Genomic DNA, 239,748 nt, shown 5'->3' with positions numbered 1-239,748 from the left:
TTATACTTTAAATGCCTTTGTTTCTTATGCACTTAAATTGAAAGCAAATGGAGCAATAATTTGATGACCTCCCAAGTGCCAGTTTTGTAGATACAGGGGCTTTGGCTTTATATACAGTAACTGTCTTGGTCATTTTACAACATTCAAATCAAGCATTTCTTCCCCCTGTCGTAATTAAGGAACTGTGAGCTATTCTTAAAGAGCTTAGTGTTAGATAAAACCGTTGACGGCAATAATTAAAATCTAAACGAAATAATTCTTTCTCGGTGTGTCCAAAAATGTTCCAGTCATTTGTTAGTGAAATGTTTTCTCCACTTATTTGCTGAGCATCAGATACATACATAACGCAAGGAGAAATATTTTCCATTCAGTATAAATGTAATTAAAACCACAACTTACAAAAGGTTTCATTAGACTATGTGAACCATTCGTGATCATTTTAAATTAGGTTGTATCAGCACTGAAAAACCAGAGGACAGAACAAAGCAAGCCAGATGAAGCTGATGTATTATTACGAACTTTCTGCTGCTCATACAGTCCGACATTGGAAAAACCGCTCCTTTGCAAGTCGTTGCAATCATGTAACGGATCGTTAAGCTGTACTGAAAGGTCGAGAGAGGCATTAGTCTGCTTGTCTTGTGTAGTTTTCCTTACTTTGAATAGCTGTGACTATCAGAAGTGATTGCAAAAATGGTTTCAATGTCTTTCATGACTTGCAGTTCAAATTGTAACATTTTGGTGGATTAGTCCCACTCACCTTTTTTTCCCCCTGTTAATAATAATTTTTCTTTCTTTTAGCTGTGTTAACCTGACCAGACCTGAGCCAAAGCTTGATTTAGTGGGTGGGATTGTAACGGAACCCATAATGCAGCTGTGATTCTGAGCTCCAGCTGGTTATGGGGTCCGTTTCCATCCCACAATGCACAGCACATCTGGATCAGACGGGCTGCTACATCACCAAGAAGATACAGGAGCAGGGCGTCATCTTCCCCAACACAAATAATTGATCACTTTATCAACTTCAGATTACCCTGCATTTCTGATGTCTTCCTCTGTTTAAATATATAATATACATATTAATTCAGTTAAAAACTGTTGAAAAGAACAAACAATACATTTAAAACAGTAAAACATGGTTAACAGTATCTACAGTAAAAATACACATCCAAGTTAACTGAGCCACACGTTTAAAATCAAAGCCTATTTAGCTTTTAGTCCACCCATTGTGATTCATAAAAGCCAGTGCTCAACGCTCAGTCAAATTCAGATGATCCATTACTTTTGTTTCTTTTCAATCAATAAGGAAAGTGAAACTAACAGCCCTACCTTTAATGTTGTGTTGCCACTGTAGCAGCATACATTTGAGTGTAATTTGTCTGATGCCGCAGTCTTATACAGAAGGTGTTTTTCCTCAATGACACGTTATCTCCCGGATTGCTGATGACCATGAATGCAACCGGGAATTTTGTGTCAGCCAAGAATGACACCTAAAACAGCGACCCAAGCACTCAGTTTGTAAAGTGTAACACTACGTATTTAGATTTTTCTGTATTGTCTTCTAAATGGATTTTTCTAATAAATCTCAGAATTTATTTATCATTTACTGTGTATATTTTTCTTACTATGATATCCATCAGCATACATCATTTATGAGCTGTGCTAAAAACAGACTACCATTCATGAACCACTGAAGAGCAGCTTTTGTTCTGCTACGGTGTTATAGTGGTGCATACAGCATGCTCTGGCTTCCTTTCCCTCTGGGGAGCACTGCTGGGTGAAACATGACGTTCACATCGATGTTTGACACAGCAATGCTTTTTCTAAATGCCAAATTTCAACAATATTATCACCCATGTTGTCCAGTAACTTATTACTTACTGAAGTCACACTTTATAATGACCCCAAATTAAATCCAATGCTTAGTAACAACTAAAGGTTGTAGCAGCTGCCTGCTTTTGCTGAGTTTAGTTCACTGTTCACACCAACATGCTAAGGTGAGGTGGTAGAAGAGGTAACAGCGCATCCATAAATACAACAGAAACCACAGCATGTTTTTTTTTTTTGGGGGGAATCATTGTCTTCTTTCATGTTAACTGAAAAAAATGTTCACACTGCAGGTGTTCAGTCTCCAATTTCAGATTTTCATCCATACATTGACACAGATCTGATGTTCTGATACACACATTCAAAGATTTCTAAGCAAGTTTTGAGTCACTGGAGTCAAAAAAAGTAAAAGTAATGATTATAACAATAAGTCTCTATGTTTTCATATGCTCTACGAGGGGCAGCTGTGGGTCAGGAGATACAGCGGGTCGTCTACTAATCAGAATGTGTTTTGAAGTCTGCTTGAGCAAGATACTGAACCCCAAATTTCTCCTGGTGTGTGTATAACTAGCCACTGGCATCAGTGTCTGAATGGGTGAATATGACATGTATTGTAAAGCGCTCTGAGTAGGAGGGAAGACTAGAAGTATACATACAGTACAGTCCGTTAAGATTACATTTACATGATTATGACTGTTTTAGCTGTTCAGTGGGGTATTGAATTTTGTGTTGTGTGTGTACCACCAACTTTGTTTGCATGACAAAACCACATTTTAATCTGCATTTGACAAATTATTTTTGAAATGGAATAATGGTGCTACAGTCCACTATTATAATGCAGAGTCATTGTTCTTTACAATGACATTGTTCAAGAGTTAACTAAAAAGATAAAAACAAAGCCATATGAGCACAGAATCAGGCCTCTGGTGTGAATTTGGCCTGTTTTTTTTTTTTTTTTTACCCTGGATTTGTATTAGCGACAAGTGAGCAGAGTTGAGGTTAAAGGCAAGATGATCTCAGTGACTTATCTTTCTTTACATTGTTACAGTGAAAACAAAAAGAACGTGGACTTAGGCATTAGACAGCTGCTGGAGGAGAGAGACCGAAGTGTTCCCTACATCTGAACCCTGTTATATGCCTTCACCACTCACACAGGAAGTGTCAGTCAGGGACCTGAAGGTGCTGAAGGTGAAGGGAACCTCGAGAGTATCCTGTCCACAAGTTCAAGATGTTTCTCATGGTTTTGCTGGCTGATCCTTTCATGCATGGCTACCAGCTGACTCATAAGATTGTTCTGCATTTCCTTCTCATGGTCCATCAACCTTTGTAGCCGGGCATCCTCCTGCGCCTGCATGGAAGCGTCCATCTCTCTGAGCTGTGCGACTGTTGCTGACACTAAAGTAGAGACTTGCTCCATCACTGTTGTTTTCTTTTTCTTCGATGGAACTGTATATGCTAAAAAAAAAAAAAAAAGGAGATAGACAGTGCAGCCTGTCAGTAACAGGACAGTGATATTTGATATTGTTCTGTCTCCGTGCTTCAACACACTGGACTTGGAATAAAACAATTACCGTGTGCCGACTTTCAGCTGTGAGGGTGTTTACATCGATTACACATCGTTGTCATTTGCACTTGAGTAGAACCACCACCAACAATAACAAAGCATTTGTCTTCATTAGAACAGAACATGGACATAATTTGCACAATAATGTAATATGTATTTAAACCTACATGCTTGAAATTTCAAATGGCAAAAAAGAAGTCACAGGTTGTAAAATTGTAAATACACATCTGCTAGTTATGATGTGACATCAGTAAATAGCAGACAGCATTTTTATGCTTACCCACCTGACTGTCTGCGGGTCTCCTCCACTCTCAATCAGTTTGATGGTCATAACAGCGAGGTTGGACTGTGACAGACATGCTGCTGTCCGCCAACGCATGACCACTGAGTGCACTATGATTAAAACTGGGTAAAAACAGACACTTCAGTCTTCACCTTAAGAGGACAAATAGCATTAGGCAAATAATTTCACTAAATTGGGGGTTAAGATTAAACCTACAGGACCAAATGGTCCCTTGCTGACATATTAACTATGTACCAAATATGGAAGCATTCGGAGCTATGCCTCATTAAAGTCGCTTCTTCTCTTTAAAAACATTTTTATTCTTTCATCATCCTGACAGTATCTCATGAGAATGTATACAATGAATAAAATAAATAAATAAATTGTATACAAAACAAGCATATGGCTTAAATTTGAAGAGTAAAAGAAGTAACTTTTCACGTGACTCTGAGGAGGCACAGTGACAAATGCTTCCTAATTAAGTGGCCATTTGTGGCAGCAGTGCACAGTTTCACCTTAAACACGCCAGTCTATTTGTTTGACTCCATGTGAGAAGAGTTAATAACCGCCCTAGGGCAGTTTTATATACTTTGGTGCATACTGCTGTGTCCATTTTTGCCCTATTTTAGTCATAGCACACACAATGCAGTTTCCCAGACAGAAGTTTTGCAGGACTCCATACAGATGCTTGCATCTTCACAGGCCAATAGACTCAACTGTCCCATCACACTTGTTTACAGTTTCATTTTCTTTGCTTTTGTGAAAGCACTTTGTAACATTGTTTTGAAAAGTGCTCTATAACAGTGGTTTGGTTGCGACAGTTAGTATGACTTGTGATCCGGTTATAAGTTGGTAAAACAACTTGGTTCAATAATCTTACTCTCTTTTATAATCATCAATCTTCTCTCTGTTTTATATGCAAACATAGGCAATATTATTTCTTTGAATGTCAATTTTTTTGACGTGCACTTCTAGTTACATGTCAGTTTTATTACTTAAAATGGGGTTAATAAACAGATACTGGGTTCAGATTTGGTAAAATGCTGTCAAACTCCAACATCAGCCCTTGGCGGTGTGTGGGACCTCAGGACACACAGGCCTGCAGGTCCTCCGCATATCTTTTCTTAACACATCTACTTACTGGCGTTAATGGACTGTAACTGTTCTGACGGGCTGTACTCATCGTCGTCCTCTGCCTCCACTGGACCCAGATGCTTGTTGATCTCCTTGTCGTCAACGTCGTCCCAGAGGCCGACGACAACCTCCTCGGGCGGCGGGGGAGATGGCGGTGGGGGTGAGGGTGCAGGTGGGGGTGTGGGACTCCTCTGCCGTTTAACCGGGTTCCCCGCGGAGGCATTCCCGAAAACCCGGTGGCATTGCTCATAAAACGGCCAGTCGACGCGGTCGCTCCCGCAGCGGGTCTTCTGCTGGTGATACTTGGTGTACTGCTTCCTTAGTGCCTTCAGTTTACTGATCACCTGCATGTGTGACCTGTACACCCCCCTCTCCGCCAGCAGTTTGGTCATCCTGTTGTACACTACAGAGTCCTTCACTGTGCCCGTAATCTGGTTACGGATGGCTTCCGACCCCCGGATGGTCAAAAGTTCTTTTATTTCGTTCTCTTGCCAGTTGTGCATCTTCCCTATTGTGGAAAATTCTGCCACTGAAGCGCCTCAACTTATTACAAACACCTCCCTTGTATATTTGCGCCCTTTACGTCACATTTCTGCGCCGGAAGAAGACGTGCTCAAAGATTTTTTTGTAATTCACAACATACAAAACATAAATCAACTGGTACAATAAAATCACTGTCTGTGCAAATGAAAGATGGTTTTAAAAACGCAGACATTAAATAAATAGACAAATAAATACACAGGAAAGAAAGAAAAGGGGGTACCATACAGTATAAGGGGGGAACTAGTTAGGCAGCTGTAGAAACAAAATAAAGCCTCATTTAGGCGCAGCATACCAGGGGAGATCAAAACAATACTTATCAAAACAACAAATGCCAGCAGGGACGTGCACAGACATTTTGGTGGGCAGGGGCTCAAGTGAAAATTTTTTTTTTAAACTCTGACTTCCTTCCAATTTATTTTAATTCCCTCACACTCACACAATTTTTAATATTCAACATTTTTACTTTTCTACAAAATAATCAGTACACACAAAGACCATGGCCTTAGTATTCACTTGGTATATCACAGGAGCAGGCAACAACAACAAAAAGTATGCAACTGTCGTGCCGAAAAGAGATCGTCTGCCGAAAACTGATGTTTCGTAGGCCTATGTGTAATATCTTTGTTTATATTTGGAAAACGGGCTGTAGCCTAATTAACATGACTTACTGCCGACTTAGATATAAAATGAAGACAATTTTGCAATTATTGACTCTGTATTATTTTACTTGCTGTGTAGGTCTACCAACCAATCCACTCTTTTTTTACCTGTTATAATACCTTTAAATGGCTAATGCAACTCTTAAAATGCAGTATTTCACATGCCAGAAAATGATTGAAGCCTTTTGTTATTGGCTGAAAGGTTATTTCTGCCCTGAAATTAGTTGATTTCATTCAGAAGAGTTATATTTGACAGATTATAGCTCACCTAGTACTTTTTTACCTCTTAAAATACCTTTAAATGGCCAATACAACCCAAAAAATGCAGTAGGCTATTTCACTTGCCAGAAAGTGATTGCAGAGACTGGGCAATACAGCTCCAGCAGACGGCAATCACTTTTCGGCACAACACCACAATGTGTATATTTTCTATGCTACTCGTTTCAAGTATATATTCAGAATAAATGACAGTTTCATTAATAATATGTTTATTTTTCACAAGGCAATAAATCGTATTCATTCTGTTGATGTTATTGGAACACATAACACTTCAAAATCAACAACAATCTTCACACTAAACTGTGGCACTGGGCTGCAGGCATAATTAAAATAAAAGTTTTATACTTTTACTTTTTCTTTCACAAGCAAGATGCCAAATGAGCAGGCTTCACACAGCCAAGCAACAGAATACTGAATTGCCTGAGTACATTAATTTATTGATCAAATACATATATATTACTGTTGCTATTTACCACACACACACACACACACACACACACACACACACGGCCATGAGCTGGCCTTTTGCCTTAGCTGAACTTCAGCTACATGCACACAATAGAGTCCAAAACGTTTACACAATATTTAGTTGGCCTGTTGATGTTTAGCTCCACATGAGGAATTCAACTGAAGAGCAACATATTCAAAACACCTACTTTTATGTTAAATCCATTTTTACGTGTAACGTGAGATGATAGATTGTTTAATCTAGCCTTTCAGTATTGTTTAAGATTGCAGTACCCCATGCACTGGATGGCGCTATTAACAGCAGTCCACTGGTCCAACACGGAAATTCACCTCGGAAGAAACAGGGATTGCACTCGACTTGACACTAGTTCCGCAAAGAAAAAAAACTGCCAGTAGCCTACAGCCCTCCCTTACATTCAATATCTGACATCGACTAGTGATTACCGTACGCATGGAAATTGGCACAGTTCGGCAGAGTTGAAGCTAAGCACAGCCTGCACCTATCAGTTTTAACATCAGATATGAGTAGGTTGTGGATGTGCTAATAGCCTGGTAGCAAGCTCACCTGTTAGTGTTGTGACGGTGATGGAGAATATTGAGCAGGCTTCGCCCCTCCGGATCACCCCTACTGTCGGGGCGCTGAGCTCCGCACTACGGGGGAAGCATGAAAATGTCCCTGATTTCAGCCGGGGGAGCGGCGACAGGATCTTTCCTGAACCAGAGAAGCTTTGGTTCAAGGAGAGCAGCGCTAAAAACCTGCGTAACAGAGACTTCTTGTCGCCGACCACGATGCTTGCCACGCTGTATGCGGATGGACAGGTATAGTACCTGCTAGTACCTGTTGGGTTTGCCAACATTTACATTGATTTGAAAGCAGAAATATACATGGAGTGTGTTTTCAACTGTTTCTAACGTGAGACGGCCAATAGGAGCTGATGACAGGCGAACTGTGTGCTTCACCTTTAACTGATTTAAAGTGCTTGTCTGAAGGGCAAAGCTGACCGGAGCCCCACACATCTTTAAAGGGTAACTACGGTATTTTTCCAACCTGGACGCTATTTCCCCATGTTTTTGTGTCTGTGTGACTAATTTGGACAACATTATTTGAAATTGGTCCAGTATTGAGCGAGTGGGCAGCAGTGAGACAGTGATCCTTGCGGGCAGTTGTGTCCCATCAAAGTGCATCCACTGAAGTGCTTGTTATGATAGAAAGAGTAAACTCATTTTTAACTATATCCCTATCTCAAAGCCACCAGACTCCACTGTCTGAATCAACTAATTTTACCTTACACGACACGAGAGTTGCTGGACTACTGCTGCCTCGGTCGGTTTGTTTGCGTCTTCATGTTTTAAAGGGTGACTGCAGCGCGCTCGCTCAATACTGGACCAATTAAAAAAGATGTCCCAGTTAGCTTTAGACACTAAACATGGGAAAATGGAGTCCAGGTTGAAAAATACCTTTTATGTGCCTTTTACCTTTAATAAAGGGCACATAAAACCTCAGATCCTGAATACATTTGAATGAAAATGAGATTGCTAAAACATCCGAATTACTGAGTGGCTGTTGACTTTGCCCAAGTGATCGACCACACACTAACAGCCTGCGGCAGTAATTATAAACCCATGAGTGGCAGGTGCAATATGGGTCAGCCTGACAGACAGGCACAGCCAGAAACGCCAACCTTGCTGGGCTGGCGCAAAGCCCACAAAGGCCTTTTCCATATAGCTTGTTCGTGCCAGTCCGTGAAGATTATGTCCCAGTGCAAATTATTTTAACAAATGCATATTTGAGCTCCCACCCCTGGCACGTTCCCTTTGTTGGGATTATTCCTGCATCATTGTGTGTGGGGATGCTAGTGTTTCTGCATGTGGTAACACATAATCACAAGCAGGTATGTTTTACAGTGATATGCATTTTTGTAAGATTAAAAGGACAAAAGTTATGTGCAAAACAGTCACATGCATATCTTAAGGTAAGAGTTAAAACAATCCAAACAAAGTTTTTATTATTTACTGTATTTCTAATTTGAAAGTATTAAATGACATCCATCCATCATCAACCGCTTCCAGCAATCGTACGCAGCAATCCTGCGTACTGGGTCACGGGGGGCTGGAGCCAGGTCGCCAGTCCATCGCTGGGCCGTATTAAATGACATACTTGGAGAAAATGAGAAAATTCATAATACTAAAGTTTCTTTACAAAGGAGATATCTTACAATATAAATTGACATCCATTTCTTGGAAGTATACTTGATCAGACCACCTGTAGTACTTGATCCATGCATATGTGATCACATGAAATTCTGTCTTTTTACCTTCATGTCTTTCCCTCCTATCAGACTGGCATATTCTTGTTTATGCACGCATGTATATGAGTCTCTAATCATTCCCTTTACCTGCCCAGGTCCCTCCAGCAGTGATGTCCAGGGTCCTGTCTCTCCGTGGCACTGGGGTTCTGCCTGTGGCGGGCGGGGAGGTAATGGGTGAGGGGTTGAGGGTGAGGGTCGATCGGGCCACAGCCTTCAAGGCTGTCCTGGCAGGTGGAGCCACAGAATACCTGAAGCCATCAAGTCAGAAGCAAGGCTGCATGGTGATCAACTGCCCCGCACTTCACCCTAAACCCAACACACAAACTCCTGATACACTGACTCTGGGCCATCTGAGGACTGTTTTGTTGGCTGACCACATGGGGGTGCTGTTGAGAAGACAGGGGTGAGTCTCTAGTTTAATTACAGCATGACTGAATGGGCTTGTGAATGAAAGGACATATTATATCTGTGTATATGAAACATTTTGAAGCATTTGGCTGGTTTCTACTTTACAGCATTGTAAATCAAATATCTTATAAGCAATTTAAAGATATAACCTTGGACTCTGGGAAACTTTGGGCATTTTTCAATATTGTCTGACATTAAAGACTAAATTTACTGAATGATTAATCGGTTAGTTGAAAAAACAACTAACAGATGAATTGTCTATGAAAATATAGATAATTATTGATTAAAACTGTTTCTGTGATCAGTATCAATCTCCTTAATTGTCTCAGATTTGTAGTGTCGTATTGCCCCACGCTTCCCGAAGACAGCGACATCATCACCTTTCTCCGAGCTCTGGGCATTGATTGGCCGACTGCCCCAGCCAACTGGAACAACGAAGAGCGGGAGGTGAAGATTCAGGAAGCGCTGGAGAACTCCCCGTACAGAGAGAGGGAAACTGAGAGAGGCAAGAGGACCAGTGGAGGAGGAGGGAGGAAAGTCGAGGAGGGGGAGAATGAGGGAGCACTCAAGGTCAACCTGAAACGAGTGTTCCAAGAGGAGGGGCTGCTGGGATATGACCCCAGCCTTGGTACTAGCACAGGTGAGGCCACAAGGGAGTGGGGCTGTCCCCGACTATTTACAAAGTTGAATCAGAATTGTCAAGTGTTGCCTGTAGTCGACTGATAGTCGAATCATATGAGTGTTTGTGTGCCAGAGATTGTGAGGGGTGGGTGGGGTGGGATGGGGGGGCTTACACACGGTAGCTCCCGTTTAATGTTGCAGAACTGCAGTCTCTATTTATTAGTCACTGTAACTTACACTGTATTACACTGTACTTACATTTCCAGCTAAACTGACGCTTATTGTTTGTACCCTTTTCTCTCCGCTCGCCTGCTATTCGCTGGTCTTGTGCTGAGTTTTGCGTGCCGTGTGGCCGACAACTGCACGCATGTCGCGCTTCCTCACGGTCTGTTTCTAAGTACTGGTTAAAAACAACTTTGTGTGTCATCATTGGTGATAAATGATCAGAATGTCTTGCAAGGTGTGGACAGCTCGGCAATAACGCCCACACATGCACACTGACCCCTCGTCCTTAAGGGGTAGGGTTACAATTTTGGATTTATTCACACACAGAAAATTATTAAAAGCTTCTTTCTTTTCACATTTTCATTTACAGCATTATATGTTGAAATGTATATTGTAATAGGCAGTATATGAACCTATTGGGAGAAAACTGGTAGTTCTGTTTAAAATTACTATTACTACGACTATTCGGGGTCAGCCCTAGTGTGGATTAAATTAACGAGATGGAACATAGCAATTAACCAGCTTTTTACTGCTTTGTTGGTGTATCTGTTTCAGTACACAGAGACAGTGTTTCCCACCTGGCACAACTGGACCTCGCCACAGCTGAGTGCACAGTGAGGCACACATACGCTATTTTACAAACGCATGTTTTTCCTTTTTCTCATTAAAAATAACAAAGCGTTGATTTGTATATCCTTGCTTCCACTTTTATAGGTAGCCATGGTAACAGTGTTACATGTGACTTCCTGTCAGGATGAGTTCCGCCAGCAGCAGGTAGCAGTGCTGTGGAGGGCCAGTGGAGCGACACATACACAGGTAACCGCGCACACACGCGCACACGCGCGCGCACACACACACACACACACACACACACACACACACACACACACACACACCATTTATTGCAATGTGTTCCTATTTTTTTTACCCGTTATGCTCTCATTGTCTGCAGAGACATCTGGTGTGTGGGCCTGTGAAGACTCCTGGTTCTCACCTCAGTGCTGCACAGTACCTACAGTATGACGCATCCCTTTCTTTGTCTACGGTTGTGTCTCTTCTCTCCTTGTCTCTTGTCCTCTCGACGTTTCTCACAGTTTCTGTCTCTGTCTTTAGGTTTTCTATCTTTCCTCTTCCTCAGATGTCATCATTTGTCTTCCAAGCCTATTTCTCCTTCCCCCTTTCTTCTCCACATCCACTTGCCAAGCCCAGCTCTCCACCATAATGATGTTTATTATCACAAAAGACACTCTTACTAGGATCTTCTCTGCACTGTAAAACTGCAGTTCTAATTATACAAAATTAAAAGTACACTAATGGGCGTTGATGCCGCTTTTCGTCATCTGTCTACTTGAGGCTTCTATTGTTTGTTTGTTTCTCCTCTCCCCTAGGCTGAGAAGAGGTCAGATGAAGGAGGCTTCAGAGATGAAGTATGGAGATCAAGTAGAAGGTGTGTGTACACATGAAGCTGTGTGTGGGCATACTTATGCCACTTACTTACAAAACTGATTTGACCGATACTAAGTACAATTAACTGGAGTGAAACTCCACCTTGTCCTCCTCTTACTCTTGTAGGTCAGACGTGGGATGACATCATCAGGGTCATGACCTCTGCTACTGTGAGATTTGAGCTGCTGTCAACGGTCCACACCAGTCCTGTGAGTCATTACAGTGTGTTTGCACCTAAATGTGTCATGCAGGTGGTGATTCAGTTTAATTCAGTGTTTTTATATAGTGCCGATTCATAACAGAAGTTATCTCATTGCACTTTTTATATAGAGCAGGTCTAGGCCGTACGCTTTGTGATATTATTTATAGATTCAACAATTGACGTGCGTATTTGTCCCAAACACCGATATTGCTTTGTGAAGAACGACTGTGTTTGCCGTGACAAGCTTGTCCATTATGAACGCCATTCTGTTCCCACGAACACTGGTGGCAGTGTAACCTTTGGTGTAATTCGTTGAGTCAGAATGATTGACAGCTGTCTGTTTAGGTGACACTGGATGTCCAGAGGGAAGGGGGGGTGTCCACCAAAGGGCCAAGAGGAGGAGTGTTTGTGATGTATAACTGTGCCAGACTGCACACTCTGTTCGACAGCTACGAGAGAGGAGTAGAAAAAGGTGAGAGTTGTGCTTTGCAAGAGATTTGTCAAAGTTCAGCAGGAGTGTGGTGATATGCTCTGATAAGTTAAAGCATGATTTAAGTGTCTTGTTGAGCACTTTTTAAAAATCAATACAGATAATTGAATGCTCCCTGCAGACTAAACTTTTGAGTGGCTGTTTAATAAGGGAGTGCTTCAGAACTGTGAAATATATATACTGAAAATTTAATATGAAAAGCTTGCATGTGTGTTCAAGACTCACAGAGTTAATGCATAAGAAATGAGAAAATGAGTATGAATTAAAAAAGAATAGTGTACAGCAGTGGTCAGCAGTTTGGTTCAGCAGTGGGCCTTTTTCTGCTATAGTTCACTGTTGCATTGTTTAATCAGGGCAAACATATGCACGGTTTTATTTTGATCAAGAGTAAAACCGGTTGTTTTAGAATTGTATCCAAGGGCATGTGTTATTGTTCCCTCTTAAGTGAGATAGAGCAGCTTATGTTAATGCTCATTTGGCCAAATAGGACTTGCATTTATACACATGTATGCGTTTTTCTGGCTGTTTATCTGCAGGTTTATACCCAGAAATCCCTGAAGGCTCCAAACTAGACTTCTCTGCTCTGAAAGAAGAGGTACCACTTCATTCTCTCCCATGTGGTTCTACTCTGTTCTGTCACTCCTTTCATTTCTTTGGATGTGTTTTGATTTTCCTTCCTTTCCATTAAAAACGATGTCCTCACAGCAACAGTTCAGTGTTAATCCTCTCATGCCGTCCCCGTTGTTTGACTGGCAGGGCGAGTGGCTTCTACTGTTCAATTATCTCATTCCGTTCTCCGAGCTGCTGGACCAATCGGGCCAAGCGTTAGACTGCGAAGGGGGAGGAGCCAGAGTGAATATTAAGACTGAACAGGTAAGGAGATTGAGATTTACTGATTTCCAAAGATGTATATTAAACCCAAGTGTGCTGTTAAGATGTTTATCTAACGTGTTTGTCTTCCTCAGATCTGTAAATTCCTTGTGTCTCTAAGTAAAGACTTCAGCTCGTACTACAACAGAGTCCATGTCCTGGGGGTGAGGATTTTTTTTAGTGTATATATTCATTTATTTCAATGAAAAGGAATTATCAGCTCATGAGATGTTAACTCCTACAGTGAGTTTTGTTTTTGTGCATGAATGTCTGAAAATGATAAGTTTATGTGTTGTCTTTTATGAGTTTGTGTGTGTGTGTGTGTGTGTGTGTGTGTGTGTGTTCCCTTCCGGTTGTACACCATATGGAGATCAATGTGTTAATAGCCTATTGCCCTGTCTGGTGACTTTTTGTCACTAACAGAATTTGATTACTGATGCAAAAAAACAGTTCAGTATGAGGATAGCAATATATAAACTTTTATGTATTTATCTCTCTCTCTACATCTTTTTTTTTTTTTTTTTTGCCATCAACATTTTTTTTGCCAACATCACTTGTTTTACTTTTTCTCTTTCTGTTACCGCCACACACTTCCTCTTTCTCTTGTCTGTCTTCTGTTTTTCCAGGAGCCGTTGCCTCATCTCTTCAACCAGATGTTTTGTCGTCTGTATCTGTTAAGAGCGTTAAGAGAGCTCTACCACAGTGCTCTGGACACCCTTAACCTACCCCCCATCAGACAGCTATAGCTTTGACGAAAGTCATCCTGTGATCACGCTTAGCCCTACCTCCCCACTCATTTCATCTCACACAAACACTCACTTATGTTTTGTAATTGTAACTTCATCACACACACACACTTCATTTAGCAATGAAAATGTATTCAGCTAAGACAGACTTCCCTCCTCCCTTCACTTCCTTCTTTCCCTTACCTTTCCCTCTTCTGGGCAATGTTACAATACAGTCCGTGGCTGCCATAGTCAATTATGATACATTGTTTTACCTACCCACTATATAGCTTCTACAGCTTCTACTTTTCAGTCAGATTTCTGTAGCTGGACATACTGTAACTGTTAAAATAGGATGTCATTACTTGTAAATCATGTAATGTGAACTCAGTAAACTCAAGATCAAGCTAAACTGGTTGGATTGATTTTCCTAGAAAATCTGAGTTGTTGGTATGTTGTTAAAGAAATCGAGGGGAAGTACACGTATATTTTCTTACTGAGAGTTTGAAGAGAAGTCTGATACGACTATGATGTATGTATGGTAAATAAATATGAAGGTACCCCAAGCAGTCGTTTAGCTTTGCTTAGTATAGAGACTGCAAACGGGGAAACAGCCTGGCTCTGTCCAAAGGCACCAAAATCCGCCTAGAGGCACCTCTAAAGCGCACTACTTAACACATTATATCCTATTTCTACAAAAACCTGGAGACTCCAGGAAATTAATGGTCCCAGTTGAGAAATAGTTTTTTTGCTAATAGGCGAATGTTGTTACCTTTTGGACAGAACCAGTCTAACTGTTTCTCCTGCTTCTAGCCTTTAGGCTCAGCTGCTTATGTTTGCGCTGCTATATGTCAGTCTCATTTTTCCCAAATTCCCGTATTTCCCAAAATGTAAAACTATTCCTTTGGATTAGTTTCAAAATGTGGATGGAGAAGATTCCTCTCTCATAACTGTTTCAGGCATCAGAATTTTTATAGCTAAATTTGCTTCAGTTAGTAAGATGGGATGCTTTTTTTTCTGTTGTAATTTATGCCCTTTGACCTAACAGCCCACAGAACTGAACTTTGGGACTTTTACTAGGATTTTAGTGCCAAAAGCCCACCAGTAGTCAAGACACCCCAACTAAACTGTCATTATTATCACAGTACCCTCCTATAAGTGTCTTAGTCATTGGCTTTTTTGGCATTTTTTACTTTGTTACTGTTGAACGTCCCATTTCATGTATCTAATCCACTTTATCAATGCCACACAAATATTTAATGTCTGTTAAAAAAGAGATCCATTAGTCAGAGCCCTCCAATAAGTCACAGTTATCCTACTTGACAAATCACAAATGTTCACTATCAAACGACATTTATTAGATGTGACAGATTTTGTTGAAAAAAACATACATTAAAATAAATGCATACATTTAAAGCATTGTGCCATAACTTTAGGAAATGCATGAAATGGCATGAAAATTATATATATATATATATATATAGAGTTGTATGCCAAATGTTATTTATTAATTTTGGTAGGGGAAAATAATTGTCTAAATGCTAAATAGATCCTTCAGTATCTCTGAAATGTGTAGTGTTGCCACTTCATTTGAGTACTGTCTGTTTAAAATGTGCCATAGCTTGCTTTAACTTTGTTTCACTTAATTTTGTAAGTTTTTTTTTTCGTTGAATATTAATAAGAATAATATAACAACATACGCTCACTTCAAACACTTCTCACGGCATGAAATGTGTGTTTGATCCCTACAAATGTTGCTTGTCCCTGAATATTATATTATATGGAATATGTACTTTATTTTATTTACTGTAGAAAAGGGAATGCTGATTTATTTACAGTGACCGTGTCATTTTAACCACTGCTGAAATTAACAGTATTAATGCAGAAGAGATGCAGAATAAGGGACTTATTTTTTCCTACCTTGTACATTTCACTGTATCTGTAAACAGACGTACTGTATGTGATAGATCGCTTTCTTGTAGCCATTGGAGTGTTTCTCTTGTTGCCATGTTTTTACCCCTTAGGCCTCAATGTCTCTGACCTTCTCCCATCTCTCATTCTTTTCTTTCTCCTCTTTGCCATCCTAACTGCAATCTCTCTGCTAAGAGGCCTCATGTCCCTTTATTTTGTACTGTATTATGTATTCACATACAGAGCTTAAGCCTGTCTGTCCTAATTTTAGTACCACTGGATTTGGATCTTGTGATATGAAGGATTTACAGCTGGAAACCAGACCCCAATTACTCATTTATTTAACAATAATATTAAATAAAAAGTCATTTCAGCAACCATGCACAAGCTGGAAACATTTACATCAACTTTACTGGACATTCCTTCCTATCCTGAAAGCCCTTCAGTGTATTTGCCCATGTGAATATAAAGCATACGGTCACACTCTGACACACATCTGTCCACCTACAGTTTCTGTGTCTTTCCTGACTTCAGAATTAAAATAACCATGACAGATTCTCTCGCTGTGCGTTGGTCTCTGGCTTCAGTATCTATAGATACAGTGGATAGAAAAAGTCTACACACCCCTGTTAAAATGCCAGGTTCTTATGATGTAAAATAATGAGACAAAGATAAATCATGTCAGAACTTTTTCCACCTTTAATGTGACCTATTCAATTGAAATAAAAAATAAAAACCCTCAAATAACCTGGTTGCGTAAGTGTGCAAACCCTTAGACTAATACTTTGTTGAAGCACCTTTTGATTTTATTACAGCAGTCAGTCTTTTTGGGTAGGAGTCTATTAGCATGGCACATCTTGACGTGGCAATATTTGCCCACTCTTCTTTGCAAAAGCGCTCCAAATCTGTCAGATTGCGTGGAAATCGCCCATGCACAGCCCTCTTCAGATCACCCCACAGATGTTGGATTCAGGTCTGGGCTCTGGCTGGGCCATTCCAAACCAATCTTCTGGTGAAGCCATGCTTTTGTGGATTTGGATGTGTGCTTTGGGTCGTTGTCGTGCTGAAAGGTGAACTTCCTCTTCAGTTTTCTAACCAACGCCTGAAGGTTTTGTGCCAAAATTGCCTGGTATTTGGAACTGTTCATAATTCCCTCCACCCTGACTAAGGCCCCGGTTCCAGCTGAAGAAAAACATTCCCAAAGCATGATGCTGCCACCACCATGCTCCACTGTGGGTATGCTGTTCCTTGGGTGATGTGCAGTGTTGTTTTTGCGCCAAACATACCTTTTGGAATTATGGCCAAAAAGTTCTTTGGTTTCATCAGACCATAACACATTTTCCCACATGCTTTTGGGGGACTTGATGTTTGTTTTTGCAAACTTCAGCTGTGCTTGTATGTTTTTCTTTGTAAGAAAAGGCTTCCGTCTTGCCACCCTACCCCATAGCCCATTCATATGAAGAATACAGGAGATAGTTGTCACATGTACGACACAGCCAGTACTTGCCTGAAATTCCTGCAGTTCCTTTAATGTTGCTGTAGGCCTCTTGGAAGCCTCCCTGACCAGTTTTCTTTACATCAATTTTGAAGGGACGTCCAGTTCTTGGTAAAGTCACAGTTATGCCATATTTTCTCCACTTAATGATGACTGTCTTTCAACAATGAGATCTCTCTGATGCTTTGAAAGCTCTCTGCGGACCATAGCTTTTGTTTGGAGATGCAACTAAGAAAATATCAGGAAAATCCTACTAGAACAGCTGAACTTTATTTGTGATTAATCAGAGTCACTTTAAATGATGGCAGGTGCAATGACTTCTAGTTAAGCTGAGTTTGAATGTGATTGGTTAATTCTGAACACAGCCACATCCCCAGTTATAAGGGATGCAACCAGGTTATTGTAAGGATTTTATTTTTTATTTTTCCCCCTCAAAGATTTCAGTTTGTTTTTCTATTGAATTGTTCACATTATAGGTCACATTAAATGTGGAAAAAGTTCTGACATGATTTATCTTTGTCTCATTATTTAACATCATAAGAACCTGCCATTTTAATAGGGGTGTGTAGACTTTTTCTATCCACTGTAAATCCCCTCATGCTCCACTACCACCCACAACCCTTAGGTCATATATGCAACAATAACCCACACACTGTATGGATATACAGTATATGCTGTTATAAGTGGTACATCACTGTAGATACAACCCTGGAAATGTGATGTACTATTCGTCTTGTATTCTTCACTTGTGGCCTTTCCCTCCCTTCTGCTGATCATCACTTCCCTGTTTTGGACCTCATGTATAAAGAAGGGACTGATTAATGGCTGATTACAAGCTAAAGATCATCTTCTTGAAAACCTTCGTTTAATTACAAATTTGGTGGGCTACATCACATTTCCACCCAGATGTTCTGTGGTGTATCACAAAATTTATTTCTATGTGTTATCCAGGGTATGAATCCTGTGGACTGTGGTGATATACTTTGGTCTTATGAAATAGTTATAGAGTGTACTCCAGGATAAAGGTAGAGATGATGGATAACTGCTAACTTTGTAAATGCACGTTGGATGGTGTATTTGGTCCCAGATTTTTCTCCATCTCCTGTTTTATCTCTGTAAATACATAAACTATGTTCTGTATATTACATATACTGTAATTCAACCAACTCTTCTTTCCTCCTTGTTTTCATCGGTAAACCAGTTGGTTCTGCTGCATTCAAACTGGGAATCCTTTCTAATTTTGTATGCAATTATATACAAATGCAGTGTGTGATTATTAGTTCATTAAACATGGTATATATTGAATTTATGATGCCATCTACACCCAGACTGTTCTTTTTCTTCTCATTTCCTTTCTTCTACCATCACTCTTTTTTTTCCTGCCTTTGTTTTTACGTTCCTTTTTTTAATATAGTTTCTGTATGAGTTTCCAGCTGTCCTCCTGATTTTCCAGTATTTGCCTCCCTTGCTTGTTTCCTTATTGTCCTGTCTTTGCATTCAGTTAGTGAGACAGAAAAGAAAGGAAAAGGAAAAGTGGATTGACACATCTGGCAACCGTTTCAGGAGGTGCTATTTACACCCTACTTCACTGCTCCTATCTATTGTTCTGTCCCATTCACTATACAGTAAGACCAATGAACATCAGATTTGTTGACGTGTATATACGTCTGTGTGTGTGTGTAGATATGTGTCCCCAAAATATAATTCTTGTCTGGGTTGAATTATAACTCTAAAACCCAGAGAAATAAAATTTGGTTGAAGCTCTCTTGTCTCAGCTCTTTAAGGCAAGATGGCCGCTATCAGTCATTCATAGCTGCACATCAGTATTTCTATCTAATCCTATCACTCACATGCACACAACATTTAACACTTTCCCTTCTCAGCTTTTAAACAAATCTTTACTTTCCGTGCTATGCTTGCTATTGTACATGTGGGATCAATAAATTATTACTGACTACACCAACCTGTTGATTTTGTTGATCTGTCATATTTTAGGTTAGTTACATGTTATTGGACTGAAACAAAGAGTCAGAGGCACAAGTTGGTAGTCATAAAATGTGTGTGATAAGGTGATAACTGAGCAGCACAGACACATATTGATTGTGCTAATAAAAATGCTATTAGAAGAGTATTCACCATAAGTCCACAGCAACAATTAGCTTGTAGCCTAGATAGGAGACCATGCAGGAAATTAGTGAAACCTCTATTTCTTGGAGAGAAGATGGTTGTTAGTTAATGTTTGCAATAATCCGCCATTTCTTGGAGAGAAGATGGTTGTTAGTTAATGTTTGCAGTAATCCTGCTGCACAGCTGATTCCCAATTAGCTGATCTTAACTTAATAATAAATTAATAGTGAGGATTATTATGTTGTAGTGACCTATTTTCTGAAAGAGTTATGAATAAGCATTATAGATAAAAGTATCTGTCAAATGGCATTTGTGTGTGCGTGTTTGTAGACTTTTGTAGGAGTGGCAGAATAACTACTGTGTTAGTGAAAATTACAGGCTCATTTTACACTATTTTTGACCCCTTATTAATTACTTAAACTGCGTAATTTTTCTATGTAAAACCATAACCTCTCAGATATCTGCGTATATTTTGGTGCCTGTTATCAGTATGTTTGCAGATAGAACTTTGTCTCTTTAACATGGAGGGGGAAATTATTCACTTGATTTATAATGTTTTCTCATGAATGTTTTATTTGAGCAAATGGCATTTATGCAATTACAACTGTACAGATCTGTTTACAACCATATTGACATACAGTAGATGGTCACAACATAAAGTGCTCTTTTTTTCTTCTTTAGTTGTAATGAACTTGTATAAATGAGGTTGTGACATTAAATAAAATTAATTAATGAAAAATTAAATTAGAAAAAAAATCAATTAGAATAAAAACAAAATACAGAAAACAATTTAATAAAATGCGACACACGAGGTCGATCCCACCCTACCCCAACCACCCTATCCTACCATCGGCTCTCTGCTCAGCTGATGTCAGAGGGAAAATTCTACTGTTGGGTCACGTGTTCAAGATAAAGAGTGAGAGGTGTCCAAATCATGTCAAAATGAGGAAGTTTGAGAATATCTTATTCTTCCTAAGTGCACTGTGTTTGGGAGGTCACTAAGCCACATCTTTGAAGTGGGGACTTATTTTTTTTTCCAGCTTTCCGTCCTGGTTTAATAGAGAGATAGGGCGATAAGAGCCAACTTCTTCTTTGATTTATGATGTTTTCACAGAAAAGATACCCTCCACCCATTCAGGCTGTCAGCTTCTTCTTCCAGCATTTCTGTCAAGAAAGTCAGGAGAGTGAGAAATGGTCTAAGGCCATGCAGGCATGATACATCATCAACATAGATCAACTTTCTCACGGAAGCCACAGTGTTCAACAACCTGCTGGGCCCTTTGAAGGCTTGCAGAGTATAAGATAAGATTTGAAATTGGTATAACATCCTGACATTTACAGCCATAAATGATGAGTGACAACCAATAAATGTGGTGATCTCACAGAGCAGTTTAATGATGTTTAACCTCTTTCTCACAGCCTGTCCTGACCTGCAGTAATGAGTCAGCTCTATTTGTCTCTGTTACAGCACACAGCTAAAGAGCTGTGACATTACTGAAAAAATTGAGAGATTTCTTGGACTTGAACTTGATCCAACCAGTATTGCCTCCTTCACAACATTACATGACTGAATAAATAAAACACACACACACACACACACACACACACACACACACACACACACACACACACACACACACACACACACACACAGACAGACAGACAGACAGACAGACAGACAGACAGACACAGACACACAGACAGTTCTCTGGCTGATGCAGTTTGAGACAGGTGGGTTTAAGTTTCATAGGGAGCATGCTCAGGGGTGCTCTGTGAGTGTGTGTGTGTGTAAGTAAGTAAGTAAGGATAAGTAAGGTGATAAAGAGGTTACTTTGATTTTCTCATTTGAACAATCATCTGTTCCTGGGGTCTGTTGTGTGCTTATCAGGAGCAACAACACCGCTGTTTCTGGAGATTTTCAGTCACTGTTTCTGCTTATTTACATAAGTTACATTCACAAAGAGGTTTCTTTCAGTTGGAATATTTCATTATCAAGCACAGCTGCACTGCAAATACTCTCAGTGCTGTTTTTTCCCCTTCTTTTTTGTTTTAAAAAAAACCCAAAATGGTGCATATGAGCACAGCACAAATATATTTTAGCGTGTGCACTCTGTTCTTGATGTGTTTTTTTGCCTACATCTTCTGATGTGTGTGGAAATTGTGAAATGAAAAGTTTGTTTTTGTTTGCAATGTTTTTTTCTAAGCAAGTAGTTTTGGTTAAGAGACTGAACTTTAACTGAACAGAATGAAGAGGAGTTTGAAGTTCTCACTATTAAACTTGGTGACCTGCAACCAATCATATTTGCTATAATTATATTGCTCCCCAAAAACACCTGGAGGATTTTTATCAGAACTTCCAGAATTGTGTTATTTATTTATGTCATTAAATATTATTGCATCTCTAAAGGTTAGACCTAAGTCTGCAGCTAGTAAGAAGCATTGGATAATTGACAGTATTCACAGCTTTAAAAGAGCATGCAGAAAAGCAGACGCAGATCAAGTCTCAAAGTCCATTACCTCAGTGTGAAGGATTTATTATCAAACTACAATAACAGTTCTAAGGATACAAGAACACACTATTTTTCTGAACTAATTTCTACACATCAACATTATCCTAGATTTCTATTTAAGACTGTGGATCAGCTGGTAAATCCAGCCCCTCCTTGTGCCTCAGCTTAAAGTGTTGATGATTGTGAATTGTCTTTATCTTATATTACTGATAAGGTGGTGTCAATCAGAGCCTCTATTAGCCCCTCTGCCTCTTACTCAGAGGTCCTTCAGCAGTCCTTCACCAACAAAGAGATTGTTTTGACCAGTTTTATTCCATTGACTTGTCTGAGCTTTTAAGGGGAGACGATGGCGCAGGGGATAAGACACATGCCTTTGCCGTGAGAGACCCGGGTTTAAGTCCACTGCGACACATCGACCAATGTGTCCCTGAGCAAGACACTAGGGGTTACCTAGTTGCTCCAGAGACGTGCGACCTCTATCATATATATTGTAAGTCGCTTTGAATAAAAGCGTCAGCTAAATGACATTTCTTCGGTCCAAGCCCAAGGGGGGCATGGGAACCCGTGTTGGTTTTTGGGCTGGCTGGTCTTTATTAGTGGTCCAATCCGATTGCAAGCCATCGTGGTTCCCAGCACCAGGACCAGTGGAGCTGGGAACCCTATTTTATCCATTTTCGTTTTTATTATTATTTTTCCGTACATTTTTGCCTAAAAGAGATACTGCGGCCTAGACGTTAAGTGCTACAGACATACAGAGTAGGTACAGACCCCTGAAACAACCTCAGGAGCAAAAATTCGCACACTTCAACCTCTAGGGGAAGTATAAGCAAGGTCAACACGTTTGGGCGTGGAACTCCCATGTATTCAATTCAATTCAAATTTATTTATATAGCACCAAATCACAACAACAGTTATCTCACAGCGCTTTTCATAAAAGAGCAGATATAGACCATACTCTATGATGTTATTTACAGAAGCCCAAAATTCCCACCAAGAGCAAGCACTAGGTGACAGAGGCAAGGAAAAACTTCCTTTTAAGAGGCAGAAACCTCAAACAGAACTATGGTTCAGGTTGGGCGGCCATCTGCCTCGGCCGGTTGGGGGTGAAGGAGAAGAACAGAGAGAAAAAGAGAGGGAGCCTACACAATATAAACACAGAGGTACAGACAGTAAAGGTGATGTTGCTATAGACTAAATGAAAAAGGGTATAGATATGTATAGTAGTTAATGATAATAATCATAATGTTAATGATTATAATAACAATAATGACAATAGTTGTTGCAGCAGAGGGTGTCGAGCAGGAACACGGGGGCAGCAGGTGACCCGCCGCCACAGATCCAGTCTCCACAGCTCCAGAGCCAGAAACACCTGCAGGAAGTGATAGGAGGAGAGAGGAGAGGGATGAGAAAGCACAAGACTACCGGAAAGGGGAGAAGTTGTGTTAGTAACATGCAATAATGGGATAAGGTTGCATACAGAGGGAGAGAAAGTAGAGGAGAGAGGAGCTCAGTGCATCATGGGAAATCCCCCGGCAGTCTAGGCCTATAGCAGCATAATTAAGGGATGGTTCAGGACTACCTGAGCCAGCCCTAACTATAAGCTTTATCAAAGAGGAAAGTCTTAAGCCTACTCTTAAATGTGGAGATGGTGTCTGCCTCCTGAACCCAAACTGGAACCTGGTTCCACAGGAGAGGAGCTTGATAGCTGAACGCTCTGGCTCCTAGTCTACTTTTGGAGACTCTAGGAACCACAAGTAACCCTGCATTCTGGGAGCGCAGTGCTCTGGTGGGGTAGTAAGGTACTATGAGCTCTTTAAGATAAGATGGTGCCTGACCATTAAGAGCTTTGTAGGTGAGAAGAATGATTTTAAATTCTATTCTGGATTTTACAGGAAGCCAATGCAGAGAAGCTAAGACAGGAGAAATATGATCTCTTTTCCTGGTTCCTGTCAGAACACGTGCTGCACCATTCTGGATCAGCTGAAGAGTCTTAATGGACTTTTTCGAGCAGCTTGATAATAAGGAATTGCAGTAATCCAGCCTAGAAGTAACAAATGCATGGACTAGTTTTTCTGCATCATTTTTAGATACGATGTTCCTGATTTTCGCAATATTACGTAGGTGAAAAAAGGTGGTCCTTGAAATTTGCTTAATGTGAGACTTAAACGACATGTCCTGATCAAAGATAACTCCAAGATTCCTCACAGTGGTGCGGAGTATCATCTGCATAACAATGAAAGTTTATGGAATGTTTCCTGATAATATTGCCTAAAGGAAGCATATATAAAGTGAAGAGGATTGGTCCGAGGACAGATCCTTGAGGAACTCCATGACTAACTTTGGCGTGCATGGAGGACTCTTTGTTAACATGTACAAACTGAAATCAATCTGATAAATAGGACTTAAACCAGCTTAGAGCAGTTCCTTTAATGCCAATGAAATATTCCAGTCTCTGCAATAGGATCTGATGGTCAATGGTATCAAATGCAGCACTAAGATCTAATAAAACCAGTACAGAGACAAGTCCTTTGTCTGATGCAATAAGGAGGTCGTTAGTAATTTTCACCAGTGCTGTGCTATGATGAACTCTAAATCCTGACTGAAAATCCTCAAATAAACTATTGCTCTTTAGAAAGTCACACAGCTGTTTAGCAACTGCTTTCTCCAGGATCTTAGAGAGAAATGGAAGGTTAGATATAGGTCTATAGTTGACTAAAACATCCAGATCAAGTTTGGGCTTTTTCAGAAGAGGTTTAATTACAGCTACTTTAAAGTACTGTGGTACATAGCCTGTTGATAAAGACAGATTGACCATATCTAGTAAATAAGGGTAACTTAGGGTAAATCTTCTTTAAGCAGCCTAGTTGGGATGGGGTCTAAGAGGCAGATGGTTTAGATGAAGAAATTATTGAAGTTAGTTGGTAAAGATTGAGGGAAGCAAAACAGTCTAAACATATATCTGGTTCTACAGCTGTTTCTAAGGTTCCTGAGTTTAGAGATAAGTTGGTGCCAGTTGAGGGCAGGTCTTGGTGAATTTTGTTTCTAATAGTTAGAATTTTATCATTAAAAAAGCTCATGAAGTCGTAACTACTGAGAGCTATGGGAATACTTGGCTCAATAGAGCTGTGACTCTCTGTCAGCCTGGCTACAGTGCTGAAAAGAAACCTGGGGTTGTTCCTATTTTCCTCTATTAATGACGAGTAGTACGCTGCTCTGGCATTACGGAGGGCCATCCTATACGTTTTAAGACTATCTTGCCAAATTAAATGAGAATTTTCCAGTTTGGTGGAACGCCAATTCCTCTCAAGTTTCCGCAATATTTGCTTTAATTTGCAAGTTTCAGTATTATACCATGGAGCTAACCGTCTTTGTTTTATTATTTTCTTTTTTAGAGGGGCTACAGAGTCGAGTGTCATTCGCAGCGAGCCTGATTGTTACTTTGTGACTTGATAATGAATTTAGAGCTGATGGAATCGCATCCTTAAATTTAGCTACAGCACTATCAGACAGACATCTTGTATAGAAATGTTTGCCCAATGGCGTGTAGTTCAGCAATACAAACTCAAAAGTTATCAAACAGTGGTCGGATAAAGACGGATTCTGTGGGAACACCACTAAATGTTCGATTTCAATACTGTTTACCAGAACAAGGTCGAGGGTGTGGTTAAAACAGTGAGTTGGTTCATGAACACTCTGAGAGAAGCCAATGGAATCTAACAGAGAGATAAACGCAGTACTGAAGCTGTCATTCTCAACGTCCGCATAAATATTAAAATCCCCTACAATAATAACTTAATAACATAATAAAGTTGACAAAAACAAAAACTTCAGATAAGAATTCAGAGTACGGACCAGGTGCTCGGTACAATATAACGGACACACCAACTTGGGTGTGAAAGACCAAGAACAAGGCTTTCAAATGAGTTATAGTTTAGTTTAGGTTTAGAGCAGATTAGTAGGGTAGAGTGGAAGATAGCTGCAACTCCACCTCCTCGGCCTGTGCCTCGAGGAATGTGAGTATTAATATGACCGGGAGGGGTGGATTCATTTAGGCCAGGGGTATTCAATTAGATTTCAAAGAGGTCTAGTTAGAGAAAATTTCCTGAAGCAAAGGTCCGGAACTTTAAAACGACAAACTTGCGTTATCATTCAGTACTATAACCTATAGTTGTATCAACACATGTTTTTAGTCAACAACGGACTGTCAAATCAAATAATATTTCAGTCAGTTTTCACATCAAACTGGAGGGATAATAAATAATAACTATTCAAATAATAAATTCTAAATTTAAGTAAACTAAAGTGCCTAATTTTTAGAAAAAATGTAATAAAAAGTTTAGCTTGAAGTGATGAAGTGTAGTCTTAACCAATTTTATAATAAACACTCAACACATCATAACAAATGAACAGCTGTAATGCCTCCTCTTCTCTTTCATTTTCCTACTTTCTGTTGTTCAGTGAGAAACGTGAGCTCCAGCTCGCATATTGGAGATCTATGAGATATTCTGGTTTTGAACTGCCCGTGGGAGGAATGTACATGTAAAAATCTGTACATTCTTGATTAAAAGTCATGTGAAATCTCTTTTATCTTTCGTCTCCTCAATTCGGGTGTGTTTCCAAAACGTCTCTGGTGAATCTCGCGGACTCGACTCGCAAGCATCGGTATGCACAGATTTGATTGGCTGAGCAGCGTCACATGAGACGATTGGAGCACATGCGATTGGTCTGTGAGTTTCCTGGTCCTCTAAACCAGTACAGTAAATGCTAGAAAAGCTGCGCGGGTTAAAATAGAAACGCTCCGTCACGAGGTAGTAAGTCTCAATAATAAATGGGCTGTAGGTCGGCGGTCCGGAGAGGACGGCGGCTGGGTCCGGATCCGGACCGCGGTCCGCCTATTAGTGACCTCTGATTTAGGCTAACATATTCTCCATCACCCAGCCAGGTTTCAGTAAGACAAAATAAATCAATATCATCAAATCAAATCTGATATTAGTTCATTTACTAGTACACCTTTAGAAGAGAGAGATCTGATGTTTAAGAGTCCACATTTAATTTTCCTATTCGTTTGCACTATTGCTCTTGTGGTTTTAATTTTTATGAGGTTTTGATGCACAGCTCCTCTTCTGTTTACCTTTGATTTAAATAATTTCGATGCGTTGTCATGGATTTGGTCCACTAATAAACTACCAGATTTCTAGAAATGAGAGCTGCTCCTTCCCAAGTGGGATGGATGCCGTCTCTCCGAATCAGACCAGGTCTTCCCCAGAAAGTCTGCCAATGATCTACAAAGCCCACATTGTTTGCTTTAATATCTGAAGGCACATATTAAAAATCTTATATCCACGCATTCGGGGGATCAAGCTGAATCTCATGGTATAGGCCACGCCCATTTCTGCCGATACGTTTTTTTCCCACAAAATCGCGTAAACTGAAAAATTTATTTTAACTCCTCCGAAGCAGGAAGTCCCACCGGCACCAAACTTGGCACGGACCATCTGTGGACCATCTCTGATAAAAGTGGTGAGAACTGTACAGACTTATTACTCATAGGTGTCATTCACACCGGCGACGCTAGGGACATGTCCCCACCACCGCTAATTTTATCCCCATCCCATTTGGAAAGCATTTGTTAAAAACGTTCTGAAAGAGTGTTAGTGTGAGTATAATAGTAGAAGTAATATATAACTTACAAATGAAATTGCTTTAAGAAAGGTTTATTTGTACAATAAGAAAACATGCAATGCAATTTAAATATAGAAGCAAATGTGCATTGTCCAAAACAAGTAACTTAAGCTAAGAAAAAACAAGCTTCTGATTACTGCATTATTTATGTATATTTATGAATTGTCACCTGCCAGCAGAATTGTTGGTTACCCAAGTGTATCATCACACCCCTAATCTGAGTCCTTATGTCCCCACCACTTTTCAACACAAAGTGACGCCCTTGTTATTACTTTTTTAAATGTGGTAAGAACAGTTCATTAGTGACTACCCTAATCACCACCACAGTTTAATGTGTGCAATTGTTAGCTCAATTATTTGTTCACATTTTCAAAAGATGCACGAGAGACAGGGACCAAGAGAGGAAGGGGGCCCACAGAGACTGCTTGTATATAGGGCCTAGAATTTTGTTCTATGCCCCTGGCTCAAACCTGCAGGATGGTAGATGGAACGATGATGTAATCTGAAAGCAGTGCATCAGGTTCACCACACGGTGGCAACAATTAGACAGATTTCTAACCACTATAAACCCAAAGCCTTAAATCCTTCCAGTCACTCTGCAAAAATCAGCTGTGTAATTTTGTATATAATACATTATAAATGTATTGCTTAACTTCAAATGTGTTTTTTTTTTCTTCTCATTTTGGTAAGGGAGGAGTCCAAAATAAAACAAGTGTGATGGACTTCTCTTTTTCTTTATTGTTCACAGAATTAAAAAATGTGTGAAGAAGCAACTGAATATGGGCATTGGTGGTTCAGATCCTGAGCTCATTTTACTGGGCTTTTCCCAAGCACGAGGAACTGCTGGGCGCCAGATGTCAACACTTCTTACCAATAAACCCTTTGATTTTAATGTTATTTCCTATTAATTTGTTTTGTCATTAGCACTAAAGAACTACAACACAGCTGTCTTAAAAGAGCTCAGATGCAGATGATTGTACTTTCAGGTGTTGTAAGGTTGTAGTTATCTAAATGTTGGAAATACCCCACAATACTAACTAACTAATATGTTCCTATTCCGGTGTTTAATGATCAGAAAACTGGGAAAAAAAATAAATTATTTGATATATTATTGAGCTAGGACTGAAACAGTCTACCTATAAAGCAAGCAATCTTTGTCTGTTATTTGTATAATACTGAATACTGAACTAATTAAGTTCAAAAAGACAGTCAACGCATTTAAATATGAGTCTGTGGTTCACTTATTTTTTGTTTCACATAATAAAACCTAATAAAAGTCTTAGTAAAAAAGTTTGTGAGGGCATTGTTCTCATCTGGATAAACACAGCAACACTGCTGACTTTACAGAAGCCACTTCTGAGTACAAGATAAATTACAATGAATGTTTTCTTGCAGGGCAGTCAGGGCAAGCCCAGGAGGCTTTTTCCTTTTCATCTCCCTCACCACCAATCAGATACTCCCCTTTACAAGACCCCCGCTTTCTTGTCAATCATTCCCCTCGGGCGATAGGTTGGAGTGAGACAAAAGAGGGAGGAGAGCAAGAGAAAGACAGAGAGGATAAAACAGGAGGGGGTGGGTGTGAAAGTGGTTGGAAAACACAGGGATGGGATGTTAGAGAGAGCGGAGCAAGTAGAGTAATTGCTGAGAGTGGATCCACTGTCATGAAGAGAGATGAATGAATGGGGTCAGGGACGCCCCTGAGAATAAAGAGAGAGAGAGAGAGAGAGACTGAGAAAGAAAGAAGACTTGATAGAGTGAAAGAAAGAGGGAAACAGAATGCAAAAAGGAATAAATGGATGAGATGAAAATGGACTGAGGACAGGAATGAGGAAAGAAAGTGTGCGAGACTGAGTGGAAAGAAGCAGATGAAGTATGAGAGAGCATGAGACAAAGTTTAACTGGGTGGAAGAACAGAGAGAGTGTGAGATTAAAAAAGAAAGACAATGAAAAGAAGGAAGGGAAGCATTATAAAATAGTTTAGCATGACAGAAAGTTTCAGATAATGGAGAGAGGAGCAAATATGTATGGAAGACAGCAGAGAGAGAAAAAAGAGAGAGAGAGAAAGAGAGAGGAAACTCCAAGCAATGTAACAGTGACCTGCACCAGGAAATGACAATAGAGTCTACGACTCTGGAGTCTTGTGGATAATTTACTCATACTCTTGGTATGGCAAGTGGCCCTTTATGCTACAATAGCGAACACATTTGGGAGTGGAGCTGGCACACAACAGGCAAACTGCTGTATGGTTTGTAGCTTTTTGCTGGGCTTGCATAAGATAGCAGGAAGAGGTGAAGTTAGGCATTTGCATTAAAAACTCTGTTTTTCCTTATACAGAAAAGATACACAGCTACAGATGCCATGTTAAAACCAGGTGTATATGAGATCTGTGAAGGAGAAAGTGGTTGTCTTTTCAGCAGAGCTGTGTGTGACAGGTATTTCAGAAAGTGGAACTGTTTTCCTGTCTGCAAAAGTATGTATATACACTCAAGTGAAACACAAGATAAAAGAAATAATGATAATACAGTATGGTGAGTTGTGAAACATTCATTCCCTCTAATCTCATCCAGGAGTCAACAGGAAGCAGCTTTACTTCTCCTTTCCATGCAATGAGAGACGCAGTTGGGTGTGAAGTCTGCTTCAGTTAGGCCTCTGCCACACTCATGTCAACAGATTTAACATGTTACTCAAGATTGCATTTAGCTCACATCTCGGCGGCTTGGAAACTAAGATGCTCTACTTTGAGCTGTTCTCATCCTCCGCAAGCCAAAGAGTGCCTTGTTGACTTAGCAGGAAAGCTCAGAGGCTGGTGGTGCACCGCTGCTGGTTTGGCTAGCCCACACTTTACATTATAAATGTAGGCAACAAATTTACTTGCCTTTCTTGACAAATTATGGAAGGAAACTGATGACAAAAGATTTGAGGTAACACACTACTCAAGTCAACATTTGCACACACAGGCACCAATTCGTGAGAGCATAATCAGATTTGAGCTTGCACTCCTAATCATGCACATGATCATTTCATTGAGTCCACTATCTCAGTTTTCTCCAGCTGCTTTGAGCACTTCCGATTGGAAGAGGGTAACCATATTTGACTTGCAAGCTGCAACAGGACACCCACATATGGACAGCAAGGTCATTACCTTTTCAAAGCTAAAGTTTGAGGTTGTAGTAGGGAAAAAAGTCAGCTTCTGAATATATTGCTCCTCTGGCGACCATATGACTATTTAAGACAACATATGATGTAGATATTTTTTGTCTATATGCTTGTGGATGTGTGTGGATCTGCACTGTAGATTGAAGTTGAGCCAAATTCTGCCAACCATTACCATTACCTAGTTAATTCATTCAAGTACTATTCTAAAAATGCAGTCATTCTAAATGTAGCCACAGCTCTTAATAAATTTCAAAGTAGGGGAGAAAATCCACAGTTCTTGTTTTGTGCAAAAGTTAATTTAAAGTTAATGAGGCTGCAGTTTGAGTTGGACAAATCAAGTGAGTATCTTCCAAAGTTACAGATTTTGTAGTACAAATTTCCCTCTTTGTGTTTCCCTGATGAGCTGCAGTGTTACTGTGGTATTCAGCATTTATTGTGCATTTGTTGGGGATTCTTTTAAGCTAATGTGTATTAAGCCACAGATTATTTGATTTGATTACATTAATGTTTAAGTTGAGATTTACAAGAAATATTTTATTCCTACTGTGTAAAAGGGAATACTGCTGGTAAAAAGCACCTTATTTGTTTAAAGTCTTTGCAAACCACATGTTGCACTTTTGTGTATATAGCAGTACATTTAAATCAAAAGTGTGCAATACATTACTTTAGAATTCATTATTAAATTTTTCCCATAACTATGCGATTAATCACGATTAAAAATTTTAATCGCTGCCCAACACTAGTGAAAATATGGGTGATCATGACTTCAAGCGAAGTGAAACTTCCTGCGTGGGTTTTTATTACTTTAATCAAGTAATGTGACGTCAGTACACAAATCTCATCTTGGAAGGTAGAGGTGATAAAGAGGTTTTAGGCTGATGCAGTCAAATGTTTATTTTGGCTTGACTGAGTGCTCTTTAGGAGTCACTTTACAGCACACCAGACTAATCCTTAAAGGGCAAAGTTGGTTATTTTACAGTATATTCATTCATTACAATTTCGCCAGATTAGCTCAAAGTATAACAACTAAAATGTGTCCACTGAGGTGTGTGTGTATGTGTGTGTGTTTGTGTCTTTAGGGCATCAGTTAACTGGGTCCCTCCCTCCCACAGTAGAGATGGTCAGATTTAATCTGATAAACTCTCAATGCAACAGCTGTCACCCAGCCTCAGCCTGTCTATGACCCAATCTGCCTGTCTTCCCTCCTTCCCTCTCTTTCTCGGTCTCTCTCCCTCTCTCCTGCCTCTCCCCTCCTCCTATTCCTCTCCATTATTATGATTGTTATTATTATTATAAAATTTTTACTATGGAACAATAGAAACTTTCCTTTTTACTTCGTGTATTTGTCTGAGTGTGGTTAAATGATCTTTTTTCACACATGCAGATGCAGACACTCTCCAATGCAACCGCAGAACTCTTTGTTCTAAGCATATTGAAAATAAAAGTCCAAGTGTGATTCAGCCCCCCGCGACCCTGTACACAGGATAAGCGGTTGACGATGGATTGATGGATGGATGGAGGTCAGTCTGTCTATAATAAAACAGAAAAAAGATAATAATCTTGAAGATAACCTTGGGTTACCTAGGACAGCTGCGTCAGGCAAGTCAACCAAGCAGACAGCAAGGAGAGACAGAGTCTGAATTACTCTTTTGGATGACAGGCTGTCACCCTTAGCTTACTTTAGCACAGCAATTGACCCTATCATGACCTGGGGAAACCTATGTCATGGTATCCCTAAATGCTGTTGTACCTGTAAAGATATTTAGCCTAATATTGCTCAAGTTCACTGAGATGCTGCAAAATCTGTTCATTGACTTAATTGAGTTCAATCACATCTTCAAATGTTCTATTCAAGTCCTTTCATTATGTTACAATTCTACACACACACACACACACACACATATGCTAACGCACTTATTTTTTCCATCTCTTTTGTCTTCACATACACATGCACACCCAGCAGGGAGTTTGGGAGTGTGTGCGAATGTGTAATGAACCCCCATTGCGCCGAAAACACTGTACAATTTGGGTTTGTATGAGTGTGTGTGTGAAGGGAGAGGGATTACACATATTCTCACAGACAAACACACACTCACTTTACTCAGTCCAACACCCACTTTAAGATGACACCAGAGAAATGGGCAAACTGCAGGTAGAGTGAAGGACATGGGGCTGCACATTATAAGATGCAGTTTGTTGTTTGTGAGTACACTTTATAATTTGTTATTGCATGTTTTAGTAGTACAAAATTACACAAATTCGAAGGTTGGACTGTTCTGGACTGACGTTCTTTCAAGCACTTCTCTGAGCAAGCTTTCAACATGATTTTTTCAGAGTCAAATGGTATCAAATAGAGTAAATCCCTACTATTGTTGAGACTGCAGCTTTTTTTCAGCAACATTTTTAATGATCACAAACATACATGTCTCCATTAGAAAGTTCAGAATTAAGAACAGAGATAACCCTTGGTGTTCTAAAGATATAGCCGACCTTATTCATGCCAGAAATAATCAAAGGTCTATGGCTAGAAAGTCCCAAAGTGCAAATGACTGGCATCTTTGTAGAACTATGAGAAATCAATGTACAGCTCTTATTAAGAAATCTTATTAAAATATCAAAGGGAACGCCCCCTTAAGTTAGAATCCCGACTTGGGATGTCGGGAGAATCGCACTACCCCAACTTCGTGATCCAAGATGGCTGTCGGGGTATCAACAGTTAGTGAAAGCTGTAGTTTATACTGTTTATTAGCACTTCTGTGTACTTGTGACTCATATAAATATTCGTACACAAAGTGCTGTCCAACAGCTGTCTGTGGACGCGTTGCTACATTGTTTAGTATGAGTAAATACCGCACAATGCATTTTTTTTAATCAACCGCCATATCAATAGCTAACCTGGCCAAGCTAGGTTTTCCGACTTGTAACTGGAATGCCGTCAACTCGGGTGTGACGTCATTCCCAGCTCCGACCTCCGACTTCCGAGGTAAATGGAACGCAGCATTAAGCATTAAGTAGTATTTGCCACAAATATCAAATAGTCTGCATGACCATTCTAAATTCTGGAAAACTATTAGAGCAATATAAAACAAGAAAGTTTCCAGTTATCCAAAGAGGGTTAAAATCAAGGGCAACTACTAGAAGACGTTTCGTCCCTCATCCAAGAGACTTCTTCAATTCTGACTGACTTGTAGGGAAACTCAGCTATTTAACCTCAGTGGGATTGTTAGCTAGGATCGTCGATACCGCTGGTTCGTTAGTTCTCCTGGCTGTGGTAACGACAGTTGTCACGGTCGTTAGAGCCTTCCTTGACCAAGTCTGAACGACCATCGTTGGCATCCTTACCTGAGGCCAAGAGGTCATGCTTGTTAAGTTTCCTGGAAAGTGATGAAAGGACCACATTGTAAGTGGGAGATAAGTGGTGGCGTAGACCCCCTCCTCTATTTAGCAACAGCCTCTCAACCATCATGGTGTAGATGGCTTCCTTGACACCTCTTTCAAACCATCCATCCTCTCTGTCTAAAATGTGCACCTGGTGGTCCTCAAACGAGTGTCCTCTGTCCTTCAGATGTAAGTAAACTGCTGAGTCACTAGATTACTTTTCTTGTTTTTTGGTGTGTGGTCTTTGGGGTGTACCAGTATCTGTCTTCCTCATCCCCTGTAGTGTCGGTCTTCTGGCTGTTTTCACAATGGTCCATTTAGGGTATCCATAGGCTGTAAGTGCCCCCTTCAGGTGGTTCTGTTACTTCTATCTGGCATGTGCACTTGTTGGTCTGCTGTCCGTTCTGTGGTGCAGAGTTCTGATGACCCCTAGCTTTTGTTCCAGTGGATGGTGGGAATTGAAAAGTAAATATTTGTCTGTGTGTGTGGGCTTCCTGTAAACCCCAATTTGCAGGGTCCTGTCCTCTCCAGTGTTTACAGCACAGTCCAGGAAGTTCAAACTGTTGTTGTGGACATCTTCTCGTGTGAACTTGATGTTACTGTCCACAGAGTCGATGTGTTCTGTGAAGGTAGTATATCTATCTAGTGTCTTCAACCAAGTCCAGTTGCCTGTGATTTTCTTGGGAATGTAACATCTGACTGTGTTGTCCTTAAATAGGGTGTCCCACAAGGATCTGTTCTAGGTCCTCTGCTTTTTATAATTTATATAAAGAATGTCTGCAGTCAGGTTAAACATTCACAGTATCATCTATATGCTGATGATAAAATGGTGTATTCCTGTGTCCCCCACACCTGAGACTGCCTGTACAAATTTTCAGTTAGACTTTGCATCAATATAGTTTGCTCTCTTTGACCTAAAACTACTTTAAATGCACAAAAGACTAAGGCAATAATATTTGTAGTAAAAGGCCCAGTGCTCTCTCTATTAACATCCTGCAAGATGTAACCATCAGACTTGTTAATTCTTACAAATACCTGGGTATCTGGATGCAAAAGAGCTTTACCTTTAAAAAACATATTGAAACTCTTGCAAAAAACCTCAAGTTTACACTAGCCTTTTTATATAGGTTAAAATCTTGACACACAAAACTGGTTTCAGAGTAATTCCTGTCTCAGTTAGACTATATGATAACATCATCTGTCACCTTGCATGTCCATCTACATTGGCAAAGCTTGACCCTCTTTATCATGTGGCTCTCAGGTTCATTACAAATCAGACTCATCACGGCACCCTTTACAGTAAGGTATATTGGCCATCCCCTACAACACACAGGAAGTTACCCTGGTACATTTTCATTTACAAGGCCATTGTTGTTTTTTGCCTTCTTATATCTGTTCAAAGTTTTCTCCCATGCAAAGTGGTATTCTGTATTTTGCCAATGTAAATATTTTAAGAATAGATAAGAATAGTGTTAATTGTATTATATTTATTTTGTATTTTATAATGCATTGTATTTAATTTCAACTTATGTTTGAAAAAAAAAGTTTTTATTTGTGATATACAGTACTCTCTTGTAAAAGAGACTGTGTCTCAATGATACTTTCCTGTTAAAATACAGGTTAAATAAAAATTTTAATTAAAAAAACATGCTAAATCATTTAATCATTTTGGTTCAGGCATGTGAAATGACCGATGGAAATTTTGTTTAAAAAGAGAAAAAGGGTGTGTGCAACAAAACGAAACAAAACGGGAAATTTCTTAATTTGTTCCTTTATTTTACCATTATGGTTACTTAACAAAATAAAACAAAATGTAGCATATATAACACAGCAATAGTCAGCCATCAGCACACATGTAATGGTGACAGTCAATGCTGAAATATTGTTGGTCAGAGTGACACAATAAAAAGCATGTAGCCTTGACTTTTGCAATGCCCTCCTAGCAAATCTTTCAGCTTGTGCGGTGAAACCCTTACAATTGGTTCAGAACGCAGCAGCGTGTCTGGTTTTTGATCAGCCCAAAAGGACTCATGTCACTCCATTACTCAGTGACCTCCAATGGCTCCCCATGGCCTCCAGAATCAAATTCAAGTCACTAATGCTTGCATACAGAGTGACAACTTGGTCTGCACCCATCTACCAAAACTCCATAATACAAACTTACGTTCTTTCTCGCCTGCTACGCTCCTCCAACAAACACCACCTGGCTCTGCCATCCCTTCACAGAAAGCAATCCCAGTCCTGGCTGTTCTCATCTGTGACACCACAATGGTGGAACGAGCTACCACACGCCATCAGAGCAGGGGCGTCCCTCTCTAACTTCAAGAAGCTCTTGAAAACCTCTTATAACACCTCTAACTCCTAACCTCCAACATGCACTTACTGTGCTCTTCTTCTTCTATCCCTTTACAATTATCTTGTATTGATTGCACTTTTTTTGTATTTATTGTACTTTTTGTTAGCTCTTACTTCCTTCCCTAGGTATTTACCCCATTGATGTGATATGTACTATGAGCTCTTACTAGTATTTATTGCTGCTCTTACTAGTATGTATTGTCAGTTGTAGATCTGTATTTGATGCTCTGTTGATGCTTGTGTGTTGTTTCTCAAATGTAAGTTGCTTTGGATAAAAGCGTCTGCCATATGAGTAAATGTAAATGTAAATGTAATGATTAGCACAGGACTTCCTCAAGTCCTCCAGTTTCACTCAGGGACAGTAGGGGCCAACCGTCTCACAGCAGTATGGAGATAAGCCTCTGCCAAATGTTGTCTGATGGTTTCACTGTCAAGCTTCTGAATCTGACTTGAATAAATCAAATTTTGAGTTCCAATTTAGAGGAAAATAGACAATAAAGCAGGGTGTGCTTTAGGATCGGACTACCTTGGCTACCATTGCCAAATTGCTGCCATAGCGATCAGGATGGGGGCGAATCATATCCACTGCACTGTGTACATTTAAAGTTGCAGTGTGTAACATTTTAACAGGATCTATAGACAGAAATGCAATATAATTCACGTATAAATACCTTACAAAATAAACTGTTTTTATTACCTTAGAATGAGCCATTTCTATCTACATACACCGTGGGTGTGAGACTGTCTGAAACAGCGCCTGTCTCTTTAAGGACTTTTCTCCCTTTGAGAAGCCCAGTCTGCTCTGATAGGTCAGCACCCACAGGCCTGCGCAGGCATCGCCTACCAACTTCTGCATCTGTTCTGCTGGCACATTTGAAGCTTTTGAATCACTGTAATTGAGTTTCACCCCTACCATGAATATCACTACAATAACAGCTTCTAGATCAAAAACTTAACAATCACACATGTTCGAGTGGGAATCTGATCCAAAATCAGGGAGAAATGACTAACCTTGACAGCCAAGATCACAGATTTCCCTGACCTTTGCCTCAGGTAAATACTGCTATTTATATCTCTCTGTCACATAATGTCATATCAGTATATGCATAAACTCTCTAAGCCGTAAACATACACTCTGTTTTATATTGGTTTTTACAAGTACATTTGTAAGAAATTACCTACAGAGCCCAGTGAAGTAGAAAGCATTTGTTGTTAAGAGATAGATGTAACATGCTAGCATGTACAAGTAGCATAGTATATAATGTAAACACTTAAGTAATTTGCAGGATGTGGAGGTAAAAGGAAAAAATAGAAGATTTGAAACATTAGTCAAATATTTATTTCTGGTATAATCTCTATTAAAAGATTTCTTAATCTGCAAATAGCAAATGAATGTTCTGTGCCTGTGTGAAAATAACACATTCTAATTCAAACACAAAACCCTTTAGACCAAACATGATGAAAAGAGAAAAACAAAAGACAAACAAAACCAATAGCCAGACCCTTTCACACCACCATAACTCAGTTTAAACAGTCATAGTTATATGGTCAGAGTGCAAATACAGAATGTGTCTGACAAAAAGTTGCACTAGCCATTGTGAAGGTTTTGTTTTCCGCTTGTGTTGTCAGAAAAGAAGAGGTAAACTAAAAAAGTAAAGACAAATCCGTGATCTGTAAACTGACCATCCAGTCAGACAGCTCTCTCTCCAACTGGCTGAATGGCTGTCAAAGTGCCAACAGTTCTGGGCACCTCAAAATCTACAGCAGACTGTTGGCCACAAATGCTTGACAATGGCCTAATAAAGGTTGACAGCAGACAGACTGATTGGTGCATTGTAGAGGCGAAAGAGTTTCATCCTTGCACATAAGACACATTCAGTCAAAGTGAGTCATTTTACGCCATTTCAGTTATCAAAACTGAATTGAACTGAACTAGAATTGCTAGGCCAAATATTGGCAAAGAAATGGTTATCCAGACAACCTTCCCTCACATGTGGAAATGGCGACCGAGGTGGTTAGCACCTTTCACTCACATTTCTTTTGATAAAGACGGTGAATCAGGGATAAATAAGGCCACTTTCTGTCCATATGTCTAGGAGAGCTGATTTCTGCATCTAAGCAATCATTTGTATAGTTTTTGAATTCTCATTAAATTCCTGCTGAATGCACGTATGATAAGTGGCTGTTTGATGTAATGAGGCTAAAATGTAAATGTGGAAATTGAAATGCACTGGAATGCCTTGCAGACACACCTATAAAGAATACAGGATGAGATGTTCCCTCTTTTCCGCTGAGTACGCTCTTCTGTTCTGCTCTAATGTACATCTCAAGACCTGGACATATTCACTCATTCACTCATTACAATTGTTTGGGTCTTAACAATAGCAGAAAAGGTTGGAGGGTTATTACTTCTTTTTCTGAATGGCAGAGTAAAAGAGATTTCCCTGCTCCTCTAGACCAGTGTTATCTGACTTACCGAGTTGATGACCAGCTTTGTGGGATTCCCCTCATCTGAGCGTCCCCGTCCATGCATCTCCCTAGTTGTCAGATTGTTGTAGTTTCTTTGTTGCCGCATTTCTTTGCGTTCAAGCCACCTGTCCCTGCCTACCTATCAACCTACCCTACCTGTGTCTGCCTGTAAGTTTATTTGTATCTGCAACTGTTCACAACATCATTGAACTCTCCCTATCAGTTTTGTCTATCTGCACTTAGTTCCTTCTCCTGCTCACACTCATCTGCCTGCAGGTACAGCTTGATTTTTATCTGAAGCAGCCTCTATAGATGTCTAACTTTTTACTGCACACAAGCAGGAGAACCGTCATGCTGTTGTTGCCATCTGTCATGGTTTGGCCTTGCCACCTCTTACTTCTTTATGTTTCCCCTGTTTTCCCTTCTGTGCTGTCTTTATCAGTTTGGTCTGTCACATCCTGTCTGTGTGTTTGTGGGCATGTCGATCTGGCTCCGGCTCCTGGCTTGTCACCACCTGCAGCTTCTCCCACCTTTGGCTCATCCAATAATCAACCCATGCAGTGAAATACTCAGGCTCTTCTCCCACTCCTCTCCAGTTTGTCAGTTTACCTCCCGTGGTACAATTGCTCCGGCCTACTCTTTGAATCTAAGTCTTATTGTGTATTTTTGCAATTAGCTTCCAACGTTTTGCTTCTGCCTCCAGTTACCTCCCATGTATTGAGACTGTCTGCCTGCCCTGAACCGTGTTCTAAGGACGCCCACTGTCTATCCCCCATGGAGCCTGGAATTCCCTGCTTGCCCCCCATTCTTCAGTTCCTTAACGTGCACATTCTTAAGAATAACCACCATCTCTGCTACCAGTTCTGTTTTTGTGGTGTTTGGGTGACTTCATGTGATTCCCCTCAGTGTCTTGTCAGTGTTGCTATGTGCATCATCCGCTGGTTGGCATTTTGGTCATATTTGCCTTCCATCTGCTCATGATGCGCTACATAAAAACGTAGACTTTTATAAGACGGATGCTTATAAAGCACCCCACTCCCCATTGTGTAATGAGATTTATAGCCTCATAAGGCTGCTAGCATGGCTATAGACTTAAAGACTTCTTTAGTAAAATTAGATTGTAAGTGTGGTTACCTCTTTTCTCTGTGCATTACTACAATCTTATTGCAGGTAATCAGGAGCCTAAGTTTCCAGTACTGTACTATAATAAGACACAGCTCTCCCTCCTGGTTTCAGTATTGATCCAATTTGGTGTGATTTCCTTCTGAGCTCTGGCTGAACACACAGTCTGGGGGATGGAGAAGCCCGAGCTGCACAAAGCTTCACTGATTTGAATACGAATGCATTTTGCAAAATTGATCCAGTGATGAGTGGTACTCAGTCAGATTACAGATTTGGTTTAAAGGTTGATTCCCAGTTTGTCTGATCTGCTGAGTGTCTTCATTATTTTTTTTGTGTGTGCGAAAAAAGGGATGTGAAGCAATGTTGAATGGAATCCAGGCTGAGTAATGCAGAGAAAAATAAAGTGTCATAGGGTGGAAGTGTAATGTTTTTAATACTTTTTTGGTGTTTATGCATGTTTTTATGTTTGTTTTAATGCATTATTTTAATAGATGTGGTTGGAGTGTTTTTATTATTGCTGTGAGTTTCTTTTATTATGCTGAACTGGTTTGTGCTCTTACCCCAGACTGACTTGATTTTAGAGTGACTGCTCCTGTGGAGATTTGTGTTTGGGATTGACAGTTGAGTGGCCACTGGTGAGGGTGGACAACACGTTCTCATATCAATGCATCATAACTGACGCTTTTAGACAGCATGAAAAGTGTAAGTATTTTATGCCAAAGGTACCCTTCAGCGTGTCTCATAGAGACTGAAGGGTGCATTTGGTGTCAAATAACTATGTTTTGACACTTTTTCTGAAAGCGTTGGTATTGGACGCCCTGAGATGAGAACGGTCTGGGGAGGAAGTACTTCCACCACTCAATGATCAAAAGGCGGGCTGTAAAAGACAGAAGAGGAAGTGTGGAATAGGGAAAGGAACAGCGAGGAACAACGTCTGGATAGAGTTTTTCTGCATAGAATTTTTGTGTAAATCCAGATGTTTGCAGCAGATGTGAAGCTTGGAAGTGATGCTAATGGATTCTGCCCTTGTTTCTGATCCCTCTTAAGTGTACTTCCCTGCTCTTAATAACAAATGTAATTATTTGACCATGATAATATTTACAATATGGGGAAAATATAACAGATTCTCTCTCTTTCTGATCTGTATTGAGTGCTGTTAGGTACAAGAGTATAATAACCCCTACACTCTGTAATTAAATTGTTCAAAAATATTTCTTTAATTTGCAACAGAGTGATAAATTCTTAATATAGTGTGTTTTGTGTCAAATGCACTTTAATATCTTAATGCAGCTAACTATCCCTCTCTGTGTGTCAAATTTACAGCTGTGCATGCTTTGGATATTTGTTCTTCCATTATGCATATTGTGTTGTGATTCTATGTTTAGTACACAGTCACAGAGAAATACAGCTGTGGCTGCAGGGAGTGGTTGTGCATTTGTGTAGTGAGCCAGGGTGGTGGTTAGGAAGTTTTTTTCCTCTGGAAATGTAAAGCAGGCAAAGAACAAATAACAAGCCCAGATATTTATATCTATGCTGCACAATTTCAGCTTCATACATGTCATTGCTCTCGCTCTCTTATTATCTCTTTCTATGCTTTCATTCCCTACTCTTCCTTCCTTCCCTGTCAACAGCTTTTATTTCTTGTTTTCCCGATGTCTTTTTTCTCCTCAACCTTTGTCTCTTATTCCTTTTTTATTTTCCTCTGTGTCTTTTACTCACTCCCTCTTAGTCCCTACACATCACTGTATCTACAAACCCCCTCATCCTCCTCTCACACACATTCATTCTCACTCTCTTTTTATTCTGTGATTTAGGTCACTGACTGACTAAAAGACTACACACAGCTGGCCTATAAACCGTTCTGCCCTCCTCTCTGGTCCCCTTCCCTTACACGCACGCACGCACGCACGCACGCGCGCACACACACACACACACACACACACACACGCACACACGCACACACACACACACACACACACACGCACTCACACACACGCACACACGCACACACACACACACACACACACACACGCACACACACACACACACACACACACACACACACACACGCACTCACACACAGTGTCCTGTAACACATTTGTTTATTTAGTCCATCATGTTCACAACACAAATTTATCTCTGTATTGAATTTCTTACCTGTGTATGTCTTTCACCTAATTTTCTTTATCTCTTTTTACCTCATCTCCTTTTACTTTCTTTTTTGCTGCTTCTCCTTCATCATTATCCGTCTTCAATCTTTTCATGACTAAAGTAAAATACAATATGTGTGTTTGTGTATGTGATTCAACATCCTGCTCTTTTCTCATCGAAGCTCAGCTGGGGTTGTTTGATCTTTGGAAGTCTGTCATTTATTTCACTTTTTATTTGTTTTTGTTAATTTCTGTCTTTTTGCAGCCGGACAGGGGACATTAATTGTTTGTTTGCTTTGCATCCTTGGAATAGTAGGTTTACAATTTAACAAAGAAAATGACCATGCGTGCAGGCTTTCTGCTCTCATCTGAATCTAATAATGTGGCCAACAGATGCAACACACAATCACAAATACATGTATACACACTAACAGGGGCATTCACATGCACATACACAAGGGCACACACACACATAGATGCTTAATCACATAATCTCTACCCAAATAATTAATGACATCATTTTGGTTGTAGCGTCTACTATGCTGGCCAGTTGGACGCCAAAGGTAATAAAGAGGGAGTGAGTGAGACAGAATAGGAGAACAGAATCATAGAAAGCTTGTAGAAAATAAAGAGAGTAAGGGATTGGTGAACATATCTCACAGACCACAGAGAGAAGGTGAAGGGAGGAAAAGGAAAGGAAACGGAGAGACAATACAGAAGCAGAGAGGTTGTGGGTGGGGGAGAAGCCTATAACTATTTGTAATCATCTCTGCTCTGCAAAGCCTACACACAGAGCAAAAGGAGAAACATGGGATAACACACAAACAGGAATAGAAAATAAAAAGCTGCAGCACAAATATAACCTGCATTAAATTAGTTTTAATGAGAAGAGAGCAGAATGAGTAACTCAAAACAATCTTACAACAAGCTTGGGTATAGTTTACAGGTATAGTTGCTATGGTAACTGGCAGCGCTTGTAGAAGCAGCAACCGGTAGCTCCTTCAAACTTTGCTAGACTTTTGTTTTTTATCTGTTTTTTCCAGCTTTATTTCCAAAACATGTGTTACCTCTGACATAAATACAGTTATTAGAAGATGAAGACTGGGTTTTTGGATTAAAGAGCAGCAGACCACAATCCATCAGGCCCAAACAACCAGACCAGGCGCCACGGTGGGTGTGGTGATCGCTCAGAGGAGAGGAAACAAAGCCAGGATAGGAGCCATGCTGGCCCAGCTTGGACTTGATTCTGCTCCTGAGGAATTGGTCTGGACAAAATGGGACTTGTGTTGACCAGACAACGGAATTCAGAGACTGTTGTGCCCACATTGTTGCAGAGACCTGCCCAATCAACATCCCAGATCAAGCACTCTGCAGGGGGTTCATCTTCCAAGGTGTCAGCGAAAGACTCAAGACAAGATGAGAGAAAGTGGACTCTGAGGCTGTGTTTGAAACGGACTAAATTGCTTTCTCAGAAGGTGACAGCGAGGCATCGAATGCTGTTTCAAACGGCTTGAATTATCCCTTCCTGTCTCCTGAGATGCCTTCAAACTGCCCTGTAACGAGCGGTTTTGAAGGCAGCATCGATGTAGAACTTCGATGCTGCCTATTACCCATAAACCAGCGCGACTGCTGCAGCTTACGAAAACTGGTCAAGATGGCGGAAAAACAAGCCGAATTTGTGTACAAATATATATAATTCTCACTTCGATTTTTGAAAAGCCAGCGAGAGCTAAACACTGAACTATCATATGAGCCCGTGACTGTAAACAAACCAAGTTTATTCAGTATGAGGCATCTGTTAGCCATTTAGGTAGTTAGCTGATGCTAAGGCTAGTGTGTCTTCTGACAGCCAGAAGAGACGCAAGACGGCTTGCTGACGTCACGTGTTGTGACGTCGTGTAAGTACTGCCCTACAAGGCTGTTCAAAACCAATGTTAACAGAGATGCCTTCACTTGAAAGTTGAAGCTGTCTTTTACGGCAGCGAGGCAGCGACACAACATGCCTTCCGTTTTGAACACAGCCTTTGTAGCACTTTTAGATTTGCTTCAAATGTAAAGTGCATTGCAAATAAAATGTATTATATATTATTATTATATTATTATTAGTGTTTTACATCGATTATGCTTATTCACCCTAGATGCAAATTCAAAAAATGCACTGTGGAATGTTTGGGGTGTATAAGTGTATGTAGCCTATATATGTATAGAAATAACTGTATTAGTTTATGTCATTTTATATGTTACCATATTTTAATATAGGCCTACACTTGATGATATGTTGTGTGCGTAGAATGAAGGAACTACAGATTTCATTTCATTATGCAGCTTGTGCTGTATAATGACAAATAAACAACCTTGTACCTTGAGTTTCAGTGGGAAACGGAGCAACATGGGCATCCCACTAGAGTTCTCAGTTTTACCCCCTGTTAAAATTGTCCAATATTCATTGTGTTTGATGCTGGTTTGTCCCACCAGGTCATGAGAAAATAATATCCATCTCTCTTTGGCTTGCTGGATGTTATTTGGCTGGCTTTGGTTTTGTTGGATTGGACCACCTTTGTCCCGTCAGTCTTGGGTGACTCAATAGAACGATTTCTTTTCTAAGAATAAAAAGCAGTGGAAGTTGTTCTAATGATAAAACCCCAGAATGCATTAAAAAGAAAATCTTGCTATCATGTGCCTGGTGCACACTAGAGGATATTCAAATCTTAACCAATTTTCAAAAATATGGAATACCACAGACGGATTTAACTGATTTTTAATATTTTAATCTTAAGAACTTGCACACCAGACAATCAAATAAAGTGCCGCCTTGTGGTGCCTTCAAGCATTTTTGCTTGAAGAGTCAGTTTTAATGACCCACTGATGACAATCAGTCACCTAGCAACAGCACTTCTTGCAACTTAAACCTGTTGAACCCAAAACATATTGTGGTCCTCCCATACCAATAATACGACCTCATGAGCATTAATTATACTGCAAATCTATAAATGTGTGTATTGGGAAAGCACCATTAATATTAATTTAATACAGAGTAAGTTAGAGAGAGTTAAGAGACACAAGTAGATCATACGAGCACACTGAGCAAACTCGCCTGAGATGCGGTTGAAAACACTACAAAAAGAAGTAGTTTGTCAAACTACTTCTTTTTCATTGGTCAAAATGAGTTTTCACATTCAGGCAGTAGTTATTCTATTTGGAAAAGGAATTTTCCCCAACAATGTTGACAATGAAAACGAAAAATAAAAATAATAAAAAATGGGGGTACTGGAAATATTAGTGGGCGTGTCATTCGTTTGAAAAGGCAACCAGCTAAAATGGTTGATGTAATGTAAGACATTGGGATTTACAGCCTCATCTCCTCTTGCAGCGCAAACGTCAGAATTCATTCAAACTGAATAGAAATTAAATGACCTTAAGTGAGGAAATTTAAATTCTTTGTGAACAAGACAGAGAGTGATAGGAGAGGAACTGAGGATGGAGAGTTTAATGATGAAACAAGTAGCCAGCTGTTAAATCAACAGTTATGGATCACAGGAGGAGAAGCAGCTCTACAGGAGGTTTTTACTTCTTTCTTTCCCATAATTCTTTAATCTTTTCATCATGTGAAGCGTCCCCACGGAGCAGAGAGGCTCATTGTTCATGCGCGCACTACGCTGCTTCTAATTCACACAATCACGACACGCGCCAGACAGCTGCCAGTGCCATTGTCTGTGTGTGTGCTTGTGTGTTGAGAAAGAGGGGCTTTTCCGACTGCCTGTCTGAATGGCAGGATCTGTCCACCTCTGTCTCACACACACGCGCACACACACACACACACACACACAAGCATACCCTGTCCTATCTCCATCACCCCGTCCTTTGTTGAATATGCATCACTGATGCAGCACTTCCAAACTGGACAGATGAGCTGCATGGCCAACGACCACCTGCTGGCCTGCCACTCAGAATCTCCCCAGGTTTTAGATGGGGTTGTTGGGAGGGGGAAGCAAGGTTATAGACAGCCTGTGGCCTGCCCCTGTACATCCAGACTCCCCACCATAGGCCTTTCCCCTGTGGGTTGGATCAACAGAGAGGCAAAAGGAAGAGGGCAGCTGAGAGGGGAAAGCAATGAGGACACAAGACGACTGCTGTGTTTTTGTGTACCTGTCTTTGCTTTATGTTGGATATCTGTCTCTTGTAAGTCTGTGTGTAATTCTGTGTGCATGTATTTTCTGTTCTTGTGTTCCCTCTTTTAGCTGTCCCTTTTTGTTGTCTCCCTCAACCTCTATGTTCACCTTTTCTTGTCACTTTCTGTTTCTCTCTTACACACACAAACACACACACACACACACACACACACACACACACACACACACACACACACACACACACACACACACACACACACACACCAGTAGCAGTAATCCAGTCTTAGTGTACCCCCTCAACCTCACACACACACATGCACGCACACTTTCACCAACTGTTCCCATGGAAACCTACACCGACAGAAAGCATGCGTCCCCTGCCTTGAGGCTCGAGTCAGCGAGGAGACTTCCCGCGAGGAGTCAGCCGGTTATTGATCTGTCAGCTCACAGAGGCCAGACGACTGGCCGAGCGCATACTCACAGGCACAAACACACACACACACACACACACACACACACACACACACACACACACACACACACACACACACACACACACACACACTGTTTCTCTCTACGCAAAAACAGATCCACTAAAACAGGTCCCAATAAACACTCATAAATAGGCAAACTGTGTAGCCTTTAAAAATCATCATTGCAACAGTTAAAATGTGTCATCCTTAATAAATGGTAAAATCACATCCCAGCAACAGATGTATCACTTTATTTCTAAGATGTAATTGTAGTTCAAGCATGGGATGTCAGCTTCTATGGCTGACACATGAAAGAGAAAAAAGAAGCAAAGCCTCAACAGGATAATAATTGCGTGTTGAGTAAGAAGACAGTGTGAGAATATTCAATATGCAAACAAACATTATAATGTTCTTCCCATGAAAAAATCACAGTTGAGCAATGAAATTAATAATTCCCAGAGGGATTGTGAAAATCCAATTCAAATCATTTCAGTGTCATTTATTGTGCGTGTCATACAGGAAATTGCATGAATGTTGTAGCGCTCCCCCAAGCTGAGCATTTTTTAAAATGCAGATGAAATCCTGTCTTCTGGTTTAATGTGAAAGCAGAGCTATTTAAACTGCTTTCATGTGGTCTGGTCAGCAATACATAATTTTCATCAGCTTAAGTATACCAGGAAACCAGTGTTATTCAGAAACAGGTTTTTTTTGCTTCCTTTTCCATGTCATGTGTTCTATTAAAAGTCTTCATTTCAGATGCTGTCAGCAGGCCATAGAAGTTAGCAAAACATCTAGTGATTTCAAACATGTCAAAACAGTCAGATGAAGCTTTAAGGAAACAGCGTTATTTTCCTGTTTAAAGAACACTATTAGATATTTTGTTCACGTGTGCATAAACACGGCTATTAATGGATTGCAGACCAGACGGCAGCAGAGTGGATCAGCAGCAGGATCCAGCTGCTCCTGACCCACATTACCTAAGCTAAACAGATTTTCCCATTTAAATTAGGTCTACTCATTTCTGACTCTACGGCAAGTGGTATTACAGGCTGCACGCTGAATTATGAAATGAATTTTGCTCTGAAGTTAAAGACTACATTTTTTAAGTTCTGCCAATGTAAAATACAAAATAACCTGCTGCTCCTCTACCTTCTGTCCCAGGGCAGCCCTCATCCTGCGTATGTCATATACAGTAGATACAGAGAAATGACAGAAAACGCTGCAACCAACAGCCACAGATGTGAATTTCAATGCTGCAGTACATTGAGGCTTACATTTTGCAGGTGGGAGTCTTCCGTATTGCACAAACGTAAAAAAATAACACTTTACCATTCTATATTTTTACCAGACTTGTTGGACCAATATAAATTAAATGATTATTGATTCTTCTTGATGCAAAGGCAAATTAGCATTTTGATGGCTTGGCTTGTTTTTAAATACATTTTCCAAGTTTCACTAACAATTAGGAAGGCAGCAACTAGCTGTGATAGTTTGACCAGAACTGACCATAGTCTGAAATGTATATAATAAAAATTATTGTAATTATAATTATTTTTATTATCATTATTATAAAACATACAGTATTATCGTATTATAGTATATCATTTGTCAGTCTGTTCTAAAATAACAAATAAATGAAACTTATCACCTTATGAACAGCACGCAATTAAAGAAGCTGCACACAAGTCCAAAAAAGGCGCGATGATTTCCACTGGATGTATTTGCCATTTCACACATGAAAGTGACCATGGCCAGTGCTGAGTGGTGCAGGCCTGCTATTTTCTGACCCAGGTTTTCTTCATCAGGCTCTGTGCGCACTCCCATAAGAAGGGGCGCTTGAGAAGTCATTCGACTCTTCTTAAAATGGACTGATCACGTGCCTCCTGCTTCAGTCAAGAGGAACAGGTCATTATAATGAAGAGCTATGAACAATATAAAAAATAAATAAAGCAACACCGTTGCTGCAAATAAGGCTAAAGAGGAATGCTGGCAGAAAATTATTAATTGACTCAATGCACTCTCAATGCCTTTCATTTATTTCTAACATTGCAGCTGCGCATTGCTGCTAAACTTTTTAGACTTGATATTTAAATATTCTACTCAAGAATTGTTTAAGTCTGACACTGGAGGTTTTATTGGAGCAAATGGAAAAAATGCTTAAGGAGTCTCAAATTCTCAAATTCTCCATTGCAGATGCACAAATCCTATTCTACAAATCACAAATTATGAAGCTCATCCACGTTTTCACACATTTTTGCTCCAGTTGCTGCAGTAAATATGGTGCAAAAAACCATTGCCCAGGTCCCCAATGGGGGGGTGAAATCCTGAAAAGAAATGTTTGTTTTTGTTTGCAATGTTTTATTTCCAAGCAAGTAGTTTTATAACTAAGTTAAAATTGGCTGAATAAATCGGTTAAGAAACTGAACTTTACCACCCCCCCAAAAAATGACAAATAGCGGAGGCTCTGAGGCCTCATTTTGGAGGGAAAGACGCAACATTTATTAGACGGCTGATGCTGGAGCCTCACCAGCCCTACCTTGTAACAGTCATGTCTTTCCCCAAGAAAGGAAAATCAAGGTTTAAAAAGATAAGTGAAGGAAAACAGCTGCCTTTTGAAAGGTGAGCACAATCACAACTAGCAGTTAAAAATGATTAAAGCTGATATCAGCAGTTTGGAATGAAGTCAGGGATCTTGCTTGATGCATATTTACATTGTAGGCTAGAACATAAATAATTATCCATCCTTTGTCAACCGCTTATTTTGTGTACAGGGTCGCAGGGGGCTGGAGCCAATCCCAGCGGACATCAGGCGAAAGGTGGGGAACACCCTGAACAGGTCGCAAGTCCATCGCAGGGTACATAAATAATTATCAGCATCAAAATTAAACTTTCTAATGTTTTAATTATTTTGCTTTCAGACCTCCATGCCTTTGAAACCATTAACTTGCATGGTGGGCTTGGACACAAAGATAGATTAATTGTACTGTTTAATTATAATGAATAATTATGTAGGTAAATGTTATAATTTATTTGAAAGCTGATTTTTTGTTTTCTTGTTTCTACAAATGAAACATGACTCTAGTGTAGTCTTGTTCAGTTGTCTTTTATTATGCAGTATAGTAAGCATTTTCTCAATGTATGGCTATGACAACTGGGATGGTAATTTTTCAGCTTTGTCTTATACCTTGGGAATGATGAATGCTTTAGAAAAAGATGTTGAAAACTACGAAAGCCCAAAGCGGCCATCCATTCAAATATTTTTTACTCCGTTCTCCCATGATAAGGGGATAATTTTCTTGTGATCGAGATAACAAACCATATCTGAATACAGGGGTCGGCAGGCCCGTTTCTTTAGGAGAATTTCAAAAGAATTTACAATGCCATTATGTGTTTCAGTTGGTAGAGTGCAGGACTTGCAATCCAAGTATTGTGTCACGGGTTGGCTGAGTGCAGACTGGGGTTAGGACCCAAATGCAGACAATGGCAAGGCGAGAGGATGCAGTTTATGGTGATTTATTAATTCAAAAAACTAAACTGAAACAGGCTTACATGGAGCTCGAGAGAGAGTCCAAACAAAGGTAATCCAAAAACACAAGGAGCAATCCAGAACTGGGAAAACAGAGAACAAGGCGGAACACTCAACAAGACGCAAGGGCATGACAAAGACTGGAGACACAAGCAGGCATACATATACACAGGTACAGGTGAGATACAGCAGGTAATCAAACAAAGCTAGACAAGGACACCAGGTACAGCGGGTTACCAAAATAAAACAGGAAGTAAAATTCACAGGAACACACAAGGACAGATCTACCAAAGTAAGACACCAAAACATGGAAAGTCAGCAAAATCAGGGCACGGACAGAGACGGGACCAAACAGGAGACAAGACTACACTAAAACATGGAAAATGTAAGACTAGGGACTAGGATACAGACCATAATGATAAAACACAGAAGTACACAGATCAGGAGAACACTTAAAGATGAACTAAAGCACAGGACTAAGAACTAACTAAACAAGACTACACAGTGGAACACAGAACCAAAAACGGACTTAAACAGGAAACATGAACACAAAACCACATTCCTAACATGTTGTGTGTTCAACTCCCACTCTCAATGACTTTTCTTTTCTTTTTTTGCGGGTTTTTTATTATTATTATGAAGAGATTCAGGGAAATCCAATCACATGTTTCCCAACGGCTATTTCAAAGGTTCCGAAATAGCCATCAAGAAATTTGTAACGTTAAATGGATTCTCCTGAATGAGAAGTGCAGGAATTTCCTCTACTTGGGAATGATGGGTGAATGAAAAGTCCATAGGTTGATGGATGTGGACCAATCGCTAGCCTTAACATACTAAGTTGATGGCTTCCAGTGAACTGTTGGACTTTGGAGTCAAATTCAGGTCACAGTCCAGCACGTGCTTTATTGTGAGCATGTGAAAAGGTCTCTTCATAAGAACTTTGCTGAAGAGGATTATTAAAAGAACAAAAAACAGCTGGTCTTCCATAAGGATCAAACACACAACCCTTAGAATATGAGTGATGTGCTCTACCAGCTGAGCTAACCAGTAACACTGAAAACCACACTGAAATTACCATTAAGAAACGTTCCTGCGGACCCCTGTGTACTGGTTTGTAATCTCGAGATCATGAGAAAATTATCCCGTTATCACGCAATAAACAAGATTCGTTATCTCAAGATCTCCAGATAATTATCCCATCATAAAATATTTGAATTGATAGCCGCTTAGGGCTTCCGTAGAAAGTAGAGTGTTCAGAACAGGAGGAAATCTGAGGTTTTGGCTTTTAAATACTTAAACCTCATTATTTGAAGCCATGTTTAACATGAACATCCAACACTGTAACATTGTAGCTAAGTCATAAAATATGGAAAAGCATAATAGGTCTCCTTTAAGCATAAATCACAGATTATTATTACTTGTTAATAAATGTGGTAAGAACGGTTCATTAGTGAGTACCCTAATTGCCACCACAGTTTAACATGTACAGTTTTTAGCTCAATTATTTGTGCACATTTTTCAAAAGATGATTAAGAGATGTAAATGCTCCGTACTTGTATAGCGCCTTTCTAGTCTTTTCGACCACTCACAGAGCTTTTACACTACATCTGCATTCACCATTCACACACATTCATTCACTGAGCCTAAGTGCTCAAACAGAAACTAACATTCACACACATACTCGTACTCTGGCGGAACAGCCGCCATAGGCAATTCGGGGTTCAGTATCTTGCCCAAGGATACTGCAGTCTGGAGGAGCTAGGGATTTAACCGCTGACCTCCTGAGCCCACAGAGACTGCTTGTAGGGACCAGAATTTTGTGCTATGCCCCGGCAAAACACGTTCACACACCTGTATCAAAAAATGGGAAGTCGTGGACAATATTCGCTCATGAGCAAATTAGTATGTGGAGTCATGCAAGGGGACACACCTGTGGAATATTTCCTCACAAATACATTTTTTTCTTGGATATTTTTCTAACGCACACAAGTCACGTTCCACATGCTCACACGTTTGCACTTTATATGTCACCGCAATGTACAGCAGAAATAGAGCAGAAATGTGGAGAAAAAGTGTTGTGCCTGTTCAGAGATAAGAGAACAATTTTCTTCTTCCAATCTTTTTTCCAATCTAATTGACGTAGGACATAAGCCTTGATGGCTATGACAGTTAGTAGCTTGGAAAAAGTCACTGACCAGTAGCCTTAGTGTTAGGTGTTTTTTCTCCCTGCCACTGTATGGCACTGCACCAGCGTTCTTGGCACATCGGTGATTGTGCAGCACTGTGCGTGTCTATATATATTGGTGTGTGCAGCCACACCTCCCTCTTTCGCTCCATCTCACGTGGCGGCAAAGTTCTGAGTGGCGTGGCCGTGACTTTTGTTTGTGGCCTTCGTGGCGCACAACCCTCCAGATTGCTCCGTGGAGGGGCCCTTCTGGCCATGGTTACGTGTCCGGTGGTGTGGTCTGCTTATTAGTCTGGCGTGTTGTTTAGGCGTCTGCTGATTGCTGACTTAGATTTTATCCAAGTCAGAAATTTTATTCTGTGGTATAATGAGCTGCAGCTCTCTCTCTCTCTCTCTCTCTCTCTCTCTCTCTCTCTCTCTCCCTCTCTCTCTCTTGTTGGGTTCTGTGCCGTTGTCCACAAATGGTGAAACATGGTGAACCTTCCCAGGAGCAGCTGGCTGACCAAAATTACCCCAAGAGCACAAAGTCGACTCATCCAAGAGGTCACAAACCCCCCCACAACAACATCCAAAGAACTTGTCTTAGTTAAGGTCAGTGTTCATGACTCAAAAATGACCTGCATGGCAGAGTTCCAAGACAAAAACCACTGCTGAGCAAAAAGAACATATACTCGTCTCAGTTTTGCCAGAAAACATCTTGATGATCCCCAAGATTTTTAGAAAATATTCTGTGGACTGACGAGACAAAAGTTTAACTTTTTGGAAGGCGTGTGTTTCGCTTCGTTTTGTTTATTCGGATCCCCATTAGCTGCCACCAATGTGGCAGAACTGTTCCTGGGGTCCACATACAACAAACATACAAAAAAATACATAAAATCATCAATACAAATTGGTAAGTCATTCCACATTTTGATGGCTCTATACATTACAGATCTGCACACTGCATCAGTCCTGAAACTATAATTTAATTATATAATTTAAGTCTATAACCATGCTTAACATTGTGACACAGGTCCAACATTGCAAATATCATAATGCCTGTTTTTGGCAGATTAAAATATTTAAAATAATTTATCTTTTTTTTTTATTAACAGTTTCTGTTCAGTACTGCTTTATTTTGGTACCAGTGGTTTCCCCAGATTAGACATGGCTAGACAAACAATCCATATTTTTTCTATTGTACAAACTTCAGTGTTCCTATTGCCCTTTCCACATGGATTCTCACTCATGACATTTTTCTAGAGTGTATCACTTCAAACCCTGTCAACTGTTTTCTTCCCTTTGTTGATGCTGGTTCATGGAGAGGGACGCATTTGGTGCCAAAGTATTCTGGAAAATTGAAGCCCTGATAAGCGATTACATGGTCTCCTTGTTCAAGAAGGTCAATCAACCGAGAATTCATTTGTTATAACCTTGTAGCATGACTACCCCAGACGTTTGATAAAAATGTAATTGCTCCTGTGGGACTAAAGCCAACAAGGAACTTCACAGTATTATGTGACTTGTAGTAGGAGTAAGTGATTACAAACTAGTCTATTATACATCTGACATGGCAACCTGTAGTCTTGAAGAGGCTGGGGAGATTTCTTCTGATATCTTTTCTGGATGGCCACCGGACAAAGCATCGTAACTCTTTAGCCTTCACCTCGAACCTTTATGATTTTTGAGAAAGTTCCACAACTCACGCTGAAGCGAAAAGCTAGATCTCAGTGAGTAAAGCCTAGAATAAGCTTCATCAGGACCGGAAGAAATTGCTCCTCCAGAAACCATAGACTATATATAAAAAACAAACAGAAACCTTGGCAACGTGTGAGCGTCCAATGAAAGCGAGTATTACTCGGCATCGGTTTTGAATTCCTTCAGGTCCCATAATGTGAAAGTTTTCTCTATTCACCTTGGAAAAGCTGCTCTGATAACTATTTATTTCTCAGTTTAACTTGTGTTTTGACTTGCTTTTCATTGTGTGTTCTTCTTTTAACTTGTCTTTGACTTGAAGGCTACGCTGTTGTTGTTAAAGGAGGGATGGGCAGTTGGCCACGCTGAAGATAATTAGTTTGACTGAAAGAGATCATGAGCAGGGAGGAGGCTGCGCGGCCTGTGCACGAGCAGTGACTGACACTGCGTTAGAGACTCAGGCATGGTAGAGTCCTGATTTTTCACAGATTATGTATCTTATTGGTGCTTGGTCCACTGAAACGTTAACAGGCACTTATTGAGGCATAGCCTACATATTAGAGATGGGCCTCCTAAATTCATCCTCAGCACTCCACCAAAATAAAACAATTTTATTTCTATGAGTTGTTATTCATACAGAGTGTATATAATTATTCTATATGACATTAGCTTTTTGTGAGTAGCACAAAGGGAACAGGTACAGGTACAGGAATGGACATAAAGGGTACAAATGCTTTGTCACTCCAGCTGTACCCTAGCAGGGTACTAGGACCTCTGTACCTCTAAAAGAATATTTCTGCACCCCTAGTGAGAAAAATGTACCTTTAAAATGATTTGTTTAGCTGACACTTTTATCCAAAGCGACTTACACTTGCTATATATGTCTGAGGTTGCATGCCCCTGGGGCCACTAGGGGTGTCTTGTTCAGGGACACATTGGTGGATGTGTCACTGTGGGGATTTAACCCAGGTCTCTCACACCAAACGCATGTGTCTTATCCACTGTGTCATCACCACCCTGCATCATTTGCATGTACCTTAAGCTTAAGGTTCAGTTATGTACCCTTTGGCGTTGGAGATCAGGAGGTAGAGCGGGTTGCCCGTTAATTGGAAGGTCGGTGGTTCAATCCCCGGCTCCTCTGGTGGCTGTTCAGCCAGTGAATGTATGTGTGTGAGTGTTTGAGAACTTAGGCTCAGTGAATGAATGTGTGTACATGGTGAATGCAGATTTTGTGTAAAAAGCCCTTTGAGTGGACAAAAAGACTAGAAAGGCGCTATACAAATACAGAACATTTACTTTGCTGTCAGCAATGATTCTGTACCTAAGAATGCACAAAGGTCCACGGTCAACACCTGAAGGACCATTTCCGTACCTTACAGGGTACTTTTTTTTGATAGAAATGATACCCCTATTTCTCTATGTGTTGTATTCCTCAGTCTGATAAGGGTATTTTCTCATATCCAGCACGAAATTGTTATATTCTTCTCACGTTTGCCTTAGTAAGTTTGTACCACATTATGCTGTTATACAATGTACATGCCTGTGTCAGTTTCAACTCCCTGTAATAGGTCCATAGATTTAGACGAGTAATCCAGACCTACAAAGTGTTGCTAGTCATGGTCATCTTTCCGGGTGGCCCTCATCACTAATATCAGTTATTACAATGACGTCATGATGGGGTCTAATCACCAAAGACTTCATCTTTATAGTGCACATGTCAATAAATATTGCTCACTCATAATGAAGTCTCTCCTGATTGAAATAGGTACTGCAGAAAGTCGTTGTTTATTGTCAGCCGTCGAGCTCTGTTCACCAGCACTGTATCCCACAGCTACCCAGTCTTTACAAAAATACTTGCAGTATAATTTATTTGTCCTTCCACTAAAATTCCCAAGTTATTATGAACTTACTCAAGGGTTGAACCAAACCCATTATATTGTTTTCACATATCACAGTATTAATGCTGATACTATTAGAAACTCACTCATCTAAAATACATACATACATTTTGGAAATGGTTTTTACTCAATCAAAAAAGTGTTGCTTTGACTCATTATTACTAAATTATGTGTAAACAAAAAAATAAATTGGTAAAAACACAGAAAATCGTGAAAGTTTTATGTAAAACATATGCAAAGCAAGAAATTGAATATTTGTCATTTGAACATAAAAACATTGAGTGCATGTTTTTTTTACAACAATTTTGTTTTAGTTCATTCAACTATCAAAGAATGTGCCACGTGCACAATGTATGTGTTGTTAATTGGTCTTAAATTAATCAGGGTATATCAACTTGATACATACAACGTCAAAACTTGTTGACTCAGAATTGAAAAATATGCCAAGCTGACAAGGGATGAGTGTTTGTGTCAAGTGAACATTAAGTTCTGAACATTTTTGTGGACGTGTGTATAATGGACGTTGATGGCAGAACATTTTCCCGCATCCTGAAAGCTTAATGTGAACATCAGGTCAGTCAGTAAATATAACACTTTTCTCCTCTGACATGTTACATTAAATAGGCCAGAAATGAAATAAAAAAGGGAAGAATAAGTGACATTTCCAGGAATGTTGGTCTAACACTCCAGGCCTGAGCGTGCAAAAGGTTATGACATTTTTTCATAATAAAGAAAACAAATACATGTGAGTATGGGTGTGAGCAAGAGGATTAATACTTTTGTTGCTTTTAAGTATTATTATGTGAACATTTATTTTAATAGTTTTTACTGTGTTTTATTGTTTTATTTCTTGTGTTTTTATAATGCATTTTCTAACGTGCATTTTCTAAAAGTGCTTTATAAATGTGTATTAAGTGTGAAAACCAGCTAGAAAACCTGTGATTTTTTGTGGCTTAACTCTGCTCCTTCTTCAACCCCCCCCCTCACACTCTCCTCCCATCATCTCTCTCTCTCTCTCTCATGTCAGAGCCCCACAGGGTGCTGTAGTAAATGTCTGTCAGTCAGGTTCGTTTAGTGTTTATAGTCCATCCAGCCTCTCTGGTCCATTACAAATAGCTTTAAGTGGCACAGCACTCGCTCATTGCCATCACTCAACACTCTGTCTATTAGACTTTGTACTCAACCTGATTAATCTGACCAGTTGCTCAGAATAAAAATAACAGACGTGAAACAGTTTTTTCCTGAATGTAAAATCCTATTTGTTATGCATTATTATGTAATAAAATCAGAAAATAAAATAAAAGTCTAATATTTATCTATGTGTTTATCTGAGGAGGCACGCTGAATCATTTTGTTTACTTAATTAGTACAACACAGGCAAGCCGGGATCAGCCCCAGTTGATTTATGGCCGATTTTTATTTGATTTGACAGGCAGAACTATTTATAATTCAAGAGTTTTCAAGGGTGCCTTGGGGATTATTCCGTGTCTTAAGATTTGTGATGTAATCTGCAGCTCATCTTTCCAACGTCAATCAGAATAAATATATGTAGGGCTGGAGGAACTGGAATTTCGCCTCTTGGCTGTACATACATTTGTGTATTATATTTGCTTTGTGTATGACTTTTGCTTGTATATTTACTCTATGTACTGTACTTTTCCAGAGATTTAAGGTGGCTTTGCTGATCAATTTCTGCTACATTCCACAAAATTGCAGATAAAATTCATGTACTTCGGGGGTGACAATCTGGGTCAATTCATATCTCAACAAGTTTCTGAAGGGACACAGATACTCTTTAAGTTTTCTCATTCTCATATTATTGGAGTCTCATGCAATGTAATTAACTGTCCATCGAGAATAGGAATCAGAATTACTTCATGACGGAAATGTTCCCCTGGTGGATTCACTGCTGTCTGGATTTTACTCGCCCTGATAGAACTCAGAAGGCTATTAATATCTCAAATACTTTCAAGGGCATACAAGGCTTGCAGTAGTTTTCATATTTTGTGATGTGGAGTGGGAATATTTTTTGTGAAATATGGTGTGTAATCCCCTTTGCCGCCTGTAAATTCCCCTCTTCTCTCTGTGCTATGGTTAGTGTTGGAGAGGTAAGTTATTGTACTATTTGTTACATTACTTATTACATTCCCTAAATATGCAAAATGCACCATTTTTTCCTTAAAAATGTGGGATTTCACAGTTACCTTGCCAAAGAAAACAAACTTTGATCACTAATTATCTTGTAATTTTTTAGTACAGTACAATCTGAGTTAAGACAGTATTTCCCACTTATTACAGCTGGGAAGATAAGTGTACTGCAATTTTTGTCTAACTGAACGGTTTTAATTACTGGGGCGGAGAGCAGCAAGAAGAAAGACCTTGATTCAACTGGAGGAACAAGTTCTATTCTATACCCCAAATTGCCCCTGTGCAAATCATTGGATCCCTGACAGCTCCAGATGTCACTTTGACCTTGGCCCTCTCTGTCATGAGTGACAAAGAAAGAAAGCTTCCCCTGTTTGGCTAAAATGGGTATATTACATCTAAACTAACATTACTGCATGGGTAAGCTTAGTAATACTAGTCACACCGTCATCACAGGTCCTCATGTTTCCCCTGACATGCACCCACTCCAAATCCTGTTAACACCGCCAGCCTGCGCCACAACAACCTACATTCCACAGTAATCACACTGTCTGACTGAGGCATGTCAGGACATCAAAGCAGCGATAGTAACAATGGTGACAGAGCACCATGTTGGATGGACTCTGGGCTGACACCCAGAGAGGGGAGAGAGGAAGTGTGTTTTTCTTTTCTGCAATAAAAATATAATATGGAAAAGGAGGATATACATTGTGGAGCACCATATTGTTGTGGCTGCACTCCAAGCTTCAACCAGATCTGAGAAAAAAACTGAGGCAGTGATCCAAACAGAATGGGGACACACACATACATAAATACATCATCATAATACATATATTGAAGTTATTTTGACTAAGTGATAAAATCGGACATTATATATAAATATATATATATATATATATAGCTAAAAGAATTATTGTGGTGAACATATGGAAATTGTTGGTTGACACTGCAGGGCTGTTAAAGTACCTGAGTTTTCGTACCCATTCCAAAGTAATGCTTAGTTTATATAAAGAATAGAAATATGATTTATCTAAAAAAAATCCTTTTTTGTAATTTTATTAGATAAACCAAATGTTGAATGTCTAAATGAGCTCCTCTCTTCTCCTCTCCCTCTCCATCGCACCATGTGCTCGCGCATGCTCGGTCACGCAGCGCCGGGGCCCCGACACGGCTGCTCCTCAGCTTCAGTGCGCGTTGATGCACGGCGTCCCCGACTGACACGCCTTGTGTATCTCCTCCCATCAGCAACAGGGAGAAATCATATTCACTTCCAGCCGTGTCATTATAAAAACCATCCCACCCAGTCGGTATTATAAATTGCTGTTGAATGAGGATATGGAGAGTGAACGTTGGAGGAAATTTGTAGCCTACATATTTGCATAATGTAATTTTTTCTAGAAGTATCAGGAAATTGATCTGTGCAAATTAGTGTTAAATAGGGTGATTGCTGGATTAAGCGCATGTGCCTTCCTGGAATTAATCCAAGTATACATCAAATATATGAATCTACATGGGACTATATAGCTTAAAAATATGTTATAGTTTATCCTTCCAAAGGAAAACAATACTCACAATCTGTCTATGGAATTTCCTTGTGTGTGTGTGTGTGTGTGTTTGTGTTTGTGTTTGTGTGTGAATTACTCATCAGTGATAGGAGATGACGTCACTTTTACTTGAACTAACCCGACGATTCAGAGTTTACATCACTGTGCTGGAATATACTGTGTTCATCTTGATGAGGAAATAAGAAATCTAGTCCTTAATGAACAAATGGGGCTGTGAAAGTGGAGCTTATTTATGAAAAGTGGGCTAATATAATGTCATAAATATCACATATCATAATAGACTTTAGTGCTTTGTCACAATATAGCGTACTACATAATTCATGTTGTTTACCCATAAAGTATCTAGGAATTGCTTTTCAGCAATTCATTCCAAAGCCATCCTAAAATGAATCTAATTTTTAGGTGTCATTTCTAAAAATGAGCAGCATTGCCTGGTTTGTCTGTGTATGACCCCGGTAAAGGGTTTCCTGCAGGGCAATTTATTAAGAGGATAATTCTTCAGATGATGCGGTGATGACGGTGAGATTGTGTAAGATAGGCTACATATTTCTCTTTCCTATTCCAGTTGTGGATATGGCTGCATGCGCGGGTGCTGTGTAACAGTCCTGCGCACCGGAGCCAACCATTATGAGAGAGGAAAAGAGAGATAGAGAGGGGCGGTAGAAATGCAAGCAATAGGGGGAGGGGTGGAAAAAGGAGAGAGGAGGAGGAGAGTGTAACTGTGTGTGTGGAAGGATGGATAGCCTACCACCAGGCTGCTAGAAGAGAGCGCACACGCATAACACACACACACACACACACACACACACACACATACACACACGCGCACACACAGAAGAGGGTAGTGTGTGAGCCTGCCAGTCAGTCAGTCAGTGTGAGTGTGTAAGCCATGTTGGATGTGAATGAACGGGAGGAGAGATGCTGCTGCCGCGCCGCTCCTAACGCTCCGACCTCCAGCTCCACGGACCACAGCGGGTAGATGCCAACTCTCCAGGCCGACGGAGAGACGGGGGAGCCTGGGGGAAGGTGTCGGGCGGTGCCGGCGGTCCTGGAATTGGCCACCTAGCCAGAGGAAGGACTGAGGGAAGTAACTGGGAGAGGAGAATACGCACTCGACAGAGAAAGAGAGAGAATAGGCAGAGGTGGAAGTGGGAGAAAGGTGGGGAGAGACAGAGAAAGGAAGAGACTAAATGGCTGCACCGCTACCGGGCTTCACCCCGCTCCTGCTCTGGTCTCTGGCACTCCACCTGCTTCTCCTCGGCCCTTTGTTCGCCTTCACCCCGGAGACGGTGAATACAGAAGGGGTTTCCAACCAATGTACCCCGGGCCTCTTCTACCGAAACGCCGGTAAAGTGAGCCAACAGCAGCAGCAGCAGCAGCAGTGCGAGGAAGCAGGGGAGTCGCCGAGGGGCAGCTGGAATCTACACCCAAGCAGGTGGACCTTAGAGCAGATACAGAGTGAGGGATGCTCTGGAGTGCAGCACGCAGAGGGGGCGCTGGGAGCATATCACCAGGATGGGGCGAGGGGGACACGGAAGGAGAGACTGAAAGGAGTCGGGACGTTTGGGAGGAGTGGAAATGGCCCTCCGGCACCATCACCTCCTCCTCCTTCTCTCCACCCAGGTATTAGGAGCAGGTCGAGCTGGGATGGCGTCGGCATAGGACAGGGAGTGGAGAGAGGAAGGCTGGTGATGAAGGGCGTTGTTTCACCTGCTTTCACCTCCTCACCAGTTCAAAACGGCAAAAAACGGGCAGTACAAAGGACTAGAGCGTGCGCACAACGGTGGCCGGCGTCGAGGCCACACCTCGCCAAACGTGGCGCCGCCAGAGCCTTTGTGCACGCCTCTGGCCTGTGCAGGGCACCCGGAAGTGGAGAGAGGAGAGGGGGAGAGGTGTGGAAGAGGGCTGGTGAGGCAAGGAGGCTCTTAGCTACATGGTGCTCCCTGACACCCGGGCATCTCTACTGGCCAAGCCCCGACAAACACGCCCTCTCCACGGCCAAAATCCCCCCAGCAGGCCCCTTACCAACCGGTTGCTTTTGTTGCATTCATCCTCTTTCAGGATACAATTCACGACAATTCACCGTCAAATTTCATCACCGGTTCACCCAAAGTTCAACCTGTATCCAGGGATCAAAATTGGACTACATTTGTCATTTTTCATCTTGTAATTCCACGAAGTCCGGCTACACAGACACAATTCAGTCGCATCCAGTTTACAGGAACAGCAACAAGGCTTGGGGTACTGGTAATTATTCTCATTTGGGCAGGCACAATGTAATCGATCCCAGTAGTATAAGAGAGGGGGGTGATGACAGCTGCTCGGTTGGGTGCACTGGTAGCAGGGAGAGGGGAGCGAGGAGAGGGGGAGATGAACAGGAAGGGAAGGAAGCGTACAGATGTAGCGCACCGGCAGTGATTAACCCCAGAACCAGGGCGCACTTTGATTATTGTGGAACCCCTGTGCATGATGCGAAAGCAGGGTATTACTACGCCGGAATTAAGGATAAGGAGAGGGAAAGGAATGAGAGGAAAGATGGAAAGGGAGGAGGGGCGTACCAAGACAACAAACACGTTAATTTACCTAATTACCCGGATAATGATTTGCCTTTTCCGATTCTATGTAATGAGCTTCGGAAGGGGAAATCAGCACCAGCAAACACGAGGCAGAACAGTCAAACCCGGGGAGAAAGCAGAAAGGTACCCGGTGGTTGCTTTGGTTGTTTTGACAGTGTAGAAATTTTGAATGCATATTTAGCCGCGTTTATGGTCCGAGAGGGAGCCATAGCTCAGAGGAATCTCCCCATCCACATCACAGAGACGCCCGGACAACGCTTTCTATCCAGCAAAAGCGCAATTCCCGAAATCGAATCAAAATATTCTGGCTTGGTGCTCAGTACGCCCCCTCAAACACAAACAGACGATTATTCAAAAAGTGTGAAACTATCCAAAGCACTCCGTCTCTCTGCTGTAAAAGTAAATGCAACTCCAGAGACAGAGTCTGCATGTGACTCAGACTTTTTCTCACATGCTAAGTTTCCCGTTACATCTCCCGGAAATGTGTCAGCCACGTCTCGCTCTGCAACAGTTATCAAACCACATATTCGCTCTCAGTCTGATCACACCGCAACAAAACACCTGTCGCCTTTGTCGGAAATAAACCTGACTACATGGAAGGATGACTCTGCGCATTCGCTTCACTTACCCTCTGTGAAGGACCTGATTTCAGCACGATGGACAGCTCCCTCAGACTCACAGCGCATATTTTTGTGGCGCACATTAAACACCAACAGTAATAACAACAACGAAGGGGAGGGGAGCAAGGAGGTAAATGCATATAGTCATGAATCTGAAAAAGAAAAATCGCCGTGGCATGGTCAGACACAGCAGCAAGACCTGTTGGAAAGCGCACTGCCAAAGATGGTCCACCCAGTGTGCCCTGACTGCATTTCCCCCGACTGTTCAGCCACCGAGCGGGGGGACCATGCACATATGCAATTAAAATCCAGTAAGCAAGTGCCATTAGAGCCCGAAGGTGTCAGACAGTCAGATAGACGGCAGATGGGGGCCGAGGAAGAAAGGGAGAGGGATACAGAGAGGGAGGGAGAGCGCTTGGAGGGGTCCGCTGCTGTTGGGGGAGGGAAATTACAGGTGGGGGTGGGTGAGACAGAGTGGGTGCGCCTGATGGGAGGGAGAGATGCAGGAGGAGAAGAGCAAAAGGAGGAGGAGTGGGAGAGGGAAAAGAGAATAACAAAGGCAAGCCAGGCTGTGGAGAGAGAGTTAGAGGGAGGGAAGGGTCAGGATAGGGGCAGTAGTACCACCACCATCATGCAGCCAGATAGCGAAAGAGGGAAGAGAGAGAGCCAGGTTGATGAAAGCCATGAGGTAGGAGAGATGGATGAGAGGGAGGGGGAGGAGGGGGAGGAGAGGCAGGGCACAAGGGGAGAGAGGAGTCTGGAACAACTGATAATAGTAGAAGATGATGAAACCTCGCCGGGAAAAAGGGAGAGGGAGATTTTGAAGCCGTGGCCTCGCTCTCGACGTGCAGCCAACAGACACCCCCATTTCTCCCAGTATAACTATCAAGTACAAGTAGCTGAGAACCAGCCGCCTGGCACCTCGGTCATTGTCATGTCCGCCTCAGACACAGATGCAGGAGATGCAGGCAGGGTGAGCTACACAATGGCCCCACTGATGAACAGTCGATCATCTGACTACTTCCACATCCATCCAGACACAGGTCTCATTACCACCACTCAGATTCTAGACAGAGAACACATGGATTTGCATTACTTCCGGGTCACTGCGACAGATTATGGCCCCTCTCGCCTCTCTGGCACCACAATGGTGGCCATTACTGTTTCAGACCGAAATGATCATTCTCCCATATTTGAACAGACAGAGTACAGGGAAACAATCAGGGAAAACGTTGAGGAGGGCTATCCCATCTTACAACTGAGAGCGACAGACTTAGACTCCCCATCCAATGCCAATATCCGTTACCGCTTTGTTGGTGACACGGCTGCAATGGCACGAGGAGCCTTTGAGATTGACCCACGTTCTGGCCTCATTACAACCCGCGGATCAGTGGACCGGGAAACAAATGAGCACTACACTCTCCAGGTGGAGGCTAGTGACCAGGGGAAGGAACCAGGGCCACGCTCCGCCACTGTTAAAGTTTTCATCACTGTTCTGGATGAAAATGACAATGTGCCACAGTTCAGTGAAAAGCGCTATGTGGTAGCAGTGAAGGAGGATGTACGGCCGCACTCTGAGATCCTCCGTGTGAGTGCCACAGACAGGGACAAGGACAGTAATGCTGCTGTTCACTATAATATCATCAGTGGTAACAGCCGTGGGCAGTTTTCTATTGACAGTGTCACTGGGGAGATCCAGGTTGTGGCACCACTAGACTTTGAGGCAGAACGAGAGTATACGCTCCGTGTTCGTGCACAGGACAATGGCCGGCCACCTCTGTCCAACAACACCGGTATTGTCAGTGTACAGGTGACGGATGTCAACGACAACCCACCGATCTTTGTCTCCACACCATTCCAGGCGTCTGTGCTTGAGAGTGCCCCAGTTGGTAGTTCTATCCTCCACATACAGGCCATTGATACTGATTCTGGTGATAATGCCCGTCTGGAGTACAGGTTAACTGGCACCAGCTCTGACACGCCATTCATTATTAATTCTGCAACAGGCTGGGTCACTGTGAGTTCTATTCTTGACCGAGAATCTGTAGAGCACTATTTCTTCGGTGTGGAGGCTAGGGATTATGGCATGCCACCTCTTTCTGCTACTGCGAGTGTTACAATTACAGTGATGGATGTTAATGACAACCGCCCTGAGTTCCTCCAAAAGGAGTACTATTCTCGCCTGAATGAGGATGCGGTGGTTGGCACCAGTGTTGTGACTGTCACAGCTGTGGACCGTGATGTCAACAGTGCGGTGACCTATCAGATTACAGGAGGAAACACCAGAAACCGCTTTGCTATTAGCACAGCAGGAGGGGCTGGACTTCTCTCGTTAGCTCTCCCATTGGACTACAAACAGGAGCGCCGCTATGTTCTAACCGTCACTGCCTCAGACCGCACGCTCCACGACACCTGTCAGGTGCACATCAACATCACAGATGCCAACACACATCGGCCTGTATTTCAGAGTGCCCACTACTCTGTTAGTGTGAATGAGGACAGACCACCTGGAAGCACTGTAGTTGTGATCAGTGCCACAGATGATGATGTTGGTGAAAATGCTCGAATCACATATTTCCTCGAGGACAATATCCCACAATTCCGTATTGACACCTCAACAGGGGCTATTACACTCCAGGCAGAGCTTGACTATGAGGACCAGATGACTTACACTTTGGCTATAACAGCTAAAGACAATGGCATACCACAGAAATCAGACACCACATACGTTGAGGTGAATGTGAATGATGTGAACGACAATGCACCTCAGTTCCTCAGCCCCAGATATCAGGGAACAGTGAGCGAAGATGCTCCTCCTTTCACTAGTGTCCTTCAAATATCAGCTACTGACCGTGATGCACACGCCAATGGTCGTGTTCAGTACACTTTCCAAAATGGTGAGGACGGGGATGGAGACTTTACCATTGAACCTACATCTGGCATTGTCCGAACTGTTCGCCGTTTGGACCGTGAGAGCGTGCCATTCTATGAGCTCACGGCTTATGCTGTGGATCGTGGCGTTCCCCCTCAGCGAACTCCCGTCCACATCCAGGTGACAGTCCTAGATGTGAACGACAATGCCCCTGTCTTCCCTGCAGATGACTTTGAGGTTCTAGTGAAGGAAAATAGCGCAGTGGGCTCTGTGGTAGCCCAGATCACGGCCACTGACCCAGATGAGGGTGCCAATGCTCAGATCATGTACCAAATTGTGGAGGGCAACATCCCTGAAATTTTCCAGATGGACATCTTTTCAGGGGAGCTCACCTCACTCATTGATCTTGACTATGAAGCCCGCAATGAGTATGTCATCGTAGTCCAGGCCACCTCAGCACCTCTAGTCAGCCGGGCCACTGTCCGAATCAGATTGGTGGACCAGAACGACAACCGGCCCACTCTGCAGGACTTCCAAATCATCTTCAACAACTTTGTGTCCAATCGCTCCAACAGTTTCCCCAGCGGGGTAATTGGGAGAGTACCCGCCCACGACCCTGATGTGTCAGACAGGCTCTACTACACCATTGACAGAGGGAACGAGCTTCACCTGCTGCTCCTGAATCACACCAGTGGAGAGATCCGACTGAGCCGAAAACTGGATAACAACAGGCCGCTGGTGGCTCCCATGCTGATCACCGTCACAGGTAAGAGACCATGAAGGGAGAAATTGGTGGAAAGGATTGGAGGGTGTGTGTGTGTGTATGTATGTGTGTAGTCGGTATAGATTTCCCTGTAGCTTTATTCACTGTAACAAATACTGTGAAGATAAGGACTGAGACTCTACAGGTTTGAGTATGAGTGAGAAAGGGGTGTGATAAGACTGAATGGCATTCATGGTCTTGTGTTTCAAGAAGTCGAATTCATTCCAGAGGGAACTAAGTGTGAGAATTTATTACCCGTGTCTCAGACATTTGCCACATGTGATTGTGAGAGCAATGTAGACAGTGACAGAGCTGTTACTTAAATTAGGAGACTGATGCTAGTTGGCTAAGCAGAGTTTCAAAATGTCGAAGAGGTGAGAAGAGTCTGAGAAAAGAGTGACAAAAAAAAAGCATGTGTGACGCTTAGGGTGGATTTTGTGTGAGAAAACATGACAGCAGCCTACATATCACCAAAGGTAAGAAATGTGTGAGGCCTAATGGTAATTATTAGTATGTCTTTCATGTCAAATTTTCATATGAGTCAGGATGTTGTCAGTTTATGAGATACGCTGTTGCAAGCAACTGTTGTATAGCAGGTAATTTACTTTGGGCATGGTAATGGTAGAATGAGAGCTGTGTAGATGTGAGCAGTGATCTGTATCACAGTAACACCCTTAGTGCCATCCACATCCCATAGCGATATCCCATGAAATGCTATCAATAGGCCTACTTCCTTAATATAATAATAATAATGATCTTAAGCGTAAACCCATGGGCTATTAGTATGGAGAGAAACACATTTTGATTTCCCATGATTTTTCTTAACTGACTGCTTGTTGATTATCCATTGTGTTGATCATGGCCGTCACTGAGAAATGTTTGCAATTGAATTGATATTTCCTTCTGTTTTGGGGCTATGTCTACAAGAATATAATCATCTATCTTATTGCCGTCCAATGGATATTATTATATATTTATTATATATTTTTTGTTTGCATTTCCAGCCTTTGGCTTTAAGATAAAAGCTTCCTAAAAGCTTTACAGGCTTCTTTGCTGTCAATGATCAAAGCCTTAGAAACTGAATAAGTAAAAATAGCAGCATTGTTGCTTTGAAGGCCTGGTTAGTGCCGTGTTTGTATTGTGTCAGAAAGCTTTAATCGAGGAGCGCTGTGAGTGTGTGTGACCTGCTACCCTATTTAAACTGCTTTGACATCAGCCTCAATAGTTATGATGCAGGCTTATATACATTCATTTTGTCATAATTTTGGATGAGTGAGTGAGTGAGTGAGACAGTGAGTCAGTCATTTAGTGAGTGAATGACAGAGAGAGAATCATTTTGGGAACGACTTAATGATTGGGTGAGGTTTTTGCTGAGGGAGTGAAACATGTCAGTGACCAAATGAGTGAATGTGTAAACCAATTATTGAGTGAATGATTAAGTGAGTAAATTTGGGACTGACTGACTAAACTGCGGTTCAGTGAGTTACCAAGTGGTTGAGAGATACAGTTATTATTATTATTTATATATTTAACCTTTATTTAACTAGGAAGCCTCACATGAGGCATTTATATTTCTCAGTTATATGGGGTTTTAACATGGCTTTAAATTAATTTAAAGGGACTAGATCATTTAAATGTAGCAAGTTTTGCAAATCAAAGAAGGCTTTTTTCCCTAGCTCAGTAAAAACCAAGCGATCAAGAGAGTGAGTAAATGAATGGAAGAGAAAGTGTCTGAGAATATGATAGTGAAAGAGACTAAGACTGAAAGTGAATGAGTGAACAAATAAGTGGTTGAACAAAAAAGTAAATGTGAGTGTGTGAAAGAGTGATTTATTAAAAAGAGCAGTGACTGAGTAAATGAGCGAGCAAACAAGCGAACCTAGCACTCGTGTGTGTGTGTGTGTGTGTGTGTGTGTGTGTGTGTGTGTGTGTGTGTGTGTATGTAGGCCTGTGCCACCCTTTGTCTGTCTCTTCCCATGTGCATTCAGCTCGTTCGAACCAGACGTGTAGATTCATTTCCAATTTTTTTGCTGTTTCTCACTCACTGTGAATGTATGTTGCTTAGTCTCTCTTTCTCCCTCCATTGCTCCAGGATTAGACAGTTATGAGATTATAATGAAACAACAGTCAGCCAGAGTCATGCTCAGAGCAAAGCCGTCACTTTCATTGTACGCTGCGTTATCTGTGACTACCCGTCCCTCCTCTACCCATCACTTTCTTCCTCTCCTTTCTTCTACCCATCCTTGAATGAATGGATGGATGGATGGATGAATTGCTCAGTAATTTTTACTCCTTGTATTTTTCTGTCTTCTTTTTAATCATCCTTCTTTCCATTTGTTTATTTTGTCTTTTCTTCTCCTTTGGTCCTCTTTCTTCATTTCTCATTTTCTTCCTCTCTCTTCTACCTATCTCCTCAGTCTTCACCCTATATATATTTTCCATGCTTCTTTCTAACTTCTCTCTTTCCACCAATACTTCCCTGTTATTGTCTCATAACTCTCAAAGGCTGCTCCATGCTGCCTCCATGGCATATTCTTTTCAACTCTGCTTCTCTTCCTCCGTTCTGTTCTCTCCTCTCCTTATTTACTATCATTGTGTATGTCTCTGTATGGGATTTTCCTGACTGTGTTGTGTATTTTCTCATGTGTGTGCCTGATTGTTTTTATGCATGTGCATGTTTAAACAGTGTTTTAACACACTATGTACTTTCCGGTGCATAATGTGAGTGTGTGTCCTCTCAGGTGGTTCAAAGCATTGCACTTGAGTGTCTGAATATGTCTTTTCAAGGAATAATATCTATGCATGCCAGACAGTGCTGGGACTACACTCCAGTCTTTTTCTGTATGTCTTGCTTTCTCACTTCTTCAGTCTTTAACACTTTCTTCTCTCACATTATCTCTTTATCTCCCATTTATATTCCTCTCTCCTACTCGCTGTCTCTTCTTTCTATCCCATTTCCATATGACAGTTAGTTCCAGACTATTGATTCTCAGAATAATTCCCATATTTTTGGTGCATAGAGATTAAACCACTGCATCATGTTGCCAGCAGTTCACACATGAAACTGGCTTTAGGGTCATTTGGTCAAGGCAAGTAATGAAAAAAATATAATTTTAGCTCTGGATTCCTAACAGCGTCAGCTCAAGGTGCCCTTTATAAAACTAACCCCCAACTGCTCCTGTGGCCAGCAGCAAACACTGTGGTTGTACCGGCGAACTCTTAGTTGTGTATGTGTGTAGCTGTTTGAATGTTGATTGCCAGACCCCTTTCATAAGTGACACATTCTCCTAATTGGTCATTATCCTAATATGGCCACCTGTGTAGCAGTGTTTCATATTATGATTAGGTTGATGTGTAGGTAAAGCTGCATATAATACATTTTTTGTCAGAAACCACACTTTATAAGTGTCACCAAACAGTCGCCTATTTAAACATCCAGTGGAGGAACATTAGGATTCATTTAAATGTAGGTCAGTTATTGACTTTTAGCGCTGGTTTGGTCTCCACAAACTCCTAAGAAAAAAATATCCTATGAATGTGCTTTTTTGTTGCTGGGCAGGTACAGTGGGTTTATCAGAACTTTTTTTTTGCTGAAAATTAGGTTGATGAGAGCACTGAGTCTGAACCAAATATGTAGAATACTGAATACTGTAGAAATAAAACAAACTAAAAGAGACTAAAAAGCTCCATAGAACTTCAGAGTGAGTTTGTCACTGTGAGCAATGCCTTTCATATTACGTGATACTTTTATCCATTGTTAAATATTAATTAACAGATTGTTAGGATTGGCTAAGCAGTGGAAGGAGAACACAAAAAGGTAAATAATCTTCACCCGGTGTATGTACTCAAACAGAACATATATACAAATACTTGAAATTAGAACAGAATAAAAATTGAAATATGTATTATATACATTTATTATACAAAGGTAGTGCTATGGTAATGTGCAATACCAGCATAATAGCTGGTAACAACAACATAACATAACATACACACAGACTACAGCTCTATTGTGCTGGCTGGATGGAATATATATTATATTACTGCTGAAACGTGAATATGCTGAGCCACTGTGCAACCTACTCTATAGGGCACAGTGGGACGGTAGCAGGAGCTATAAAGAGACTTTAGATTCAAAAGCCGAGGTTCAAGAACTTAATTTGTCACATGCACATAGGATGTGCAGTGAAATGAAACAATGGCAATGCCTACATTTACTTTATCTTAGCAACTGACCCTATTATGACCTGGAAAAACCTGTGTTGTGGTACCTCTAAATTCATTAACAGTAAGTAAGCCAATTTCCATATTTGCTGACAATATGATAGTGAAAGAGACTAAGACAGATAGGCAGCTTGAGATCAGTGATTAAAGCAAACAAAAGCCCGGGCTATTAGAGTTTTTTACAACCACTAACATCCTTTTGTCCAATCTGTAGTCACATTTTCAAAACTCTAAACACGGTTTGTTCATACCATACATTAACACAATTCATGTTGTTTACACAGAATATGCAATCAATTAACTCATTTCTAAAATGTCTAAAAGTTTTTCTTTACGTACAAGCTTACCCACTAACAAAACTATGGATGTTTTGTGTTATTTACAAATGCTTGTGCACAACATGTCAGAAATGAAGATATCATTTTCAAAACCTTAAATAATGTATAAAGCATCTACTTCTGCTGCAATAGCAGCTAAAAATCTATATTGGAACAGCTGATAATCATTTCTGAATGACCTGATCATTGAAACATTGAGAAACAGCTGATTTATTGTAATTTGGGTAAACCAGATCAACCACAGCTAATTCCAATCTCAACCAGAGACATGTACAGGTGTTGAAGTCCTTTCAATTACATACACAATGCAGTAAAAAGGGAGCTTTCTGGAGTTGAGTTTATCAAATGCGGATACAGAACAACACAGAAGACTAGAGAAAGAAACAATAATGTCTGAACAAGGGAGAAGAATAGTTGAGAATAGGGCCAGGGGGGAGTAGCTGAACCAGGGTGAGTGTTTCTATCCAGGTGCATAGTGAAAGATGACATTAGATGTGATGTGGATGAGAACATGTGGCCAAAGGCTGAAGATCAAATGGATTAGAACAGGACAGGCATTTTTGTTTATTTGTCTATTCCTTCTGTGCCATAGTTTTTTGTTTCAATGTAATTGTGTATTTACATTTACATTTACTCATTTGGACACTTTTATCCAAAGTGACTTACATTTACAAAAAAAACATACAAGCATCAATACAGTAAGAGATCTAAGTATCAATAAACACTGCACAGGAAGTGCAGAGGGTTAAAGGTGTTTTAGGAGGAAGCGTTCTCGAAAGAGATGTTTTCGAAAGAGATTAGTTTTCATGAACTTCTTGAAGTTAGAGGGGGACGCGGCTTCTCTGATGACATGTGGTAGTTTGTTTCACCATCGTGATGTTACAGATGAGAACAGCCGGGACTGAGATTGCTTTGTGCTTAGGGATGCAGAGCCAGACGGCGTTCGTTGGAGGAGCAAAGTGGCCGAGAAGGAACATAAACGTACTGTATTCAACAGTATTTTTACACATTTTGAAGCAAAAGCCACATCGGTTGGATTATTTGTTGATCATTGGCTACAATTTCATCTTGCTAATAAAGGTTTTACTTCTGTAACTCTTTCATTTACATTTTTTTCTTAATCTACATTTTTTAAAGTAAAGATCACTCATTCACTTTTACATAGTTTGTTTTTTGACCCTCAAGCCAAAAATGTAGGGTGGTTTACTGTAAAAGGAAACTGAATTACAAAAAACAATGGATTTCACATAGTTTACTGTATGCAGGTAGAGCTGAAACATGAAAAGTGATACAGTTTCAGTAATGCCATCAACTGTTTGTATTTAGAAAGTCGTTGTGCTATGATTGATGGATCTGTTCATTTTTGGAAAGAAAACGTGCTAGTGTTTTGAGAGAATGATTTGAGTCAGGTTTGCTGTGTTTTGATAGAGTTTATGTATGTAGAGAATGTTATTTTGCATTTTAAAATGTAGAGTTTGTGTTTAAAGAACAAAATGTGGTTTTGAGCAGAAAATTTACTATTTGGCTAATTGTGTGAGGTAGGTGTGTTGCTGTGTTAAGAGTTTTGATAAGGGATCTTGAGTTTAGGTAAACGCTTGTTAGCAATTGAAAAAAACTGTAATTGAAGTTTTGCGGTAATCGATCTCTTGAAGCAGAAACACCATACTTTTAACCACCATATTTTTATGCTCGGCTACACAAGTTGAAAAGCTTTACTTTTATGACAAATGCACATTTCTATCAACAAAACATGAAATTGTCAGCCTGTTGCGTAAATAGCTCAGTTGATAGAGTGTGAGCCCTATGTACAAGGCTGAGTCCGCCCTGCTTCGAATCCAGCTTGTGCCCATTTGCTGCATCTCTCTCTCCATTTCCTCTCTATCCACTTTCCTATCAATAAAGGCAAAAATGCCCAAATTTATCTTTAAAAAACAATTGTCAGCCTTCTCATGAGTGTGGTGAAATAACTGTGGTGAGATGGCTTATGCACAATGTTTGAAATTTGCTCAAAAGCTTGGAAAGTTTCGTGGTTGAGCTGATGTACAGTCTCTGTTTTTCTTTAAAGCAGACCCATGCCATTTTTAAATAATCCAAAACCAGTTTCTAAGGTGTGACTCCTCAGTTCCCCAGAGAGCACAACTACACTAAGTTCTTCACACTGCTCTTTGTAGCCTGACAGACAAAGGCATGAAACTTGTTATACATAAAACAGTTATATTATGCAGGCTGAATAAGGTATCTGATAGCATATTCAGGCTCCGTAATGCATTATGCTGAAATAATATATTCAGGGATTGGGAAAAATACATCTTAAAATTAGATACCAAATTTTAAGTGTGTCACAATGAACTACTATATCCATCAGCCATGCCATGTATCAAAATAAACTGCTGTATTTTTGTTTTTCAAAAATACTAAAAAATACTTTTCCAAGGTGGCATGAAATCAGTTCGCAAACCTTTTATCTATCGGCCTATTTGATCTATCCCTTCACTAGTACACTGACTCAGTTGATTAAATGGACAATGTTTTAGAGCAACAGCTTTTTGTCATGCAATACATCTGACATATGCAACCTGTTAAAAGATTAAATATTCACATAACCCAGATGAAGGTTAGTTTTAAAGCAACATTAAGTAGTATTTATATCTTTACAGTTTTAAAATCAATTTGATGGTAGAATGACTTGTAATATGGTGAGTGACGTCACTATCATTGCCTCTCGTGACTGTGCGAGCTTTGCTGGCACTCCTTAGTAAGTAAGCTATGAAAAGAAGCAAAAAGTATGCCAGAGTATTCACAGACAGAGGTTTAGTTGCTAGCTACAGTATCTCACAAAAGTGAATACACCCCTCATATTTTTGTGAATATTTGATTATATCTTTTAATGTGACAACACTGAAGAAATGACACTTTGCTTCAATGTAAAGTAGTGAGTGTGCAGCTTGTATAACAGTGTAAATTTACTGTCCCCTCAAAATAACACATCACACAGCCAACCTCTTTAACATTCTGGTAAAAGAATGCAAAACGCCTATTCAAGGCATATCCAAAGTTAATTGAATGTAGTTCTTGAACCATTTGGAGTATATGCACGGTTTTGGGCTTCTCTGAAAGATAACACTCTGGAGTGTCTAACCCAAAAGTCAGAATGGTTGTAACTGCTACTGGAATTGATTAATATAAGTTTAAACACACTAAAACTAATATATATTTAATTTCCGCTTGAAAATACTCGCTAACAAATGCATGCAGACAACTATAACTGGGACTTATTAGCTGGAAAACACTGTAGGGCCACAGCATAAGCCTTACCTAGTCCTAGTTTAAATTTCATAACAATACCATGAAAAATTAGTATTTTACGGTTTTTCTAAGTGTATGTCTTAGCGTATCTTTTCTAAAACAGCCGCTCCCCGCAGGCGGCTGCTGCTGCATCGCTCCGTATCAGCCGGTAGCTCGACACAGATGTGTTTTTTTGCTGGTAGATCATGAACTTACTACTTAAAGCTGGATATCGTTATTTTCAGAATTTTATTGGATACACGGGGTGCCAGTCATCGGCACAATTGCTTGCAATTGGCTCGGCCTACCCATGAAATAATACGGGCTGGCCCTTCCTTACTCTTCTTGCTCTCGTTGGCTATTGAAGGCTGTGAAAGGGACATGTGAGCTCCTATTGGATCGGATTTGGTTCACTGAAAGGTTAGAGTTCAGCGGCTAATTTGAATCAGAAGAATCGGAATCAGAAGGAGCTTTATTGCCAAGTAGTGTTTTACACATACAAGGAGTTTGCTTTGGTGATAAGGTGCTATGCACAGATAGACATACAGCTGACATAAATAGATGTAGAAATAAATAAATATGTAATAAACAAATGCAAGTTATATAAGAATAACAGAAGAATAGAGAAAACTGACAATATAAAAAAATAAAAATAATAATAAAAATAACAATGGAACAACAACGATTTACAAATAACAACAAATCAACAACAAATTAATAACCATTATGTGCAATGTGCCAGCACAGGTAGCCTTGTGTTGCTGCAACGTAGCAAATGGGGGTGTTTCATACAGGCGCTGAAGGGTACCTTTTGCGTAAAATCCTTACGCTTGGTCACGCTGTCTGAAAGCGTCTGTTATGACGCATTGAGATGAAAATGCATTGCGGAGACAGACGGAAAGAGCACCACCCACTGGTGGCTACATGGGGCAAACACTCCAACGCTGACCCAAACTAAACACAGATTGACATCTTTAAAACAACCAAACCTGTGGGATTTATTAACATAATAAATGTTAAATCAAAAATACAAAAACATATGGTCATAACACATACATCCACGGCTGAGAGGCAGTAAGACCAGCAGTCCCAACTCAAAAATCCTCCTTTCTGATGCTGGCACAGGAGCTTCGAAATACCGCCTTCCAAGGCCAGGTGGACCTCATTCAGCAATCAGCTGTAGCACTCCTGGGGCAGAACTAGAGGACAGAAGAGCAACATAGACGCACAGCGCAGGGAAACACATACAGCCGTAACAGTATTACACTAACATTAAACATTTTATTTATTATTATAATATCGTCCCAATACACAAATTTATAACTTGTTTATTAAGGTTTTTATAATTGCCTCTGCAGTGGACAGATTTAAATTTAGCCAGGATGCCATTGTACAAATACACATTTCAATGGTGCCACAAATTACTTGAATCCCCCAGCCCAAACCTTCCACTCACTGCGGGTGTCTGTCACTGCCCCAGCTGTTCTCAAGTTTGAAAGCCAAAATATGGTCAGCCTATGTTAGCAAAGTTGGCAACTTGTTCATTTTTATCTTAATGTAATAATAAGAAATACACGTGTATAGCTGTCCTTATTTACGACAGCCTGAATTACACGCCAAAGCACACAAAAACCCACACCTTACATAATGTTGCTTAAAAGTAACATGTTTGTTTGTAATGTTTAACTAACATTTGCTCAACTCTAAAACTGCTAAATATCTAGAAACCTACACTTTTCTCACCGTGACTTTCTTCTTTGTGTCTGTATCAGTTTTCTGTTCTGATCTCAACAAGTTTGGGCAAATTATTGAGTAGGCACCACTCAGAGGCAGCCCTTTTATGATTTTCACTTCGACTTCGTATTGCCTCATGCCACCCTCATGTCTGTTTGGTAAGATAGACACACACCTGTAGCCTGCTGGAGGTCATTTTGTAGGGATCTGGCAGTGCTCCTGTGGTTCCTCCTAGCACAAAGGAGCAGATACCGGTCCTGCTGCTGGGTTGATGCCGTTGTCCAGCTCTTCCAAAAGGCCCGGTGTAATGGTGATGCTGTTAAGACTGTGCTGGGAGACACAGAAAACCTTTGTGTATGGACACGCCATCCTGGAGGGGCTGGGCTATTTGTGCAACCTAAATTGGCTGCAGTTATCTACCCCTAACATCAATATCTGTTGCGCTAGATGTACAATATAACAATTTAATAGAATATTAAAATATTTTCCTTAATATGAAGGCTAATGCTGCGATGGATTGGCGACCTGTCCAGGGTGTACCCCGCCTTTCGCCCGATGTCAGCTGGGATTGGCTCCAGCCTCCCACGACCCTGTATGCAGGATTAGCGGTTGACGATGGATGGATGGATGAAGGCTAATGTAAAACATATATTATTATAAAATAATTAAAAAGAAAAGCAGCTAACCTTGATATTTACGAAGCTGGAACAATGAAACAGTTTTACATGAAAAATATAGTTGTAATATGTTGTTGTAGTACAAAATAGTTAATAACATTGCCTCCTACAAAACCATTCATTAAATAATAATTAAATCATTACAAAGGAAACACTGTATCACTCAACATTATATCTTATTCAGTTTTATGGCCAGTTGAAATTTTGGCTTATACATTTTGTTACAGGGGACCAGCTATTGCCAGGTAGACCAAAACGTCCATTTTGGACCTTATTTGTGATAAAGAAGTGGTTATTTATTAAATATATAACCTTGTATGATGTTTTTGTACTTTCTCTGTTTCTTTAATTTGGATGGCTGACATTTATTTTACATTTTGTTTCCCAATTACATGGCTGGATGAGCCAAATACAGGTTAAAATGTAGACCATGACAATGGCACCAAATGAGTAGAAAAACTGCTTCTGCAACACACATAAGGGATTAAGAAAAACCAGGCCACAATTTACATTTTCACAAAACTATAAGTCTTTGTCTTATAGGATCTAGGGTCATTTGGTCAAGACCCAGAAAAACATTATCCACAAGCAAAGCTTATTTTTAGCATGCTAACAAATGCTTTACAGTCGCTAACAAAAAGAAGACAAACAAACCACATTAGAGACCATACAAACTTCAGGTCTCCTAACCTTTCAAACATCAAAGATGTTATGGCAAATGGAAATATAAATGTTCAGAAATAGCATTAAATGATTTGTTTGTGCTGGTCTGAGGCTAAATGGAATTGGATTCAGTCAAAATCAGCCACAAGGGAGGAGTGAAAGGTACAATGCAGGGAAAATGAGGAAAGATCATCAACAGACTGGAATGTTTAGCATAGTATCATCAACAAATCATTGCCACGTTTGCTTTACACGAATGATTACTGTAAACAAACCATTAGTGACAGCGAGAAAAAGCTGGATTACTCATCCGTTGGTTTGTGGGCTACCTTTTTGAATCCTCGAGTTTGGTCGTTAGGGCACAGCCATGTTGATTTTTTGCAACCAGCGGCACCAGACGTGACCATATTTGGAAGAGACTGTTGAGCCAGCAGCTCCTAGTGGAACTAGCTAGCTTTCTTAGCTAGGTGCATCTGTAATTTACGTTAACTGTAATTTTAACCGGGATGATAATTTTGTCTAGCGAGCAACAGGCTTAAAACTAAATGTCCTCACCAGAGAAAATGAACAGCAAATTCCTGATAAGCTTTTTCAATAGCGATGGTTAAATTTACACAGTGCTGTGGGTACGAGTCACTGTAGGTCGCCATGGTAACAACTTGTCAATCACAGATAGTCCCGCCCTAAAGCATACTCTGCTTTATGGTCTATTTTCCTCTAAATAGGACCATTATTTACAAAATGAACATCATGCTGTGAAGACATGAAACTAGCGATTGAGACCATAAATCATTATGAAAGAGGTTACTGGGGTAATTATTCAGGTGAGAAGTAGGTTTATTTTACCATTATTTCAAATTATTGATTGTGTTTCTTTTCTTGTGTTTCTCGTGGGTCTGTTTTGGACGTTTGCCCTTGACAACCTCTAATGCGGAAACAATGGTCTTTTCCACAATTTTAATGCCTCCTATCTGAACATTAATAACTGTAATTAAAACATTCAGAAGTGTGCGTTCTCCCTGTGTGTGTTGGAGTAATTTGCATACACAAGTTAGCATCACAGGAGGTCTTTTTGCTGCACATAACATACTGAGCAAACTGTAACTGCTGCACTATTACACTGCCCCACAGGGGCAATTGTTTGGAAAATATAAATTTGCAATATATTCAGGCGACTGAAGGCCTTCACAGTGATAGGAGCGATGAAAGCTGCTACAGACACACCGTGCCTCAGATGCTGGAGTTACTACAATGATTCACAAAAGAGTAAAGTGCTCAGCCCACAGTGTTATGCTCCAAAATGCCAAATGATTTAACTCAAAAATAACATCTCACCTCAGATAAGGTGGAGCCCTGTGGACATTTGGACAAGACAAACACAAAAGTGTTTGTCTTTGCATGAAAAATAAGAAAAAATGTTTTTCACACAAACAACATGTATCTATGGTTGTACATTTGAGAGAAAAGACTAACCGCAGCAGCAACATCACAGTACACAAAAGACAGATGCAAGATGGAGGTTGAAGGCTGCTGCCATGAACAGCTGCTAACTGATGTCACGTCTGCATGTTACAAAGGTCAGAGTGTTACACTCTGGATTTGCTTATAAGTACAATAGGCACGAGGGTGTGTGTAAATGTGATATGGGCTTAAAGTGAGAGTCTTTACATGTGAGAGGGATTTTTATTTTCAGTGTGTGTGTAAGTGTATCTGGTTAAATGTAAAGGATTAGTGCCTCTATTGTAAAAGGGTGATTTAAACCATTATGTTGCTGGGACTGCTGTGTCTTTGAGTTGCTATTTTTTTTTTTTTTTAACTCTGTTCTATTTTTCAGTATAATCAGTGTTCAGACCTTAGGGGTAGAAAGGCTGGAAAAACAACAAACAGAGCGCAGAAATCAGTTGTCAAGCCAGCGCCTGGGCTGTGTGTGTGTGTGTGTGTGTGTGTGTGTGTTTTGTAATGATGTGTACACAATATTGTTAACGCTTGTGTTATTTTTCAGGCATGAATGCCTCTCTCTCCATTTATTCACATATTTGTACTTATTTGTATGTAAGTGCCACTTTGGCTTTTCGTACTTTCACTCTCTCTCGGGCAGTTGCACTCATTACTTTTAGGTGACAGTGCATCGTACAGTCCTTTGTGTACTCTATTAACAACTTGAAACGGTTTATGTGTGTTTAAAAAGGGAAGTGTTTGTTCAGCGGCCACTGTACCTATTTATTTTCCTGACCTGCGGGCAACTTACACAGCTGAAAGCTGCTCACACTTTTCAACCTGCTCATGTATTTTATTAGGACTTTTCGAGGACTGTGAACACAGAGGAGAGACAGGAAAAGGCCAAACAAAGGGATAACACAGTGTGAAATGGGATTTAAACCCATGTGATTGTGGGTACATGGACTGTGAGCTAATTGGCTGAAGGCACCATGACAGAGTAGAGTGTTTCAGAGTAGCAGCATACAGCTTTTCTTCAGTCTAAATCCAATTTTACTGTTTTTGGTTTTTTGCATGCTAGTTGTAATGCATTTTTTTCCTTTTAATCCCAAGTCCTTATAGTACCAAGAGTGCAGAGAGTTTGAGTCAGACTCTTAACCATGGCAGTGTCAGTGCCATGTGTGAATGAATGAACAATGTAGGGATTTGAACCGCTAACACCGGCAGTGTTTGCCTTTACAGGCTGAGCTACACAGAGTCACAATAAATGATCAAAGAAAAAAATGGTTATCTGCTGAAATTACATTCCCCATGATTCCCATTCAAAAGACATTTTTAATTGACATGAGTGCCTGTTCAGATGTGCACTTCGATTAATTCATGTAAAATGTACTTGACGAATATTCAAGGTTTTCTTCCCACAGTAACACTGGGAGGAATTTGAACACAGGAGACATTTGAATGTTGTAGCTGAATTTAATACAGGTAAAAACAGTCTGCATCTGAAACACATTATAGACTATCTTGAAACCCTCAACACAGACAACAGATGTGTGTCCCCTTTCCATAATACATACTAATTATATAGGCCATGCTATGTGATACACTAATTGTCACAGTATACTGTTAGTAAACAAGAAATTTTTTAAATTAGAATGTAGACGCTAGCGGCACAGATCGGGATCCAGTTAAGTTGTGAAAAATGCAACATTTGACATTTTCAGAGGAGAAGACCAGATGCAGGAGACCTATTATGCTTTTCCAGATTTTATGACTTATCTACAATGTTACAATGTTGGATGTTCATTTAAATATGGTCAAAGCTTCAAATAATGACGTTAAAGTATTTGGAATAAATCCCTGTGAGCCAAAACCTCAGATTTCCTCCTGTTCTGAACGCTCTATTCTTTAATAGCTTTTTCTACTAAGGGCTCTGTTATAGACACACGGAGCTAGACGGAGCCGGTATTCCATAGATGGTCATTTGCTCCGCACAGCTAGCTCAGTCTGTCTGTACCACTCAGCGTGGTACAGCGTGTACCACTCACCAACAACAGCCTGGTAACATGCTTCAGGTCTTGGCAAATCAGAAGACAGTGGGCTTTGAGAGGGGGGCCCTTAAAGAGGCAGGAGTATCTACAGCTTGTTTCAGACAGAGGCTGAAATAAAGCCCTACATGAAGGGCCAGTATAAGACAGAAAATTATATTTTTGAACTTTGAATCATGCAAAGCTGCCATACAGGAGTCACAGAACATCACAGAATGCAGTATAATAGGTCTCCTTTAAAGGATTAAAATGATTAAAGAATTTGGACTTGAAACTACTACTACTTGAAACTTTTTTTTAGATAATTGCTGAAATGCAAGCTTGAGATTTACAGCATCACCTTGAGGTCAGAGAGTGTCATTTTATGTACCTGACTAGTGGGTGAAATGTTCAACCCTCCTGCCAAATTCCATGTTTTAAGGTTAATGTACAAACACTATTTAGCAGAGAAAGTGTCACGGGATCTGAACACTCCCACTGTTGGCATTGTTGGATCGTAATATCCCCAGAGTAGGTGACTTACTGGTGGAGCCACTGGTGAGAGTTGGTTTTTGTTCACCTTCTCACAAGTTAAGACAATGACATCACATGTCTTAGCCTGATATTGTTATTATTAGTTTAAACTTAAAATGCTTGAAACAGTCAAAAGTTACAGAAAGATAATAAATATCACTGCAGACCCACACACTTGATATCTGCTATCTACAGAATGCCTGTGTTGATTTTGGTAGTGTTTGAATGAAGACTTGTGGAGATATAGATGTTAATTGATATAGCATATTCTGAAAAATGTAGAGTGACAGACTTCTGAATTGACCATAGGTTTTGGTGAGGCAGATTGAAAATAATTTTGATAACTTTATACCAGAAAAGTCTATAGATAATCCTGCCAAAGTTTCAGGTCAGTTGGAAAGAAAGAAAGAATAATGATGCTGCTTGGATCCTTCACAATTTCAATTAGATTAAGCCTCACAGTTTCAACAACACATTCAAAATCAAGTGTTTTTTGGGGGCTTTTTTATAATACCTATGTTTTTGTTTTTGTTGTTTTACAGTGTGAACACACTGTATAGTCAGAATCTGCACATTGGGACACAGCGTGTGTTTATGAATAGAAGTTTGTGTGACTAATGTGTCCCCGAGCACGACACCAAGCAGCGTCCTGAAACCACAAAAGTGTGTTCCCCTTTGATTTCAAAGCATCTGTGATTTTTGTGAGATTTTTAGGCAAAATAATGAAGCTTTTTTTTTTTTGGCTGTGACTTTCTTGCTTTCTTGTTCAAAGGATAATGCCAGGGCTCTGCCTTATGACCCATCCTGCCCTGTATTGCAGCTTTTAAAAATGTTTCCGGGCTCCAGCTGCGGGCTTCTATTGTACTCTACTTTGCAGACAATTTCCATCTGGATTTCCAGGAAGCGAGCTTGGGATGCTCTGACATTCAAGAATATGAGTGTGCTATTAGTCAGGCTACCTGGCACAGAGAGATAGCACTGAACTCCCTCAACCCTTTGAAACACCAGGGACTGTATACCCACAAAGCATCTTCGAGCCAGAGCACTGATCGGAGGCCTGCCTCTCTTTCACAGCGCATTGATGTTCACGCATCCATGGGACCTGGCTGATGATTCCAGACCAGTGTGTTTATTCTTAGAGGCTTTATGCATGGCAGCCCCAAGCTCTACTCCCTCTTTGAAGTGTGGACACATGAAGGGGAAAATGTTGGCTGGAAGCCCACAGAAGCAGTGAATGATCGCTGAAGCGACTCTGAATTGTTATTTACGAAATGCTTTGTTTTCCCGTTGTGCCAAAGATACCAAAATAATCTTCCATTTGTGAGTTAGGATGTTATTAATAATTTATTGTTTCCATGCACACTAAAGCTGAGTGGCAAGGGGCGATACATTAGTTATGACTTGCTGACTTATTGGGAAGTTATGGACAAGATCACCTTAATTCACCTCTCACCAGGATACAAAAGTAATTCTACAATTTCTTCATGTCTTTATATTCCACAGAGACAGACCAGATGCCTCTGGATTAAGTTCTGGATATGAAAGGTCTCCATCCAAAATGACACATCAACAGTCTTACAGGTGTAATGTACACTGAACAAAATTATAAACACTTTTTGCCCCCATTCATCATGAGCTGAACTCAAAGATCTAAGACTTTCTCTATGTACACAAAAAAATAAAATGTAGAAGTGCCAGTACTGCGTACCGGTGAGTACCGGCTCACTTCAAGCACTGGATATGAAGCTAGAGCCATGTTTAGCTTAGCTTAGCATAAAAATGTAAACTTTTGCTGTTTTACTAGGTATTATGAGTAACTTTCGTTTGTACATTTCACTTCTTGAAGTTAGAGGGACACCTCTGCTCTGATGGCATGTGGTAGCTCGTGGTGTTACAGATGAGAACAGCCGGGACTGGGATTGCGTTGTGTGTAGGGATGGCAGAGCCAGGCGGCGTTCGTTGGAGGCGCGCAGTGGCCGAGAAGGAACGTAAGCTTGTATAATGGAGTTTAGATAGATTGGTTCAGACCCAGTAGTAGCTCTGTATGCAAGCATTAGTGACTTGAATTTGATTCGGGAGGCCATGGGTAGCCAGTGAAGGTCACAGAGTAATGGAGTGACCTTGGGCTGATGTGCTGCTGCATGTAGCACGATGTCAATTATGGTTCTCAGAAGTGTATTTTTGTATATATAGCCTACAGAAGTAGACTGAATATGTGGATTTGTGATGTATGTGTGTGTGGGTCCTACTCCTTCAGATTATCCCAGTTCTTTTCATAGATCCTTGTCTCATTTCAATGACAATGGGGGTTAAGTTTCAATTTCTGCATATTTGCATAGTGATCCAGAGGGCTGATAATAAAGCTGGCTTTTAGCCCCAGAAGACGAGGTGACATTTAATTACGCTACATAATACTGTATGTCAGACGTGCTAAACTATCAATGCTCGGTAAATCTAAATGCGCCGTATTTGTATAGCGCATATAACCACTCAAAGCGCTTTTACACGGCATCTGCATTCACCATTCATTCACTGAGCCTAAGTGCTCAAACATCTATCTATCTATCTATCTATCTCATTCTATTAAAAAGTTCCCTGATTATTTTCTGTGGGAGTTTTTCTCCTCTGGCTGTTTGTTTATTAAGAAGATTGTAGTATGTGTGCATGTGTGTGTGCATGTGTGTTAGAGGTCAGTAGGGAGTGAGGCTCCTCATAATCCGGTAATCAAACCAGCTGCCACCCGACCCAACCCCCATCCCTTTACACATATTTCTTTCTCTTTTTTTCCTCAATCTCTTTCTGTCTCTTCCTCCATTTATTCCGGTTTTCTCTCTGAATTTCTTTGTCTTTATATTTCTGTGTTTCTATGTCTTGCTCTTTTTTTGTCTTTTCTAATTTCCTTCTCTAACATTTAATAATTACAAATTACTTCTTTTTATTTATGCCAACACTAAATGAGTAATAAATTGTAAATGAGGGTAAACAGTGAATTAAATAATTTGCACAAACCATTTCATCAATTTACTAACCTAAATTTTTTTACTACAGTATTAGCAAAGGAAAATATGTGAATCAATAATCAATCATATACATTGACAGTAGTTAAAGTAGTAAATTATTGTTGATTTTCTATTTTCAATTTTTTATTGTGTTTTGTATTGATTAATCCCTGATTTAAGGCCATCGTCCGCCTCCATCGTCTCCTTTGCTTTTTGCAGTTTTTAATAAACCTTCACTCTCCTTCCCCCTCCATCACCTCTCTGGTTTTTTCCTTCCCCTCTACAGCCTCCCCCTCCATCCATCACTGCCATGCTTCTTTCATTCTCTTTCTTTCCACCTCTTGCTATGCTGCTTTTGCATCAAGATCTCTGGCGTATTGTTTTTCACTCTTTCTGTCTGTCTCTGTCTTATCTTTAACCCTGTTTCACCTTTACAACTCCTCAGTGCCGCTGCAGAAAATTTCCTCCTCATGCCAGTGTTGTCATGTGTATTTGTATTTTTTTATGGCTTATTAGCCAGCCTGTTGCACCAAATTGCTTTACAATATACATCACAGCCCAGCACTGGATTGTGTTTGTATGTAGCGTAGACTAAATATGTCTTGTGTCCGTTGTGTTGCAATTCATTTGAACTCATTTTGTAGCAAAGCCGTGTTGTCATTGTAACCAAAGCTGAATGTGAGGAGACAGGGGTGATGAATGATTTTTCTAAATGATTCATTTCTCTCTCTCTCTGTGGCCTATTCAATCACATGGACAAGACCTGAAACAAACTTCATGGCTCATGAACAAATGTAGATTTCAGTAGGATCTGTGTTTAGTTTTATTTTTACTGGAACATAATTATGATTAAAGAATTTTAAAATCCATTCTAACAATGAAGTGTATTTCAGAAAATGACCATGCCTTTTTATCTAACCATTCACCTAGCCTTTTTTCTTTAATTCTGCAGATGGCGTCCACAGCATTTCAGCCCAGTGCATTCTCCGCGTCCTCATCATCACCGAGGACATGCTCGGCAGCAGTGTCACTGTCCGCCTCCAGAACATGTCCCAGGAGCACTTTCTGTCACCGCTGCTGGGTAACTTCCTGGAGGGCGTGTCGGCGGTGCTCTCGGTGCCTGTTGAAGATGTTTTCATCTTTAACATCCAGCCTGACCTGGACGCAGCGCCGGGAGGAATCCTGAATGTCAGCTTCTCTGCCGCACTGCCGGGTGGACTTTTCTTCCCCTCTGAGGCCCTGGAGGAACAGCTGTACCTTAACAGGCTGAGGCTGACATCACTGACACAGATGGAGGTTAGTACACATTTACAAGTACAAGCACAATACAAGTTTAAAGTAGTGTTAGTGTATATAACCACTCTGTGAATTCATAACATAAAATAATATAAAATTTGAAAGTTTAACATGCATGTGAATCAAATTTAAAGGCCCAATCTTACATTTTTACAGCATATATCAAGAGCATTTTTATGATTCTGTAACAGGGGCTTGCTACATGGTTTACAAACATTGTGATCCAACTGCATCACAAGACATTTTGTTATGAGTATAGATTTAGTTATTACTGTAGGGCTGACCCCGAATAGTCAAAGATACGATGCTTCGATGGGCGCAGCCTGATTTGACTGTCAATCTCACTGTCGAAGCTTTGCAGTGAAACAAGGATCATGCCATTTTGGCGATATCGTCTCAACGTCTGATTTTACATAGAACTACCAGTTTTCTCCCAATGAGTTAATATACAGCCTATTACAATATACATTCCAACGTTTAATGCTGTAAATATACATGTAAAAAGAATAAAACTTTCAATAAATGTTTTTAAAGTGCGTAAATAAATCCAAAATTGTAACCCTAACCCTGGGTCGTCGGTGCGCATGTGTAGGCGTAGCGTGTGTGTGTGCAGTGGGCAAAAAGGAACACAACATTCAACTATCAGTCGTCTATAGGCAGGACGATTCTGATTTGACTATGTAAATCCTTAGTCGGGGACAGCCCTAATCTACTGTTAGTTGGTGTTTTAAAGGACCTCTTAATCGTTATGAGACAGACAGGAAGCTCAATCTTGTGTTTTCATGTTTGGTTTTGGGGCACTCCTTCCCTTTTACATTTAGATTATGGAATGGGCCCTCAATATTGATTGATACAAACACGTTTTAAATTCTTATTTTCTTTTTGTGAAATGCGTTTAATTCTGTAACTAGTTTATTTTCATCCACATACGGACAGACACATGGGCACATAATGAACGTTCTATGAAAAAAGTCAATCACATGTCTACACAAATGGAAAATGGTCTCAGTGTTACATGTGAAGCCAAAGTAGAAGACACAATGTGCAAATACACAAGCATCTCAAGCCACTTACCTGTGCATATTGCATGTGAACCGATAATAACACAACACAGATGCCTATGCCAGTGCATCCATATGACATATGCAGCAATACACTCAATGACCATTATCTGCGTGCTCATGCATGAAATCACACACACCTGGACACAGCAGCATCCACATCTGTTACATACATGCTTACACAGGGCTGAGGAAGGACAGCAGTGTCAAGAGATACATAGTTTAAGGCAGAATGTATATGGCCTTCTCTCAACAGATAGTGTCACACAAACACACATAAACAAATGCAAACTGAATCTATATTCTCTTCCTATCTAAAAATACTGCAAACAGTAACCCTCTTCTGGACAGTTGTTGGTTTTCCAAAGCAACACAGGGGCAAATAAATAAATAAATAAAAGTAAAATAAAAAAGACTGCCAATAGTAATAAGTCTTAGGGAGGTAAATTATTTTAGTAAATTATCCAAGGAGGCTTTAGTAGGGGGATTTTGAGGGGTAAAGTTATGCATTCGCAGAGGAAAGGTTTGTCAGCAAGGTTAGCTACTGTAATATTTGCACGTAGTTATTTATTTTATAAAGTTAAAGAGTTGTTATTTTATATAGTTTTCTGAAACTAGCTTTCTGAACAGCTGTTTGGCAAATTTTTCATGGAAGCAACCGACATACTCAGCTATGCTGCTCATCCCACAAATGCATGTTCCTTACAAATGTGGCACCACTTAATAATCAGGCTTTTCATCAAGATTTATTGCCTAGAAGCATTGTTACAACAAAGAAATAATCTACCAAACACAAATTTCCTTGCTTTTTGTGCATAGTTTATATATTTTAAGAATTTACACCCTTTCACTGGTTTTATCAAGGTCACTGTAAATTAATGTGTTGGGTTTTGTATATGTTCAAGTCCAGTGTTGAGCAGTCTTTATTATGAGGAGTACAATGTATTATGATTATACCAAAAGTGGGATTGGGATAATAAATCAGGCCAGATATCAAACACCAGTCCAGGCCATTGTCCATGTTCACTCCATCCAAAAGAAACCACGTGTACTGCACACTTTTTGTTGAAATACTTTTCTGTTTACTGTTTAAAACAGTAACATAGTGTTTATGTTTAGTTAAACAACATAGTTTATTACAGCAAAATGTCTTCAATTTGTAGCGTCAGTCAATTACACTTCCATAATTAAGGTAACAGGAATAAAGTTGTGATATGACCCAGCATGCTAGCATGGCTTACTGGAACATCAAATGGAAAAGAACCAACACTAGGCTAATGTTAGTAGCACTAATGTAGTTTAGCTGTAAGAAAAAGCCCATTGCATGTTTCAGCTTGTCAGAAAGAATGATGACAAAACACCCTCAATGTCGCAGGAGCAAATCTGAATTTGGTTTTCACCTGGAACACCTACAACAGTAAATTACTGTTTACAGGTTGACACAGTAACAAAAATCTTTGTCTTTCTCTGCCCTTTCCCATCACTCCAGGTCCTACCATTTGACGACAATGTGTGTCTACGTGAGCCGTGCCAGAACTACATGAAGTGCATCTCAGTGCTGCGATTCAACAGCTCTGCCCCCTTCATCTCCTCGCCCTCCATCTTGTTCCGGCCCATTCACCCCATCGCAGGCCTACGCTGCCGCTGTCCAGTTGGCTTCACGGGTGATTACTGCGAGACGGAGATCAACCTGTGTTACTCCAACCCTTGCCTGAATGGAGGGGTGTGCGCCCGCAGAGAAGGAGGGTATACCTGTATCTGCCGTGAAGACTACACTGGTGAGTAGGGAGGGGAGTGTGTGCTGTAATGAAGGAGTGTGCATGTATGCTTTGCTGCTATGGTGAAGGTCACCAATTTTGCTGATTTTGTTGGTTCTGCCTCCTTTCACTTCAGTTCTCTTTTCCCCATGGTCACAGACCTAACGTTGTAGTAAACACGTCAGAGTACCCCGCTTCTTTCTGTCTCTCTCCCTGTATGTCTGCCCCGGTGACTTTCTCTATCAGTAGTAGACTATGTTATATAAAGTTGCTGCGTTAAGGGAGGCGTGTTGATGACATAGCCTTTCAAAACAAAACTGCGGTAGTTAACGAATGACATCTGCACTGGTGTGTTCACTGTCGCTTTACCTGGACCATGCTTGTAAAATCTCCACCGTTTCTGCGACTTGTAACATGATAACAACTTTGTGTTTCTCTGCAAAACTCTGAGATCGTCTCAGCATGATAACCTCACGTAACACTCAATATGGTGGCAATGTGCAACACACTGTTTACTCGTATGTGCAATTAATCTTGCTGCTGGACACCACTTCAACAGTCAAGTTTGCTCTTATTGTATATTTACTGTTGAACTGATACTACTTGACTTTTTTTCATCAAGAATATTAATGCACCTTTGGGTAGGGTGACCAGACGTCCCCATTTTCCAGGGCCAGTCCCCGATTTTGGTGGCCTGTCTCCGGCTGGAGCTGTCCCTGGAAATGTCCCCGTTTTTAACAGTGTGTTAATCATAGATTGTTTAAGTTGTTGACAGACCTGAAATCAGATTGTATGTGGCCAGAAAAACTGGACAGCAGAGCAGACAGGTCTGCGGGAGTTATTGCTGTATCGCCCAGTCTCTTTACGTCTACAGCTGCTTTTATCTGGATCAAACAGACGTAACGTGCAAATAGACTTCACTTTATGTCCCCAGGTAATAGCAAAGGTAAGTCTTTGTGATACTTATAATGTTTCTTTTAACGGAATAATTACAATTTATTTTTTAATTTAGCCAAATAAATGTAAATAAATGCAGTTTATAGTGTAACCAGGCCTGACATTTACGTGATCATAGGCAATAATAGAATTCTGTTTTTACCGATGGATTATGTGTTTGGTAGGCGTTAATATTTGGAAAATAAACTCTAGCCTATAATTAACATGGCTTACAGCTGAGTTATTTATAAAATAAAGACATGATCTCTTTTGCAATTATCCTTATGAATCTACATTATTTAACTTGCTGTGTAAAACCAATCCAGTCCTTTTTTACCTGTTGAAATACCTAATAAATAAATGGCCAAAACAACATAACATGCATTATTTCACTTGCCAGAAAGTACTTGCAGCTTCTACTTGTTGATTGAAAGGTAGTTTCTGCCTCAAAATGACTTGATTTCATTCAGAAGAGTTATATATGACAGATGATAAAACCGAAAATGTTCCCCCTTTTTGTTTCATATATAGTTTTATGTCATACTGACCACCAAACCAAAAAGGTCCCTGGTTTTCTTTTCAGAAATCTGGTCACCTTACCTTTGAGTTGTCACAAAAGTATCATGAATGAAATCATGAATCTAAGCAGGGGCTGTCACAGGTTAAAAATATGTGCAGCTGAAAAGCCTAGACAAATCCAGAGGCGGCTGTCATACATCTAACCCAACTCAGGAACAGCTACCCTTCTTCACGAACAACAACCAACCCCTGCAGCTCCCCCCTCAACTCAAAACAATTTGTGTCCATCCCTCAGTCCAGGTGCAGCCACCTTTTCTAATTTCCACATGTCTTTCCTTCCAAAAACAGTCACTCCATTCCAGTATCGTTACCTACCGAAATCTAACAATGCCTGTTTGGCAAGTTTAACATTAATTTGTAGAACATCAGCTAACTGCTGAGGTGGACCATTACTTTCACACTACCCACAGACTCCTTTTGTTCCAAAGTATTATCTTCCTAAATTCAAACACGTCCCTAATACGTTTTGGCTTCTGTGCATTTCTTTTCTTTAAAAACTGCTGTTAGCATACACGTTATTGTAGCATCATTAGCACAACTTGGCAAAGCTTGAAGATGGCTAATTAGCTAGTTAAGTAGTTAAGGTAACAAGCTAACGTTATGTATCCATACCTGCTAATTATTGTTAACACATAAATAAAATACTACAATTTCACTCAACAATTGGAGCACAGGTTTCCTGGTCTCTCTATACAATTAACTGCACAGCATGCCATTATTGGTCCGGTATTTGCATGAAGAAATCTCCAAAAGGTACAAACACGGCAGAGATGGATAGTTCCGTGGCTGTGTTAGCTAAGTGAGGATGATAAACAAATATTTGACTAATTGGGACAACATTTTGATCAGGCTCAGATTGTTATTACAAGTGTCAGACACTACTAATGAGCCTGTGAGTGGCACTTTAGCGGATATACTTTGACGGGGCACAATTGCTCGCAAGGATTACGTTGCAGCCCTGTTTTGCTGCTGCCAACTGCAGCACAATCCCTCAATACTGGACCAATTTAATAAAATGTTGTACCAATAACACAGTTTGACACAAAAACATGGGTCCTGGTTGCAAAATATTGAACGCATCCATTAAATTGACTTCTTTAATTTAATTTACTTAATTTACTTTGTTACTTTCTCTTAGGGAAATTTCCAATCTCCAAGGGAAGTTGGAAAAAACCCTTTTCATACATGTCAATGTCACATGTGTCAACAATTACTTTCATTCACTTATTATTCTAATTGTAAGATTTAGGATAACATTCTGAATGGCTGTCACAATTTAATGTAAAGTGTTTACTTTTGTACAATTTTATGTACAAATGAAATTTTCTGCACAAATCATATTCGGTATCTTTGGAAATGAAGTGTTGTGACTTTTAAATTTGGACATGAAGGATACACGTACTGTATGTTTGCAATGATCAGGCCATTATTCTTTTTAGCAAATTTTCTGTATATCTATGATTATTTTATTCACCTTTACATCACTGGTTTGCACAGATATGAAGATAAAGATGGCATTTGTTCAGAAGCATTTGAAAGGAAATGACGGGTTTGTGTTTTGGTGAAGTGTTTAACTTTACCCTGGTAAACAAAAACTTCTACACACTACACACATTACGACAACGGCGCAACTTACGGCAGCACGGACTCTCTCCTAAAGTGATTTTAACTTATCTTACACCATAGTTTCAGAATACAATTGTATTACTGATTTGTTTTAAAGTAACACTTTTAGTCTGGTTCACTACGCCAACTCCGAAAAACACAGCGTCATCTCCGCAGCAGTCCCGACACTGCTGAGCAAACTACCTGAACTGCTGCACTCACTCCCATCCTCCATAAACTGGGTGCTTGTCTTTATTGACCTTAGTGACACAGCTCGTCGGGAATCTGAGCAGACAGAAAAGGATTTTATTGAACTTTTTAGCCTTTTAAAAAGTTGTGGTAAATCATTTTTTCAGTGCTTTACCAACTCTGTCCCATGACTCAGAGCGCTTAAGCATCAACACCTGGCTCCAGTCCACCTGCCATGCTCACAACTTTGGTTTCATTGAAAATGGAACTGTTTCTCTTTTTATAGGACCAATGGAGTGCACCGTAGCTCGTTTTTAGCAGCCAACCTACAACATGCTGTACAGTCTGCCTCATGTGCGTGACTATTTACACCACACATCGTTTCCCAGAAGTCTTCTTCTCCGCCCACCACGGCTACTCCCGATTCAATTACCCTCACCAGCTCCCTCTTGCGGCCTCACGTGTCACTACCCCTTCCTTCACATAAACGCTCTATACGTCTATTTTCTTCCCAATTCTCAGAACCAAACTACATCCCCTCAGTGTGGTCAAAACGCATTTCCCCACCATGTCATCACAAAAATTCACAGGTAAATCTCTTCAACCTCCGTCCTCTCCCCCTGTCCTCCCAACAAATCTCAAAACGTCACCTGAAAATGGCCCTGCTCAATACTCGATCATTAAGCAATAAAACTCTCATCCTGAACGAATTCATCACTGACATTAAACTGGACTTCCTCTGCATCACAGAAACCTGGCACAAATCTCTGGATTACTTCTCACTAAACCAGATCACGCCTACAGGATTTAACTACGCAGACAAGACTCGCACAAAGGGACGGGGAGGTGGTGTGGCCACGATCTAAAGAAAGGACATCAAAATAAAAAACATCTCCACCCCTGCTGTTATGTCTCTTGAACATCTCACCTTCAAACTCTCTGGTCCCACTCCCCTTCTCACAACCATCATCTACCTCCTTCATAGAGACCTTGGTCCACCTTTCTCTCACACCTCATCCATTCCAGCTCCAGCAACCCCAAATTTCTCTTGTCTACAATAAATAAACTCCTCAAACCCCCCAAAAACATCTCTGCAACCTTCACAGTGGACAAATGCAACTCCTTCCAGTCTTTCTTTCAAGCTAAATTGACACTATCTACAGTAACTTCACTACTTCCCCTGTCCCCTCAACCCCCCACCCGCCCCCACCCATCCACACTCTCAGTCACTGTCTTGTTTCTCTTCTCTGTCCCCTGTTAATGTTACAATTCACCACAATCATTCGCCATCATCCCTAATCAAGACCTGCCTTCCATCCATCACTCCACTCATCATCAAAATCATTAATTCCTCCCTCACATCTGGATCAGTCCCCACAACACTCAAAAGTGCTGTCACCCCCATCCTCAAGAAACCTGGTCTCAACCCCGACATCATGGCCAATCTCCCCTTCCTATCAAAAATCCTGGAGCGTGTTGTTGCTGCTCAAATTCAAACCCAAATCACCACTAACAACCACTTCGAACCATTTCAATCTGGATTCCGCTCATAACACAGTACTGAAACAACCCTCCTCAAAATAACCAATGACCTCTTCGCCGCCAACTACGGTCACCTCACCATCCTAATCATGCTCCACCTCACTGCAGCCTTCGACACCATCAACCACTCCACCTTTCTCTCCCGACTGGAAACTTACTCCAATATCACTGGCACCGCACTCTCCTGGCTCCGCTCCTACCTCACCAACAGACAACAGTTTATCAACATCAACAACTGCACCTCCTCTACTGCTCCTTTGTCACAAGGCGTCCCCCAAGGTTTGGTGCTTGGTCCTCTCCTGTTCATCATTTAAATCCTGCCACTCGGTAATATCATACGTAGATATGGTCTCCACTTCCACTGCTACGCTGATGACGTCCAGATCTACATCTACAGTTACCTCTGCAACTCTGACCAACTGCCTCACCTATATACAAACCTGGAAGCAAACCAACTTCTTACAACTCACTTTCAATAAATCTGACATGATCATCATTAGCCCCAGATCACTCAAAAAAAACCACCAACAACAACTCCACCTTATCTCGATCCCCACACATCTGCAACCTTGGAGTCATCTCTGACAGCAACCTCACTTTTGAACATCACATCAACCATGTCACCAGGTCTGCCTTCACCTAAAAAACATTGCCCGTTTCTGCCCATCACTCACCTTCTCTGCTGCCGAAACCCTGATCCACGCCTTCATTACATCCAGAATTGACTACTGCAATAGCATCCTCTATGATTCACCTGCCGAAACCCTAAATAAACTTAAATATATCCAAATCTCTGCTGCCCGCCTCCTCACCCACACACGCACCACGTATTATAATTATTATTATTAAAAACTGAATTATCTGTGCTTCTTTGTTCATGTCCCTTACTGAGTTCCTTTTTGATCCGCTCTGATTTGTCATGTTGAGCTGAACAACATGAGAACACACACCTAGTGGGAGAGCTTTTTCCTCCTCAGCTCTCTACCTGATGTTTAGTCTTTTATACACACACACACACACACACACACACACACACACACACACACACACACACACACACACACACACACACACACTGACACTTAACTGACACATAAACCCCTCACTCCTTTTTACTGTCACCAAACTAATTTGTCACAGACACATTTCATTCTTTCTTACCTTTCCCAACACTCTAGACTAATTTTTGCTGTCTTTTTTTGCCATTTCATACTGCTACATTGCTTCAGTCTTCAAGCCATTGAGTGGATTTAGGGAAGGGTAGTTACTATGAATGTCTTTGTGTGTGTCTGGGGGATATTTCACGTTGCCTTTTATTTCAAATCAAAAGAGAGCTTGGGGAGTGAAGCAACACTTTTCCTTCATGAGAGATGTTAGAGTGTTTTGTAGACTCCCACTGAGACAGACAGAAAGACAGATAAACAGAGAGAAAGAGGAAATGAGCAAAGGATAAATGGAAGTAGAAATAGAGACAGCAAGTGGGAAGCAGAGAGAAAGAGATGGAAGAGGAATAAAGAGCTAGATAATAGAGAATTGCGTATATGCTTTTGGGATTGGGGTGATACTAGTAAAAAGTAGCAAGAGAGAAATGTGGTGAAACCTTTACAATTCTGATAGAGTTCCATATTTAGGACCAAATTCTTACAATGTGGCCGCTGCTACAACCCGCGTCTACAAACATTGAAACATTGTAAGCTGAGCTTCACTTTTGAAAATGCAAACTGTGCTATGGCTATGGCTAAAGCTTAGATGAAAGATTGCTTGCATTTATCTACATTATACTGCTCAGATTAACCAGACATCCATTGCACATTCGGTCTGACAAAGATTTTATTTGACCTATCTCGCACAGTGTGACATGCAATGAACCTGCAAAATCGCTGTTCACACAGAGTGTGTAGGGGCCTAAGGACAGAGACAGTGCGCAATCCCACTCAAAAAAACTGTATTCAGCCAGGCCGTCTTTTCATTTACAGCGTCACATCAATGGAACTCAGTACCACCATCAATTAGAGAGTCTCCATCCTATTACTCATTTAAGATTAATGTAAAGAAATGGCTTATTGAAAATCAACATTGTCAACACTGACGCTGGTCCCATCCACCAACAATAACTGTCATCTATTTTTTGATTTGATCTGCTCATCTTGTGTACTCGATTATATGTGATTTTTAACACAGTGTAATTTTTTACCTTTTGTCAATTGTATATATTTTTTTATTGAATTATAACAGTTTACTATTTTAGGATGCCTAATAACATCTGGCAAGGGGACTGCCGATGAAAACTAGCCTGTGGCTAACTCGGGTATGCTTACATTTGCTTGAATGTTGATCAGTGTACATTGTCCCTTTTCAAATGAACAAACAAACAAACAAACAAATAAAATAAACAGAGGAGACAGAAAGGATAAAAGATAAACAAAGTCGATAATTCATTATTGGAACTCAAAAGAAGGAATGAATAACCGTGAGTGGAAGAGAAAAGGAGGGACAGAGAAAAATTTGAGTGAAAGATGGGACAAGAGAGGGAGAGGGTGCAAACAACAGACCATGAGAGATGAAGGAAAGGACGGAGAAGAGACATGGCAGCATTTTCAGAGACAAGGGAGACTGATGAATTCAGAGAGAATAACATGGAAGGAGGGCTGCCGGGGGGAAAGGAGGTGAGAGACATCTCAGAGCAACGGCAGAGAGAGGGATGGAGGATAAGAGATGAGGGATAGAGCGAGAGAAAACAGATGGTTTCTGGGTCGTCGGTGTTGTGCTTTTCCTGCATAGACGTTGGGTTTTGTGGTAACTTGTCAATGCCTAGGGCTAGTGGGAGGAAGAGGAGGAGAACGAATAAATAGGGATGAATTGATTCTGCAACACACAGAAATCTCTTGTCATCCCCGAACTAAGTTTGCTTTCTCCCTCATTAATTTTTTTCATTTTTCCATCCAACCTGCCTTCACGCATCCCCTCATACGCTTTTTGGGCCTTTGAATTGCTGTTCCCTGACACTTTATGGAATCCTTTCACAGGCAGGAGCTAAGCTTGGGGTTTTGACCAAGTCTGAAAATGTTTTTTTCCCCACTGAGTGAGAAATAATTTTCAGTCTAAAGCAGAAGGACCTGGGTCAGATGTGATTTGTGAACAGTTATACTGGTTTTAATTGTGCCACAAAAGCCAAATCTTTAATGTAAAAATAGTTTAATCACCTTGAATGATAAAATGCAAATGGAAAGATTATCCAGTCCCCTGATGAATGAGTATAGATCAGGTGGCTCTAAATATTTTGAAGCTTGTAGGAAATCTTTGTAGAGGAAGTGCCTCATCAGCACAGAAACATATAATCTGTAACTGTAATCATGTAAAAAAAAAAAAAAAAAGATAACAACTTTAGTGATTGAAGGTTGTTCTACAGTTACAATAATAATAAAAGCTAATGGAAAACTTGGCTGTATGTAAACCCATTAAACTGGAGCAAATTAGAAGTACAATAAGGTAAAACAAAAAAAATCAAGCTAAATCAGGATAAGCCCTCCAATGAAAGTATGTATTAAGAAAAGATCTTGAAGCTAATACTGACTGCCCCTGAAGGTTTAAGTTAAGTGTACTCGGATAACAGCAGCAGATGAGTGCTTCATCCCAGTAAAACTGACTTTAAGGATGACTGAGCCTCTTCACCTCCTCTTCCACTAAAGGCAAAGACAACTAAAAGATTTCACAATAGATGTAAACTCACTAACCCCTCTCCAAACCACAGATTTTAACCAGGGATAAGGTTAGACACTTTGAACAAGATTTTAAACTACCTTTTATACACGTGTAGAATGGTTAACATTGCCTTTACGGACACAACCCCACAGATGTAGTGTAGAAAATAGTGATTGAATATCCAGCCCAGGGTTAAAATGAAACTATGATTTACCGTATGTTAACACTGGTGTGTAACAATGCGGGTAAAAGTAAAAATGTGGCTTTATTATAGTGTGAAAAGTTTATTAGTTTACTGATTGTGTGTTACAAGATTTCTGAAGTCCTCAAATAAATTAATTGAATTTGAGGAAGAATTTGATACAGACTGCTGCTTTAATCTGCTCATAGGGCTTTTTTATAGCTGACATTTTGACCGCTCATATTACGAAAAACACAGGTGTTGCTAACAACAGTGTGTTTTATACTTGGACACTGGCAGCTATACTAAATTACTAAATTTAATCATATGCTTCTGTTAGTGTGACATGTCAAAATGTATTCTTTTTTAAAAAGGTAGCTATTTAGATAGTTATGTGTACTTTAAGTAGTCAGGCATCTACTGGTGTTCCTTCAACTTATTTCATTTTCATGTAACTTAATAGCCAAATAGAAAACAAAATAGATAAACTAAGAGATCAGCTGATTCCACTGAAAAGTGCCTTTGAGATGATTTGTAAGTTTCAAACAAATGAGCCCATTTTCAAGAATTTTAATCTCTATTTTATACCAATATAGAAATGCATGCAACAAAATGTGGTGTAAAGCCAGGTTGAGCTGTTGTTGTTAGCGATGGAATTGTTTGTTTGGGTCAGATTATACCTTTTAGACCTGAATCATATAGTTTTATGGCAAGTGATAAAAGGAAACGCTGATATTAAGTATGAAATAATTAGCTTCTGCTTCTCTAAGAAATAAAACCCCTCTCTTTCCAGGGTGCCTCACTAAAGATTTAATCAAACATAGGAGGGAAGTTGTAGTCCTGCCCCCCGCTGCTACGATTCTAAACTCAGCTGAAGCTCTACAATCTGCACTCTTTTATTTTTAACCATTTCTATTTCACTCTCAGAAACATGCAAAGCTTGCAGCACTGACGGGAATATGCAACAGTCCTTAACCCTGAAAATGGGAAAAAGACCTCAGTGGTATAAAGAGAAGTTCACAGTGGACAGCCAGCCAGTGGACAGTGATAACAATAGACAGAAAAATATATGTAAGAGAAATGCACATTATGCAGATTATAGTCCAAGGGATATGCCTTGGAGAGCTGCAAAGAATAGATGGCAGACAGTGAGGGACAAGCATGGATGCAGACTAAATTAGTTTGTGAGAAGAAGGACACAGGGAGGAAACAAATCGCTTGGTTGTGGTGAAGCGATCTGTGTTTTACACCGAGGTCAGCTGAGAAACTGCGGAAGAGAGAAACAGACAAAGAAGAAATGCGGTAGGCAGAGGGGAGATTAGTTTTGGATGTGATAAAGCAGATATGCATGTTAGACTGAGAAATTAAATCCGCCAGATATGGAGATCACACAAAATTAGCTTGAGGTAGCTAAGACTATGTGAAGAATAATGCTTGTGTATAAGCATGCTTTAGCCTTTTGAAGAAGGTGTGGATGGGCTGAAAGTTGGAGAGAAAGGAATGGAAAGAGGAGTGAGCCATTGAGAAGGAGAGAGGAAATACTTTTTGCGCTGGGATTGAAGTAGGCTGAGACAAAATTAGTTAGTGAAGGAAATGCAGGGAGAGAATGAGGAGATGGGTGAATTAGTTTGAGGGATGGGATGAAATATATATATATATATATATATGCAGGACATACTGCGGGGAGGGAAATAAAAGTGGTGCAAACAGCCAGAACAGTGAGACCGCTTAGTTTTAGGAATGAGGTTTGAAATGAGCACAGATTATGTAGGAGGATAAAAAATAAAGGAAATAGAGACTTCTAAATACATGATAGACATGCTTTGGAATGTTTTATGAAAAAATCCACTGCAGGGGACGTGATTTGCTGAGGTGTGTGGGATAAATGCATTAAACAGTTTGAGAGGAAGGAAAGAGGAATCTAAATTAGTTTTGGCGAGATAAGTTAGAAAGCATGAGGTGAGGGAAAGGCATGGAGACAGGAAAAAAGTACCTCAGGCCCCTCTGCAGTCTTTATAGTAGATATGCATGTCATGTAAAAAATTTAAAGTTAATGCTTGTAATCACAGCGTATGAGATGCCCTTGTGGTATTTTGGCCACAGTGGATAAATACATTGTCTTCCAAGAGTTAAATAGACGGTACTTTGAATATGCACAATTTTAGAGGTGTGCCCCTGATGCTGAGCTACAGCCTTGTGTTAACACAACCATGATTTTGTCAGCAGTGTTTGTCTTAGTAATTTCTATCTATGGACCTACCAATACTATGTTGTTGCTAGCCAAATCAAAAATATCATTAGCGTCGCTCAAGATAGCAGTAGGATTTTTGACCATGAAAGGTATGATTTTGAAGGCACAGGGTAACATTAACGGTTGAGGAGGAAGACCCACACAGAAACTCTGGATGGCATTGGAGTCTTTAATCAATAGCCAGGCTTGCATGATTCAAAAAAGATGATATAAATATAGAGATATATAATAAAAAATGAAGGTGACTGACTTCATACACTGAAGTACTGGAACTGTACAAAGTTAGTTGAGATTTACATGTAAAGTCAGTAGCTTAATCAGGGTGAAAGGAACATTTCAAGTTCGGTAAGAAAATAGAAAATAAATTCAACCATCTTGCGTGTAAGAAAAATTATTATGTTGTAGAATATGTATGGAATAAAAAATGAAAGAGTAAAAGGAAGGGAAAACAAAATAATTAAAAAGAAAGGGTTCCACAGTGAAAAGAGAACACTAAAGAGCATCGAAAATAAATGTGGGAGTGATGGTTATCAATATCCGGTATCAGATCTTTTGGAAATGGACAAAAAAAAAGTCAAAAGGGGATTGTGAGAGAGGTTGAGGCAGATGAAAGTGGAAATGGGGGAAAAGTGCACATCAAGAAATGGGAAGGAGGGCACAGAAGGGAAAAGCGGCTGGAGACTGAAAAAGGGAGAAGGGCTTTGAGGCAGATAGTGACTTACATGTAAGGGAAACTGAAACAGGTGTATAGAAAGGAAATTAGAGAAGATAGAGCATCAAGTAGAAGAATATGTTAAAGACAGGCCAAAATAAATGACAGAAGGCATTAAAATGAGGTGTAAAGACACCTATAGAGAAAGGAAATAGCCACAAGTGGAGTGTTATTATAGGGAAGCAGTAAAGAGTGTAAATAGAGAAGAGAAAAGCAAAGCGGAAAAGGAAACAAATGGAAGAACAAGTGACAGTACAAACAGGGTGGCACGGACAGGCAAATAACACAGTGCCTGAAGGAAGAAGAGAGGAGATCAGTGTAGGAAGAGGAAGAGAGAGACTGTGTAAGAGGGAGGAAGTTTAAGAAGTTCAAATTAAAGTTAATAAGAAAAGAAGTATCAAATCAAAATACATTTACTGCATTATGCTCCCATGGTTCCACACAGATCATTTTTGCTGCATTTAAAGCTGAAATCCACTCTAGAATAAAATGTGTTATTTCTGGGATAATGTTCAGTTCAGTTTTAATTTGTGTATTTTAACTAATCTCTGAAGATTGACAGCAGAGACAAACTGTAGTGATGATGTCATCAAAATAGAAATTGCAGAGCTACTTGATAGACAGTGAATCATCGAACAACTAGAAACACTGTATGACAGCAGCCGTGATCATTTAACTAAGACATGGGGACATTTTGTGAATCACAGCTGGAAACCGTACTTATAAATCAAACTCAATAAAATGACTAATCTCAAAAAACGTGACGTGTGGGCCAGTTGCAGCTGATGACATCATCACTATTTGTGTCTTGAAGCTCTGATTTTCTATTTTTTAGGATACAACAGTGTATATTTATAGATACTGACTTTAGGTAAAGGATAATCCACTATAACAAAACAGAAAATAATACACACCATCTGGCAGAGGTATGAATTGTTGCTAACAGACTTCCGGTTCAGGCTCGACTTAACAAAATCAAAAAAGATGTGCAACTCAATTTTGACTTTAACACTTGACTTGAAATGACTTGATATCCTTCCCAAACTCCAGATTATGTTTTGAAAAAGGTGTGCAGCAAATAAATTATTAATTTTACTGTACAGACAGAATGGATATGTTATGAATAGGGGTGTGATGCGATCTTGTGAGATTAAATAAAGCTGTCTCCCGAGACTGACGCAATTGACATTTTTCACATGCTGTCAATCCACATATTAATTTTCTCATATGGTAAAATACAAACGTAATTATAACTGATAAGATAGACTTGCAGAGCGAATCAACATAGCCCGGCTGATGCAACATCAACGTATGCCCTGATAGTAATCAACTGACCCCTACTGCTCGCGCTGTGAGTCCGGACAGTGATGAGTGGTAACGTAGCTGGTAGAGTTTTGCAACATAAACATCTAAAAACTGAAGCGCAGCCTTGCTCTGTTTGGGACTGTGAGCTGCACTTTATCTGAGCTGCTGAATTTAACATGTGTGGATTTGTGTTGTGATTTCTGCTGAACACAAGTGTTTCAGTTACTTTCAGTTTCACATGCAGTCCCAAACTGCGTCGGTCAAACAGTCTGAAGGAGATAACGTTACTACCAGTGGACCAATAACGTAATGCACAGCAGAGTATAGGGCAGGTAGACTTCTCTTTAAACGATGACGTTAGTCTGGTAATATGACTTTTTTCTGGACATTTCAGAGAACACAAAGAGAGAGATTCTGAATGTACAGAAAGTTTTGAACATGAGCAGAACATCTGCTGAAACACAGGCGCTATTAAAGTCTAGGAGATTCTAACTCTAATTCTAATTCTAAGATTCTAATTCTAATTTATTATTGAGGTGAAAAGGAGCCACAATCGCATTTAAATCATCCCCAAACCAAGACACAAAACAGGAGGGAAGACTAAATCATGACTCAGCAGGGATGATATTAAATAAATTCATCTACAGGAGAAACAGATCTGAAAGCAGCCCAGAATAACTGAGAGCCGCACTAACTTAGATTCTGGTAGAGTTAGGCTGTAGAGTTTGAATTGTCACCTGCCACTTGAATTCTGTGTTTCTCTTCACATTAATAAAAACATTTTCACCATAAAGTGGTGCAGAAAAATCACCAGAATGCAGGAATTAAAGTGTTTAATGCTCAAAATTTGTATATAATTCATCACTAAAGACTTTTTAAAAATAGTGTTAAAATCTCATCTCGTCTCAATCTTGTGAACCCAGTCTCGACTCTCATTTGGTCTCATGGGGTTAGGTGTCTCGTCACACCCCTAATTTTGAATTAATGCAACAGCAGCCAATCACGGGCAAGCTGTAGCGAAAAGTGCATTTGTCATTGCAGACAAGCAGACTAAACCTGAAACACAAAGTTTAAGCTTTAGGCTGCCATCTGGCCAATCAGAATGAGGTATTCTCCATGGCTCTGTTATAAAATCCTTTACTGTTTAAAGAAGTTAAAAACACAGTCCTGCACGCTTTGATTTGTCATTTTATATTTTGTATACTACAAAATACAGTGCTTCTAAGCAGTGATGTTTCTGCAATACACTTTCCAGAGGTCTCCCATCAGTCACAGTCAACACTGTGTGTAGGACTAAGATGTATTTCTTTTACTTGCTGTACTTTCTGTATACTTTGTTCAGCCATGGTGCTTATTGCTTCTCATGCTGTCTTCCAAACATTTTGTCATTTTATTCCTAATGAACCAGAAACGGTTAAATGCATCACATCCTGTTCACCAGAGTATTTAGAACAGCACACTGAAAGGCTCTCATACAATATAGCTTAAACTGTGTAACATTTATTGGTGACAGAGTAGCAAAACATAATATTATTTATATGAAAACATTAATGATTACTACTTCTATAGTCAGGACACTTCAGACTCATTACACCTTTACCCAGAGCTCAAAATCCATGGAACCCTTGAAGGCAGTTGTTTTGTTAAGGGCTGTATAAGGAAAAAAAGAGCACCGACAAAGGCGAGTGAGAGTGAGACCTACAGAGGTAAGACAAGAGGAAGGAGAAGAGGGAAGCAACTGGGAGTGTATTGGCCTCCAGGGATGTACCATGTGTTGGGGAGGAGTTGGGGTGGGTGGAGCAAACTAAGATGCTGGGGGGTGGTTGAATAATACTGGCTTTGATGAATAAAACATCTGCGTGAATAAAGGGGTGGTGTGAATGCATTAAGCCAGGCACAGAGGAAGAAGAGGAAGGAAAAGAAATGGAAAGATATGGAAAGAGATGAAGAAAGGAAGGAGAAAGGCGCAGTAAAGAGTGGAACATTTTATATATAGAGATAGGAAGAGGGAAGGAATAAGGAGCTAGAGGAGGAGGATAAATTAAGGGGAGGAAGAAAAATGAAGGAGGGGAATGAAAATAGTGCTCTGCTTTTAAACAATAAAGCCAAAATGCAAGCAGAGAAGAGTCAGTAGTTTTCAGACTTGAAATGTGTTAAGTTTGTGTGGGGTGAATAGCGTGGTGTGTATTTTGGATTGTGTGTATGCTAGTGGACATGTCCTTGTGGATGTGCTGGCGGTGAGAATTTTGATTCTTTACTTAAATACAAGCAGCAAGACCACAATATGTAAATCTTCCATAACAAATAAAAGTCCAGCATGCTAAATTTGACAAAAGTATTACTAGCAAAATGTACTTAAGAGTCATTTAAGCAGCATTTTAATGGTGTAGTTGTTTGAAGTGGAGCTAATTTTAGCAACTGCTGTTAACTGATTTATTGATATATGGTCGGTTGACAGGAAATGAATCAATTTTGTTAATCAATTGCTTGTCCAAGTTATGTTTCCAACACTCCAATCCAAAAATGCAAAATATTTGCTCGTTCCAACTTCTCAAATGTGAGGATCTGTTGCTTTTCTCTGTCTTATGTAGTTGTAAATTTAAGTTTGGGGCTTTGGACTGTTGGTTGGACAAAAGAATGTTCTGGGATCTGGGAATTTGTAATTTTTATAGACTAAACAATCAGTTGGATGGTTGGACCTCAAGTACATCCTCTGCTGGTCCCTTTTGACGATTGTGTCCACAGTGCTGTTGAGTATGGTGATGGGGGATAGTGACTCTTCCTGAAGTCCAATTCCACAGTTTTGAGTGTGTTAATCTCTAGATTGTTCTGACCACACCAGAGGGCCGGCTATTCAACTTCTTGTCAGTATGCAGACTCGTCACTGCCCTGGATGAGGCAGATGACCGTTATGTTGTCTGCAAACTTAACACACCCTCGTTGTCAACAATTTTTGTTATGTTTGTCTTTATATCCCGACAGCAGTCAGGTATCTGGGACTGTTACAAGACTTTAATAAGCATGGCCAATCATGACTGCCTACCTGTGCACTCTGAACTACGCTCATTGTCCATGAAAATGTGTTTTGGGGGAATAGCTTTGGAGGGAGGCTTGAAGGGAAGGGGTGGCATTTTTTTGGACGGATACTGTCTCTGGCTAGTTTCTACTGCGTTGCCTACCCTAGCTTCAAGCTGTTTCTTGTGTGTGAATGTGTTTGTTTCTATTCTGCTATGTTCATTGAAAACCATCTGTTTGTGTACATGAGGTTGCTGTACTTGTTTGTGTGTCGAATTTTGAAGTGCTATGTTGCTATTAGACACTCACCGTTTGTTGATGTGATCGCGTGACCTTTGTGCCCACGTGAGTCTGAATGCCGAGCACACTGATGAGCAGGAACATGTTCCCATGTTCCTGCTCATCACTCACTGCTACAATTACTATTTTAACTCTTATTATTACTATAATTATTGCTACTATTTTTATTAACATTAGTTATAATTATTTATTATATTTATTAACATTAACCACTATTACCATTACTATTACTTTATATCTCTATGGGGAACTTGCAATGTGCTACTGTGTTCTCTATAAATAATATTGAACTGAATTGAGCAGCCTGAGAAATTATACACGTAAAGTGACTCTGTCCTGCTGTATTTTTGTATGTGTTTTTCCCATGACTGCTGATCAACTTAAGTGCTTTGTTGTAGTGGATGCCTTCATACTGCTTGGGCAAAAGACGAGAATACAAACATCTATCGTTGAGTCAGTCTAAGATCACGTCTGCTGTGCTTCACCTCCTCTAATTAGAGTATGAGTGTGTCTGTATGTCTAGTTTTTTTGATGTTGTCTGCAGTTCTTATTTTTGATGCTGAATGTGGGCATGCTTATTTTGTGTCTTCCATCGTCAATTTATTACCTGCCAGTCTGTCAATCTGTGCGCAACTAGGTGTGCAAAATGAACTAGCCTGTGTATTTGTAGGTGTGTGTGTGCTTAAGTATCACCACAAGCATAATTCACGAGTATTAACGTCTATTTATTTATTTTAATATTAATGAGAGGTTCTGTACGGATGAATGGGCGCAACAAACAAAGGCTGGGAAATGGAGCTCTGAGTGTGTGTGTGTGTGTGTGTGTGTGTGTGTTTCCCTATTTAATTGGTTCCCTGTTGTGTGCACGTCCATAGAAGTATATGTTAAATGTGAAAGGGGAGAGAGGATAAGCGAAAGCTAAACAAGGACAGACAGATGTGATAATCTGAATGTCCTTGGGCTATTGTTAGCTGAGCTGGGTGTGTAACTGGGTGTCTCTTCAGGGTGATTTGGTGGTTTGAGAGAGTATGTTTGTCAGCCAATTGCTGGCAGATATCGGTTAACCTGCGGCATGTGGGGAAATGGAGTGATGAAGAGTAGGATGGACAAATGAATAAAGTGTGTAAAGTGACTGTGATGAATGGAGAAATAAAATGAATAGGTTTCTACAAAGGTGTTTGCATATAGGATTAGTTGGAAGATCACATAATTACTTGAATAAATCAGTTAGGAAAGGAGGTAAGGAGGGATTTAATGGACGTTTAACAAAAATATTGATCAAGTGCAAAAAGTGGAAACAATAAGCAATCAGCAAGCAAATACTTTAGATTTTTGTAGGGACACACTTATGAGTGCAGAATATGTTTTAAAAGCAAACAAGGTCAGAATCGTGAGTACAATAAAAGCTTCCTTTGCTTGCTTGTTTTTTTTGTTTGTATCCCTCTCATGGAGGAGGATAGATGGATGATGAAGGAAAGTACAAAATACAGAGGGTAATTCAAGTTGTCTATACATTTGATTGTTATACTCCCTAAATTTTTTAACACTTATTCCATCATGGGGTTCAGTTTGTGTTGTGTGTCACAGACAGTATCAGGTTGTGTATGAAATGTTTGCGTGTGTGCTTTTACAGCTTTTCCCTCAGTGTGACTTGTGCATTTGTGTGTGGTCATGACTTGCCCTCAGGTGTGTGGGGCTCTGTTTTGACTGTATGTGAGAGATTGTTTGTGTCCATGTCTTGTGTGTGTCAGATTATATTTGGGTCCAAACGATCATGAGGAAAGGTGAAGGCTTCTATTGACTTACAACCATGTGTGTGCGCGCGCGCGTGTGTGTGTGTGTGTTAAGATGTGAGGACTCTGCCAGTGGGTACTTTGGCATCTAAAAGCAGCACAAAGTGCCAATAGAGACAGCTACATGATAAAACCCGAGAGCCTCGAGGGCAGGGGCAATGATCCGTCTGTGTGTGAGAGAAAGAGAAAGAAAGAGAGAGAGAGAAGGGAAATATGACACTGTTTTTTTAGAGATTGAATGTGTGTTCATGTCTTTGTTTGAGAAAGAAAAAAATCTATTACATCCATTATTAATGTGTATGTATTTTGGTTTGTTTATTTGTTTATCTATTTGTGTGTGTGTGTGTGTGTGTGTGTGTGTGTGTGTGTGTGTGTGTGTGTGTGGGTGTGTGTGTGGGTGTGTGTGGGTGTGTGTGTGGGTGGGTGTGGGTGTGTGGGTGTGGGTGTGGGCGGGTGTTCAGAGCCATCGGCAGATTCTAAAGTGGGTCCTTAAGGAGCCATATGTCTTAAGGCTAGTTTCAAATCCTGTCTGCTCTGTTTATATGGAGGGCACTGGGTGTGGGTGCTTTTGTGTGCAGCTGCTAAATGTCAGACAGTGTGTGTCCAAATATGCTCAAGGAAAAAGAAGATTGAGCATCTACTCCTATGTACCTTTTTATGTGGGTGATTGTGTATACAGTATGTGTATTTGTGCGCTGCGTGGGTGTTTCTGCCTCCCTAGACACTTCAGACTAGCTCCTATTTGACTGGCAGCCAAATCTGTGTTCATTTTTCATCTGCATTTGTTTGGGTTGTTGTTGTTTTGCACACACTTCTAAAAAAACAGAATCACAGTCGGCATACTTTTTTTCCCCTTTTCCCCTGCGTACATTCACGTTCTAATCAAGTACTAATTTACATATTTCATTCAGTTCATTGCCTGATAGGAAGGAAAACCAGCAGCACTCTGTTAAGCTGTTGATGTGGAAAAAGAACCACTGCTTTAGAGATTAGGGCAAGACGTTCACGTTAGGTATAAACCTACAGAAGGCTCTCAAGTGACATAACACAACCTTTGTTGAGTATATTGAAGGCCCTCAAAACAACAGTGACAGTGAATAGCTGATTGTATTACTTAAAAATGACACATGGTCACTTTCTGCTGTTTGTTTGTGGAGGCTGAACATTTAAAGAAGGTCTGGCTGCAGCCTGTAGCATTAGCATGGATTTGAACCCGGGTCACTGCTGTAAGGCCTTGCGAGCTTTACCAACTGAGCTAACACGCCATCTAGTTTTCAAATTAACTTTGACCCAGATCCAGTAGTGATGTCACAGCCCTTCATTTGCCCATTGTGGGTTTAGGGATTTAACTGGAGGTTCACATTGCACCCACTCATGCCGCACCCCCTGGTCTACAGGCTGCAGCTGTTCTTCTCGATCATTTCCGCACCTATGGAGTTATTTTAGTATAATCACAAATTGAATGTGAATTTAATAGTGTTGAATTTGAAATGTTCAAACCCATTCTCACTCCATGACTCGTCACATATGGACGCATGTTCAAGACCCAACGGCGTCAGTTTGTAACGCACAGGGGATCCCCAGAGCGTCATATTTCAGCGCAGTGGGGGCATATGATATTTAACAGCAAAGTAAGGACATGGTTGGGGTGGATGGAGGGCCAGAACCCGGACTTTGAACCAGGAGAGCGGTGTTTGTGTCCCGTGTGAAACAAAAAGTTAACAATAAATATTTTTATTGAAGTTAGGCAAGTTACGTGAATTGTGTAAGTTACGTAACTGACATACATAGTTATTTTAACCCAAACCATGACCTTTTCCTAACCTTAACCAAGTAGCTTTATTGCCTAAACCTAACCAAGTTCTTTTTGTGCCTAAACCTAACTAAACTGCAACATTTCACAACTTTAATAATATGCTGTATCAAAATGGCGATGTTTAAAAATGCTAGCGTTTTAATTTGAAAGTGTAACTGGACGTTGCATATTTATTGTTGCTACCTTTACCGGACCTTATATATTTGTTGTTGCTAAGCGTTGCTAACTTGATTGCGGAGCCCTAAATGTCTAAAAATGACGCAAAAGGGGTACCCAGGGCTTTAAAAGGCGATGCCAAAGGGCCATGACCACTCGTCAACACGTGACGAGTTGGGAGTGAGAGTATGTTGGAATTTTGTACGCTAAATTTGAAATTATATTTCATAGATTGAAATTGAATCTAATGATTTGAAATTTAATTTTACTTGTATTGCTTTCAGTTCCTCAAGTTCAGTTTCTTAAGATAATGTCGGCAGTTATAAAGCTACCTTCAGCAGTTGTGAAGCAGCAGTTGACAACCTAACTTGACTTTTGAACTACTACTACTACTACTACTGTGAACCGTTGCGATGGCTCAGTTATCAAGTTAACTTCAGCTTGGTAGCTTTAATGAGCTAACTTAGCAGTTATTAAGCCAGTATATTAGGAAGCAGGTGGATGTGCTATGTTTGCTTTGCCAAGCCTACCAGCTGCCTAACTGTTTTGGAAACTAAAGACAAAATTGTTTGGACAGAATCTTAAATTGGTATCGATTTTGGGTTCAATTCGCCCCCCTTTGAAAAGTATGGAAGTTTAACAAAAATATTGGATCAAGTGCAAAAACGTTTCTGTTTAACTCCGAAGCCACGTTTGATAACGCGAGTTACCCAAAGTTCCTGGAATCGGCATTCTGATATTGTTTAGTAAACAGGAAGCATGTGGTCTTGCGTCTTGACAGAATCATCTGGTGTGCACGATAAAATATAAAATTGGTGAAATTTGTCATTATGTCTGTGGAATCCCACGTTTTAAAAATCAAGATATGAAAATCCTCTAGTGTGCATGAGGCATTACGTTGTAAGTACAAGTTAGTTAGTTAGTACAGTTAGGTTTGTGCAACAGTACATGCAGATTGATTCTAGGTGCATGTTTGATTTTTCAGTTTGGTAATAACATTGTTTTCTGAATAGGCAATGCTAGAAATGGGAGTATTTAATCACTGACGTATTGCTTGAATTAGTTGTGTCAGTATAAGATAAGACAGACTTCGACCTCTTCTGGTGCTTCTGGTGTCATTTAAATCTTTCAAATTACATTTATAGCCTAATGAGTAAAATATTAAGATCACGACAATATTTTATCTTAACCATATTTAAATTCAGCATGTTAACCTAAAGCTCTGTGGGTTTGATCAAAGCTTGGTTGCACAGCATGTGTTCATTTTGATGGACTTGCCAGTGAGTTCAGTAAGGTCAGCGCTCATGAAAATTAATTGCCTGAAGTCTCTGTGGAACAAACACCAAAATGGAAAAACTGTCCAGGGACTGATGGAAAATCTTAAACCATTTTATTTGACGTATCCTTTTATGTTGGTGCAGGAAAGGATGCTGGAAATGTGTATATTAATGCTGTACGATGGGGCATGGCTATTTATATACAGCATATCCTAAGACTGTGAATGTAATGCAGTTATGTGCTTTTGTTCTATATTTGTGTTTCTTTAAAGATAATACTATGCCAACCAGTTTGTCCTTGTAAAGGGGACATTTATTGGGAACATTTTTAATATTTTTTACTGCCCAAAGCACATACTCATTTAGTTTGGTGATCTCTTACTGAGTCACTGATTCTGACATTTTGTTTAGCTTTCCTGTGTCATTGAGATTATTGTGACATTGCTGTTGCAATTCCTACTGAGGTTTAGCAGAGGTTGAAGTAATGAATTCTTTTCATTTTTAACCCCCAGGTGATCGATGTGAGTTTGATCGACGGCAGGGCAGGTGTGTGCCAGGTGTGTGTCGTAATGGAGGGACGTGTCGGGAGCTTTCAGGTGGGGGTTTCCGCTGTGAGTGTCCTGCTGGAGGCTATGAGCGTCCATACTGCACAGTCACTGCCCGGTCCTTCCCACCGAAGTCCTTTGCCATGTTTCGGGGCCTCAGACAGAGATTTCACCTTTCCATCTCGTTAACGTGAGTAAATTGAGTGTAATCTGCTCTTTGTCTTTCTCTGCTCTGTCTTTCCTTTTCTTCTCTAAATTGCCATATAGTTGTTTTGACTTCCTTTCTTTTAGCCTCCATCTTTCATCATCCACTTGCAGACAGAGATCCATAACCACTCCTCTTTGATTCTCAGTTCTCTGCCTCTGACTCTTCCTCTTCCCTTTGCTTGAATCTATTTATTTCATCTCTGTCTCAGCGATCGATCCTATTATTCATGGTGTTTCTCTCGGCTGCCTCCACTTCTCTCTCCACTGAGAAGTGCGGTTTCTCCCCTCTGCTCTTTCATCTGTCAACTTACTGGGTTCAGTAACATGCTTTGCTTTCCCTCTTTCCACTCTCTCTTCTTATTGTACATCTTATCATGTGGTAGTCTTGTTTTTAAGTCTTGCCTCTTTCAGCAAGGGCTCCAAAGGTAAATGCTTCATTTTCTGGTGACCCTATGCTCATTTTGTGAAGTGGTGAGAAAAAAAGGCAAAAAATTTTCTAAGTCTGAGACTGTGGGCCTCCCCTCAGACAAAGCTTTGGAAAAGGCACCCCCTCACCCCCTTAGTTTACTTGCTTAGTTTTGCTCAATAACCTGAACACCTATGGGATCATCATTATGTTATTTGATCCCACAGACACTCAACAATTGAGCCAAGATACCCTAATATTGTTTGACAATATATATTTTGACATAACTTCAGACCTCACCAAATAAATAAAAAAAGGTCTGTCCTAAGGCATTTATTAGTTTCTGATTCTGATAAAGTTGGAAAAAAGTACTGAAACTACTGTATTTTTGAACACTTTCAACAGGAATGCTATTCTCTGTGATCTCCTCTTGATGACTAATGTAATACTTTTTCTCTTCCATTCACTGAGCCTCCCCTGAAACTGTTTGGGGTCCCCATGGGGAGGCCCAACTCACACTTTGAAAACCTCTGCCCTAGTTCAATCCAGACCAAAATAGGATTTTAGCTAGAGTTACTCCTTAACTTTTCCTTTTAAAAAACACCATTGGAGTTGTGGCTTTTTTACTTGAGTTTAATATCTCCAAATTTTGTCAAGAGAGTACTGACCTGCTTGTAACCTGTAGAGATACATAGCTACACCCTCTAACTTGTTTTGTTCAATTTTAAAATTGATGCTGTGGCATAAAGTATGTATACATTACTGCAGAGGTCAGTGATTGCCCCTTACTTTAGGACACTTTGTCTTGCTTACCCACCACCATCGTTTCCGTGCTACTCCTCTGCCTCTTTGAGAAATCTGAAGTGGTCCTTAAGAGTGGTCAGGTCGGGTTATGGGATGGTTGCCATGGGTGATGTCTTTTCTAATGATAGTTGCCAAGGTGACATTGCCCATGGGGTTGTTGCTAGGCTGATGTGGCCACCGTGGAGTGGTTGCTATGAGACATTGTGGTCAAGGAGCTTCTGTGCATTGTTGTTGCGGAAAGGCACTATATGTCATTTGAGTCATTGATTTGTAACCACTAGTTGGGCAGTGATGGTAAGTCAAAGAATGATATATGTGATGTGGCTGTTCCTTAAAGAGCAGCTCACTTTATGAGCATTTAAGAGGTTTTGTGGTAGATTGTATCCCCTGGAAGACTCCAGCGTAGAGAGTCAGGGAAGTTGTTGAACAGATACTGTTTGGTCTTCTTCAGAACTGCCCTTCTGCACATTCAGTCAAACCCATTCACATCAGGGAGCTTCAACCTTAGTCTACAGAACTACAATTTCAATGCCTTTCTCTAGGGCACCACACCAGTAAATTTAGTTTTTCAAGATCACAAAACCCATGATAATGTTGTTGGGTTAAACTACTTTCATGTTAGCCAATGGTGACTAATTTAGTAGCGTCCAATTGTAAATACACGTTGCTCTTACTACGCCAGCGTTCTTCCCCTGATGTCAGTGTTTTATTTAGTGTCCTGTTTGCTGGCAGCTACTCATTTGCCTAATTTCAGAGCAAATCAGGCCATATTATTCATGTCACTCACTTTCTCCCAGAGCATTTTATTTCTCTAGTGCAAAAATGTTTCATCTTTCACCCAAAAGCTGCTTCAGAAGCTGTTGTAGTTGTAACATGAGAAAGTATGATGGGTAATATGGCTCTATAGGGCTGTGAGAGTATAGATATGTCCTTAATGCAAAATTGTAATGTGTGCAAATCATTTGGGGTTTGTGAGAGAGGTTTATTGATTTTAAGAGAAACAGTCACCTTGAATATACTTTATTTTTGTTTTTATCTTTTTCAAATGCAGTTGTTGGATCCAAATAATGAATTTCACAAACAATACAGACAAATACAGCAAAAACAGACATATTGAACATTTTATACCTCCAGCCTCTCTCCATCTTCACTTCATATGACTCCACTCACAGTTTCCATTTACTCTGGTAAAGCTCAGGTTACACTATTTTTCCTAAGATATTTCTGGTGGCTTGAAGAGATTAAATCTGCATACTACTAGACAGGACACCACAGTGCTGTCAGAACTACAGTAGAGCCATGCAAACAACACACATGCCCGCTATTAAATAACGCTGGGTTTATTTTAGACAAAGGCAACATTCTCAGATAACACAGTTGTCACGATGGAAATGGCAATAACATGCTCCTTTCCTAATACTGCTGTATTGCAGTGATGATTCTATTGTTACAGCCACATTGATCTCTGGTGGATGTTCAAGCCAAGGATGTAAAACACAGATATAAGTAAGAATGTGTAGAAATATTGTTCCTCAAGGACTTGAGATAAGGCCACTAGTTCATAAAGCAACAAGCAAGACTTTTGGTTTCAAAACATCTTAAAGGTTCAGTGGCAGACACATTACAAAAGGTGCCATCTTCTGAGACAGCAGAGAGTGGCCAGTCAAGAAATTAGGTTTCTTTATGTAGATATATTCAGAAATGTTATTTACTTAATTATTCAGTAAAACCATATGTTATTGCGACTTGGCCACTGACAGATAAGATGGAAAATGTAAGCCAAGAGTGTGAAACACTGTCACTGTTTCTGCACCACAGTCCATTATAAACCACATTATAGATAAAGTTTATACAAACACTGACAAGGGAAACATGTTGATTCTCTTTGTGATTATGGACCATCGCCAAAACTGCCTGCAGCAATAATATCTGGCCCGCTGCCAGATCATGGTGCTTTGATAGCGGCAACACATAAAAATGAATAAACTTTGATAGCGGTGATGAAATAGATCTCAGTCATGGTAGCAACAGTTACTCACATAATCACTGCCTCTTTTGTGGTTTTGCCTACAATATAAAAGCGCAATAAGCTTGTTAGCTGTAATGCAGTGTTTGGAGTTGAATTTAGCGCTTTTACTTGAAAATACTGAATGACATTAAAAAGTCTGTAGCCTGCTTGACACACCTCTGAAAGAGCCGTCAGAAAACATGATTCCCCTAAATGCACTCTGCCTGAAGATACTGGGGAAATGAAAAAGCGTCGGTTGTAGGTTGATGGATGCGGATAAAACACCGAAACACACACACTACAGCCCATGCAGTAATGTTAGGAGAATCCATTTGTTGGAAAAAAAAACAAATTGTCCCAAGGTGGGATCAAACACACAACCCTCAGGTTACAAGTCCTACACTGTACCTGCTGAACTAACCATATTATATTCTCTCCTACCATCTAATGGTTGCTCCAATGCAAAACTTATTTGCCGACCCCTTCTGTATATTATTACTACTTCTTCTTCTTCTTCTTCTTCTTCTTCAAACATAAATATTCAACATAGTGATGAGTGTCTACACTGCCTGAATTCTACCAGAAGTAGAACAAGAATCGTAGTGAACGCTCTGTAGTCCGTTTTGGGCTACTATAGAAACATGACGATGAACGTGGCGACGTGCATGTAAGGGGGACCCGCAGTTATGTAGATAAAAATGGCTCATTATAAGGTAATAAAAACATAACGGTTTAATATGTAAGGTCTTTACACACCACTGAAAACATAGTTACGGATCTTATGTTACATTTCTGTCACTAGATCCTCAGAATTGGACCTTTAAGATAAAAGCAATTTTTAAAGTCGAGATTTTTTGCAGTGGGAATTGCCTTGTGTCTTGTTGCCAGGAGATTTGTCATCTGTTCTGTATTATAAAAAAAACCAACAGTGCTTTTGTTCAGGCCATGTTAACATGGCAGCCTTGGCCTCAGCACGTCCCCCTGGCCTTGCTATGGAAAATAGACTATTGTGTCACTCTTGCCAGCTGAAAGGCGGGGACGTCTGCAGAAATATGGTTGATTACGTGTGGTGCCATTTGAGTACCTTTTTTTCTTACTTACTAAGTCTGTATGAGGATGCTTTCAGGAGTCTTTTTTGTTTTGCCATGTGGAATTAGGTATTGTATGTCAGACTGTATCATGGTCAAATGTTGCATTAACCAAGCCAGAATTAAGAATCTCATCTGAAATGTCATACAGTATTACTCAATTTATTTGTAATGTGTAATGTATATTTTCAGGATCCAAATATGTAATATACCGTATACATAATATAACAATACTAATATTGGCTACAAAATATTCATCAATAAATGTATTATGGACAAGAGTTTCTGTATGTGTGCATTTTCTAGTTTTGCCACCTTGGAGAACAGTGGTCTTCTCTTCTACAATGGACGCTTCAATGAGAAACATGACTTCATCGCCTTGGAGATACAAGACGGACAAGTGGTGCTCAAATATTCCACAGGTACTATATCTATATCGAGTGAATGTGTGTTGTATTATTTCTCTATTTATAAGGACCATATGTTATTATATTATAATTACAATTGTGTATTCCATTAAATTAATGTGTTTCTTAGATGTGTTGTATGACCATTTTAGCCTCATTCTTTCAGCTGCAAAGGTGGTGTGTCAGCTTTTCGACATTAAAAGCCGCAGGCACTGAATAATAAGTGGTTCAACTGACTTTCAAGAACTCTTTATCACTTCAAAAATCCGATTAATTTATTTAACACACTCAAACATTTTCCAAACATTGCCATAAATTAACTTCATAGAGTAATGAAATGATAAATCCATCCATGACACAAAAAGTGCATAATAGCAAAAGGTGGGGCAGTACATATAACCAGTCTCCAAAGTTACCCTTTTAGTTTAATATGAATTTGTTTATTATACTTTAGGTTGCATTTCTTTATTGTATAATACTGTTTCTGGTAAAACAAAAATGATAGTACTCTTTAAAAAAAAGAGTCTGTCTCTGTAGGGATCCTTTCCACAATGTAACCTGCTCCGGCGCAGGTTAGTTATTCAGCAAGTTACCACGGCGATATACCCTGGTAAGAATTGAGCCACTGTCATAGGACTGAAAACACAGGGTTAAACATTAAGTTACCTTGCTAACCTCAAATTCTGCTTCGTAGTACAGGCCCCTGACCTCCCAGAGCTCAACAACAGAGCCATAACACGGCTTTGGCAGGAGTTTTGTCCCCTCTGGCATAGCAACCCTATGTCCACTGTATTTGATTAGTGTATTTGTATGTCTTTCATGTGAGACATCAATATGTGCAGATTGTGAAAACAAATGTCTCTCCTGGGACAATAAAGACTTACTACTTGCAAGTACAGAAATTGCTGTTATTTGTACATATTATACATGCACACATGTGAGGAAATGGTAGCATATGAAATAGAGATAGGCATTATGATGATCATAATACATGTTAATAGGCCTATATAGGCCTATTATAGGCCTATTATAGGCCTACTACGGAAGCCCTAAGCGGCCATCAATACAAATATATTTTTTACTCCGTTTTCCCGTGATAACGGGATAATTTTCTCGAGATAAAAAACCATAGCTGAATACAGGGGTTAGCAGGTGCGTTTTTTTAGGATAATTGCAGAAAAACTTTCAGTGCACAGAGGACAGGACTCGTATTCCAAGGATTGTGTGTTCGACTCCTGCTTTCAATTACTTTTTTTCTTTTGTGCTTCAAGTTGTCATGAAGAGATTCAGGGGAATCCAATCACACATTTCCCTACGGCTATTTTAAAGGTTCTGAAATAGCCGTCAGGAAATGTGCATTGTTACCTGGATTCCCCTGAATGAGAAGCGCAGGAATTTCCTCTGCCTGGGAATGATGGGTGAATGAAAAGTCCATTGGTTGATGGATGTGGACCAATTGCTGGGATGCACACAGACCAGCACGTGCTTTATTGTGAGCATGTGAAACAGTCTCTTCATAAGAACTTTGTTGACGAGGATTATGAAAAATGTTCTTCAGTGAAGATCAAACACGCAACCCTTAAACTATAAACCCTGTGTTCTGTCAGCTGAGCAAGCCAGTGACACTAAAATCCACCTGAAGTTATCTTTAAGAAACGTCCCTGCGGACCCCTATGTTAAACTACTGGTTTGTAATCTCGAGACCATGAGAAAATGATCCCGTTACCACGTGAAAACAATATTTGTTATTTCGAGATATCCTGTTATTACGGGAAAACAGAGGGAAAAAAATCTTTGAATCAATGGCCTCTTAGGGCTTCTGTATCCTACACGTTTTGTGTGTGTTTTATATATTATGGCATGTAAAAACAAAAAATGAACTAAAGCAGCAGTAAGCTGTTTTAATAAATATCCATTTGTATATACCTATTAATTATTTCCCGCTTAACTTTTGACAAACTTTTCATCCGTCTGCCTGCAGGTGAATCGTCCACTCAGGTGAGTCCCTTCCTGCCTGGGGGTGTGAGCGATGGCAACTGGCATACTGTTCACATCCACTACTACAACAAGGTGGGTTTACATATCAGTTTGTTTGTGTGTCTTGGACCATTTTGATTTTTGATCTTACTTTTGATCTTTCATTTTGTGTTTCAGTCTATTTGATCAGTTATCCTTTGAAGTTTTGCATTTTACTTTCCGTACTGTACTTCTCATGCATCGGCAGAATAGTTTATCTGCCTTCATGCTGACAAAGCACTTTGACTTGAGCTAAAGTGTTGGTGTGTATACTGTTATGTGGGTGTGTGCTTGTCACCATTTCATTCATGCACATTCACCACACATCTCCTTTAATTTTCTTCATGTTCTTTCATTTTCCTCAGCCAGCAACACGCTATGTGAGTATGAGTGTGTGTCAGTATGCACATACACTGTCTTTGTTCTTTGTTTCTTTCTTTTTCTCATTCTGTCTTTCTTTCTTTCACCAGCAGACAGTAAGACTGAATGTGTAGTCTATTGTAGCTTTTACTGCATTATCTTACTAACTCAAGTTTCCCCTTTTCCTTCTAACATGATGGGCAGTGGCAGCATAGATACAAAATATAGTCTGATGTGTTGGAAATGTTCTGCTGTAGTGTATGACTGCAATGATATAAACTCTAGATTTAGTAAATGCTGCGTGTTTCTTGCATGTTGTCTGGTGTAATGGTGTTGGTTCTGGTTTCTTTGGACTGTGTATTCAATCTTGTGTTTGTGTGTGTTCAGCCGAAGCGCAGTATGAGTGGCGAGGCCCAGGGTCCGTCAGATGAGAAGATCGCTGTAGTGAGTGTTGACGACTGTGATACAGCCCTGTCTCTTCGCTTCGGTACGCAGCTCGGAAATTACAGCTGTGCTGCACAGGGCAAACAGACCAGCAGCAAGAAGTGAGTTTATCTTTCTTTTAGCTCTCTAACTTTTTCCCCCTGTTTTGATACCTGCGAAGGAAATACTTGTGAGCTGGTCAACTCTTATTGATGAAGAAGGTTTAATGTCATGGCTCCACAAATCTGAAAAATTGCCCCCACAATAAAGACATCTTAGTCTCTTAAATGGTAGCTATTCATCTGATCTGAAAATAATACAATTACAGTTGCTGTCAGAGCACTGTTGCCCACAAAACTTACCAATAATACATAACTACATTACAGTATAACACTGTCTTTGTAATAATATAATATAATATAAAATACAAAGGCGGTTTTAAACTGTACATTGGCACTGGCACCATGTAATATAGCTCAATCTTGTGTCGTTACTATCACAGCTGAATTTCATATGGAATTAATCATCAAATGAATTCCATCGTTTCATGTCTGACATTTATGAGTAGCAAATGAAATAACTGACTCATAAAGTTTAGTGAAAACATTTATTCAGCTAAAGTAATTAGTAAGTTCATTTAGTTCCTTGATCTCATTTACCTCCAGTGCAGCAACTGAAAGACGCTGAATAGTAATAGACCATGAGCTTTGGGTGGTGTTTATACAGGATCTGCTAGCTTCTTTGCAAAGACAAACTTCATTGAACATCATCTGTTACTGAAAGGTGGGGTAAGCATTTTTAATCAAATACACGTATTTTTGTCAAATTCATGAACAATACATCCTCACGTTCCGCTAGCTGTCCGTTCAAACAAACAAAGTGGCCCACACCCTGCCCCACAATGTTAGCTATAGTAGCAGAAGAGTTGTGAGTAATGCTGTCTGGAGCCTGTGTGCTGGCTCTGGGACCTTCTCATCCTCTTAGCTTCCCATCAGCAACTGCCACAGTTGGCTAACACACAACCTAGCAAATGTTAGGTTTGCTCTACATCATGTTATTTGTCAAGTAACTGGATTTCTCCTGAATTGCTTACCCCACCTTTACAGTTTTTCTCAGCTGCTTTAGCACATTTCTCAGATCAGAATTGAAATTCTCAAAACTACTTGTTCAACCTCCACATCATCTTGTCACTTGTGCACATCATAAAATCAATTTCTCATTGTTTTGAACAAATTGAAAATGGTTTGACATATTGATGCAAATGATTATGTATAATTGTCTGCTGTTTTCTACATTATCAATTGATTATGTCATGCTGATCACAATGTATTATACCAGTTCTCTGTTAAATAGGTGTACCCCAAATACTTTGTTCTGTTGAAATTAATATGCCATATTAAAAAAGGTCTCGTGCATTTTCAGTCATCGTCATCAAAACCTTAGCCATAGCTTACATCAGAAAATACTTACAGACTACACTGTTTTATTGACAACACGGCTTAACTAATTTCTTGAACACTCTCTTGTTCGTAAACAGTGACACAAGGACTTGTCATTCTGATGGCACTAACACGTTCACTGACATAAAGATTTACTTTTGAGACATAGACTAAGGATTTTAAGCAAGTTACGGGTTTTTGCAGGTAATCCACTGTGTTGTGCTGTTTGTACTACCTGTTGAAATGCCCTTACTGTTTTGCAAATGTTAAGGATGATTCCAAATGTACCAAAGCAACTGAGAGAAACTGTAACAGATTTTACAAGGCAGTTTTCACTGGAAAGAAAACTGATAAGGCTGGTCAGTTTGTGTAACAGCACACTGGTCAGCTGGCAGCTGTTGATATGCAGGTTGCTAGATCATATAAAAAGGTAAATGTTGATTGGTGGCATTTTATTAACCTTTAATTCATTCATGGAAGTTTTGCTGAGTTGAAGCCTTACTTTTGCAGGAACACCCTGATCACATTTGCACAGTTACACAGAACCCAGTACAGCAGTTAGCTGCTCCACTGGACCAGCCACTACAGGGTGGTAATGAGAGAGGAGCAACACAGATTTCACCACACAGATTTATCCTATTGGTCCGGTGATTGAACAGACGACCTCCCGGTCACAAGCTTGCTACTCTAATTTTTAGGCTACCACTGCCTGGCTTTGATTAGCATGCCTGTGAACTAACTGCTGTATTAGACGGGCGGTTCATTTACAAACAGTTGAAGATGTGCCCACTACTTTATAGCATGAAACCAATTGGCTTAGTGTCAATATAGTTTATATAAGGACATTTATTGCCTTTAGAAATGACACAATCTATTGGAAAAAGCAGTTTATTGTTTTTTAATATATATTGTTTATTTCCTCTGTTTTGGAAGGGATGTTTCCCATCAACTCTACATGTTGATCTCTCAATAAGCTCTGTGCAGGTTTGATTTCTGCCCGAGGTCCTCCAGATGTATAATAGCAGTTGCTTGCTACTGGGTAACAATAAATTATGTTAACATGGAACAGAGAGAGTGATTTGATCTAATTGAAATGTACATGCTGACTTAATGGGTCATTCTCCTGAAAATTAGTTTTAAATTATCACCTTAACGTCATTCAGAATTTCACAATATCAGCGTGATTTAAACAGACTTGTTAGCTGATCACTGTTTTAAAATAAAAAAAAGTATGTGTAACACGCCATTAAATATAGATTTAAGCAGTCTAATCTGGCAAACTCCTGCTAAGATTTTGACTGAGACTGTTGCTGTTGGAAAGGATTTTGGGGCATGTCAGATCAGGGTGAGGAGGTGACTGGAGGAGAAATCTATGGGGACCTGAAGCTTTAATGAGCGCGACTGTTTGACGTGTTCATGCTCCTTCATGTCTGTCTGTATCTCTCTGATGGTCTTGTTACCCGTTGGCTCATTCTGCCTGCTGTTAATGTTCAGTTTCTTTTCATAACACTCTGCTTGTCTGTGTCGTTCCGTGTCTCCGTCTCTCTCCCACTCATTCTCTTATAGCTGGCCAAAAAATTCAGATAGACAGTTTTACATCCACTACGTTGCTTTTAGGTGTCTGTTCTGTTTGACCGTGTCAAAGTTTTGTTGTCCTACTACTTGTGGTGTGTGTCTGCCAAACTTAATGTCTGCATGTACGCCAACGAACAACAATCACATCTATACACACACATTCACTTAAAAAGCAGCTTGTCATAGCGTTGATGTCAGGCCTCGCCTTGTAAGCTGTAATCACATTGGCTGTGTTCTGTCAGTGTTAAGTGAGGCTGAGACAAGAGAAGACTGATCAAAGAGGCCAAAGACTAACACTTCAACACTCTCTTCAGCCGTCTCTTCTCCATTTCTCCGTTAACAGCTTGCCCTCCTCTTACTCTGTCTTGACATCTTCTTCTAATGATGCTCTGTGTTGATGTTCGCTGTAACTCACACTTAATCTCTTGTTTGTTCGACTCTGGCGCCTTTTGTCTCTTAAAGTTCCTTCAATTCATATTCCCCTGCCGTTTATTGGCTTTGGCACGTGACATGCGTCGAGCTTAAAAGAAAAACCACGACTCACACTGGAGGGGAAAAAAGAGAACGCTCTCAAAATGATAACACAACTGTTTCTCTCTCTTCCTTTTTTTCTGGCTCATGTGGTTATATGGAACTGTTATTTGCTGTCCCCTATGTCGTCCTCCTCACATTAATTTTGCCGTTGATTATTTCACTCTACACGTCTTCCATCTGCCTTGTCTTCCGCCTTTAAACTCGCTCCCTCTTGATATTTGCTGTAACTTAATCTCTTGTTTGTTCATCTGTCTCCCCTGCTGCCTCCTCATCTCCCTTTTGTTGTTGCTGTTTTTAGTCTCCTTTTTATGCCTGCAACTCTTCTACTTGTTGACATCCCCTAACATCTACCTCCTTTCACTGCTGGCTCTTTCTCCCTCTGCCTTGTCATCCATTTTTACCTCTTCTCTCCTGATATTTGCTGTAGCTCATATTTAATCTCCTGTTTGTTCATCTGTCTATCAGTCTGTCTCCTTTACTTTCTCGTCTTTTCAATTCCTCTCTTCTCCTGCTGTTTCCACTTTTACCCTCGACAACATCATCATCTCATTTCTCCTCAACATCCACTGTTATTCTCTGATTCTTGTTCCTTTTGACATTTACCTCTGATGACACATCTGGTTTGTTTAATCCCTTTGCCTTTCACATACCCTCTTTTCATGTTTTTTCTTTTCTTACCCTCCCATCCTTCATCTCTCTCCTCTCGCTTCCCCTACGTCCATGAGGGATAATCCCCCATTCCCTCTTTATTCTCATTTTCTCTTCACCTTATTTACTTCTCCTCTCTCAGGTCTCTGGACCTGACTGGTCCATTGTTTCTGGGTGGAGTTCCCAATGTACCAGACAACTTCCCATTTGGCACCAGGGAGTTTATCGGCTGTATGAAGGAGCTGCACATTGACAACAAGCCGCTGGACTTGGCTGGCTTTATCGCTAACAATGGAACGCTCCCTGGTCAGTACTGCTAACCATATTTCTCCCCCATAAAAAGCATGAGCACTGACACATTTACAATGTCCACAAATGCCATTTTGCAAAGTTCTTTTCTTAACTAAACAGATATAAAGTATTAATTGAAGCATCAGTTTCAATGTTCTACAAACCACATGCATTCTGTCTGATGACCGGGCACTTATATTGCTTTTTATGACCATTATATGAAATAAAGGATAAAGTAATAATATTTTCCCAGTATTTTCTACATGCTACCTTAGTTACCACTATAGTGTTAGTGGGAGAGTAACAGAAATTGTTAATGATGGATTTAAGTTCAAATACGAAAAAACAAAGTTGGATGCTTCTGTAAAGTCCGTTTGAATCTTGAAAACCTACTATAATAATAAGATTTTATTTATACAGCACTAACAGAGTTACAAAGTGCTATACAAGGTTAAATACACATTAAAAATATTTAAAAGCAGAGACAAATTGAATCAAGCAGCATAGAATTAAATACGGTTAAAGGGATTTCAACATCTGTGACACAGATAAAATGGACATATAGGTCAGGATAGAAATGGAAGGAAGCACTAAAATTAATAAAAGGCTGTTTTGTAAAAGTATGTTTTAAGAAGTGATTTAAAAGATGTTACTGACCAGAGGTGAGGGGCTGTAATTGCAAAAGCCTGGTCACCTTTAGTCTTTAGCCGACTTCAGAACAGCTAAAACGGCCCTGCCCGAGGATCTAAAGCTGGGCTCCAGCTAATAGGGGAGCAGCAATTCAGCAATGTAGCTAGGAGCATAACCATGAAGTGCTCTAAATGTGATCAATAAAATTTCAAAATCAATTCAATTCAGTCTAAGTGCAACTGGAAATGTTTAGCTAGAGCTGATAATGTGAGGTGTTTATATCATGATTTATCAGCTTACCACTGCATTACGTTTCATTTTATGCATTTGCTGAGACACACATCATGGTGATACATTTTTGGAAACTTGATCGATGATGCAACTGTCTCTGTTGCTTCTACTAGGCTGCAGCGCCAAGCTGCCTTTCTGTAAGTCCAATCCATGTCAGAACGGAGGAACCTGCAGAGTGAGCTGGGAGACCTTCTCCTGTGACTGTCCCCTAGGGTACGGAGGGAAGGACTGCAGCCATGGTGAGATGCTATATGAGTTTGTTTTTATCCTAGGGTCCTACATGTTGTATTTTCAACCAACGGCAACTTTTAACAATGTCATCTATTGCCCCATTTTGATATAATTATCAATAAAACGCAAGACCATGGTGATGTTTTTAAAGTGCAGCAAAATGACTCTGATCTCATCTTCAGTTTATTTTTATATGGATGCTCATTAATTGGTGAATAATTGGTGAAAAAAAGCTATAGTAATGTTATAACTAAAGTTCCACAGAAAGCAGCATAAAAAAACTCTGCAGGCATTCAACATATTCGCGACAGCCCTGTGAATATAAGTGCAATGCATGTTCATGGATGGTTTGATGGTTGGGTGAGTGTCGACCTAAATTAAGTTATTGACAGAAGGGAAAGAAGGGAACTTTTGTTAATTGGAAACTGCAGCACAGCACACTGAGACTGATAGTATCAAGGGGTACTGCACATGTGAACTAGTTATTACAAGCTGGATATCTGGCTGTATTTTCGGCATCTAACCGCACCTAGATAAAAACTGATTGATTCCTCACATAAGTGGACCTTTTGTAGCCCAGGTGGGCTCAAGATGTTAGTTTTACTTATTTACATGTACTTGTGTGTTGTGCATGTGTTGAATGCAATTGCGATTAACCCTTGGGGGGGAAATCATGTAGTTGTGTTTTTGTAAGCGCAAATTACAGGACTTATTTTGTGCTTGTGTGCCTGTTAGTATAACACAACAGGATCCTTATCATCATGATGGAAAAAACAGTCAGCACATCGAAAAAAGAGAATGTCATGTTTTAAAATGAGATGAGAGAGGGATTTAGAATGACATGTAGCATGTCAACAGGTCACCAGCTGCTTGCAAACCTGGGACACAACATTTGCACACAACACGTGAAAAATGAAGACATCATTTTCAAAACCTTAAATAATGTATAAAGCCTCTACTTCTGGTACAATAGCAGCTCAAAATCTATATAGCATCTCTGAATGAACTGATCATTGAAACATTGAGAAACAGCTCATTTATTGTAATTTGGGTAAAATAGATCAACCACAGTTAATTCCAGTCTCAGCCAGAGACGTGTACAGGTGTTGAAGTCCTTTCAATTACGTACACAATGCAGTAAAAAGCCTGCGATGGACTGGCGACCTGTCCAGGGTGTACCCCGCCTTGCGCCCGATGTCAGCTGGGATTGGCTCCAGCCCCCCCGCGACCCTGTACGCAGGATAAGTGGTTGACGATGGATGGATGGATGCAGTAAAAAGGGGACTTTCTGGAGTTGAGTTTATCAAATGTGGATACAAAACAACACAAAAGAGGAGAGAAAGAAAGAATAATTTCCAAACAAGGGAGAGGAAAAGTTGGGCGAGGGGGAGGAAAAGGGCCAGGGAGAGGAATAGCTGAACCAGCTTAAGTGTTTCTATCCAGGTGCATAGTGTGAGATGACATTAGATGTGATGGATGAGAACATGTGGCCAGATGCTGAAGATCATATGGATTAGAACAGGACTGTGCATTTTTGTTTCTTTCCCTTCTGTGCATTTTTTGGCAGCAGTCAAAGATATACAAGTGACAATAAAATCAATAGGGTAAATACCTCGGGATAGAAGTAAGAGTTAACGGATAGTGCAATCAATACAAGAGAATTGTAAGGAGATAGAAGAAGAAGAGATGAAGAAGGAAGTACAGAAGTTAGGGGCTAGACGTGTTATGAAAGGAAGTGTTCTCACAAGCGATGAGTTAGAAAGGGACACCCCTGCTCTCAAGGCATGGGGTAGCACGTTCCACCATTGTGGTGTTACAGATGAGAACAGAGACTGAGATTGCTTTGTGCTTAGGGATGGCAGAGCCAGACGGCGTTCGTTGGAGGAGCGCAGTGACCAAAAGCCACATAACTTGGATTGTTTGTTGATCACTGGCTGCAATTTCATGTTGCTAATAAAGCTTTTACTTCTGTAATTCTGTTGCTTACAATTTTTTCCTACTGTACATTCTATAAAGTAAAGATGACTCTTTCACTTTTACATAGTTTGTTGCCAAAAATAAAGGGTGGTTTTACAGTAAAAGGAAACAGAATTACAAAACAATAAATTTCACATAGTTTAACTGTATGCAGGTAGAACTGAAACATGAAAAGTAAAGCAGCTTTTGTAATGTTTTATTTAGAAAGTCATTGTGCTGTGATTGATTCATCTGTTCCTCTTGGAAAGAAAATGTGCCAGTGTTTTGTTGGAATGATTTGATTATGAGTCAGGTTTGCTGTGTTTTGATAGAGTTTGTGTATGTAGAGAATGATTTTTTGCATTTTGAAATTTAGAGTTGGTGTTTAAAGAACAAAATGTGGTTTTGAGCAGAAAATGTGCCATTTGAATAATTGTGTGAGGTAGGCGTGTTGCTGTGTTAAGAGTTTCAATGAAGTATCTTAAGTTTAGGTAAACGCTTGTTAGCAATTGAAAAAAACTGTAAGCTGATTCAGTCCCAGGACAATAACATCTTGGGGCTGTTAATATTGCGGTAACCTTTGTTCACTTTTTTTCTCTCACCTTCCACCTCAGTGATGCCACACCCCCATCGCTTCCTGGGTAACAGTGCCCTCTGGTGGGACCTGAAGAACGACGTGACCATCTCCACGCCCTGGTACCTCGGCCTTGTGTTCAGAACCAGAGCGCAAGAAGGGACATTGTTGCAGGCCCAGGCTGGCCAGTACACCAGCCTGCTGTTCCAGGTGTGCACACACACACAGACACACACACACACACACACACACACACACACACACACTCACACACTCACATTGCAGTCATCCATTTTCATGTCTTTTACTTCATTTGAACTTAAAAAATTTGTTACCAAATGCGACCATGACTGAGATAATTGTCATCTTTCAAATCACACCAGACAATGGCGTTTCTGAAAACAAGACTACTTTTTCATTGTTACCAGCGCCTCTTTCTGCTTCTCTGACTGTGGGTTTTGGCTCTGCTGAAGAGGATAAACATGAAAGTGTTTTTTCTGCCTTTCACCATTGCCAGCAGCTTAGAAAGCATTAGCTGCATTTATACCAAAACATAAAAGCCAACACTTTACTATTTTGCACCATAAAGAATTTGATATTGTACTTTAAATCAATGCTGCACATTTTAAGCCAAATCTCTACAGGTGGCACATGATATAAAAAGCCTCTTGGCCTGCTAAATCTGTTGCGTTCATGTGTTCATGTTGATTATTGGCATTATACTTATGTCAAATATTAATGTGGCTTTATCTTCTATATAAGACAAAACATTGTTCATTTTCTGGTTTTGTCCATGGAATTATATACAGGTTAGGTTTCTTCACACTTCCTGTTTACCTCTCTTTTTTTCTGGTGTTTGCCTGTGTGTGCATGTATTCCTCCATGACTCTCAGGTGATAAATGGTCAGCTGGTGTTCTCCGTGACCCGCGGCTCGACCAGACCAGTGCGTTTGCGGTTGGACCAGGTTCAGGTGGCAGACGGCCGGTGGCATGACCTCCAGCTGGAGCTGCGAGATGTCCGCAGTGGCCGCGAGACACGCTACGTTGCCACACTACGGCTTGACTTTGGACTCTATCAAGTAAGAGACGTGATTAAAACCTTGAAGGGATGCAGTGTAACATGTTTTGTTTTCATGCTGATTACATTCTGGAATTATCTGCCAGCAAGTTATGTCGTTCATCTTTTTATTGTAGTTCTGTTATTCTTCAAAGTACATCAAGTAAAACACACATAGATGGGGCAGAAAATATTTTAAAATATGAAATTATTAAACATCTTAGCTGCTAATTAAAAAGTAATTATCTTTTTTTAATTTTTTAGCATTTGCGCAGCTATAATCAGCCAGATCTCATCCTCCATTTTAGGATCCGCTGCTGCCGAAACACTGATAACTGGGGCTCATTGATTTTCTTGTCATGGTTGCTGGAAGCTAAGTTGCCTGTCAGCGTGTTTTCAGTTGACGATTGACCTGCTCCACCATGTTTCAATGTTATTGTTTTCTTTTATTTAATAAAGTCAATCATTCACTCTGTAGTTCTAAAACCATTTTCCCGCACGTTCACACTCTCCTCCCTTCAACTGACAAAAGGTCCATTATAACCTGGCTACTAGTGGTAAATGAAAATATAGAAGAATCATGACTTTACTATATAGTTTTTGTTATTTTCATGGTGTAAACTAGTACAATTTGATTGTGTTAAGTTTTTACACAAGCCTTGGTGGCTGATAATCCCTTTCCTTCCATGTGACTAATTTGTTCATCCCTTAAACCTGTTGACTACATTGATATTTGCAAATCAAATAAATTACTCTTCTACGTGATCAAATAATCGTATTCAAATTTGCTCCTTGTGTATCTTTGTTCTGGCATTCTGTTTGCATACAGCTTTTAATGATAATAATCTTTGTCCCTCCTGTCTCCATCTGTCCCCTTACCTCTCTCCCTCTTTCTCTCCCCGTTAGGGAACAGTGATAGTGGGAAATGAGATTCATGGTTTGAAGGTGAAACATCTGCATGTGGGAGGAGTGCTGGGCTCCGGAGAAGTTCAAAATGGGATAAGAGGATGCATACAGGTGAAGATTGTTGAATACAATTTTTAATGTTTATTGATGGTTAGCTGGAAATATTAGGACAACATAAGCAGCATAAGAGATGGAAAAGTGGTAAGGAACAATTTGGATTAGGCAGATTTAAATAATTGAATGAAGCTGCCAATTTCTTTTGTTGAACTCCCCTCTCTCTTTCTACAGGGTGTTCGGTTAGGTGTGCGGCCCGATGCCCCTCCCTTGCCCCGCCCATCGAGAGCTGTCAAAGTAGAGACTGGCTGTAATGTTGGCAACCCCTGCGTCTCATCTCCTTGCCCTGCCCATAGCCGTTGCTCCGACCAATGGGAGCGGCACACCTGTGTCTGCGAGCCTGGTGAGTGAACAGAGAGACTTGAACATCTTGTCATTAAGGAAGGGGGCGCAACATATTCGCAACCGACATGTCGTAAATTAACATGCAATATTATGAGGCTCTTCAGTGTCCAGCCATTTTGTGCGATTTACTTCTTGTTCTGGAAAAATTGATTATTTTTCTCATTTATGTAATGACACCATTTAATAATACAAACAGCAGAGGAGGAGGGATGCTGTTATGATTATTATTATGTTATGATCAGCATTTTAGCTCCCGCAGGCTTTCAACACAGGCCACACTTCTTTTTCTACTGTCTGCTATTACTATGTCAGTTCTCGTTTAACTGCACCATTAGTGATATGGTACGCTTTGGAGAATGATGTTGTGTGACTGTGTGATTGGCAGCAGGTTTTGTTGGCACGCCATTGGTTAACAGTTCTAGCTCCATCATGGATTATTACAGGATGTCTGTAACCAGACTATAACATTTGCCATGTGTTAAGGTGTTTTAGTGTTTATTTTGTAGATTGTCTGTAACTTGAGGTTAGCATTTTGCGCTGCTAATGTGGCTACTCCCACAGGCTGAGGCGATGTTGGACTGCTGCCCTAACCCTTGCTATCATTCTTGTTCTATGGAAGCCCATTCTCTGTGATCCTTGCTGTGTGTGTGTGTGTGTGTGTGTGTGTGTGTGTGTTGCTACTGTGTGTCAATTGAAATGGTCAAACTGCACGAATTAATTTGCAACGTTGTGCAACTTTGATTAGCACCCCTTTTAGGTTTACCAGGTACAGTAGAGTGCACTCAGTTCGCTGTGGCAGATTAAGTTAATCTAGAGATAATGTGCTGATTTTCCAAAAGTTTTTGTGTGTAATGTTTTTAAAATGAAGTAGTAGCATAAACATAAGTTGTTAAACAAGACAGAAAAATGTTTGTAATGTGTTTTTAATGAATTGATATTAGTAAATTGTTTTGGTTACTATTTTTTGTTTTAGATTTCAAGATTATGTTATGATCAGCATTTTACTCATTTTTGGGGGCATTTTACAGGCTAAACAATTCATCAATTTATAAAGAAATTGGAGCTAAATGATAATACAAATTTTTTTTGCCAATTTATTACTGTGTATGGCTTAACAAATTAAAGACGGATTTTAAGCCTAGGAACAATTATCATGACTGCAAATCTCTTGCATCTCATAGTGTTTTGACTTTTGACAATGAATACATAAAAAAAAAAAACTGTGTGACAGCCAAGAACAATTTTCCACTTCAGTCATGCAAGTTAAATTGCATGTGCGCTAAACTCTGCGCCAGGGAAGTGGTCATAATATTTTATACCCTGGACTAGGCATATAAAGAAAAGAGGTGTGAGAGGAGAAGTTGAAAAAAGCCAGCTGACTTAGAGAGAGAGAAAAAGGGAATAACAACCTGGCCATATCTGCGTAGGAGTCTGCCAGTGCTCTAACTGGGTTAAACAGATATTTGGGAATGCATAATTAGTTCTCATCCACAGAGAGAAAGAGACTGACTGTAGGCTAACTTCCAAAATCTCCTTAGTCAGGTGAATATAATGAGGCAGAATTAATGTGGAAGAAAAAACTTCCAACTGATTAAAAGAGAATGAGAGGAGAAGTAAAAAAAATATACTGTATAAAGAGAAGTAGTGTTAGGAAGAAAAGAAAAAAGAACAATGGAAAGATGAAAACAAGGCAGAGGAGGAACAGAGACTGAAAATGTTAATGATTAATGAAGAGAAAGAGGCGGGTGACAGAAATAGTGTACAAACAACACTAGATTTTTTGAGGCAAGAGGAAAGAAGAGAAGAAAGTCAAGTCAAACAGCCTGAAAACTCTGGTGACATGTTTGGGAATAGATTCCCGCACAACTGGCATATGTGCACACAGACGCACAAATCATAGAAGCGAGAGAAAGTGAACATGACAGGCGCACACACAACAGAGGTTGAAGAGTGATATTTGGTATTTATTTGGAACTATATTAGCAGCTTCTGATGCAGCAGCTGCAGTTCAGTTCTACTGCATTGATTAAACAGACTAGACCAGTCAAGCAGAGATGAATAAAGCAGATTACTTATTTTTAAGATTAAAGGAGAGATGAGACAAGAGCTACTTTCTTAGCATCCATCACCTTCCTTCTCTACATCTCAACCTGTGTCTTACCCACCCTCTGGAGGTATTGGGTTGTAGCTGACCTCCTTGCCTCATCATGGCTCCCATTGGTCGGATACCCAGGTACTTGTAGCTGTCTTGTATGTCTGCTATCCGGCCTTCTGGTAACTCCACCCATTTAGTCCTGATCACCTTCCCCCTCTTTGCAAACATGCAGCCACACTTACCCAGTTTGATTGACATCCTGATGTCCTAGCTGTAGATCCTGATGAGGTGGAACAGTGAGTCAGTGTCTCATTCACTCTTGGCATACAGCTTGATGTCATCCGTGTTTAAGAGATGGCTGATGGGCGCTCCACTTATGAATCTGCATCCATATCCCAGATACTCTGGTTAGGTTTGGTCTCCAAATTAAGGTGAGGATGATGAGGTAATATGAGTAATATGATGAGTAAGATATAGAATATTTTTTGTAAATTCAATAATAATATCATGAATTACTGTTGGAATTTCTTCCCTCCAACATCGGCAGGTGTGGAGGAACGGACCGCGGTGAAGTTAATTTTAAGTAGATCAAAGTTCAAAAATCCAACTTAAAACGCGGTGCAAAGCAACGTCCTCTCGCGGAAATATTACTGTAAAGTGTGGAATTCGTGACACAACAAAATAAACGTAGAGCATAATTTTGAACAATAGAACAATAGAAATAGTTTTTCTATCATTAAACGATATATATCGTCATATTGCATAGCCCTAACCCCTCATAAAATGCACTTCTCAGATACCGAATCTCACTCCAAACTAAAATAAAAAGTTGGCAGTTGTCTCTCATGGCCTGTCAGACATTTGCGGCTGAAACTGGAAATGTTGGCGTGTTGCTGAATTCCACTTGAATTAAGGCATAATTGGCAAGCCAACTTACTGACACAAAACACAGAAGAGCAAAATAGAACACCTAGGTTCTATTTTTCATCCACAAACGGCACCATAAGCTGCAAGCCAGCAGTGTGAGTCAATGTCATGCAGTATGTTTCAGCTGCAATTTGGAAATGCATGCATGTAAGGTAGAACTACCTCAGCACTAAACGTGAACTGCTGCCATTGGCTGCTACCTCTACTTCCAGATGACAGAAGAGAATCAAAGGAAAGTTTTTCAAGAAAGAAAAGTTTGAAAATAAGACCATAAGATTAAAGCAGAGGTGGAGGGAGTGAAAGAGGAATGAGAGTGTGTGTAACGTGGAGGATATAGTTTTTCTTGAGAGTGAGAGAGCCTCAGGCCTGACAACAATGGAGAGGAAGCAGAGTGACGCTACTATCCCTGTAGCATCCTGCACCAGCCCGCAAGCTAATGCTAACACCTTGACTTATTAACATGGCGCACACATGCAGAGAGGGTATACTTACACACACTGATGCCTTCACACACACACACATGCGCAAAGTTCATGTGCATGCACTGATTGTTTCACACACACATATATTCATTAACTTTCTAACATCAGAACAATGAGCATTAAAAATGTAGACTGTTATACAATGAATGCTGCTTAAAGGCAAATCAAATCAAAGTTTAATAAAAGCAGAGAGCCAAAAAAATAACAGAGAGGTGCACTCTAAATAATTCCCTTTCATTTGTGTGTTTGCATGTGTGTGTTTCAGCCTTGTGCTGAAACAACCCCAATGGGTCTGGTCAAGGAACTGATAACACCTCTGATTCGTGCGCTACAGCCTTCTAAAAACACGCGCACACACACACACACACACACACACACACACACTACAGTACAATACAGTATACACACACACTGAGGCAAGGTTCTGCATGACAAAGCACCGATACATCTGCTCTCTCATCCACTTACTGTGAGTGTTTGTGTATTTCTCGGTGAGTATACCGTATATAAGTTAGTCTTTGTTTGTCTGTATGTTTGTGTGACAGTTGCTGACACTTGCTAAAGGGTAATTCACTGCAGTGAAAAATGTATTTTAATATAATAAATGGCAGCCATGTTGATTTATGTCTGCTTGAGTTCCCTGAGATGATTTCAAAACCAACTCAATCGCATGTAAAAAACAGTGTTGCTCAGGGTTGGAGAACTCTTATATCAACTGTTACTGTAGTAATGAGTAATTTATCGGTGTTTCCTGCTTTTGTTTCGAGGCATTAAAATAATTCAAATAATTCAATAATTTCTTCAGATGGAGTTGTCAGAAAAGTGCATTATATGAGGCTGTTGTTTGGGTATGTTGTTCAGCTGCAGTTTTATAAGCTCGTACCCAGACCCAGAGTTTCAAGCTCTACTTCCTGTGTTGCTGATCAAAACTTTCCCTATGTCACCTAGAAATGTCATTTATTGATCAGGTTTGATAAAAAAAAAAAAAAAAGAAATGTGTAGGTATTGTGGCTATATAGTGAGTTTCTTTTAAACATGAAAAATCTGTTATTTGAAGTACATTCTACCTGCTTTTACAATTACTCAGTGCACACTGGCACAGTTTTTGACTTAAACGATTGTCAAGATATAAATAAGATAATTTTTTACAACATTTTTACAGTCAAACCCCACCCACACTGTCTGGTCGATATCTGAGAATAAACACTAATATCGACCTGCTGAAATTAGCAGTGTCATTTTAGAGGGCATGGCTAAAGTATTTTGTTGTTCTATTTGGAGTATTTCTTGTACAATTCCCAAATAAAACTCCCTGTTTGAGCATTTTTACACCCCCAACAATTGTTTACTTAGATCCAACCAGGAGCGGATCTTCAGAAATATTCATGGGATGGCGAGAGGATGACTTTAAGGGGCGGCAGAAATAAATGGACACATATAAGCTAATTAAATTTCAAACAATGTAAATATATACTTGAAAATATCCCCATATTAAGATATTTTAACTGAAAAACATTACATTATCGTTGCACATAAGTAAAGTATTGAACAGAAATATCTAAAGGTGGCAGACGTTTTTCCACCAAACTTTTTTTTTAATATAACATAAGCCATTCACCAAGCCTGAGATCAGACCAGAACAGCTATTTAAATAATTTAACACACTCTTATCACTTAGTCTAAAATAACAGATCATCAAATTAAATGCATTAATTTATGGTTTGTAATGCATTAATTTAAAAATTAATCAACTAAATGAACACATTCAATTTGACAGCCCTAATAATTATATGTACTGTACTGAATAAATGTTTTAGGCAGGTGTGGGAAAATGCTGTAAAGTTAAAATGCTTTCAGAAATAGACATGCTAATAGATTATACTGATCAATTAACAAAATACAAAGTGAGTGAACAAAAGAAAAATCTAAATCAAATCAATATTTCGTGTGACTACCCATTGCCTTCAAAATAAATTCACTTGCACAAAGTCAGGGATTTTGTTGGCATATCCTCAGGTTAAAAAGGGGTGAGGCTGAACCATACAGTAAATGTGCCGTAAAACCAAAACAATGACTTGAAAAGGTCCTGTAGAGCTGCATACTGTAGTTGAATGATAATTTTATGTGTTTTGTCACTGTGTGCGACCACTTTCACATAACACAGTTAGACTATGTTCACTGCTAACATTCTTTTTCTCACCAACACATTTCAGGAAGAAAATGGTTGGATGCACAGGGGATGAATGGGTGGTTCAGTGAACACACTCATCTTTTCCTGATTGTAGTCTTATGTAGTAGTCAAGCTGATGTTGTGTTACAACAAAGTCTCTAAAGCCAGACTGTGAGTCACACTGGATGTGTGTGCCTAGAGACGCAAAAGCTCCTGGACCGTGACTGAAAGATACACAGCTCTTACAGGCTCAAGCCTCTCTCTCTCTCTCTCTCTCTCTCTCATTGTTGTGACAGGGCCAGTGTCATTATAAGCATCTCAAAACAGTGAAGGCTATCGTCGCCTCTCTCTTTCAGTTGCCATGGTGAAAGTGTAAAGATGTATAGGGCTGACAGAAGATGAATGTGTGTGTGTGTGTGTGTGTGTGTGTGTGTGTGTTTGTTTAATCCTGCAATCATACCTGTGTGTGTTTATTTGAATGTAAAAAAAAGTGAAACAAATATTTGGAAACTGAACACAGCAAGGCCAGTATCCGTTTTTTGAAAATTACAGTATGTGTGGGTTTCTAGTTTGAAAGCGGAATTTAGCTAGAGAGAGTGATATTTAATAATTGGAGTCATAGGAAATCTTGTGTGTGTCTAATGCTGCAGCCAAGGCCACAGGCTTCAAAAGCAGAGTGGTTTGTGTTTTCTATAGATGTGTTCGTCAATTTGTCAGCTCCAGAGGGAGGAATGCAGACCTCAACAAGCTGCACACTCCACACTTCAATGGAGACTTCCTTCAATGCTTTTAAATTAAAAAGGCGACCTGAAAGCAGAACTAGCTTGCTGAAGGAGGGGAGGTGACTGTATTTGAGGCAGAGATTTTTATTGGCGAGAAAGTGATCATTGTGACGCTGTGGGCAAATGTAATATCTTCGAGCAAAGATCACATTTTCTTTTGTGTTTCTAAATGTGTGGTTAGTTTTGATATGATATGAATTCATGTTGTATATGCTGAACATAAACCACACATTTTCCCTTGTTTGATACTAGGGTTGGGTATCGAAACCCGGTACCAAAAATCCCGTCTTTAATGTCCGTTTTCTTTGTGTGTGTGTTTTTTAAGTATCGGTTCAGGCACCGTTTAGGCACTGGAACCATTGTAAAAGTATTAATTTGGCACAGAAATCGTAAAAAACCCAAACAATACACAACCCTAATAAATACATGTACATACTTTAGTTTAAACCTTTCCAGACAATTCAGTATCTTTGTATAATATAATTGCATTGTTAATATAATTTCTGATGTGATCTCTTTATCAGTACTTTGGAGACAAGATTATCTGGACATCTTTAGTTTTCTAACATGACAAATGTTATTTGAAATATTAACAACAAAAGATCCACTGATATTTAACACATTTAAGAGTAAGGTTACTCTTGCTGTTGCTTCTGACATCAAACTACTCCTGATGATGGTTTTAAAGTAAAAGAGTGAAGCACTCTGCTTTATTTATTACAGTAAACAGGGGTTTCATGTGCTTGTATAACCATATAAGCTGGCTGGTGTATTTGTGTGGAGTGTCTGGGGATTGCATTGAAATTCTTTTTTAATAATAATTTAATTGACAACCAGTCGATATAAAATAACAAATGACAACTTGTGACTATGACACTTGATATATGATTAAATAACTAATTGATATTGTTAAAAAGTACTAATACTAAACATGTTTAAATAAATGTGCTGCTTGTGTCCACATTTTGTTTTTAACATTTTAGAAATAAGAAAATATGAATCAATCCCACTTAAGTCATATCTTGTGCTTCCAAAGTCTGTGAACATTTCATGAATAGGGCCAGATTGTTGTCCTCATTGAAGTTAGGTTAATCCCTGAAGTCCCTGGTACCGGGGACGATGATTGATTTTCGCGCAAAATGCAAATGAGAAAGCAAAATCTATATCTGATCCTTGTATTTTGTCACCCTATCCATGCTACACACCTCCGTGAAGCTAGGAGGCTCCACTAGAATCTCAAACCAACCATTTTTATCCATACCAAACACACATCAAACACCAAGCATCTAAATGAGCTTATGTCACAACATAGATTAAACACTGTACATGCCTGTAGTTATTGCCATCCAGATAGCTCTCATCTCATCCTACACCACCGCCTGACCACTTTATGTGCGCGACTGTCTCCGGTATTCACGGCTGCCATCTAGGTTCTGATAGATGTAATTTGTGATTTCCTCAGGCGACTTGGGGGTGTTACGAAAAATGCTTCTGTTGTTTGTTTCTTTTTGCGGAACAACACCACCGGAAAAACAACCATAGATACCTCCTCGCTTTAAAGTCTGCTTTTTTCCTGTTGAAATACTGGCAATGTGTGTCTGTCAGTTATAAAATAATCTCAGTTTCGCGGAAAGCAGGGGCGTTGGAGCGAGTTTGAACCTGGAGGAGACGCTGAAATGCCAGGGGCATTAAAACCATGTAACAGCTGCTAGTTAATGCAGCTAGCCACAGTACAAATGTATTTCGTTATCCTAATGTTACACTTGTGAGCTGTCTGTAATATTTCCTGTGTCTCACTTGGCCCTGACTCTCCCTGCAAACTCTGATGACATGCTATTGGCCTAACAAAGTATTTTTAGTATGTAAGTTTTAGAATATACTATGTCTACTAGCTATCCATACAACTTACAAACTCATCCTCCATAGTTTTTTCTACTCCTACTCTCCTACTGCTGTCCCCTTCCTCTTAAAATACTGCAGGACGCTAAACTCTGTGTGAACATTTTGACTACTATTAAATTGTTTATGGACACGTAGCTGTGACACATACACACTTCAGGACGTACGTTTTTAAGGCTTAAGTTTTACGTTTTTAACTTAAGGCTTTAAGTTTTTAAGGATGGTCACAGACAAGGACAAACAAATGGCCCTGATCAGCCCACTCTACTACAGAGCCCCCAACAAAGCATTTGTTGGGGGCTCTGGCTCTTTAGAGACCTTTATTCCTGTATTCGTGAGAATTTCATGCAAGTAGAGTACATAACTAAATGAGCCTTTTCAAAACTAGAAGCACCTGTTTAACTATCCTAGTAAAGAAATCAACTCATCTAAGTCCTTGAGTACAATGAATAAATAAATAAGCCATATCATCATCAATCTTACCATAAACTAGTGCTTTGGGCTGTGCCGGCTTTGACTCTGTTTTGCTGTTGTCCTCATCTATTGCCTATTGCTGTCTGTCTCATGTTCACCACTTCAGCCCTAGTACTGGTGCCGCTGGCCGGTGACAGGTAGAGTACTCAAAATCTTTACAAACCTTGACAAACTACTCAATTAAAGTATAAAATATTTAATAATATATTTCATCTGCTGTGCAACGTGGTTAATTCTAGGAAATGCAATTTGCTTTGTTTGTTTATTATCTGTAATTTAGCTATTTCTGTTTAATACAATTATTTTCCTTTTTCCTTATCAATACATACTCCATAAATGTATTGTTAAGATCACTTTAAAATATTATGCTAGCTGCCCAACCTATTGTTGTTGCCTGTCTCTCTTATTATGAACACGTAACCAACCAAACCACTTGCTTTGCAATAGCACAATCAGCCAATACAATCTGATTATTCCTAAAGCATCTATGAACATAATCTTTACAACGCAAAGAATGACTGTGGCAGTAACGCCTGAGCAGCTCCTTGTTGAATCATGGAAAACCTACATAGAGGAAGCTGCATCATGCGTAAAGCCAACAGGACTGTTTTATCAATCCATATTTTCTCTCTATCCCATGTGCATCTCAAAAACGATTAACCTATTTCCTGAATAAATAACAGCTGGTAGCTGCTGACTGAAAGCCAAGATTAATTTCACCGGCAAAATTCTGGATTCACCGTCGGGCATAGCTATAAAACAAATAGTAAGCCTCAGGCGAATTCCTTTTCTCTCTCTTAACTTTTCAGCACCATCTTGCCGTTGTGTCGCATGTTTTCTATCGGCCTACATGATTTTTGTCTGTGTTTCAACCGTTTATTTATGTCTGATGCGGAGTGTGTGATTGACAAGTCACTCGCTGTAAACCGCCTGGCTATGAGCCAAATCTGCTTCTATTGACCAAGAATGTAAGAAGATTTTAGTGTTTAACAATGTTGAAAATTTTGCTCACATACCTAGCTCCAGCTCTGATCAGCCGTGTAACTCATATCAATCAAATCAACAAACTCACAGACTTATAACTGGATAACAATAACTACACATACAATTACAACCACTGACTTACTTTTGCCGTTTTCACTGTTTTCAGTTCAAAAACTGCTGTTTTGTGTATAAAAGTAGCCCATCTTGGATATTGTGCAATCCCTCTGAACTCTTCAGTTTTGTTTTTGGCGGAAACTGCAGCAGAAGAAAAGTATTGCTTTGGAACAGACGGTCTTTATCGTCGTCTGGTGGCTGATCCACAGTAGCTACACAGGCATCCAATTTATCAAGTGATCCCTCTGATAGAAGTAAAGAGTGATAGATGTAAAGAAAAATGCCTCTGCCACCCATTTGGGAGTATTTTGGGTTTAGTCCTGATGATAAAGCTGTGTGCAATATTTACCTTAAGAAAACAGTTTATTAGCCACATGATTCTATTTAACTGCCCAGCAGCTGCCAACCAGCCGCACATCATCTAAGTTCAGCCCACTGCTGTGGTGGTATTCGCTGTGCCAACAAGTGTCATCGGGTCCTACAGCAATAATCTATGGAATAAGGGTGTTCATTTCTTGTCTACTGTATTCAGTATTCTATGGGCCAGAAGTATTTAAACCCAGAAAGATTTGTTGGCTAATTGCATTAGATTAGATACACAGCACTGTAGGCAAGATAATAGTATACATGCTCCAATTACTTTTCTCACCACCAGCTCAGGTGTTTTTGTGTTTTTTTTTACACAAACATACACCATATACCCCGGTGAAATGTCAGGAATGTATTAAGGTATGCAAAATAGATACTTCCTAAGCCTAATAGAGTGGCTGCATATTTAGATTTCAATGGTTCACTGTTGTGCTTTTGTTTCCTGATTGTACATGCAAGGGAAGTTAATCATTGTGAGTGCATGTTTCCTCATATGTTGTCACATCTTCTGTCTAATTATTTTTTTGCATTATTTCCAATGGTAAAAGACTGGGATATCAAACAGATACACTTATCTGATATTTAGGTCAAGAAGAAGTATAATTAACTCAAGTTTACTTACTGTGAAGTCTCTTGAAACTATTTTGAGGTTTGGAAAAAAATGTTTATTTACTATAATTTATTAAGACTTAAGTTTTCAGAAATTCAGCTAATCTGCTTCATCAGGACTGTGTTGGTGTGGTTTAATCCGGTTAGTTCGACGGTGACCAGGCGACATAAGCAGCTGTCATCACATTTTACTTCAAATGTTGCTCAACTCTGACTGGTGCATGCAGTTTATGACGTTACCTTTTTCCAAGTGAGTCAGAAAAACAGACAAAACCCAGAAATGTAGAAATGTAGAATGTAGAAAAACAGTCTTTGGCAGAGAATTGCATGTTCATGGTGGACTCCAGAGCTCATAACAGAGTAAGCTGATTTAGAAAATAGGTCGTCAGGGCCTTTTAAAAGAAACTCATTTTTAGTTATTCTGTAAACATGACTGTTCCTGGTTCTTGACAGCTGGATTCTTCAGACTGTTTTCTTTTAAATGGAACAACTTAAATCACAAAAACAGATTATTCTTTTATTCTCTGTTTTTGACAATTAAAAAAAGTTAACAAAACTTCTCACTAAAGCTTTCTGTTCGGAAAAATGTTTTTTTTTTTACAAGAAGCATACTGCATACTCCTGTTTTTTCTTCTCCAACGTAACTAGGAAGTGTTTCATTTTGAACTTTTCTGTTTGTCTTTTTTGCAGTATTTGTCCCAGGCATTTAAACATGTTTTATACAGTAGCTCTGTTTTCTGTTTAGTCAATTCAAAGCACTGCTAAATATATGGAGAGATTGTGGTTTTAGTTAAATATTAAAAAAGTTCTGAAGTGTTTTCTTTTCTTTCTATCTCTGTGCACATGAATGGTAATCACAAAACAGCACATCACTGAAAATACCAGTGAAATATTTATTCAAGCTTTCTCTTCCACACCCGCCCTCTCATGGGTCTCAGTCAATGAGCTTGTAGATAATTTAAATTCTAAAATTGCAAATGTTATTGATGTCATTGCACCAGTCAAGGTCCATGGAGAAATGCCATGCTGGTAAGAACTCAAAAAGAGAGCGTCAAAAAGCTAAACGCAGGTGGCGGAAAACAAATCTCCAGGTTCAATATGACATTTATAAAGAGAGACTTCGCATTTATAATTTATAATTAAGAAATGCAACGTGGTCAATCCTCTCTGACATCACCAAAAACAATAATAATCTACGTGCCTTGTTTGCTACTGTCGACCACCATTTCTATCCACCAGGGCCTGCAATGAATTTGCCTCGTTATTCAGAGATAAAATTAAAAAAATCAGACATGCAATCAGTGCCTCCCCGGCAGGTACAGGATATGTGTTGCCTCTGTGTCCATTTGAAATCAATTCAAATAGCATGACACAATTCGATTCTATTAACTAGGGCTGTCCCCGACTAAGGATTTACATAGTTGAATCAGAATCATAAAGTCCTGCTTATAGTAGACTGATAGTCGAGTCATGTGTGTTTTTGTGCACGGTGATTGCGAGACCATTTTGGATTTCTTTACACACTTTAAAAAACATTTATTGAAAGTTTTATTCATCAAGTCACTCTTTTAAAAAAAAAAGAACAACATATACACGACACTAATAAGCAATCATAGGTGCATATAAAATCTCCCATTTTTATTTAAAATCATTGTAAAATATTTTCTACAGCTTAGTGCTTTCTTGGATTTCAGCCACACCACAGCACTGAGACGGCTCTTGTTAAGGTTCCAAATAACATAAAGCTTCCAAAACATTGAAATATTGATAAAAACAGTCAATATAAATGACCAAAATCACTCCCATGCTTTACAGGCCCACAGCTTGAGAACAGAACATCCTACAGGGCTGTTGGTGGGCTCATAGGTATTTACACATCTGACCTAATAAAAATGACTTGTGGAGTTCCCCAAGGCTCCATTCTGGAGCCTCTGCTGTTTAACATCTGCATGCTTCCATTGGCTTAGATTATGAAAAACAACAAAATATGTTACCATAATTATGCAGATGACACACAGATTTACATAACCATATCACCAGGGGACTATGATCCCATATAAGTGCTGAGTAACTGTATTGAACAGATCAACAATTGGACGTGCCAGAATTTCCTTCAGTTAAACAAAGATAAAACTGAAGTCATTGTTTTTAGTGCTAAGGAAGAATGATTAAAAGTCAGTGCTCAGCTTAAATTGGTAATGTTAAAAACCACAACCAAGCCATAAATCTTGAGGTAGCCACATTAAGACAATTACAAAGTCGGCCTACCATCACATCATCAAGTCATTATGCAGCATTAAATTCCTGGTGCTCCTCCTACCATTGAACACATATGTAGATCAAGTGGTATATATACCCTCAAATGTGCATATCCCCCTTTGCCATGGTGTCAGTCAGTAGTTGTACTCACAAAAGTCTGTAGCAAGCAGTAAAAAAACAACCAAACAACCAAATAATCAGTTCAATTCCACAGATTCCACAGAATGAATATTGTCTGATTTTCTTCTTCTCGTGTCACATTAGCTACATATGCGATGATGGTTGCTGGGTAATATGTGTACGGTTTACTAGTTTTAAGTTTCTATTTGATCATGTGGCAAGACGACAAGACTTTACCTATAGTTGAAAGCGGGTGAAACACAAAATCTGCCAAGTAGAGTAGCAGAGCACATGCAAGAAGTCATGCCATTCAAACATGAAAGTTGTTTCAAGAAGAGACAGGGGACAAAAGAACAGGAGGAGAGGGTCACAAAGCTCCCGAATAAGATTTTTTTAGATTTAGAAGGAAAATGTTGAAGATTTTGCTCAATGCTAGGCTCGTTGGACGACATTCAAATAGGTGAGTAAACGTTAAAAATGCTTTTTCAAGGGATTTGGTGTGGCTGCTTTGCCCCTGTTTAAAAGGCACTTGTTTGTGTGGATGTGTTTGTGGGTATTAAACTGTGTGTGCGCCTTAGCTGGCCTGCTTTCAGGAAATGGTGGTGTTTTTAAGTAGCCAGCTTTTCTCTCCTATTCACCATAATCTCTTGTGTCTCTGTTGAAGAAGAATGTGGTTGCCGTGATTCGGGAGGTTATTGTACTTATAATCCCCGAAAAAGATCGCATCATTTTAGCACTGTGGAAACCTCCCCTGCACTCAGCTGTTTATAGTGACTTTTAAGGATTTTGACAATGACAGCTCTGGTAATGCTCCTTATGACTGTCTATAACTTTCTTATTGTCTAGGTGACACATTCCGACTCTAAAATCCATCACATGATGATACTTTACTGCGTCCAGGCGCACACAATACAGCTGCAGAAGTAGTGTGTGTCGGCATTTGAGAGAAGCACATAAAGAGAACTGTTAAATGCAAATGTGGAAATAAATTAATTTAAGGAGATTTGGTATTTACTGCATCTAATCTTATCAGTTGAAAAAAACGTGCACAATGAGGAAACAACGCACACAAATTTAAGATATAAGGTTAACTTCTTGACACCTTACCTTCTAGACATGAGCACACTGTATGTGTGTGTGTGTGTGTGTGTGTGTGTGTGTGTGTGTGTGTGTGTGTGTGTGTGTACGCGTGTCCTTCATAATGGGGAGCCCAGTGGCCATAACAGTCTGCACTGGGGCCAGTTGTTACTGCCTCACGCCTTACATATATCTGGAACAAACCTGCCTTTAATTAAATCAAGGCTGTAGATTACAGATAACACTGCATTGGAATTTTTACTGTCCTATTTTATTCTGTTTTTATTTTCTATTTTACCCTTTTTTACCCTTTTAATTTCCCTATAATACTTCAGTGTTTTGTATAAATCACTTTGAATTGCGTTTTTGTTGAAATGTCAACAACTGCACAAATACCTTGTGATATTGATTCTTTACCATCACTCTCTCTCTCTTTCTCTCTCTCTCCCCACACCTCCCAGGCTACTATGGGAGAGGCTGCACTGATGCTTGCCATCTGAATCCGTGTGAAAACGAGGCTCAGTGCCACAGGAAGCCCAGCTCTTCACATGGATACATCTGTGACTGTGGAGACAACCACTATGGGCAGTACTGCCAACACAGGTAGACAGACAGACAGACAGCCAGACAGACACAAATTTTAAATTTAAACTACAGTTTGTGTTGTGTTACTTGTGAGATGCCAAGACAGTCAAAAGCTCTGGGATGCTGCCTGTAACCCAGGTAAGCTCTATTCAAGTGTGCTTGTGTGTGTCTTGGTAGCTTTAGCTCTGCCTTGTTGTCCCACATCTCCAGCCTTGCATCTAGTCCACTGTGGAACGGAATGCATATACACACAACAACAAGGGGTGTGAAGAGAGCGTGACCCTGATGTTACCTCTTCCTTCCTTCCTGCCCGTGAAATTGACACAGCAATGACACACATTTTCAGCTGCTCTCCCTCTTAATTTTCCCTCCTTCTCATTGCTGCTGTAGTTTGCCCTCTTTCTTCTCAAATGAATAATCTAAAACTTTGACTAATTAACTTCCTACTAACTCACATAATTCACCAGGAAGATAATAGTGATAGTCAATCTTTTAAAAGCAAAGTATGAAAAAGCAGAGGGAGATGCAATAATAAAATCTCTGGAGAAATAGGGTCAATCCTAATATTCTATTAAGATCACTGATATCTGAATTTACTCTGCTAAACTGTCCGTAAGGAGCACTAAAGAGATACACACGCATATCTGCATTAATTATGAGAAGTGTTCATCTCAGAACAGAAGGAGAGCACAGTTAGTTAAATGTGAGCAAAGAGAACAAAGGAGGTAAGTGTCATGTACAGTAAACCAGAGTGATAAAATCTGAGGTATATTTCCCTGGAGCAGAAATTCTGCACTTTTAGAAAGCAATCTAAATCCCACACACTCTCTCTTTTGCTTTCATCTCTTTGTTCTCACAGATTAGTTTGTCATTAGTTGGAAATCACAGGGACAGATGGTTGCTTTGAAGAACTAATAAAATACTTTTGACACGCTGTGTTGCTTTCTGTCTCCAAACTGATTCAAGCAACTTGTGTTACTGATACTACCTGTTGGTGTGTGTGTGTGTGTGTGTGTAGAATTGATCACCAATGTCCCAGGGGTTGGTGGGGATCTCCGACCTGTGGACCATGTCACTGTGACACCAATAAAGGCTTCGACCCCAACTGTAACAAGACCAGTGGACACTGTCACTGCAAGGTAACCACTAAACTCACACACACACTGCAACTTTCAGGAAGGTGTTTTGTGCTAATTTGTATATTACCTTGCAAAGTGGATAAAAATATATTTTGGCATGTTTTTACTTATAGCTAAGGTGTAAAGGTCAGTGCATCAATACTGAAGATGTGATCAAATCTGACAGAAACAGCATCTGATTATTACAGTTTTTTCTGCTTGCTTAAACACATGGCTTCTTGAAGCACTATTTCTGAATTAACACTTGAACCCAATGCATTTACCAACATGTTGAGAAAAATAAAACCCTTTTCCCCTTATTTGTATTGATAGTGTGTTGTGTTCAGAATACACATCTAAACTGTGCACATTTGGACACCTGTGTGTATGTGTGTTTTACTGAACTACATGCATGACAAAACTTTATTACAAACTGCTCTGCCCTAAACACAAAAAAAGCTTAGGTGTTTGATGCTTGCTGTTTGTGTGTACTGTATTGATACAATAAGCTCTATTGATGGTATAAAGTATAAAGACTATTTTTTTTTTTTTACATCACATTGAATACTAATACTGTTAGGATTAGAAGAGCTTTAGTGGTGTAACTCTATAGATCACTTTGGCTTTGGTTTAACCCAGACACACAGTAATCTTCTCACAGTCTGATGGTCTGACAGGCTCAAACAAACACACTACACCAATCATACGATCATTATCCCTACATATTGACATTTCTGTGTTGCATGAATGTGTGAGTATGGATTGATATGTTTGTGTGTAGCCAGCTTGTTTAATGTTGTATTCTGTGCTTAATCTGATCTTTTGACCTTAATCTTTAATCTCTGATGTGCGCATGTTTTTTTCTGCTTGCCATGCGCACAATGTAAGAATGCTTTCTTTTAGCCTACATACATACATATATAAATACATACCATTCAGGTCAAGGGTATTACAGTGTACATCTTATAGTTTTTTCTGATTGTTTAGGCACAATTTTTGAAACTATAGGCTATTTTTGCAAAACCCTCCACACTAAGCACAAAACCTTACACCAAAAAACTGAACATTATACAACTCTTGCAAAAGCAAAGAATTCTTGCAAAGATCTTCAAACTCTTTTATATCAATACAGTACACAAATGTCTTTGAGTAAGCAGACGAAGCAGCAACTATGCACCGATAGTAAAAATGAAAAACACTTGTGGTTTTTGCATTTTCTGTGTAGAGCAGAAGTTTTGTCATGCATGTACAGTAAAACTCACATACACACAGGTGCCCAAATGTGTAAAGTGTGTGAAATCTTTTGCAATTTTAATAGAAGTATGTTATTGAATTTACTTATTGTAAAGCAGAGAACGTGCAGTGTTTCTCCTCTTATGCTAGACCACAATACTGCACTTTGGCAAAACAGTTTACCCCCGCTTTGGTAAAGAAGATCCGGATCCTGTTTTTCACTGCCCTTTTTTATTGTCAGCAACATGAGACATTGGTATCACTGCTGCGCCTTGTAAACAAGAAAGTGAGAAGCTAACCTGTGACAATGATTTGCAGGTAATGGCGATGATAGGTCAAATTTGCGGGAAAGTTGCAGTGATTGGTCAAAATTGCAATTCGCGCTGAATTCACCAAATGGCATATGAATATCACACCAATGTTCTGCGTGTTACCACAACTCCTTTTTGCTTATGCCTGGCTGAGATAATTGATTGCCCAACAAGTTGTTAAAGATGAATATCTTTTTATGGGGATTTTCTATCAGCCTTTGTCTCCCTTGATCATCACTTCTACTTGATCATCTGCATTTCTGAGACCTAAAACTAACGATCTACTGTACAGTACAACTGGAAGAAAAGAGCACTGTTCATGTTTTGGACAATAAAGCAACAGCAGATTAGTTATGAATTTGTGAATTACTAAAATCCAACATAAAGTTGCTCAAGGCTCACAGTCTTGTCATAGATAATCTTCTTGTGTTTTTTAATTAACCGCTTTCCTTAAACATCCCCTCCAGACATATTAACATACTACGAATGCTTGGAACAGTAATTTGTTTTTTCCACAAACTAGTTTGTTTTCTTTTTAAATTACATATAGTCCTTCCAGTTTAACTGTTGTACACTGAAAGTCCATTCTCGGTGAATGTGCATTGAAGGTTTTAAGTTTCCACATGACATTGTAAGTTGCATACTGGACCACGATTGGTTTCCAAATTGGTTGTGATGTCACAAAATCATGCTTTTATGTGCTCACCTTAAATTGAGATTCAAGGTAAGCACAGAGAAACTTTCCCCCTCAGCACATGGATTTGAAAACAAATTATAAACATCCAAGTAAGGTTATAATAAGGACAACACATTTATGAGTGGAGGTGGGCTTTAAAGAATGAAACACTAATGCTGCACCATCAACCTCCACAGTAGCACTATCATTTTTTTTTCCAAAATGCAGTGTTAAATATATATTCTGAAGTTTAGCAAACTATAGAATGAACTGATTTCCTTTATCACTGTTTTTTACACATTATGTCTCTGTTATATTCATGACCCCTTTTGTGTCATTGTACAAATCTTGCCCTAATGCATGTGGTGATGTAATCGCTGACACTATTCTTGACCGTGACATTTTACATTCATTTGACTGAGTTTGATCTGTGTGACTACTTATGCATTCCCTATGTGTGTGTGTGTGTGTGTGTGTGTGTATAGGAGTTTCACTACCATGTGCGGGCCTCTGACACCTGCCTGCCATGTGACTGCTACCCAGTGGGTTCCTTCTCTCGATCATGTGACCCAGAGACAGGCCAATGCCAGTGCAGGCCCGGTGTGATAGGTCGCCAGTGCAACACATGTGACAACCCCTTTGCTGAGGTCACAAATTCAGGCTGTGAAGGTGAGAGTGTTTATTTCGTTTGAGACATTTTGATCAAACTTTTGGAAATGACGGATCTCCGTGTGGTATTTCAAAATGACTCTGGAAAACTTAAGCATCTCACTCCTGCGTTGTGTTCTTTCCAAAATAACAGCAACATGCCTAGCAGGAGGTACTGAGATTATGTGTTAAAATGACATATTTGTTATTGACTGGGGGACAAATAATTTGTGGAATGTGACTTTTTCCACCAACTACATTATTTTGTTGGGTAAAATGTGTCAGTATCTTGCAGGTCCTTGAATTAATTTAATATTAGTTTTGTCAGTGTTGTTCAAAACTAAATTGTTACATTCTTGGTTTCTTTAGTGGCACAGAAAACTGTAAGAAAAAAAAATGAGTAAATTATCCATTGAGACAAACAGAGATGGATAATAAGTGTGTAATCATGGGATTTGAGTTTCTTCTTACATTCTGTATTTCAAAATGGTCATGTTTATCAAAATTGTGTTTACACCTAAAATAATACAGAAGCTCTGTTTTTCTCTTCTGTGAAGCTTTGTCACTTTCCAGTTCCCTCTTTTTACAAATGTCCTTTAATTTGTAGCTGTTATTTTATTTCTCACACTTTTTTTTGTCTTCCCTGCAACTCCAAAGAAAAACATTTCCCCATCATTAGTGACTTTTTGTTGTTTTGAATTGAAAAGCTAATCGAACTGATGAGGATGATTTTAAATTATGTTCTTTTTCTCTGCAGTCATTTATGATGGTTGTCCAAAGACCATCACTCAGGGGATCTGGTGGCCTCGGACCAAGTTCAACCTGCCAGCTGCAGTGCCTTGCCCCAAAGGCTCTGTCGGTCTGTACACAGTTATGCAGGCTAACACAAGTGCATTAAAACACATAGATATCGGACATACTCACATATGACCTAATGTCAGTGTTGAACTTCAGTTTAATTTATACATGCCAAGTCCTTTTCAAAAGACTTGAAAACTTCCTGTTTCTCCTCTTTACAGGTGCGGCCATCAGACACTGTGATGTAGAGAGAGGATGGCTTGAGCCAGACCTTTACAACTGTACCTCGCCTCCATTTGTGGAGCTCAATGCTGCTGTATGTAAAGTATTAACTCAACACCATTAAACACATCTGAACACATGCTGCATGAGTCCCGTAACTTGTACCTGACATGAAAAGTGCAGAATCCTGGCCAAATCTTAGATGTACTCATCAACAAAAAAATTGGATAGAATGTAGAAAAAATGGTTAGCACCCCCTTTTTGCTGAAAAGTTAGATCAGTTTGTTCTGAGCGCTTGCGTCTGTTACCTTATCCTCCTCCAAACTGTTGGTTCTTAATTTGCAAATTAAAAACTTCCATTGCAGTATTCTGATATTTTTATTTTAATAGATAGTGGAACTTTGTGCTTGTTTAGAAATACAAAATCCATAAGGTTCTGTAAGACGTAATTTAAATTTTGCTGTTTGCATGCAGATATAAAATACTGACATGCAGATATTTTATTTGTAAAAGTAACTTTATATGAACTACAGTACAATACCATAATACAGTGCAATACTTATTTGTAGACATGCAGTAGTGTTGATGTATATTTTATCATTACAATATTAAATCCCATTAATTCTTAAATATGTATAAAAAGGATAGATTTACTTTTCCGTGTTTTGTTGGTGTCTGTATATTTAGCTTGATTCTCTGGAGCGTAATGAAACCGAGTTGAACACCATCTTGGAGAAGAAACTTGCCCACCAGCTCCGGGACGTCACTGAGGCAACCACCCGACTCTACGGCAATGACTTGCAGATTGCCGAAAGACTGCTGTCCCGCCTCCTGACCTTCGAGACCCAACAGAGCGGCTTTGGACTCACTGCTACTCAGGATGCACATTTCAACGAGGTAAAAAACTACACATAATTCAGTTAACCTTTTCAGTTTTTACCAAACACACTCTTTTACTCTTTAATACATTTCAGTGAAAGGATGAGAGCAGTGAAGGGAGGGGACAGGTGTAGCTAAAGCCTTGAGAGCTTGAGATGTTCTTGCAGTGGCAAATGGTGGAACATACGGACACATAGTATTTGCCATTAACAAGGGCTGTTTATTGGCTGTTTTGATTCACTTTGCTGTTCAAATCCAAGAGACACCTTTGGGAAGAGTAGACATTAGGATTCTCATTGCCACAGAAGATTGAGATAGAGATTATTTTTTTATTTACTCTATAACAAACTAAGAGTCTGAGAAGGAGGTTAGAAATTGCCTAATTTGTAGTTGTATTGGTGTTTTGATAATTGGTGGTGAAATGATGTTCAGCATACAGCCAATGTGCAAGTTGTGAAAGGTTGTTTGAAAGACAGGCCAGATAGGGAAGTGTGAATTGATTTTAACACGTGAAAATCTAAACATCTAACATCTAATCATCACCGCAAGTGAGCCAGCTCTGTTTTGAACAATGCCAATGGCACTGTCACCCAAAACAAGTATAACCAACAAGCTGATCAACATTTTAGAACACTGTAGTAGTTTATGGAGAGCATCTCCAACCACAATAAATGTGATGGGTTTGATATTCTATCATCACAAATGGATATTTTAATGATTTATATAATATTTAAGTTATATTTAAGCCAATAGGCATAAAATAGCTGCTGCTAAAACAGTACATATGTTTCATATACATACCTGTCAACATTGGTATTTGAAAAAAAAAGGGAAATAAGGGAAAAACATTTATACAGAAGAATTACTGTATGTTACAGTCTTTACTCACATATCGTAAATAATTCTTTTTTCGGTTTTCACGTTTCCATTTTTACACCTTGTGCTGCTCTACCTCCTCTACAGCTAACGTTCCACTTACTGCCATCAGCTTTACTGGAGGGGAGCGTTCATTTCAAATATATCCGGTGTTTTATTTTTGTTTATGGAAAGTTTAAAAATGCTGGAGATTTACGGGAAAATATTTAAACGGATGAACGGGATCGAACAGTAAAAGACAGGATAATCCCATGAAAAACGGGAGGGTTGACAAGTATGTTCATATACTGTACCTGTACAGGTTACAGACCCAGTGAGTCAATAGTACAACAAGATGTCTTTTTTTGATTAGGGAATGTTGCTATGGTGATGCAGTGACAGCAGCTCCTGAAATACTGCAACATGTCATTTCTCCATATAAACTGTCTCATTTTACCTGATACGGCTGCTCCGCTGAGGACGCAGGAGCTGACACAGGATCATTTTAGCATGTCTGTGTTTTGATATAACGGTGCTAATAGACATCTCCATATCATTTTCATTATTTAGCTTATACATCAGATTTGGCTGACAGGAAATGAGTTGTCCATATATCACAAGTAAGTAACTGAGGATATAAAATGAACCCCCCTTTACCTTTTACTGTTCAATTTGCTGGCTTGCATTGTGTTAATTGACAAATTGCATGTTGTGTTAAATGAAATTGATGCAGTCAATACTTTAAATATTTAAATTCATGAAGAGAATTTTAATATTAAATATTTCTAAAATGTAATTAGTGCAGCGTTTCTCGCTGTCATTCAAACACACATTGTTGCTACAGTACACAGCTTTGTATTGTGTACAAGCAGTATTATAGTATTATTAGAAGTAGTAGTAACAGAAGTATTTCTATCAGAACTTACGTAGTTTCGTGGTTATGAGTGATAATCTCGTACTACCTGACATTTTAATCCATTTATCTTTAGCTGATGAGTTAATAGGGGTCATGGTGGGCAGTTGCTCTCACATTTTTTTGCAGTTGTTACAGGGAAGCATTTAATAATTTAATTTAATAATTGATGCTATCAGTGAGGATTTAGCCAGCTGATGACATCTGTAGCATAAGTAGCCACAGCCTGCAGTGCTGAAACAGACTCAGTCGTCACATTATATCTTCTGTGCTGTAAATTCTATAGGTAAAAGGGAGAAGAGTGTCCTTTTCCCTCTTAGGTGAACAACAACATAAAAAGCATTCACATTATCTGATTAAATACAGGTTAAATTCCAAGATAGGCTACACACTGTGGCTCGAGTTGTGACACTGAACAAAAGAGAAAGGATGCCAACACATTGGAGTATGATTTGATTGTTTACGCACAGGATGACATTATAATCAGTGTTAAATTAAGTTTTGTTAAAGGAAAGCCCATTTATAACCAATCTCAAATGAACATGAACATTTTTTTGTCAAATACATCACAGTTGGTGCCTCAGTCCAAATACTGTGCAGTTCTTTATGTGATCAATACACAATCTTTGGCCAACAAAGACAGTTGCTATAGCAACACAACAGTGGAATTAACAGCATCCTATAGCGAGTGAAATGAAAACCTTTTTCCACCTGACATTTCACTTAACTACTTCACCTGACAGGAAATCATTTGGTTAGCTGGTTTACAGCCTCATGAAGCAGATATGTTTCCACAATATTTCTGTAATAATCTTTATTGTTATCTTGCATTTTCTGGGGGGAAAAAAACCCTCCACTAGCCTCACTTGTGACCTCAACATGTTGACTCTAAAACAGTTGTGCTACCTACATCTCATTGTTTCTTAATGATGCAGCTCTGGTTTAGCAGCACTGAAGTGGAGACGGCCCAATTTCTCACAATAGAAAAAAAAATCTGATAATGCTTGACACCTTGTTTTTAAACAGCAGCTATTAGGCCAGATGAATAGGTAATGTAGAATATAGTTACTATAGTAACACAGCAGCGGTAAGAGAGCCCTGTGGCTGCAGGAGACACAAAGGAAGGCAGGAAGGAAAGTGTTTTCACATTAGGAATGCAGTGATGAATGCAGGAAGATGAAACCCTTTCATGTTCAAGCTGTGATACAACCATCTACATACTACTGTTCCTCCAGATAGGGCTCATGTCTCATCAAGTACATATCAAAAAAAAATTGCCAAATGTGTTTTAGTTGATAATCTAACTGTTTCTTATAGTGAGATCTCTACAGCATAAATGAAGGGTGGAAGAAGAGGAGAATAACATTTTTTTTAAATTGACAAACCTAATGGGATAGAAACAATGTGTTCCAAATAGTTTGGATATAGTATGGACTTGTTGCTGTTGGAGTGGCACATATGATCTGTTTGTTGAACTGATTTAACTAGGATTAGTTTATCCAGGCTGCCTCTCATTCAGTATTTGTGTGCCCTGTGCCTCCTTCTCTTTCTATAATCTTGTCATCTGCTGCCTCTTCAAAACTCTTATTGCTTTCCTTTTGTTTAGTCTCTGTTGTATTTTCAATGATAAACACAGGCCATATGAGCTCTTGCAGTGTACAGCCTGCATGGGGTTGAAAGCCTAAGATCCACTTTAACGTTTTTCATGGAGAAAGATGGCTAATTTACAATCTTAGTTGTGTATTTGAGTTCCAGATTTTCTCCCAACAAGCCCACATGATCAGAGGAAGCCATTACTGGAAACTGGACTGGACATGTTTAATGTGTTTTTTTTTAAGAACACAGGAAGCAGGGGTAGATGTTTGAAAAAAAATATTTATTCATGCTGTATCAGTATTTTTGTCATACTTAGAGCTGACTTTCTTCACTATATAGTGTATATATACTGTATCACATCATGAAGACACACTGGACATTATTGTTCATATTTGATCATCAGAGTCATCAAAAGCACACAAAATGTCATGCCTAATATGTAGAAATAGATATAAATTGTTGAACATGATTCAACAAAATTGCAATTTTAAAGATAAGAAAATTATATAATAAAACTTGGATTGTTAAGTGTCTGTGTGTTTTGATGCCACCAAATCACCCTTCTTGTACTGTGCTCTGTCTTCTCCCAACAATCACCTTTCCACGCTCACATTTTCCATCTCATCACGACTGTCTTGTCCACCTGTCTCTCGGTTTCCCGCATCTCTGAGCCAAATATAAACTTCTCTCTCATTCTCTTTATTTTTTCCTCCTTGCCATATACTTATCCACACTCCCTGTTTCTGATTCTCTCTTCATTCCTCCCTTCTTTCTTACAATTCACTATGTTCTCACTATACTGCACTGTATATTCTTTCCCTTGTGTGTCTGTAGGCTTTCTTGTGTACATTTGCTCCCCAGAGCATTATGTGATATTGCAGTGCTTTATTGGGTCTGGTGCAGTCAGACTGCAAGGAATCATATTGAGCGCTCTCTCTCTCTCTCTCTCTCTCTCTCTCTCTCTCTCTCTCTCTCTCTCTCTCTCTCTCTCTCTTTCAATCTCTGATATTACTCTTTGTTTGTTCAGAACATTTTGCCATTTGCAGTCTTTACCGTCTATAACAAGCTTTTATCCAAAGACACATTAATAAGGTTTTACAATGAGGCCTACATCAGATTTCTTCTCTCCTCCACTAGAATCAGTAACACACTCAAGGTCTGTCTGAAGCCTTACTTCTTCACTTTTGTCCCCTCTTCACTACCCTGGCATTCTTTCCTTTTGTAGATTTGGTTCATAGCTTTGTTAATGTCTGGAAGTAGACTCTGGACCTTTGGTGAGCCCTTATTAACAGTCTCAATCTCATCACTTCTCCTTTTCTTCCCTCTTCCCACCTCTGACTCCTCCTTTGCCTTAATCATAGTATTTACAAAAGAAATTAACTGATAGTAGCCGATCAAGGTCTCATTTTAACCATTGGGTACTCACATCCAAGCCGTACAGATGCAGTGCTCAACTGCTCTTGCAGGTGTAACCATGCAAAACAGCAGGTTCTGTTTCACAAAGTCCTGGTATGAGAACCACTGCTGTAATAGACAAACATTAATGGCAACTGTCAGAGTTTTAAATTTATATTATAAATTATATAGAAGAAAACACTGCAACTGATTTTCCCTGGTGAGAGTGTTTAACTTAAATGTTTGGCTAAATCTGTTTCCAGTCTTTATATAGTTTTACCTGTTGTCTCTTACCTGATTGAGGATGTTTACCCATCAGTTACATTTTCTGCCTTATAGCTCACTGTTTTCTTTTCCCTTGTCTCAAATACACCAGCACATATGGTTACTGACTCCTCAAAAAAAATCAACAAGAAGCGCCTGCTGAAAAGCAGATCACCATTACCTCCTTGTATTTATTTTATTTTTTAGAATTATTTACTTTTACTGATCGTTCATCTTTCCACTGCTTCCAGAACATTCTCCGGGGGTGCAGTGTGCTGCTGGGTCCTGGTACCTCTGGGCTTTGGCGGGCTCTCACTCAGAGTCAGAACCACATCCCAGGCGGTGGTCCAGCTGAGCTGGCAGAGCTGCTGGAGCAGTACACCCAGAATCTGGCCCAGAACATGAAGCTCACCTACCTTAACCCTGTGGCGCTGGTTGCTCCAAACATTGGTAAGTTCTGAATGACTACACAGTCACAGACACTCAGTCATGATACAATAGCGAATCACTTGTCAGACCCAATAAAAGAGAGATAGACAGTAATAGAATCTTAATCTTTACAGACGATTTGCAGCGGTTTTTTCATAATACTGTAAATCACTGCTGTGAAATCAGCTAGAATGACTCATTGTAAAGCGGGAGATGAACAACGCTAATGCAAATGATGATGGCACAGCCAGAGCGCTGGCAGCAGCAGGCAGAGATGAATTTCACACTCCCACACACAGCAGCTAATGCTTCCAGCACACACACAAAAATCCTGAAGTGCTTTAGCACTGGCCAACACACATCATTTAGATTTACAGATGCCAAACACACACACACACACACACACGATCACACACATGGAATAACAGACAGACACACACAGATGCATAAAAAATGAAAGGCTGGAGTTTATAATCACTGAACTCCTAACTTCATAATGTTTCTTTTAGCTTTTACTGTAAATGAAAAGTGGGTTAGACTTGCACATGTACACACACTTCCTTACATGTACTATACATGTGCAGGTTTGGCCACATGCGGTGTGTCATTTAGTTTCAGGCGTTCTGTCACTTGTATGTTTTGTCACTTTAGCAGTGTTGAAAATGCTGTTAAATAATCTGTGCCACATACAACAACAAGAGTCTTTAAAATAGCGACAGCAGCAGCTCTGGCGGGGATGAAGCCAGACAATGAATTTCACCCTCAGTAAATGCTCTTAGCTACACAAACAAATTGAATTCCTAAAAAAAATGCCCCCAAAACTCATGAAACTCTTCAAAGTGAACTTCTGAATCTTGCCTCACCAGCTTCTTCCAGCGTAGTTTAATAACACAGTTAATCCCAGACCGGAAGAAAAAATATAAATGATCTTGCCTGTCTTGGCCACCATACATTGGCTGTGTACATCTCTTTTCTGTGTGACTCTCTCTCTTACTTCACTGTATATGCTTCCCCGTTGGAATACACCCAGAATGCTGTTAAGTAACCTTAAACCGACAGCCTGATGCAGATTCTCAGATGGAGAGCATAGAAATAGGAGCAGCAGTGAAAGCAGAAGGAATTAGAAATACAGCCAATGCTACATTTCACACTCCTACACACATAAACACAGACAGCTAATGCTTGCAGCCAAATGGAATGTGATTAACCAGGGGAAGGATATTAAAGGACCTGACACACACCCATCTGTTAGTTTCCCATAGGAGTTCCTTTTAAGATTTTTTTGTTGTCGGTCATTAGAATGGCATATTCATATAAAAAATATATAATTTTTATTTTATTTTACTAATAAAACACTTGTTTCTCCATCAAAATTGTCATTACAGCCTTTAGAAAAACACTCTCTCTACTCATACCAACAGGCGCACACACACGTTATACACGTCTGTTAGACTGAGTGATTTCTCTCCTCTCTATGTTGAGTGTTGTTCCCCTTCTGTTTGCTGGATCAAGTGTTCGCTCATTATTGAACACTCGACATTGACTATGTACTTCCTGTTTGCCACCTAATTTTCAGTTACTCTGCTCGTGTGTGTGTGTTTGTGTGTTTGTGTGTGTTTATGGATTTTGTATTTGCTCCTAAACTCCAAATCCACTGAGAACAAATTGGTTTGCTGACACAGGCAGTTTCAATTTCCCCTTAAAATGTATGTATATAGAAAAATGAGTTATATTTTTGATGTGCAAATCAGGAGTGATTTTCAGCTGTCAGAAAGCCAAAAGGCCCTCTTTAGCTTGTGTGGGTTTGGACTCGGTGGGTATTGTATGGTTTGGTCTTATTTTTCATCAACCATTGCTTTATGAGGTATGTGTAGTCAGAGCTGGACATGGAAAAACCACCTCGAGCAAGCATAAAAACTTTTTTGCGAAATTAAGGATTTTATTTTTGAATTTTGCCTTTTCCATCAACCTTTTCTAATGCGATGCTTCATAATGCGAATAAAAAAAACGTTGATGGAAACATGGCTACTAAAGTATTACCACTTTAATTTTGAGACATCAGTGTTATTACCATAAACAAAGGAGACAATCTATTAATTTCAGTCTGTAGTGAACCTTACACACCAACTTACTTTATCTACTTCAGTGCTTAACGGCCTGAAACAGGATGAGGGAGCTGTTTTCTAGCGGAAATGGAGCTAAACCTTTCGCAATTTCTCACTATGCAAAAATCACCTTCAACTTGCCGATCCTGTATCTAGCAAAGGAATCAAATTTGAATAACGGTTAGAGTTTTATAACTGATTATTATTATTATATATAACTGATTTATACTATTTGCTATTATAGTTTTAAATGTTTTCAACATCTTCAGTGGGCCTTTGAAGTGAATCCAAGTTTTGAGTAAAACACCCAGATAAAGGCGTGGTACCAAATCATGTCCATCAGGGTGTTGGCCCAATGATGAAATATGTTAGGTAAAAGATAAAGACTTTCAACAACTACAGGTCCCATGATGCTTTGATCGGCGTCTTAGCTAAAAGTTGTGGTAGAAAGCTGTTAGAGGCTAGATTTGAAAACAGGGCAGGTATCATTAATATTTGGTCAATAACATTTTAATATTGTATTCATATTGTGCGCTGCACAGTAACAAACACCTGTACACTTCTTGCGTAATAACATCTGTCTATTTGTGTGTCAGTCATGAACCTAGACCGTATAGAGAACCAGACCCATGTGCGACGACGTTTCCCACGTTACCACACCACCATGTTTCGCGGTCAGGCTTTGTGGGATCCCTACACCCATGTGATACTTCCCCCAGCTGCCCTGGTGCCACAACGACAGCAACAACACAACTGGAAGGAGAAGGAGCGGACAGAGAAAGAACGTAAGAACAGACACACAAATAGAATTAAAGACCATTACAGTATATGTGTATTAAACAAATTGAATTTACTCACACGGACTTCTCCATTTCAGCCCCTCAGAATGCTGCTCCTGCTCCTGTCAGTATCTCACCCAATCAGACAGGAGAGTACACGGCAGCCAGACGCACTGTTTCGCTGCCTGAGCCACCCATCACCATCGTCCTCTTGCTGATCTATCGCAGTCTGGGCGCTGCCCTCCCTGCCAAGTACCACACAGACCGACGAGGAGTGAGGTGGGAATCAGTCACACTCAGAACAATAAAAATGGCATTACATCACCTCTAAGGAAGCAAGCACGCTGAAAATAGAAATGTGGATTAAAAACAGTAAACCACCAGCCAACATTATGCAAAAGGTATCCTTAATTATCTTTCATTTTAAGCAGACATTTGATTATTTATTATTTGATAAAAAAAATCCAATAATAATAAAATCATACAATGCCATGGTGACATCTGCAAATTGCTTATTTGTCTGACCAACCTTAAGATGTTATTTTTACAATTATAAACGGTCTATAAAAAACCCTTCAAAATCTCACATTTGAGAGAGTGGAACTAAAACTGGCATTTTTGCTTGATTAATGCCTTAAACAATTAACTGATTAGCAAAATGGCCGTCACTTAATTTTAATTGTCAGTTGACTAATTAAGTTAATTGACTAAAGGCTTCAGCATTAGTTCCGATACAACCTTCATGACACCTGTTTTTTCTCTCTCTTTCTCTCATGGTATCTTGCCATCCCTTTGCCCCGCTCCTCTTCTTCACCTCTGGGCTTAATTACAAAGTAACAAACTGTTGTGTTTTCAGTAGGTGTCAATAAACACTCATTTAAGTCTTCTAGTGTATCCGTCTCATTCCTCTCTGCTCACCTTGTCTTTTCCCTGTTCACCATGCTATCAAACTCTGCTTTCTGTCTGATCTATTAGACACGTGGTAACTCTGCACTCCCTCTTCCCCAGGCTTCCCAGACACCCGGTAATGAACTCCCCAGTGGTCAGTATCTCCGTATTCAACAACCAGACGTTTGTGGGCGGACACTTGGACCAACCTATCCTGCTTGAGTTCAAGCTGCTGGAGACGGCCAATCGCAGCAAACCACTTTGTGTGCAGTGGAACCACAGCAGTCCGTGAGTACAGTTTACCCTTACACTGGTTTGTATATTCCTACATACATGAATACTAAAATACTCTAATGTGGAAATTCAACACCAAGATACTCATAGTGAAACATCTGAATGTTTTTTTGTCAAATTTGTCATAAGATTGCAATATTTTTCATCAGAATGTAATGTTCATTTGATGAATTTGGGTTTTCACTTGTTTGCTTTTAAATAATGAAAAATATTTAATACCTGCCTTTAGACTTTATGGCACTGGACTTACGGCAGCCACCCTTATTATACATTATACCTTTATTCTCTGCAGACCTGTCATACAGTAGTAAGAAAAGCAGAGGTCTAACTAATAACAATGGCTCAGCGTCATGAAGTGTCTAAGTAAGCCATGCACAATCTCTCTCTCTCACTCTCTCTATCTCTCTCTCTGCAGGTATGAGATAGGAGGTTGTTGGACAGTCAGGGACTGCATGGTGGTGTACAGGAACACCTCTCATGTCCGCTGTCAGTGCCAGAGACTGGGCACCTTCGGCGTGTTGATGGACAGCTCACAGAGAGAGGTTAGTGATCTGTCAGTGGAGAAGTACTTATTGATAATATTGAGGCATGTAGTGGATTAACTGTATATTTCCTATTACGAATCCATCTGTATTGAAATATATACCTGTTTAGGCCGCCGGTTTTCTGTTTATCAGTTGAACATCTTAGCTGGTAGTGGCTGGATTTAATTGCCATGGAAGTTTGATATCCTAGATAATTAAATCCTTTCTGACATTCTAAAGGCTAAAGAAAGCCTTGTTACCAATGTAGAAGATTTTCAAAGTTTAATGCAAACCCCTTGCCCACCGCACCCCAGCATACTAAGTGACGATGTATCAGACCATGAGACAGGAAAATTGTGGAATCAGAAACTGCTTGCCCTATGATGAATTTAAAGTTGTACATTTCTACAAATGTATATGGTTTACATTGAATTAAGAAGCAATTCAATCAGATGTTTATTTATCATCATTAGCCAAGCGCAATGAGGAGTACTTTCATTTCCATTCATTTGAGATGAATTAGATATGCCCAATTTGGCCAAATAAATTCTAGTGGTGTCTGTTATGTTTACTGGCTGCAAATGCTTGCATTGCATGCAAAGGCAGCAATGAATAGATTTCATCCTTTTGATTCTGATTCTTCTGACAGATTAGAGAAGTCTGATAGTTTGCTTGGGCTGTTGTGTGATTCATGTAGATAGCCTAGATAGATTTTTTGCATTCCTTCATTTCTTCTTGTTTTCTGTTATTTTCTCTATAAAATAAAGTGTAGGTTAAATAGTTTAAATACAGAGATCCTCTGCCTCTCTCAGCCTTTTGAAGCCTTTGATATTTAGCATTATAATCCAGACAGAATTTTGTGCAGTTAGATGACATTACAGATTTCTAGATATAGATGTTTTTTAATCGCCATGTGGTGGCTGGTGCAGCTTTAGTTTCCTCATCTCATTTACTTGTTTTACAAATAATTGAACTTCTCGGATATTAATATCATCACTTTGCACATAGTGAAGTCATACAGAGGAGGGCATACAGTGACCCAGACTGAAGTAGCAGTATTTTATTATGTTAAAATGATTTGTTTTCATCTCTTATTATTTCATTATTATATCTCTTATTTCACCTTGTGATATTTCAGGTTTTGCTTCTTCCTTAACTGTGTGTGCCTTCTCAATTTCTACTTTTTCTGACATGATCTTTCTCTACTACTACTACTTTCCTCTGCCCTTCCATTTCATCTACTCCCACCTTCCACTCCTTCTCTCCACCTTTCCCTTCTCACACATCTCTGTGAGCAGCAGTTGGAGGGGGATCTAGAGACACTGGCCCTGGTCACATACTCCTCTCTGTGCGTCTCAATGCTGGCCCTCCTCCTCACTGTCCTGGTGCTCTCCTGCCTCCGAGGCCTCAAGTCCAACACCAGGAGCATCCATTCAAACTTGGCGGCGGCCATGTTTTTGTCGGAGCTGGTGTTTCTGTTCGGGGTCAATCAGACTGAACAACAGGTAGATACTGCTGGGAGGTTGTGTGCTTGTGTTTCTGCAGCCCTGTTTGTTTGTGACACATTTAGCACCTCTTTTTACACATCACTGTCCCCCCCATTCCCAATTTCACCGCTTCGTGAAAATAAAGTTTGGTCTAATTTTTTAGCAACAACATTTGGAGTACTACTAGTAGTGGAAAACTGCCTTGGCTTCACTTAAATTGTAGATCAAAATATATTATAATTTTCTGGTGCAGCACTAAAGGTCATATAAAAAACGGCATAAATTGTTCTCTCTTTTACAGTTTTGTTAGAGACAGCTGTTATCTTTTTCCCTCTTCTCACCCTCTGTATCGCTCCTTCCTGCTCACGTTTTGCACCTCTACATCACATATTTTTTACCGTTTACTGCCCTTTTTCTCTCGATTCCTTTGAGTCTCTTGACCACTTTTTTTTTCTGTGTTTTGTTACATCATACTGTGTGTGTGTGTGTGTGTGTGTGTGTGTGTTTTAAAGAGCAGTGAGTCTTGTAGAGAGTGTGCTGAAAATATGTGCTCGCTCAGCATGAAATCCAATTAATTAAGCAGTTTCCTCCACACAGTCGACAGTAGGGTTCTTACAGTAGTTACTTCTAGTTGAACAATATGTTCTCTAATTCATGTACATCATGCTTGGGAAAGCATGTTAGTGCTTGCAATGGTCGTGTGTGTTTGTGTGCAGACTAGCTTTTACATGCTTGTGCATATTTTAGTCTTTCTATCTTTTTGTGTGTTACTTGAAGTGTGTGTATTTGTGTGTGTGGGAGTGTGAAATTCATCTTCTGGCTGTACCTCTGCCAAGGCTGCTGCTATTTCTGTGTTGTTAGGAACTTGTACTGAGCTTCTTTTAACCTTAGAATCTGGGACTGCTTGCCTTAACTTAAAGAGGTAGAGTGCTCAGTCAGTGAAGGTTGAGAGATTTACATGTTTTAGGTGTTGTGCTGCTCTCACCCAGAATAATTAAGACTACAACTTCTTAGTAATGATACAGTTACGTATATTTACAGTTGTTTTCTCTGGTAAAAGCTGAAGTGAAAAGGTTTGGTACATTTCTATATTTAATTTGTTCAGGTCATCATGTCCAATTACAAGTGAACCCTACCTGCAAACTGAAGACGCACCAACGTTTGTTAGCGAAATATTTAGGTGTCTGGCCAGTTGGAAGGCTAAAGTCACACATCTCAGGTAACCAGTCAATAAAAACTGACATGGGTTCACAAGAAGCTCGATCATTAGACAGAGTATTTAGTCAACTGCAAACCTTAAAGATTTTGGCAGAGAGGGAGAATCAGAGCAAATCTGATTTCAAGCCAAAATATGAATGACCTATAATTGTTTTATATTAGTTAAGGATATTCAACAATAGTGAAGACTACTGTTTGTTCTCACTTAATTTATTATACTTGGTATTCAAATTATGGCTTTGAAAGCTGGCAGTTTGTTGTCAGCAACCATTTAGCTTAACTTGCAAATCTGTGTGTTTTCGAGTTATTTCCTGTGGTTGGTTTTGATTTTTGATTTTTTTTTTTTTTTTTACGTCTGACAAACACACAGTTCTCTTAAAAGATGGTGGCTTGCACTTTAGGTAGGTGCTTTAATTCGTTGCCACTTTTTCGTCTGACCAAACAATCAAAATGGACTAAAAGCTCAAGAGTTCAAATACACCACTCCAGACATGCTTGAAGGCAGCCTGAGGGTAATTTCTCAGACATTTGAATGCTAATAATATGCATTATTCATGGTGATGTTCAGCATTACTGCCAAACCAAACAGCAGGACTTAACTGCTTTTGTCAGTTAAGTCCTGCTGTTTGGTTGGATTTGAAAGTTTATCGCCTGTCCTGACAAAATGTATTGGGAATCATTCATTATAATGTGCATTCTAAACCATGCTATTGGAAGGACCTCAGATCTCTATGTTATTGCAGATTACACCATCGCTTTGTATTGATTTGACATCCTCTCAGCATTCATGCAGCATCACATCTAGGGCATAAAGACAGTTCTCCATGTGCGTCAATACTGTTTCATGGATATTTCAAAAGAAATTTACCATGGCCTAAGCTGACATTTTATGAATATCTCTCCAAAATGTATGGAGATCAATACAGTAACACAGTAGCAGTTCATTAACTTAAAAAGTGACGAAAGCGTAACATATATGTTTTTAAATTAATGACTCAAATAAATGTAAACCTGCTTCAACTTAGCAGATAATTCCTCTTGAAATCAGGACACAAGTTAGTTTATTAATCTATTTTCTCTTTTTTACTCTTGTAAATATTTTATGCTACATGAAAACTGCATCACCTGTGAGTTCATTTTTTACTATGTGTACTTTCCTCTCAAACAGTGCTCACAGATGTATCCATAGTATCAGTTAAGAATGCACTCTTGGGTGTTATTAGCACATTAACAAGGGGTAATCTGTTGGTGTCTCACGATTTGATTTTGATTCTTGGGGTCAAGATTTGATTCGAAATATATTCTCAATTCAGTACATTGGGGTGCTAATTTCTGCATCTACTCCAGTCCGCTGTGTGCTAAGACAGGCGGTGTGGCAAATGATGGAATGAAAGCAGCTCTATGTGATGGTGTGTGATGGGAGACCAGGCATTTGTAGTGTTCCTGAAGTACTTTTCATTTTGCTTGGGGGGCAACGTTACTGGGGGTATCCACTTTTTTGATAATAGTAATTGACCATGTAAAAACATTTCATGGCTTCAGCTTGACAAATGTAATAATTTGTTGCTGTTGAGGTTGGACTGTTTGAGGTTTAGGTTTTTGGTCATCGTCTGGTTGGTTTTTCTGTAATGAGTACTTGAATGGAATGTGATGTAATGGACTGCATTTAGAGTAAATAAGTATGGCTTAACAAAAAAAAAAATTAGCTAATTTGGCAAAAACAGCAGAACTGTAAAAAAGTCCTGTTCTTTCAGTGAGGGCTACATAGGAAACATCATCGTCCGGCTCAGCCAATCAGAGGCAGAGTAAGGTGGGTCATGCCTTTGCCAGTAGGATTTGCAAATTCACCTCCAAGTGTGAGAGAGAAGTACCAGCACTCTGCCGCGGTCACAGAAAAGGAATGTAGTATAATGTTGTGATTAAATTACGATCAAAATCTATCAAGTTACCAACTAATACAGCCAAACATCAAGTAAATGCAGCCAAACATCAAGCAAGCACAACAAGCTGTTATTTTCAGATAAAAAAGACTACATAATGTTGCTTTCACAAACAGCAAGTTCAATCAAATACACTGCTCAAAAAAATAAAGAGAACACTTCAACAACACAATGTAACTCCAAGTCAATCACACTTCTGTGAAATCAAACTGTCCACTTAGGAAACAACACTGATTGACAATCAATGTCACATGCTGTTGTGCAAATGGAATAGACAACAGGTGGAAATTATAGGCAATTAGCAAGACACCCCCAATAAAGGAGTGGTTCTGCAGGTGGTGACCACAGACCACTTCTCAGTTCCTATGCTTCCTGGCTGATGTTTTAGTCATTTTTGAATGCTGGCGGTGCTTTCACTCTAGTGGTAGCATGAGACGGAGTCTACAACCCACACAAGTGGCTCAGGTAGTGCAGCTCATCCAGGATGGCACATCAATGCGAGCTGTGACAAGAAGGTTTGCTGTGTCTGTCAGCGTAGTGTCCAGAGCACGGAGGCGCTACCAGGAGACAGGCCAGTACATCAGGAGACGTGGAGGAGGCCGTAGGAGGGCAAAAACCCAGCAGCAGGACCGCTACCTCCGCCTTTGTGCAAGGAGGAGCAGGAGGAGCACTGCCAGAGCCCTGCAAAATGACCTCCAGCAGGCCACAAATGTGCATGTGTCTGCTCAAACGGTCAGAAACAGACTCCATGAGGGTGGTATGAGGGCCCGACGTCCACAGGTGGGGGTTGTGCTTACAGCCCAACACCGTACAGGACGTTTCGCATTTGCCATAGAACACCAAGATTGGCAAATTCGCCACTGGCGCCCTTTGCTCTTCACAGATGAAAGCAGGTTCACACTGATCACACGTGATAGACGAGTCTGGTGACGCCGTGGAGAACGTTCTGCTGCTGCAACATCCTCCAGCATGACCGGTTTGGCGGTGGGTCAGTAATGGTGTGGGGTGGCATTTCTTTGGGGGGCCGCACAGCCCTCCATGTGCTCGCCAGAGGTAGCCTGACTGCCATTAGGTACCGAGATGAGATCCTCAGACCCCTTGTGAGACCATATGCTGGTGCGGTTGGCCCTGGGTTCCTCCTAATGCAAGGCAATGCTAGACCTCATGTGGCTGGAGTGTGTCAGCAGTTCCTGTAAGAGGAAGGCATTGATGCTATGGACGGGCCCGCCCGTTCCCCAGACCTGAATCCAATTGAGCACATCTGGGACATCATGTCTCGCTCCATCCACCAACGCCACTTTGCACCACAGACTGTGCAGGAGTTGGCGGATGCTTTAGTCCAGGTCTGGGAGGAGATCCCTCAGGAGACCATCCGCCACCTCATCAGGAGCATGCCCAGGCGTTTTAGGGAGGTCATACAGGCACGTGGAGGCCACACACACTACTGAGCCTCATTTTGACTTGTTTTAAGGAGATTACATCAAATTTGGATCGGCCTGTAGTGTGGTTTTCCACTTGGATTTTGAGTGTGATTCCAAATCCAGACCTCCATGGGTTGATACATTTGATTTCCATTGATAATTTTTGTGTGATTTTGTTGTCAGCACATTCAACTATGTAAAGAAAGGAGTATTTAATGAGATTATTTCATTCATTCAGATCTAGGATGTGTTATTTTAGTGTTCCCTTTATTTTTTGGAGCAGTGTATATAAGCTGTTGTTTTCATTTATAGTTCAGGGTCCTCTTGCAGTGTAGTTAATTCCTGGATAGTAAATGTTTATCTGCGTTTTCTAAGTGATTGATATTGCTGCGTGGCAAAGACGTTACCAACAGAAACACTGTTCATTTTGAAAGCACAGCGCTGTGGTCCAGCCAAACAGCTCTTTTCTCTTTCTCATCTTTCCCAGTGCACTGTGCTGATGACATACAGGATCACCACATCACGTTTTTAATTTCTAGTTGACTCTTTTTAAAAACTGTATTTATTTAATTATATTTCCAAATGTTTTATTTTGACGGTGGTGCCCTCATAATTCTCTATTCTCACATTCTTCTATGCAGGAAAAAAATCTGATCTTTCTCCCTTTCCTTCTGGTAGCTCCATCTTCTTGCCGCTTGTCCTTGAATCATTCTCTCTCTCTCTCCCTTCAGTTCCTGTGCACGATTGTTGCCATCCTCCTGCATTACTTCTTCATGTCCATGTTTGCCTGGATGTTCGTGGAGGGCCTTCATATCTACCGCATGCAGACTGAGCAACGCAACATTAACTATGGTGCCATGAGGTTCTACTATGCCATCGGTTGGGGCGTGCCCGCCATCATCACAGGTGACATACATCTTAAGATCTCTGTGATATTTGTCAGAAACATATCTGTGCATACATGGATGCGTCGTCAAACATGTCCTTGCGACATTTATAAGCACATTCATACACTGATCAACCATAACATCATGACCACCTGCCTAATACTGTGTAGGTGCCCCTTTTACTGCCAAGACTGCTCTGAGCCCTCAAGGCATGGACTCCACTAGACCTCTGAAGGTGTGCTGTGGTATCTGGCACCAAGACGTTAGTGGGAGATCCTTTAAGTCCTGTAAATTGCAAGGTGGGGTCTCCATGGATCGGACTTGTTTGTCCAGTAGATCCCAAAAAGGCTCCGTGGTCCAGTTCTGATGCTCACATGTGCATTGTAGAACCTTTCAGCAGTGAACAGGGGTCATCATGGGCACCCTGACTGGTCTATGGCTACACATCCCCATAAGCAAAAATTTTCTTGCTTCTAACACATCAACTTTGAGGACAAAATGTTCACTCGCTGCCTAATATATCCCACACACTGACAGGTGCCATGGTAACGAGATAAACAGTGTTATTCACTTCACTTGTCAGTGGTCATAATGTTATGGCCAATCAGTGTATATGTGCACAGACACACATTTTACGCACATTCACAGTGGGTCTGGCTGTGTAGATAAAGTGGCCTGTTGACACTTTATCAACACTTTATTAAACAGGTTGCAGTGACATTTTAATATTGAGACTGGAAAGGACACACACACACACACACAAGCAATTTCTTCCTTGACACATAATATTGTAATTAATATCTGTCTGCTTTCTTTTCTCTCTCATCTTGTTTTACACTCTCACACAATAATATAGGTCCACACACACACACACACACACACACACACACACACACACACTCACTCACTCACAAGCAGTTGCCATCCAGACTGTCAACTCTCCTCTATCTGTCGCTGTCTGTCAGTGTAGCACACATACACCCCGACCAGTGTTTCACCTTGCCTTAAGAATGGATCTGTCTCCCACCACACACACACACACACACACACACACACACACACACACTGACTGCATGTCTCTTTCCTCAGGCTCAGAGGTGTGTTTATCTGTCAGTCTTTATTTAGGCTTTTCCTATCTCTTACTTTTTGCAACTCAATTTTTCAAGTATTTATAACCATGACTCTCAAGATCTTGACCGCGATGTCCCAACAAAGATACAAAAGTAACAGAGAGTTCACAGTTCTCGAGTCACGAATATCTTGGTAACCACTTCTGGAACCATCATGGAGGTGTGGTTTACTGTTTTTTCTGAACCACTAGACTCTTTTGAAACAATATATTTTTAAAATATAATAAATTACTTCTAACCTCTACAAATGCTATTGCCAACCTGATAGTTCATTTAGCTTGTCTGTAAACAACACACCCTAACAGTGACTAATATTGTGATAACTGATAGGACTAAACTGTGGATCACTTTTTATTTCTTATGCGTCTTTCGAATGTTCGAAGTGTGTGAAGACTTTTGAAAAAGTGAACTTGTGTATATATAGAATAAACAAACTGTAATTATTGATGTGTTGTAGCATGTCTCTGACCTTTCCTGCCACTGTAATTCAGATAATGTCATGCTGTTACAGACTATACTGCCTCTCTCTGTCCCTCTCTCTGTGATTGACAGTAAAACTGATCTTAGAGTAGATCTCCCTGTTTGATCTGACTGTCTGTATCTTGGCTGCAGGCCTGGCAGTGGGCTTGGATCCAGAGGGTTATGGGAATCCAGACTTTTGTTGGATCTCCATCTATGACAAACTCATCTGGAGCTTTGCTGGTCCTATAGCCATCGTCATACTGGTAACTGTCTATCGGATAAACTGTTAGTTAATGCTGTATGCATACAAAACCTGGATGAAAATAATGTGCAAACAGTGATGTGAGGGAGAATGGTAGGGTAGACCATTGATGAGCATTCAGCAAACTAAGTGAATTCCGTTTTTCAGCGAAACATTGATTCCAGTTTTGTTATGCTAATGAATAATTACAGTGCAGTGTAGTCGGTAATCAGTATTATTTGTTTCTATACTTTTAAGACCTTTATTCATACCTGTATTTATTTCCTTCTTTCCGTCTTCCTGTTGTTCCTTCTGTACTGATTAATTTATTCAGTGATTTTCTTCTTCTGTCCATTTTCACATACTGTTTGAGAAAAGGAATCAAAACAGGATTAAGGAGGAATTCATAGACTTGGCTTTGCCTTTAATAAATATACCTTCTTCCACTGTTGGTAACTGTTTAATCCACATTGATTTTGTTTCATGTGTTAGTCCTCATCACCAATGTTGCCAATGGCGGTATTGGATTGGCTGAAATGCATTAGATATGTTGGCTTACCTCTTGTATTGATCTCCCTCTATCCAGATGAATGGAGGGATTTTCATGATTGTAGCAAAGATGTCCTGCAATACCTCTCAGAAGGAGACCAAGAAGCTTCCTGTCATGTGAGTGCCTACCCACCATGGTTAAAATACTTTTTTCACTTTCAAGAAGTGATTTTTTGGCATTGTTCTTTTCCTGCTTTGGAGGGGGGAAAGTTTTGCTTCATTTTAGGCTTTAGAGGGTATTGTATGACGATGGTCTGGTGGTATGGTGATGGTATAACTTTTTAAAGACGCCAGAGTTCTGTCTTAAAGGAGTCTTTGCTAATTTTGTCTGCAGTACAGATGTAGAATTTAGACATCATTGATTATTGATAACATTGCTATGAGGTGTGTGGACATTTTTGGGCTAAGCTTAGAATCCTCCATGAAATTAAGATAATATATAATAAACTATTAATTTCAGACATGGCAACTGTAGTGTCACATCATCAAATCAAAGTTTAAAAACAAATGTGCAGATAGATAGATAATTAACCGGGAAAAAAAGTTGAGTTAGTAACATGCATTCATGTTTCGGAAACTCTAGGAACCAGCAGTAACCTTGCATTCTGGAAGCGCAGTTATAGTGGGGTAATATAAAGGTACTATAAGGTCTTTAAGATAAGATGGTGCCTGACAATTAATGGCTTTCTAAGTGAGGAGAAGGATTTTTAATATAATTCTGGATTTACCAGGAATCCAGTGCAGAGAAGCTGGAACAAGAGAAATATGATCTATTTTCCTGGTGCTTGTCAGTCGTAAATGATTTATTCAGACAGCCTGATAATAAGGAATTGCAGCCTAGAAGTAACAAATGTGTGCACTAGTTTTTCCGAATCATTTTGAGACAGGATGTCCGTGATATTACGAAGGTGAAAAAAGATTCCTCACAATGGTGCTCAAAGCCAGGGAGATGCCATCCAGAGTAACTATATCTTGAGACTATAATGTGTCTCAGAGGTGTTTGGGGCCAAGTACAATAACTTCAGTTTTATCTGAGTTTAATATCAGATAGTCATCCTGAAGGCACGCTTGAAGTTTAGCTAACTGATAGGTTTCATCTGGCTTGATGAATAGATATAATTGAGTATCATCTGCATAGGAATGAAAGTTTATGGAGTGTTTCCTGATAATATTGCCTAAAGGAAGTGTGTCCCAGCACAGATCGTGTTGAACTAATTTTGACATTGAGGATTCATCGTTAACATGTACAAAGTGAAATCGATCTGAAAAATAGGACTTAAACTAGCTTAGACCGGTTCCTTTAATGTCAATTAAATGTTCCACTCTCTGTAATAGGATGTGATGGTCAATGGTGTTTAATGAAGTACTAAGATCTAACAAGACAATTACAGAGACGATTCCTTTGTTTGATGCAATTAGAAAATCATCTGTAATTTTCACCAGTCCTTTCTCTGTGCTTTGATGCATGATTTGATAGACAATGGTTTTGTTAGGCGTTATTGATACAATAATGTGCATAAACAACATGAAGAAATCACTTAAGCTATGTCTCTCTTTGCCTCACTTCTACATCTCAGTATTCAGTATTCATCCTATGGGTTCTCTGATATCTCCTGCTGCCTCTCACTTCCTGTCACTCTTGCCTATCTTGTTTTTTTTGTCTGTAAATTTCTTTATTACCCTAATATTGGGCATCAATAAAGAATCGGCTATGTGCATAAAATGTATCAATGTATCATGACCACCTTGTTAAGATCTAAGTAAAAGAGGTGGTATCATGCTTTTTGTCTTTTTTCCTCACCTTCATTGAGTTAAATACCTTTTTTGTGCATGTAATAGGTTTGCAAAGTGAAAAAGTCCAAAGTCCACTCCAAAGGCAGTTCCCATCTCCCATAGAAAACACTGCTCTGAACTGCTTGAAAACAGCTCGTTTGTGTTGAGAATATTTCTTAAGGGGCTTTGTTTATTTAACAGGGAAAGGTAAGACAGCTTAGAGTAATTTAGCTGACCCCATAAGTGTTTTCTGACATTCTAGCTTTAGGTATTTCTCTCATGTCCTTGTCAGGGAGACAACAATAGACTGATTAGTTAGAGACATCAGGCTAGCAGATATCAGTGTTCTCTGGGAATCTAACAAGGTTGAGTCCTACAAGAATGTTTACAAGAACTCACTGGCTCCACAGATTAGAGTACAACTCATGGATAGTGATAGATATGACGAAGCATTGGAGTCTAAACATCAGATAGTTGTTTCTAGGTGAAAGGTGACCTAATAGAGAAACCTACAGGCACTAGGGGAGAAGACAGAAACATAAAAGGGACCACAAGACATTCTCCTTGAGATTTGGTTTGGCATTTGACGTGTTCACATGTTGTATGCTGGCACTGTGTCTCCTCGGCTGGGCTCAATAAACAATGCTATGTTAAGTCTTCATCAGTCTCCAAAACTTCTTCACAACTGAACCTGGCTAACAATATTTCTCAACATTTTGTAGTCTAGCCGCTTCCCTTTCCTCCCTGTGACGACACAGGGATGAAAGCTAAATGCGCCTCATATAACACTTGCTCAAAAACACCGGTAGAAATACACTTAATTGCAGCACACACCTCCTCCCTTCCAAGCACTAGCTCCCCTCCAGGCAGTCAATGGACATAAAGTTGTTACTGTGATGTAGAGACAGAGCTCAGTTAAAACTTTATGGATGGAAAATACATTTGTTACAGATTAATAACTCACCTCTCTGAAACTCTTGCTCCAGTCCATGTTGCCAAGCTAGTCGGCAACATGTACATCTGAACCAAAGACATGTTTGCTTCTCACTAACCTGCCCTTCTCTGCTTCTGATAGGCGAGTAGTAACTAGGAACTGCGTATGTGCAACTCCCAACAAAGATCATTTAGAGACAAGATGTATCACTCCATAGATAAAACAAAGCCTTCAACACAGGGTGAAAAAATATGGTGTTTTTTGAAAATTAAACCATGTAAACCTGTTCTGGTAAAACTCCTAAATAGGATTTTGAACCTGAAATTGTGCATAATACCACCTCTTTAAAGTGTATAGTGTTATGAGGTACATGTGATGTTTACATTCACTAAAAAGTTGGTTAACTAGACATCTGGGTAATTACGCAAAGTAATCAATGTTATTATTAACATGTGCTGTTCCCAGTCAAAGCTTAACCATGTCATTATCTTAAGACATCCAAGTTGTACATGTAGAGATGCAACATGTTGTCTGTTGTGCAGATGTCCAGTACAGCTTCCAGTGTGTGTGTGTGTGTGTGTGTGTGTGTGTGTGTGTGTGTAATATCACAGAATCATCCTTGTGAATCCAAGTCTAACCTTTGTCTCCTACACTGTCATCTGTGTTTCTATGTCCAGTGCTACTATTCGCAATGCCTTCCTGCTGTTGCTAGTGGCCACCTCCACCTGGCTGTGTGGTCTGATGGCTGTGAACAACAGCATCCTGGCTTTCTACTATATATTCGATGTCCTCTGCTTAGTCCAGGTATGAACAAAGTGAATGTTTTATAGCTGGGTACTCTTGTTGGGAGGACTAATTAGGAAAAGGCATCATAAAACATCTGCAAGGACTTGCAGATTAGAACCTTAAACTTAGATGTTTGCTTGCTAATCATGGTCTCAGTCTCACTCTGTGTCTTTCTCTTTACTGCTCTCTCTCCCAGGGTCTGTCGGTGATGCTGGTCTTCACTGTGTTCAACTCGGAGGTTAAGGAGGCCTGGAGAGTCGCCTGTTTGGGTAAGAAGAGCCCTGGAGAAGACCCACCGAGACCACCGCAGAACACTGTGAGTTCCAAACACATACATACATACATACAGCCTCCTATTGGACATGCAAAATAAAACATAAAAAATATTGATTGAAAATGTTTTTGATAGTGTACAATAACTTGCAGAGTGAATCTAAGACCCTAATGTGAAGCTGTAAATCATCTCGCTGCATGAGCCTTAAGCAAATTAATTGTTCTTGTGTTACTTTGTTATTGTGTTCTATTACATTCTCTTTTCGAGATGCACATTCTCACTGTGTCCATTACTAGACTAACACAAAAGCCCTTGCCCTCCATTCCTCCATCCCTCTATCCATCCATCTTTCTTGTCCTCCCTCTCTCCTCTCCTTCTGCCTTCAGGGTTTGACGCTGACCCAGATAAAACAATATACCGACCAGCGAAGCCGCGGACAGGGCTTCGCTGGTCGGTATAGCCCACTTTCTACAACAGTGTATGTTTGTGTGTGTGTGTGTGTGTGTGTGTGTGTAACCCTATCCTGCTTTCACTCTGTCTTCTCTCTTGTATATGTGTTTATCAGTCCAGAGCTCACTGCACTCTAACTCCTGTTTTCTTTAGCCTCTCTTTTAAAAACTATCATTATGCCTCTTCTTTTCGTGTGTGTGTGTGTGTGTGTGTGTGTGTGTGTGCGTGCATCTTTAGTCCAATATCCCCTTTTAATCCCCTCTTTTAGCCAGTGAACATCATATGTAGCTTAAGTGTGTGTGTGTGTGTGTGTGTGTGTGCATGAGACAGTTGTGTTACATAAATGCAGGTGTGTGTTAATGTGTCTTAGTTTATTCATAGTTACCCAGGGGCAAAACGACTGGACCTTCCTGAAACTATTATACACACTACGCTGTTTTTACCTCTGGACTGCATATATAAATGAACACACATGGATTAGCATCCATTCGCCTGTCTGACTCATACTGTATGATGCTTTATTTATGGCTACAATGGCCTAACACAGTATAGAAAGCCGAAGTTGTGCCCCATATTGAGACAAGCTTCTGTTTCACTAGCCTTTTTATTATTTTTTACCCGGTAACTATTCAGCAACTCCCCCACCCCCTAGGACCCTCATGAGTCTCGGGAAGCTATAGTAAAGTATAAAGAAGGTTGTAGTTGTTGCATGCTAACAATAAAAAAATGTCTTTGTTAAAATGACAATTGGGACATTTTAATAAAGACAGAGTTCTAGATACACTGCATTATGTAAGAAGGGCTGATTTAATGCATGTTTTTCCATGTCCCAAAAGCATCATCAAGGAGGAAATTGGGCTGTGTTTTGTACCAATCCGTGTAATGGTGGATGTAATATGATCTGAATAATGTTGCTTCCTCTCATTTCTCAGAATTTAACATCATTCTCTCAACCTTTCTGTTTGTGTGTGTGTTTGTGTGTGTGTTCAGGCTCAGAACCCCTATCACAATGCATCTCTGTTGGAGCAGAGTGGACTGCACCGCATCACCCTGGGAACGTCCACCATCTCCTCTGTCAGCTCCGCCAGGTATATACACACACACACACACACACACACACACACACACACACACACACACACACACACACACACACACACACACACACACACACACACACACACACACACACACACACATCACAACTTTAACCAACAAACCAGAAATCAATTTGGATGGAAAGCATCTACACCATGGCTGGTATAGTTGATTAAGAGCAAATGGTTTTATACAAACAATATAAAAATAATAAATTATCATTCTAGTAGGTTCAAATCTGTCAGGTTTGATTTATTCTCTGTGACATATTTAGGATTTAGTTGCTTCAGGGAGGAAATTCCCTCGTTAATAAAAACCCTGTTGTTATTTTGTGGGTCAGTGGGATAAAGATGAAGAAGATTGGATGGAACAACGTACTGTATGTAGAGCAACACTAATGCACTGAAAATGGAAATTGGTGTCTTTATGGCTGAGTGATTGTCTTTGTGTGTGTGTGTGTGTGTGTGTGCATGAATCCTCACTTCTCTCTCCTCTTTCCCTGTTAGAGAAAATCTTTTGGCTCGTCAGACTCTGGAACAAAACATCGTCCACACCGGAGCAACAGACCTGGATGTAGCCATGTTCCATAGAGATGGAGGTAAACACACATAGTACATAAACATGACCATGGTCACAAACGCACACCTTTAACGAGCAGTAGTGACTCATTCTCCATTTCTTCACGCATGTTTCTCTCTTTTCCTTTCCCAGTACTCTCTCTCCATATGAATATCATTAAAGACTTAGCTCATATACCCACAAGACGTTCTCCTTGAGATTTGGTTTGGCATTTGACGTGTTCACATGTTGTATGCTGGCACTGTGTCTCCTCGGCCAGGCTCAATAAACAATGCTATGTTAAGTCTTCATCAGTCTCCGAAACTTCTTCACAACTGAACCTGGCTAACAATATTTCTCAACAGTTTGTAGTCTAGCCGCTTCCCTTTCATCCCTGTGACGACACAGGGATGAAAGCTAAATGCGCCTCATATAACACTCGCTCAAAAACACACAACTCAGTGTAGAAATACACTGAGTTGCAGCACACACCTCCTCCCTTCCAAACACTAGCTACCCTCCAGGCAGTCAATGGACATAAAGTTGTTACTGTGATGTAGAGACAGAGCTCAGTTAAAACTTTATGGATGAAAGATACATTTGTTACAGATTAATAACTTACCTCTCTGAAACTCTTGCTCCAGTCCATGTTGCCAAGCTAGTCGGAAAACACTCCTGAACCCCACTGCTTCTCCTTCCTCTTTTTTACTTCTCTCCATCCCTCCTCTTGCTTGTTTCTTCTCTGCCTCTTTCTTTCTTTCTTTCTTTCTTTCTTTCTTTCTCAGTTCAGTTTAATGTGCTCAGTCCAATTTAGTTTGCAACAAAATCCAAAAAGTTTACATTTAAAAATGACATAACAAGATTAATACAATCAAGACCATTCAATTTATCAGTTATAAATTACAAGAATAAAAATAACAAATACAGATGGAACTTAAACTACAAACAGGAAGATTTAACCTGTCTTAATCTCTGTTTAGGGTTAGATAACAATCTAGTTCGTGTTGGGTTTTTTTGTCTTTTTTCACTCTCTCTCTCTCCTCCATCTCTTCTCCCAGGTGAGGACTCTGACTCAGACTCTGACCTCTCCATGGAGGAGGAGCGCAGTCTCTCCATCCCTTCCTCGGAGAGCGAGGACAACGTCCGACTCCGTGGGCGCATCCAACGGAGATTTAAACGCTCCAATCACAGTGAGCGTTTGCTCACTGAGCCCACCCACAACGGCACCAAAGGTAGACGAGCACTTTATGATTTGATGATGATTGAACTTAACGTAACCTTAACGTAAAACATTACATGTATCATTTTATGGGAATACTCAACAGAAAATCTATCTTTTGAGTATCAAATCAAATGTTTATCCCCTGTAAGTTTGTTTAATGTTTGTAGCTGGCTGCGTTGCAGAGAAAGCCAGCTGCATTCAGCTTGGATTCCCAGCAGTTACAAAGACACAATTCCAACGTCAACCCAGACTCATGGCATCATCCATTCTTTACCACTGATCAATATGTTCAGTATCTTGTCAATACTCATAGTACCTCCACAACAATCCTTCCATGTTTTGTCATTACCTCTTCATAGCAAAGCTTTGTTGGAAGTGGCATACTAAGCAATGATTATTATGATTATTTGGAAGATGGGTTTTTGGTGGAGAGTATTCTTTTAATTCAATTTAGGCCCCTATCCATCCTTCATATGCACCCACTTAACCTGTGCAGAGTCGTGTTGGGCTAGAGTGTATCCTATATCATATTGGGTGAGAGGCGGGATACATCCTGGATATGTCGCCAGTCTAGCACAGGGATTTATACCTATTCACAGGCATTTAAGAGTCACCAGTTTTCTTGACAAGTGTGGGGTCAGCATAAAAAGTCCACACAGAAAGGCCCCTGAACTCTTCTAACTCAGACATGTAGAAAACTACAACACATGTAGGCACAAAATGGACACACACAATAAGAGAAAATGTCAGTGTCAGTAGTCAGTGAGTTCTCTGACATACGAATTTATGCACTTCACATGTGATATAAATGCTTTTTTACAGCACTTTGTAACGTGGCTTTTGAAAAGTGCTCTATAAATAAGGATGATTATTATTAATATTATTATCAGTGTCAAGCATATACAGTGTTCTGTGAAAGGTTTCACTGTGGAAAAAAACACATGCCAGACATGTGTAAATCCATATAAGTAATCAATTCTTAGTTTATGAAGCCATCTGGATCACATGAACTCTATTCAGGGTAAAATGTGGCCCAGAGCTGTCAGTTGAATAGAGGAGGACAGGATCCAGATGGCCGGTACAGTGCAATCAATTCATCAGTGCAGTCATACTGAAGGGCCAGGGCAGTACTGAGGGATGTGGGCTTTTTACTCAAAGGTCACAATTTGATGATGGCGGCCTATTTACATTTATTAGGTGACGCTTTTATCCAAAACGACTTACAATTGCTATACATGTCAGAGGTCGCACGCCTCTGGAGCAACTAGGGGTTAAGTGTCTTGCTCAGGGACACATTGGTGGATGGGTCACAGTGGGGGATTGAACCCAGGTCTCTCACACCAAAGGCATAGTCTCATCCATTGCGCCATCACCACCCAAAGCATTAAACTTCTCATTGATTCAGCAGAGCCACAGACTGGGCAGTATTAGAGGACTGTGCAGGGAATGTGCATGAGTGCAAGACAGAATAAAACAATAAATGGGTTTTTATAACCTTTCATTTTTTAAAAGCATATTACAGAGGGGAAAAGGTTCAATTAGAACAGTATGTGATTGTCAAAGTAAGCACTTAATGTCGATGGTGCAATGACGTCATTTATGTGATAGCTGGAATGAAGAAGGAATCTGCAATAATGGATTAAAGTAATTTATCAAGCAAAATTGCCAAACAACATTGTAAATTGAATATCTTAGGATTGATCTGATTAAACAAGCAATGTGAAGACATCACATTTCACTTTTGTTGGACTTTAACGATTGATTTAACTTTTTTGATGAAATATTGTATGTTTTACATGTGAAGACCATGAATGTTGCACTAGTCTGATACATTATCTACCAATACAACAGTCTTAAGTTGCCCAGGCTCGTCATTTCATAATGAACATATGCTATTTGTCTGCTGCCACGTGCTATTTGATACAGACGTCTGTCTTGTGTTCGTACATGCGCGTGTGGAAAAAGAATGTAACACAATGATGTCAAATTAAAAAGATTAATAAGAGGCATGCAAACATATTGACAGCTTTTCATAACTGTTTACTGGCTTTAATAATACTTTCATGGATGACAGCAATGCTAGTGATTTTGTCTACTTTCCCAAACCTTTTTTAGTTCTTAATCACTATTTGATTTTTTTACTTTATCATTAGTCATTTGTCGATAAATTGATGATTGACGTTTGAACATGTGTGTTGGGGAAGGTGTTAATTTTTGTAACAACAACAATTTCACCTCCTGATTTGTCTCTAAAGCTGAAGTGTCTGTTCTTTTTGTGTGTGACAGATCTGGATGGCAATGACCTTCTGTCCTACTGGCCAGCTCTGGAGGAGTGTGAGACACACACCTTGCAGAAGTGGGGCTCAGAGCGCCCCCTGGGGGCAGATTACAGCAAGGACGCTGCCAACAACAACCAACCTGATGCAGCGCTGACCAGTGGGGACGAGAACGGCCTCACCCAGCCCCACAGACACCGCAAGGGTGAGAGAAACACTGACATTTTTTCCTTACTGTATGTAATGGAGCATCAAGTCATACATTTCAGAGGTGGGGGGGGGGGGGGGTTGAATTAAATTTTAGTTCAGACAATGGCTCATGGAAAAAGAAACAGAATGTAAAGTAAATTATGAATAGTATATGTATATATGTATAATATGTATACTATGAATACATATTATATTCATCATACAGTTAAACAAAAATCTCCAGGCATCCTGTCTGACTGGTCATCAGAAGCTCTGTGAGCTGAATCAGCTAAGCAATATTTAAAACACAGCTCTATAACTGACTTTAGATAGACTTCATTTGCAGTTTGGCTATTTTTCATTTATTCATTATTGCACCTTCCATGTGAACTAACAGTGCCCTCTCTTGGATGGATGTCCACACAAAAATCATTGTTATTTTGTGTTTTACTTCTGTCTACTACTGTTTTCTTGTTGGTTCTTATTAGTAACCAGGCTCTTGTTGGGATGTGCAGAGAAGAGCATGTTTGTCTTAAGTGTGAGAATATAGTGTGATGGTGAACATCCCATGGTTTACACTTTGATCACCGCATATGCATATCATGCAGGTTTGTGTACCCACACATGAAACTACAGTCAAGTGGCCTCTGTGCATAAAAAAATTACTTAAACAACACAGTGTGGCGTTGTTAGATTCAAGGTCTAAATCTGGCCCCAAATGCATGGGTGACACATTTTTATGTACAGTACAGTATGTACACTCAGAATACATACATATATAATCCTCGTGTACACAAACACACGGAGGCAAACCACACATGCAAAGAGTGAGTGAGTAAAAAATGCAGGCAAAGTTGGAAATCACTCATGTTGCCTGGAAGCATGTGTGACATTTTAGGGAATGTATTAATACATTTGTGTATATTATAGTTTCCCTCAGGACTTCCGGATTACTCAGATGGTATTTTGATTCATAAAATGTTAACAGTGAACACAGAAAGACCTACAAATGTCCAAAACAATTCTGTCCTGCTATTACCCACTTCTCTTCATCCTTTGACTTCCTTCTCTTCTCATCCCCTTTTCCCCTCATCTCACTTCTGTACCCCTGTATCCTTCTCCCCTTTTTACTCTCCTGTGACCCCACTCCATGGAATCCTATTCCTTCTTTAACTTTGTCCTTCTTTCTCCTTTTTTGCCTCTCATGCTTTCGTCTCTCCTCATGTTCTCATCCTCTCCTCCCAGGTATCCTTAAGAATCGTCTTGGCTGTCCCCCAGCACTCCAGGGTCTTTCCACCATGGGCCGGGTCCCTAGTGAGCTGAACTGGTACCGGACCTCTACTTTGGGTCACCGGGGCGTTCCTGCGGCCTCCTACGGTCGCATGTACTCTGCCACGGCAGGTGCCAGCGGAGGTTCCGGCTCTCTTTCCCAACCAGCTTCCCGCTACTCCTCCAGGGAGCACCTGGACTCGCTAGCCCGGAGGCAGCTGTCCAGGGATCCACTAGGGAGGCAGACGATTGGGGGATCAAGGGACCGGCTGGACTCCCGTGGTTCTAGGGACAACCTGGACCTCTTACCCAGGAGGAGAGAGCTGGGGCAGGGAGCGGGGCTAGGAAGCCTGGGGCTGGATCACCAGCGAGTCTCATCATCCAGGGAGAACTTGGCAGTATCCAGGGACAGACTGGACAACCACCACGCAGGCAGTGTCCACGCCTCGAGGGAGGACTTGAGTGGAAATGGAGGAACGGAGGGATACCTCAGTGGATCGAGGTCACAGCTGAACACCCTAACTCGGAGGCAGGCCTCATCCCGAGAGCACCTAGGGGGGGCACTGATGAGCAGTAGGTCGAGAGAGCAGCTGGAGACCAACGGAGTAGGAGCCCAGGGTCAGCCGTGTCGGGAGTGGCTCCGCACTCTGCCTCCCCGCCAGCCCTCCCACCCCGACCAGCCTCCCTCCTCCTCCCCTCCTCTCCCCCAATCTCAGAGGAGCCTCAGCAAGAGCAGCTCCCGGCTTCAGCTCACGTTAGAGGACGGCTGGACTCCGCACCTCCATGTAGGTACCCCGGTCAGACTGTCCCCCAGGTCCCGGGTCAAAATCCGAACCCTCTGGGACGACAACCATCCAGTGAACATCTGGATATTCTATCCTCCATCCTGGCATCCTTCAGTTCCTCGGTCCTCACTCCTCCCTCTGCTGCCTCTAACCCAGGCCCTAATGGCTCCGCCCATGGGCCCTCCCCCTCCCCACCTCAGTCTGCCACCTCCCACAGCATATCTGAAGTCTCCCCCGACTCCGAGTAAGTCCTTCTGTGTGAATAAATCTGCCTCGACTATCCCTCTCTTCTGTCCCTTTTTTATTCAACATCTTCAGCTGTGTCTCAAATTCATCGTCCTTTTTACCTCAGCCTTACCCAGCTCCCTCAGATCTAATACTTTTCAGCTTCTTCATCTTCTCATCCCTCATGACTTAGTCTGTTTTGTTCTGTTTTCCAGCTCTGTCTCCTGCCTCTCTCTTTGTCCTTCTGCCTCTTAACAGCTCGTTTCCATTTTGCTCATGTATTTATATTATCACTACAGAGAAGTTTAAACATATTGATGACACATTTTTCTTTCCTTCACCTCAGAGCCAACAGAAGTGAAGGGCAGTCTTGATGACAGCCTTAATATCCCTTTATGCATTGTGACAGTGCTTGGAACACCAGGGACAAGTTTGAAGGTCATGGATGGCCCTTAACCACTGACACACCCCGGGACATTGGAGGACTAGAAACAAACGTGGGACAGAGAAGACACAGAGTTGGAAAGAAATTAAGACAGAGAGAGTGTCCACTGAGGACAAAAGAGGATGTTTGTGGGTGGTTTGTACTGTATAAAGGTTTTTTGAGTCCCACCGCCTTCAGTGATCGATGACGTTTCTTTGGACAATGAGTCAAATCACCTCTACTACCTAAAAACTGTTAAAGTCAAACACAAACTCCTCAGATTTCAAACAGATCAGATCAGATTGATCCATACAAGATCTGTCTAAAAAAAAAAAAAAAGAAGAGACTGTAAATAACATTTTTATACATTTTGTATCTTTTTCATTGAAGATGAAGAAGAAATCTCTTGTGATGTTTCTTTTTTTTTTTTTTTTAAAGATAGTGTCTGTGTGAGGTTGGTGCGAATGCAGTCTTGTTTGTTGCTGAGGGAGAGATTTTCCCTTACAAAGAAAAAACTATCCCAAAATGTCTCCCTGAAACCAATTTTCCTCAGAAACCTTTTCCTCCCACCCATCAACTTTGTGTATAGTGACAGGGGTCCGGCAATAGTATCTGATGAGATTATGGTTGAAGATGTGGTTGAAGGGAAAATATCAAAGTAGCGAGAAGTGATTGTAAATAGAGGAAGGGAGTATTACAAAGAAGAGATTTGATGGAACAAGATGAATGTGCAGAGAAAGATGGCCAACGTTAAGCTAAACACCTAAAAGAAGGTTCAGAGTTCAGCTATTAAAGCTCAGTCACAAGTGTCAAAGTTTCAGCTCTTTCAGGAGATTGTGCTGTTTTGTGATCCGCTGTAAATGAATGTGACCTTGTCGTCTGTCTGTGTATCTTTGTGCCTGGTGCTGTCTGATCCAGACCATATCAGTCGATTGATATTACAAGACCATATCTTTAGTGTTCCAGAGACCTGGTGGGTGAAGGTAGATATCTGTCTGCCTCTCTGTATGAGGCTGTATCATTTAACAATCATTTAAACCCCCTCAAGGTATCTTGCACTTCAATGCATCACAACTCGGCCTGCCTCAGGAGATGCCACAGGAGCAGCCGAATCTCTCTGGCAGCATCCAGGAGACTCATTTATAAAAGCTTCTCATGCAGAAGTGCTGTGCAAATCCAAGCCAAAGGGACAACTGCTTCAAATCCAAGCTCTGTAATGAAAATGACTTGTGCAGGATGTGAATGCTGAAGATTCACAGTTTTGTTTCAGTCTTCATTTAAAAAAAAAAAAAAAAAGAAAATTGTGGGCCATGGAAACAAGCCTAAAGTGAAAAATTGTGGCCCTAATGAGGCCCTATGTCTGTGCTACTAGATAAGCTAACACTGGTTGATATTTTAGTTGGCTGCATACTGTATAAGCAAGTGGATTTGATTTGGCATGTAGGAGAGCGGATCAGAGGGAACGCATTATGAGTCACATCTTAGTGTGCTCAGATATTTGTTTGGAGACCTGAAAGCAGACCTGCAGTACATACCCAGCAAGTATCTACCTGAATATTTTAGCTCATGTCTGTAGCACATGAATCCCATGACAGAAGTTTTTACTTGCTTGGTTGAATGCAGATGAAATGACTTCAGCTTGTCCTTTTATATATGACAAAATCTAACAGAACAGAGGCACTAGCTCTAAATCTGCATAGTTCTGACTTTGCTTATGAGCTCCCATCAGAACACATTTATACAGATGTCTTCTCATAGTTAGACTAATGCACAAAGGTGAGGTCTCTTGAAAGGCACAGCGTAGCTTCTGCAGCGCTGTACAAGTTTGCTGAGGAGAGATGTCAGTTGTGCCAGCACTAAAAGCCTCTAAGTGGTTTTGAGATGCAGGTCCATCAGCAGCTGCTCCTCTCTCACAGCTGTTGGAGCGAGCGCTGAGTTCAGCCTTAAGGTAACAACATGCAGGCATTTGTAAGCAATGGAGACAGACAGGCAGTCTCCACTAGCCTTCAGAGGGATTAAGGGATTGTCAATAACCTAAATGTTTTTTTGTAATGAAAAACATGTAGTGGGTCATACAAACTGAAGTATTACAACGCTAACACAGCAAGAGAGGAAGTGGATAGCAAAACAGGAAGGCTAAAATACAGCACTATGAGTGTCAGAATAAATCACGAGGTAAAAAAACAGACAAGGTTGGAAGGAACGCAAACTGGGTCAGAATCCATGACTATGCGCAAAAGTGTAACTGCAAGGAGGAGGGCGTAGATGTTACTCATTGCTGAGGAAGACAAAGACCGAGAAAGACAGATGCAAGTGAATAGTGGATATAAACACAAACGCACATCTCACACACCTTGCAAATGCATATCTCCCTGCTCTGACTGCTACTCTGTCATTGCCAAGTCCCTGGGATGTGACAACTGAAGCTAGTTTTGACAGTAGTATTGCCAAGAAAAAAAAAATTTTTGCTCCTGAATTTGATTCCTTCTCATTCATTCGCTCCATTTACTTACTTTGTCTTCATAGATTTGTTTATCTCCAACTGACAGTACCTTTAACTTGTACAGACATGAGATTTATTTTATTTATCGATAATTTATTGACATTGTATTGATTATTTATGTTGCCATTTTGTATGAAAGACTGTTGTTAAAGAAGTATGTGTGAGTTCTTTTGTCCAAGTGTTCCCTTTTTTTTCACACATGTAATGTTTCTTATGATCTCTCACTGCAACAAATTCACAGATAGATGCGGGACATTTAGCTTTCAGCATTAAATTAGTTTCTTTATCCAATCATGGATGTAAAATCCTATATACATGCATTTATCCTCTCCATTAGAGAATGTCAACATATCTAAACATATCCAAACTAAAATTTGCATACTGGCTGTAAATAGTGCAGGTATGTCCCTAATCAAACTTTTTTTCCCTCCCTGTTCTACTGTTCAGATCATTATGTATCTGCTTTTACACACAGTCAGCCGTCAGTAACGCTGAAATGAAAACTCTAGCTTCAGGTTAATGTGATTCAGACCAATAGAAGTCACACACTTAGGGGGAGACAAAAACACTGAGTTGAGACTAAAACGTTGTCATGTGCTCTGAAAATTGAAAAGAGGGATTGGAGGCGGGATGGGAGATTGTCTTTGTTAGATTTGTGTGTTCATTATATGATGCCTTCTATCCCGCCGTTGGCAAAGGGATGGCGGCATGGAAACAGCTGTTCCTCTGTTACCACGGAAACAAGAGAAATGTTGGACATTAAAAAATGACTTATTCCTACACGCCTGTGTTTATATTTATTGTGTGTGTGAGTGACAGAGTGAGGTTTGCTGTTTTGATATTCATGAGAACAGACATTTTCAGGTGCGAAAATCTGAGCAGGGGGAACATCCTGACAGAGGGACACGGTTTTCTGGAACGCTCTCTCTCTCACTTGCTTTGACTCGAAGTATCCTGCCACATTCAGAGATGTCAAACATGTTCAGCTGCCACCTCGATTTCCAAACTCTAAGAAAAAATCTGCTAAATAACAGAAAAACTACTGTCAGCTCATTGCCCGGACTTTTGCAAAGCCTATAAAGAAAAGGTTTTTCCAGTGGAAGAACTTGCAGAGAGCTCTGACCTCAACCCCATCCAACACCTTTGGCCTGATCACCCATAATCAGCGGTCGTCTTCTTATCTCTCGCACCTGAATGGGAGCAAATCTCTGCTGTTTATAGTTGTGTGGTAAAGTGCATGGTGTTTCAAAATGATGTGTTCAGATATCCCTTAATGTTAAGGTATCCAAATACTGTACTATTGGTCATGTAGTGCGTTTCTCCACTGATTTATTCAGGTTTTTTCAGGTCAGTAGTCAACCCCAACTTTGTATCAAATGCAATATTTATTTACAAAGCAAAGAAAAATGTTTAAGCATACATACTCATATTAACATGCACCGCAAAAAAAAGCTATGCAGGTAAAATCATGTAAAACGATTGTCCGTTTAGAGATGTCATTTCATTTCTACATCTGTAGTGATCAGATGTAATCGCAGCACATTCTTTAAAGAACATTCTCCCGAGAACAGGCTTTGACCTTTACAGGAACTACCTTAAACATCAATGAATTACGTATCATTTTGATCACTGAAGCCACATTGTGATTAAAATGACGGATAAGACACAAGATCACTGTGATTTTGATCCCAACCCTTTTACACAGTAACCCAGAGGCTTTTCAACATGGTGGGCAAAACATTCATGTTTCATAGCATTTCCATTTACTTTTATGGGTCTATTAGTACCATATCTTTCACTTGGGTTGAATTCAACTAGTTTAGTTTATGTTGAATATCTTTGAGAAAACTTTCTTGAACAGAGAAGATGGGCGTCACATTGCAGTTGATAGTCGTTTTGACCATATGGCATATTGTCTCAGACTTCTGCTTTTAAGTAACAGAACTTGTAATTCAGTAGGATGTCATTTTCTACCAAACGAACCAAAAAGGCCTTACTTATTTAGCAGGAAAATAAGTTTTCCCTCCTTGCGTAAGAAATGCTGATTTAAAGCAACAAAGAATCTTCCTTTTTCATTGAAGTACAAATAAATGTAAAAAAAAAAAAAAAAAAAAAAACATAGTATCAGTTCCATGGCATACCGACAAAAGAACATAAGAATGATACAAGCACTAAACTATTACGGTTCATCCTGTGGGATCAGACGTTTTCTCCTCTTCATCGCCGCTGCTGGAGGAAGATGGCGGCACGTCCTCGCCCATCCTCTTTAGCTTGGCTTTGTAGTAAGCCTTCTTCATCCTGAAGGCCTTCTCCTTCTGCCGGGTTGCTCTCCTCTTCTCCCTCACCAGCTCCTGCTCCCAAGCCAGCACCTTCATCCTGTTCTCCCATTCCAGGATCTTCATCTGCTGCTGCTGCTCCAGAGCTTCCGTTCTCTGCTGGTGCTCCAGTCTCGACAGGTCTACGCAGTCGTGCTGAGTCGAGCGGCGGCCCGCATCCTCCGTCTCACCGCCTGACGGGTGGAGACGCTGGCTGATGAGCCTGGAGGTGCCTGCGAGGTCAGAGTTGCAAAAGGCCATCGAGGTGAACCTTGTGTCCCTGAGTGCATTGGTCCTATAGCTTTTTTACGTCGTGCATTTTTTTTTTTAACATTTCATCCAATTTAATGTGATCTTAGATTTTGGTGCGGATCATCAAATCCCTCCTGCTTTGTCACCTGCAGGTTTTCTTTAGCGGACTAGCACTTAGAGCACCGTGTGTTGAAATAATTTTGGCTTTAAAGAGGTGGTATTATGCTTTTTTGTGCATGTAATAGGTTTGCAAAGTGAAAAAGCCCAAAGTCTAGCCCAAAGGGAGTTCCCATCTCCCACAGAAAACACTGGACAAAAGAGAAAGCAAGCATGTAACAAGATTTAACTGAAAACACAAAACTGTGTTTTTTTAAAACACTGAACTGCCTGAAAACAGCTCGTTTGTAGTCCAGTGATGTCACAGGGATGAAAGCAAAATGCGCATCATATAATGCTCGCCATGCGGCTAGTCCGACACCCTCAAAAACACCAGTGGAAAAACAGTGAATTGCGGCACACCTCTCCTCTCCCTTCCAGACACTAGCTACCCTCCAGGCAGTCAGTGGACATAAAGTTGTTACTGTGATGGGGAGACAGAGCTCAGTTACAACTTTATGGATGAAAGATATTTTTGTTACAAATAACTCACCACTCTGAAACTCTTGCTCCAGTCTATGATGCCAAGCTAGTCGGCAACATGTACAGCTGAACCAAAGCCGTGTTTACCGGCTTTTCATTGGCCCGCCCTTCTCTATATCTGATTGGAACTGATTGCAACTCCAAACACAGATCATTTAGAGACGAGATGCATCACTCAATAGCTGTGTTCAACACACAGAGTGAAAAAAAGAGCTGCAGCAATGTGCAGTATGACAAAAAATATGGTGTTTTTTGAAAATTAAACCATGTAAACCTGTTCTGGTACAACCCCTAAATAAGATTGTAAACCTGAAAATGAGCATAATACCACCTCTTTCAAGTTAAATCCTTCCAAACACGTTGTTCCAATTAAAACAAGTTAACCATTTACTGAAACCTTTTTGGACATATCCATCTCTCACACCATTCAGTGACCCCTGGCGACTTGTATGGACTCATTTCTTAATCTATAAATATTAGGACAATGAACATTTCTTGTAATGTTTATTAACATTTAAGACCCCTGTCAGCAAAAAGACCAACAATACTAATTAGCTTTAATATAATAGTAGATTTATTTAAACATGTAAAAAAATACTATTGGATCTGATGAAGATTGAAACATTGTTAAATTTGAAACTAAACAATGACCTTATCAAGCTAAAGGTAATCATTCAGTGTTGTTTCATTATTAAGAGTATTGTCCTAATCAGGTAAATACTGGAATGTTACAGTTCATGTAAACATATTCTTTCAAACAAAAGTGCACACTGACACCAACATTTGCCAGATGAATGAGCACGGGTCTCTAGGCAACACATACTGTGGCCGCTTGCACAGCTTTATCTGTGGGTACCTGGTGATGTGAAGAAGGCAGCGGGAAATGTCACATCCTGTAGCTCGGCATTGTGGGAGGTGGAGTTTGTAGTGGGACTGTGGTGCAGATCTGACCAATCACTGCCTGTTATTCTGTCCAAGGTGTCACGCTGGAGGCAGATGGCCGCTTTCTCCTTGCTGTCCTCAGCCTGAGACAAAGACAACAAAATGTTTTAAGTGATTACACTGATTTCTAGCATGAATGTTAGTTTATGAATCATCTGCTGTCCATTAACATGAGCTGCTCCTGGTTTACCTTAATGTTGTTCTTTGGTTTAAATTACGATCTTGTGAAATTGTGTCTCTAAAATAAATGTAAACCACTTGAATATTTACCCGATTTGTGCTGCCATTCATTTCCTCAGCAGCATTTATCATCATCAAATTGTCTGCTGATAAGAAAAAAAGGACAGGGAGACAGTCAAGGGGGCAGCAGGTAAATGTGTTTCAGGAAAATAAGCAGAGAACGCCTCCCTCTGGTGGAAGCAGGTACAGCACTCATACACATGCAAGTGTCCATACTAGTATGGACTAACACAGTGGAAATTACATTTCTGACTGAACAGTGTTTCCAGCCCACTCAACACCAACATACCACCAATAATACCGTTCAGACTTTATGAGTAATGTAGCATGATTGCCAATAGACAGACAATAATCTATTCTGGGCTGTAAATCCTTACCTAAATATTGAAAAAGTCCACAAAATCAGACTCAAATTTAGTGTCAGTAAGGTAGTTTCTGGTTAAGTTCTGTAATGGCACTATTGAGTAGTTAGAAATCATACACTTTAATATGTAAACATTAAATTTAGGGATTTTTCAATCTGTTTACAGACTGACAAACTGAACATACTTTGGTGCAGCAGGATAATCAAGCGAGAAGGTCTTTAAAATATTTTTTTTTGTACCAGGCCATGGGGATTGACTTGCTTTTGGAGTCAGTCTCAAGCGGCCATTCGAGTAACTGTAGTTTGGCATTTCGGGTTGGCTTAATTTTTTAGCCCCGAATTGCCAACCTCTGGGCATGAAAAGTGAAAGCTATGCTGAAGTTCCTTACACATGCATTCTTTGTTGTGGCCAGCAGGGGGCGACACAAGTGACTGCAAAAAGAAGTCCAATGAAGTCTATGACAAAATGATTCTACTTCTCACTTGATTTATTACCTCCGTAAACACTTTCCTAAAAAGTTTATGGTCAATCAATCACTAGTTCCAAGTCTTCTTCAATACACCATGATGTTCATTCCGTAAATTATGATCCAATTTAGAAGAAATAGACTATAAAGCAGGGTATGCTTTAGGTCGTGGCTTGTGACTGACAAATTACAATAATGGTGAACTGTGAATGAGGATAGAGATAAATCGTATCCACTGCACTGTGTACATTTAGGTAGCCATGAACTTGCTCTTGGGTCTTGAAAGTGTTTTTGTCTAAGAACTTTGACCCTTCTGGAGTGTTTTCAATTTATGAAAATTAATTCAGTGGTTGGTTCTACCAATAGACACTGTAAGGAGTCAGCTCTTCATTTTTTCCAGTACCAGTTAGAAAATTTAGTTTTAAGCCCGTTTTTCACTTGCCAAAATTAGCATCTTAATTAGTATCAGTAACGTGAATTATGGATACACCTTGCTTACTAAGCTAGCTAGCTCCTCCCCCTTGTCTATATATGGTCATTTCCGGTTCCAAAAAGCCAAGATGGCAATGGCCAAAATGCCAAACAAAAACAGTAGTCCACAAACCAGTGGGTGACGTCACGCGGCTACGTCAACTTCTTTTATAGTCAGCTCCCAGGGAGGGCGTCTGGCTTTAAAGGTTCAGTGCATAAGTTTTTGTGGCATCTAATGATGAGGGTTGCGAATGGCAGCCAGCGGCTCACGGTGCATTTGCATGGTTCTCGGATGGTCCCTTTTCCAGGTTGTGAAGTTGTTCTTCCGACTTTAGTGTGTGCAAACTACACACAGACATGTAGTTTACTCCACATGGACAGCAAACTAACCGCTAGAAACCTATTAAATTACATGTTTGCAAAATATGTATAGGCAATTCATAATTTGGCATGAATCAAAGTTCTGTATACTTCTTTATGTCCCATGTACACTTTATTTGTCTTTTTGCAATAAAGATTTAATGAGGATTCTGATTATTTATATTAAGATACAAATTAACGGATGGCTCTCATGCTTTTTGGTGACTTTTAAGGGTTTTACACCTTTGAACCATTAATATACCTAAACATATTAAAATTAATTAATAATCCATGGAGAATTCTTATAAAATCCTGTTAAAAAACACTATATGTGGGTAGATTTATAGTATGACGTTATACAAAGGTATTCGGGGTCACAATAACATCAAAACTGCCGCTCATGACCCTGATATTAAGTTGTCGACCCTGAGAGGAACGCTAGCTCAAGGCCAGTTCAGCTCCTCATCTCCACTGCAGGACGTGTTTCCTACTCTTGTGTTTCTAATGTACTAATAGCACGTCACGGCATTTAAAAAACATGTCCAGAGGGAAAAACTGCGGTCGATGACCTGGGATCAGCCTGGGACTGATTTTTCAACACACACACACGTCAGGACTGTTGTTGTAACCAAACGCACACACCCACCACCTAACGTTACAGGACTGATAGAATACATCTCACAATTATACCAGTTTATCAACGGCATTGAATCACATGCACTCACAAACACTTGTGAACATTTTTTAGCATGCTACTTAAACTGTCCCCGTTTGAACATTGAAGCTAAGCTACCTTCCACTAGCTTGCGGACCGCTGCTTTGTGGCCAGCTCCCCCTGCGTGGCTGGTGAGAGCAGCCTCGCCCATGGTCTGAAGTTTGATTGATTTACAGCAGGCCCTGCAACGGGCGAAGTGAATGTCCTGAACGTCCTTAACCAGCCAGTCCTTGTAAATTCCCTTTGAGAGCCACGAGTCTTGGAATTTACATTTTCCAGGCATAGTTAGCAGTGAATATAGCTGGACCGCTGCCCAACGGCCAGGCGCAACCTGCTACTGCCTCCTGTTGCGTTCACGGTCTACTCGAAGATCAATTTGGAGTTACATTTACTATGCACGTTGATGGAAGTTGCTCTACGTATGTTTGACAAAGATTTCGAAAATATCTATAATGCAACACTGTACATGTGCTATATGACTTGTTATGATATTTCTAAAACACTGTTACTCAAAGCACTACAAATAAAGTGCAGAAACAGCACATTTGTATCTGCTACTGTAGTAAAGTAAAAACGTGTATGTATTTGTCTAAATAAGTGTCACCGAAAGGAACCAAGAAACAGAATAACTAGCTTATCAGTCATTTGAAAATAAATTCCTGACTGATGCAAACCAACCTATTTTTTCAATAAACGCAGCACAACTCAACAGCAGTCGGTCACGTGTGTGGCTTTCTCCAATACAAATACGGCTAAGCTTTTTCTCCACCAATCAATGTTCAGGAAGCGAGCAGTGTGGTCTGATTGGTTTAAACCGTTGCACTGAAAGGACGGAAACACATGGTTGCCGTATTGCGGGTCGTGGATGCAAATAACAATGTTATAAAGCAGATTTGAAACGCATGTATGTGGCGTTGAGTGTTTTTGTAAGTAAGTAAACTAGGTAGCGGCATTGACATTGACCTAGAAAGATTACTTTTCATGACATGTACATACAAATAACACGAGAAGCGCTCCTGCTGTTAGCTTGTTTTGCTAAGCGAAAGCCTAATAGTAACTGGAGTCAACGCTGACTTCATTAACATTTTTATATTTAAAATGCCAGCCAACCACACCATACCTGTCATAGTCTCCGGTCCAACGATCTTTCAAAAGTGTGTTGTAACTTTATATCTTTCAGGGACCAATGACAATGTGTCCTGAATGAAAGTTAATTAATTAAGCGATGGAGTCAGCAGCCCTGGTAGCTCCAGTCACAGCTCTGGAGTTCCTTCAGGATGCATTTCTTCTGACAGGTAGGCAACAGCAGTGTTGGGAATCAATATAAAAGTAACATTTCTAGAGTGAACATCACAGGTTGTCCCAGCCATATTGGTTGTACATTTTTGTCTTACTATAAATGCAGGGGTAGGACAGTTTATGCTTTAAATGTGGTTTGTCATATGCATCCAGTTTTGTGATGGGGAGTGTGTCTCTTCTGTTGATGCTTATTTTGAAGAAGACAGAACACTGTAAAGGATCACTAGTGATATGAAGCTTTTGGGCTTTCTTTATATTTATGCCTAAAAATATTTTAAGGTTGCTACAGGGCTTCAAACAATGCCAGAAAAGTTGCATCTGGTGGCTTGTAAAACTGACAGCAGCTGAGGCACTACAACACCTTTTTGGTGTTAATACTTTTAGTCTCATATCCAAGAAGCCTGGGTGTTATATTTAAATCTGTAAGAAGTTCTGCGTTAAATGTAGACACTATTGTGCAATATGTTACAGTAAAATAATTGGTAAATGTATTGTCTAAACAGCCTAGATATTAAATATTTCTTCTGACATGAAATATTAATGACTGTTTTGGTGTAGCGTAGGTCCAGTGTCACTTCATGATTGATATTTACATGTTGTATGAGTCACAATGTAATGTATTACTTTTGTTACATTATTACTTGGTATTAGGTGGAAAGGTTATGTATTTATGGTGTACATCTCCATATATCTACATTTTTCTCCTCTCTTCTTATCCTACTAATATTTTAATGAGTTTAGTCAAACTGAATGAATCGTTTTCTGAAGCACTAGTGACATTTGAAGCTTCATCAGTCACATGGACACAAGCTCCAACGCAGTGTATAGAAACAGTGCGGTTCACATGCTTTGGAGCTTCGTACCATCTGCCCATCTCTACTAAGTTTTCTGTTACTCTTGCCTGGCAGGTGAGGGTCCAGTCTTGACGGTGTACAGTCTCCAGCCTCGCCCTAAAGCCTGTGTCTCACAGAGTGTGCTCCAACACAACAGAATCCATGGAATAAGACCTAGAAGTGTGGTGACTGTCACAGCAGAGAGCTTTGCCACAAGAAGCTATGGGGAGGAGAAAGATGGTTAGCACGCAAATATGTTTGTTTTCACTAATTTCTTCTTTTGTGTTCACAGAGGTTGGTTTATTTCTTCACTTCTGTCCGGATGTATAAAAAATTGACTAGTTGATTTGAGTGAAATGAGATGTACGGATAGCCCTGTTGGATGGTAAAGAGTTTGAACTCACTGACAGCCCTCTAGTTATTTTTAACATATGTTATTTTTGTATTTATTCACTCTCATAAATTCACAGAATTGTTTCCCGAATCCCCAGAACTGAGCTCAACCTCTAAGTCCAACTTCTATGATCTAGCAGTGTTTGGAGGCAAGGCTGTGAGGCTGGTGAGGTTCCGGTATGGGGATCATCTGCGTATGGAGATTATGGGTCCCCTCATAAAGCTGCAGGACTGGGCTCTGGATGTCCGCTGGCTCTTTGGAGACCAACACTCATTGCTCTGTGTGGCTGTTGCCCACAATAGTGCTCTTCTCCTGGATGTCAGTACAGGAAATGCCCTGGTTCAGCGCTCCTGTCTCGAGGGGTGTCTGCTGTACTCTGCCCTCCTTCTGGTACATGATTCCTGGGCAGATACAGTCATAGTAGGAGGGACTGTTTTCAACCAGCTGGTTCTCTGGAAGCCAGGAGAAGGAGACAAAAATAGCGACTCTGAGCAGAAAGCTCCAGTTGAGAGACGTCTGCTGGGCCACAGCGGGGTCATCTTCAGCATCTCTTACCTCCAGGAGAAAGGATGGCTGGCTTCAGCCTCTGATGACCGCAGTGTAAGGGTGTGGGGTATTGGCGCTTTAGGGGGCCCTGGAGGAAAATGTGGGGACTTGAACCCAGCTTGTTTAAGGGTTCTATATGGACACCAGGCTAGAGTGTTCTCAGTGCATCTCTCCCCAGGGACAGTGTTCAGTGCTGGGGAAGACGGGGCCTGTTTAGTCTGGGACTGGGCTGGAGGTGGCAAGGTGGTTCGTACTTTGAAGGGACACCGAGCAGGGGGGGTTCGTGCACTTGCAGTCAGTGATGGAACAGGAGATAAAGGGAGATGGGTGGCTACAGGGGGTGCTGATGGAGGGGTGAGGTTGTGGAGGGTGGAAGGGAGTGAGGAGAGGAAGGAGAGAGTGGAGGATGCAGTGACAGAGAAGATAAGTGACCTGAAATTTCCTGGTCCAGGCTCGCCTAAGGTGGTTTGTATAGCTGGGGAAGGGGATGAAAATGCAAGTTGGAGTCAAAGTACGTTTGTGGTTTGCACTGACCAAGGAAAAGTTTACCAGTACAGCAAAAGTCAGTGGGAGATGGTCTGGCAAGGGACACCAGAGTTTCAGTGTTATTGTGTGATGGAAACAATAACTGTCAATGTGAAAGACTCAACAGCCAAAGTTAATTTGTGTGCTGTCGGAAACCTCAGTGGGTCCATACAGGTCTTCCCCATCTCTCATCCTCAGTGTGGGATTCTTCTCACAGGTGGATCAAGGAAGATCCATAGTCTTATTTGGCAAAAGGCAAAACAAAGCTTGTATTTGCTAGCATCAGGCGCTGAAGGACTTGTCCATCGCTGGCGTATAGAAGTAAAATTAGATGAAAACCGTTCCTTGGCTCTCAGTGTAAATTCCCTTCCACCTTTCCTCCTTCCCCCCTGTGCCAAACGCTGGCTGACTGCTGCAGTGTCCCTCCACTCCACACCATGGGGGCTGTTGTGGGTGTGTGGGGACAGGAGAGGGTCTCTGCTTTTGTTACCAGAAGGACAAAAAAGGGAGCCAAAGTTGGGAGATCACAAAAGTATGGACGAAGGCTTGCTGACAAGCAAGAAACAAAACGATGACGAAGGTGTTGAAGCTGAGGAAAATGGAAGAGGTCAAGACAGAAAAAGAGAAATGATGGAGGAGAGAGAAAGAAATGAAGTGGGTGAACTAACACTGCACCCACTGAGCTGCCTGTTTGGAGTGCATGGAAAGCAGGGTGTAACTTCAGTGTGTGAATACCAGGGACTGTTCTACAGCACCGGCAGGGACGGCTGTGTGAGGATCTTCAGAGTGCGTCCAACACCGCCAGAAAAACCTGAAGAAAAGAGTAGTGGAACGAACAAGGGAGGACTTCAGCTGGAGGTTCTCAGAATCCAGCGGGCCTGCAAGGGCATGGAGTGGCTGGAGAGGGTCTTGATTCTTGAACCTGAAATTCCAGTGGAAGAGGAGGAAGAGCTGGAAGAGGAATGTAAGAACCACTACAAGACAAAGACACACAATTTGACAGAAAATATAGAGGTTACAGGGGAGGACAAAGAGGAGGGGAGCTCTAGAGAAGAAAAAAAAACAGAGAACAAGGCAAGAGAAGCCAGGTTTGTCATCATTGGCTTTCATGCTGTCCACTTTGTAGTTTGGGACCCTGTAAGGCACGAGAGGCTGTTAGCAGTGCCTTGTGGTGGGGGGCATCGCTCTTGGAGTCTCTGGCCGTCCCACAAAGGGTTTTGGCCCGGATATGGCACTCTGGTCTTCATCAAACAGGGGGCCGTCCTGGCTTTGCAGCCCCCTGGAGAGACACCAAGCTGTGCTGGGAAGGCTGGTAGGAATGGAGGATGGGGCCTGAGAGAGGGCGTCCATGGGAGAGGGATCACGTGTGTATGCAGGCTGGGGAGGATAAGGGGAGTTTGCTATGAGATTAAAACAATGAGTACAGGAAATTTGACCGAAATCGAGGGAAAGGATAGGCTCAAAGACGAAGTAACGGATGTGGAGAGAGAGAAAGGGCATTGGGAGATAGTGGTGACAGGAGGAGAGGACACTAGCTTAACTGTCCTGGCAATACATCCCAACTCTGGCAGCATCGAAGTTCTCGCAGTTATTACTGACCACATCTCGAGCGTTCGAACGGTGACAGCGGTAACACACCCAGTGGGAGGGAGTGAAAACCCAGCTCTCTCTGCCCTGCTCGTGTCAGCTGGTGGGCGAGCTCAAATACAGTGTTACCGGCTGTTGATCGGCTGGGACAGGCAGAGGCTGGTTCCCTCCTGCCAGGTGATCCAGGTGGCCAGTCATCGATTGGACAAACAGTGGGAGAGGAGGCGGAACCGTCACAAGACGGTGAAAATGGACGCAGAAACAAGGCAAGTGAATCGTTATAATGTAGGCGGTAGGGCTTGGCAATAAAACAATAATGATAATTATTGCAATATAATTTTCTTCAATATCAATATAATGTTCAAGATATCGTCAATAAATATTTGGTTTAATTCATTTGAATCACGGACAAATTAGCTCTTACTTTTTTTATTAAAATATTTATTTTATTGAGGAAAAGGGACTGAAAAAAGATTTACTAATCAAATTTGTTGAAAAAGATTTAATCAAAATAGTTTTAAACGTTCAACCTCAGATTTGCTAAGTGATCCACTGTTTGGCATCAAGAGTTTTTGTCACATTTTGGTCATTAAGAAAAGTTTAACCACATAATTAACCATCTGGTTTCTTCAGTTTTCACTCGGGAGCAAATATCAGCCTTTAAACTTGATTTGACATCTATCCTGATATTTATCGATATCGAATGATATGAAATGTTTTTATCGTGATAACATTTTTGGCTGTGTCGCCCAGCCCTAATAGGAGGCATGAACAGAAATTGATAATGCTTAAAGAAGTTGAGTCAGTTTGTGCACATATGTAAAGGGAATTTCATTAACCAAGAGACTGACTTGTTCTTTATGAATACTTAATGTCTACCTACTTTGAAATGTTTTTTCCCTCCTTCCTATGTCCTTTCTTTACTCCAGTAGCCTTACCAGTTGTGTTTGTGTTTTCAGGTACATGTCTGTAGCGGTAGTGGATGAGAAGACCGACGGGGGACCTCTGGCTCTGGCCTGCAGCGACGGAGCTCTCAGGTAGGTGTCCATCACAAAATGAAAACTTTTCCACACATCTGAAACCTCCGTCTTTGAGAAGGAGTATAAAAACAGAATGTCTTCCTACTGTTTTAATGCTCTCTTTGCTTTAGTAACTGAAAACTGTGGTTGTTACAGAACAGAGGATGTATGTTGAAATGCATTGTCACTTGTCAAAATACAGCTTGAATGTGGCTGATGATATTTCCTCTAATCCGTGTGTTCCGTTTCAGATTGTTCTCAGTCAGTGACGTTAAATGTCAAATTGATTTGTTGTGGGAGACATTTTATCACCAGCGCTGTGTGCTCAGTGTTGCCTCCTGCAGCCTGGAGGATGGAAAAGGCAGAAGGTGAGCCAGTGTTTGTTCCATGTTTTTATTTCCAGAAACTGAAATGAATGTGAACTTTTATTATGCTTTTAAACATATTTGTATCATTTTAAAGCACACTGTTTTAGAGAAGAGTAATAACTGGCAGATCAAATATAGGAATGCAGTATTGAGAGCCAGATTTAGTTTATTTAGGTAATTTACTCTCTCTTTTTGTTTAGGGAAATTATGAGGAAAGCAATCACATGTACATGTTTGTGTTAACGTCTCTCTCAGGTATAAGCTGCTGTTCAGTGCTGCAACAGATGGCAAAATTGCAGTGTGGGATTTGACTGAAGCTTCTTGCTTATCGGCTGGTACTTCGAGCAATGCTCCAACTCCACCAATCCCATGCCTCGACATTCCCGCCCATCAGAGTGGCATCAACTCATTGGCTGTTTGGACAGAGAAACTAGGACAACAAGAGGGCGGATGCCTGGTAACTGTTGCTAGCGGAGGGGATGATGGGCAGCTGACAGTGTCCACAATTAGGGTGCAGTACCCAGAAGAAGGGAAGACTGGGGGCAGCAGAGGGTTTTCTCAGATTTCTGAGCCCCAGATTTCTCTACAAACCCAGTTCCAAACCCCAAATCAGCTTCATCTTCAACTTCACTCCCAGTCCCACATCCCGTTGGCTCACGCTGCCCCTTTGACCGCCCTGGAACTCCTGAGCCCAGGCCTCGTGGTCTCCACTTCTTCAGATCAGCGGGTTTGCCTGTGGAGAGTTGGCAGTACCGGTATCAGCCAGATTGGGGCGCTGTGCTCCCACATTGCTGATGCTGCAGGTCTCGCAGTGTGGGAGGGGCAGATGATAAACAAGGAGGAAGGAGCTAAAAAGAGGAAAACACGTTTTAAGTCGGGGCAGGAGATTGCAATTTGGAGAGGGACAGGGAGTGAGACTGGATTAAGAACGATGTGTAAGACAGCAGAGGGTAAGACAGATGGGACATCCAATAAGGATAAGGAAAGAGCTGATGAGGCCGAGGGTGGAGAACCTGTTGAAGGCATGGGCGAGACAGGTGACCCAGTTTGTAAGACCAGGGATGAGAAGGGAGGTGAGACAGCTGGTGAGAGTAGAAATCAAACAGAGACTGACATCGTGGGTGAGACAGAGAGTGAGGTAAATGCTGAGACAGGTTTTAAGGTGTCCTGTGAGAGCAAGAAAAGAGAGAGAGAAAAGACAGGATGGGTGCTGGTCTGTGGTCAGGGCTTCCAGTTACTACGACTCAGAAATACAGAGATGTAAGTGGAATCAAAAGATAGCAGCCAGTCACTTTCTTAATAGAGACATTTTGTAAAATTATTTATGAAATATCTGTAAAATCTCTTGATTGCAGAAATATGATATCAATGTTTTTTTTAAATAAAGTTTATTCTCCAGCTTTCTTACATGGCAGTTTGTAAGCCATTTATTCCTTATCTTGTCCAATAAGGATTTAATTTTAAAAAAAAGCAATAAGAAAAATATTGTCTGTTTCTGAAAGGGAGACAATAGTTTCAGTAGGAATATCACCAACAACAACATCAAAATTTCTGGTATCCTGAAGAACAAAAAAATGGAATTAGAAATGTTGTTTTATATGTATAGTTAAAATGCCACTGCCTAACACCTGCGTCTGATGTGCTTTTTAGCAAGGCTAAAGGAAAAATAAGCTCTTCACTAAAACAATCTGGAGTGTTTTAGTGAAGAGCTTATTTTTCCCCAGTCACACATGCCCACAAAAAGCATCATGATGATGATCAGTGATGATATACATAAAAAAGTTGGTTCTCACTTGAAAGGGGTTGTCTGGGCGTTTAGACTTGGTATTATGTTGAGGGTTACAATTCATTTAAGGGCAGAGGTTAGGAGTGTAGCTTTGACCGTTAAGGTAACAGTGGCAAGGAAATTATTTTACTCAGTGATGGTCCTCACATGTATAGAAGTACCTAATTGTATGTCAGTCAGTATTTTTATTGCAGCTAATTGGTTTTCTAGTCACACTTTGTGTTAACAGAACTGTTCACCGTGTGTATTAGTAAAATACATAAAACATGCTTGTGCACGTGTGACTGCATGCCAGTTTTATGTATCCAGCCGCAGAGTTAGTGTGTAACTAAAAAACTGCAACAAAACACCGCTGGAGTGACCAAAAGCATGCTGTCTGTAATCATAAGTGATATAATTTGGGAAGACATAATTACAGAATGGGAAATGTTGAAATGGATGTATAACCAAATGTGATTCAAGTCTCACTAAAGAGCAACACAGAGATGACCCGAGACAGATTAAATGGCTTAAGTTACTTATTAAAAAAACAGGAAACATCTAGTTTTACAGGAGATTAGAAAGATGCTGAGACCAGCCCTGTAGCCATGGGTGTGCCCGGATGTACCTGTGCCATCTAAATGTAAAAGGTGGCACATTCAGCATAATTATAAAAAACAGTAATATTTCTTACACTATTGAAATTAATTTGAAAAAGATATACTAATTGACGGAGAGACTGTCACCTGCAATGAAAGTTCAAATGAGTGTGGGGTGGGCAGTGTTTGCGCTGCCTTTATGGTTAAATTTTCCTTGGCCATTTTCACCTCCATTAGGCATTTATGGTAGCCATCCACAATGTTTTGGCAAGCTTCTGGTTGAATTTTTGACGGATATGGTGCAGATCAGCAGAATTTGTTGGCTTTCTGACTCGGACTTGTTTCTTCAGCAAAGCACAGATGTTCTCGATGGGGTTAAAGTCAGGACCCTGCGAAGTCCATTCTAAAACGTAAATTATAGCCTGTGTTAGCCATTCCTTTGCCACTTTTGATGTGTGTTTGTGTCCTTTAGAAGCACCCACTTGCATCTGAGACCCATGCTTCTGGCTGAGGAGTTAAGCTTTTCCCGAAGAATTTGGAGGTAATCCTCTATCTTCATTATCCCATTCAGTTTCTGTTGGTCCATTAGCAGCAAAGCATAACTTTATTCCTCAGTCTCCAGAGGAGTCCAACAACTGGCTGACAGAGAAACAGGGATCTGAGGCCAACGGGACGCAAACTAGTCCTCCCAAGCCAACCAGGAAATGCCTCCCTCGGACTCCAATGCACAAACTAACGCCCAGGAGCCCCCCCAGAGACCCTGCAAAGAAAAAAACAACGCATCAACGCCCCACAATCCCATCGCAGCCCTCCGGACCGGGGAGCTCCCCGCTGCCAGGGAGCGATAACGCAGGAAAACCAGGGCCTACAGTCCCCCAGCCCAGCCGGGGGGCATCCCCCCCCAGAGTGCAGGCAGAGCCAGCAGCCCCCGAGCTCCGTAAACCTGAGGCCGGTCCCGGCCCCGGACAGGGGCACAGCCTCCCCAGTCAACCACCCCCAAGGAAGAGGTCCAAAACCCACCCCAACAACACCGTTCATGTGCCCAAGGGATTCATGAATGCCCCCACTGTGAGAGAGGCGGCAGGGAGAAGCAGTGGGAGCCCCACCCCTGCCGAAGAGGGCCCCGGCGAGGAGAGGAGATCATGGTCCCCCAGGCCCAGGGACACACCACCTGCCCCAGAAATGAGCAAAAGCCAAAGGCTTGGATTGGATTGTGAAGTGTTGTATGGTGGATTAAAGACAAGGTCAGTGGTAACTAAGGTGCATGCCAACCAACATCACCCCGCTACCCACATCGCACGCTCACCACCAGACAGAAACCCACCGCAAGCATCCTCCCCTGCCTTCCCCTCCGCCATGCCCGCTCCCTCCAACCCGCCTGGAACCACACACAGGACCCACACACAGGGACCCACAGGGAGCCAGCCAAGCACAGAGTCCCACCACATCTGCACAGAGCGCGAGCCAAAACCGGAACAGGTTTACGTATCAACACTGTTGTGTTACAAGTCACAGTCTTTTTTTTTTTTTTTCGGTCTAACCTGGGAAAGTCAGATCGCCATGTGAAAGCACACACGGTTCACGTTTATTGCGGGATCTCTGTGTGAAAGCAGCTAATTTTTTCTGGGGATGCCATTACAATATGAAAGACAACATCCTGGGAGAGGGCGAGAGGGCAATCAGCCAGGATGTTGGAAATCTTTTCCATAATATCGGTCACCTTTGTGCCTGGAAAGCTTTTTTGTTTTCTTAACATTTCTCATGATTGAATCTCCAATAAAGAGCGTGGATGGTCGGAGTGTTGAATACATTTTATATAGCATTTAGCCATGACGTTTGAATATTCCAAATTCCTAGCTTGATAATTACTAAATACTAGGGTAATGTATAACATGTTTATTAGAATAATGTTTGAGGTGTTAAGTGATAGATGAGGTTCAGTGCTCTCGCTCAGCCTGTTGCTCTCAGGCTGCAGCCTTCACATTTTTGTAAAGAACACACACACACATACCTCACATTGTACAATGACACACACCCAGCCATTAAAACAGTGTTGCTAATTGGCCGGAGAGGAAGTTGGTGTGAGAACCATCAAAATTAATTAGAAACAGTATCAGCTTTATTGCCAGGTATGTGTACACATACGAGGAATTTGATTATGGATTGTACATTGCTCAAGATGTGCTAACTAATACAAAAATACAAAATCGCAGTAAAAAAATCTGACTTCAGTGTAGACAACACAAATATACACACTATGAACAAAAATAATATAGACATTGACAAATAGTGCAGTGAGCAGACTGCTAGGGATGCTGGAATAAATAAGTAAGTATTTTGTGCAGGAGTAATGACTTGAGGTAGGTGGATTTGGTACACAGTATCTACAATATGACAATATAACATTACAACAGCACTGAAATAGAGAAGTGTTAGCCAGTAAATAGGTGGCTGATTAGAGGCAGAGTTACTGGGTTATTAGAATTGTTCCTGACACTGAGTCAGAAATCAGACTGATGGCTTGTGGGAAGAAACTGTTCCTAAGTCTGTTAGTTTTGCCGTACAGTGCTCTGTAGCGCCTACCAGAGGGGAGAGGCTGGAACAGGTTGTGTCCGGGGTGAGATGGATCTGCAGTGACGTTTCCTGACTCTGGAAATGTATAAGTCCTGAATGGAGGGCAGGTTGGCACAGATTATTTTTTCTGCAGTCCTGACTGTCCGTTGTAGTCTGTTCCTGTCCTTTTTGGTGGCAGATCCAAACCAGACAGTGATGGAGGTGCAGAGAACAGACTGAATGATGGCTGTGTAGAAGTGGGTCAGCAGGTCCTTAGGCAGGTTGAGCTTCCTGTGCTGGCTCGTCCTCTGCTGGACCTTCTTGATAATGGTGTCCGTGTTGGGAAATAGACACTCCCCTCCGGCCGGAGGCTGTGGTCCATCAGGACCAAAACCTCACGCAGCATGAACAATTTCTTCCTGTCTGCAGCTAGCCAATCAACAAGACCCAGAACCCCCACTGACAGCTGACCCCTCATGTCCTGAGCTCAAGGGCCTATCATAACAGCCTGCACTGGGGCCAGTTGTTACCTTACGCTACTGTTCCTGGCAAACTTAATGGCTAAGCGAGTGTACGTGACTGTATCCTTGCAGACACTTCAGGAAGGGCAAAGGTGACAATAACAAGACACTTAATTAAACTGTCACTAGTTGCTGGGAAAACCGGAACAAATGAGTTCATAAAAAAAACTGGTTAATGACCCCAGATAACACCAATACTGGAAAACACGAAGAAATACACAAACATACAAATCATATTGGGAGAAATGGGATGGTTATATAAGGGGGATAGGCTGGAACACACACATACACATAGGGAGGTTCCATATAAAATTTTATGTATTATGTTTAATAATTCAGTCGTGTCTTAAGATAAGCTCAGCTATGTTGTGTACTCTGTGATGTTTGCAATAAAGACTACACGTTGCCTGACTAAAGTTGACTAAAGTTTATTAAGTATATTGACTATATAAAACCTTCCACATAATTGGCGAACCAAGCCACAAGAAGACAAAGTTGGGGCCATCCTGGAACAGGGAGTCAGATCACCACCCTTGCAGACAGCAATCACACTGGCCACAGTACAGAAAAGGTAAGCAGAGCCTATGTTAAATCCTGCATTAGTGTTGTGACTGGTCTGTGGAGAGCTGTGACCGACCCCATTAAAAGGTTCTGTTCTGTTCAGTTCTGTGAAGTCCTCCTACACAAACCAGAAAATATTGGAAGTAATTTTTAAATAATTTAGAAAAATAATAAGTGGTGAAAAGAGAGCAGACGCATCTGAAAACTTGGCCTGCATATTGTGTGATTGCAATTCCTGTATGAGAAGCAAGTAATGTGCTAGAAAAAGATTGTGTCTAGGGTGTTTCTATATTTTTATTTTTAATTCCTGAGACACCGTGGTTACAGACATTACCGGGCAGCTTCCAGGTGAAAAGCACTGAATAAAAAACAAGATAATTTCTGTGTTTTATTGTATAAATAAATGTGGTGTAAAATGCAATTGCAACTATGTGAATAATGATGCATGTAACAGACCTCATGAATGTGGAAAAAACGCTGTATACGAGGCAACTTTCAGTTTATTGTATGCTGTGTAATTAATGCTGTATAAAAGGCAAACTGCAGATGACTTTGTAAATAACGGTGTCTAACGGATCACATGTGTGCAGAGGAATTCCTTCTTCTTCTTTGGGTTTTTTACGGCAGCTGGCGTCCATTGAGTTGCATTACTGCCACCTTCAGTTTTTATTTACCCTTTGCTTCCATTCATACTAAATCCGCCTATCTAATCCAGTCGCCCTCAGGAAACCAAATATCCATTTCCTACCCTCCACACTTTCTCCATACTCCAATAAACTTTTTACTGTATTATCTACCCGTCCTATTTTTTTAACTGTGTTATCATTTCTTGTCTTTCCTGAGTAAATTTCCTGCATGTTATAAGAATATGTTCTGCTGTTTCAGCCTCCTGACATTGTTCACACATTCCTGTAGGATGTTTTCCTGTAATTAAAAGTGTGCTGTTAAGATTACTATGCCCAATTCTCAGCCTACTTATTATCACTTGCTCTTTCCTCTTTGCTCCCCTACCTCTTGATATACCTACTTTGCTTTGGATTCCGTGTAAATGTCTCCCTTTTGTTGCATTATCCCAGCTCTGTTGCCATTGTTGATTTAAACTTCTCCACACTATTCCTTTCCCCTCTGATTTTGATAATTTAATGTTGACTTCAACATCTCCTTTTTTAACTGCTTCTTTTGCCACCTTATCTGCTTTCTCATTTCCCTGAATTCCCGAGTGTGCAGGGACCCACAGAAATATGAAATTTTTCCCCTGCCTAGCTATTCTTGAATTCATAAATAAGACTTCATAAAGCAAGTCCAGGTGACTTCTAGTTGTGCATGTCTTCATGCTTATAAGAGCTGACACAGAGTCACTACATATTAATATTTCCTTATCACTAATTTGTTCTGTCCATTCCAACGCTATCAATATGGCAAACAGTTCAAGTGCAAACACACTCAGACAATCAGATGTTCTTTTGCTAAGTTCTAACTGATACTTAGGAACAACAACTGCAGACCCTGTTGTATCTGTTTGCATGTCCTTTGACCCATCTGTGAAAATCTGAATACTTTCCTTATACTTACATTCCCTATAGCTATAATATACACTAGTTAAATCAGCAGTCTTATTATTGCGTTTAATCACAAGTAGTTCCAAATCTACACATGGTACTTCTAATTCCCAGACAGGTCTAATAGGCCACACCACATTTGCGCCAAACTCTTTATCATATACCCCTCTATCCCTTGCCATTTGCTCTCCTGTCCACCCAAAACTTGTTTTTTGTGTTGTCTGCTTCTCCCAGCATGTCTGCAGCACCCTTTTTGCTGGATGGCAATCTCCATGCCATCTTAAATTGACCCAATAATTAGCCCCCAGCTGCTTCCTCCTCAACCACAATGGCATTTCAACTGCTTCTACTTGGAGAGCACATACTGGGGAGGTTCTAACCGCTCCTATGCGCACTCTTAAAGCCCGAGCTTGTATAACATCCAGGTCTGCTAACACAGATTTGGCTGCCGAACTATATACAATACTTCCATAGTCTAACCTTGATCTTATTAAGGCTATATATATGTATTTCAGCGATGCTACATCCACTCCCCACCCCAATCCTGCAAGACACCTCATGACATTTATAACTTTTTTACACTTATCAACTACATATCTAATATGCTTCCTCCATGTTAATCTCACATCAAAATATACTCCCAAAAAATGAAAACTTTCGACTCTCTCTAAATTATTTCCATACAATTTCAAATACCATTCCCTGACTTTCTTTCTTGTGAAGAACATAACTTTTGTTTTTTCCACTGAAAACTTAAATCCCCATTTTGTTCCCCACTTTTCGACTTGATTAATTCCATCTTGCATTTTCTTAGCTACATATTCCACATTTCTCCCTCTTTTCCACAATGCTCCATCATCTGCAAACAATGATCTCCCCATATCCATTGGAATGTTTACAAATACATCATTTATCATAATGGAAAATAAAGTTGGACTTATTACACTCCCCTGAGGTGTCCCGTTCTCTACAGTATATTGGCTAGATAGTTCTGCTCCTATCTTCACCTGAATAGTTCTTTCATTTAAAAAGTCCATAATCCAATTGAACATTCTCCCTCCAACACCCATTAGGTTTAGTTTAATTAGCAATCCTTCCTTCCATAACATATCATATGCCTTTTCCACTTCGAAAAATACTGCAACCATTGTCTCTTTATTTACTTGGGCTTTCCTTATTTCATCTTCTAGTCCCAGCACTGGATCTATGGTACTCCTTCCCTTCCTGAAACCGCTTTGGTATGATGCCACCATTTCTCTTTCCTCCAAGAAGTATGTTAACCTCTCATTCACCATACGTTCCATTAATTTACAGATATGAGACGTCAAGGCAATTGGTCTATAGCTTCCAGGTCTGCTGGCATCTTTTCCAGGTTTCCTTATTGGAATTATTATAGCCTCCTTCCAACTCCCTGGTATTATTCCATCTACCCACACTCTGTTATACAACATCAATAATTTGTCCAGATTTTCTTCACTTAGATGCTTTATCATACAATAACATACTTCATCTTTCCCTGGCGCCGTCTGTCTTTGTCTAGTGCCCTTTTTAACGCTCCTATTGTAAAGGGGACATTCAGTCCATCCCCCACACTACTTTTCCTACCTAAAGCCTCCATATTTTCAGATTTTGTTTTCTCTCTACCTCTTCTACCTTCTTCCTGCATATTATTTGAGCTATGTACCGTAACAAAGGTTTTTGCCATTAGCTCTGCCTTCTCCCTATTTGTTACTGCTGTCTCATTACCCTCAACCAGAACCGGGTAACTCCATTCCCTCCTGTCACCCCCCCCCCCATCTTTTTTTTCATCCCCACACCTCCTCCAACTGAGTTGTGTTTCCGATAGAATCACAGTTCTTCCTCCATTGTGATCTTTTTTTCTGTCTTATTGTCCTTCTTACTACTGCCTGTGCTTGCTTGTATTGAATCAAATGTTGAAAGTTATGAGTTCTTTTAACTAGTTTAAATGCCATATTTCTATTTCTCACTGCTTCCTTGCACTCATCATTCCACCATGGTGCTACTTTCTGCCTTGTTCTGCCTTTGCTTTTAGGAATTGATTCTAGTGCCGCCAATATTATACCTTGCTTTAATTTACTGTCCAGTGTTTCTATGTTCATCCCTTCATTAATCTGACTTAAATATCTATCACTTACATCAAGAAATTTCTCCCAATTAGCCTTCTCAAAGATCCATTTCCCCTCTGTGTTCTCTATGACCAGTGGTGTTGCCATATTTATCTTGCACCAAACTGGATAATGATCACTCCTTCATGGTACACTGACCAATCACATACTGATGCCATGGAATTTGATACCAAAGTGAGATCTAACACAGATTCTTTTCCTGTATGTATATCTATCCTATTGTTACTGCCATTATTTAAGCATACTAAATTATTTTCATCAAGTAACTCTTCTATCACCTGACCATTCGTGTCTGTTCTATCACTACCCCATAATGTGTTATGTCCATTAAAATCTCCACACCAAACAATATTACTACTATTCTGCCCTTCTATCTCTTCCAGCTTCATTAAATCTAGTTTTTTGCACGGGTTATAATAATTCACAATCGTTACTGCTTTCCTTGCCCACACTTTCACTACCACGTACTCTTGTTCTCTTCCTATCCCTACAATCCTGTAAGGAATGCCCTGTTTTATAAAGGTGACACAACCCCCGCCTGCCCCCTCTATCCTATCTCGCCTCACAGTTACATACCCATGTAGAACAAACTCCAAGTTTGGCTTTAACCAGGATTCTTGGATACATACAATGTCTGGTTTTTCCCCCCTACTACCTATGAACTGTTTGAAGTCTTGCCCATTAGCTATCAAGCTTCTCGCGTTCCACTGAAGAATTAAAATTATTAGTGTTAGGACTATCATCCCACATATACTGTATTTTTGATGTCTTCTTTTTGGAGAGAAAGGAAGGGGAAGGAGTTGTCCTGCAGTGAAATCCTTCCTCCGCTGCTGGGCTGATGACCCTGGTGGAAACATGAGGCTTTGTCCAAAGCCCTCAAATAGTCTTCAAAAGTCTTCAGTCTTCGTCGCAACTTGAGTGAGAGAAAATCTTCAGAGTCCAATGATTCTTCAGTTGGTTTGGATGTTGTGGTTACCCTCTGTGGCTCGATCTCTTGAAGTCCCCTGAAGAAATCTCCAAAGTGTTCTCTAGTTGTTTGCTGCTCAAATCCCCGTCTCTTGTCTTGGGCTCTTGGTCCGGTGCAGTGATGGTCTTGCTCCGAGTCCGATGCCTCTGAGGTCTGCCGAGGAATAACCCCGATCTCACTCTGACTCCTCTTTATATATCCTACTCCGTAGCTGAGCCTCTTTGTCAAATCAGCCACCACCCTCTTTCTGTCTACGTGACTACTGTCACATAGCTTGTTCATCCTTAAATTCAGTTGGGCCAGAGATGTCCTTGTTTGGCCATTTCATTTCCCCTTGCTGACCCTTCTCTCCCAATGATTCATAGTCATGATGTCTTCACCCAAACTTAGTGACCTTTTGCACAGTTATTTAACCTTTACCCTAATTCTCCTTACTTTAACCATATTATGTTAAGATCAATTCAATTTATTAATCTTCAATATCAATGAGATATCCTGATTTTCAATCATCATATCATGTTTAATACCAAATATCTTTCTTTAAATAATTATTCAATATATTGCTTATATCATTGTTAAGCTCTGTGTTTTGCAGATGGAAGGATGTTGCACTTCCATTTTCTCACTCACTGTTGTTACTAAAGGGAGAAAGGCTCCAGTTTTCTTCTTTGCGACCTGATAGCAAGAGCGTTGGGATCTCAACTTATTTGACAGGATTCACTCCCTCTCCACACTTTCCATATTCGTGATCCCCCCCACATCTAGCACATTTCCTCTTTCCTTTGCATACTTTGGCTATGTCCAAACTCCTGGCAGTTGAATCATCTCATAGGTTTTGGTATGTATTCCCTTACATTATATCTCACAAAGCCGCAGTAAACCTCCTTTGGAATCACCTTTTCTCCAAACTCTACCAACACAGTTTCAGTCTCAATTTTCTCTATTCCTCTTGTCATTCTTTTCACACTCTTAACTGATCCCTCCCTCACTTTCAGGTTCTCCATTAGCTCCCTCATACTGACATTTAGAGAAACTCCAGATATCACCCCTTTGCTACCATTGATTCTTTGTTCTCCAACTCTTACAAACTTAGACACTTTGATTTTTCCAATGATAGTCATCCTCTTTGCTTTCACCACCTGTTCTTCACTACTACACCCTATTAGCAAGTTTCCATCTCCTAATACTTTTGCATGATTTACTTCCCCCACTTGCCCTCGAATGATTTTTGTTAGTTTCAATGGATCGATTTTCTTTACTCCCCCCTCCCCCTACAATCTTATCACTACATTAAGCACTCCTGCCTTTGGATTCTTCCTCTCACTTTCTCCTCCCTCACTTTCTACTTTGCTTAGACTAGTTGTATTTTTCTTTCTCTTAAACCTACCTGCGTTCCTGTTCTCTCTCCTTCCTCCCCCCTCATCTACGTAATTTCCCTCTTCCTCACTAAACTCCATACTGTTACTATCATCTGTCTCCCTCCCTGCCATTCTGTCGGAGTTTGTAAGGAACCCGGCAGGACTACTGTTCCGGACCTATACAGGCCGTCGGTCTATAGTCCTGCACAGTGTTCCCCACAAAACCCAATTTTACGGTTAGAAAATCGAAATATTCGCTACTTCAACTGGTATACTCAATTTCAAACTCCGCGCCAAACAAACAAATCCCTCCGGAACCACTCCTCGTCTCTCCGCAGAGGAATTCGTCTCACCCCCTCCTTTTTGTCTGCACCTGGATTGTGTGTGTATGTGTGTCTCACCTTGTGGTCATGGTGTGTGTGTGTGAAGAGACAGGCAAGACATGTAGTGTGTGTAAAACTCTGCTCTCCTGTGTGCGTGTGTGCATGCATGGGCAAGCTGCATGTGTATGGGGTTAGAACAGTGACATTTAAAATAAAATTTGGTAATGAAAAAAACACCAGAACTGAGAAAGGAAACACTGGCATTTAAAACTTTTGTATTGGAAAAAGTATTATTATAGTAGTAGCCTCTATGTATGGCACTAAAAATGTTTCACTAAAAAATAAAACTTCACGCATTCAAAATAATTTCATTTTATTTTTATATTTTTTGCTTTTTGATGTGTTTTTCGATGACAATCTTCAGATTTTTTCTTCTTTTTTCAGTGAAAGTTTTTTTAAGCTGTCAGGTTTTTTCTCAGTGTCACTGATTTTCAGTTTCAACTTTCTGTTGCTGTCACAAGTCTACAAAAATGCAACAAAGCCATAGATCATAGCCATAGTTCAATAAGAAAAGAGTTAGAAAAGGCTTTTCCTGGGCTAACAGAAGGAAGAGAGTGAAGGAGTGATAGGAGGTGTTTATCATCAACTGACAGAATCTGAGAAGGAAGAAAAAGGTGGTGAGGCAAAGGTGTGCCAGATGACACTGCAAGGAGATGATAAAGAATGGAGAGAAGTCCAAGTGATATCAGAACAGGCCAAAAACTGCCAAAATAAGAGCAAAAATGGAGAAAAGCAGGAAGAAGAAGGGGTAGACAGGATATGGCATCCAAATGTGGCCAGAAGACACGTTGTTTATAGACATTTCTGAATTAGCTGGACAGCTGCCAGAAATCTGCCAGAGAGCTCAGAAATGGATCACTTGCTTTGAATAAAAACAGCAGGCCAACAGCAGACTATAGATGACATTAAGGCAATCCCTGCCCAGGTGCCAAGACGCCATGACCGTATTCAGGGTGCAATTTGCGGGGGAGGGGATGCGTGTGATTTCCCCCTGTCTGCTTTATATATCCCTGCCTCTGCTGAATAATTTTTATCTCCGGTGGGGACAACATTTATTCCCCCCTCAGGGTGATCAATGCTGCTTCACTAGTGATGCAACGGATCACAAAACTCACAGTTTGGATTGATCCGTTGTCAGGGTTAAATTTATTTTAAAATACTGCACTTTGAATCTGAAGCTTCCTCTCTCTATATGTAGATAATCACCACTCTTTAGTCTTGCTACAAGCTCACACAGTTCACCATGTAGAGCAAAACAAGAAGAAAGAGGAGGAAGCTAAAAAGGACACTGAGAACATAATGCAGCAACTCTACAAAACACAGTTGGGAGAACTACAAAATAATAACAAAAAGAGAAAGCAGTGGAAATGCAAGCCATGGTGGTACCAGTCCCCAACAGCCGACACAGCAGCATTATGTCCCTCCACCTGTCACGCCGACATTGCAGCCCATCGCCACCAAACTATGTGCACATTGGAGAACAATAACTATCCCAAAGGACAAAGTTATAACGGTAACCCAGGACCCCACCAGTAACTAGGAAGATGACGCCAACAGTGGTAGAGACCAGGACAAGGAGGTCCAAGGAGAGAGAAGAGTTCTCCCAAATCCATTTGTGTGCTGGGAATGTGGACAAGGCGGAAATACATAACACTAATGTCCACAATTAAGGCAGTCCACACCTTGGACAGGGCCAGCAGCTCAGTGGAACTAAAGGTGCCCAAAGAATCCAGAGGGGGAGCTAATGCAGTTGGTCACAACAAGGCATCCTAAACAAGAACCAACTGCCATGATTTCAATAAATGATGCTCTATCATTTATTATTTCTGGTTGACACACCTATTCCTGTATAGGACATGAGGGGTCAGCTGTCAGTGGGGGTTCTGGGCCTTGTTGATTGGCTAGCTGCAGACAGGAAGAAATTGTTCATGCTGCGTGAGGTTTTGGTCCTGATGGCCCGCAGCCTCCTGCCGGAGGGGAGGGTCTAAAACAGTTTGTGACCAGGATGGGAGGGTTCAACCACAATCTGGATTCCTGGAGACGTAGAGGTCATGGAGGGATGGCTTGTATGTTGTTCCTCAAATGTAAGTCGCTTTAGATAAAAGCGTCTGCCAAATAAGTATATGTAGTGTAATGTAATGTAATGTAATGATGGAAGGTTGCAGCCAATCACCTTCTCTGCAGAGTGGATGATTCGCTACAGTCTGCCCTTGTCCTTCGCAGTGGCAGCATGATGGTGGAGAAGGTGAGGATGGACTCAGTGATGATGGTGGGGTACCATCATTGACACTGGCAGGCTGAACTTCTTCAGCTGTCGAGGGAAGCATCGACTATGGAGTCACACATGGTGATGAGGGAGGGTGGGGCTGAGCTCTTCCTAAAATTCACCATCTCTCCTTCCTCTGGAGGTGCAACTGCTGGTGTACAGGGAGAAGAGCAGAGGAGAATGAATGCAGCCTTGACGGAGCTGATGGTCCGGGAGTCAGAGAAATATTTTCCCAGCTTTACGTCCTGCTCCCTGTCAGACAGGATGGTGGAGTCAAGCACGCTCAGCTGGGAGAGCTTGATCGGCACAGTGCTTAAGGGTGGATGGGAAGACAGAGAGTCTGGACCAGCATTTATAGAGAATTGATGTGGAAGTTTCTATGAGTACAGTTGTTTAGCTTCTCGCACAGCCTTGCTAAACCTGTACTTTGACTCCTTAAACCTGGACCGGGGTCTCATTTATGAAACTGTATGTAGAAAAGTTGAGCAGCAATCACACAACCTCAAAATATAGTGAATAAAATCTATAGTGTGGTACATGGGAAATGCTGAAAAGGATGTATAACCAAATATCAAGCATGAACAAGACAATGAAAAAAACATATTCTTGTCTCACTAAAGAGCAACACTGCAATGAGCAGTGACAGATGACATGGCATTGAAAACAGGAAACATCTGGTTTTAAAGATTAGAAAGACACTGAAACTTAATGCTTAAGCGATTGTACATAACTTTATCCTCGCACACACTGCAAGAAGGGCAAAGGTGCGAATAACAAGACAAATAATAAATGTCACTAGATCCTGGGGAAAAATACTGGTAAATGACCCCAAAACAGGAATATTGGGAAAACACCAAGAAAGGGCACACAAACATATTGAAAACATGAGATAGTTATGTAAGTGGGAGAGGCCAGAACATACACATACACACACAGGGAGGTTCCATATTTGTTATATTGCACACCAGTAAGATGGGATATGATATCATACTCTCTGCGGCAGAACTGACCAAGTGAATCCAGCAGACAGAATAACAACTCCATTAGATGAAGAGCCGCAAAATGTAATAAAAATGTAAATATCTGAAACATATTTTAAGCATGTCACGATCGACTTTTTAAATTTTTTATTATTATATTTTACTTATACTGTCAATATATGTCTTGAACTGCTAATTCAGCACTGTTGAAGCAGTATTTCTTGTGGTATGAAATGCTAATACTGCATGTGTGTGTTTGTATGTGTGGCTGCCTGATATGCAAATTTAGCTGTGTCAGATGAAGTGTGAGACACCTACCAGCATGTTCACCCTCTTCACATTAAATGTCATTCTTAGATTAGATTGTTAGTGTTTGTGTGTGTGTGTGTGTGTGTGTGTGTGTGCACCTGTATCCGTGTGTTGGTCTAAAATGCTGATGTTACTGAACATATCAGGTTAATTAGATATATGTATACCTGCCTGCTAGTCTGCACTTGTTAGTATCTGTGCTTGTGTGTGGAGGGCTAGATGGGGGTCAGAGCCCATGAAGGGGCCGACTGCAGGTGTCCATGAATATTTTAGCCTCGTCTCACATTGCCTTTTGTCAAGCACCCATCTCACCACCTGCCACTCTCCTTGGAGAGAAAGGAGGAAGAGAAGAGAGGAGGATAGAAAGCTAATGTCGCCTAAAATAAACAGTGAGGAGAAAAGATGGGAAAATAAACAGGGACCTGGAGTGGGAGGAAATTCATTCATTACCCCTGCCACTCACAAAAAGAGAGAAAGATGCCCCCTTCTCACCTTTACCCCCAGGGAGAGAAAGAAAAGGAGAAGGAGGGAGGGAAAGCAAGAGCCAAAGTACCTGTGTAACTATCACTATCACTTACAAGGGGGGAAAAAAGAGAGAAAAGAGAGGAGGAAGAGCAAAAGCACCAGTGCTGACAAGGTAAAGGTGAGGCAGGAGGAGACAAAAATGGAGAAGGCACCCGCTGCACTGAGCGTCACTGCTAGTGTTTACTGGGTCGCAGAACAGAAAGACTGAAAGACAGACAAGCACAGAGGAGTGAGGAAATTACAGGAGAGACAAGGCGGAAAACACAGAGACACACTGTTTTTTTTTTAAAAATTGATCCGAAGTAGTCATCATCAATCTTCAAACAACATGTGGAGAGAGAGGAAGTGACTTCTGTTTAGCTGTCAAAGTACAGAGTCACAATTTACACCCATCAAAGAGGTATTTAAACACTCTCTCACAGCTTTCCATCACTACTTCTACTGATGTGCCATTCACTGTGTTAATTTCCTGTCTTTTACCTTCACCATCATCTGCAACTCTGAAATGCTTGCTTTTTATGGTCCAGTTTAGAGTATTTTTCTTATCCCTCTCTCTTTATCAGGACATTTCGTGCAAGGAAAGATCACTGGCCTTTCCTCATTTCCCTTTTCAAACTGTCACACACACACAGAAGAGCTAAATGATGCATTTAACTTTAGGAAAAACTGCTGAGACTCAAAAGTGCATCTTGAGCTTGCACATGCTCAATTATTTGCTGTTTGCTTTAACCACATCACAAAATAGCATGTGTTGAAGATTCTGAATGTGGCACAAGGTTTTTAAAAACTACACCCTGGGTTTAATTTCACTTCAAATATGTGTACATTCTGTTTCATTCCCTTTAAAAAGCTTTCTTTCTTACTTAAAAATCTGGTTCCTTACAGTTTTACACACATCCACAAGTTCCAACATCTGCCAAGTGGTTATGTTTTCAGTCCTACATCTATGTTTTCAGGGTATCACAACAATGTATTAGTGTTCTGCAAAATTTTGGTGGATAGTTAGGTCATGGGTAATGTGATTAGTGACGAGGACTTTTGAAAAAGGATTTCTATTAATATTAAAGTGAAGGTAAAGTTGGCTAAAAGCCTACATGCATGCTAGCATCTTTACTCATAGACAAAGCAGTGCCTGTATCCAAATGCTAACGTCAGCATGCTAACATAATCTGTGGCAATGTCAGCAGGTCATGTTTACCATTGTGCAAATCAACCTAGTAAATGTTGAGATATTTAACTGGAAAAGTGAAAACCTAGTCAAGGGTGTAGAATTTAGTAGGGACATGTCCCTACCAATAACCAGTACAGAATTAACAACAATTCTATCGTTATTTACTACGACTCCAATGCATTTTTAAGCTCTGAAAGATTATATCCTCCCTCCCTCATATGCCTCATAGCGTCTCTGTCGCTGTGACAACACAGAAGGATAAACAACATAGGTGGTGGAGCAGCATACTTTTCCTCTCAAAACATTGTTTTGTTTGTCCCCCCATGCCATGCCAAAACGGTCATTCAAAATCAAAGCATATATTTGTATTGCACTGTGTATGAACTTGAAACTATAAACATGTTTGATACAAGTATGAACATGTTAATTGTGAAATAGCAACACTTATTTCTGCTGTCAGCCTCCTGGATTGGTGATGTCACGTGAGCGACTGCCTATCATCGGTTCATCTGGGAGTAAAACAGCAGGTGATCCACTCATGATCCACTCACCTCTCCATTTACAGAAGCTATTATGCTGCAGGAGCATTAAGTATGCATGAGCGTTTTTTGTATGCATAAGCAAGTGCAAAGCATTTTCTGATACTTAGATTGGGAGTCACTGAAGTAGCCTACAACATTTTCAGATCCAACAAATAGGGATTATAAGGACTATAATGGGTTTGGAATAGAGCACTGATGTTATAACACATTTTTTTAGGGAGATACATCATTCACTTTTAAAAATTCAATACATTTTCTGTTTCTCCTACTGTGCTGTACTTTGTTCTGCTTTAAAATTGCCATCAAAGTAAACCTGTAGACGTTCATTGTGTCTTGCTCAAGGACACTTGTTCAGGACAGATGTTTGCTGACTACAGTTTACAGTCTATCTACCCCCCCCCCCCCCCCCCCCCCTTCTTACCTTAGTCAAACCAACTCCCTTTTCTTCAGCTCTCCAGCGCTCCCATCAGGCTAATCACCGAAAACGCAGCCAGCAGCAAACATCATCACCCTCCTCCTCTCACCCTCATCCTGGGCCTTCTTCCATCCTCCTCTCAGACACCACCATGGCGCCTTGGGGAGGCCTGGGTCTCTCCGAATCCTCCTTTACCTCAATACCCCCACCTCCCCCCCCTCCTGCTCCTCAGCCCACACCGTCCACCCCTTGTCGTGGGAGACATAACAAAGACGAAGAAGTTTCAAGTTTTAACTTTGAGGTTCCATCTTCTTCCCCTGTTGCAGTCCCTCAGGACAGTGTAGGTATGTCTGGAACAAGGGCGAGTCATGTTCATGTCTAACCATGTAACACAACTAAAGGTTTTTACTCTGAAGTAAAACTAATGTCACCTTGTCCTACAGAATAACACATGCTGCACTCTAACATAAAGGTAACCATTACCTAGCTAACAATCATATCTAGCTAGCTGTTAATTATAGCTAAGTAATCTTAGGTAGATAGTGTTAAAACATTTTAATAATTAATGTTAAATGAGTGCTCAAATGTTCACTGACAGACCTAGTATTACCTTGTGCAATACAATAACTTTTAACTGCACTTTCCCATTAGTTCATTAGCACTAGTTAATTTAGCTTGATTTGTTGCAGAGAAAACATTTCAGGAAAAAGCACTGGTTTACTAGCGGTACTAGCAGTACGCATTAAGTATGCATGCTTGAACTCCGGAAAGTGCTAAATCCCACTCACCGGGAGACAGCTCCACATAACATGCTGGAAACTCAGGTAAACTCCCAGTCCCACAAACGTTACAGTAATATTTTTATCAGCCTGAGGTTGAAGTAATCCATGCTCGTTATATGATAACGTTACGGTTAGTGAGCTAGACTAAATACTACTAATGAGATTGTTGCCACACTTTTGTAGCAGTTAGACCGCAGTAGTAACATTACTATGAGTCTTCCACTGTGGTGTTGTCCTGCAGCGTTATGTATATTATGTTGGTTACGTAAGTTACAACGGCTGAAACGGGTGAAGACGCTGTGTACCTGAGTATCGCTAAGACAAAAATAAATCAAAATTGAACATTAAGAAGCAAACAGTGGCAGATCCATGCTAAGGATAGCTGGCTGCCCCTGCTTTGTGTCACTAAGTTATAGGCCAGTTAACTAATTTCTCCACATTTGCTTTTTACTGTCACATCATTTCTTGCAGGCTAAATCAACACTTTGACATAATACCGGTGGTACACAGGATAGTAATGTGGGTCACATCGCGTTAACGTTAGCAACTGGTCGGCGTTAGTCATCAAACTAACTATATCTAACTTCACAATATCTTAGTTTACCTGTCCAATAGAATAAAAGCCAACTCTGGGTCGGTTTTGTCAGTTTCAAAATAAAGCAGAGGTCTCTCCGTGACTCAAGCCTTTCAGATGTTGACTTTTTTACCCAACATTGATTTGATTCTTATTTGGCCTGACGGTCTTCAGCACAAAAAACTTTGTTTTTTTATCCATATGTGGAGTTTATGTTGGAGTCTGTGTTGTGTTGGGAGCCAGTCATTGATGGTGTTAGTGGAGTGCATTTCATTAGCTGCGGTGTTGTTGTTGTTCTCGCTGTAGTTCGCGAGAGGCTTGGGAGCACGCATGCAGAGAACCCGACCCAATTACTTCACATAAATAGCAGAATAGTGGCTGTTCCAAAGGACAGAGAAAATAGGCTTGTTGTTCATGTCTGAGTGAGGCAACAGCCCTTTGCCAAATAGGCAATAAAAAAGTGATTTTCTTTCACAAGGGATTTCATTGAAAAAAAAGATTTGCCAGAAGTCTGGCAAAAACAAATAGTAACTCGAGGTTCACTTAACTAGCTTTCTGGAGCAGTGTGACAACCATATTCTTTTCTTTCACTTCGCCCATGTCTATCTCTGTTTCTGCAGGAAGAGGGGGTTCAAGGTTACGAGAGAGGCGAAGGGTGTTACCTCAGCGTCGGGTGCCTCGTCCTCCCCGTCTCCCACCACTGCGTCCTGTCACCAACCTGAGCTTCTCTCGGAGCTTCACCTTCTCTTTCTTTGAGCTGCCGCTACACCAGTCGCCTTGCTGCCGTGTCGAACGCATCAGAAACCTCATGCTGCTTCTGAGACAGATACACTACTGAAGAGTCAGTGCTGCGTGGACAGTTAATTCTTGTATTTTCCTATTCCATAGAATCTGTTTTGTTGAATCTTTTGTTTCTATATTTATTGTAAACAAATTAAACTACTTGGGGATCTCATTAGATCAGTGTGTAAATGTTTTTTAAATACTACATTTTGGGTTTGAACTTTTGAACATATTGAACATTATTTGCCTAGTTCTTTTATTTCACTTCGCCCATGTTTATCTCTGTTTCTGCAAGTAGAGGGGGTAGAAGGTTACGGGAGAGATGACCCGTAACCTTCTACCCCCTTGGAAGTCAAAACTGTTTGACATTTGTACTTGAATCTTTTGTGTATAATATTTCTGTAGAGGACATTCTTTACTTTTAATGACCTAAACTGGACTTTCCTTTTTATTTATTCAGCTGTGTATAATCCTGGAGTTGGACTTTCATTTATTTTTAAATTTGATGAAGATTTATTATTGTGGATATTGAGATTAAAAGGGCAATAAAAAAAACCTGTGGAAATAAAAGGGTTTTTTTCCATTCTCTCTCACTTCTTTGTAACTACATGTGCCACGCAATCTTTGTTTCCCCCATGCCAGTATTTCAATTAATTTCACCTTTGTCAAGTGGAATGACTTTCAAAAATGATCCATTGTGCAATTTGTTTCTCTATGCCCATGGTGACATCTCATTGACATAATGCATTCCCTAGTCCCTTAACCATCATAACTACATGTCTAACCTTAACCTTTACCCGAACCCTAACCTTTGCCCGGTTCTTACCTGAACCCTAAAACCATGTCTTAACCCTCAATACGCAGTCTCTACCTGTGGGGACCTAAATGATTGTCCCCATGGGTAAGTGTGCGTTCAGGTTAAAGTCCCAATCTAGACATAAGAAGGTGTTGTGATAAAAGTCATTCAGACACAATGAATGCGAGGGTGAAGGAGAGGAGTAAAGGAGCTGTAAACTTACTGAAATGTGCAGAGGTTAATTATCAACTGACTATTGTTTCAGAATCATGAAAGCTATGACTGCAGGTTAGAAGGGTGTAAGTTAAGAATGCAACCATACATAAAAGGTGTACCACTGGATGAATACACGCACAGAAGGTAGCAACTGCAGCTACAAAGATGGGTGATATTTGGCAGTGTGTAATCCTTTGTAGAAAGAAAATGTTTCAGGAGTGCCTGAGTCTCCGAAACTCCCTACAAATCTTTTTTTCATGCATATCCACCAGGATTTTCCTGTAATTTTTTTATTAATATGCCCTTGCTGTTTTTTCAAGGCTTTTCACCTCTTACAGTTGCCTTACAATAATCTGAGCTCTTTTCCTTTTCCTTTTCCTAATGAATCAGTTCAATATAATGTAGTACACACAGATAATCCATGTGATTACCAAATACTCTCAAACTTTACACTAGGTTTGCGTGTCTGTTTGTGTGTGACAAGTACTTTTTCCTTTCTTTTTTTCCCTGATTGGGTCTGTGACAGGGAAAGTGGACAGTGTTGAAGAGAGTCAGATTGATGTGGGAGCAGCCAATGTGACCATGGCTGTACAACCTATCTTCCTCTGTGGTCTCATACAGGTACACATACACATTAAATAATACATTGACAAACAGTATGCAAAGGCTCACACTCCTCTATGCAGCTGATACTCACAAGGAAATAAAAACAGAATTTCCTTGTATATATCCAGCAAATTATCACATTTGTTTTCAATTCAATTCAATTTTATTTATATCCTCCTAGCACCAAATCATAATACAAGTTATGTCAGACCACTTTTTATACAGACCAGGTCTAGACTGGACTCTTTTCTCAATTAAGATCTTTTTATTCAAGATTTTCCATTGTACTATAAGGGCAAAGCTGACTGGTCAGTACAGATATATGAAATGAACATTGTTATATCTAAACAGCAGCTAGCACCAATGTACCTAGGTAAGACACCCTGAATAGATGGAAATTGAAAAGAAGAAGAAAAAAAGGTGTAACAATGCAGAAATAAAAATATATAAACTAATCCCTCCCCAATCACTGCCAGTGTATTAGACGTTGTATTATGCTTACTGTTGCGGTGGGAAAAGCATGTTTAAATAAACAGCTCAGGCAAACACTTGTCTTTCTGTGAATTTTATTCAAGTCTTCTGCAGAGGAAACTCACTGGGACACATACATATCTTAGCCTCAGGATCGGAGTACTATCTCATCAAAGGAACATGGTGTCTTTCAGTGTTCCCTAGGGGACACTCAATATCTATAGAAAGATAACAATGTCCAAGGTACATGTGGTATGGACTTCCATGGGAGTTGTCTCTCCTTTACTAATCTACTAATTTTTGTCTCTCTCCTTTCCATCTCCCTGGGGTGTTATTTCTCTGGACCATTACGCCAAATCTCTCCATATCTTCTTCGTAGGTGGTGTTGCCAAAGAGATTCAGTTTAGCAGCCACACAACCAGCAGCGTTCTTTCTAGAACCATCACCAGGTCATGGTCCAAGCTTCTCCATGCCTCCTTGTCAGGCCTGGAGAAGCTTGGATTAAAAGATGACATATTAAGAAGGAATCTGTCAAGCATTTTGAATGAAAACAAGAATAACATAAACAATATAAACGAATATCGTTGTGTTTTTTCTGTGCCATCCGTGTGTTTCATCTGTCCCGCCAGTAGGGATGATTGAAACAATGCGCACCTCTCTTTGAAGTCAAATTATACTGAAGTCATTCCATGTTTTAACCAGATGGCCCCTGGTACTGATAGAACACACACGTCAGTTGTTGATCACAACAACTATTTCTGTCTATAATGTTATCTTTTAAAATTAAATTTAAAAAATCCCTCCACCTGCACAGGGAGCACAAACAGGTGATACAAATCAGGGCACACAGACAGTGACAAGCAGGGTGATTGACAGGAGATCAGACCGGCCATAAAAACAAACAATACAGGCAGAGAGGCAAACTCAACATAGTTTAGTTTGTGTCTCTGGCTGTGTGATGCTGTAAAAGAGGCCACACCACAGCAGCAGGTCTGCAAGTTGTCATCCTGCAGCTGCCACTGATAGCTTGAGTACCGCACAGAGGCAAACCGGACAGCTGGCTTTAGCTTGGGTCAGTTGAAACACTTAAACATACCCAGGGATGTGCAGTATTTATGATACATGTATGTAAAATAGGCATTTTAAATCCGATAGTTGGCTCCTCAGTAATTTCCCCAAGATCCGAAAAATTGATCCAGCCCTGAAGAAGGTTACGGTGAGAAACCTGTAGGTGTGTTAGCTTTCCATTTATTTTAGCATCAATTGCTACAGTTCTTGACAGCTCCTGTTAAGTTTTGTTGTTTGTTTTAATAGCCTAGGCAAAATTGTTTACCAATTTACGTTATGTTCTAGCTAACAATATGATCAGAGTAGCAACCCTCACTGTTGACATTAGCTAGCTAAATTCTAGCTATTTTTAGTTTTCATTGGTTGTGCATGGAAAAATAATAATAAAATGTTTAAGAGTTAAGCAAACTGTCAGTTTACATTACATTTATCTGATGCTTTTATCCAAAGTGACTTACAATTGCTATACATGTCAGAGGTCGCACACCTCTGGAGCAATTAGGTGTCTTGCTCAGGGACACAATGGTGGACGGGCTCACAGTGGGAATTGAACCCAGGTCTCCCACGCCAAAGGGAAGCATCTTATCTATGCACCATCACCACCCCAGCCCACCCCAGTTCAACATTTAACTGTTGGTTACTTTAAAACTAACCTTTATCTGGGTGTTCACAGGGATATGTGAATGTTTGATTTGTTAACTGGTTGCATGTCAGATGTATTGCATGACTCATTAGGCAGAGGCTGTTGCTCTCAAACATTGTCTATTTAATCAGCTGAGTCAGGGTACTGGCGAAGGGATAGATCATAGGCCAATACAAGGTTTGCGAAATGATTTAATGGTACCTTGGAAAAGATTTTTAGTATTTCTGAAATACAAAATACATGATTCATGGTGTGGCTGCTGTATTTTGTAGTTTATTGTAATACACTTAAAATTAGGGTATTTAGTATCTTGTTTTTAAATACACTTTGATGTATTTTTGCTAGTAGTACCACACCCTCTGCTGAAGGATCCTTGGGCAAGACTTTGAAGCCACACAGCTGATATCTAACCTCTGTGGTGGATAAGAAAAAAATCCTGTAGTCCTCTCTTAGCTAGTCTCTCTTCTACTAAATTATGAAATTCAATGGTTATTTTTCATATGGGTTTAATTCATCAGTCTACCTTTAAAACTGAAACATGGTCCTGGAGATTTCTGTAATTATGTTAGCTAAATGGATATTTATTGAGTACATAATGGATAGCTAAGTCTTAGTAGATATAGTGACTGATCCTGATCCGTGATTGTGTGCAGAAAAAAAACTATACCACAGATATAAGTAGAACATTATAATCAGTAGTGCTTTGAATTGAATTGAATTAAAGGACAATAACACTAGGAATCTACTAACTCCAGGATTTAGATGCGTCCATAGCTCGGCATCAAAGTCCACTGGAAGAAGCATTTCAGCAGCGGAGTGTGCAGCCTGCCCCACGTTATTGACTTGTAATTAATTTGTTGTTTTTGTGATTCTACTACCTTCTTTACAGCTCTATGTGACCCTGTTTTGTTCCGTCAACTTCAGGCTGCATTTTCTACATGGAGCGTTTGTCACGAGGTCTCAACTATGACTATGCTGGGAGGGTCTGTGTGTGGTTGTCTGTGTTTTGTTACTTTCTGTTTCTGAGTGTGTGAGGCTGGCTGGTGTGTTTTGGTTTTTCTGTCTCTCTGCCTTTCTCTCTCTCTCTTCCTTGTGGCTACCTAGTCTCTACCCTTGCAGTTTGACAGGAGGCGTGACTGGTGGGGAAGCTTGGGGCTGGCTCACTCACCTGTCTGGCAGACTGATTAGCACACCTGATCCGTATCATGTCGTTCTGTGCTGCTTCATAAGCCCTGCAGTTCTCCTCAGTCTTTGCTGGATTGTTATGTTGTATAGCGTGGGTCTCTAGCTGGCACCCAGCCTTGTTGTGACCATTGTACTCTGTTACGCCTTGTGATTAATTTCATCTTTGTCTTTGGTGTTCTTAGTATGGAGAGGACGCCTTCCCTTATGCCCATACCTGCCTGTTTTTCTGGAGGAGCACACACTGCCTGCCTTCCCTGCCTATCGTCGAGCCTGCCACCCAGCTGAATCACTCGCTCCCACCTTGTCTTGCCTGCCTCTCAATAAACTCTGTGAAAGGCCTCCCGTCTCTGTCTGCTTCTGGGTTCTGGTTAAACCATATCTGACAATGTTTCAGAATCAGATGTTTAGATTTTGTTGATTTGGTAATCAGTGTTTGCATTTTGAGCACTACATGTCCTAGTAATGTTATAGAAGTTAGTGTACATGTAGTATTAGTCTTTTTGAATAAATGGTAGCTGAGATTTAAGTTACTAAAGTTACCTGTTTGAAACTGTGTGTGTGTGTGTGTGTGTGTGTGTGTTTGCCCTCTTCCAGGCTTAATCAGAATCAGTTTTATTGCCAGGTATGTGTACACATACGAGGAATTTGACTCTGGATTGTAAATTGCTCACGATGTGCTTACTTATACAATAATATAATAATAATAAAATAAAATCGGACGCAAACTACAGAGTAGACAACACTAATATACACACTATGAACAAAACAATATAGACATATTGAAAATTAGTGCAGTAATCAGAGTGCAAAGGATGCAAGAGTAAACTAGTCTCATTATGTACATGTTGAAGGTGGAGAATATATATATATATATATATATATATATGACCGGAGGTAGGTGTATTGGTATACAGTATATACAATATGACATAGTATGAACAGCACTGAAATAGAGAATGGTGAATAAGTAATAAGTGGAAACCAGTAAACAAGTGCTGATTAGAGAGAGTTACTGGGTTATTGCACAGGAATTGTTCCTGACACTGTGAGTCAGAAATCAGCTGTTCATCAGAGTGATGGCTTGTGGGATGAAACTGCTTCTGTGTCTGTTGGTTTTGGCGTACAGTGCTCTGTAGCGCCTACTGGAGGGGAGGAGCTGGAACAGGTTGTGTCCAGGGTGAGATGGATCTGCAGTGATGTTTCCTGCCCGTTTCCTGACTCTGGAAATGTATAAGTCCTGAATGGAGGGCAGGTTGGCACCGATGATTTTTTTCTGCAGTCCGGACTGTCCATTGTAGTCTGTCCTTGTCGTTTTTACTGGCAGATCCAAACCAGACAGTGATGGAGGTGCAGAGGACAGACTGGATGATGGCTGTGTAGAACTGGATCAGCAGCTCCTTAGGCAGGTTGAGCCACTTCAGGTCCTGGGATATAGTGGAACCCAGAAACCTGAAGGATTCCACAGCAGACACAGGGCTGTTGAGTATGGTGATAGGGGGCAGAGTGGGGGGGCTCCTCCTGAAGTCCACGGTCATCTCCACAGTTTTGAGCGTGTTAAGCTCCAGGTTGTTCTGACTGCACCAGAGAGCCAGCTGATCAACCTCCTGTCTGTAGGCCGACTCATCACTGTCCCGGATGAGGCCGATGACCGGACTTCAGGAGTTTGACAGATTAGTCCCCTGAGGTGCAATCATTGGTGTAGAGGGAGAAGAGCAGTGGGGAGAGCACACACCCCTGGCGGGCGCCAGTGTTGATAGTCCGGGTGCTGGATGTGATGTTTCCCAGCCTCACCTGCTGACTCCTGTCAGTCAGGAAGTTTGTGATCCTCTGACAGGTGGAGGCTGGTACAGTGAGCTGGGTGAGTTTGGTGCTGAGGATGTCCGGGATGATGGTGTTGAACGCCAAGCTGAAGTCCACGAACAGAATCCTAGCATATGTTCCTGGAGAGTTGAGGTGTTTCAGGATGTGATGCAGACCCAAGTTGACAGATGTTCTGCATGGAGTGACCAATGCTGTACCAGGAACTTTGTCAGTCTGTGTGGTTTCCATGGCTATACTCATCGAAGGCAAGATGCTGAATCAGTGTTTTAAGCGCAAACTGTCTGTCGCTATACCATGGGAGCTTATACTGGTGAGGGATATATACACACACACACACACACACACACACTCAGTAGTCATGCCCATAAGATGCACCCAGATGCACAGATGCCACAGTGATGAACTAATGAATGACTCATAATTACATAAAAATCTGTTTTGATTTCCAAAATGACAAATCCCCACAAACAATACATTTCTAGACCTGGCCACTTACTATCATTCAGTCTTGTAGTGGTGTTTTTAAAAAATCGAATATTACATTTGTAAGCTTATCATTTATTTTACTTATGGATTTCAGAATAATTCTCTGTAAATTATTGTAACTAAAACCCTAAATGTAAAAATAATTATGCAAAAGTCACTATGAAAACTGACAAAATTTTTAAAAAAGAAGTTACATTAAATAATTTTTTTATTACCTTGAAATTCCATGACTTTTACTTTGTAAGAATGTATGTTTTTAATAGTAATTTGATGGCATGAACAACAAGGATGAATAAAACTTAAACAAATAAAACCATAGCAAGATTTTTGAGGTAAAATTTACAACACAAAATTATACAAACACAAGCAGAAAAAAGAGGAACAGCAGTTGCAAGGGAAAACAGAAACACTGCAGTAGGTACATGATACATGGAATACATACTGCCAAACCATACTGAAATACCAACAAACTATCAAGAGATAGGGATTCTTTCAACCTTTTTTATCTCCCTGATCTACACAGTTTTGTTAAATTAGTGTTATGAGGAAAACAGTTTCAACCCACGACTGTTGGCTATGAATGTGAAAAGCTAGCTATATCAGTGGACTGGCAGTGTCTGATTATGATAATGCAACCTGATCTCACAGAAATACGTGAAATGTTTGTGTACTTCCATGTGTATGTGTATGAACAGACTGATCAAACATTTAGATGTAGAATACTGTATATTGTTGTTTTCCAAACATTCTGTACAGAAAATGTCACGTCCATTGTTTTTCTCCCACAGATTGTCCTGGGCACCATCCTGTCGGTGCAGATGGATCTAGCTGGACAGCACAGAGTCCAGGTTTTGGGACACATGCCCAGTGGGTCAGTAGAACAGAGTCACTGTCTGTTTTGTTTGTCCTTGTCATTCAATTTCTGATTTTTTTATATTTTCAAAGACTTTTGTGTTGAGTTTTATTTTGTTGAAGACTTCAAGCAATACGGATTTTGAAGGTTTTTCTTGTAGAATAATGCTTGTGAGCTTATAGGAACAAGTTTTATTGTAACTGTATTGTGGCAGTTTTCTTTTAAATGAATAATTCAGTTCAAAGCCTTTAACAAATCATTGGTCATTAAAATGGAAAAGAATATTATGCAAAAAAAATATTTTTATTACTACTGTAATACTACTACTGTCTTTATCAATATGCTGTATATACAAATCGCCAACCAGTAAATTTGTTTATTAGTTAATATGCCTCTGACTCTTTTCTCTTCACCTGTGTCACTCAACCTCTTTCTCACCTTCCATTCTTCATAGTCCTCTCCCCATCATAGAAAATAAGCCAGTTAGAGTTATCATGTTATCCTTCATTACTTTTAAAGAATGCAGTCTGTGTGATGAGTAATCACTCAGCTTAAACTGGTGGTCTTAATTCTTTATATTACTGTAGGCTATATTTTGTTTTTTGTTTGAATAATCAGTCAGTCATTCAGTTGATCAACCTGTCATCTCTTTCCTTCTGCCTCCACCTCCTATCTAGCCTCTCTTCCCCAGTCTGTCCCCCTCTCTCAGGTCAGAGAGCTGTTCATTCCAGCTCTGACCAAGGCTCTGGTTGGCTTCAGTTTCCTCTCAGCCACTCACACCAACACAGCTACTGCATAGACCCCTGTCAGTTTAAAGAGGTTGTGTTATGCTAATTTGAGGGCGTCCCTGACCCCCGCTAGCTGCATGGCAAGCTTTATGATGCGTTTTCATTGTGACGTCACAAGTAAAGGAAGTGAAGGACTGGACTACAAATGAGCTGTTTTCAAGCGGTTCAGAGCAGAGCTTTCTGTGGGAGATGGGAACTCCCTTTGGGCTAGACTTTGGGCTTTTTCACTTTGCAAACCTGTTACATGCACAAAAAAGATATAACTCAGTAAAGGAGAGGGGAAAAGCCAAAAAGCATAATACCACCTGTTTAACTTTCCTGCTTTCTTGAACAGCAAAAGAGTAGAAGTAAATATTATGTACAGATGCATAGTCATGTTTGGTATAAACTTGACTATGCATGACTTGACTTGTTTGAAAACAAACAAAAATGTGTACTCACATGACCAAGGATTCAGAAAATGTGTGCTCTTGTGTGAGATCCATTAACTGAAAAAAATAACACTAACTTCTACAAATGGATTTAATTGAAAAGAATGTTAGTCCTTGGTTTCCAAAAATTATCCTCTGCATATTAGAAATACTGAATGATCAACTTGAAGTCATGACTGTATAATTTTGTTAAACCCTTTTGTTTTGTTATTTTGTTTCTTAAAGATAAAACAGACAAATCCCTGCTTTAATTCATGGGTCATAATGAGCAATGCAACAGTGCCATCTTCTTAAATCTGTAAACTTCTCACTATAACTTGCACCTTTAGGCAGCTGTTTAACCCTTTTCCACATTGGAACAATATGTTTGAACAACTCTTAGCTCTTGACCTTAAGATATTCTTTTAGATCCTGAACAGATAAAACATAACAACCAGTTGCGTGTCTCCACTTCAGAAACTTCCAGTTCTGGGTTTATGTAACGCCATAGGAAGAATATTCCAGTGCTTTGCTGTCAGCTGCTCCTTCTCTTGGTCCAGGATAGTATTGGTGTCAAATAACAGGTACTGTATTATATTCCTACAGACATAAAAACCAAGACCAACCTTTGACACTGTGTTAAAGACTATATAGGGAAGCAATGTCAACTAATATCTAAACTTTTTATGGGGTCAATTATATTATATATTTTGAATGGTCTTTTCTTTGTTATTGTCCATTTTCCTTTACATATTGTCCTCCTGTTGTGTTTTAATATATGATTCCTTTAGGCAATATTATCAGGAAACATTCCATAAACTTTCATTGTTACGCAGATGATACTCAATTATATCTATCGATCAACCCAGATGAAACTCATCAGTTAGCTAAACTTTAAATGTGCCTTCAAGATGTTAAAACCTGGATGTGTCACGGTTTGGTGTGGGTGAGGCAGGTTGGAGGACCCAAACGCAGGATGCAAGGCAGGAGGAGGTACAGTACAAAGGGTTTTAATGAACAAACCAAAAGTGAGCACACTTACAGGTGAGTGGCTGAATACAGAGTCCAAAAACTAAGGTGGTCCAAAGGGAGCAGGGTAACCGGGAGACAGACAACAGGAGACGGGCAACGGGCAACGGGCAACGGGCAACGGGCAACGGGCAACGGGCAACGGGAGCCCTCACAGCAACTCCAGGAGACAGCATACAATGACCCGACAAAGACAAAACAGAAACACTAGGTATATATACACAGGGACTAACGAGCAGGGTGGGAGCAACACAGGTGAAAGACATGAGGCTAACGAGGCACAGGCAAGGAGAAAGAGAGCAGGGGAAAACATAGACAGACATGCAGAGGGATCACTGGGGTAACAGACATGACAAGGGTTACCGAACACTAGATGACAGACAAGACAGACCCCCAAAACCCAACATACTATAAGGCAGATACTAAACTCAAAAGTGCAACACAAAGAATGGCAGACCGGCAGAGCGTGACAGTACCCCCCCACCCACGAGCGTCTCCATACGGTCAACAAAACAGTCCAAAACACAAAATCAAAACAAGGTCCAAGCCGGCCCAGGGTGGGCGGAGGGAGGACAGGAGGAGGGTAAGTCGAGCCAGGGTGGGCGGGGGCAGGACAGGAGGAGGGCCAGACCGGGGAACTCTCAGGTGGGTGGCCAGAGGGCAAGGCAAGGGGGCGACAGAGTTCGGGAGGTCATACAAGCAGGCTAAGGGGACAAAACAGTTCTGGGGGCCGCCCCCACGGGACGACCCATGAGGCCGGGCAGACCAGGGGGGAAACAGAGTTCGGGAGGCCGCGCCAGAGGTGGACCATCTTATCTTAAAGAGCTCACAGTACCTTACTACCCCACCAGAGCACTGCGCTCCCAGAATGCAGGGTTACTTGTGGTTCCTAGAGTCTCCAAAAGTGGAATGGCAGCCAGAGTGTTCAGCTATCAAGCTCCTCTCCTGTGGAACCAGGTTCCAGTTTGGGAGGCAGACACTGCTTCCACATTTAAGAGTAGGCTTAAGACTTTCCTCTTTGATAAAGCTTATAGTTAGGGCTGGCTCAGGTGAGCTCCTCTCTCTTCTTTCTCTCCCTCTGTATGCAACCTCATCCCATTAATGCATGTTACTAACTCGACTTCTTCCCTTTCCCGTAGTCTTGTGCTTTCTCGTCCCTCCCCTCTCTCTCTCCTTCTATCCCTCTCTCTCTTTCTCTCTGTTCCTCTCTTGCTCTCCATCTCTGTCTCTCTCTCTCTCTCCTTCACCCCCAACCGGTTGAGGCAGATGGCCGCCCACCCTGAGCCATGGTTCTGCTCAAGGTTTCTGCCTCTTTCCTTGCCTTTGTCACCTAGTGCTCGCTGTGAACTCTTTGGTTTCTGTAAGTATCATCACAGAGTACGGACTAGACCTGCTCTTTTATGAATAGCACTCTGATATAACTGTGTGATTTGGCGCTTTATAAATAAAATTGAATTGAACTGAATTGGATATTTTAGATGCCAGGTTTGGTATCAGCTCTGATGATTCTAATCATCTTGTTAAAGATTGGCCACCTCTTTGAATAGCTGCCAAAGGTAAAGGACATTTAAGACATGATTTATGTTCATCATGTTCATCATCAAGTTGTTCAAATAATCACAATCTCACATAAGACAATTTTCTTTTAGGGCGGGCATATGAACGCATTCAGCTGCACTATTCACAAGTGTGACCACGGTTAAGAAATCCAAATCTTCTGCTTGTAGTAGTCTGTTTGGCGGCTCGAGGAGTGATCGCTGGACATGGCATGACTGCCACCAAATGAAGTTGGTGGTTAAAACAGTGAATGTACAGTATTTCATGATGTAGTTGATTTTGTAGCAATCTCTGCACACCGCCATGTCTCCCAGACATTAGTGACACACCATCGTACACCTGACAAAATATTTTGTCAGGGCTGAGACAAGTTCATCTATGATCACGCCAGTTACTGTCTTTGTATCCCCCTTCTCCGACGAGGCCATGACCAATACGCGTTCACATATCTTGTAGTTCTCAATGTATTGCACAATTCCCATGGGCAACAGGATTTTGTGTCCCATCCCCTTTTATTGTGTACCAGCTATCGCACAATTTCTTCGGTCATAATATTACTCATCAGTTCGATAACCTCGTTTTGTATTTGTGGGTTTGTGTAGCAAGCATTTTGTGGAATTTTCAGTTTTCAGTTATCTCCCTGTAGGGCAATTCATTCACCACTAAAAACTCAAGTATATCAAATATAGCTGACATGTAATACCTATTACCTGCATTTAAGACTTTGGAAATCTCCCCCTGTCTGCCTATGTTTCACCCACTCCCTCCACATTACTTCACAGATTAAGTGCTCCTTTAAAGCTGCGTGCTTATTCAAACCCCTCCTCGTCTCAATGGCATTCTTCCAGTCAGTGAATCCCCTAACAGTGAACCTTGCATCTGCAGATTTGAATTTCCTACAGGGATAGCAAAACGCTGAGTATTCAAGCTAGTCCCGATTCTTATACCAGCTAGAGAAAAATTATAATTATTTTGCACCAAACATTCTGACTGGATATTTGTTCAACACAGCTTGTTTTGGCTTATCCATATCAAGGTCATCCACTAATAATCCAACGGGCAATTGTAGTCGAAATCCCATTTCTGCTGCTGTTGCAGGAGTATGGCTAGTAACGTTAGCGCTCCCAGATAGGAGGCCGCTGCCTCTGGTGCTAAGCTCATTAGGCTGTCCTCCAATATCTGCCAACTTCTTCATCTCCGCCAACACTACACACACTTGGATTGGGTGCAGAATCCTGCTCCAGATGGACATTGGAGACAGAGTCGAGTAAATTAACATTAAGCCATTTACGTATGTACATTTTTAACGTTTAAAGGTTGTAAATTAAGGTAGGGGAAAAAGCTGCTTGCCACTGCTAGCTAGGCAGGAATGCCAACTGAGCAAATTTTACTGCGCTCATGCGCATCCGTAATCTACATCAACTCTTTTTTAGCGGCTATCAAAAAAAAACACCATTTCTTTTCTATTTTAATCAATTTAATTGAACAACTTTTATTTTGAATAATTTTAAATAAATATTACATTAATAATATTATTATACTTTGGTGGAAATATACATTAATTATTATTATTTTTAAAACAGCCTAACAAAAGTCTTGGCACCTGGTGGAGCCAATGGGGGGGCACTAGCTGGATCTTGGACGGGACCTGCCCACAAAAGCCCGCACATGGCGACGGCCCTGCCTTGCTGTGTGTTCCAAGCAGTGTTGGCAGTGATCATTGTGGTGAACCTGCAGGGGATACTGGCTCAGTTCAAAGATGTGTGTGTGCTTTGGAAGTCTGACAGATTAGACCTGGTGGGCTACACACACACACATACACACACCCATCAAAATGTAGTTTATGTATTTTTTCAAGCTCATAGCATAGAACTGTGGCTACCAACCATACAGATCCCCCTCTCATCCCAGACTTTTCATCTCTCCTCCCTCCTTTACTTCAGCTGGTGTGGGTAGCCTCACTGATTTCCACACTAATCTCAGCAATAACAATTGGCCTATGTAGCCTTCAAGTATCTGCTAAAACTATTCCTGACAAAGCGTATCCATTGCACTGAAGGGTTGATTTATGATATCACATCAGAAGGAGGGGATTTTACTTGAAAGCAGTGATTTTTACAAAAGTACTGTAAATGATTTAAAACAGAGGGGGACAAGGGGAATCATGGGGAAATGTGTCACAATAGAGCAAGTGCCATGACTATGGCTCTGCTATGGTCTCATTTACCAAAAGAAATGTAACAATGGTTTAAGGGTCTATAAAATCCTGCATATGGGATCTTTAATTATTGTTACTTTAATAATGAAACATGTTTTATCATGATCATACTGTATATTTATTATTATCCTCCAATCATTTATTGACTCATATCATCATTTTATTTATTCATAATCTTAAAGGTTTTGTATTTCCTTCACTTCTCTCGCTTGTCTACCAGGCAGACACATTCTCATTAATAGTACTTTGCTCCGGCCAGACCTAATCATGTGGTCAGAGCCGTGTGAGACCATCTTGTTGGTGGAGCTTACTGTCCTACGGGAGGAGGGAATGGAGGCTGCCAACAAGCGGAAGCATGCCAAGTATGCAGACCTGGTAGAAGACTGCAGAGAGGCTGGCTGGAAAGCCACCACGTGTCCCGTTGAAGTGGGATGCAGGGGCTTCGTTGGGTCCTCAATGATTCACCTGCTCCGTGAAATGGGATGTACAGGAGCAAGGTGTCGAAAAGCCATTAAAGAACCGGCAGAGGAGGCAGAGAGGGGCAGCTTTTGGCTGTGGCTAAAGAGGTAGAATAGGGGATGGGGGCCAAGTAACACCTAGGGCATCAGCAGGGGGTTGTACTGGGGTTAAAGGAGCGAAACATCCATGACTGGTGGTCCCCAGCTGATGACCCGTTTTATGCCCAAAAAGGTGGAGCACACCTGCACAAAAGGCACCGATGGAGGTGCGTCAGGCAGCAATGCCCAGCAGGTCGACCATCAGCCTGTATTTCTATAAGTCCCATTGTCTGTCTTTCATCTTCTACTGTTGATTTGGGTCAACCAAACGCTTTGAACACTCCGTATTGTCATCATGTTTTTATCTGCCTGTCTTGTGTTGTGCCTGTTCTGTTTTCATTAGCTTAAAAAATAGCTTAATCTGATTTGGGTGAGGAACATTATGTCAGAGCTTTTGAAATGCTTTCAAAGCTGCATAACATTATTCTAAAGAATAGACAACCTATTTGGTTTTCACCTGGCAACAGCTATTTGTATCCAAGAGACCAAACCAATCAGTTACGATCAATAACTTACTCAGAGCTCAAGAACTTTATTTCTTCTTCTTCTCTACCAGCCTCACCATATGTTGAATCCATCCTCCACTCAAAGAGGTACATATCATACAGATCAGATCCATGGAGAAAATGGATCTAGTGTCTACATAGCTTCACTCAACACCTCTGCTTGCTCGCTCAGGTCTGAGCAAGCAGTTGATTAGCGTAGCTTAGGATAATGACTGGAAGCAAAAGTTTTAACTTTGGACAGAGAAAGACTAGCTGTTTCCCCCTGCCTCCTGTCTTTATGCTAAGCTAAGCTAATCAACTGCTGGCTGTAGCTTCATATTTACTGTAAATCAGGAGATGTGAGATCCTCTCATCTAACTCCCGTCAAGAAAGCGAAGAAGTGTATTTCCCAAAATGTCATATCATTCCTATGAAGTTTCTGCAAACTTTGTGAAAGGTTCAGTGTGTAAGATTTAGTGGCATCTAGCCGTGAGGTTTGCGAATTGCAACCAACTGTCCAGTCTACCACTGCCCCCCACCCTTTCAGAGTGTAGGACAGCTACGGTGGCTGACACAGCACAAGAGGTGTCTCTTCTGAGACAGTAGAGAAAGTCAAGAAATGAGGGTTCTTTAGGTAGATTTATTAAGAAATTATATTTACTTTATTATTCAGTAAAACCATATACTATTGTGACTTGACCACTGACAGATAAGATGGAAAATGTTAGCGTGAGTGTGTAACATTGTCACTGATTCTGCACCACAGTCCATTATAAACCACACATAGATTAAGTTTATACAAACACTGACAAGGGAAACACATTCATTCTCTCTGTGGTTATGGACCCTCGCCACTGACCGCCAGCAATAATATCAGGCCCGCTGCCAGATCATGGTGCTTTGATAGCGGCAAAAAAGTATAAATAAATAAATACTTTGAAAGCGGTGCTGAAATAGATCTCATTCATGACAGCAACAGTTACTCACATAATCACTTCCTCTTTAGTGGTTTCACCTGCAAAATAAAAGTGCAGGAAGCTTGTTTAGTGTAATGCTGTATTTGCAGTTGAACTGAGGTTTTACTTTGAAAAATTCTGAACGACATTAGAAAGAGTCTGTGGCTTGCTTGACACACCTCTGAAAGAGCCAGGGGAAATGAAAAAGCATCTGTAGGTTGATGGATGTGGATCGAACACCGAAACACAGCCTGCACTTTACCAACTGAGCTAACCAACCATCATGTGAACAGTCTAAATAGTCTTACATTTTATATTCCAATGCAAAACTTATTTGCCGTCCCCTGCTGTTTATTTTTATTACTTTTTCTTCTTTGAACATACGTATTCAATGTAGTGATGACTTTCTACACTGCCTGAATTCTACCAGAAGTAGAACAAGAAGTAGTGTCAAAATGCGCTCTGTAGCGCAGGTTGTTTGCTTTCAGCTACTGCAGAAACGACAAAGCGTGGCGACGTCCATGGAAGGCATGACCCGCAGTTATATATAGATAAAAATGACTCATTCTAAGGTAAAAAAAAGCATTATGCTTTATTTTGTGAGGTCTTTATACACTGCTGAAAACATAGTTATGGATATTATATTGCATTTCTGTCAATAGATCCTCAGAAATATTACACACTGGACCCTTAAACCCTTGAGGTCATAATAAGCTGGAAAGACTACAGCTTTGTCAAAAATCCAAAACCTCCAACTCTCTACTTGAATACATCTGTCATAGATGGTCCTTAATACACCAAATAGCCTCAAACTAAAACAAAAATAAATCCTTAGCTGAAACCGATCTGTGGGTTCTGTTTTTACCTACCACCTCACTATGAATTTCTCCTGTTTCATTCCTCCACTGTTTCATAATGTTTCTCAGCATCCCAGTCACAAAAACTTTACTGAAGTTATGCCATACCACCTAAAGTCAGACACGTGCAGTTGTAAATTTGATTTGACAGAAGTTGCCCAGGATATTTAAAAAGACCTCCAAACTATGACAAATAAACATCCTCTCTTTATCGTTCAGTAAATGTGTGCCCAAGCAAGCTGTTTGAATTTGCATCCCTTGTTGACTTCTTGACTGAGCTAAAGCTGGAGTTTGTTGAGCATGTCTCACAGAAAGGGCTATACAGTTATGAAGGAAAGTTAAATATTTTCTGCTTTTCCCTCGGATATCCTCCGGCTGCTCTGCCTTATCCAGCAGTCCAAAGCTTCTGTACTAACATTACAAGTGTAAACACCAACACACCAAGCTTCCAGTCCGGGCAAAATCAGCTAATAGGAAAGCTAGCTGCACGGCTAACTGAGCTTACTAGCTATTGGCAGCTACTGTTAGCAGTAGTTAGCAGCTAAAGTAACTGGTAACAAACTCCGTAAATCAACGAAAGTTGAAGAAGAGCAGACAGAGGACATCAGAGGAAAACTAGAAAATATTTCCTTCATAAAATATGATCCAGTTTCACCAGCCCCATATCCATATATTTATTCAGTGCTGTACGTGAGAAGTTGGCCAATCAGAATAAAACATTTTTTTAAGGAGGGGGCCCTTAAAGAGACAGGCACTAAAACGGAGTGTTCAGATCAGTTCAGATAGAGGGCGAATAGAGGTTCTGAAGCAATGTTTTTTGAATATCAAAGCATGTAAACATTTTCTTCTAGAAACCCAAAATAAAAGTATGAACCTGAAAATAATATGGGGCCTTTAACATTACATTCCATCAAGCCTCAGTGTCATCAAAGTGTTTGTCCTTGGGAACAAGTACAAATACAACTACACAACTGTTCGAAGATACTACTATTAAATTAAATACTATAATTAAGTATTTATTTCATAGTAATATATTAGTATGGAAAGTAATAATAGGATATTCAGAGGTAACCACTTTAGATACAAAAGAAAATGAATACCAGTCCAAAGAAGACCAAAGTCTGTCTGTCTAATTTAACAACATCATGATGTTTCACTGTGTGGCAACAGGCCATTAAACACCTGCAATATTCCCAACTCTGTTGATGCTTTACTGATTGGTAGAGATATCACACTGATCTTAAATGACTCTTCATAATCTTAGCTGACGGCAGGATGTGGACTAGCTTTTCTAAAATGCCATCATTGTGAAACACGGTTGATAATGAATTCTCCACAGTTTGCCTTGTAACTGCCCGTGACAAACATCCCGATTTCAACTGGATCACAGCATCTGTGATGCAAATAAACACAGCAAGCATGTAATGGGTACCAATGTGCAGGATTTCACATGATGAAAAGTCATGTGAAGATAAAGGTTGATCCTCAAGATTAAATTTAAATTATTTTGAGTTGACAAAGATATGCTGTATACACGTAATAAAAACTGACAAAGGTCATTAAATTACAATGTCCACAACATGTAAACTGACTAAAATTCTCCAGTTAAGGTCATTCTTTTATACACTTAATGAACCACTGAACTGTCATGCAGCCAAAACATATTAAAAATAAATCCTTGGCTGAAAACCACCATCTGTCACATCAAAACATCAAACTGTCACCAAAGGCAATCTGTCTGGATCTAAGCATCACTGTATTCCTGTCAACTTCTTGCTCTCGGTTCCTTCGTCTTGATTCTCTCCTCAATCTGTTACTCTGGTAGCTGTTGCACAACTCCCCTCTGTGTGCTTTGTCAAGTATCTATCATGCATTAGTGATGGTGTATGCAGTGGCTTTCTGTGAAGAAGTTCCCTTTCAATAATTCATTCTGTTTCCTTTTTATTTTCTTAATCCCACACTGTCGAGCCAGACCAGTTAACTAAAATAGAAGGTTTATTGTGTATCAAACTGGTTTATTGCATTTTCTAAGAACATAGAACTTTTTGGGGGCCAAATGGCAGTAAATCCTTTTTGGGCAGTATATACACCGTTTACCTAGTTAAAAATGGGTTAAACAGTAGCTGTGGTGTTATAGCTATAAGCTTATAGCAACAAAAAGCAAAATCAAAAGTAATTTTCACTTCAGATAGAGTTACACACAAGGTAATGGACACACTACGCCACTTGACACAAACTCAGCACTCTGGGGTTAAATACAACACTCTGCAACTGGATACTGGACTGCCTCACAAACAGACCCCAGTCAGTTGGGATTAGCGGACACACCTCCTCCATGTTAGTGCTCAACACCGGAGTCCTCCAGGGCTGTGTGCTCAACCCCCTCCTGTTCACACTGTACACCCCGACATGGAGAGAACTCTGTTGTGAAGTTTGCGGATGACATCACCATCACTGGCCGGATTTCAAACAATGATGAGACTTCATTTCTGGAAATTCATAATCTTGTAGACTGGTGCTCAGAGAACAACTTACTGTTCAACATCAGCGAAACCATGGAGCTGATTGTTAATTTCAGGAAAAAGGAGATAAAGACACACACTCCTGTCAACATCAGTGGTGCTGAGGTGGAGCAGGTGAACAGTTTCAGGTTCTGGGAATCAGCATCACAGAGAACCTGACATGGTCATCTCACATCTCCACACTGGTGAAGAAAGCTCAGAAACAACCTCTTTATCACCCTGTCTCACTTCGTAGCATATATTCTATATTGCTGTGTTTGTTTTCATGTTTATTATCAATATATATATAGTTTAGGTCGGACTTTCCCTCCCGTAATATAATCAATATATAGTTTATGTCAAATTAGTACTGCGCGCGCTGACGGATCAGTAAGGGACCGGCACAAAATTACCTAGTCTGTGTGTCATTAGTAAGCCTATGCAACAGAGCCTTTTCAGTCCACGTGTGTAAAAATATTGAAGCTCCCATATTTAGTTTGTGCTTTCTCTTCAGAAGTTATCCATCTTTGTTCATTTCGTCCTCATATATGTCATTATTCACACTTGTTTAACTCATATTATATTGCTTTTATTCATTACTATTTCAGATGTCTAAAATGTCATTTGTTTATTCTCTTTACAGTTACAACACACACACACACATACAAATAAACATATACTCATACTAGATTTCATTCTACAATAAACAAGTCATTGGATTGGGAAGATTACCAACATCATCTTAATTGTTCTAACCGGACAAACTGTTGAGGTGTACAGCCACAAAGACACATCAAATAATTTGTTCATTTATAGAGGTCTCAAGTTTGGGGATCAGAAGCCAACACCTCTTTTATAATACTGAAGGACAGTATTAATATAATAATAATAATTATAATAATAATCTTTATTTGTAGAGCACTTTTCAAAAACAAAGTTACAGAGTGCTTCAACAAGTGCAAAGACAACAATACAATACCCAAAAGATAACAATACAAGCAACAAAACATTGAAAACACCAAAATACACATTTAAGATAAATATAGAATTAGTAAAATAGAATAAAATAAAGTCAAATAAGATCGGGAAAGGATCTCCTATAAAAGTATGTTTTAAGAAGGGACTTAAAAGAGTTCACTGACTCAGCCGACCTGATTTCCTCGAGCAGGCTGTTCCAGAGCCTCGGGTCCCTGACAGCAAACGTTCTGTCCCCTTTAGTTTTCAGTCGAGACTCTGGAACAGACAACAGACCTCTGCCCGAGGATCTCAAGGTACGTGCTGGTGTGTATGGGACTAAAAGGTCAGAAATATAACAAGGCGAGAGGCCATGAAGACCTTTAAAAGTGATCAATAAAATTTTAAAGTCAGTTCTAAAACATACTGGGAGCCAGTGTAATGAAGCTAAAATAGGAGTAATGTGGTCATATTTCTTTGTTCTGGTTAAAAGCCTGGCAGCTGAGTTCTGGACAGTCTGGAGTCGATCAATAGATTTTTGGGTTAAACAGGTGAAAAGGCTGTTGCAATAATCCAGGCGTGATGAGATGAAGGCGTGTAAAATGGTCTCGGTGTCCTTAAAAGTTAACATAGATCGAATTTTTGCTATATTTCTAAGTTGATAAAAACATGATTGAACAAGCTTTGCGGTGTGCTGCTCGAAATTTAAATTACTATCAAACCAAACACCAAGGTTCTTTGCCACAGGCTTAATGTGATTTACTAGGGAACCAGCAGATGGCAGTATTTGATTTGCCATCTGCTGGGACCCGATGACCAGGATTTCTGTTTTGTCTGAGTACCCACCCAGCCACACCCTGTTCACCCTGCTGCCTTCTGGGAAGAGATATAGAAGTTTCTGCTGCCACACCACAAGACTGCATAGCAACAGCAGTTGTCAGACTCTTAAACTCTAATTCATCCTCAGCACTGCTCCATTGATGAAAGTTTATTTCTGTTTACAGTTTTTTACAATTGATTCTATATTAATGTATATTGTCTGCTATGTAGCAGAAGGGAGTTACAAAACTCAATTTCACTCTATAACTTGTTATATTGTGACGATAAACCTACCTACTATAGCTGATTTCCCAGTGCAAAAGA

The 239,748-nt window shown here is 40.4% G+C and overlaps 7 protein-coding genes across 9 annotated transcripts; 5 read left to right on the top strand and 2 right to left on the bottom strand.

Annotated features, from left to right (window-relative positions):
- Positions 1–2,051: 2,051 nt before the first annotated feature.
- On the bottom strand, positions 2,052–5,390 carry LOC119906089. The gene is made up of 3 exons (XM_038723604.1): positions 4,813–5,390; positions 3,673–3,793; positions 2,052–3,279 (listed from the first exon to the last, which is right to left on the bottom strand). The coding sequence occupies exons 1-3, from the start codon at positions 5,306–5,308 to the stop codon at positions 3,132–3,134; spliced, it is 765 nt and encodes a 254-aa protein (XP_038579532.1). The 5' UTR covers positions 5,309–5,390; the 3' UTR covers positions 2,052–3,131.
- Positions 5,391–7,102: 1,712 nt separating this feature from the next.
- Positions 7,103–16,517, top strand: dalrd3 (DALR anticodon binding domain containing 3). Its single transcript, XM_038723528.1, has 13 exons — positions 7,103–7,573; positions 9,159–9,466; positions 9,801–10,111; positions 10,873–10,931; positions 11,032–11,133; positions 11,270–11,334; positions 11,706–11,764; positions 11,890–11,972; positions 12,311–12,437; positions 12,992–13,050; positions 13,212–13,328; positions 13,421–13,489; positions 13,952–16,517. The coding sequence occupies exons 1-13, from the start codon at positions 7,340–7,342 to the stop codon at positions 14,069–14,071; spliced, it is 1,713 nt and encodes a 570-aa protein (XP_038579456.1). The 5' UTR covers positions 7,103–7,339; the 3' UTR covers positions 14,072–16,517.
- Positions 16,518–60,855: 44,338 nt separating this feature from the next.
- celsr3 (cadherin, EGF LAG seven-pass G-type receptor 3) lies at positions 60,856–184,832 on the top strand. The gene is given in 37 exon segments (XM_038723767.1): positions 60,856–66,835; positions 85,703–86,046; positions 88,597–88,885; positions 110,736–110,958; positions 115,588–115,703; positions 117,670–117,758; positions 118,452–118,609; positions 122,826–122,989; positions 124,009–124,134; positions 126,697–126,866; positions 127,550–127,735; positions 128,620–128,730; positions 128,908–129,076; positions 143,901–144,042; positions 145,043–145,163; positions 147,848–148,031; positions 148,768–148,869; positions 149,030–149,124; positions 149,718–149,927; positions 155,184–155,382; positions 158,063–158,251; positions 158,344–158,524; positions 159,254–159,421; positions 159,843–159,969; positions 161,250–161,456; positions 166,749–166,923; positions 168,647–168,759; positions 169,324–169,403; positions 172,671–172,797; positions 172,976–173,095; positions 174,494–174,591; positions 175,108–175,199; positions 176,218–176,391; positions 178,668–178,862; positions 180,092–180,816; positions 180,819–181,144; positions 181,472–184,832. Coding segments are annotated over 37 exon segments (11,967 nt in total). The 5' UTR covers positions 60,856–61,191; the 3' UTR covers positions 181,500–184,832.
- A 586-nt stretch (positions 184,833–185,418) lies between these two features.
- LOC119906108 lies at positions 185,419–191,272 on the bottom strand. Its single transcript, XM_038723630.1, has 4 exons — positions 190,896–191,272; positions 188,471–188,526; positions 188,115–188,283; positions 185,419–186,600 (listed from the first exon to the last, which is right to left on the bottom strand). Exons 1-4 carry the CDS (start codon positions 191,098–191,100, stop codon positions 186,239–186,241), a joined length of 792 nt encoding a protein of 263 aa, XP_038579558.1. The 5' UTR covers positions 191,101–191,272; the 3' UTR covers positions 185,419–186,238.
- Positions 191,273–191,626: 354 nt separating this feature from the next.
- On the top strand, positions 191,627–198,795 carry wdr6 (WD repeat domain 6). Of its 3 annotated transcripts, none has more exons than XM_038723405.1 (7): positions 191,627–191,743; positions 191,998–192,112; positions 193,025–193,189; positions 193,420–196,267; positions 196,961–197,038; positions 197,272–197,388; positions 197,644–198,795. In XM_038723405.1, the coding sequence occupies exons 2-7, from the start codon at positions 192,043–192,045 to the stop codon at positions 198,650–198,652; spliced, it is 4,287 nt and encodes a 1,428-aa protein (XP_038579333.1). In that variant the 5' UTR covers positions 191,627–191,743; positions 191,998–192,042; the 3' UTR covers positions 198,653–198,795. The 3 variants fall into 3 exon arrangements, with proteins under 3 accessions (XP_038579333.1, XP_038579334.1, XP_038579335.1); XM_038723406.1 differs by having other exon boundaries at positions 191,627–191,747; XM_038723407.1 differs by having other exon boundaries at positions 191,631–191,721.
- A 134-nt stretch (positions 198,796–198,929) lies between these two features.
- On the top strand, positions 198,930–201,547 carry LOC119905966 (leucine-rich repeat extensin-like protein 5). The gene is made up of 2 exons (XM_038723408.1): positions 198,930–200,293; positions 200,368–201,547. Exon 2 carries the CDS (start codon positions 200,476–200,478, stop codon positions 201,316–201,318), a length of 843 nt encoding a protein of 280 aa, XP_038579336.1. The 5' UTR covers positions 198,930–200,293; positions 200,368–200,475; the 3' UTR covers positions 201,319–201,547.
- A 14,469-nt stretch (positions 201,548–216,016) lies between these two features.
- On the top strand, positions 216,017–218,775 carry LOC119906088. The gene is made up of 2 exons (XM_038723603.1): positions 216,017–216,353; positions 217,986–218,775. Exons 1-2 carry the CDS (start codon positions 216,161–216,163, stop codon positions 218,201–218,203), a joined length of 411 nt encoding a protein of 136 aa, XP_038579531.1. The 5' UTR covers positions 216,017–216,160; the 3' UTR covers positions 218,204–218,775.
- Positions 218,776–239,748: the final 20,973 nt, after the last annotated feature.

Source organism: Micropterus salmoides, unplaced genomic scaffold (assembly GCF_014851395.1).
Source record: "Micropterus salmoides isolate LMB-PRFRI ecotype aquatic unplaced genomic scaffold, ASM1485139v1 Ms_hic_scaffold_16, whole genome shotgun sequence".
Lineage (NCBI taxonomy): Eukaryota > Metazoa > Chordata > Actinopteri > Centrarchiformes > Centrarchidae > Micropterus > Micropterus salmoides.
The sequence above is the reverse complement of the archived record's forward strand: the minus strand, read 5'-3'. Positions and strand labels throughout refer to the sequence as shown.

Bases quoted from the DNA above. Each gene is read 5' to 3' on its own strand.
- LOC119906089 (XM_038723604.1), bottom strand. From the start codon at position 5,308: ATGCACAACTGGCAAGAGAACGAAATAAAAGAACTTTTGACCATCCGG. The intron at 3,794-4,812 runs GTAAGTAGATGT...GTTTTTACCCAG, and splicing joins GTTACAGTCCATTAACGCCA to TTTTAATCATAGTGCACTCA. The intron at 3,280-3,672 runs GTGGGTAAGCAT...TTTTTTTTTTAG, and splicing joins GGAGACCCGCAGACAGTCAG to CATATACAGTTCCATCGAAG.
- dalrd3 (XM_038723528.1), top strand. From the start codon at position 7,340: ATGGAGAATATTGAGCAGGCTTCGCCCCTCCGGATCACCCCTACTGTC. The intron at 10,932-11,031 runs GTGAGGCACACA...CCACTTTTATAG, and splicing joins TCGCCACAGCTGAGTGCACA to GTAGCCATGGTAACAGTGTT. The intron at 11,765-11,889 runs GTGTGTGTACAC...TTACTCTTGTAG, and splicing joins GTATGGAGATCAAGTAGAAG to GTCAGACGTGGGATGACATC.
- LOC119906108 (XM_038723630.1), bottom strand. From the start codon at position 191,100: ATGCCTGGAAAATGTAAATTCCAAGACTCGTGGCTCTCAAAGGGAATT. The intron at 188,527-190,895 runs GTAGCTTAGCTT...TTTTCTTATCAG, and splicing joins GGTCCGCAAGCTAGTGGAAG to CAGACAATTTGATGATGATA. The intron at 188,284-188,470 runs GTAAATATTCAA...TCTTTGTCTCAG, and splicing joins TGAATGGCAGCACAAATCGG to GCTGAGGACAGCAAGGAGAA.
- wdr6 (XM_038723405.1), top strand. From the start codon at position 192,043: ATGGAGTCAGCAGCCCTGGTAGCTCCAGTCACAGCTCTGGAGTTCCTT. The intron at 196,268-196,960 runs GCAAGTGAATCG...TTGTGTTTTCAG, and splicing joins AAAATGGACGCAGAAACAAG to GTACATGTCTGTAGCGGTAG. The intron at 197,389-197,643 runs GTGAGCCAGTGT...CGTCTCTCTCAG, and splicing joins GAGGATGGAAAAGGCAGAAG to GTATAAGCTGCTGTTCAGTG.
- LOC119905966 (XM_038723408.1), top strand. From the start codon at position 200,476: ATGCACAAACTAACGCCCAGGAGCCCCCCCAGAGACCCTGCAAAGAAA.
- LOC119906088 (XM_038723603.1), top strand. From the start codon at position 216,161: ATGGCGCCTTGGGGAGGCCTGGGTCTCTCCGAATCCTCCTTTACCTCA. The intron at 216,354-217,985 runs GTATGTCTGGAA...CTGTTTCTGCAG, and splicing joins AGTCCCTCAGGACAGTGTAG to GAAGAGGGGGTTCAAGGTTA.